At 36.4% G+C, this 288,358-nt stretch overlaps 8 protein-coding genes, 2 long non-coding RNA genes and 1 other non-coding gene across 14 annotated transcripts; 5 read left to right on the top strand and 6 right to left on the bottom strand.

Annotated features, from left to right (window-relative positions):
- Window positions 1-18,169: 18,169 nt before the first annotated feature.
- Window positions 18,170-24,057, top strand: LOC134795970 (syntaxin-12). 3 transcript variants are annotated; one of them, XM_063767865.1, is made up of 6 exons: window positions 18,170-18,279; window positions 19,888-20,111; window positions 21,112-21,277; window positions 21,575-21,703; window positions 22,105-22,243; window positions 23,541-24,052. In XM_063767865.1, the coding sequence occupies exons 2-6, from the start codon at window positions 19,891-19,893 to the stop codon at window positions 23,714-23,716; spliced, it is 831 nt and encodes a 276-aa protein (XP_063623935.1). In that variant the 5' UTR covers window positions 18,170-18,279; window positions 19,888-19,890; the 3' UTR covers window positions 23,717-24,052. The 3 variants fall into 3 exon arrangements, with proteins under 3 accessions (XP_063623935.1, XP_063623951.1, XP_063623943.1); XM_063767881.1 differs by lacking the exon at window positions 18,170-18,279 and adding an exon at window positions 18,323-18,515 and having other exon boundaries at window positions 23,541-24,057; XM_063767873.1 differs by lacking the exon at window positions 18,170-18,279 and adding an exon at window positions 18,323-18,519 and having other exon boundaries at window positions 23,541-24,057.
- A 4,036-nt stretch (window positions 24,058-28,093) lies between these two features.
- LOC134795182 (general transcription factor IIH subunit 1) lies at window positions 28,094-39,572 on the bottom strand. Its single transcript, XM_063767013.1, has 11 exons — window positions 39,108-39,572; window positions 38,742-38,943; window positions 38,402-38,538; window positions 37,670-37,871; window positions 36,611-36,716; window positions 35,984-36,118; window positions 35,271-35,519; window positions 33,700-33,798; window positions 30,904-31,030; window positions 30,000-30,187; window positions 28,094-28,922 (listed from the first exon to the last, which is right to left on the bottom strand). Exons 1-11 carry the CDS (start codon window positions 39,259-39,261, stop codon window positions 28,800-28,802), a joined length of 1,722 nt encoding a protein of 573 aa, XP_063623083.1. The 5' UTR covers window positions 39,262-39,572; the 3' UTR covers window positions 28,094-28,799.
- Window positions 39,573-45,530: 5,958 nt separating this feature from the next.
- Window positions 45,531-50,127, top strand: LOC134790950 (transcription initiation factor TFIID subunit 3-like). Of its 2 annotated transcripts, none has more exons than XM_063761984.1 (2): window positions 45,531-45,605; window positions 45,914-50,127. In XM_063761984.1, exon 2 carries the CDS (start codon window positions 45,934-45,936, stop codon window positions 49,498-49,500), a length of 3,567 nt encoding a protein of 1,188 aa, XP_063618054.1. In that variant the 5' UTR covers window positions 45,531-45,605; window positions 45,914-45,933; the 3' UTR covers window positions 49,501-50,127. The 2 variants fall into 2 exon arrangements, with proteins under 2 accessions (XP_063618054.1, XP_063618047.1); XM_063761977.1 differs by having other exon boundaries at window positions 45,543-45,759.
- Window positions 50,128-54,669: 4,542 nt separating this feature from the next.
- On the bottom strand, window positions 54,670-58,334 carry LOC134790943 (AFG3-like protein 2). Its single transcript, XM_063761964.1, has 2 exons — window positions 56,714-58,334; window positions 54,670-55,635 (listed from the first exon to the last, which is right to left on the bottom strand). Exons 1-2 carry the CDS (start codon window positions 58,167-58,169, stop codon window positions 54,749-54,751), a joined length of 2,343 nt encoding a protein of 780 aa, XP_063618034.1. The 5' UTR covers window positions 58,170-58,334; the 3' UTR covers window positions 54,670-54,748.
- Window positions 58,335-58,426: 92 nt separating this feature from the next.
- On the top strand, window positions 58,427-66,515 carry LOC134790934 (serine/threonine-protein kinase 40-like). Its single transcript, XM_063761952.1, has 8 exons — window positions 58,427-59,171; window positions 60,411-60,671; window positions 61,459-61,591; window positions 61,886-62,066; window positions 63,459-63,552; window positions 63,880-64,056; window positions 64,302-64,486; window positions 65,717-66,515. The coding sequence occupies exons 1-8, from the start codon at window positions 58,695-58,697 to the stop codon at window positions 66,114-66,116; spliced, it is 1,908 nt and encodes a 635-aa protein (XP_063618022.1). The 5' UTR covers window positions 58,427-58,694; the 3' UTR covers window positions 66,117-66,515.
- Window positions 66,516-75,507: 8,992 nt separating this feature from the next.
- On the bottom strand, window positions 75,508-282,785 carry LOC134796630 (uncharacterized). Its single transcript, XR_010144981.1, has 2 exons — window positions 282,715-282,785; window positions 75,508-75,843 (listed from the first exon to the last, which is right to left on the bottom strand). It is a non-coding gene; the product is annotated as an uncharacterized LOC134796630 (long non-coding RNA).
- Trnat-agu (transfer RNA threonine (anticodon AGU)) lies at window positions 81,625-81,697 on the top strand. Its single transcript has one exon. It is a non-coding gene; the product is annotated as a tRNA-Thr (tRNA).
- On the top strand, window positions 97,905-98,541 carry LOC134797253 (uncharacterized). Its single transcript, XR_010145064.1, has 2 exons — window positions 97,905-98,262; window positions 98,377-98,541. It is a non-coding gene; the product is annotated as an uncharacterized LOC134797253 (long non-coding RNA).
- LOC134797143 (uncharacterized) lies at window positions 103,569-106,023 on the bottom strand. The gene is made up of 4 exons (XM_063769428.1): window positions 105,189-106,023; window positions 105,011-105,088; window positions 104,154-104,307; window positions 103,569-103,789 (listed from the first exon to the last, which is right to left on the bottom strand). Exons 1-4 carry the CDS (start codon window positions 105,930-105,932, stop codon window positions 103,608-103,610), a joined length of 1,158 nt encoding a protein of 385 aa, XP_063625498.1. The 5' UTR covers window positions 105,933-106,023; the 3' UTR covers window positions 103,569-103,607.
- LOC134798100 (uncharacterized) lies at window positions 191,738-194,600 on the bottom strand. The gene is made up of 4 exons (XM_063770442.1): window positions 193,896-194,600; window positions 193,578-193,655; window positions 192,901-193,048; window positions 191,738-191,923 (listed from the first exon to the last, which is right to left on the bottom strand). The coding sequence occupies exons 1-4, from the start codon at window positions 194,598-194,600 to the stop codon at window positions 191,751-191,753; spliced, it is 1,104 nt and encodes a 367-aa protein (XP_063626512.1). The 3' UTR covers window positions 191,738-191,750.
- LOC134797054 (uncharacterized) lies at window positions 251,603-253,975 on the bottom strand. The gene is made up of 5 exons (XM_063769311.1): window positions 253,736-253,975; window positions 253,221-253,413; window positions 252,872-252,964; window positions 252,349-252,476; window positions 251,603-251,759 (listed from the first exon to the last, which is right to left on the bottom strand). Exons 1-5 carry the CDS (start codon window positions 253,946-253,948, stop codon window positions 251,658-251,660), a joined length of 729 nt encoding a protein of 242 aa, XP_063625381.1. The 5' UTR covers window positions 253,949-253,975; the 3' UTR covers window positions 251,603-251,657.
- Window positions 282,786-288,358: the final 5,573 nt, after the last annotated feature.

The raw sequence follows: 288,358 nt of genomic DNA, 5'->3' as shown, positions 1-288,358 counted from the left end.
GGTATTAATTAAGTGACGAAGAAGGATTACATTTTTCAAGTTGTCTAATAGGTATGTTCTCACTGCTAAAGTGTGAAAAATTTTGTGTACTACACGAGATCAAAGTTATTTACATCTCGTGCGCTTTTGAGTCCCTTACTACGCTCAAGATTCTAAATTAGATTCACTCGCTACGCTCGTGAATCTATTATAGAATCTTTCGCTTGCACGGGACTCAAAATAAGCACTGGAAGAAATATCAAACTTTGATCTCTTGTTGTACAAATAACTATTATAAGGTTAATAACAAAAAGGTTAAAATAAGTAGGTAGGTACCTAGATACTACATAAATAGTATCTGTAATATTCACCATTGTTTTTTTTTTGTATCGGGAGAACTAATATGTAAGTAAATAAACCGATTAAGTCGTATTCGGGTAATTCCGATTATTTCAGAACGTCGGAAAATCCGAAATGTATCCATAAAACCATCGTATTACACTTAATGTTCAGAATTTTATTGCCCGACGATCTGAAGCAGGTACCTACTGAAAAAAATAACAGAACTACCGGAATACATTTATGTAATATTTAACTTATTATAACTTTATGATATAACAAAACGTGTGTACCTACCAGTGTTACATAAAGATACCTAGTTAATAGCGAGAAACTAGAAAATTTATACACTACCTAAATTTATTTCATACAATTCATAAATTAGCATTATAGTGATAAAGTTAATATTAAACAAACCAAAGAATGCAGCCCCACTGTTTGTTCATTTAGCTTCAATTATAAAGTACCTAACTAAGATGTTGGAAATCAACGCACTCACAGAAAAAAAACATCGGATTGTTAAACAATTCTCAACTAACTGCTAAATATTCCTATAGAGTACGTACAATTAGGAAATGTATACTTCCAAAATAATCAGCTGTGTTTGAAAACTCCAAGCCGCTATAGGCTGACTTGGTGTGCAATTAAGACGCACGTTACAGTCTTTCTTTTTTACTTACTTTTTTTTAAGGAGATACCCGCTCAGACCTCATCCAATGATCTTCACAACAAACGTTCATGTGTAGCCCAATCCAACCGTTCCCTGCAATCTTTACTAGATCATCGGTCCACTTGTTATGTTTAGCTGAGCGGTAAAAGCAAGCAATTTTGGGTAACGCATGGCTTTCATTTTTAAAACTCGCAAATATAAGCGCCGGCGAATTTTAATAATTACAATTTTAGATAAAATGCCAACCGCTTTGAATAAGATGTTTATTTAGCCATTACGTTCCTCGGCCACTTCTAGGCTTGTTATTTGTTGCACGTGCGCAGGTAAGTCGAGTTCTTATGTAAACCTGTGTAATGTGAACTCGTAACCATAACAGCTTTCTTAATTGAAGGGCGCACTTATACTGGTTAGTTCCAACGATCAATTACTCAGCAAGCGGTTGAGATGACGCCCCTGCACGGCACTGAACAGATATTCTTATACAAACAATGTACATGTCGTTGTAATCACGACAATGCTACCGTTTGATGGTGTTTTATGTTTTTTTCTCTTTGATTCGGCCGCGGCGTTTGATGCTATGAGTGATGCCGCGGTATGCGCACGCGCTACTTTAGATCTCGTCCTAATTACAAATGGATTTTATTTGAAAGACTATCTTTGAGATTTTATACGATTTTAGGACTTTTATATTGGTTTCTAGACAGACGCAAGCTTTTTCCTTTAATTGTATTGTATTTCGTTTAAAATTGCTAAATTAAATGAAATATATATTTTGGCACAATAAACTTGCTTTTATTACTCTATAATAATTTAAATAGTAGATTGTACAACAAGGGCAAAAAGTGACCCATTTCTACCCGAGGCAATTTTTTGGTCTGAGCGAAGCGAAGACCAAAATAGTACACGAGGGTAAAAATGGACATTTATGCCCTTGTTGTACACTCTGCTTTTCACTTCGATTGCGAGGAAAATAAAATTATATTTTTCACGGCAATTTACATCAGAAATTGTCGTAAAGCGAAAGAACATAATACATAACCAATTCCCGCCAACTAACTTTTTAATTTTTTTTTAATTTTCAACATGTGATCAGAGTTTCAGACGCTTGGTTTTCTGCCAACTCAAACATTTCGGAGCATTTTTGAACGATAATCGACTCCTATTTTATGTGATTTATTAAATTTAATGACAGAAAATACGGATTTCTAATAAACTGTAGCAAAACTAAAATAATATAACAAGTTTTGTCATCTACACAATTTTATTGCTCAGTAAAATTGTGCAATATGTTTTAACTGTTTGGCTGTTGAGACCGATTACCTTAGTCTTAGAAGAAAATTTGACTTTTATGCTCTAGAGCATAAAATGCGATTTTATGTCGTCTACGCACGACATAAAGGTGCACTTTTTGAGCATGAGAAGTGAAAAAGATATTTTCTGCACACTCGATATAAACTTACTAAATATCAGATGAAGCCCAACACCCTTGGTTCAATAACAATAGTACATTACTACAGAGGCCGGGACGAAAGGGGTTGCCGGCCGAAGACATATAGACGGCCGAGCGAAGCGAGGCCGGATAGGTCTGAGCGCGGGCAACCCCATTTCCCGCCGAGGTATGTATAGTGCTTTTCTCAAACATGCAATTAAATAAAGAAAATAAAAAATCCACGAAACCCATGTTTTATTTATAGAAAAAACTAAAAGTAAACTACACCCAAAATATAACCAACACGTACCTATATCATTATCACGCGTATGTTTTACACGAGTCGTGTATTTTTACTACCCGTATATTTTCATGTATCTTTGATTTTTTCGCCTTGTATCCGTCTGACTGTCGTTTTCGTCACATAAATTTACAGTCTTTCATATTGATATCATGTTTCACATACATCGTTGCTTTATGCATGGAGTAAATAAGTATAATTTCCACAGTGTTGACGAATTTGTAGTTACATTCATTTAAAATATGCCACAAAACTGTTTCTAATAAACTGTAAGCCATATTTCTTAGTTTCTCAAATAATAAAATTGCCATAAGCAACCATATACATACTTCGTCTTTGACTTGGCGGTAGAGGCAGCAAGTTATTAAAATCAATTCTGCTTACGCTGCCAATTCCAACACCTACGATTACAATTAATATTAATTTCATTATTTCGTCGAAACTCATATTAAAGTCAAAAAATCAACAACGCACCATAAATCCAATAAAACAGAATTCATATTTTTCAACTTTACCTCCATAACAATTTAAAAAATATAACTACGCGTGTTTGAGTAGACCTTTTTACCGCTAACGTTTAGATGAAATATTTTAAATGTTTTTATTTGTGTAGTTAAATTTATAATTTAAAATTATAAAATTATAGAATGTATTATTTATTAAGTTCATGTTGATTTTATACAAATAAAACTGCATATTATAGCAAACATTGTTTTTCGTTTTTTTTTTTATAGGCGTAGTGGCAGAGTGTCATTACGAACCATAAAGCAAATACTGCCTCTAGTTTTTTTTAATGGATGAATGCCACGATGCTGTGTCACAAATATCTGTGAAATGAAAATTAAAAAAGAGGACTTTGCCGGCCTAGGCCTGCAAGATGTGTATGAAATTCCATTAACGACCTTTTGTCTTAGCCGCACCTGAAACGTCATACTTCGCAGCCTATTATAAGGAACATAACATCAATAGTTCATTGCATGTTTGAGAAAATGTAATTAATGATACTTTACGATTCGGTACGGTGCAAATTCATCATTAAATTAGACGTTTCTATCGGAGTTCGCCCACGACAAAAGTCAATGAAACTAATATGAACTGGGTGTATCTATCGCAGACGCATAGCGTGGTCTTAATTACTAAAGCTATGGCAGAGCCCATCGGTATAAAACCAATAAGGTAGCTTTTCATTTCGTCACCGGATAGGTTCAAATAAATCAGTTTTTATCCAAAACCATTGTGGCAAAGAGAATAGATAGTAAGTTACATATGTCTTTGATTGTGGTGAGTGGTGACTTATTAGCAAATACGACAATACTCGTATGTATTTTGATTAATGTATATATGTCGGCCATCGGCCCACATCTTCATTTTTTTTAAACTGACTTAACTAAATAATTATTTATGATGAAAATGGGGACATGATATATGTGAAAACTTAAGGTAGATGGCGCTGTAATAGTTTAAAAAACATGTCATTGTTAGAGTCTGTTCGGAAAGAGAAGAGTCGTGGAATGTATTAATGGGCCCCATACATTACACAGACTCTATAGGTAATGACACTAATGACCTAACGTAAAATGAATCCGTCGGGAAGAGCCCGCGTGAATTTAGATAAAGGGTTGGATTTAATTGCAGTGTGCGATTGTAGAGCCGACGCGTTGGGAATAAATTAATCTCACCAGGTACAGTATAGCCAGTATTGTTTGCTGTGTTCGTACGCCCAGCTTAGGGTCGTTGTATTTGTACAATTATAAATTATAAGACAATTGTGCACAATTTTTTATGGATATTAATATGACTCAGTGGGGGCAAATTCAACAGATTGTTGAGAGTTTTTTGTTACGTGTTTACAAATTATATTATTTGTTTAATATTTTGTTTCATCTCAATGTGTGGAATATGTTACAATATTTTATCGATAAATTATGTAAAAAGGTCCCTTAGTATTTAATAACAAAACATATTCAGCCTCAAAACTTTAAATTGTTCAGGCAACATGTAACAGATCAACTTTGAATGTTACAGTACGTATAGCTTAAAAATGTAAAATCGTCCTTTACACCATCACATCACTACACTACTTTATCAAACAAAGTCCCCCGCCGCGTCTGTCTGTTTGTGTGTTTGTATGTTCGCGATAAACTCATAAACTACTGGACGGATTTTCATGCGGTTTTCACCTGTCAATAGAGTGATTCTTGTTTAGGTGTACAATTTGTTAACCCGTACGAAACCGGGGCGGGTCGCTAGTTATAAAATATTTTTGTAGTATATGCGTGTGTGTGTGTGTGTGTGTGTGTGTTACAATATCATATTATAGAGTAGGTACCAAGAAGTGGATGTCCTGTACGTGTACGTATAGCGCATTTGTCAGTGATTAGCGCAGCGGATGTCCAATTGCCCGTCATTCTGTTGACTGGTACATGGGGTTGTCCATTTGACTAATCAATACTAATAAGTAAAAATCAAACTGTGCGTCCGTTGCTTTTATAGAGTCTGGGAACAGAACAATGGTTTTTTTTTTAAGTAAATGATTTTAATCTTGTAACAGCAGCAAAATAGCCGGCACTTTCGATGCTGGTATTTAAAAATATCTCATTATTTTTTTATTCATAATAATTCATAATTCATCATTTTTAATGCATGAAAGTGAGTACAAAAGGTGTTAGCATAGGTATACAAAAAGTCCATCACAATCTGCCGAGGTCCAGCACGCAATATTTCTTAAGTCTAAAACTACAACTAAATTAATTTAGCTATAACTATAAAACAGCAAATTAATAAATAACATAATAGTTAGTCATAAAATTATTAAAAACGTGCTACTACACGTGTTACTACTATTAGGTTTATTTAGTGTCCTGCTGCTGGGCAAAGCCCTCCCCTCCTCCACTCAACCCTGTTATTTGTATTTTCCACCAATTCGGGTATAAGGGCGTCCAAATCGTCCCGCCATATCATTCTAAGTTGATTCTTTATGAAAAACAAGAAAGGGCTGATACTCATCTATATGAAAAATATCTCAGATTGTTATGTTGAAAAATTGTACATTCAGGGGGTAAGATCAAATAATATACTTTGCTGTTCCATCGACCACACTCCGGTAATATGGTGTCAATAAGTTTAAAAGGCCTTCTATAGATATTGTATGTATGTATAAAAATCACCATAGCAATATTTAGCGTCAATAGCAATCCTAGGCTAAGTTGCTAATTTTATTTGCGAGCTAAGTTGCTATATTTATTGGTGATGATTTCGTTTCCATCCCTAAATTGTACTATGTAATGTAAATAGGCATCTGTTGTTCAAATTGTGCTACCATCCTATCCCAGTACCTAATATTAGAGAACAGGTGTACTCCCTCACTCTGACAGTGCAAGGTCAATGTTGCACTTGTGGTTGTGTGTGTAGCTTTCAGGTGGAATGGGGTTAGAAAAACATTCTTCTCGATAAGTGCTTTTTCATAGCTCTACTATTTTAACTGAACGTATGCAATGCAGCAGTATAATTGATATAGGTTAAACGTTTTATTTTAATATTTTTATGGACAGTTGGTGTGAAACCTTAGGAGCTTACGTAAACTAAAAAGCGTAAAAATATAGAAAAAATATTAAATTTAATTACCATTTCTTTTAAATAACCTTCCCTACTGACGGTTGGGCACATGTCTCGGTTTCTCATTGCGTTACTTAATTATATAATGTCGGCTGTACACACTCGTCACGAGCCTCTCGCCGCGAGTATCGGCACCGCCGCTCGGATCCAAACGGAGAAGCGCGAGACGAGACGAAGAAACGCGAGACGAGAAGGGAGCAGCATGTACACACTCGTTCTCGGCCTGTCTTGGCGTCTCTCGACAAGTGTGTACAGCCCGCATAACATTTAAAACTTTTGAACAATGGGTTAAACACCCTTGCTACCCGTTTCGTGGAAATGTCGGAAATAAAGGTACTTAACAAAGTAAATTCATGATAGATCTCTCCCCCTATACGTTCAAAGTTCATGTTCGTAATAACTACCAACAGAGCCTAAGTATACTCGTATAAAGCAAGGCAAAACAGCATAAACATTGGTGCCACGGAATTAACCGTGCCAAAATAGGCATACCTAGTTCTAAATCCGCGCGCTATGTGCACTAACGGCGCAGGCGCAAAACATCCTGCGCACGAGTCGCGGAAGCGCGCCGGTAAACTTCCTGCGACGTGCGCCAACGATTAGATCGCCGAGCTTAGCTAGTTTTAATTCACAAAACATAATAGTATGTACAATTCAGTTAAAAAAGAGAACTTATAGGATTTGGTACATACATCATTATTTGCTAGTTTCCAATACTTATTGGAACGCTTTGCGACGTACGCGTTAATCGCCCTAAGGTCGCTTTTTATACTTAACGACACATATTGCATCGGCTGATAACTCAGTACTAGTATAACTTGAACTCTGTCCGTCATATCGTTAAGGGAGATCACATACTTATACTGGTCCACCTGATACTAACTATTAGTATTGTGAATTAACCTAGCGCATCATTCATTAGCACAGGTAACCACCTGCAACAATTGCAGTAACTATAGATACCAAGCTGTAATTTTTAAAGGTGTTCGAATAGTAATAAAAGTTCTTAAGTACGAGGAACAATAGGACACCTTAAAAACTATACGCAGACGAAGAACTCGCAATGATGTGAACATTTCAAAGTTATCGTTTTAGATTTTCGTCATCGTCTCTGCAATATCAACGTTGTTGTAAAATAAATTATAAGTAGGGGAGACCGAGGTGAGTTGTGACAGAGGAGAGTTGTGACATTGTCGATTTTTTGGAATCTATTAACTAAAAACTAGGTCGTAATAGCGCGCGTTTGTTAGTTCAAGTTGCGAGCTAACAAACGCACACTGTTGCGAGCTCACTAACAGTTATTAGATTCCAAAAAATCGACAATATCACAACTCTCCTCTGACACAACTCACCTCGGTCTCCCCTACTTATCACAACATTATCACAAACAATTTTCTACGCATGCATTTCAGTTTGGTTTTAGACCTGGGCTCTCAACTGAAACAGCAATACTTCGACTAAAGCATACCGTTCAGTATTATGTGACTAGAAACACTCCCATTTACGCCTGTTTTTTGGACCTGTCGAAGGCATTCGACCTCGTGTCGTATGATGTACTGTGGGCAAAGATGAATAGTAGAACCAGCATACTTAAAGAAATTATAAAATTGTTTCGCTTTTGGTACACAAATCAAACGAATATGGTTAGGTGGGCTGGTTCTCTTTCTGAGGAGTATGGGCTGGAATGCGGCGTGAGGCAGGGGGCGCTGTCCTCTCCTCGACTTTTCAACCTATATGTAAACGACCTTCTCGAGGAGCTCAGAAGTGCCGGCGTAGGCTGTTCTATAGATGGAAAGTTCAGTTAAGTTAAGTTAATATCGATAGCGGTTTGCAATGGAGCCAACAGATAGACGCAATCTGTAAAAAATTGAATTCTGCCTTCTACGCTATCGGACGTCTAAAGCATACGTTATCGGAACAAGGCCTGCTGACAGCATATTATGCATATTTCCATGCACACCTAACGAGAGGAATTGACCTTTGGGGCCTGGCGGCTGATAGAGACCGACCATTCATCCTACAAAAAAAGGTAATTAGACTGATATCACGAGTCCCTCAGGACGAACCTGCACGGCAGCTATTTGTTAACCTTAAGGTAATGACTGTACCTTCTCTCTTTATATTTGAGATAGGCAAATATGTGAGAAATAACCCTGATGAGTTTCCTATAAGCAAGACCTACTCTGCGAGAAGAAAACCTGCACTGTCAGTACCCACGCATAGACTCCAGAAGTCAGGGAAGTCCTTAAGGTAGTAGGTGCCAAAATATATAATAAATTACCTGAGGTAATAAAAGAATTGAGTACTGAACGACGCTTCACACGTGAACTCAAAACGTTTTGCACAACAAAAGCATACTACTCGGTGAAAGAATTTTTGGATGAATGACTAAATATGTCGAAAGTCAAACCATGAATGAATATGTATAGGTATAATTATAACTTTCATGACATGTCATCTTTATTCAATGAAATTGTGTTCAAATTATGTTTAGTATAATTCATTAATCATTATATTTAATCTAACTTGCATTGAAGCGTAACTGACTTGTATATAAATGTAACATTCATTTATAATAATATGTTTGTTCCCCTAATTGTAAATTATGAATATGACGATGTACAATTAATACAAATAAAATATATTCTATTCTATTCTATTCTATCAGTTTCGCCGACGATATGGTGCTGCTGTGTCCCTCGGTAAGGGCTCTTCAGATGTTAGTGGATATCTGTGAGGGGTACGCGGCGGCCCATGGACTAAGGTACAATGTTAAGAAAAGTGAACTTCTCGTTTTCAAGGCGGGAAATAGAAAACTGAGAGCAGTGTCACCAGTAAAACTGCTTGAAGTCCCCTTGAAAAAGGTCACCGAGTTCATGTACCTTGGTCACCGAGGGGTTACCGAGAGCCTCTCCGACGACGCGGACATCGAACGTGAACGAAGGGCTATGGCGATGAGAGCTAATATGTTGGTTCGTAGGTTTGCTAGGTGCTCACGTGACGTAAAAATCACATTGTTTAAAGCGTATTGCCAGACCTTTTACACCTGCAGCCTATGGACCAACTACACTCGAAAAACCATCAATAGTCTAAGAGTCCAGTACAATAACGCCCTCAGGATGCTGTTGGGGCTACCTCGCTGGTGCAGTGTGTCGAGCATGTTTCTAGAGGCTAACACGGATGGCTTTAATACGATACTGCGGAAACGTGTTGCCTCCCTGATGCGCAGAGTGCGAGAGAGTACCAATAGCCTCCTGAGTGCTGTTATTGAAAAGTGTGAGTGCCCTGTTATGAGGCATTGGAACTATTTGCATACAGGCGACAGACCTCTCATTTTTAATGTAAAATAATTAGGAATTTAATTGTTTAATTTTGATTTTAATTTTAATTTTGATATATTATTATTACATGTTAATTAGTTTTGTGTCGTGGATATTATAATATTTATTAATTATTTTAATGTATGTTTAGTATGTAGGCACTAACTCTTAAATGTAAGTACTTGTAATACTAACAATTTTATGGACCTATGCAGTCTGAAATAAATATATTGAATTGAATTGATTTGAATTTATTTACAAACAACATTAAAGGTAAATAAATTGATTTCAACAATGATTCAAGTCTGGGTTTAAATTCGTTGCTTATTAGCTTATTAGTTCTAATTAGGTCCTCTATTTTCCGGAATAAACTGAGTATGGTTGAGTTTACGCAGTTATTTGGCGAATAGCGCATAAATTGTCTTGATTTAGATGAGCGCTCGCACATCGTGTCAAGTATTTATAGTAAAGGGTGGTCAAAATAAGGTTATTAAAGTGAATGATGATTAAATAAATTATTTGTTACCGTGCCGATTGACGTAAATAAACCCGGCTTACGAACTTGTTTTTATATTATTAGACTTAAGTACCGACTTAAAACACAAGATTCGTAAATAACTAAGTGTTGGACGTTTTTTTTCCCTATCGCTTCTTTAGATGGTACTCATAGTACCCACAACTTTTTATAAATATATCTCCGAAATGGTCACATCAACGCTCTTCTAAAGATAAACCGTAATAAAAAAATAGCTTTGACGCATAAAACATCCAAAACCCACGCGAAATCCTACGTTTACCTATCCTCTCTATTCTCACCTCATAATAAAGGCACAAAAAATCATACCACAAAATCTGTGGAAAACGACGAAATATTATTTTTGAAATACGAGCGATAGAAATTGGGAATCTAGTAGTGGTATTGACCACTCGTTTTCAATTCTATTAGTAGAATTTAAATGCCTAGTAGTCGAAATTCAAGAATCGGCCCCCTGGGCCCTGTTATTACCTTCCGCTTCTGTGCCAGAATCCCAGTGTTCTTGATCATACTTCCGATGTTTGTTATGATGCCCATCAATAACCCGACTAGATCGATGTCAGGTAAACAAACTCCATTGTTTTATGGCTAAATGTTCTACAAACAACTTTGGATGTTAAGTGGCTTTAGAGCGGTTCGGGAAAGGATGTTTGACATAGTTGTAGAATTAGCAGTTTGTGAGTTAATGGAGAATTAATTAAATAAGAGCGCGCTTACATAAGCTCGCTTCGCCCATCGATAGTCATAATTTTAGCATTTATGAGATACCTAAGTAATCTGGGATAGGTATACTCGTCCTTAATACAATGAGCGAAAGCGACTACTTGTTGGTAGTCTATGGCTAGGTTTATTATGATTAAACGATAAATATCTAGAATATGACCAATAGGTATCGCAAATTGATGTCGTGAGCCAATAATTTTATTACTCTGAGAAAAGTACGAGTATAATTCGGCCCACCTTGCAAGTAGGTAGGTAATAAAATGTAAAACCGCTATAATTTCCTCCTTCCTGTGTCAAAGATGCTAGCGAAAATGAGGACATTTTATGTAAGTAGTTGTAGCAATGTGTAAAATACTAGTCCACTAATGTACTAACAGCGACATCTTTAACTAGCCGTTTGTAGGCCTTATAGTGTTGCAACAAGGGTTACGATTGGTCAGTTAATAGAGCCAAAGAAAATTACCACGAATGTGCCCATAATGGCCATAATTTAGAATCCTGAGCATCATTAATGTGCCTATAGTTTTACAAAAGGAAATAATTACTGGTAATGAAAGAAAATCACTGCAAAGCTACTATTATGTAGTTAGAAGCTAAGATTTAGCTACTTAGCTGCTAGTTGTACATTACGTTTGATTATAACGGAATTCAAGTCTTTCGTTAGGTAAAGCTGGTTTACATCGGAAGATATGCAACGACTACAAAATATTCAGAATCTTACACCAGAAAGTATATAGGGAGTTATATATATATATCTTTGCTTACACCAATCAAGTTTAAAACAGTCACAAAGAGGTATACCTAGTTGCCAATAATTGTATCAGTGTATTGTATATTCTTTCATCATATGAAAATGCCAAAAATGTAGGTACATAATGTTATAATTATCTTTCTCGTAAGTCAACTTGTACAGTCAGCAAAATTAAATGATTTTTTTGTTTATTTGTTACCACACGAGACAAAAGCAGAACCCTTATTCATATTTTAGTTATTTCACTGTCGTCACCGTCGCCAGCTTCATTATGGAATGGGTAATAAATGTACTTCTCCTGAAGGATTACATTATAATTGGCTTATTCACCAATGAGTTTTTGTGGTTATTTTACCATAATGGATGACAAATAAGTACCTAACCTAACCTAAAAGTAGGTACCTAATGTCTTTACAAACTACCTAATAATTGCAACAAAAGAAGTAGGTAACTTAGTAGGTAAGCTAAAATATCCAAGGTAAAAATTATTAAAAAAAACTGCCAATTGCAAATCGACCACACGCTCCGAAGTTTCCGCAACTTTCGCACGCAACATCACACTTTAACACTAATATACCTAATATGAACCAATTTGGTGGTTTCTGAATGCAATTGAGTTATTTACGAGAACATCCTAATTACCTTGAGCAATTTAAAAGGTCCAACATTAGGATGTCATGTTGGAACCACCGTGAAGGTTATAAGGTATTCCTTTTAAATAAAAAAAATGAAAATCAATTAGATAGCCATTAAAGGAGTAAGACGCATAATATGAAATCATACAGTAACGTTGAGTACACCTTCTCTGTTTTTCGTTTTGAAATTCCTTAAAAAGAGAGTAAGTAACATAGGTAGTTGATTAAAATAAAGTTAAATAAAATACAAGTACTTACTTTGTAATTCTCCGCGCATCGGGATTCCTTGCGCTTGGCATTTTTCTCCGTACTTATTTTTAATCGTCGCAGCGCGCTACTTTATGCGTCCGCGCGGTGACAATACGGCTAAGGTGGTGGGAACATTCTTCTATAAAAATGTAAATTATTTTTGCTCTTATTGAGATAGAGACTGAGATTTTTGCCATTTAATGCACACCATGCGCACATATTTCGCATTGACTTTTTTTGGGTTAAGGAAACCTAAGGCAAATTTTTGAGATTCGAGCGTTCGAAATCGAATAATGGCATACGAAAAATCCGCACTATCAGAAGTATGTAAACTAAGTATAGAATGGACTTGCTGGCGCTTGTCGCTGAGCATCAGGAGTAGTCAGGGAGGGGGGCCCAAAGCGAGCATACTGCTCAAAGCGAGCACTGGTGCTCACCTTGAAAATATAACAGCAATAGCGGTGTGACTGCGTGGAGAGATCCGCCCCGCCATGCTCTGTCTGCCACAATTGGCCACCGCCACTGTTAGTGACCGTGCGCGTCATAGTGACCAAAATTACGATTTGATAAGTTCAGATATGAAAAATACAAGGTACTTATGTATCGAGTGTTTTGTGGATTTGTGAGATCGTTGTTGAAAAACGTTAATTGTAGTATGGATTGATAGTTACATATTTAATTACACAAACGGGTCTACCGCGATATAATTTCATTGTTTTTACCTTTAATTCCGACGTTTCAGCTGAGTTGCTGAGTTGTTTGTGTAATTAAATATGTGTACAAAACGCGAAAGTTTAAAGTGTTATGTTGGATTGATAGTTATTTAGCGTTTTGTTTAGGTAAAATATTCATGAATGTGCGCGAAATATTTGAACGTTAGGTTTGAGTACAATGTGGTTTGGTCGAAAAGGCAAAGCGGGCAGGGCAAAGTGAGCATGTGCCCAGGTGCCCACATATTGCAAGTTGTAGGCACTTGAAAACTGCACAACTTACATTGGTATTGAATCATTTTACTGTGACTCATGTCAAGAGTCTATACATATAATAAAGCTCAAGACGGTCGAAAGTCTGTACATGGAAGATATTTGAAAAAAAGTTGGCTGGGGATACTTAGAATCGATAACAGAACACGTTCCAAAAGTTTTTAGAATTTTTGTCTGTTTGTCTGTTTATCCGTTTATCTGTTTGTCTGTTTATTTGAACGCGCATCACGTGAAAACGGCTGAACGGATTTTGATGAAAACTTTACTAATCTGTCGAGAAAATTCCCGGCCAGGCTATAGGCTATAAAAATTCAACCCCTAAACGGGGGGGTAGCCACAACACTCGATTGACTTAAGTTTGCCCCTGAATCTTATGGCGCTACTTAGGAAGGAGGGGCAAACTTTTTTCAAATATGTGCTACCACTATTGAGTACTCTGGTAAACTAACAGATGGCGCTGAATTTAATACGTTGTGACATGAATAAGCCACCGAGGAAAGATTTTGCCAAATTAACTCAAAGTTTAGAAGAGGGGTTACGGATATCAACAAAAATAATTGAATAATTATGTTGATTTAATAAATTAATAATACAACAATTTTAAACGACAGTAAATTAATTGCCCCTCATTGCACAGTGCCATCTTTTGGGGAACTGAGTAAACATTAAGTAATCAAGAAAACTAAAAATGAGTTTACATAGTTACGTAGTGGTAAAATAAACACACATACCAACACGCGTATATTTGCATAATTATTTAAAATTATAAATTTTCTCCATCATGAATTATACCTAATCGTAATTATATCGCACCCATATCAAATCCATATTCATTAGGAGGTATCGCCTCCTTTAAGCACTCAATAATGGCCACGAAGGTGGGTACTCTGAAAAAAAAAACATTGACCTCTGTCATTTGCAGTGCCGGATTAACCCTTTTAAGCAAAATAAGCACTTGCTTAGGGCACCACGTCTAGGGGGCACCAAAACCGTAGGCAAGAAAACGCGCAGTCGTGATTACATGCATAGATTCGATTTCAAGCCACTCTTTTGCAGTTCGGCGTAAGGCCTTATGCGAGGTCTTCTGCCTTATGGCAAAGTTGATCTTCTGCCTTAATTACACTTGGGCGTGGATCCAAATCCAAGCTTTCCTCTTTCGCAGCTGGGCCTTCTGCCTTGCTCACAGTTCACATTCACTTGGTCAATTCCAAGCTCTGCTTTCTTGCATCTTTTCTGTATGAAAACAACCTCGCTGAGACCCTTAAATATCGAGCCCTATGCGAAGCTAGGCTGATAGAAAACTGTCCCATCCCTTCTCTGTATGAAATCCTGGATTCGCGCCTGGTTGGGACTAAAAGTAAAAATGTACAACTGTCTATCAAATTGCGTTTTCACCACACCAGCTCGGAAAGGCTTACTTTGCACTTCAAAAACGGATAGCAAAGTTGCACTTTGCTATCTGTAATTCACATGTGAGGCAAAGTAATCAAATGCAAATTTTGAGTTGTTTTCTTATGTTTGCTGGTAGAATTGACTTTTAAATGATGATTTTGGATGATAAATATTTAATAACATTCATTTGAATTTTACATTTAATATTTGCTTCGGGTTGGTGTGGTGAAAATTTTTGTGTTTCACACGGGGGCAAATTTTGTTTAACCCTCGTGCTTTGAAACCCTCGCAACGCTCAAGATTCCATTTTTCGAACCACTCGCTACGCTCGTGGTTCAATTTTGGAATCTTTCGCTTGCTCGGGTATCAATATTAGCACGAGCGGTTAAACAACAACTTTGCCCCCTTGTAAAACAAATAACTATTTATATATCGAAAAATTTCGCGTTTTCAATAACTTTCTAAGATATGTCGACTGCAGCAGCATTACTCTGTTGCAACGTTACTGCTGCAGCACTGTCAATATTCGTGATCAAATTATGTGACTGATTTCCACACTAAAAGTAGAAATGTACAACTGTCTATCAAATTGCGTTTTTATATCGAAAAATTTTCGCGCTCGCTTAGCTCGCGTTTTCAATAACTTTCTAAGATATGTCGACTGCAGCAGCATTACTCTGTTGCAACGTTACTGCTGCAGCACTGTCAATATTCGTAATCAAATTATGTGACTGATTTCCAAACTAAAAATAAAAATGTACAACTGTCTATGAAATTGCGTTTTTATATCGAAAAATTTTCGCGCTCGCTTCGCTCGCCTTTTCAATAACTTTCTAAGATATGGCGACTGCAGCAGCAATACTCTGTAGCAACGTTACTGCTGCAGCACTGTCAATTTTCGTGATAAAATGATGTGACTGATTTCCACACTAAAAGTAAAAATGTACCTACAACTGCCTATGAAATTGCGTTTTTATATCGAAAAATTTTCGCGCTCGCTTCGCTCGCGTTTTCTATTACTTTCTAAGATGTGGCGACTGCAGCAGCATTACTCTGTTGCAACGTTACTACTGCAGCACTGTCAATTTTCGTGATAAAATTATGTAACTGATTTCCATTCTCAGCTGTAATACGGCAATGGACGTCACTCAACGTAATCTCGATGACCCTAGGGGGCACCATGGTCTAGAAATGCTTAAGGCATCAAATATTTTAATCCGGCACTGGTAGTTTGCGGAGTCAAACGATTTGGGACTCGCATTTTATACGCATAACCATGCCTTCCCGAAAAAAATCGAATCATTCGCGAAAGTCTCGCAACGCATTGAGGTTTCAAAGGGCACGCGATCTTCCTCAGGAGTCTGAAGAAGACCACGGTGAGTAGGGTGATTCACTTTTGTATGGAGAAAAAAAAGTTGTAAAATTTTTCCTGTATTTGCTCACCAATGGAGTCTCCCCACCCTAAAAACTATCTATTTCAATTTTCAAAAGAATCGAATAACGTTTAGAGGTTGCACAAGTTGAAAAGGTAGAGTGAGAACCCCATACATTGCGTGAAAATGAACTATGTTCTAAAATGACAAAATATAATGAACGGATACTAAAATCGAATGACAAAACTAAAATTTGCGTCTAAAATACGATAAAAGCACTTTTCCTTTGGAAACAGGTGGAAAAACTGAAAAATCTTAATTAGAACATTTATCGAGTAACCAAAATCCAAGTATCCTACTAATTTTAAAATATATTTATATGTAGAAGGTTCAGTATCACTCTACTCTCCACTTCGATGGTAGCCGCTTAAACCATTTTCTACCCTCCGATGTAGAGTCGTTGGTTATTTGAAAAATCTTTGTTGATGTTGTGCAACCTCTAAATGTTCACCGATTATAATTTTTTTTAACGTATAATATTTTTTTATCAGTTAGAACAAGAATTCGAGCAAAGTCAGATGAAAATCGAAAATTCGGAAAAATGAAACACCCTAAGTCGGTGAGTGGGTGGCGCTCTAGCCAGGCAGGCCGCTTCGCTTTCGCTCGCGTGCGTATACCTTACTGTATCGTCCGATATACATCTACTACTCTGTCGTTTAAATCACGTGTAAAATTTTAATAAGGGCGAAAAAAACTATTATAGCGGGCGTGGGTATAGTAATAGTCGGCACTGAAATATGTAGTTCTGAAGTACCTATGTTGTATGTTTGGTAAGACGTACAATTTATAGTTAAATTTCTTACGTTTTGACTCTGATTAAAGTCTATATCAAATCATTAGAGTTTTATTGATGTGATCGACGTAGTTTCTGTCCTTATCTCCAAATAAATATTGTACCTATGGTTATTGCATGAATTAAATAAGTGTGCTCATTTTGCCCCCTTTGTGCTCGCTTTGCCCAAAACCTGTGCTCGCTTTAGGCCCCGCCTCGGGCAAAGCGAGCAAAAGTAAAGTTTTCGTAATTCGTTATTTTTATTATTTATCCTAAACTTTGCAGTATATTGAAGTACCTATGTATAATTAAACTACGATAAATTCAGCTTTAAACAGCATTCAAAGTTAAGTGTTACTGATATTTTCTTCATACTTTTTTCGCAGTTCCTCTTAAGGTGCTCGCTTTGGGCCCCCCTCCCCTAATCACTATGGCTGGGTAGTCATAGTGATTACTGACCATGACAAAATAAAATTGCCACCATAATAAAACTTAATAACCCCATAGTTTTCCCGTCAATCCATGAGATGACCACCCCCCTGACCAACACCATGACCAACCCCATAAACAACCCCATAACCACCCCATGACCAACTAATGGCCAATTCCATGACCAACCTCATGAGTCTCATGACCAACCTCAAGGCAACCTATTGTGTTCATGCGAACATAATCGTGAAATGTTCGAGCCATCGAATTTCAAAAATTGCCCCCATGTTCTTGGCCAGTTTTATTTTTTACGATGTCTTCTTTAAAACTCCATGATTTCGCCATCTATGTTTGAATAGGAAACGCATAAATTTACCCAGACCGTCGGTAGATGTCGCTAGGTCAACATCAAAATATTAAATATAACTCGGTTAACAGTAAACAGACAGACAGATACAGAGGTGAACCAACATGATATAACAGTATTAACAGCATTATTTTGTTTATTTAGATCAATAGTGTACAAATTGCCAATTTTTATGCTGTAAACTTACACAATCTGTGTACCAAATGTAGACACACACAGCTGACAGCTGTCAATTCTGACAGTCTATTGACAATTTGAGCGAGCACTGATGTCGCAGTGTCGATCTAGTTGTGAAAATCTTTAAAACACGACCAAAACCAGAATTTTAATAGGCCAAATAGTTTAACTTACGGCCAGGTATGTAATCACTTATTCAATGAGCCGTTTTTCCACTAAAACTACATATAGTGTGAACCATCGGGTCGTAATCAATGTCTTAATTTTTACCGAGTTACTTATATTGGAGTGAACTTCCCGTATCGTTTAGGTATTTTTTGTAATACGCATCAGTGACTCATAAGTGAGTACTGTGAGTAGTGAAAATCATAACAAACAAACGAACAGCGTCATACCTGTAAGCACAGCTTTTTTTAGTTCGTAAGTAACAATAGTGAACCATTTTACCTGCTTTGTATTTTTACGTCAATGCACTTAGGCGAGACAATCAACGCGTTTTCATAAATTAGAAATCACCTCCTGTGTCTATAAATTTAGCAATGAGTATCCAGTTTTAACTAATGGAAATGGTATTTTAAATAGAGCATGATTTAATGATGTTGAACATAATTACATTAATTACTATTCTAGACTTAGTGAACTCGATGAATGCTTAATATTAAGTTAAATACGTAACTTGTTAAGTTAATTACTTACATCAGTGTGTTATTCCCAATTTTAATAAAGTATATTCAACCAAATCAGTGATCCAATAACTTTTAAGGTAAATGTGTTCAATAATTTGTCCTTTAAAAAAAATTAAATAATGTCATTGGTTTAAAACGTCAATATCTAGGATTGATATGATTGTTTGTACAATTTGTTGTGTATTTGCGGTATCGTCTTGGGTTGTCCCATTCGTTTTTCATCAAGTTCTTAAATTACTCCTATTGTGCTTTCGTCACTCATTCTACATTCGTCACAATCGTCCACCGACTCATTCTACATTGAAAGCCACCGCTTTCAATGTAGAATGAGTGACGAAAGCAGAAAAGGACTAATTTAAGAACTTGACGAAAAACGAATGGGACAATCCAAGACGATACCGTATTTGCATGTTTTCTTACCTCCAGTGATTATGCAATTAAGTATTAAAATAAAGTAAAAGATATTATTAAATGTATGGAAAATTGAGTTACTGGTGAGTCAAATATACATAACTTACACAATAATGTCCTTTCTGTAAATTATTTTCATCATATTATACGATTCAGTGTACCTATCCAGTATCCACTCTTGTGGATGCTGTTTTAATAATAATATTTACAAATACTGATTACTATTTATTTATTCTGTAATTCAGGGGTATGTAACCTTTGTAGATAGGTGAACATTATGCTACTTATTCATCATATAAAAGGATCATGTCATGACTTCATGGTTACAATTTTAATATACCCTGGTCTTTTACCAACACAAATTTTGCATTTGTTTTTGCTATTACTTCCTCCTAATATTTAATTTAAAGATAAAAGTTGCTAAACAAATATTAGTCAGGTTGAGGAGTACAGCCTACAGTTTAAATTATTGCTCCTGTTACAGGGCCCAGCCAGATTGTGATTGATGTAGATTAGTTGTAATTGGCATTACCAATTAGTCATTGTGTGATTTTATCTTTTCCTTGTAATAATATTTAATCTGATCCATGCAAGTTTTTCAGAGAATATACCTATATATGTACATGCATACATGTGCACCAAATATATTTTAACAGCAGTTTTTAAAGATTTGTAAAACTCATTTGTTCAGATCATGGCAGAGCGTGAGCCTATAAGTGGCTCGAGCCGAGACTACGGCGCGATCGCCGCGCCTCCCACGGTCGGCTTTGCCGACTTCAGCCCCACAGAGCTGTACAATCTCAGCGAAGGCATTGCTGACAATGTCAACAGCATCAACATAGGACTGCGGTCTCTGGAGAAGATGATGAAACAAATTGGAGGGCCTAATGATAATCTACAACTTAGGGATAAAATGTGAGCATATTAATATGTATATGTTCCTAATAACTGAGAATGCATAAGATAGATGTCATAGATGCTTAGGTTAGGTACAGATAGACAAGCTAGTGAAGAGCCTAGTTAATAGAAGCCTAGAGACTATCTTTTGGCAAGAATAAGCATCAAACAGGGACAGAGATTTCAGGGAAATTGCTTTTAGCCAACAATTGGACATGCACATTGCACATACGCGTTTTTTTAAAGTTAATGCTCCCTTGCCCTGTTCTTACAACTCTGATCAGGTGTGGCTCACTCCGCGATTTCGTCGCATCGCTACAAGTACATGTCGCCACACCAATTTTGATGTCTAGCAGTAGTAGTTGCCACGCACTGCTATGGAACGGACGCCTGCTCGCGCTTGCGGCACCTTGCGATCATATCTGTCGTAATAGACGCGTTTTGTTAGAGAGTGAACCTTCTGTACTATTATTTATTCTGTGCTCTGATGAGAGCTGCCCAAAATATAATTATATATATTTTTTTTTTATATAAAAAATGAGTTTGTGGTGAAATGACAAAACACGTCCCCATTCTTTATTCATGTTCTCCAACATATAACGAAACCAGTAATTAATTATCAATTTTTTTGAACAAATCTCTTCTCAGAAATTAGAAGGTTTAGTCAATTTTCAGTACTTTGAAGGCCATTTTCTCCTAACAGGTTGAGTTTGGGCAGCTAAAAAAAAATACGTGTCCGTTATTTTAGACTACTCTATAAAATATATCAAAATAAATCAAATCGGAGTCGGACAGTTGGGTACCCTTCCTTGTTAGTAATAGGGTCCCGATTTTACCCTTTGGGTACGGAACCCTAAAAAAATATCATATAAAAATCATCACCTAAAAGTAAATTCCAGTAACGATCATCTTGTGGATAAAATGCAACTTCGCAATAGTTTTTGAAGGATAAAGAGAGCTTTAAAGAGTGGTTAAAAATAATTTTTTACACACTGTTACATTGTTTTTTTTTTTGCAGCCACGACACTCAACAGACAGTGAACGGGTCAGTGTCGGCGACGGCGCGCGACATCCAGCGGCTCGGTGTGGTGGCGCGACGCGGGGACAAGCCGCAGAAACTACAGGTGGAGAGGCTCACACAGGCGTTCAAGGATGCGCTTGCCAAGTACTCTTTAGTACAAAAGGTACATGATACCTTTTATCAATTATATGCTCGCAATCATAGGCCGCAAAACCAGCAAATAGAGAGGCTCATGAAGGCTTTCAAAGATGCGCAAGTTAAGAATTCACAACTTAAGAAGTATTGCCAATATATATTTTCTGTGATGACCTGTTTTAGCTTCATGTATTTGTTACGCGCAAGGGACGCTCCAGCCACGAGTTACATCTATAGGTCTTCAATATTGCTTTTAGAGTGTATTTTATGTATAAGACCTAGTTTAGTAATGACTTTTTTGTTTAAATATATCCACTTATTGCAGCAAGTATCAGAGAAGATGGCGGCCCACATGCCGAAACAAGCACGCAACCGTAACGACCCGTCTTTGCTCGAGCGACAAGCCATCGCCGACGACGAGGAGTCTGCCTTGCTGGATAACCAGCAAGCACAGGTACTGTTCTAAGATAAGGTAACTCTCGATCGCAGAGACCAAATGGCACTGACAAGGAAACCTACCCAACAGTCCGGCTCCGATTTGATTTATTTTTATATATGTATTTAAAACTTTCGCGTTTTGAACACATATTAACTCACATTTATAGACGGGTCTAACGCGAAATTTATTCAATTACCTACCTATATTTACCGACGTTTCGACACAGGTTTCACTGGTGGTGGCCAGGTATATGTTATAGTTATAGAGTAACACTAACAAACACACTTCAACCATAGACTAAGATTAGGTACCCGAACCCAAATAGGCACTTATACTAAAATTTTACTACTGAGTTGGTAATAAATACTTGAATTCAAAGCGAAATATCTTAAAACTGAATACTTGTGTTTTTTCAGGCGCGTCTCGTTCAGTTCGAGACGAACATGCTGTTAGAAAGAGAGCAGTATATCCACAAGATAGAAGCCGATGTGCTAGATGTAAATCAGATCATGCAAGACCTTGCTAGCCTAGTCCACCAGCAGGGCCAAACTGTAGGTAAGTGGCTAAATGTAATTTGAGTCTACCGGGCATCATTCTGACACTTTTTCAAAAAAAATTTAGGTAATATAACTGCTTGGTCGTTACGTGGTGGGTACAATTGAACACTTTAGCCATGAAGTGGCCAGTTGCTCTACATTAAGAACAACCGTTTATCGCAAGTTACTGTGAACTGAATGCTTCCAAATAAGTTTAATACATATTTGCAATATAGTATAATATATATAGTTTCCCAAAAAGTTTTAAGACATAATGTATTGTTTGTCCGTATTTTCGTTAGTCATAATAATGACTAACGAAACAAAGGGTATAGCAGGATAGCCTTTGAAAAATTGCCCCCAGCGTTTTTGGGTCAAAACTATAATCAAACGATGCCTTTTGAAGAGGTAATATCATGCACAAATTTTCATCCCTGTTACCCCCTGAGGGTGAAAAACACCCGATTAACCCAAAAACTGTTTTATTTATTTTTTCCTAAACAATGAAAGTGACGAATTTCAAATTTTGTACAAATATTAATGAGACTAAAAGCTATATATTAAACAAATATGACCCTCCTAACCATTTAAATTCTTGTAAAAAAATTAACGAATGGATGAAACTTTGTGCAGGGTATTACCTCTTCAAAAGGCATCGTTTGATTATAGTTACTATTAAATAAATTAATATTATATACTTACACTACAATTTCAATGTTAATTTTAACTATCAATAATATTTCCTAGACATTCATTACTATAAAATTTTAAATTACAATCTCTTAACCATTGTTAAAATACCTAATTTTATGATTATTATATAAATACTGTGGAATACCTAGCATAATTTAGTTCTAAGACTATTGCTGTGCCCTAGGGTCCATGTGAAACTCACTATTACTATGTAACACCAATGTTACAACCATGGATGCAATAAATAAATAATGAATTATGAATAGTTTCGACACTTTCGACCCAAAAACGCTGGGGGCAATTTTTCAAAGGCTATCCTGCTATACCCTTTGTTTGGTTCAGAAACGCGTAACTTTTTAGGATTGCCATAAAACAAACCTAAGCTAACCTATCTATAGGATAACCTTACGAAAATCCTGGAATGTGAATGGTTTCAGATAATATGACAAACTATACATTATGACTTAAAACTTTATGTCAAACAAAGGGACCCTTACAATTACCTACGCCGTCACGACTTTGGCTTGTGATGTCATGGCTTTTAGTTCTCTCTCCACGGACTTTAGACTTATCATAGCCGATATAACTGTTAACCATAACTTAAATATGAACCTTTTCCCCAGACACGCTCGAAGGTCACATAGAAGAGGCCAGCGCCAACGTCGAAGCTGGCGTCGACGAGCTGGCCAAAGCCGAGCAGCACCAGCGCAGCTACAGGAAAAAAATGTTCATCCTCATCATCATCGGCAGCATTGTGGCCATCATATTCATCGTTTGGATCATCAAGGCATTCAGATAAACAGCGTATTGTCTATGATTTTATTCTCTGAAGGTTTGTAATATATGGCGACATTGCGGTAGTTCTCACAGTGAGTTCGACTGATTTGTAGGTACGTGTATTAGAAAAATAGTTATTTTTTTCTATAAGAAACTCGTTGCAATTGTCCCATTAAAACGCATGTATCTGATAGGGTAAGGATGCCTATAACAGAAAAAAACTAATCAGTAATCATATACGAGTAATATATTATAAGATTGATAGAAGATTTCTTTGTTGTGATAATTTTAGTGCCAGGTTCGAACTAATGTTTGAATACTTGCAACTAAGATGTTGCAATGTGCGCTAGAGCTTGTAAAAGAATTTCAAAAATACCAGAATAGGCACAGAAGACTATTAACTAAGACTTAAGACTTAATGTGTAATATCATTCATGTTATCTACTTCAAAATACATACTGTGATTTATAAATACTTGTATTGTTCTATTTATTTCATCATTAATGTAATGCAATGAAATGTGAATGTTTTTTTTTCCATATTTTGTTTGTTACAAAAATGTGCATGTTATGTTTAATTTAGAGTTGGGAACAACTCTACATATATTTGTTATAAACAAATGCACAGAATGTACCACTTTTTAAGTGTGTACTTGTCACCCTGTTACGTCAGTTGGTAACTGACAGTAATACTCTTGGAGGTAATACTACTTAAGTGGTATTCAGAATAAAGAAGTAAACACCAGTCTGATAACTGCTTTTGACTGTACTACCGGGTACTTTCAATAGGGTTGGCAACTGTCTAAGGTTTGCTATAGCTTGCCCCTTTCTCTAGTCGAGTTCTATGAGCTTTAGCTTAAAGGGCTGGGATTCCAGGGCATAAAATTCTATTAAAAAACGAGAATTTGACACAATTCTAGGGATTGACTGGGCAAGCTATGCTGGCGCCATCTGCTAAATACTTCGACTGACCAACCCCATTCCGAACGTTTTGTAGGTAGTTTAATTATATATTATGTTCTAAAAACCTGTGTCATTGGATTAAATGTTAAGTTTTCTACAATTTATGAGTATTATCAGCTTATGTAATGAACTACAATATCGTGTATTTATATAGCTGTGTATAAGGCCTTAATTATTGTAGAATTTTATTATATAGAAAACAGAAAACTATATGAAAATGCGCCTTGGTATTTGACCTCACGAGTTCCTATAGTTTTCCGCTGTCTATGATAGATAATGTTATGTTATATAATCCATTCTAGTTAGGAATTCATAGTCGATGTAATAAATTATATTATTAATATTAAGAGGGCCTGGCCCTCTGTCGCTGCAGCATTTTCCATTCCAGCCTATTCTGGGCTTTCGTTTTTACTTCCTGATATGAGTGGCTACAGCACCATTCTTTTATCTGTGTCATGTATGATATTCTGGGTCTTCCTCTTCCTCTTTTTTCCTCAATTCTGCCCTCCAGTATGATTTTGTTTAACCCTTCGTGTCGGAGTATGTGACCTATACATTTGGCTCTACGTTTTTCAATGACGTGCATTATTTGTCTCTTCACTTTTGCCTTCTCTAGAACTTCAAGGTTGGTGCGCTTTTCTGTCCAGCTGATTTTGAGCATCCTTCGCCAACACCACATTTCGAATGCTTCTAGACGACGGCGGTCTTGTGTTGTGATGTTCCAACTTTCACATCCGTAGAGGGCGGTGCTCCAAATATAGGTTTTGATTAAGTTTTTCCTTATGTTTATGTGGATTTTGCTGTTGTAAATATGTCTATTTGAAGTAAAAGCTTTCTTTGCCATTGCTATCCTAGTTCTTATTTCTTTCTCGCTTCTGCCTCTTTCTTCGATGATGCTTCCCAGATAGGTAAATGTGTTTACTTGTTGTAGTCTTTCCGAGTTGAGAGCGATGTTTACTCTGGGAGAATTGGTTTTGCTTGTCACCAGAACCTTGGTTTTCTTAACGTTTATTTTAAGGTTATACTTTCGGAAAATTTCGTCCATTTTTTGTAAATTATAACTTTATTAAAATTTTCAACTTGATTTTTAAGTGTTTTACTTGAAACCAAAACTTCGGACAATCCGTTAAACTGACCTGTTGTGAATATAATTGTTGGATCGGAATTGAACCGCACAGATGAGTACAGTTGGAATTTTCTCTAGTGATTTACTGATTTCTTGAGCTTAAAAGTTAAACCCCTAATCTGTTAAACAAAAGATATTTTTTTTATGCAGTTGTTACTTACTGCTACTATTGATACCCAAGCAAGGGAAAGATTCCAAAATTGAACCGTTTTCATTCACCAATGACCCCGTCATAAAGCAATTTTACCATCCTATTTATAATAATAAGATTAAATTTCATGAAACAGCTCATTCGGAATCTGAGATAACACGTTTTATTATTTAAAAAAAAAACCTGTCTGATGGGTCTCCGAATGAGCTGTTACATAAATTTGAACCATAATACTATCACAATAGTTGTTTTTTATTTCTCATGCTCTGAAAGTGCATCGTTGTTGTTCTTAAAAGTGATCAGAAAATAATACGTTTCTGCTCTAGAGCACTACCTATACTTTCTAAGTGCGTTTTCTTCTTTTTTTTACGATAAGCAAATAAAATTTTGTTGTTTAATGGATTTGTTGTCCAATTACCATTCTGATAATTAACTCCCCATTCCATAAACAACGATATTTTTTATCAAAATTGTTAATTGGAAGTACCCTCAAAAAATGCTACTGAAGTTTATAGGTACTTAGACGTGTTTATATATGCACATGTATTTTTCTTTCCTCGTCTTAGAAATGAAAAGTAGAGTGTTTAATTCGGGTGAAAGGCACCTGTCGTCGTCGACTACCTACTGCTAAGATCCAGTCAACGCCTCCAAAGGGACAGTGGGGGCTTACTGTTAAAATAGCGAAAATCCGTAACATTTGGCAACCATTTTTTATTGTGTACAAAATGACATAGGTACCATAACACTTCCCTAGTTAACATCATCCTTCAAATTACAAGACCATAGTTATTAAAATATACATAACATTAACTATTGCTTTTGTTGTGTTTTTTAATTATTAAAAAATTCTTTAACATTTGTTTACTTAAAGCAGTTTTGCTTCTATATTTTGGAATATTAGAAAGCAAACTAACCTACATAATGTTCAGATCAAAGTAGTACCTAAACAAATCGTGCATATCTTGACCTTCTTGTAACTCATCATAATTCATAATAAAAGTACATGATGCATAAATTTAACGGCACTAGAAGTATAGTTCGTTTTTTTAGCATTAGAAAGAAGGTAAGCGATCTTGGCATGTATTTTAATAGAAAAACGCTTTTTTTAAATCAGTAACTATTACTTATGAAAGCAGAAGAATATAAATGATCGTATTAGATTCATAATTGTTACATATTTGCTGTGACTTATTTTTAAAACGTGTTTTTCTATTAAAAGACACATCAAGATTGTTTACCTTTTTTCTAATGCTAAAAAAAACGAACTATAGTAGTTAGCTACAACACAGCGTGCCATTATATGGATAAATAAATACAAATATGATTATGTACCTACTACTGATTTTTTGGCAACAAACAAGTGTAATGACCAACAAAATACATAAGTACCTACAACCCAAGCTCTCTCTATAACTGCACGTCAAATAGTATTCAAACACCAAATTTTAATTTACTATTATTATTTATTAGTTATTACATTCTTATACTGGGGGCCGATTTTTGAATTTTCGACCACTCGATTTCGTGTATTTCGTTAAATAATATCTCCACTACTAGGCATTTCAATTCTACTAATAGAATTGAAATAGAGTGGTCAATACAAATAGATTCCAAATTTCGATCGCTCCTATTTCAAAAATTAGCATTTCTCCGTTTTCCACCGATTCTCGAGTGACGAAATCGAGCGATCGAAATTCAAAAATCGGCCCCCTGATGTGCCGACGGAAACTTTCCAAAATTGCTAATATTCCACATAGGAAAGATACTGTAATTTTATTCATTTTTGTATGGGGATTGAATCTTTCCGAAACGTAAAATGGAAGTTTCTTCTGTGAAATTTTAAAGAAATTTCCGAGAACATTTCCGAATTTTTGGAAACTCCGCAATTTGCACATCTTTACATTCTTAGTTTGAGTTTAGGTACTATTATAAGTAACATTTGATATTTGAAAGAAACTAGATGATGTTTTGGGAGAACATATACTATTTTTGGGTTATCAATAATCAATATAGCAAAATGCCGTTATTCCGGCATTTTGCTATTGATAACGAGGAAAATGATGATGATCAATAATCAATTTAGAGTAATTTACTTTAAATAGGATAGTTGTACAATTTTTGGTTATTGATTTATAAAATGTAGATTTATTAATTTTAATGAACACTTACTATGTTCAGTAAAAGAAAGTAATTTTATAGGTAACATTGTATTTTACATTATTTGGTGGTCAGTGAACATAGCACTTTTTTATTGGGAAGATTATATATAATTTAAATTTTTGAAGTATCACAAATCATTTATGCCAATAATTATTCAAATTAGTTACTCTCTTCACTTAACTTAACATACAATTTAAAAAGATACGGACCATAAGGCCCTCTAGAGTATAATTTACAGTTGATATTAATCCTCAAGTCAAGCAAGGAAAACGGGTTACATTGTATGGCAAGTTCCATTCAAAGTGATCAATTTTAATTACTATTGACACTTATTATAATGCAAACATATTGCAGACCTATTCTCGTTGTCACCGTAATCGATCTACGGGTATACTACATAATATAATAGCCAAAACCTTTGACTTACAAGTATGAATATTCAAGAAAAAACATTAAAATGAGGGGTCAACCATTAATTACGTCACACGAGAGAATTTAAAAAATCAAAACAGTTTAGGTCCTAAACATAATCGCAATAAGGACATCATGGTAAGGCCCCAGTGCAGATTATGTCGACATTTTGGCGTATTCCACTTTGTAAGAATCAGATACTGGTTATGGCAGTTATGTGCCAGCTTTGTTGGATAAACACAAAAAGTATGTAGATCTCGATGACACCAAGAATAAGTCCTCTGGTACTGAAATACTACCGAAGTTTGGCTTGCCTTTGCTGCCAAAGCGCGTACTTCGTACAGGCCACGTCTATCATTTGGTTGATGTGTTTCGTAAGTGATGTCGCTAGTGGTGTCAGGTCGTGAAGCATTTTCTCCTGAAATAGAAACAGACATTTAGCTGTCACCTTAGTTTTTGGGCCGAACAGTAAAGCCGGTTATGCTATTGTCGGCATACTCCGCATCAAAATGTATCTACGAGTATCTGTATTGTACATACACACTAAGGGCTGATTTAGACGACGCGCGAACTCATTGAGGACTATTAGTTACATCCAATTCAGCCGACCAATCAAATACCGCAAACGCGCGAACTCGTATGCGATTTTAGTTACATTGAGGACTATTGGTTACATCCAATTCAGCCGACCAATCAAATACCGCAATATAATGAAACTCGCATGCGAGTTCTCGCACCGTCTAAATAAGCCTTTAGGCCTGAATAATGTGTGATACGCATTCTGATACTCGTGCACCTTATTCATTTAGGCATATCTGATGGCGAATGTATACATGCTAAAACACCCCCGTATCACAATATCAAGGAAGAGTAGTATTTTTATATTGACTTGTAACCTATCTTCAAACATATTTTTTAATTCACGTTCGAAATTCAAATCTTACTGTCTATTTGTTTGCATAACGACAGTACCCGCTCCTTAGGGTGGTATTCCACCTGTCATTGCGTCTCCCTCTATCATTAAGCAAAATGTGAGACGCAATACACATTGGACAAAGAAATTGGATAGATGGAATACCACCCTTAGAATTAGCTTATCAGACACGTCGTCACTTGTTTTTGCTCGCAGACAGCTCATTTATCTTTGATCAAAGTTTACTCGTAAATGAATGGTACTCTGACTATTAGGGCTCATTTAGACGGCGCGCGAACTCGTATACGATTTTATTTACATTGCGGACCATTGAGGTTACATCAATTCAGCCGATCAATCAAATAACGCAATGTAATGAAACTCGCATGCGAGTCCTGGCACCGTCTAAGCTAAGGGCTGATTTAGACGGCGCGCGAACTCGTCTGCGATTTTAGTTACATTGAGGACTATTGGTTACGTACGTCCAACTCAGCCGACCAATCAAAAACCGCAATGTAATGAAACTCGCATGCGAGTTCTCGCACCGTCTAAATGAGCCTTAAGTGAGCCCTTAGGTAGTACCTCGAACGGCCTCAGCTTGACGTTCCTGAAGCGCAGCAGCGCCTCGTAGAACTTGTCTGCGCGCGCGCTGTCCGCCTCCTGCGCGGGCGCGGCCGGCGCGGGGAAGCAGCGCCACAGCTCGCGCAGCAGCTCGCCCGCCGACAGGTACATCCGGTTCAGCTCGGACTTCACGTCGGCCGGGATTAGTTCTGCAAGAGTAAGTATGTGTGCATAATAGTAGATTGTACAACAAGGGCATAAAGTGACCCATTTTTAGCCGAGGCAATTTTTTGGTCTCAGCGAAGCGAAGACCAAAATAGTAGACGAGGGTAAAAATGGACATTTATGCCCTTGTTGTACACTCTGCTTTTCACTTCGATTGCGATTGCGAAATTTATGTGTAATTCTAGGCAGAGGATATTAAATACCTCTAAAATATTGTAATAGCTCTAAAGCAAATATAAAATATTGTAATAGCCTCTGAGGATAGAATATATATGTTTGATGTTAAAATGAAGTCCGCCACTTATTGACCGAGCGTTAGCGAAGGCCTCCGTTTCAACTTGGGCAATTGTACGCACGTTTTCATATGTCCGGATGTTCTCTGCAGGTCGCATCTCTCAACAATTCTAGTAACATTTTGTAAGCAGGTTCGGTTGTAATTTTTTTTTGTTTTTCGGAAAAGGTTCAGAATGGTGAAAATAGATGCCCGTAAGGTCTATGGCACTAAAGACCATTGTGAGTTCGCGGTGATAATGACTCAACGAAGTAAGTATTCTTTATTATTTTAACATTCTTTAATCTTATGAAGCTTATCGCGAGGTCTACAGCTCACAGAGCCAGTAATATTTTCATGTTTTGGCATGGTGACAGTGCGATGGTACCCCGCCCTTGTGCTACAGGCGCAGCTGGGCCGGCTACTTACGCGCCATGGCGGCGGCGTGGTGCTGCCGCATGAGCGCGCCGCCGGGGCTGAGCTCGCCGAGCGCGGCCACGCAGCCCGCCGCGCCCACGCGCATCGGCCGCGCGCACTGCTGCCCGCTCGACCACGCCTGCCCACAAACAAGGAACACTCAAGGTAAGGCTGCGTTTCCAATACCAAAGAGAATTTAGACTAGAGGAATTGTCAATGTAAATTATGTAGTCAGTACATTTACTGCCATCCTTCGACACAAATGATTAACACTTTCGAGAGTAGGCCAAAGGTATGGCGCCATTGCTCGAAAAGATGGCACCTTACCTTTGGCCTATTGTCGAGTAGATGGCGATACTTTTTGACATTTAACTAATTTAACACATATCAGTGAAAAAATAAGGATCAAAGTCAAATGGCGTTCTAAAAGTGTTAATCATTTGTGTCGAAAGATGGCAATAAATGTACTGATTACATAATTTACTTTGACAATATTCCTCTAGTTTAAATTCTCTTTGCCAATACTGATGTGCGCGGATCCGTAACGAGAGATGTGTTTGTTAAGTAACAACCTTTCCTCGCTCAGCGTGAAGTGATTCTATTGGTTCTTAACAAACAGATCCCTCGCTACGCATCCTCGCAAATCTTTGGTGGAAACGTAATAGACCGGGAGATAGTGACACATTTTACTGGGTCATTTGTACCAGTATGGCGGTTCGTCAGGGGTCTAAGCATGTAATGAAGGAAAGAAAAATGATGGTCATAGCGCTGGAACCGGCGGCCCAATCGCGTGGGCGTTAGTCGAACGTGTCGGATAAAATACGAGTGTCGAACGATTTTTTCCACAAAAATCCTCGTATTTTCCGATAGTCCATAAAAAAGAAGTAGGCGGTAGCGTAATGCCATACTTCTCCGGTGTGACTTACAGCCCGCCATACTGAGGCGAACACATTAATAAAAAAAAACAATTCAACCATTTGTGCCAAGCTAATTTTTGCACAGGTGATCATCGTCGAGCAGCCATTCATGGACATCACCATGCCATACTCTTCGGACGGTTCCAAATGGCCGCCATACCGCCGCAAGGGAGTTAATTTTTTTTTTTTGTTAAACGATTTGTACCAGTATTGCATTTAAATTTTTGGAAAGTATTTGATAAAATGTCACCGTTATTATAATTGCCATACTTATAGTAGGGGGATAAAGTGCTGCCATACTTGAAAAACTTATTTAATCGACACGTTTCAAAAATACGACTATGTATACGTAAAATAATTTTTTACAGCATGGCATCATCATATTCTGTTTGTTTGGATACAATTGTACCTAAAAAAATATATTTCAGATTATAACTACGGGGCGGACGACTGTGAGACTTAAGCCAAGACTTAAAACAAAAAACAATTTTTTGACGATTTGTACCAGTATGGCATTTGGATTTTTGGAAATTATATGATGCAATGTGACCATTATTATATTTGCCATACTTCTAATAGGGGGAAAAAGGGACACCATACTTGAAATAAAAAAAAATAATTGTACACATTTGCCACCTCCTACAGGTATGGCATTATGAGATTTCCATTTATGATCACACAGAAAGTCTTGAAAAAAAATTACAAGATGGTACAAATCGTTTAGCAATAAAAAAAAATTAACTCCTTTGCGGCGGTATGGCGGCCATTTGGAACCATCCGAAAAGTATGGCATGGTGATGTCCATGAATGGCTGCTCGACGATGATCACCTGTGCAAAAATTAGCTTGGCACAAATGATTGAATTGTTTTTTTTTATTTAATGTGTTCGCCTCAGTATGGCGGGCTGTAAGTCACACCGGAGAAGTATGGCATTACGCTACCGTCTACTTCTTTTTTATGGACTATCGAATAATACGAGGATTTTTGTGGAACAAATCGTTCGACACTCGTATTTTATCCGACACGTTCGACTAACGCCCACGCGATTGGGCCGCCGGTACCAGCGCTATGACCATCATTTTTATTTCGTTCTTTACGTACTTAGACCCCTGACGAACCGCCATACTGGTACAAATGACCCAGTAAAATGTGTCACTATCTCCCGGTCTATAAATAACAACGTCAGCAAATGAGCATGAGGGACGAACTCGGCCATAAAATAAGTCACCCTATTCTGATCGAAAAAAACTTCTAACCGACTAATTTCTGACTAATAGGGAATATTACGCGAAACTCTGCGTAGGGGGCGCCACTACCACAACCCATCACAATCTGGGGCTCTACCGCGAAACAAGAAAATCGAAATTTCGTTATCTAACCTCTCTCTCACTCTTACATATTCGAGCGATAGAGGCATATAACTAAATTTCGATTTTCGCGTTTCCCAGTAGGCCCTTGTTAACAAACCGCCTTGATGCATCAATGTCATATTTTATTGTCTGTGATAACTTGTCAAAAAACAGTTTAAGGCACGGTATGTATAAGTTGCTCTATGGTTTAGTATAGGCGCTAGTGCTGCACTCTGGCGGCAGAACATTGCAGTAGGGGGTATTACTGTTAAAGTTAAAACTATTCTGAAATGAGCCTAGTTACTGCATTATAAAGAGTTGAGATTCATTCCCGTGGAAATTTTCCACCTCATCGGAAACTATAGCGAGCTGCAAAATTACATGGACTCATTAAGAATGACTTCATTAAAAAAGTGGCCATACAGTTTTGTCTGGGTGTAAAAAACGTGGTAAGCCTACGTTTGCGGGCGTGAATTTTCTTTATAGTTCTACTCCTTCACATTTATTGTCTACGTCAAAATTATTTAATTTCCAAAATTTACCTGACATATTGAAGCTAGAGCCGACAAAGGCGGTGGGTGATTCGTACTCGAACTTGATTGATTCACTTGTGACGACGGTCCTAATAAATACCTTTCAATCTGTAAAAGAAACAAAAGGAATTCAAAAACCTGATTGTACCTTTTGCTTAACCTTAACCGAGACAAATTACTCGTTAAAAATTGGCAACCCGTTTGCGTTGTAGCCTAAGATGCGTTCAAGACATAGACAATACTAGTAGTTTATGTGACTGCTACATAATGAAAGGCATTAAAATACGAGTGTGGGTTTATGAAACGAATGAAATGAGTTTCATAATAGTATCACACGAGTGTTTTAATGCCTAATTATGTACAGTTACATACACTGCTTTATCTACACACATATTATAAACTTTCTATGATATATTCACTAACCTCATATTACAGCCGACATTGGGGCACTTTCCTCTCTGGCGGAACTCGCGGATATGAGATGGCGTCTCCGAAATATCTTTATCGCACATTTTACACGAAACTTTTGTTATAGTTACTTTAAAAACAACAAGACAAATTATTTTTTACTAACAAACTAATTAAAAGATAAACTGTACGTCAAATGGCGGCAAATGAAAACTTTTTTCACGCATGTCACGCATCCGTAGTTTTTTTTTTAATTCAAAGACAAACTAGAGTCGGGGTCGATTACCATATCGTCCGATACCAACTTACAAGCGAGATTTGTCAATATTGTATGCAATTGTCATTTGATTTCGAATAAAACGTCATCTCGACTGATATTAGAATAGGGGTCAAATCAAATTGCCTTTTTTTCCAGAGATGTTCGAAATTTGAATGTCATTACCAAATCGATTTTGATATAGTAATGAAGCTATTACCACATTTTCACAGATAAGAAATTTGCTGTAACAAAACAGTTTATCGTAATGTGGGCCATTATTTACGGATTTTGAAGGTATCATAGAGAGTTTATGATATGTGTGTAGATAAAAAATAATGAGACAAAACAAAGGAGTTACAATATGTGACGTTATCATGTAAAGGTCGCCGACGCGACGGCCAACTAAAAGCGAACGGGTACTAGCTTTAATTGCAGACCTTGTAGATATCTACTTTTCCTGTAAGGCGCCAAATTACTTATTAAATCCATTCTCATAATAATGATAATGAGCCACAATAAAATACGCAAAGTACCTATTTTAACATTTTTAACTGACTTAATTGATCGTAGTTTACCTTGGATAAAAAAAAAGCGCTGGTGGCCTAGCGGTAAGAGCGTGCGACTCTTAATCCGGAGTTCGCGGGTTCAAACCCCGGCTCGTACCAATGAGTTTTTCGGAACTAATGTACGAAATAATATTTGATATTTACCAGTTGCTTTTCGGTGAAGGAAAACATCGTGAAGATACGGGACTAATCCCAATAAGGTCTAGTTTACCCTCTGGTTTGGAAGGTCAAATGGTAGTCGCTATCGCTTTCGTAAAAACTAGTGGGATTAGTTGCCAAGCGGACCCCATGCTCCCATGAGCCGTGGAAAAAATGCCGGGATAACGCGAGGAAGGAGAAGAGTTTACCTTGGATAATTTCAGTTCCTGCGCATCTTCATTCCTATTTGAATCTTCTAGATCCTCATAATGTATCTTCTCTAATATCCTCCTTCTCTTGTCGACGGGCTCTGAAGCATTTTTTTCATCAGCTGGCCTCTTCTCAGCGGTGCCATTTGTTTCTTTAACCCCATTTTCTACCACTTTATTGTTATTGTTTGTAGTTTTACTATTGCTATCACTACTACTAGAATTTGTTTTTTGACTAGCTTTGAGCACCTGTTGAGACAAAAAGTATATGTATTATTAAAAAACAATGCATCACTGGTCGCATTAACTTTTCTCCTAGTATAGTTAAACCACTCATAAATTTCGTTTAACGCTTATAGTGCAGAGGATGGGCTCACAATCCAAATCTGACTAGTATGGATCGGGATCTGGGTCTTAATCCGTCGGATCTTCTGTCGAATTTGGATCCGGATTGCAAACCCTAATGGCGCATTCATTTTAAGATTGGTTACAGGTCACGCCAAATATCTAGTCCAATCTACAGTTGATTCGCTACATTCGCGAATACTCGCCTCATGTCTCGAAGGGCCAGTTCTGCAGTGGAATTACCATTTTCTCAATCACATCAACCCATTAGACACAGTAAGCTTGAATCTGTATTGCGGGTACTAACAACACAGACTTAAATATATAGAATAAATCCTAAATAGAATGTTTCCAGAAACCATACTTGCCATAATAGAATGTTGGTTGAATCGTTTGATCATATTCCTATGTATGGACGTGCTGTCTCCTTTATCTTTCTCAACGGGGGCGTCGTCGTCCGTGGGTAAGAGAGGAATAGGCTCCGAGAATTTAGGCAGGTCCACCTGAAAATGTTATGTAACAAGCTTATGATATATTTTGGAGAAAATGAGGTGCATACTAGTGCATAGTAACTATTAAAGTCAATGGAATCTAAAGATTCCAGAGAGAAGAGACGCGAGGAAGAAGAAGAAGAATAAGGAATCTAAAGATTTTCACATTAGCCACTCCAAATTTAAATGTCAGAGTCAATATTCAAATAACTAAATATACGCGGCAACTTTGTGCGTCGTAATTTTCTCGCGAGGTATTTCGTTCTGTGTAGACCTGTGTAGACTGTGTTTATTCGTCAAGATACATCTTGCCGTACAGCCGACCGGGCGTGAGCGTTGCCAAACTAACCCGACCGGTGTCGATGAAATGCGATCTAACTACTAAATTTATAAGCTTAAAATTCCTTTGGCATCCCTTAACGCGCACTTCGGCTCGGTCGGGCTCGCATGGGTCTGTGCTGAGAATGGTACATTACTTTAGATGAAATCAAAAGGGAACCAAACCGTGAGGTCCAGTGTGGTGTGTCTCATAGCTGAGGCAATGGCGTGGTCGTCTAGTTTTGCACATTCTCCAAATAAATCTTTGCTGGAAGATGACGCTATGCGGTCTCTGTAATAAAACGATACTTAATGAAATGAAATGAAATTATTAATAATACCTAGGGATGTAACGATACATGATTTTGCCGATACGATACCGATACGATACCGATACCGATTTTTGAAGTAAATAATCGGCGATACCGATCAGATACCGATATCAATGGCATAGTAGTTAGTTAATAAATCAAATAAGTAAATAAGGAACTATACTGCTATAGGTATATACTTAATATGCATAAAACATATTTTGTGAAGTGTAAAAAACAATCAACTGTAAAAAAAAAGAAAAATGCCATATCAAAATCAAAGAAAACATTTATTTATCAAGCAAAAGTAAATGAAATCAGTGATTATAGTTCACTTTAGGTAGATTTTTGTTAAGGAAACATAGTTTATTCAAATTATTAACAGCGTCGTTCGTTTCGCGCTCTTTTCAAACTGTTATATCGGCTGAATTTAAATCGGCGATGCCGATATATCGGCCTGCCGATTATATCGGCCGATATATCGGTATCGGTATCGTTACATCCCTATTAATAACAGAGTTACAGGTATGTTTATTACATTCATACTATTAAACTTTTATAAGCCAGGAACGTGAACCGCGATGGTAGGTATTAAACTTAAATAAAAAAGAAGTAGAATTCAATATCTACTGCATGGCTACACGTTCTGGTATACTAGAAGGGCTATGACTATGCCATTCGGTAGCGTGTTGCTTATACCAAAGAGTTATTATTGATTGTTACGACCCAAGGTCATACCTATAGTAAGTACCTTTTTAAGTTTGTTGAAATTTAATTTAATTTGAATCTGAATAGAGTTGCATATGTTTTGTTTTGTTCAAATGTCTAACAAAGCAAAATCAACTCTATTTTCTACACAACAGGTTTAAATTTGACTAGCAAAATTTTGTCTTAGGAGGATATAATAACAAAAATTGTATAACACAATATTTACCTGTGAAAATAATGAGATTGAAAGAATTTGGTCCAGAATTCCGCTTCAGTCATCTTATTGGGCACATAGTCTATATGTTTCTTTCTGACGGCAGGGTATGTTTTGAATATAGCGTCTATTATATCCTGTGTGAGATTATATTTGAGGCCATTGCAGCCATCTGTTTGGGGCTGGATGTCCGCTAGAAAAGCTCCGGAGACACCTACAAAAATTTGAAGGTCTAAATTTGATATGTCTGCAATCAAGCAGGCCTCAGAACCGGTTTGGTTTTGAAACCCGAAATAGCCCAATATTTTTAATTATTTTATGCTCCTTATGTAGGACTGAATCATGTATTTAGGTAACAACTTCGTATTATTACATTGTCCCATTAAAAATGAAATAATATACCATAGACGTAAAAGAACGTAATAATACCGGTATTTTTTGTATGAAGTAAAAACTGGTTCCGAGCCTTGCAATCAAGTTGATAGATACTCTAAAAATTCATGTTGGTTACTCTGTATTTGAACATTGGTCTTTTTAATCAATATATTTTACAGTTATTATGCAATGAGCATAACAAGCAAAGCTTAACACAGATGACACTACCATTTTATTTCAAAAAAACATGTATTTAATCAAGCCCACTGCAAACTATAAACCATATACTACAGACTTTTGTATGTTATTTTACTATGTTATGTTTGTAAATGAGTGTGATGAGTTCATGATCAATTTTACATCACTTACCTGCCTCCTGCTTAATATTATTACATTCAGTATAATGTTTCAAAGTGGGTGTGTTCCAATACTCTTCACTATTAATCACTTTTGATATCACTAAGTCTTCATATAAATGCTTCAGAGTTGGATGAAGAGACAAGAGCCTAGAAGAGAGAACATTAATTACTTGGCTATAACATATATCAGTACATTTTATACCAAAATCACTTACTTATTCTCATAATAGATCTTGTGTGCATTTACAAATTAATAATGTATTCATTAAATATTAAAATAATTATAATTATGAATATTTTATGCAGAAAATAATCTTATGATTCTTCCCCATGTGTCGAGTGACCCATACCTGGACTTCATCTCTAGTTCTCCATCAATTTGCCTCTTAAACTTAGGTAACAGATTCACCAGCAACCCTTTCACCTGGTCCCGATCCTTAGCCTGCGCTTCTGGGCCCGCAGGATTGACGAAGTGGAATGTGGAACATGTTCCATCATGGAGCACCACTTGCAGTTGCACTTTAGGCTTACCAGCTGGTGATATCTTTTGTGCTAAAAATTAATCAGTTATTATTTATTTTACTCTATTATTTCTTACTGTAATGCATGAAGTATTATATTGGAAGATCTTGTAACTACTATTAACTTGTACTTCTATGTATTAAGAATACTTGTCCCTACAATAACTTTGGTACAATAATAAGTTATACACTTACTTTTTATATCAGCATATTTGTGCGATACAGCAACAGTGTCTCTATTTTCCAGCATCCATGCCAACCTCTGATTCATCACATACAAGGTACCGTCACCCTTCTTATATCGTACGTAGCTTACGCTCAACAAAACGTCTTCCGAAGACGTTGTCATTATTACAGTATTTAAGCTATGGGTGTATTGTGTATTAACCCAAAAATGCTGTTGGTTTTATTACTCTAATGAAAGAGGTATAAATATTGCCCCATGACAATTAGAGTTCAAGATCACGGACACTGGGTCAACTCAGGTATAGTCGAGTATACATTTAGTGGGTAAATAAATAGTTTGGTCCAAATTCCGTGGTTGAAATGCTAAAATACAAAGCGATGAAATTATGAAATTATTTAACTAAGACCACATCAGTCGACCATTTGCAGTTTTGACAAAACTGACATGACAGAACACACATTACCATAGACAAATTAACCGTTTTTGTACTAATGTGGTTTTTGACTTGCAACATTTTTGTTTAAGTCTATGATAACTAATCTTGAATGAATCCAAATGTTGATGTGTTAATGTCATTAAGACGAAATCGGAGGACCGGCGCGAAATCGCATTTTCTGTTTTTCGCTCCTAATTTTTAAGCCTCCTCCACACTCGTGCGAGAATCGCGGCGCAAAGCCGCGAACGCGAGTGTGGAGTCCTGAACGCAGACCTGCGAAATCGACTCCACACTCGCGTTCGCGGCTTCGCCCTCGATTCACGCGCATAGTCTGTAGGGGGCTTTACAATAATAAAAAAATTAGAAAAAGTCAAGCGTCCCCTACGTTTGAGTTGTTTCATCATAGTTATGGGAAATAAATATACATCAAATAATGTAAAAATATTTTCTTAATGTCAATATCCAGAGAGGAAAAAGAGGATTACGTTTAGTGATGTGCCGTGGGAATTTCCCGGGAACAAGGAATATTCCCATATGGGAAATTCCTGGGAAATTTCCCGGTGTTCCCGGGAATTTTCCCCAAACAGGGGGATATTGAAACAGATTAAGTGTATTACTTTAATTATTTTAATTAAAGCTAGCTATAACAAGTAACTGCGTTTAGTAAAATAAAGTAGCCAAAAACCGTTATATGCAAAGTGGCTTCCCAAAAAAAAAACTTGGAAAGTGGTTTTGCTTACAACATTCACCACTTTGGATGTTTAAAAAAAAATATGGCATCACTTTAAGCCTCCGATATACTTGAATTCGAAATTTTAACGAAAACGACCATTTCGAAATTTTCTCCATACAAATAGATACAATTGTTTTTTAATCTCCAAAAAATTATGGCTACAGTTTTTTTTTATTGGATATTTTGGTAATGTAATGCAAAAACATTCACAAAAACACGTCCTTAACACTCGTATGTAGAAGAGTTTCTTGGTAAAAAGCTTACGGAACTCCACTATTATTATTAGTACCTAACTTATTTTCACCCTAATTAAACTGTGATGATTTGTATAGATTTTGTTGAATAATGGCGTATTATTGTAAAAAAAGAAATATTTTGGCCGGGGAATAATTCCCAGCAACTATGGGGAAATTCCCAGGAAGAATGGGAAACTTCCCGGGAAGAATGGGAAATTTCCCGGGAGTATAGGGAATTTACGTAGGCGGATGAGATACAGTTTATAATGTTTTTGAAAAAAGTTTAAGATGATAAGTGTTGACTGAATTTCTGATAATATCATATGGGAAATTTCCCGGGAACGTTTCCGAGAAAATTCCCACCTAGCGAAATTTCCCGGGAACGGCACATCACTAATTACGTTTGTATGGAGAAACCGCCATCCGAGGGCCCATAATTTCGGATAATCATTTTTTCTTCGAGGCAATTACTCCGTTCTCATATTTTGCGTTGCCTATAATTTCCCGAAATCATTTTTTCTTGTTGGCGATTTTTTCGTTCCCATATTTCTCCAGTGGAATTACTTCGCTTTATATGATTTTCCATTATTTTTATTTTCGAATAGCTTATTTTCCTGTTCGGTTTTCTAACCATTCGTATATTTTCCCACTATGTTACATTTTTATACAATCACGGAATACAGAAAATATATCTATTTTCTGTCCGACGACGAGCGAAGCGAGGAGGAGTGTGTTAGGTGAACCGACTTAATTTATTGTACGATAATGAAATCAATAATAAACGTGACACAAATAACTTTCTTTTGTAAATACAAAAGAAAGTTATGTAATAAACGTGACACAAATAACTTTTTTTTGTAAATACAAGAGAAAGTTATTTGTGTCACGTTTATTATAACAATAAAACATATCGAAATTATGCGAATGGTTACAAAACCTATCAGGAAAATAAGCTATTGGAAAATAAAAAATGTCCTCGAAAAATGAAATAAAGCGAAGAAATTCCACTGGGAAAAAATGGGAACGGAGTAATTGCCTCGAAGAAAAAATGATTTTCGGAAATTATGGGCCACACTCATTCTCTGCGCGAAGTTGTGCCGCGATTCACGCACATAGTCTGGAGGGGGCTTTACACTTCTTCTCAGTTACTCAGAGTGGCTACCGCGAAAACCGAAATTCGCAAATTGCGGGGATCTTTCTCTTTTACTCCAATGGAGGCGTAATGAGACTGACAGAGAAAAATGCTCGCAATTTGCGAACTTCGATTTTCGCGGTTATAGCCCAGCTCAATTTCCAACACGAGCCGAGCCGCGAGCCGAGCCACGAGACGCGAGTGTAAGCGGTGGGCTCGTGGATAGTCTCGCGGCTCGGTTCGCGCTCGCCTGGCTCGCGTGCAGGAGCGGTTTTTTGGGCACGAGCCAAAGGGGCTCGCGCGGGACGCGCGCTTGCGTTTACACTCGCTTGGTTCGGCTTGTCATTGGGTTATAAACTTTATGCCGTGCCGTTAGTGTTTAAAATATATTAGCTCGACGAGTTTACGAGCCACGAGACGAGCCACGAGCCGAGCCACGAGGCGAGAGTGTAATCATTAGCTCAACGGGCTTACGCGCTCGAGGCGAGCCACGAGACGCGCCGCGAGCCGTGCCACGAGCCGCGAATCTAAACTGGCCATAAGGTTTGTAACCAAATGACAGCCGAACGCGAATGTAAGCCCTCCCCGCGCGAGTCTATCGCGAGCCCCTTTGACGGCTTTGACTCGTGCCCAAAAAACCACTCATCCACGCAAGCCGAGCCACGAGCCCACCGCTTAGGCCCCATTCGCACGACAGCTTAAAAAGCGTTGCGTTAAAACCCGACGTTGGCGCTTTTTTACCGTTCCCAATATTTGTGTTCATATGAACGCTTAAAAATCACTTCTGAGTCGTACTGCCACGTACGCATCTCAGCAAAGCCATACTTTATTTGCTATTACGACGTATTATTTGAATATAGCTTGAATATTTCAGGAATTTGTAAGCATAAGTTGACATTTTTAAGGTGAAACTAATAATAATCTTGACGATTGACACCAAAAATTGACACTTGACAGCCAACTGACAGCAGCGCCGGCGCTTTTTTAACGCTTGTGAGAACAGATACACGGAGTTCCGTATGGTCTATTCAATTTGACCTAACGCTCAACGCCGAAAATCGAACAGTGCTCGATAAAAAAGCGCCGCGCTTAAAAACCGCCTTCGTGTGAATACATAGATGGTTATCCATTTGTGTCATTCAAACGCTTTTTTAACGCGCGTTGAAAAAGCTGCCGTGCGAACGGGGCCTTACACTTGCGTTTCGTGGCTCGGCTCGCGGCTCGGCTCCTGGCTTGCACGCGAATGCAAATCGGCTATAACAAAAAAATATTGTAGAGTCTGGTCTGTGAGGAAAGAGTGGTGGAATGTATGGGGCCCAATAAATTCCACGACTCTTCTCTTTCAAGCACAGACTCTAATCGGTTGAAAACCACGTGAAACGAAAAATTTGAATCATGTCGTTTATCAAAAGCCTCCTCCACACTCGTGCGCGAATCGCGGCGCAAAGCCGCGAACGCGAGTGTGGAGTCCTGAACGCAGACCTGCGAAATCGACTCCACACTCGCGTTCGCGGCTTCGCCCGCGATTCACGCGCATAGTCTGGAGGGGGCTAAAGAGAATATAATCACTACGTTTTAAGAGACGGGACTTCCATACTAGCGACTTGATTGGTCTGTGTGTATGTTTAGTTATCCAATCATTACCAACATGTACGACAAAGAACTGTCAAAGAACAATAGTACCAACATAACATACTTAAATAGTGTAGTATGCTACACGCTTGCGAATTTTATCGATATCGATAAATTCGGGAGGGTTGAAACATGGGCCCCTGTCAACAAATTTCGTACTCGAAATCAGGTTAGAATCGAGTCCACATTTAAGTCGTATGTTATATATAGTGTTCTTTGAGTGGACTAATACATGGTTGGACTTAAATGTGAGTGAACACGACTTTTATTTGTAAAAATAAAAATATGTAAAATGATTTTTTTTTATAAGTTAATATAATTAATTTAAAATACATCCCGACGGTTCGACGGTCCACAGGTAACAGAGGAAAATGTGTGTTCACCTGATTAAATGATTTTTTATATATATATTATATTCTTGAATAATAAAATTAAGTCTTCCATTACAACTTATTTGACCCACTGCCTGCATCTGAAAACATTTAATAATTAAAACAGACACACATACATTTTCTTATATTTTAGGTTAAAATCTTAAATAATAGGGAATATTACGCAAAACTCTGCGTAGGTAGCGCCACTACCACTATCTGTCACAATCTGGGGGTCTACCCTGAAACAAGAAAATCGAAATGTCGTTATCTAACCTCTCTATCACTCTTGCATATTCGAGCGATAAAGAGGCAGATAACTAAACCTCGATTTTCGCGTTTACCGGTAGGCCCTTGTTAACAAACCGCCTTGATGCATCAATGTCAATCAATTTATAGTCTGTGAAAATTTGTCAAAAAACAGTTTAAGGCAGAGTATGTATAAGTTAGTCTGTTAATTTTCTAGAGTCGGTAGTGCTGCACTCTGGCGGCAGAACATTGCAGTAATTATTACTAGATTCCAAAAATATATAAAATAATGTCCATTCCATTAATACACAGATGATAGATAATTTTCCACTAAAAATATTCGGAGAAATAATTATAGTCATGTTGTATGCGAGTTACCAGGAAATTCACTCATTTTATTTTATTTACTATTTACATTGATAAAAAATTAGGCTGCAGTCGATATCGATACTTCGTATCGATACTTGTAGTACATCCCTGGTTCACAATTAAAGTGGATTTGAAATATCTAATTTTCGATGTGTTTATAGCCTGCTACACCAAAATAAGGCTAAAAGTATCTAAAGCAATACTTACCGGTCTTCATCTAATGGAAATTTCGCCATAAACTTCCTTTTTTGCGATTTTCGCGAGTGTATCAATTTCCACATATTTCGCACTGAAACAACTTAGTTTTCGGTGGCATTTAAACAAAATCTATGGACTCACTGTATGTTCTTATCACGTTTGGCTTTTAAAAAAGAAATTGCGAGAAATACGTAAGTAAAACCCACGAACCGCCATGACAAGCAACAAAGCAATGTGGCTGACAGTTGACATGACAGACAGACAGACAGTAGCGCCAAGCGCGCACCACGATTTTAGTTTTTGCGACACGATTTTAGAATCGCGCTGTAATATATCGCAGAAAATTCACTGCGCGCACTGCGATGAAAAAGTCGACGATTTGTTCATTCTCAACATGGATTTCGTACCAGTCGTTTGTCATGAAACGTTGTCTTTAATATGCGATCGCTGTATGACTTTGAGTATTTATACCACAAAGGTGATCTTCTATTTCCATAATTAAATGGTCAACATCTAGCGTCTTCAGCAGCAGGTTCCGACATGTTGACGCTTGGAGAGCGAAATGCCGACTGAGGTCCGGGTGCGATTTTATTATCGCAGTGCGCGCGGGGCCATACAACTCCGTATGCTGCAATTCACTTTGCGACAATCGCGTCGCGAGCAGTCGCGGAAAAATGTAACAAATCACAATTTTTAAATCGCTGCGATTTTTTTGTCGCATATGCGCGCACTGCCATATAAACTCATACGTTACATTTCTGCGACTAAATTATCGCGCGACAAAAAGTCGTGGTGCGCGCTTAGCCTAGCACTTACGTTTTATTTTGTTTTTTTGGCTATGGCTAGGTCACTATAGTCCATACAAAACCTTTTTTTGTTCCTAGTTGCGTTAGCCTGTCGTTTATCTGCATCCCAAGCCCACTCCAAACTATGTGCGTGAATCGCGGCTTCGCGCCGCGATTCGCGCACGAGTGTGGAGGGGGCTTCACTCTGTTGATCGCAAAGTAGTGTACTGTTTTTTAATCACTGAACGCATTGTAATGAGACCGCCATTTTTATAATTTGCACTAGCAACACCTAACATTGACAACCCAAAATGCAATCATGGCGCACGGGGTACTGTGTTTTTAGAATGCTGAGAAGTTTTTACGTAAACACTTCATTATTTTGCTTTGTAATCCATTTAAGTGTTTTTATAAATTATCCGTAACTATTGAAGATTGTAGTACTGCATACATGTGTGTCCCAAACTTCAAGTTTACGTCCATTCGCAATCTCATCTCTGTACTACTAGACACTTGCAGGTACTGGAGTCCTGAGAATTGCTGTTTTAGCCCTTCTGCCGTTTGTAACATGATAATATATGTGATATAAAACAAAAAATGCCGCAGTTTATTTATTTGTTGATTACGTACGTGTCATTTGTTTTAATAAATCCGGTATTTTAACTTGTTCCAGATAACTTTGTTGGTGTCATAATGTCAGAGGCGTACGCCCGTGAGATACTGCGAAGGAATGTTGCGCAAATATGCCAAACTATTGGTTGGAATGGTATAAACTCAACACCACTGGATATTCTGATGCATGTGCTTGAAAAGTACATCCATACACTTGGGACACAAGCCAACAGATATGCTGAGCAATTTAATAGGACTGAACCAAATTTACATGACCTAGGATTAGTATTTCGTGATCTAAACGTACATTTGCCCGAATTAGCAGAGTATACGCGCAGTGTTCCACCTGTGCCACCACCAGTTCCTGTTGAGAAGTTCCCGAGACCAAAAGATTCTAATTTGAATTTTTTGAAACCTGGCAGTCATGAAGTCGTCACTAGGCCAATGCATGTTCATGAACATCTTCCTCCCATGTACCCTGAAAAGGAACGAGATACCCCTATTGTTGCAGACACTATTGAAATCCGTCAAAATGGCATTGACACAGTTGAAACTTCTAGTACAACATGCACCAGCCCGGAAATATCTGTCACAGATAGTCCAAAGAAATCTAAAGATATTTTCAAAAGACCAATTGACCCTGTCTCATTACCTAACAGTAAAAGGCCAAGATTACGGTTGGATGAGGAAGAGCGGACAAGAGAGATCAGCAGTGTCATGATGACTATGTCAGGCTTCCTATCTCCAGCTAGAGAAGGTAAACTTCCAGAAGCCAGGCCTCCCACTGTTATTTCAGAGAAACACTATGACAAAAATAAATCAAACTCACATCATTCAAATATTGCAAAACCACCAACACTGGAAAAAGCTGATAAAAAGTCTAAGAAGAATAAACAGTTAAATGGAAAAATTATGAAAAGTAAAAGGAAAGACAAGACTCATAAAGGTGAGAGTAGTAAATCTAGAGATAGTAGTAAATCAGATAAATATCCTCCTGGATACCCAATAAAAAGTAAAGATGTCCATCCAACACATCATAATCATGTGACAATGCCGGCGCCAAGAGTGGCACCGCCTCATAAGCCACCTCCTTTGCTGCACAGTCCAAGTCCTAGCCCAAGCCCTAGCCCAAGACCGTTGCTGCCACCACCAATGCCCGCCCCTGTTGTGGAGCCTGTCCGACCAGTCATAAAAGAGGAACCAATTGATATTCCTCCGCCACCACCACCAGTAGTCAACAAACATTTTGTAGCAGGTGAAGAGGCAATTCCAGTACCAAGGAAAATACCCATTCATAAATCACCCCTCGTTTCAAGTTCTATGCCAACCCACAAACAGCCAATATCAAATACTTTCTTACGTGATGTAGACATTAAAAAAGAAGTCATTGATGAGGAAGAAAAATTGGCCTCGCAACCTGACAGATCAAAAATCAATATTTTTAAAAGAATATCGAACAAATCTAAAGAAGATAAAAACGCTCCAGAGGTTGTTACTGATAAAACACAGTCTGAAAGTATGATCTCAAAGGTGCAGAATGCTGCACATGATAACCCAAGTGAAAGTGTTATCCATGAAAATGTTAGGGTTAAATCTGAAAATGCAATTGTGAACAATAATGATAGTAGTGCGTTAGATTTGTCTAAAGATATGGACCTTAGAGCTAATGAAGTGATTAGCATTGATGATGATTCAATGGAAGCAAGTCCAATGGGTCACAGATTTACACCTCTAGATCTGCGTCCAGGCTTATCAATTAATAAATCCCTTCAAGCACCATATCCCAAAGATGTAGCTAGTGTCAGTCCTAAAATTAATAAAAAGGAAAAGAAACACAAAGAAAAAAAAGATAAGGCTGCTGAAAAAGCAGCAAAACTAGAAGCAAAATTAATAAAGAAACAACAACAGCAGTTAGCATATGAAATGGCTAGAGCAGAGAAGCAGAAAATGAAATTAAGCAATATGAAATTACCAAAATCGAGTAGGCCAAAGAATGATTCAAAATTGCCACAAATGCATTCTGGGTTTCCATTCTTCCCAGCTATGCCTTCAGGTAGGGGCTTGATGCCTGGCCCAGGGTTAATACCTAACTCTAACCTCATACCGGGAGGTGATTTTCTCGCTTTAGCTAATAACCCAGCCTTAAGGGGTTTGCCACATCCAGGATTACTACAAAACGCATTTTTAGGTCGCGGAGGTCCAGGTTTAATTCCTGGACCTGGTTTTCTGCCTGGTGCTCTTGGTCATGGCATGAATCCGCTCATGCCCTTGGGCAATTTCCCCCACTCCTCGCGTTCTTCTTCGAGTAAGATTCCTCCCATGTTGCGGCGTCCTAGTTTAGAAGTAATTCCTGTAGACAACGACGAAGATAGAAGTACGCATAAGTCACCAATGTCTCGCGACAAAGAGAGACACGATAAGCACAAGTCACCAACCATTCCAAATATTCTTCAGAAACATAAAACAAAATCACATAAAGAACACAAGTCTAATATGTATAAAATGCCCCCTATACAACCTGATATTACGATAGAGTTAAATCCTCCTAAAGTAGATCCGGTGAGGCAAGAGCCGCCGAGAGAGCCCCCGCCGCCAGCGCGAGTTGCCTCTCCCGTGCTGGCGCCGGCGCCCCTGCCGGAGCCGGAGCCGCGGCCAAGACCAATTGAAACACCGAGCAGTGTTGTTCCTGAAGTTTCGCAAGAACGAACCTTTGAGAAATCAGAAAAGAAAAAGGACAAGTCACATAAAAAAGAAAAGAAAGATAAAGATGGTATCAAAATTAAGAAAAAGAAAGATAAAAAGGACAAAATGAAGGATAAAAGCGAAAAGAAAAAGGATAAAGAGGAGAGACAGGAAGTTAAAGAAAAAATTAAAAAAGAAAAGAAAGATAAGAAAAAAGAAAAGATTGCCGACGGCTTGGTACCTAAACTGACTCTAAAGCTCAATTCATCTAACTCGAATTCACCCATGCCGCCGAGCTCTCCCGACATTTTCAAACTTAACATCAAACCGGTGGTTAAAAAGGAGGATGAAGAAAGCTCACCTCTCAAAGAGGAGCCCGTTTCGCGGGAACACAGTCGGTCTCCGGAACTTGCGCAAATATCAGCGCTTGTGACAGGACCACCTAAACAGAAGCAATCGAAGCACAACCACCTCAGCGAAGTGGACGGTCCGGGATCGCCGCCGCCATCGAGCAGCTCCCCCGCGCGGAAAAATCGGCCCCCTTCGAGTCACACAAAGTATAAGCGAATACTGTTCAAACCATTGTCAAAGAAGGGTCATGTGGAACTCGACGACGAGGGAGCTTCTGCGTCGGAGGAGGCTACGCCTGCTCCGCCGATGTCGATGGATAAGCCGCCTAGCGGGCCGTTACCGACGCCGTTCTACATGGACGAGCAAGGGAATAAAATCTGGGTCTGTCCGGCTTGCGGACGACCCGACAATGGCTCATCAATGATAGGCTGCGACGGCTGTGATGGCTGGTACCACTGGGTGTGCGTGGGCATCACGGAGGAGCCGGGTGCGACGGAGGACTGGTTCTGCAAGTCGTGCCTTGCGAAACGAAAGGCCGTGGTGCTTGCGGGTGTCGCCTCCGGCAAGAAACGCGGACGTAAACCAAAAGGAGAAAAAATCAGAGACTGTAATTGATACGGACCTTGCATTGTTACTGAGATTAGGTATAATTTTTTTTCAGTTCGGTAGTAAATGAGCAATTGAAATGTGAATTGTTAATGGATTATTGTTGAATGATATCATGAGAAAAATGTTTTCATCATTTATAATTTTAATTGATAGGATAGTATAAGTATAGATGATAATTTAAAATTTTAACATAAAATGTTGAACATAAAAATAGTGTAGTTACTCGTAATAATTACCATAATTTTAATATTTTGTTACGATTTCTCTTAACAGCCGTCTCTCGGATAAAGCGCCGAGCGGACGTGTTATACACTTCTCGCGTGTAATAAACATAGATGATAATATAAGATTCTTTTTATATTGTACAAAAACTGAATTTACTTAAGAAATTGGTGATGTATAAAGTATGTAATGTAGTGAATATTTAAATAAACAGATAAAGGCTGGATGTATTTTCAGTCAATATTTGAATAATATTTTCATATTATAATTTTAATATAACCCTGTTTTTTTTGTTAAAGTTGTTCCTCCGATTTTTATGTACAGCATCATCAGTAATTAGGTACTTGGAGAGGGAAGCAATGTAAATTTTGATTTTAGCCAGTGGCCAATTAAATATATTGGTACTCGAAATTGTGGTGATTTATTTAAACTTCTTCCCTTTTCATTATTATGAATTTTCCTAGTTGTCCCTAAACATGATTCTTGAATTGGTATCTTTGGTGTCGCTTTAACTCCGCACAAGCGGGACGATTATGACAAAAGAGTACCGAAAATTACATTAATTGATAGAGAAAATTAAATAATACAGACTGATACTAAGTAGAGATGTTCTGTAAACAAAACCAACTGTTAGTTTCACTAACTCTGTTAGTAGATGACGCCACTTAAGCGAGTAATTAAATAACTATTCATTGATGACTAGTTAATAGTATATGCAGGCATAGAGAAAAAAAAACATAGAGTGCTCACTCCATACATCAGTTTTAGTACCAAAACGACTATTATTTTCGTAGTCGAGATCTAGCATCGAGTAGCGGAATTATCAGTACTGCTACTTGACAATAGATGTTTTCAGACGACCGAGAAGTCTAATGCTCAACAATTTTCAGCCAATATTATAACCAGATTAACCGGAACTCTATTTTCAACTCCTTCTGCTTTTAATATTAGTTGTAAATTGTTGTTCAATACAATTTTCGTAGGTCACGTCACTAGAGAATTCTAGTATCAAGTAGCGGTATTGATAATTCGGTAATTCCGCTACTCTATGCTAGCTAGATGTTGACTGCAAAAATAATAGTCGTTTTGGTATCAAAACTGATGTACGGAGTGAGCACTCTATTCTTACTATATTTCTCTATGATGCAGGTTATCTTCAATACAACTTGATACAACTCATGAATCTAGTATAAGTACAGTGTGGAAAGATAAGTCGGGCCCTGGAGGGAAACTACCTTAAATCCTTAAGCTGGCTCATTTTACTTAAAGAAGACATTCCTTTATTTTTAAAAATAAACAAAACTGCATTTAAATATTTTTAAAAATTCGCTTGTCTCGAGAGGGAATCGAACCGAGTAAAACTTCCAAAAAATAAACACTCGCTATTTTTTTCTACTAGTCGATACAGTTAATGTTAATGATAACATTTCTCCAAGAAACATTAGGTCTTACACTCGTCTGTCGTACAAAATATCCATAAAATCGAATATTTTTAGACAAGCGAAATTGAAGAAAAAAAGAAAAATCTTTGAATGCAGTTTTGTTTCTTTTTAAAAATAAAGGAATGTCTCCTTTAAGTAAAATGAGCCAACTTAAGGCCAAGCGCGCACCACGATTTTAATTTTTGCGACACGATTTTAGAATCGCGCTGTAATATATCGCAGAAAATTCACTGCGCGCACTGCGATGAAAAAGTCGACGATTCGTTCATTCTCTACATGGATTTCGTACCAGTCGTTTGTCATGAAACGTGTCTTTAATATGCGATCGCTGTATGACTTTGAGCATTTATAACACAAAGGTGATCCCCGTCTATTTCCATAATTAAATGGTCAACAATTAGCGTCTCATTTCTCATTCCGACATGTTGACGCTCGAAGAGCGAAATGCCGACTGAGGTCCGGGTGCGATTTTATTATCGCAGTACGCGCGGGGCCATACAACTCCGTATGCTGCAATTCACTTTGCGACAATCGCGTCGCGAGTAGTCGCGGAAAAATGTGACAAATCACAATTTTAAAATCGCTGCGATTTTTTTGTCGCATATGCGCGCACTGCCATATAAACACATACGTTACATTTCTGCGACTAAATTATCGCGCGACAAAAAGTCGTGGTGCGCGCTTGGCCTAAGGATTTAACGTAGTTTCCCTCCAGGGCCCGACTTATCTTTCCACACTGTACTTATAACGGAGTAAAATTTATTTTCATTGAAAAAGTCAGTAAAAAGACAAATATCAAATAACTTATGAACTAAATACATCTATGAATAATACTATATTAAAACTAAAAACCCTAAATATATCCAAAATAAAACAAGGAATATAAAAACTACTGAAAGAGGCCTCCCGCGCTACCCCCGGCGCAAAGGTGCCCATCACACTCGCTGCGTTACCGCGTTGAATTGCGATGGACAGCCTTTGCACCAGGAAAAATCCGGAGCGCGGGTCAAGGCCCCTTTCTTGCAGGCAGCGACCTACTTCCCTAAGGAAGGTTTTTGCCTCAGCGCACCAACAACCGGACGTCTCTACGGCTACTGGGACGAACAGGTAATTATTGAGTGCTGAGTAGGTACTTTTGATGTTTATGTAGGGCCGCCACCTCAGCGGCTGGGCCCGCCGTCCGGATGGTGCGACAAAGTTGTGAGGGAGCAAAAGTGCTTAATACACACGTAGCGTCCAATAGTAAACACTTGCCTTTTTCCCATGGGCACCAGTGTCAGGCCGTCAGGCCTTTTACCATCCGACCGGCTGAGGCCTGGCGGTTCTAGCGTGGAGGGGATGTTTGCCGACACTAATAATGCCCTGCGGATGATGTCGTTCAGGGCATGGTGTCTTGGGAACCCAATGGCGCAGCGGCAACAGCTCAGTGCGTGATGAACATTAGGTACTCTCACACAACTTTCTACCGCTGTTATATGCACAAAATTTACTTAATAAAATAATTTTTGGGCTTCGTCGTTATATATATTGGCGCCATCTACTTTTAACCTGTAGGCAAGTAGGTATGCACTCTATCTGTAAACTTTCCAGAGAGCTCATTAGATGGCATTATTAAAAAAGGTAATGCCTAAAACGCTTATAGATTTAAGAGAGGCAAGTCCAAGTTTGTTTAGAAGTCAATTGTGAACTGCTGTAAGGAGACAGTTTTCATACCTATCATAGGTACTTTAGGTATATTACTACTATATAGGGACCGTGCGCGTTTGTGGGTCTGCCATCTCGTGACCCGATTTGGAAACATAAACATGTAGGTATATTATAAAAGCAAGCGCTACCATCTACCGTTCTCGTACGTTTTCTTGTGCATAGTAGGTTCTGCCATCTTGTGGACTACATCGAAAGCATAAACTTCCAATTTACGCCTCGCGCCAAGAATCTGACGGCTCCTATGCTGCCCCCTATAGTTCATGCACGCTCCCTATAGGCAGGGGTGCGAAACTCCTGACTTCGGTCAAACTCGGCTCAGCATTGCTCCGAGCAATTATTAGGGTTGGCACCACTTGACTTCCTTTTGCGTGCACGACCACAGATAAGATAATCACTTGATTTTGACAACCCTAAATAGCCGAAAGGGATAGTGCCATATATTAGAAAGGGACAGCATGATTCGACCCTGAACCGCTGTCAAACTTCGTTTTTGTAGGAAGTTTCCTTTCTGTACGGTAGTACTATTAATTATTCTGTGCTATAGGTATATTATGATGCTCCTCTACACCATCGGCAATAATGGACCATTACAGAATGGGCGACGATTCCAATATCGTGTGGGCCGCGCACAATCATGGCCGCCACTTCCTTTGATGTTTGCCGGAAAACCGACAGAATGGCGATTACGCTCCATCAAAGCGATTATGGGCCACTGTAGGCCATTAAGGTCCTCCACACGTTCGGGATCAACTGCAATTGCCCATCATGGCCAATGGTATAGAGGAGCCATTAAACAAATATAGGTAGGTATGCAAGGGTGGTATTCCACCTGTCCAATGACATATGCGAGACGCAATACACACTGGACAAAGAAATTGGATAGGTAGAATACCACACTAAGTCCCAACCCCCCTCTAACTTCGTATAAAGACCGTGCGTGTTGGAGGGTCTGCCATCGCGTGACGAATCGAAAATAATTCAAGCTTCTAAGAAGGCGCTGCCCCCTACGCTTCACGATGGCTCTATTTCGGATAGTAGGGTCTGCCATCTAGTGGCCCTAAATCTAGAAATAGACATAATACTTCGCGCCAATGAATAGGGACCGTGCGGTCCGTGCGCGTTGGAGGGCCTGCCATCTTGTGGCCTGAATCGGAAACATATGTGCACATGTACAATGCCAAAGCGACCTGCTACCATCTACCGTTTTCGTAAGTACGTTTCCTTGTGCATAGTAGGTTCTGCCATCTTGTGGGCTACATCGGAATCATAAACTACACATCTACACCACGCGCCACAAATCTGACGGCTCCTGTGCTGCCCCCTATAGTTCATGCACGTTCCCTATAGGGGCGGTTTTTGGGACGAAAGTGAAACAACAATAGACTGGAATTTATTTACTTTATAAAACGTGCGTACATGTCTCTAAAATTCTTAAAAGCGTAAGTAATAAATAAGAAATGACTGGTTTAGGTTTACTAACTGGACTGGGATCATGGATCGGGACACAACTTGGATCTTCCTTTAATGGCGTACAGTTACATTTGAAGTTATTAGTGTAGGCAAGTGTAGGTATAACTATATATCAGTCAGTACAGTAGTTCTATTAACTGCGAAATAAATGCAATAAATTCAAATTAACCCATGGCGTTCCATGGGCCATGTTGCTCGTGTAGAAGTTTAGAGTAAATTTTAACCTGTCTTGAAAAAATATAAGTTCTGATTTAATTCCAGATTTTAATTCACTCATCTACAACAAATAAAACTAAAACAATCTCAATAACTGTAAACAAAAAAAAGCTTTAAGTCTTAAAGGTAGTTAAAATATTTATTTCACATAAAACTGACTAACAACTCAACAATCTACTATAATCATTAATAACACTCTAGTTTTTACTTGAACTAGTGGCAGCAGTACTAGTACTCGTTTTGGATTCTTTTATACTTTCTGGGGCTGGTACAGCTGGTTTGTCTTTGTTCCAATCTTTAAGTCCCTCTGGCAATGTGGTGTCCTCATCTAAAGATCCTGTACCTTCGACAAACTCCTCGTAGGTGCTCTTTTCTGGGAAAGGTCTAGGTCCCAGTAACTCAATCATATCATCTCTACTCAAAATCTCTTGCTTTAGCAACCTTTCTGCAACTTTTATGATGTTCTCCTTATGCTGAGTCAATAAGGTTGTTGTGTGCTTATGCGCTGAATCAATTAATACTCTGACTTCACCATCAATGAGTTCAGCTGTTTTCTCTGAATAGGGCTTATCTATGACCATTTCACCTGGCTGTGGCATTTCAAATGATACATTACCAACTTTAGGGTTCATGCCATAGTGAACTATTTGGGCATACGCACTCTGAGTTATCTTTTTTAAGTCATCTTGCGCTCCCGTGGTGATTCTACCAAAGAACAGCTCTTCACTAACTCTTCCACCAAGAGTCATGCACATTCTATCAAACAGTTGTTCCTTGCTGTAAAGGTATTGTTCTTTTGGCAAATACTGGGCATACCCAAGACCCTTTCCCCTTGGAATGATAGAGACCTTAAGCAAAGGGTCTGCATGCTGCAGGAACCAGCCGGCAACAGCATGTCCTGCCTCATGGTATGCAACTATCTTTCTTTCTTCCGGCTGTAGTACATTAGATTTCTTTTCCATGCCAGCCACTACCCTCTCAATAGCTTGTTCAAAGTTCTTCAGGGTGATGTTGTGCGCCAGCTCTCTGGCAGCGATCAGGGCAGCCTCATTGCACACATTTGCTATGTCTGCACCAGTGAAACCTGGAAATAACAACAACAATAATCTCAATTATTAATACAATTTGTTAATAGTTCTTGAGCATGCTGCTGCTAGGGGTGATACATAAGTCTAGTTGCACACGAGTTGTCTAATTAGATTATAAGGGCGAAGTGAGTTATGCTTCTTTTGATTCATCTACATTATAAATTAGCTTCAAATAAACAGGTTTCCCATAGGAGGAAAGCGAATATCAAACCTCAGATATGCCGATGACACGGTCCTTTTAGCGACGTCTGTGGAAAATATGCAGGAGCTGTTTCAGAGACTCGAGACGGAGAGCGATGGAATGGGTCTCGCAGTAAACAGGAGCAAGACGAAGCTAATGGTAGTAGACCGTGCCAAAAAACTGCCCAGAATAAATAACATCATCCCAGGGGTTGATATCGTGGACCACTATGTCTATTTGGGCGCACTGATCTACGATGATGGCGACTGCGTACCTGAGATAAAGAGGCGTATTGGTATAGCTAAGGACGCGATGACCAGACTGAATGTCATCTGGAAGAAGAGAGGTATAACCATCACCACCAAGACCCGGCTAGTACGCGCTCTAGTATTCCCCATATTTCTGTATGGCGTGGAAACGTGGACGATACGAGCCCGAGAAAGGCAAAGGATCGATGCATTCGAGATGTGGTGCTGGAGGCGTATGTTGAGGATACCTTGGACCGCCATGCGCACCAATGTATCGATCCTTTCACAGTTTCGTGTCCGGACTCGCCTACCCACAGTCTGCCAGCAGCGCATACTGTCCTACTTCGGCCACATAATGAGGAGGGGAGATGAAAGCCTTGAAAAGCTGATCATTGTTGGAAACACGGAGGGCAAACGAAGCCGAGGACGATCTCCAACAAGATGGAGCGATCAATTAAAAGGGGCTCCATCCTCAACCAACTTTTGCTCGGTTGTCAGAGACGCGATGAACAGGCAGTTCATCACCGTTGGAGGCAGATCATAAAGACCAGGTGTGGAGCATCCACATCCACCGATGACCACGATCCTCAGTCATGAGGGAGCGACCACAGAGAGAGAAACAATGTAAACACTAGCTAGATTTACCTGGAGTTAATGCAGCCATTTTTCGTGCTAGGTTCTCCTTGTTTATGGTAGTCTTTAATGGTTGGAGATGTACTTTGAAAATGGAGGCTCTGCCCTTAATATCTGGTGCTGGTACAAATATTTGTCTGTCAAATCTCCCTGGTCGCAACAAGGCTTTATCAAGGATGTCGACCCTGTTAGTGGCTGCTAGAACAACAACATTAGTGGTAGTGTTAAACCCATCCATTTCTACTAGCAGTTGGTTAAGAGTGTTCTCCTGTTCTGAATGGCCTCCAAAGCTGCGTCCACCCCTCTTTCTACCGACTGCATCAATTTCATCAATGAATAAAATGCAAGGGGCATGTTTACGAGCCATTGAAAACATGTCTCTAACTCTGGAAGGACCAACACCAACAAACATCTCTAGGAACTCAGATCCAGAAACTGTGAGGAATGGGACATTTGCTTCCCCAGCAGTTGCTTTAGCCAGCAGAGTTTTGCCAGTGCCTGGGGGCCCAGTGAGCAGAGCACCTTTGGGTATCTTGGCTCCCAAATCTAGGTACTGCTGAGGGTTCTTGAGAAAATTGACAAACTCCATTATCTCAATCTTGGCTTCCTCACAGCCAGCAACATCTTGGAATTTTACACCAATATCAGTTGGATTTATTAGTTTCGCAGTTGATTCCATCACTCCTCCAAAGAGGCCACCACCTTTGCGGCCTCCACGGCCCATCATGTCGGCCGAGCGGCGCATCATGTAAATTAAGAACCCAATTATGAGCAGAGTAGGTAACATGCCAGTTAAACTAGATGCTTCCACTTCGGTTTTATAAATCACAGAAATAAAATTTGGTGGATCAACATTCATTTCAATTTGTGCGTTTTCTAAGTTTCTCTCAAAGGAATCAACACTGCCAATAGCAAACCAGATAACCTTGTTCTCTAGTGCTGATCCTGGTTGTAACTTCACTCTCACCCATTTCTTATTAATCACTTCAAGCTTTTCCACAAGTCCTTTATTGAGGTACTGATTAACGAAATCTCTCCAACTTATTTCTCTATATCTAAGTTCGAAGTAGGCTATCGAGGCGAGTAAGGTTACGACACCCATTGCACCAAACATCATCCATTTTTCCCTGTCGCCACCTTCGTAGGAGCCGCGACCGCCACCACTACCAGGGCCTGTGTTTGAAAACATGTTCATATTCCATTTGTCATCTTTTGGGGAGCTTGGTCTGGATGGCGGGGGTGAGCTTTTTGACGGCGCTGGGCTGTCATCTTTGTCCGGCTTTTTCTGCTGCTTTTGACTTGTTCCAGGTTGGAAATATTTTTCAAAGCCCTTAGGAGGTTTCTGACAAAATCTGTACCACTGGTTCAGAACGGAATCTAGTGCCGCAACGCTGACTGGTTGAATTTTATGGCCATTGAACTGCAATTTGGATAACTGAGTTTGGGTTAACCTGAGCCCTTTCCACATGCTGATATATAGAAGTGACTATTTACAATGATTAATGATGATTTATATTTCACAATACTATTGAAAATTAACTGAGAATAACGTCATAACAATTATTTGTGTGAGACTGAGATGACTTATGACAAACACGGTTAGAAATTTCTTGTCAGTCTATTTACGGTTCGGTGCAGCACTGACTTATAGCTAGGGCGAGAAAACGAGATATCGTATCGGTAATATTGTAATCGATAAAACCGTACTTTGTGAATGTGTATTGCTGCTTTAAGTTCAGAAATTGTATTGAAATGAAATATTTTTAACATTTCTAAACACAACACAAATCAGACATTTCGTTTTCGCAGAAATATGAAGTAAATAATATGGTTTACTAATTTTACCTTTCTGCTATTGCCAACGGGTAAATTAATGAAGTGATATGTGTTTTAAAAGCGTATATACAGGTTTATGATATTAGTTCATCAATTTCTTTACATAAACTGGGTCAAGTAAGTGAACTCTGTAAAAATAAACGCAGGTATTGTCATTATGGATCAAGATAAATCCGAAGGCAGTTCGAATGCACCAAACCCTGGAAAGAGGCCACGGCCGTTTTTATTACAGCCATGTCCAAAGATCGCTCGATTGTCCATGTACGACAAGCCATCAACCAACTGCCAGAAAAGTCCTAGGACTAGTGTGCCAAAGAAGAATAAACTTTCATATAATATTACTGATGTCCCAGCCTCTGGCACTCCTGTGCCAGAGAAACGGGTTCGTAAGGCTGGACCGTATCTTTTAGGGCCTAAACTGGGTCCGAGTCCTGTGAAAAGTATAGTTCAATGTTTGGCTAGAAAAGAAAAGACTGATGATTTTTATCAAATAAAAATTTTGACGTTACGCCATGAGGATCAAGCTGAGACACAGGATGACAGGCAAGGGAAGATGTTACTGCACACTGAATATTCTTTATTGTCACTATTGAAGGATCAAGATGGAGTGATACATCACCATGGACTATTTAAGGTAAAAATAAAACCACTAAAACCAATACAGTAAAACCCATTCATATTCATTCTATTGTTGCACCATTAATAAGGGTGGTATTCCACCTGTCCAATGTGTATTATGTCTCACGTTTTACTTAATGAGAGAGTGAGACGCAATCACATTGGACCAAGATTTAGATTTAGATTTCTTTATTTCAAGATGAAAATTACACTATAAATTTGCTACATTTGTTAAAATTATGTTTATCTTCTCATCATGATCGTCAAAAATTACATTATAAATTAAAAATAATAAGATTAATTGTGTCTCCCAATAAGGATCGTCATGTACAAAGAAAAACATGTCAAACAATTGAATATAAGTAAACCAAATTAACATTAAAGTTGATGTCAACGTAAATAATTTTTAACTGTCATTAAAATGTCAAATAAAGATAAAAATATCACAAATGAACAAAATGTCATGTTTTAAATACAAATCAACAAATTAATAATAAATAAAATTATGTATGTTGTTACAAATTCAATTCCATGTACTCATTTACAGAGGACAGAGGGTTATCCAACAAAAGGTTTCTCAATTTGCGCTTAAATGTTTCACATGGCTCATTTCTCAGATTGGCAGGTAGATATTGGACAGATGGAATACCACCCTAAGTAAACAATAAAAAAAAAATGATTAGGCAGTAAGTACTCAGCAATCTTGTAGTCTGTATATTTACAACTTTTAGCAGCTTATAACTAGAAATATTCAGTAATTATTTGGTATTCAGCATATTTGGCAAGTTTTTCAATGTTCATATGCAGCCCAATTATTTGGTTATAGTGCAAAATATGTTTTATAATAAATAGGTTAAGTCTTCCCATTGCCATTAAAAGTGTCAAAACACATGTTGAATCTGTTTTGATTATTTGGCAAGGGCTGAAAATTTGTTTGAGACCTTTAAATCTTATTTTTTAGGGAATTTTCTCAAACTTATTTCATATTTGTAACTTTTTTTAATTTGTCTATAGATTGTGTCACGAAGGTTAGATTTGATAAATCCGCGCGTCATCATGGATGACACGAACTATAGCTGCAAATTATTTTTTTCTGTTAGACTATGTTGCTGCTGCTATTTGAGGCTTAGTTTGAAACAAAATTATAATTGTGTTAAACAATACAATTTTGTCTAGGTGTGGTAGGTAACAGATACTGTTTTTGTGCATATAGTATTATTTAAGTTAGCTGCAAACATCATATTTATATTTCCAGGATTATGCTTTAGAGGAAGCTCCCAGTTATTTTGGATCTAACCGAGCATATAAAGGCAGTGGATCTGGCCGTATATACACTGGGCGTGTCCGGGAGCGGCTCTTTCTAGTACTTGACTGTGTAAATGCTCACCAGTTTAGTGAGAAAGGTAGTGAGCTCATCAATCTCCAGCAATATGTTACAAAAGTCAAGAAGGTTCCAGAAAAGGAGGCACTGTTGATCTTCTATGACATTGTGAGGGTTGTTGCTAATATGCATAAGGTAAATTTAAATACTTTTTTTAAATTACTGATGAATACTGGATGCCTAAAAGGTTGTTTAGAAATGTCAATTTGTGACTAATAGTCAGAAGGGGTTATTAGTTTAGGTGTAGTTATCACAGACAGTTTGTGATGAGGCTATTAATTTCAGTATGTAGGTCTGCCCTTTGTCTATTTTAAAACTGAAGGAGTTTGGTGTATTTGGTAGTATTCCATCTGTCCAATATATTGGTCCAATGTGTATTGCGTCTCAGATGTTTGCTTAATGAGAGAATGAGACGCACTAACATTGGACAAAGCAATTGGACAGGTGGAATACCACCCCTAGTTCTAATATCTAATTTTGGAATCACACCTAAATCATCTGGGCATCTCCAATTCCAAATAACCCCACCTTCCACAGTTAGGTAATAAGAAGGATGAATGTATTCTTAACTTCATTGTTTCTTTCTGCCCCATCACCAATACACCATTGTCTTGCCTTACAGAACAAAATAATTTTTTTTTTAGAACAACTTGTTTCCCTTTGATGGGCATCTTATAGATCAATAAAATAATCGTATGACAAAATTATAATAGCCGGGTCTACACAGAGCGAGCATACGCGTGAGGCAATTTCCTCGCGCACAAAATGGCCAGTGTAGACGTGCCTCGAGCGCATTGCCTCGGCCGTATGCTCGCTCTGTGTGGACCCGGCTAATGAAACTTACCAAAAACATTAATCAGTCAGAAAATGCAAAACAAGATATTTGTTAGTGTGGTTTCAAATGTACTTTTTAATATTACAGAGAAATGTTGTGCACCGGGATCTGAAGTTGGGGAACATCGTGTTGAACCAGAGAACTGGCCGCATCACCATCACTAACTTCTGCCTTGGGACTCACCTGGGCAGTGACAGGGACTTGTTAAAAGATCAAAGAGGTATTTTTGTCTTACATTATTATACAATGCACAGTTGGTGCCCTCACTTAGTATTCTTACATAATATATACAACTGTACTGTTACCCAAAGCATAAAAGTTAATTAGTGATAACAGTAAGCATATTAAACAAAAAATATATTTTTTGAGTTTGAATGAAGACTGTGATTATTAAAAAAAAACTGTTCTCCAGAAGCGACTTCTATTAACTCTAGTCTAGTCATGTCACATGAGTTTATGTTACAACATATTATGCAAAATGCGCCAAATATTTATACAAGTTTTCTCATTTCAGGGTCCCCAGCCTACATATCACCAGATGTTCTAATGTGCAAGCCATACCTCGGCAAGCCATCAGACATGTGGGCGTTGGGGGTTGTGTTGTACACCATGTTGTATGGCCAGTTTCCATTCTGCGACACCAGTCTCGCGCAGCTGTTTAGCAGGATACAGGCGGCCAGTTATAATATACCGCCGTAAGTTTTGTTATTATAGTTATTTTTATAGAGTCTGTGCGGAAAGAGAAGAGTCGTGGCAGAAACGGGAACTAACATTTTAAATTTTATATGGCAATCAAACCTTTGACACCTGTCTTGTAAAAAGTAAACTAACTTCTGTCATTGTATATTTTTATTAACAAAAACCGCAAGTTTTATGTACAAAATATTTTCAAAACACGATAAAACCGAACATAAAACCACAAGGAAAATTATATTTAACATTGTTCGGTTTTGTCAGCGGGAAGAAAACGGCTAAAAGCCGACTATCGACTTACAAAAAGTCGCAGAACGTGTTTCCGCTATTCACGGGTATTGATGTCAAGCATAATTTATGTATTGAACTTGGCTCTCCTTTTTTACATTTATGTTTTTGGTGGGATATCAATACTTTTTGTAAAGAAAACTAGGCAGGTATTGAGATTTAATGTTTTTTCTTGTGTTTCCATTGCATGGTTTTACTTCTGTTCTTTGTATAATTATGTGGTGCCGCGCGCCGCCGACGACATACCGTTGGCCGGTTGTTTAGCGCGTATTACAAGTTTTTTGTATGGGGACACCACTTATTTTTTGACTTAACTTTATTTTTATATTTCTTTTATATAGCAAATATAATAATACATATATTGGGATAGTTTCAAATATCTGATTGTAACGGTTCCAACGCTACAATAACATTTTTTTTTTGTATGGGGACCCCCCCCCCCTATTTTTTAACTTTTTTTTATTTTTAGGTTTTTTCCTACGATTACACACAATAACCGAGCTGGATTCCAAATTTCATCCTTCTAGGTCATCTGGAAGAAGTAGGTTAGGTTTAGGTACTTATATGCCAGACACAATAAAAAATGTTCTTTTTGTATGGGGACCCCCCTATTTTTTAACTTTTTTTATTTTTAGATTTTTTCCTACGCTTACACACAATAACCGAGCTGGATTCCAAATTTCATCCTTCTAGGTCATCTGGAAGTAGGTTAGGTTTAGGTACTATAAGTCAGTCAGTCAGTCCCAAAATTTACGACTTTTTGACCTTCATATCTTTATAACCGTTTGAGCTAGCTTCATGAAATTTGGGCTTCTAGATGTCCTTATGGATATAATTAAACACACGTAGTTTTATGTGTTTACGTTAAAGATGTTTTGAGTTATAGAAGGGTCAAAAGTGGCACCAAGTGGTTCGTGTAATATTACACTCGGCGCTGGCTAGCCAGTTCCTTTGCTTGAACTTGGCTTGACACGCTGCCGTGTGTCTAGATTAGAAAAAAAATAAAAATTGCACAATTATGGTAGGGATTGTGTAATATCGAATTTCTAATGTTGTGCAATCAGGTATTAAAGATTTTTACATTAAATAACATTTAATTATTGCAGCGATGGTAACTCTGTTCAAGTTTCGGACAGCACCGTCTTTCTTATCCAGAGGTTGCTGGTGAAAGACCCAAAACACAGACTGCTGGCAGATGAGGTAAGAACAAGAAATATTTCCATTTAACGCAATCTTGCTAAGAACGCGTTTTTATTCACGGACCTTTTGTGCTAACAAAGTAGTTTAGCTATCAAAATCGGGGGCATGATTTTTCCTTGATTTTACACCTCTTGTGTAATCAATATCTCTTAGTTAAGTTGAACTCTTCCCATGTTTTTGTAACGGGGGAAGGAAGGGGGGCAATAGCGTCATCCTGTGACAAAACTGCAAGGTCATTGCCACTACAACACCCACCATGCCTCATATTCTAAAATAAATATGGACATGCAAGAATGAATCCAATATACAAACTATAATATTCTCCAGGTGCTAGACCAGCTATCGAGCATCATAGCCAGCTCGGTGATAGTCCCGAGCGTCCCCGACGACCTGCAAGTCGTGCCCGAGGTGGTGCTTGAGGAAGACAAGGTTAAGGAGACACCTGAGGAGAGTAAGGCGCTAACTCCGGTACCGGACAGTGCGGAGAAAGTGCAGACTGCTAGTGTGAGTATAGTATACTGTAAAGATTGATTCATGAAAGGCGAGTTCTCATAACAAATGTGGCTCAAAATGTACACACGTTTATTTTATTACGGCGGCCGAAGGCTGAATATTCGTCGCTACGACCAAGATTATGGCCGAATATTTGGTATTTGGTATTCGGCCTTAATCACTATTCGTGGCATCTAAATGTATCTATGTACCTTGCCAACGAGTGACACTAAAAAGTTGCTTCCCACAAATTTCAGGAGGACGTCGGCGTATACTGCGTCCCCCTACCGGACTTCCTAGCTCTGAACTTCCCAAGTTCGAGTCAGGCGAGTGCGCAGACGCAGACCGGCGACGTGGCGGCGCCCGCGCACGGCCAGCGCCACATCACCGTGCAGCGGATAGGCCGGGACGCGCGGCCTCTCAACCACTCGGAAATTGCCAGGTACTCACATAAACCATACATTGTTGTATCTCATATAAAATATCCAAAAAAAACCAAAAGACATACTCTTTTCTCAATTCTTTCTTATTCTCGATTCGGTCGTATGATTTTTTTTTTATTAATTTTGTAAGCAGAAACATTTGAAAGCTATTGGTCTATGAAAGAGCCAATGAAGGGAGATTTCCCTATTTCTCTAAAACGAAACCTCATGGACATGTGCATTCTTCCCATCCTGACCTACGGAGCACAGACTTGGTCCTTGACAAAAGTTCAGAAATCCACCCTCAAGGTTTATCAACGCGCCATGGAGCGTGGTATTCTCGGCGTGAAGTTGACCGATCGCATCAGAAACACTATACTACGCTCCAAAACCCAAATAGCTGATGTGTCTGAAACAGCCGCCAAGCTGAAGTGGGACTGGGCGGGACACGTTTGCCGTATGCCGGATGACTTGTGGGCTAAAACAACAACCATAATTGGGTCCCACATCAAACCCCGGGGTCGCGGCAAACCTCGACGGCGTTGGCGAGAGGACCTCGACGCCTTTGACAGGAACTGGTGGGAGACGGGTCAAGACCGGGATACGTGGAAAGGGAGGAGGGAGGCCTTTGCCCAGCAGTGGGACACTCTAGGCTCATATAAATAAAAATAAATAAATAAAGAAACATTTGCGAACGATGCTTTTAAGCTTAGAAACAAATTAAAAGTGGTAAAATTCACTGTCTTGGGTGGGACTTGAACATACGACCACCGGATCGCTAGCCCGGTGCTCTTCCATCTGAGCTACCAAGACCTTACCCAATACCTTATTTTCCCACTTTTAATTAGATTTTTTTTTATGTTTGCTACCTCAGAACTCCGCCATTTCTCAACCGATTTTTTTTCCCTAGAAGTATAACGGATTGGTACCATTTTTGTCAAAATCGAATAGTTCTGATGATAGGATCCATGAGGGATCGAAGGAACTTCTGAAATCTTATAGGCATAGGTACACATATTGATGTTGTATTTTCATCAACAAATCAAGCATTTATATTGAAAAAAGTGACATTTGATGAAATGGATCTGCTGATGAAGACCAGAACGAAACACCTCAACGACACGTACGTATGTGTACGGGAAGCCGTTTAGCGACCACATACCGTACTTCAAACATTTGATGAGAAAGACTGACATTCAACTATTTTTTTAACTGTCAGGCCGGATTATAATTGAAACTAATTTTTACAGGTACCAACACATGTTTACGAACAACCAATCAAGAGAGCGCACTGAACCGCCCCGGCAGAACTTTGTCCCCGAACCTCGGCCAGAGAACTCCAGGCTCCGAGCTTTAGCCCAAAGGATCCCCCGGCTCAACCCCATAGTCGCCAGCACCTCTGGTCAGTCTACTTCGGGCACTTCCACTGACTTTCGGGTCATCCCGTGGTCCGAAAGATCCAGGCTGCAATTTGATAGATCACTCGACCAAGACTATGTTCTTAGGTTACCGCTTCTGGAACTGGCCAGATTGCCACACCACACCACAAGCAGGATCCTGAATCCGCCACCAGTGCATACGGTGAATCTAGAGTCGGTTATAAATAACCCGAGACCGCCTGCTGATAATAACGAGTTTGACTATAACTAGAAAAATATTTCTTTCTATAGGAGTTTGAACTTAATTGATGTTTTTACTTATTTTACTCAAACTGTGCAACTACGTAGCTGTAGTGTTGGTAGTGGGTCTGTTACATATTGGATATAAATGTGTTAGTGTATATATGAACGCTCAGAATTAGTAATCCTGTTCTAGCCAATTTTATCATGTGCATATATTGGGCCTCAAATAAGTAAAAAACGTTCTCAAATTGTTTAACTATGCAACCTTTAAGTAATCCGATTAGCATTTTCAAAATATGTAAAATAAGTAATTACACCGTAAATCTGTCCTGTTTGTTATAGATTGTCTCGTTAAATGTCGTATCATATACTTATTGTGGCATAATGTTTACAGCCCATGTGACGGACCTATGTACACTTCTACAGGGTATACGAAGTCCCTTTTGCAGTTGTCGGGTGATAAAGATGCAGTTATACATTTCGATAAATGAGGATTGTTGATGCAAACCAATTGTATATAGCACTGATTAGACTAGATTCTAATCAGTACTAATACGATAGTAATACGATAAGTTACCTTCCCTTCCACATAGCTTTAGTTCGCAACCTTTTCGTTTTTTAGTTTTTCGCTGTCTTTCTGTCTGCGCATTCCCATTTCGGAGCAATCCGGGATCCGGGACCAACCATTGAGTACTTTTCGCAAACTTGAACTAAAATTACTTCTTGCTATATAAAATTGGCTTGTTTTAGTACTCATCTTTGGAAATGTAATTTCGACAGTTGCCTTCAAATAACAGAGTTTGAGCAAGCTACGGGCAAATATGTGCATTCTAACAATATCGGAATGAAAGGGATTGATCTAATCCGCTATATCTAATCCTACAAATTACGAGATAATTCTATATTCATTGTTATGTTATAGTTAACATATTTTTTATGTTTATCGGGTATTTTAATCTAACCATTTTAGGATCCGACAAGTAATGTTATAGCAATACAATGTTTGTATTACTTAATATGATTCGTCCATGTTTATATTACATACATTAAACACTTAAGTTTGCCAAATTACAATGTATTATAATTATAAAACTTAACATTAAGTTTCTCAGTATAATGTATGATAGTCTACAACGTAGCTGAGGTAACGGTTTTCTCTTTTAAGATACAGACTGCTATCTGTCATTATAACAATGATCAGTTCTGTTACAGAATAGTAACGTGTCTGGCACTGTAAACCACACGTCTCTTTGAGACCGTTTGATACGTAGAAAGGCGCTGGTATATTGCCTTATCAATCTTATCATTGTCACTCGACCAACGCAACTATGTCTTCTGGACGTCGGAAAGTGTGTGTTTTAAGGGAAAAATAGCATTCATATGAAAGTGTCATAAATAATGGCGTTATGCAGGCCTATTGCACAAGCTAACTTTTGCGTGAGAAGGATACTATTATAGTGTAGGATATTATTTAGTGGACATTTTACAGCCTATGGGAAAGTGTCACAATCTTAGGGATTGCTTGTTGAAGAAGGCTGTATGTTGTTTTATGTATATGTATATTTTTTAGATAAAATACGAATTAATTATCTATGACATGTGTACTTGTACAAATAAAATGGTTTATGTTGTAAGTAGTTCAATTTTGTTGTATTCTGTTAACTAAAGTCCTAAAGTGTCTACAGCGAGTGACGGAGTTGTATGATTTAACTCACGTATTTTTAGTCACTCGCGCGACATGTTTAGGAGAGCCCAGGGGGCCGATTTTTGAATTTCGAGCTCTATAATTCGTGATTTTCCCTTTAATATAACTCATCTACAATTTTATTAAGGCATTTAAACTCTACTAATATTAGATTTGATAACGAGTGGTCAATACCACTAGATTCCCACAATATCTATTGCTCGTATTTCAAAACTGATAGTTTAGATTAGCATTAGTTTAGTTTAGATTAGCCGTTTTCCACAGACTTTCGAGTGACGAAATCGAGCGCTCAAAATTAAAAAATCGGCCCCTATTAGATCCCCATTTTCAAGCATTACAATGCCGAGCACATTGACGTATTATCTAAGGACTGGCTTTACGGGCACTAAAAATGGTACTAGTTCAGCGGTGTCACTCAAGAATTCGGGCCTAACGCAACTAGTTGCGAAATCATCAACCAATTACGTGCGTGATACGAACTCATCAACCAATCGCGTTGTAGCGATGTCACACCGCTGTACTGGCCCCATTGTTATTGCCCGTAAGGCCAGTCCTGAGATATATATGTCAATGGCCGCGGTCGCGATAACCGCGCGCCGCTTACCTACTGTCTCGACATCTTAATTCTTTTCACGCCACTGTTCGGAAATGTGGCAATAGATGGTCTAAAACCAAGCTGCAAAGTAGGCAATAGCTGTAGCACCTGAACCACTACTACTACAATATTTCATTGTTATCATCATCTGTCATTGGTGACGGTTCGCTACAGCAATGAGTATCATTTAAAACATAAAAATCAATAAAAGGTCTTTTTTGGCGCAACTTTTTCCTTAAAAATAAAATAAGGTTATTTATAGGACCAATTTCTTGTATGAAAAAAAAAAGAAATGTCAAAACCATTCAGTTCATTTTTTTAACAATTATCCATTCAGTTCACGCTTAAGGCGTTTTTTACTTTTGTAGCTGTTTGTGGTTTTTTTTAGCAAAAACGCTTCTAAGTTTAGAGTCGGTTTGAAGCAAATAAGAGAAAAACGCCTGTTAAAAGTGATAAAAAAAGTAAAAAAGGCGGGATTTGAAAATACTTACTGACTTGGATAGTGTAAATTGTGTTTGACTAAAAAATACAAGAAACGCGTATATCTACGCTCGCTATAAAAATGAGTTCTTCTAGTGAAGAAAATGATATTCTTAAGCCCCCTCCAGACTATGCGCGTGAATCGCGGGCGAAGCCGCGAACGCGAGTGTGCAGTCTATTTTCGCAGACAGCGAAATCGACTCCACACTCGCGTTCGCGGCTTCGCCCGCGATTCACGCGGATAGTCTGGAGGGGGCTTAACACTGACGCCTACCGAAATTCAAGAGACAGCACAGGCAGTGGCTAGTAATTTGCTAACTGAGAAATCGCGGGCAAGTACTTATAGTTATGCAAATGTTTTCTTATTTCCTCGCAGTAAGTAGTCGTGAAAAGCACTATATATGTAATGCCTCGGCCGGAAACGCTAAAGATGGACTCGTATTATTTGAGTTATCTCAAACGACTCGTCCATCTTTTAGCGGTTTTCCATCCTCTCCTACAATGTACTATAGATGGGCACTATACCTATCTCTACCTAATTTTTATCAAGCAGAAACGTCTACGAGCGATACTACAATATTTTACGACCAACACTCGAATTTGCGACCATTGGAGCGCCGGCACAGATTATATAATAGACACCGTCTATTCAGCACACACAAGACACCATTTCAGTCTCGGACCATTGCTTGGCGATTTGGCACTTGAACGGAAGAGAGAGAACTAAGTATGTATCTTAGAAGTGCATGGGTGCCTTTCATATCTCGGTTACTCAAATGTACACTACTGCGTCGTGCGTGGCAGTCATTTTTGTTTATGGTAGTATTTTGTTTTATGCTCATTCTATCCATGCATACAAAAACGATTATATTTCATAAAAGGCATGCACGGACCTAACACTAACAACAAAAACTATCTTTACTCACAAGTTACGAGTAACAAATGGAGCCACCGCATTGCAACAAAACGGTTGCCCATATTGCCTTTGAAAACTCATCGGGCTAGTATTCGGACTCAAGATTCAGTGCCCAAAGCATAACAAAAGCCATTTTGATGGTCTAGAAAACACCTATACGACCAATGAAAAGGAATGGCATACCTTATACGAGCTGTCTCTCATAAAATGCCTGAATAGGAAAAAGTGGCGCTATTTGGTAGATACCCTTAAATAGATACCCACTTGCGGCGAATCTTAGGACTTGGTTGGATATAAATTGGATATATGTACTTAATATAAGTATACTCAATAAAAACAATTATTTTTATTTTAATCCGAAATCCTCGTCTTATTTCAGATTAAACTTTGATTAATGAGATTAATCATGGATCAGCATGGAAAATAAATATAATGGAATGGCAGTAGGTATTTTCGTTATTAGCTTTTTAAGTATATTTTTAATTGCATTTGGAGATCACGAAATAAATTGACGGCAAATGATTCGTTTCGTCATTCGTATTGTGCCTTTCCAACGGTATCGCTCGTATCATTCGTTTCTCGTTTATTACTGATTTCGTATCATTCTGTATTCGTCACTCGTTCTTTACGAACAAGACGAATAAAGAACGAGTTTAATAAGAAATACATACTTAAACGAATAACGAATGAGGCGAGCGATGCTGATACCTTTCCAACTGCGTGCCATCGTATCAAAAGTTTACGACCTTATTCAAATTCGATTTTTATGATTGTTTTAGTGCACATGTTTATGAGGGGCTTTAAATATCGAAACGAAAAGTAATTGTCTGTAAACGATTGAATAATCATTTGGTTGATTGGTACCTATACACGGTGGCCGAAAAATATGTGCATTCCCGTTGCCAGGGAGGTTTTCGGATATCACACAGGTATATTATAGGGATATTAGGTATCACACAGTGCTTTTCGATTGCCACTAGAATAAACAACAATCAAAATTAAATTATATACCTAATTATATGAAAAATTAAGAGTAGCTATAAAAACACGATCTTTTTAATGCTTTGTACGATCTGTCGCCTAGCGGTCTCAGCTCGCAGCAGCTCAGCCCATGTTAAACATTGAAATTTACCATGAATCTAGTATACCTATATACCTGGATCAGGCATGAGGGGTGGGGAAATGACCGAACGGGATAGTCTTATGTATCTTTCAGTAGGAGTAGCAGCGAAATCGCTATTATTGTTTGTCCTTGTCACAGTCTCACATTTTTTTTATTCCCCACCGAAAATGTAGTAGGTATGGATGGATTATGGTGGGCAACAAATAAATTCGACCAATCATAGTGTCGCATTGCGTATGTTTTGTCCCTCACGGAGGGACGCGTATAGCCAGTGTTGGCCGAACGTTAATTGCAATTGACCATTAACCAGTACAAATTGAACCGTAAACGGTAACGGACGTACGGTTACAGTTGACGGTTCAATTTGTACTGGTTATTGGTCAAGAATATTCAATTGCATTAACGTTTCGGCCAACACTGCGTATAGCACATCTATAGGATCTAGGAAATTTTCAGTGTTCGTATGAGGGGTAAACTGAAAGTTTTTAGAAGAGAGAAACTAGTAATTAGGTTGTCACTCTTTATTTTACGTAATGGGTGCTTTAACTCTTTCTGACCACGCGTACTATTATTTTTATTAGGATTGGATCACCATCAAACCAGGGATCGTTACCGGTATAACTAAAAATCAAAATTAGACCTTAAATGCGCAATATTGGTTTGATTTTCTAAAATGGTATTTAGGTACGGACAATGAATTACAAGACTAGCTGAATTTAATGCAAAAAAAATACATAAAAAACCGAGATACATACCGAAATTGAATACCGGTTAGTATATAATTTGTACGAAAATAATACCGGTCTTCGATCCCTGCTCCAAACGCACACGGTTCATTCTCCCAAAGTGAAAGTTAGTGCAATAAAGTTCTTTTTATCACATATTCATTTAAAACAATATATTATAAATACCCTAACTTTATTTATTATCAACGAAGACAAAATAAGCTTTTCTCAAACATGCAATGAAATATTGATGTTATGTTCCTTATAATAGGCTGCGAAGTATGACGTTTCAGGTGCGGCTAGGACAAAAGGTCGTTAATGGAATTTCATACACATCTTGCAGGCCTAGGCCGGCAAAGTCCTATTTTTTAATTTTCATTTCACAGATATTTGTGACACAGCATCGTGGCATTCATCCATTAAAAAAAACTAGAGGCAGTATTTGCTTTATGGTTCGTAATGACACTCTGCCACTACGCCTATAAAAAAAAAACAAAAAACAATGTTTGCTATAATTTGCAGTTTTATTTGTATAAAATCAACATGAACTTAATAAATAATCCATTCTATAATTTTATAATTTTTAATTATAAATTTAACTACACAAATAAAAACATTTAAAACATTTCATCTAAACCAAATCTAAACGTTAGCGGTAAAAAGGTCTACTCAAACACGCGTAGTTATATTTTTTAAATTGTTATGGAGGTAAAGTTGAAAAATATTCATTCTGTTTTATTGGATTTATGGTGCGTTGTTGATTTTTTGACTTTAATATGAGTTCCGACGAAATAATGAAATTAATATTAATTGTAATCGTAGGCGTTGGAATTGGCAGCGTAAGCAGAATTGATTTTAATAACTTGCTGCCTCTGCCGCCAAGTCAAAGACGAAGTATGTATATGGTTGCTTATGGCAATTTTATTATTTGAGAAACTAAGAAAAATGGCTTACAGTTTGTTAGAAACAGTTTTGTGGCATATTTTAAATGAATGTAACTACAAATTCGTCAACACTGTGGAAATTATACTTATTTACTCCGTGCATAAAGCAACGATGTATGTGAAACATGATATCAACATGAAAGACTATGTAAACTTATGTGACGAAAACGACAGTCAGACGGATACAAGGCGAAAAAATCAAAGATACATGAAAATATACGGGTAGTAAAAATACACGACTCGTGTAAAACATACGCGTGATAATGATATAGGTACGTGTTGGTTATATTTTGGGTGTACTTTACTTTTCGTTTTTTCTATAAATAAAACTTGGGTTTCGTGGATTTTTTATTTTATTTATTTCATTGCATGTTTGAGAAAAGCACTATACATACCTCGGCGGGAAATGGGGTTGCCCGCGCTCAGACCTATCCGGCCTCGCTTCGCTCGGCCGTCTATATGTCTTCGGCCGGCAACCCCTTTCGTCCCGGCCTCTGTAGTAATGTACTATTGTTCTAGTTATCGATGCATTTAACACGCAAGCTCTACTTGTTAACAGGAAATTATTGTGAAGTAGGTACCTACAGTGGTACCTAATTTACCTACCTACCTATCTATATATATAAACTTGTATTTGAAATATCTTTACTACTAACAATTATAATGTGCAGACAATATAAATATGTATAGTAACAAATAGTAAGCAATACTAGTTAAACTATACACTTAACTACTATGTACCTATATCTATCTGTACAGTCAGCAGCAAAAGTTGCTAAGCGGGCGAGGTGTTCAAAATTACACACTTGACACGTTATTATTCTGTTAACAATAAAGTCGTGTCTAGATCATTTTGAACAACTCGCCCGCTTAACAACTTCTGCTGCTGACTGTATTAACTTCGCATGGAATAGGATCTTACTAATTATTCAAATTAAAAAAAACTGAAAACTAGGTTTGACTAGGGAAAATGCGCATTCACATGGTATTCACTAGTTTTCACGGCCTACGGCCTTGGCCTAAAATAACATTAAATCGGGAGTTAAGTAGGTATAGCTTTTTTCTTACAATCTATTACTCCCGCGGCAACAATATGGGCCGTTGTCCATCAGTAGGTACACCTGCATGAAATAAGATCTTTTTCGAGCAAACGTGATGAAAAATGTATAAAACAGTTTCCCATTAAGGGGTCATCCATTAATTACATCACACGTTTAGGGGGAGGGAGGGGGTCAAGAAAATGTGACATGTTGTGACAAGGGGGAGGGGGGAGTCATAAACTTTGTGACGTCACTTTAACTTCACCAGTAACCGAAAATGTATTTAAATTATTTTATACGCTAATTATCATTTAAATAACAAGGTTTTGAAACGATAATCGTTTTTTTTCGTTTAATTTTATTTCTTAATCAGTTTTGGGTTATAAAATTACTAATAATTCTTTTGTCAAAAATATTTTGATAAAATATTAAATAAATATTTGCCGATTTCGTTGAAGAAATGTGACGTCACACCAGGGGGGAGGGGTTTGCCAAATGTGACCAAGTGTGACAAGGAGGGGGGGAGGGGTAAAAAAACCTAGAAATTCGTGTGATGTAATTAATGGATGACCCCTAAGATTAGGCTACATTTTAATAACAAAACTTCTGTGAGACACATACATATTAAATAAATTAAGAACGGGTCACTCACGTATTTTAAGTCGAAAACGCCTTAAAATACGCGAGTGACCCGTTCTTAATATATTTATATAATTAAGTTACATTGCTTTCGTCATGCATGTACCTACCTAGGTAAGTACGTAAAAATCGACACACTTGCCATCATTTCCTTACTATTATGGATGCTTGCTGCGGCATTGCTTATGATAATGTACAATTAATCAAATCTTTTACATACCTACACAAACTTTGAAGTGAGCTACGAGTGCTACGACTATAGGTACGCGTGCTTTAATTTAGGAGCTTTAGTAGTAATCGTTATGGAATAAAATGACAGACCTTTACGACATGTAAGTATCCTAGTTTTTTATGCAATCCTAAAACCGGCCAAGTGCGAGTCGGACTCGCAAACGAAGGGTTCCGTACCATTATCTATAAAAACGGTCACCCATCCAAGTACTGACCCCGCCCGACGTTGCTTAACTTCGGTCAAAAATCACGTTTGTTGTATGGGAGCCCCACTTAAATCTTTATTTTATTCTGTTTTTAGTATTTGTTGTTATAGCGGCAACAGAAATACATCATCTGTGAAAATTTCAACTGTCTAGCTATCACGGTTCGTGAGATACAGCCTGGTGACAGACAGACGGACGGACGGACGGACAGCGGAGTCTTAGTAATAGGGTCCCGTTTTACCCTTTGGGTACGGAACCCTAAAAAATGGGTGTGACGCTCAATGGGCTATTAAAGGACATGATGCACTTGTAAAATGATAAAGGTGTACGCGAATACAAGACTGATGAAGGATATTGGCAGCGAACTATCGATTGGTATGATACGCCAGATGTGAAACTGAAACGGACGCAACTTCAAGTAGCGAATCCCTTTTGATATGGCGACCCGTAGATTGTCATCTGAAAATTATTATTACTTACTTAAAATTACTACGATAACCAAGAAGATGCTAACGCAAAAATTGTAGTTATTATATTGAATTTTTACACGTTTTAATCAAGGGCATGCACATAGGTATGTCATGAAAAATTCATACGGAACCTATTACTATATTTATAGGTTCTGTGTGAATATAATTCTGTTTTTCTCGATTAAGTACCTACTTCTTTGATTTCCTTTACTTTTCTGGTTCGAATTCATATCTATTTATTATATTATATATTGAGTATTTATTTATTTTTATTTATGTTACATTTATATATGTAGGTATGCATTCTAGTATTGTTATACACCGTGTTTTTTTGATTTCCGTTAATTTCAAGGGTGCATTCCTGAGCTTAAATCAAGTACCTAACTTTCTCAAAGACACCGATATTCTAATTAACTCCATTTCGGAGATAATCAATAATTTATTTTTTTCCTATAAGGCCTCTACAAGCGTGTACACTTGCCTTAGGGTCGGTTTACATATTGATTAGTGTTTAGAATGAGTTCATACATTTGCTACTAAACTTAAGTAAGTTAAGTACAATCTCGGTCGATCAATGTTCGAAATGGCATTGATATGTCACAGATTTCAATTGTTTGGTTGAGTTAAATGTAATGCCTGTATTACAACAACGCTACATGCTACATTTAATTACTTTTTAAACTTTTTGTTTGCAAAAAAAAATATTTTTGAAAATTAAGTATGCCATTTAGTTCTCTTAAACGTACTTAACCATACCCCGAAGTTAACGGAATTCAATAAAAACACGGTGTATATCTATTTATGTATTTGTTATTCAAAACTTGCATTTCATTAATTTTAATGATTGTACACTTTTGCTTTTGTTTGTCATTCATCGTTACTTATCTGTCCTACTCATTTCCTCAAAGGTTAACTGGAAGAGATCCCATACAGGGATAAGTTCGCCTTTGTTGTATTTAATTCACTATGTAACTGTTTTTCTCGTGTTTCTATTTATATGTACAATAATATACCTACATACATATATAGATACCTACCTATACATATTTGCAACGGCAAACTCCAACCAAAACCTTAATAAAAAGGTTAAAGTTGGCTCGATACAAACTAACACGAAAATATCATATCTACTTTTTTTTGTATATTTCATAAATCGTAATTATAATAGCGTTGTTGTAACACGGATATTATGTTTTAATCCACCAAACAATTGAAAACTATCACATATCAATGACATTTCGAATATCGATTGTCCGAGATAGTATTTGCGTTTAGTAGCAAATGTATGCGCTGAATTCATACTCAACACCCATCAACATGTAAACAGGCCCTAAGGCAAGTGTACAACTGTACGCGCTCGTAGGGGCTTTATTAGAAAAAAATAAATCACCATTTATCTCCAAAATGATGGAGTTAATTAGAATACCGGTTTCTTTGAGAAAGTTACTTAATTTATATAAGCTCAGGAATGCACTCTTGAAATTAAAGGACTAAAAAAACAGCGTGTATGATATGATGATGGGGTTGGTCCTACAGGAAAAGTTGCTCAGTATGACATATACATATATTCACCTCGCAAAATATGGCTAAGGGTTCAAGAAACATACTGTATAAGTAACACCTACCTTTACACTTGGAATGCTGCAATGTCAAAATCAATAAAAGATTATCAACTTCCATGTGTATCAGTTCCATGAAAACTGCTGGAATGAGAACTAGCATCGTTGAGTATATTGACTCAAATACATAAACACTCGAAGGAGCCTGAAACATTAGTTAGTATTGATGTCAAAAGGGGAAAGCTTTGCAGTTACACACAACACACACAGAACACACACGCACAGAACAGACAAAAAAACACACCCCCACAACACACACCAACACACAGAAACACAACACAGAACAGAGAAAACAGAGAAAAAAAGCCATACCCATACAGAGATATCCCAATCAATTAAAAGAGTCGCATTAAGGTCCAAGAGACTGTCTATGAAGCGCATCATCAGGGCTATTAAGTACTAAAATACACAAAAATAAACCATTAGGTAGTTCACGAACGACAGATAGCGAAAAGTAAATGGATAATAAATGGACTTATTGCTTGTGGAAGGCTAAGCTTAAGAAATATAATATATTATACACTCGGTCATATGGAGCAAATTACCGTTGTTTGTATTTTATCCAGAAGTTGAACACTATCGAGAAGCTGTTTATATGCTAATAATCCTGTTTTTACATCAGATGTCATGTTTGTGTAATCATTAATTGGCTGAATAAAGATATTCTTAAAATGATTTCCAAGTTTAATCATTCTTTCATACATAGCGTCAAATATAATAAATCGAATAATGTGACTGAAATCGATGGTCATGTGAATATAGGCGTGAAGAGAATAAATCACAGGGCGAATAAAAAGGTTGTCCAAAAAGAGGAGGCCAATACAAATTCTTACAAGAGCAATAAAAAAAAAGACTACATATAGCCGAAAGCTTGCTAAGTTCAAACAATCGAGGCCTAAGGTTCGATCTATATGTTTGATGGAACTCAGGTATTTCTTAAAACAATCATCTTCTATTATGAGAGTTATCCAAATACTGATAAAATATTCCAAAAACAACCATAGTGTATTATATTCCATCGTATTTGATGAATAATGGAAAAGCAATGGGCATAACAAGGACAAAACAACGCAATATATTCTTTCAATTGTCAAGTATAACTTTCTACATTTGAAGCTGTAATGATGGCCAAAAATGGCACGAATAAATAACATAATATTCAGAGGTAAATATTTCTGCAGAAAATTTAGAACTAGATTGGAGGTATAACCCATACTAAAATCAGGCATATTTTTTTAAAGCTTTGTAAAAATTTAATGCTGATTTTGCATGTAGGTGACTAGGTACTTAATTTTTTTTTTCACTGAGAAAGTATGCCTGCACAGTAGTTAAAGTGCCGCGTACCACTGATAGAATATTGGGTGAATACCTGTGTGCAATTGCCCAGTATTCAGTATACAAATATAATAACGAATTACTTAGAGTGATTAAGTATCATTGAAGTATATTCTAGGTTCTAAATAATAACTGCAGTGTTCACTTGCAGTCTCTATAGCAACGTCAATGAGTAGCGTCCACGTAGCTGATTACAAGATAGGTAATGGGTAGTGGCATTAACACATTTTTGTAATAGATTTTCTATTAATAGGTATCACTAGTTAAGTTAAGTGAAGCGCTGGTGGCCTAGCGGTAAGAGCGTGCGACTTACAATCCGGAGGTCGCGGGTTCAAACCCCGGCTCGTACCAATGAGTTTTTCGGAACTTATGTACGAAATATCATTGATATTTACCAGTTGCTTTTCGGTGAAGGAAAACATCGTGAGGAAACCGGACTAATCCCAATAAGGCTTAGTTTCCCCTCTGGGTTGAAAGGTCAGATGGCAGTCGCTTTCGTAAAAACTAGTGCCTTCGTCAATTCTTGGGATTAGTTGTGAAGCGGACCCCAGGCTCCCATGAGCCGTGGCAAAATGCCGGGATAACGCGAGGAAGAAGGAAGGTATCACTAGTTAAAATATAAATTTACTTGGTATACGCACAAAACAACACATAATAAAAATTGAATAAAAAAATAAAATAATATGTATAATCATGTTAATATATTATTATCAATTATTATAAACTATGTAATACATTGTAGGTATCTACTGCGAGTATCTGTCAAGTTGAGCAAAACCAAACAAAGGCACAGCACCACAGCAGTACCATCTTTTCTTGAAGTAATTCGTCTGGATAAGCGCTGCAGTAGCGTAAAACACAAGCTTCAAATTTCAAAGTAGTGTTTAGCATTTATTAATCTGTGGTTTAGCGTAAATAATAAATATAAAATTAAACATATCGCAACTTCAGTTCCGTTGCAAACCGTACACAGTGCACTTAGGTATTTCGCGCGCACCAATAACCGCGAGCGATCACAGCATAGGGGCTGTCCATAAATTACGTCATCGATTTTTGACGATTTTTGACCCCCCCCCCCTATAATCATCCAAAAATCATGCTTCAAATGACCCCATTTCCTCCTACTTCATGCTACCGTCATCCGATGTCCAGACCCCCCCCCCCCCTAATTTGAAATGACGTAATTTATGAATAGCCCCATATTAAAACAATAACAGATTTCAAAATCTATCGTTAGTCTGTATCTTTAGGTATTAAAATAAAAGTAAACAAAATCTACCCTCCTGGCTCCTTATGCCAGTTGAGGGTAGATGAAAACATTACACGATCAAATAATGTAGGTTAAAGTCAGATCGTCCAGTGATAGATCCAGGCGGTTTTGTATTTGGTTGGTTAACCGATAAATGTTGTAACTACCCGAAAATGTACAAACTATTTGTTTACTTTTATTTAAATACCAAAAGATAAAGAGTATAGGTCTATTCGTATCCACGAAGATGTTTCATGTTCGCGTCTGGCAACATTAGTATAATAATTTTAAAAATTCTCGCCCGACTGCAATTTCTCAGTGTCCAAGCCGCGTCAGACTTGAACCCGGTTAAATGAAAACTAATTTTAATATTAATGTTCGCTTACATATTGCTGGGAACTTGCTGGAATAACAAATAGAGAAAAATGACTGAATGGCTCCTTTAAATCTCTAAGTTTTTAATTTATTTACGTTGCGCTTCATGTTTAGAAATAAATCAAATAAAACGGAAAATGTAAATTGTTACTCATAACTTTGATTTAAAAATCCTTATGACATGTAGTGTGCTAATTATAGGTTTTTTTGTAGTTTTACAATTAAACCTATAATAAGGTTTCTCTGCAGGCCACACACAACATGACTACCTACCTCTTCTTCTTCCTCGCGTTATCCCCGCATTTTGCCACGGCTCATGGGAGATGAAAGTTAAATTTAATATTATGTGTCTTAAAAAATCACATCTCCCCTTTTTAAGAGCTTGCCTTGAGCAAATTGGGTAGCATTTTAAAGTTCTAAGCGTTTTACTTTTCATTTATTTTTCCGGTGTTTTTTTAAGTGTAGTAGGTAATTAATATATTAAATAATTGTTACTAGGATTGCTTGAGCGACGAAAATGTTAATGCATCCGTATAGGTACTTATATATAACATTCACGTGGTATAATGCAGGTATTGTTGAAATAGGTACCTACCTAAGCTAAAGCTAAGTTTAGCTTTTATTATTGATAGTACTCATTCTTTAGTTAACTCATACAATTGTTTACAAACGCTTAAACGCAATGTAATTGTTGATGTTGAGGTAAGTATACCACAAAAATTAGAAATTTTGTAGACCAATTCAATTGTTTAAGTTATAGGTAGTTAGTAGGTACCTATACATATTTTGGAGTGCTTGTTGGTTGAACCCTTTTATTATTTACTTCATGAAATAAGGCGTACCTATAATAGGCGGCGCCTGTGGCGACAGACCCGCAGATACGCGCTTTTGTCAGCAGAACTTTACAGTATTTCTTGTGTGTGAGTGGTTGAATAATATACGAGAGATTTTAACTACGCATTTCTGAGGCCAAAAGAAGGAATAAATGTTAGGTGGGCGATTTTATTTAAAGTTGTCCCCTACACTTTTTTTTCAAATTTGGGATTTTTTATGTTATTTCTACTCAGAATAATGAGCTCTTTTGATCCTAATAGGAGAAAAAAGTGTCCCAAAATTTCCATACAATTTTCGATCTTTCCATTTCGCGACCGCCATACAAAGTCTATGAAAAATGGTAACGGAATGGAAAGAAAAACCTTGGGACACTTTTTTTCTCCTATTAGGATAGAAAGAGCTCGTGATTCTGAGTAGAAATAACTTAAAAAATCCCAAAATTTGAAAAAAAAGTGTAGGGGACAACTTTAAATAAAATCGCCCAGGTATATGAGTTCAGGTGTTTTTTTTTTAGATTTTTTAAATATATTTGTACAAATGTAAATGACACATCGTGTTACTCGTGTACTGCCACTCGTTCCGATTTTCCTCTTTTTTTGCACTTGTATCGTAATGTACTATTAAATCCCACAACTGTAAGGTGAGGCGCTATATAAACCTAGCTAGGAAACGGAGAATACCCATACCCGTATGTGTTAGACTATCGATTTCAGACGTGCTATTATTTCAAAGGAGAAAGCAATAAAATGATACATTAAGTTGACTTATATTGCTACCTCCAGTTGGGGTCGAGGCCTTTAGCCTGTTTTTACCATTATCCTGATTTATTATTACGTGTCTTAGGTGACTCCTTTAAAGAAAACAATGTCGCTTATAAACCGCATTTTTGCAGGTAGGAGAGCTATTTCCACCATATGAGCCTTTTGGGGAGGCATCTACCCTAAGAGTCCGGTAGCTGTTTAAGAAGTGTAACACTTTTAGGGTAGATGCCGCTAGGGTACCTCCATAAAAAAACCCATATGGTGGAAATATTTGCTGTCCATGGATGCGGTCTTGGTAGCTCAGATGGCAGAGCACTGGGCTAGTGATCTAGTGGTCGCGAGTTCAAGTCTCACCCAAGACGGTAAATTGTTCCACATCTAAATTTGTTCTAAGCTTAATAGCATCGCTCGCAGACGTTTCTGCTTGACCCAAAATTCTTCTTCTTCTTCTTCTTTATTAGGGGCTATATAAGGCTCCAAAGCCTATGTATCACTGCGACCATTCCTGATCTATTGTGATCGCCACCTATTACAACTCTCGATCCAACCCTGCAACTTCGAATAGCTGCAGGATCCTTTTGGTCTCGAGAGACTTTACCTCCTCCGGGCGTAATATGTGTCCGCCCAAGATTAGGTCACGAGTACGCATTAGGCAAGGGCACTCTGTGAGGATGTGCAAGGGCGTCTCCTCCGCCTCCACGCAGAGTCTGCACCGCCCTATGTCACGTTTCCCCATGGTGCGCATGTGCTTATTTAGGCCGCAATGCCCGGTAAGCACCCTTACCAAGTTGCGCAGTTGGTTCCTAGACAGCGCTAAGGCGTTCGAGGACGCCTTTTTGCTGAAGGCCTTGATAAGCGCTTTGGAATGGTTCAAACCTGTTGTTTCTCTCCAGAGTTGAATGGTTTTGTAGTGACAGTAGGTCTTTAGGGTGAGCCGCGTTAGGCTTTTGGGGATACCACAAAAGGGCTCAGGACTGTAGTTCTTCCCCTTAGCCCCTGCTCGCGCGAGTTCGTCGGCCTTCTCGTTTCCTACGATACCCGCATGCCCCGGGACCCAACGTAGAACAACCTTGTTCCTGGCTCCAAGGTTGTTCAATAGTTGCCTGCAGTTCTCAACCAGCCTCGATGTGGTGACATCGGAGGTTAGAGCTAAGAGTGCCGCCTGGCTATCCGAATGGATATAGATAGTATGGTTGCCGTAGTTGCTTTGCAGATTGATTGACGCACATTCTAGAATGGCGTATACCTCTGCCTGGAATATAGAGCAAAAACGTCCTAGGTTTAAGCTGATGCTTTTCCTAGGCGCTTCACCGTATACTCCGCAACCTACTTCAGATCCGGATTTGGAGCCATCAGTGTACCACCTCAGGCTTCCTTCTTTCCACTTAATTTGACTGTTTGACCAGTCCTCCCGTTTGGGGATTTCCACTGAGTAAAGTTTGAGTGGACAAAATTTGGGTGACATAGTGTCGGTTGGCATCCCAAGAACAGGAATATCGTACACTGATTCATTAAACAGTCTCAGAGTTTGCGATAACCAATTACCTCTCCTCACGCCCGCTATTCTAAACATACTAGATCTCGCCTCCAATTCTAGATGCAAGTGGAGGGGTGGTAGATTTAGTATGGCTTCTAGGGCTGCCGTCGGGGAGGATGACATGGCCCCAGTGACGATGACACAGGCAGTTCTTTGAAGGCTGCCAAGCTTCATCACTGTTACCTTCTGCGTCGTTTTCCTGTACCATGCTACAGAGGCGTAAGACACTATCGGCCTCACTATGGATGTGTACAGCCATAAGGCAATTTTGGGTTTTAGACCCCATCTGTTGCCTGCCAAACGACAGCATATTGCCAAGGCTGATTTAGCCTTTTGTATGGTTCCGTCCACATGCTTGTTCCAGGTCAGTTTCTGGTCCAGTGTTACCCCCAGATATTTGACCTCTGTTGAGAACGGAATAGTTTTACCATTCATGACAAGTGGTTTAAGTTTGTCCAGTTTCCTCTTGTTCGTGAATGGTACTATAATTGTCTTATCTGCATTGATAGACAATTCATTCTCTCCGCACCATGTATTTATGGTGTTGAGAGCCCTCTGCATAAGGTCTGATAAAGTACTTTGGCAGTTGCCCCTCACCGTCACAACAAGGTCGTCTGCGTACCCCTGAGTGTCGATTCGGAGTTCCGCCATCTTGTGCAGAAGTCCATCCACCGCGAGAGTCCAGAGCAAGGGAGATAGGACACCTCCCTGCGGGCAGCCTCTCACAGTGGCCACTTCGAGAGTAGTGTTAAGCAAGTCTAGCCTAACCACTCTGCTTGAGAGCATGCTTTGCACCCAGCGGATAGTGGTGGAATCCACCTCCTTGGCCCTAAGCCCTTCCACCAGTGTCCGAATGGGTGTATTATCAAAAGCGCCCTCAATATCTAGGAAGGCCGACATGGCTATGTCCTTGTCTTCCAAGGCCCTTTCCACTCTGTCAACTAGCTCCAGCAAGGCAGTCTCTGTAGATCTGCCCCTGCGGTAAGCATGTTGACTGTCGTGTATGGGTTTTCTCAGAAGACAGCTCTCCCTGATATACTTATCGATTACCTTTTCCAAGGTTTTAAGGAGGAACGAGGAGAGACTGATCGGTCTGAAGGACTTGGCTAAAGCATAATCCTTCCTCCCAGCCTTCGGTATAAATAATACCTTGACCTTGTTCCACTGTTCTGGTAAGTGTCCCCAGGCATAACTAGCTCTGAAGATTCTAACCAAATGCGGGATTAGGACTTCAGCTCCTCGCTGCATTAGCACAGGGCTTACTCCGTCCAGGCCGCACGTCTTGTAAGGTTTAAAGGAGTTTATAGCCCACTTCACTATCCCGGGCCTTATGACGAGGGCAGCCTGCCTCCAGTCCTCCGGGCGAGGCCTGTGCAGGCCTCTGACCACCTGGGACTGATGCGACTGTCCTGCCCCTGGGAAGTGAGTTTCAGCTAAGAGCTCCAAAGTCTCCGTCTCACTAGCAGTGAAGGAGCCATCATGCCTCCTGAGAAGGCCTACTTGATTGCTTCTAGCTTTGGAGAGTATCCTGTGGAGTCTCGCTCCTTGAGGCGTATTTTCAATTTCCTCGCAGAACCTCCTCCATGACGCTCTCTTAGCTTTCCTAATCTCTTTACTGTATTCATTTAGGGCTTTCCGATAGACCTCCCACTCCCCTGTCCTCTTAGCCCTATTGAATAACTTGCGTGTTTTGTCCCTGAGCCTCCTAAGGTTGGAGTTCCACCACGGGACCACACGTTTAGTAGATTTGACCTTGGGAGCACAGTTTTCTTCAAAGGCACTTACAATGCCATTTGAGACCACCTCTACCGCAAGTTCTAAACTCTCCCGCGTTTTGATTACCTTCCCTGCGGATTCCAGATTACGTTCTAGGCAGCTCCTGTAGCCTTCCCAGTCAGTCCTCCGGGGATCCCTGAAGATGACCGTTTGAACGCTGAGAGAAAAAGATATATTAAAACAGATGTGCTTATGATCTGACAACGATTCTACATCACTTACCCTCCAGTTCTGAATATGCCTGGCTAGATTTGAAGATGCAAAAGTCAAGTCCAAAACCTCCTTCCTAACCCTAGTGACAAAGGTGGGTGAACATCCTATGTTTAGAATTTGGAAGTTATTGCATAGAAGAAAGTCATGTAGTAACTCACCCCTATCATTGATGTCGGTGCTCCCCCAGTTGGTGTGGTGGGCGTTGGCATCACATCCCACCAGTATTTCTGCGTTGTGTTTGCGGGCATAGTCGGCCACGGTTGTGAGTTCCGCAGAGGGGTCGTTCCTATCTTCAGGGAGGTATGCCGAACAGAGTATAACTCTCTGCCCGCTCCATCCCTTGAAATTTACATACGCTGCTACCAGGTCGTCTGTGCATAACTCTGGAACAGGTAAAAAGTCAATGTTCTTGCCAAAAGCAATGCAAGCCCTAGGCTTAATTCCGTTAGTATTGTATAAAACTTTACCAACCGAGTTCAGTCCTAGTATGGTTGAGTTCCGCACCCAAGGTTCTTGAAGTAGTGCGAGGTCGACGTGTCCTGCAAGCCGGCTTTCAACAATGGCCGTGGCTGCTGCCGCATGGTGGATGTTTGCTTGCAGGACCCTCGCGGGTGCCGTAGGGCCAAGGCCTTTTATTTGGCCCTCTTGGTGACCCGTTGTGGCCCTCCCCTGCCTCTCGCAACAGGAGTCCTTTGAGGCCCTCCTGTCACCGAGGTTATGGGTCTGGCCCTACCGGGTACCATGCCCCTCGTCATGCCCCTTGTACCTCTAGCTGCCGGTTGCCCGCCCCCACGGCCACGAGAGCCCTGGGGTATAGGAGTTCGGCCGCTAGGTACCATGGTACTTGGCCCGGGAGTAGATTCAGCGAGGGGCTGGGGTTGCTGCTCCGTCTGCTGTGCTGGGGGAGCGTTTGGCCCCCCTTTTAGTCGGAACAGTACCTTCTTAAAGCCAATCGCTACCTCCCCACGATTGGCCTTAAGGGTTTCGGCGGAAGGCTCATCCAGAGCGAAGGTGACCACCTTGCCACCCTGCTCAGCCTTCTCCCCGAGAACTTTCCAGAGCTCTGTATTCAGGCCAAAGTTCTGGACCCTGATCAGCGCCAAGGCTTCCTCCACTGAGGCCGCCTCGGACTCTGGAATGAACGTGATGGCCGTGGCTGGTTTGGGCAGTTCACCCTCCGGGATGACGGAGAGTTTCGCCTCCGGCCACGGCTTTAGATTCGGGACCTCCTTCACAAGCCAGTCCCTGCTAACCTGGTTGACACAGGTCACCAGTATCCAGCCTGTCTTGTGAATGAAGCCCAGAAACTGTGGTGCACCGCCCTTCGCATTCGCCCATTGGGTGACCATGGCGAGATTTAGGTGACGGTGGACCAACTTCATCTGGTCCTCACTCATAGGGTCCGAATTACGGATCCCTACTCGTGAGGACCCCGCTACCTTCCTGAAGCTCGGTTGACGAGGCTCCCCTGAGGTTTCAGCGCGGAGTTTCGGGGCCTTTTTCGCTGATCCCTGTGGAGATTCGTCCTCAGAGCGGACCCTTTTTACAGGGCCTTTCTCTTTGGCCGGCTTCTCCACAGCGATGTCCACCCAAGGCTTACGGGCCAATGGCAGGGCTTGCTCTTTGGCTACCCCGTCGCCCATAAGCCTGCGGAACCTCTTGCGAGCAGCACCCGACATGCGTTTGAAAACACGCGGCTCTTTGGTCGAGGAGCTGTCGCCGGGCGCACCAGAGACGATGTCGTCTCTGTCGACCTCAGCTACCCCCTCCCCTCCCTGAGAGCAAACCTCGGGCGTGCCAGAGGCTTCTGCAGCCTCCTTCGCCCCGATACTACCTTCAGCCTGGATCAAGTCCAGAGCTGAGGACATGGCGTCAAAACTTTCTAAATTGTTACTATTTTCCATGAACGTCCCACGAGTAGCAAGGGAAATATTCGTCACAGAACGGCAGAGCCCCGCTTGCCGACTGAAGGACTAGATACTGCTACGATTCGCCCCGGTTTCGTAGAGACGCCGTTAGAGACTGGTCTCGCCACCAGCCACGCATCCATCGGCACGGTACGTATGACACCTTGGATTGGCGGAGAGGAAATGGAGTAGGAAAGGGGAGCAAAGAGGGGGAAATAGGGAAGGGAGGGATTAGAGAGAGGAGGGATAAAGATAGGAGTAGAGACGGGAAATGACTATTTGGATCACAGGATGTTAAGACGGGAGATAAGGTAGGGGAAAAGGATTACCTGGCGGGTGGGACTGTCACACCAGGTATGGCCCTCATACTTAGCTGCTAGTGGCCCGAGGTTGTTGGTAAATAGTGCGACGCTCGTTAAGACCACTAGCATTTCCAGGGTGTACGACCCACCCAGCAGTGAACCCCGGGTGGGTTCAACCCTGGTCCGCGGCGGCAGATCCAGGGTCGACGGGGACGTGTATGAAGGACTTGAGTGAGCAGACCTGTAGCCCAGCGTCGCAAACCTGAGCGTGCCTACCCCCTCCTACACCCCTGACCCAAAATTAATTTAATATATAACATTACCAAAGTGATTATCTACCGAATTTCATGGCAAGTGTTAAATTCGTTTGTTTTTTTAAATAAGTACCTAATTAAACTTTACGCCGCGCCGACTTAAACTTTTCTATATAATAATAATATGGGAACCTAACTATAGTATAATTTCTTATAATGCAGCAGTAGAAATTATAATATTTTATTTCTATGATACCTAACATAGAGTCTGTGCGGAAAGAGAAGAGTCGTGGAATATATGGGGCCCAATACATTCCACGACTCTTCTCTTTCCGCACAGACTCTACCTGACACATTACATTATGCAAAATGCAATAATGTGTTTTTTTTATAAACCAATTTAATATATTCCTTAACTGGTTATTCGTATCCTGCAAAATCGTAATCATACTGATACCAATATCAATCATTACGCACATATAACAAAGAAGAAATAAATAACATCAAATAAAGTAGACAAAATACATCATAACGAAAGGTATATGTCAGTTGAGCTACAGTCGATGAAAACAAATAATTTGAGAGATACATGTCTAAAATATGAGCAGATATTTGTTTGGTATAAATAGGGGGATATAGTAAAGCCGCTGCTTTTTAGATGTGGCATTTGATATAACACGATACGTATACGATAACTCCTGTACGGCTACCACCAGTTTTGACATTGACATAATGCTCACGTTTACGTAACTTACTTTCTATGCATCTCGCTCGTACTCGCATATGCGAGCAATAGTGGAAGCGAGATGTACAGAAAGTAAATTACGTAGACGTGAGCGTTATGTCAATGTTAAAACTGATGGTAGAGGCTCTACACACTTCAAAGATAGCAAAATCTGATTGAGACGATGAAGTTTATTGGCATAAGATGATAATATTATAGTTGTGAGTAATGAAATATATAAACATAGATAATCACACAGAGCAGGCATGGCACCTCTTGCACCAACTGAATCAGATTTGATGACATATTATCGATCAAATAGCTATGGAACCAGCATTTGAATAAAACATGTTACGAGAGCGTAAAACGAAATATGTAGTATCTTATGTTTAGTAACACTCGTACATAAAAAAAAATCCATCTATCGGTACCTATTTGTATAAAACATCTTAAATGACATTTGTGTAGGTACACTATATGTACAGTCGACGTCAAAGATATGTTTACATTTTTCGCCTTATTACAAAGGAGTAAGGTGCAAAAGAGTAAACATATCTTTGACGTCGTCTGTACATCTAATGTATGTAGTGTAAATCTCCTAAGGCCTAAAGTATACCAGTTTTCACTAAATAATTTTAAAGGTGAGATAGTATTTTTTGTTGTTGTTAAAGTAGCCAAAATACTACTTTGCCTTGCGAAAAATACCACCTCCATTCCTTACTTTCCTTTCTTCAACAGTGCCGGTGTGCAAATGTGATGAGCATTAGCCTCTATCGCAGAAGGGGATGGATGCCTGTCATTTGTTTCATCTCCACTGATGGCTTCCTATGAATTGAATTATATTTGCTATGAGGATTTTTATTACTCTTTTGTTTATTATTCGCAACTGAACACATTGTAGAATTATTACCTATCATGCACAGAGCGCGCTCGTTTCTGTCCCCACGGTTATACTGCATTGAAAATGTATGGAACATATACCTAAGTAATAAAATAGTGTTAATAAAACAACCTTTAATGTTTTGAACTACATTAGCTCTGATAGATACAAAGAATTTATTGGTTCTTGGTCTGTACTTGACGTGTTAGTCCATTCCATTCGTATTTACTTCATGTTAAGTCTGACATGTACCACATAAAAATTTGCATCCCCTTTTCAACCCTCTTAGAGGTTGAATTTTTCTAAATCGTTTCTTATTTCTTGTAGATACACGTTATAAATATAACCTGATATGCAAATTGCAACCTTCTAGATTTTGTAGTTTCGTCTCTGCATTGATGAGTCAGTCAGTCAGGACATACGTATTTATAGGTAGGTATAGATTATGTAGTTAAGAATCTAATCACTCACGTCATATTAAAACCTATGTAAATATTGTACAAATTTCCTATTTAAAATGCCTCCAATATAAATCCGGACGGTCTTAAAATTGCCAACAGTAAAAAAATATTATCGATAAGCTACTTTTGAAAATGTTCTATATAATCCTATAACATAAATCGTAAAAGGAAATCCCTTGTTAGCATCGTCAGCAAGGAAAGGATATCAAACGGAGTGTCGCCTTGGGGCACAATTTGTCTAATGTTAACCAAAACTATCTCTAATAGATTGAATTTAACATGTAAACAATATTACGAAATAATATTCCATTTGTCTTAATTGTGGATATTGGCCGTATAAAGTTACACATTGTTAATAATGTATTGCAGATGAGGCGAGATCACTAGGTAAATAGGGTAAATACGAAATACAGAGAACCTGCACAGTGGCAATCATCATGTAACTTTTAGTTGGAATACAATACAATACAATACTTTATTGCACACCTCACATACTAGTATGATTGATAAAAGAAAGATAAAGTCTGATCAAAGTGATAATCATATATAGGATTCTATATTAGTGTGTATTTAATTTTGCTTTAACATTATTGTTATCAAGTGTCAGTAACAATCATTACATACCTTTGAAGTTAGATTAGAGTTAGATCAAGACAAGTCTGCAACGATTTTGATAGCACACGGGCATTTTCGCGAAAAGAGATCCAATCAACTTTTTTCTAAGGTAGGTAAATTTAATATTTTTCCTATTTAGAATAACGAGCTCTTTAGATCTAGGAGAAAAAAATGTCCCACAATTTTCAGTAATTTTACTTACTCTCCATTGTGTAACCGCCGTACAAAGTGTTTGAAAAATGGTTACGGATTGGAAAAACAAAATTTAGGACGCTTTATGAATGTACATATATTATTAAAAAAAAAAAGTTTATTGGATCTCTTCTCGCGAAAATGCCGTACGCAGTGCAAGTGTTATTTTAAAAGTCAAACTTCTATGAAATTATGACGAATAAATGACACGCACTTAGGGTTACCAGATACAAATTTAGAATTTCCTGACAAAATTCCTGATTTCCGAATGGGGTCCAGCCGTTAGCGATGGCCACCCGATTGAGCCCATAGCCGGGTTTAATTAATTTAAGTTTTTTAAATTTATTATTTTTATTAATTTAAGTACATAAAAAGGTACTTTATAAAAATATAAAAAATGTCTATCAATTCAAAAAAATCCTGACATTTTCGTGTTCCGTCCCCATTCCTGACAAAAGGCCTAAATTCCTGACATGTCAGGAAAATTCCTGTCATCTGGTAACCCTATACGCACTGCGTATACTCGTATATGCTATCAAAATCGTTGCAGACTTTTCTTGGTCTAACTCTACGCGCTGCGCCTACGCCCCTGTCCCTAGGCAACTTTATTGATATCAAGATGACTTTTGACACCTTTTGAAGGGATTGAGAGCGACAACAATGTCTTAAACTTAATTACGCTGTCGCGTAGACAAGTACGACCAAATAGGTAGTGCAGTGCATGTCGCTAGTACCTATAAGTTATATTATAATTAATATTTATCGGTGCTGCGCGTTTGTCAAAATCAGTTGACTCTACGCCCTGATGTATTACAGAAACATGATTATATCACGAGAACTTACGTAAACCACAAACCTAAACAAATGTTGAATGTAAGGGATCCATTAGGTAATTTACCTCACAGCCGCAGGCAAGTTCAGTGGATGAAGATTTGGCTAAATTGAGCGTTCATTCGGATCGAATGTTGCGGTATTAGAATATGTAACATGTTACCTAGGTATGTCAAATTGTAAATTAAAATTAGATTGTATTTTTTGGCACTCAAACCTGACAATAAATACGTTTTCAAGCTGGATGGTGTTGATTCTACTGGAGTGTAGGTACCTACATCTTAGCAATATCGGAATCGTGGATGGTATCTACAGTCTTTTACCACGGGATATCAATTTGATAACAATTAAGCAAACTCATATGTCTAAAAGCCTCACGCGTTCCTAACTGAAGTATTACGTACTTAATTATTATTTGAAATGCCGATATAACATGACGTATTGCCATAGGTCTCAGTTTGGTCTCAGGTACTCAATTTGACAAAGGCATCGTCCACCTATTGTAAATCGTTATGGACGAATAACGATAAAATCATACCTTTTGAACAATAAACAAGAATAACTATCGTTTGATGAAGTGCGCTAGAGAGAAGTGAGAATATCTAAAGGAAAGAATTTATAAATAATTTATTTAAAAAAACGGGTACTTGGGAGGAATCATTTATATATTTAGATTATTTAGCCAAAAAATGCCATTAGAAAACTGAGAGATCCATAATAAAGGTCACTAAGATCATGGACCCCGTTATCAGGGTGTATCAGGTGATCAAAATGTCATGTGAAGTTCACTGGACTTGGCTTATTTTCAGAAATAGTACCATATTTCTAAATGTTATATCATCGTGGGTTTCCGCTATGTTGTACTCGTACTATCCTTATCTAGACATCTTTTGTTCCCTTCTAATTTCTTAGCTTTACGCTTCCTCTTGATAAGAAGAGACGTTTCTCATATACGTTACTTTCATGCAAGTACAATAATACATGCACTTATAACGTAAATCGTTGCCAATTCGACCTAACCTTTTTTTTCGTTTTTGGTCTCGGGAATGTGTGGTATAATCCTTTGGATTCCTTTCAAGCACCTTTATTATTTTTTATATTTTTCGATAATAAGATAAGTACTATGTTATGTAGGTACATTATTATAAGGAAAGATGTTTGACCAAAAAAAAAAGAACATGACAAAATCTTTTATATAAAAGTTTTAAAAGGTGTAACTCTCTCAATGGTCTCTGTTTTAAAGATCATAAAACTTGTGAGTGTGAATAGATCGTGAGAGCAATAGCGTTGAAATTCGCTTTACGATTGAGCACTCAATGAGTTTTATGGTTTCTGCTAGTTAATCGTAAATTTAATTCAGTTAAAAAGATTTTTGGATCCCTAACCGAATTTGAAAGCTTTTTGATACCTAATACATATTTACAGAATTTTGAAATAATAAAGGAATTATATATAGGTACCTACCTACTCAATAAGTATCTATAATTCGGACCAATAAAAATGGTAGGTGAGCATACATAACAGGATTAGATTTAGTCTCTGTCTAAAGTAACCTTTCTAACCTAACCTCTTAACTCTCCTCTAACATAACCTAAGCTAACAGGAGCTTAAAATGGTATCGTTAATCTATTAAAAGTCTGATTAAGTATTTCAAGATATTACTAGCCCGGCTCATGTCGAAAAAAAAACAAGACTTTCCCGCCCTGCACCTGTGTCGGCCATTTTGAATTTATCTTCCATTTTGTTCTCGATGACGCCGCTCTGACGGATTACGCCTGGATTTAATTTACATTGTAATAAAATATTTTCCTCTGAACTCCATAATTATAATAAGAGGAATTAGCTAATGGAAGCAATTAGAAAAATGCCCGGGATTAAGGTTTAATTAGGGTTCCGCTTTGTGTTTTCTGTTTTGACCGTCATCCGATCGTTGGTATTATATAAAACAATTACTGTACCTACCTGTGGAAGTTACAGTATGTTCATTTCAAATACTAACTGATTATCTACCCAAGTTATAATGAATATACAGTTATGACGATTCTCGCTTCACATTTTAATCTAGTATCGCATTAAACTTGATACTTTGTTTCAAATTGCATTCTTCGAGGCACCTTGTAAAAAGTTATACATAATGCATGATAGCCTGCAGCTGGCTTTTAGCCCGTACCGTGGGTTCACATTTACAGTTTCACTAGGTACTCTCACTAAGTTTAAGTCACACTTGAATCAGTTGCAGTAAGATGTGTTAGATAGACATCTTCTTTAAGTAGAATACATAGCCTACATTTTATATCTTCTTTAACAAGAAGAAGATAATAAGTACGTCAACGGGAATACATCAGATATACGAATAAGTATGGATCGGGAACAAGTATGTTGCTCGGCATTGCTTCCCTTGCATGTTCATGATATTGTATACCCTTTTGAATAATGCCCTCGAGGCTTAAAACAAAGTACCTACTTATTTTAATACATTTATATTCGCTTACATAAACAGTTGCAGTAGTAGGTGCGCATGAAGTTGAGAATACTCCTTGAAACTTAGACCGGTAGTAGGTCCTTAGTTACAAGTACGGAACAAAGATAGGACTCTGACGGCAGCCAGACTTATCGGATGAAACGTTTCTCGATTTCATGACGCCGGAGGTGCAATGAGATTACTGTTGTGACTTGAGTTACGTTCTATCTTAACCGAGTCAAGAATCTAAAATACTTACGCTTTAAAATGACCTGGATTTAAATACCTACGTTGATATCTGTTTTACGATTTATAAACATCCAGTCATTGTGCATGTAGATATCCCTACAAATATCTTTAAGTTTTCATGCATTTACATAATTCTTTCAATATTACTAAATACAATTACACACTAACATACGGAATTCAAACAAGCTTTTAAAAGCTTTTATCTAATGAGCAAATAATTCACGCACCTACCTAGTTATAAAAAATTCAGAGTACGTAAGGTCCATCGAATTAGCTAAAGCAAATATGTAGATAATAACGTGAATTAATGACTAGCGGGGTTTGTGATTAAATAAAATTTAACTGGGATAACTTCTGGGCCCTTATTTGACTCGAGAATGTGATAGAAAGTGGCGTGGGCGTGCTTACCATTTTGCTTCTTTAGGACAAGCGGTGAAGCCAGGGCCAAACTGTCAATATTTGCAAGATGAAAATGAGGAATGACATGGCATATTGATAGAAACAAGGCCTTCTTATCACAAAATACCGTTGTGGCAGCTATATATGACAGGCAAGTCATCTGACATTTCCTAGTCTTCGGCTACCTATGTGTGTCTTGGATGGATATTTTTTACGTAGTGTTTGTACTGCGAAAATATGAAGCCGTATTCAGAAACAAAGTATGAATAGTACTTAGGCTCGTTTAGACTGTGTTTGGTCCTATTGTAGATGCATATTTATCTCATGAGGTATGTCTAAGAGTAGAAAAAAAAAACCGGACAAGTGCGAGTCGGACTCGCCCACCGATGGTTCCGTACTTTTTAGTATTTTTTGTTCTAGCCGCAACAGAAATACATCATCTGTGAAAATTTCAACTGTCTAGCTATCACGGTTCGTGAGATACAGCCTGGTGACAGACGGACGGACGGACGGACGGACGGACGGACGGACGGACGGACAGCGGAGTCTTAGTAATAGGGTCCCGTTTTACCCTTTGTGTACGGAACCCTAAAAACACAAACATATACACAATGCAAACTATTTAGAGCGTACACAACTAAATAGGTTAAGGACCAAGTTACCCAAATCCCACAATGCATGTCCGAGAAATCAAAACACCGATTTACTAAGGCGTACAAATTATCGCCCGCCCAGTGAATGTTAGTATACGATTAGCATCATTATATTGATAGGTTAGTAGTAATGCATAGCTTTAGTTTGTGCATATAGGTAGCTTTAGTTTGGTATTAATTAAGCAACAACTATGTAACGCGGTGGCCATTTGCGAGTGACCGCGGGGCATAATTACAATGCTAACTGATGTCACTCCGCGATGGTTTCATTTGCAATGCAGTTGATAATTTTATAATTTACTTAATTATTGGTGTAATTTACTTCAAAATTTTACTATTTACTTACAAACGTACTTACTTACCTAATACGTACTGCCTAAGTTATGTGAGAAAGAATAGACGATTATCTAACTAATATCACAAATAGATCAACGTTTAAAATTACACTGTTCATAATAAATATCTACGTGTTGCGAACTCTTTACATTTTTGATAGATATTTAAATTTGTATTTTTTTATGATTCTTGACAATATGTCACTCTAAAATAAATGGCTAAACGTTTCGTGCATATTTTCTTTCGGGCTATATTTTCTCTTATTTCCTTCATCTGGCGACCGTTAAACATTATGGAAAAGTTATTAAAAGAGAGAAGTATAGCCAGGAGGCTATTCACAACCGCAAAAAACGATATTGAGGCTAAATTAGAGTCGACCGACATCGACGAAATCACCGCGGCCTTTAACAAGCTCCAGCTTCGAGCCGATTCCTTGTTCAACGTCGACCAACGTATAAAAGAACAATGGCTAAAAACGGACGAGATGACTGAAGATGAAATTTACGAAGACTGCATGACCAGCGATAAGTATGAAAGCGACTGGGAGCGTATAAAAGTCATGTACGACAACGTTTCCCGGAAGAACGAACGCAAGAAGAGGTCTCGCAAGTCTAGCGGCAGCGATGAGTCGAATAATATTATTATCAATTACCTAAATCTCTTTGTAATGCTGCTAAAATAAACGAACACTTTTTGAAGCTCCCAATCACTAACGGCATTAGCATATCGAATCTGACATTCTTTGAATTTCACAAATTTGGCAATAATATTTTTAAATTAGAGCCCGTTAATGAATTAACAATATTTAATATAATTAAAAAAATTGGCACCAATGCACAGGGCAACGACGGACTCAACATAAATATGATATCAACGACTCTTCCAACAACACTATCTACAATAACTGCCATAGTCAACAAATCTCTAGAGACTGGAATATTCCCTGACGAGTGGAAAGTGGCGGTTGTGAAACCCATTCCAAAAACCCCAAATCCAAATGAATTCAAAGAACTTCGCCCAATCAGCATACTTCCAGTGTTATCAAAAGTACTGGAAAAAATTGTTTGCGTTCAAATGTCGGCGTTTCTTGAGGCAAATAACATCCTGCCAAAAAAACAGTCCGGTTTCAGAAAGCTTCGCAGCACTACCACTGCGCTTTTAGATGTGGTCGATGATGTCCTAGCTGCACAAGACGCTGGTGAGGCAACAATACTGGTGTTACTTGACTTCTCTCGCGCATTTGACACGATTGACACGACTTTACTTTTATCTAAATTAGCCTTCTATGGTTTTGACACACTGGCTCTGAAATGGTTTCATAGTTACCTTACTAATCGTACGCAGTATGTCAAAATTTGTCATGAGGATGGCACTGAGTTACTCTCAAGCACATTACCGGTCACTAGAGGTGTTCCACAGGGTTCGATTCTAGGACCTATCCTATTTAGTCTGTATAGTGCAGATGTAATTAGTAACATACAAAATTGTAAGTATCACATATACGCGGATGACACTCAATTATATATATCTTTCAAAGCAAGTGACACAAGCATAGCTGTAAATAAACTTAACGATGATTTATCCAGCATAGTCAACTGGTGTCACCAGAATAATTTACAGTTAAACTCCTCTAAATCTAAATTTATGCTGTTGGGTACAAAAAAACAGATTGAAATAGTTACAAGACATAACCCACAAATTACAATCAATGGATCTCATTTAGAGAGAGTTGTAGAGGCTCGTAATTTAGGTCTGTTAATGGATGAGTCTCTGAGATTTGAGAAACATATCTCGGAAGCAATGCGCAACTGTTTTTATCGTCTCAAGGTTCTGTACAAAGTCCGTGAGTGTCTCTCCGTTGACATGCGCATTAAGTTATGTGAGGCGCTCATACTGTCAAAACTTAATTACGCAGATGTAGTCATCTGTGAACGCTTACTATATCGCACTAAGAAAATGCTGCAACGAATTCAAAATGCTTGTGCCCGTTTCTGCTTTCCCATCCCTCGACGTGCTCACGTCACTCCTTTTTTAAATCAATACAACCTAATGAATATGGCCTCCCGTAGATCTCTCCATTTTGCGACCTTACTTTTTGGAATTATAAAAAATAGAGAACCATCATACCTTTATGACAAAATAAACTTTTCCCAACGTGCTATGAGACACGCAACACGACTTACACACCGCACAACACACTGCACGGCTGCCTTCCGTGGCAGCTTCCGTTTTGCTGCCACAAAGTGCTGGAACGACTTGCCACCACCAGTACGAAATTGTTTATCAGTCGCCTCTTTTAAAGTAAAACTCCAGAACTTTCTGCTAGATAAACAAAAATTGTAGCACTTAGGCAAACGTGCCAACAAATAAACATCACACATACTCATACACACACACACACATACATACACATACGCGCCCGACAAAAGAAGATACATAGATATGTATAAAATCAATAGCCTTATAATTATTATTTATTCATTGTTGAATTCCTTTGTTTTGGTTCTGCCACCATATACCTAGTTTTAGTTTTAGCTTTAGTCTTTTACCAGGCCTCACTGAAAATCAGCGTCACGTTGTGTGTCCTAGGATACACAACGTGACAAAAAGCTGAGTGGGGACCTTTTGGCACAAATATTTATGTAATTGAATCTTAGTTTTGTGTTATTTCATCTTGTGTTATTAATTATTATTTGTGCTAATAAACATTTCTTATTCTTATTCTTATTCTTATTCTTATTCTTATTCTTATTCTTATTCTTATTCTAATACGGACAAATCTCATCAATGTTGTGAGAAGTCGGCATGCAGTTCTGCATGTCATTCACGACGATTCCGTCTACCGAAATTTGAGTTACGGAAGTTTGACGGCAATACGAAAAACTGGATCGGTTTTTGGTGTCAATTTCAGAAAATCGACGACGACGAATCTATAGACGACGGAGATAAGTTTCAGTATTTATACCAGTGCACTGTTCCAGATACTCCGGCGCGAGAGATCGTCGAGAGCTTTCCACCGTCGGGAGCTAACTATAAGAAGGCTGTTGAGCAATTGAAGTCCAGGTTTGCACGTGACGAAATGTTGATCGACATTTATGTGCGTGAACTGCTTAATCTTGTATTAGCACAAGCAAAAGGTAATACTTCCTATAAATTAGGCCACTTATACGATAAATTAAATACGCAATTACAAGCATTACAAAGCTTAGGTGTCACTATAGATAAATACGCTGCTTTACTTTTCCCTTTAGTTGAGTCCGCCTTGCCCGAATCTGTTTTACGAGCATGGCAGAGGTCCCACGTACTCGAGGAGAAGAGCGACGATCATCTGAACCGGCTTATGCAGTTCCTGAAACGCGAAGTGGAGTCGGAGGAGCGGATCCAGCTTGCGCGTAGCGGGATAGCATCGGGTGACAGTTTGCATAGCGTTTCTACTCAACCTACCGCGGCATGCTTAGTGTCAACGGAAGACGCAGGTAAGAAGATTTGTTGCGTTTGGTGTGAAAAGGCATCGCATACCAGCTTCGAGTGCTACAAAGCTAACAAGATGTCGTATGAAGCTAGGAAAGATGTGCTAAATAAAAAAGGAGCATGCCATATTTGTTTAAAAACGGGACATAATTCGAAAACATGCAGAAATTTCACAAAATGCCTTTTCTGCTCCAAACGTCATTCTGTATTGATGTGCCCTGACATTAAAACGTCAAGTCGAAATGAAAATGACAAAACTTCAGATATTGAAACGTCAGACTTAAATAATAACGTAACTCATTATAAGGCTAGTACTATACTGTTGCAAACGTTTATGGCGAATATTATAAGCGATAATAAATGTATACCGATACGATGCTTTATTGATTCGGGAGCACAGAAGACTTATTTACGTCGCGATATAATAGAAAGTTTAAATTTGAAGCCTATTGGCAAAGAAATCGTGTCGAATTGTCTTTTTGGCGGGATCGAAACTGAAAAGCAACTGTTTCATACCTACGAGTTCACTGTCGCAAATTTGGATAAGAAGTTTCAATGTACAATGACCGCGCGCGACAAGTCTAAGCTCTGCGGGTACGTTCCTCGTTTAAATGTAGATCATGAGATGTTCAAAGAGTTACAGAAACATAATATCACCCTGAGCGACGTCGGCGATGCGAGCGCACCTGACATCGGGCTTTTGATCGGCGCAGACCACGCAGGCGTGTTGCTGACGGAGAGTTTCGTGGAACTGAACAATAACCTCGTGGCAATAAAGAATAAATTTGGATGGACGCTTCAAGGACCTATCATGAACGCATGCAGTGTCCTAATGAACGTAGTATTGGAAAAAGAATCTAAGTTGAAAGTTTATGACAGAGAAGTAAACATAATAACTAAGAAAGTAGTGCTCGCTAACAATACTGCAGATTATTTTACGTTTCTATGTACACTTATTTACTTCTATAAATACATTATAGACCTAACCGGTCCTCTTTTCCTGCGGTTCGGAGGGATGATATGGATAATTTTATTCTCGTGTGTCGTGCATCTGACCGAACTGACCATATCGCTGACGACCAAAGTCTTTCTTATGGACGTACAAAGATTTTTCACAAGACGTGGAAGAGTTGGCGCAAATTACACGGATAACAGCACTAACATCCGTGGAAATGAAAATGGTTCACAAACGAGTACATGGGCATGCTCATCCAGAAGGGCAAGGAGAGGGACTCGTATTTAAGGGTAGGTGATGTAGTTTATTAGACACAGATTATTAAGTGGTCTTTAAGGATGATTGTGTAAGAGTGGCTAAGGTGCACACAGCAGATGGACAATTAACACGAGCCGTTCAACGCCTGTACCCGCTTGAAACACAGGACTCTACCGAGATCTAGAGAAGAGTTTTGGGCCTCTTGCCCAAAAGGTGGGAGGATGTTGCGAACTCTTTACATTTTTGATAGATATTTAAATTTGTATTTTTTTATGATTCTTGACAATATGTCACTCTAAAATAAATGGCTAAACGTTTCGTGCATATTTTCTTTCGGGCTATATTTTCTCTTATTTCCTTCACTACGTATACAATATACTACTCATATTAAATTTAATAGAAACATACACACAGTGTTCACATGGACTAGTCTAATTTCGGCAAAATTTCGGGTAAAGATGAAGTCTTATAAAAATTCACAGATTTCGTGCCTCACACGACTATCGAGCACATTGGAAATGAATCTACGGAATTCGAAAAAATATTGTCGCTGAGCGACGAGAAAGTCCGGATAAGGAAAAAGTTACAAAATAAAACTACAACGTTGAATGATAATTATTTTATTCTTAGATTAACACAAGTATCCTGGACATAACGCATGTGAACAAACAAATTGCAAAATTTCCACACGCGTATCGAAGTTTGAATAATTGTCGCCGTGGTGCATAAGTATAGGTCCATATTTCATTTTTCGATTAATAAGCAGGATATATTAATGTTCAAAGTACAAGAAAATTATTACACGGCAAATCCGTAGTCAACTCGAGAAGTGGTAGCCACATCGCCGTTATCGTCACTCGAGTCTTGATCGGCAGCGGCCCATTTGCTGCAAGATATGAAATTTTCTTGACAGCAGTTTGACGCGACGAGAGATGACCATAACAGCGTTTGTCTATGTTGCACCAAACCTGAGTTCCAATAGGTACTACCAGGGTTCAGCATCAGCTATCTTGGGTAATGCTCTACCATGTGATCATCATGACGAATCGGATGTCCAAAACAGCGCGTGCCTATGTTGCACCAAACCTGAGTTCTGCTAGGTACAACCAGGGTTCAGCATCAGCTCTATCTTGGGTACTACTCTCCTAAGTGCTCATCAAGACGAGTCGGATGACCAAAACAGCGTGTGCCTATGTTGCAACAAACCTGAGTTCCTTTAGGTACAGCCAGGGTTCAGCATCAGCTCTATCTTGGGTACTACTCTCCTAAGTGCTCATCGAGACGAGTCCGATGACCAAAACAGCGTGTGCTTATGTTGTATTAAACCCGAGCTCCACTAGGTACTGCCAGGGTTCAGCATCAGCTATCTGCTAGCAGCCGCCAGCAACATGCTGAGGTGAGACCATTTCGTGGCACTTTTTCGTTTTTATGTTTCTCTGTATAAGTTTTTATTTTGTGTACCTCTACCTCTACCTCTACCTTTCCGAATTTTCGATTTTCATCTGACTTTGCTCGAATTCTTGTTCTAACTGATAAAAAAATATTATACGTTAAAAAAATTTAAAATCGGTCAACATTTAGAGGTTGCACAACATCAATAAAGATTTTTCAAATAACCAACGACTCTACATCGGAGGGTAGAAAATGGTTTAAGCGGCTACCATCAAAGCGGAGAGTAGTGTGATACTGAACCTTCTACATATAAATAAATTTTAAAATTAGTAGTAAACTTGGATTTTGGTTACTCGATAAATGTTCTAGTTAAGATTTTTCAGTTTTTCCACCTGTTTCCAAAGGAAAAGGGCTTTTATCGTGTTTTAGACGCAAAATTCAGTTTTCTCATTCGATTTTAGTATCAGTTCATTATATTTTGTCATTTTAGAACATAGTTCATTTTCACGCAATGTATGGGGTTCTCACTCTACCTTTTCAACTTGTGCAACCTCTAAACGTTATTCGATTCTTTTGAAAATTGAAATAGATAGTTTTTAGTGTGGAGAGACTCCATTGGTGAGCAAAGTCAGGAAAAATATTACAACTTTTTTTTCTCCATACAAAAGTGAATCACCCTACTACAGGGCAAACCCTTAACCCGATCGTCTTTGTTTTAGGCTCAAATTGTAGCTGACTAAATTGCCCAGAGCCGTTTTTCTCAAATTTTTGATATCATTTTTCCTTTCCAAATTATCGAGCACCAAAATCAAAAATTCGGAAAAAAGTGAATTTTATTTTCACTATTTCGACTATAACTTTTTTCGTTTTTGACTTTCTCGAATAATTATTTTTGCACCTTACAGCTCTCGTGAGTATGCGTCTTTTGAGCCTATTTTTTAATGTCATATCTTCACAACATTCCGAGATATAAGGGGATCGCACTTTTTCGTGAAATCGGACCCTATACTGGAGCGAACGAAAAGACATTTCCAATGTCAAAAACAAATAAATATAGATAAGTTTACTAAGCTTATTACCATATACATCTTCATAAACATTCAAAGCTTTGTTACATTTGTATGTAAATAATTAAAATAACCTTAAGTAGTTTTTTTTAATGTACCTAATAAAATTAAAATAAAGGCTACAACAAACACATTGAGATCAAACAAACTATTGTTGACTCAGCATACTTCCCCTTACCTTGAAGCTATAGATCAACCCTTCGATAAAAACTCTTTTATTATTTGCCTACGCACTAAACGTGATATATCAAAGCTATTTTATTGACATAGAAACCTACCGATAAAGTACACTTTGATGTCAAAACATCAATATTGTTTATCAATTGATAGACCACATTGTAACGGAAGTTGCTCCGCGCTAAATTCAATATTTAGACAGTCGTTTTCTCGATTTTGGCCACTGTAGCCTATGGAGACTAAGAAGCAACGCTAAGTGGTTTTCGTTGTCTATGGATGTTGCTATATTTAGGGTTTCACATGCGCGTTTCTGACTTATGAAGCAATTGTTTCTACTATACAACCTAAATAAATAATAAATTTGAGCTATGGTTTTGTTTCGTCCTCTTGATAGCGGCGACTTGTTGACTAAACTGTATCGTTATGAATATTATAGTTGAGTTGGGAGCCCATAAATTAAAAATACCCAATTGCAGTTTGGTATAAGAAATCTTAATTCAAGAATTACAGTCGACGAGTAGAAAAACTATTTATATTAATCTTAAGGCTGTTTTGGTTATAAAGATGATTCCGTGATGTTAATTTTGCAATAAATAAATACAACTTTTTTTGTCGTTTCAGCTTTTTTTTTTCATCATTGCTGAGTCCGGGGGTTCCACGAGGTCTACAGCTCACAGTGCCACTAGTATAAAATATGTTTCCGAAAATCTTTCTCGACAATCTTCATGAGCCTTATTCTAATAGACGTCGAAATGAGGCTTACAAGTCGTAATCGTTCAAAATCGTATACCTTTAAACGAGCAATTCTTGTATATTTATTCATAGATCTCGGAAACGGCTCTAATGATTTCAATATATCTAGGTCAGCGGTCCTCAATCTTTTTTTTGACGGAACCCTTTTGGAAAGCGAAATACTTGATGGAACCCTACAATGGCGATGGCGGTGGCGGCATAGTAAAATTTTTCGAGGCGACTAAAGACTAGTGTTCTAAATTCATGCGGAACCCCTGCAGGGGTGTTGCGGAACCCTAGGGTTCCGCGGAAAACACTTAGAGTATGGCTGATCTAGGTCTTATCTCTGGGAAAACGCGCATTTTTGAGTTTTTATATGTTTTCCGAGCAAAGCTCGGTCTCCCAGATATTAATTATAATCGGTTACACTCTAGGCAGCATCATCGAACAGATGCGAGAACTGTATCATGACAATGAGATATGTGGTGCAGAGATGGAACAAACAGACTGGAAGGGACAGGTCCACTGGAATGAAACGGTACAGTAAGTAGCGACATGGCCGTATCTCCAAGTAGTCCAGGAATTCCTTTATTTCCGTTCGAATAGCGTGATCTAGAAGGTAAATGGGACATTTTGAATTTGCAAACATTTCCAATAAATAACTCAATCGCCTTTTAAAGTCATTCAGATTACTGCAATGATGGGAATAATATTCATTGTACTCAGAAATATACTTAGCATATGGGGTAAAGTCTGTCAATTTGTAGCTGGCCCCGAACTGCTAATCCTTTGTCTATTGTTAAGTAAAAGCGGCTCGGGGCCAGTTACAAATCGACAGACTATACTTCGGTGTAACTTTCTAAATAACTTTGACAATTGCTCTATGTTTGAAATGACATCAACTTACTATCTTTAATACGAATATTATCTAGGTTCTTCAGACGAAAAGGCATTATATGAATAAAAGTATGCTTACTGTTACGCGTACTATTTTTGTTGTGTTTCAGCAGGAATAGTTTCATTTTATCAACATGCGCTCGGGTCATCTCGAACACGATTCCTGGTAGACAGGGAATTAGAGCCCATTGCATCGCCTCCAACCCCAGCGCTACCAAGTGAATTATCGGGACCTGAAAATAGCAATGTGTTTGGAATTTCAGATTGTGTGGATACACGTGTCTGAAGTCACCTCTAAATAATGAGCTAGTAAAGTACAGTCGCCAACAGATATATCGGAGCGGCCAAGGTGCTCCCAAATATCTGAACACGCCTCTATTGTCAAGGCGTTACAGTGTGTGTTCAGATATTTTTGAGCACCACAGCCGCTATATCTGATGGCGACTGTATTAGTAAGTTGTAATAATTATCTTTGATTAGCGCGATGGTTACTTATAATATAAAATTATTTAAATTGACAAACGGAACGGACAGATGGTACCCAATTGTCCCCGAACGCCGTAAAGCGTTCGAGACGTAGGTATTTATTTTAAATTATGTAATTATACGCGATAAAAGTCGTTTGAATATTTACTTAAGTTAATGTTATATTCTGTAATTATCAGTCTTTGACCATTTAACAATAACATCAATGAAATATTTTTAGTGTTCCGTGTAAAACTTTTGTTCCCGGAACACTTATGGGATCACTTCGGTCTTGCAAATCAGTTAAATGCATTTTTCTCAGAGACCGTTTGACGTAGATACCCAAAATTAGAAACAGTTATAGCAATTACCACCACTAATATTGTAAATAAGTCAAAACTGCTTATTTTTTATTTAATAATTAACTTTATTTCTTTTAGGCTTCAAATTACCGAAGTATAGGAGCCTTACCCCTCTTTTTTGTAGAACAATTATGTTGTACAATAGAAGCATTATCTTGGGGAAACTGCAAACCAAACTCAACAGAAACTGTAACAGAAAACAAATAAAAATTTACAGCAACACGTAGGTATATAACGTAATAAATAACGGTAGTGGTACTACCTTTGTAAAATAATAATGTACTCACGAAAGGATCGACTTGGTTGCTGATGATATTGACGGAGTCAAGAATATCTTCATAAATGTCTTGATATAAAAGGAGACTTTTTCTTTTATCTTTTGTGTCAATTACAGATATAGAAGTATTCTGAAACAAATTCTCCACTTTCTTCCTCAGAAGGGATACCCTAAATTTGATCATGAAAAACGTTATTAAACGTGGTATTTGGTTTGCGTCTACGGCAATTAAAATGAATCCTGAGGTGAAGACGATTATAGGAGATTCGTCACAGTTCAGTTTGAATGAAAAACATACAGCCATTGAATAAAAAAATCTCATAAGTATAACGATTATAACGAAGACTTGAGTTATTTTCTGTATTCGGTAATAATACGACCCGTCAACATGGAGTTTATCATCAATCAATTCTAGGCTCCTTAAAAATTGAGCTCGATTATCAGCATTCATAAAGAGCAGCAATATTACAGTAGTAATGTATTCTGCAGCTATGTAAACATATGGCGAACGGTCTATGTATTTCACATAACTCAGTACCAGATATGAAAATCCAATAGACACAGATAAAGCGTAAATTGTAAATATAATTCTAACGAATCTCGACTTGAAAATCGTAAAAGGAAAGAAATTGTAGCCCAAAATAGCAGAGATTAAGTAAGAACTCCTGAAGTACTTATATGCTCGAACTGTTTGGTAATCGTGAGGCCACACAGTAGCCCGTTTAGTGAAGATTTTGCGTACTTGGTCCGTCATAGCGGCTGGTGCAAAGTCGAGCAAATACTGAGGATGGTTATTGGTGTCTCATATTTATAGGCTATTAACGATGAAAATACTTTATCGTTTAATTTACATTTAGTTATTGAACGTCCCGACGTCCGCCATCAAATAGGGTATACATATTGTATAAGGGTTCAGTGCACTAGTTAGGTAAGTGGTTCTATAATTATTTTCGTGTACCGTCGGTCGCCTCAACACTTCAGCAGTAACATGGCAACGATAAAGGTTACATTTGCAGCGATTTCCACTACATCAGCAACGTTACTGCTGCAGCAGAGAGGCGGGCGATGTCATTGTAAATTCATAGACATAGATATAAAAAAAAAATATTTAACACCACATTGAAAAATTCCTTGATAAAGTACCTTGCTGCTGTTGTTGCCGCTTTGCTGTCGCAGCAGTGTCGTTTAATTTGTTACGTATTTTATCAAGCGTCATGGTTGTAGCGGTAACCTTACAAAGCAACGCTGCCTAAAGCAACTCCCTTCAGAATGTCACCTCATTTGAAAGGCCGTTAAAAATCAAAACAAGATGTGGATGTAGCCAAGCCGGAGCCGGATTGAGCCGCTCCGATCCTGGGTCTAGTCTGGTGTGATGCTTACTATAACAGTCGGACAGGTCAAGCCGGTTTCTCTACGTACATTTTCTGTAGGCTATTTGTAATGGTTTTATTTAAATGAATTGAATTGAAATAGCCTTTATTCCAGACGTATACATTTTTACATTTTCTTTTACACTATACAAGTATTTATCTATGTTTTATTTATTTATGTTTCTACTCTTTTCTTTTGTTTATTTTTCTTTGTCAGGCTGTCTTTGACATAGGCCTCCTCCAGGCGACGCCACTCGTCGCGGTTTTTTGAGAGTCTTCTCCAGTCTGCAGGAAAGTCATCTTCGCATCTTTTGTACGGTTTACATTGTGGTCTTTTCTTTCCTCTTGGGTACCATTCTGTGACATCTTTTGTCCATTTGTCCTTTTGTGAGCGCATCATGTGCCCTGTCCACTTCCATTTAAGTGTTCGGATTCTCTGGGAAACGTCTTCTATTTTGGTCGTTTTCCTAATATCTGAGAGTCAGCATCGGTCTCTTAGTTTTATTCCCAGCATACTCCTCTCCATATTTTGTTGAGTGATTTTGACTTTGTGCTTATTTTCCTTGGTTAAGGCCCAGGATTCACGGCCATATGTTAATACTGGGAGTATACATGAGTTGTAGATTTTTCTTTTCCCAGAGATTGGCTTGATTTAATTAGGAAATAATTAATAATTATCACAGAAACACAGATAGCAATTAATTGCGTATCCGTGTTTTGTTTAGTCAGCTTTGAATTGGAAAAATTTTAAGGAAGGAACCCGAATAACGCACGCGATGTCTTCATCACAATTAGTACTAAATTATATTGCTGCCGTCGATTACCCCACCATGGAGGAAAGACTCAATTTTAACAGTGTGTAAATATACTCAACTAACGTGGCGACGTATTTAGGCTTAATAACTTAATTTAGTTATTAAGTGATTTTTGTAAGTTTTTTCTGTATTTAAAAACCTTAACTTATGACGTCGACAAAATGCGGCCTCTCTTTAATTCATACTTACTTTTAGATACATTTTGATTTTAGGATGTCTTTTCTATCATTATGATAGGTTTTTCCCAAAACAAACATAAACTTTAGGTACCACACACGTATTGGTGCCTGACAACATCAATCACTTAGTGATTGGAGCAAATACTATACTAATAAGGCCTACTTGCACCATTGCACTAACCCGGGGCTAACCGGTTAAACCTGGAGTTGCCATGGTTACCCATACAATTTGATACTAGGTTAACGGTTTAACCGCTTAACTCCGGGTTAGTGGGATGGTGCAAGTGGGCCTAAGTATGCAAGATTTATCAAGTGATGATCTTTATCTACAATTGAGCAAATGTCAAGTGTATAAAAGTTACTTTTTTTTAAACTGAGCGTGCATTTTAAAGGCATTCTGAATTCGAATTTAAATACAGCTCAGAAAATAATTCATATAAAATCTGTGACACTGTTCACCCGCAGGCTATCCTTTCCCTAAATCAGGACAATTTTCCGGTCAGTTGGCTACTTTGAAACGAATACTTTCTTTTGTTGATTTTTCCCCACACACGGCAATTAGTGGCACGGACAAGCCAGTCATGCGGCAAATTACATGTCAAGGATGATGCTGCTATTGCCATATAATACATATATACATTTCGATTGTAGCTTATTATTGGAAGTTAGATATAAGTAGGTAAATAGTGAATAGAATCAGGCGTTACTTTGCGGAAATCCATTCTATAAAACCAAAATTATTACTTTGCTAATCCGCGATTAGATAATGTGCTAGTCAAGCAGTGCTAACTCGTCATACTTACTCGCGTATTTTGACATGCAAAAATGTTCCCACCCTCCCACCGCAAATATAAGCGTTATCTTTTCGCGGATTAGCAAAGTAATAATTTTGGTTTTAATTATAAGTAGGTTCAAAAATACAGTGATAATATGTAAGATTTTTAATATAGTATTGTATGTATATGGTTAGTGGTATTCAGACTTCAGTGTTGTATCCTCATAACTACGGCTTTACCCATATGACTTCACAAAGGTTGAAATTGTTTTCCTAGGTCAGGAAAAGTCGGCAAAATCATTTCGGTTTGCAAGAGCAGGATGCACTGACATGGATCTTCTATAGCTGCATCCTGTTTACGTGTACAGTAAAGTAGTGTAAGAGAATACGTAATTTACGACTACCTGACCAGCTTACCTATATCTCGCACTTAAAACAGAGTTAAACCTAGGTTAAATTGGAAATAGTTGAAGTGGCTCGGACTGTTGGACGTGGTTAGAATTATTAAGGGTTAAAACTGTGGGTATATATATATATATATATATAAGGTATATTGACTCTTTTAGGCCCACTTGCACCATTCCACTAACCCGGGGTTAACCGAACCTGGAGTTACCAGTACAATTTGACACTGTGTTGACGGTTAAACCGCTTAACCCCGGGTTAGTGGGATGGTGCAAGTGAGCCATATCTTAAATTAAGGTCCAATTTAAACTCCTTCAACGGCAACGCCGCCAGCATTCTAAAAAGTATGAAAATTTATTTTATGTTCATACTATGAAATGTAATTTTAGTCTACCGAATAAAAAAATAGACTTTAGGTTCCATTCCAGAAGCGGGTAGCTTTGGAGAGATATTTTATATTTAGTTTTAGTTGTTACTTTTAGGTTTTATGTAAGTATTGTTTTAAAATGACCTGTCAAGGCAATTTTATGGTGATTAAAATATGGGAAATTTAAAAAAAGAAATAACTCCTTCAAATTAATATAAAATGTAAAAAATGGAAGTAGCAAATTATTGTGTGAAAAATATTTTGTTCCACTCATTTATTATTCAGTAGGTATAAAGCAATTTTATAGCAATCTTTGGCTGACTCGGCGTTTAAATCTTCTACTGTTATGAATACTTTGAATATACACAATACTTTCAAAGTTAACAATAATGTGGAAAATAGTTACAATGTCGTATATTTCCGAGAACTCTTATATGTAAATTATAGTAGGTAATAGTATAGTTTTGATTAAATAGGCTGAAAGCGTGTCCCAACCCCAACTCGGCCTAAAGCAAATACAATGTAACTAAACGGCGTTGACAAATCCACGGCGATATATCAGCGGATAGATGGAGTAATTACGTGCCAAACAAAGGCACGTATGTAAATATAGAGATATTGCCTCGGACAGACGTATGCGAAAATTATACGGCAGCGGCGGCGGTTCTCGTGACTGCATTAGATACTATCACGGTAACTTTAGAAGGAAAGTTTTATATGGCCTTTATAGATGTGAATTAAGTTTTCATAGTACCCAAAAAGGCACTGATTTGATAATATACCGTTTTAGAGTTAGACCAAGAAAAGTCGGCATCGATTTTGATAGCACACGCAGTGCAAGTGTTATTTTAAACGTCAAACTTTTGTAAAATTATGACGTATAATATAAAACTTGCACTGCGTATACTATCAAAATCTTTGCAGACATTTCTTGGGCTAACTCTATTTTAAAAATTTCTTTTAAAAATTGTTATGATATTCACTTGGCCGATACCTTACACGTTTTATCTAATTTAGGTGCACAGTTTAGTCGTCACGCGTCACAGTTCAGTTTTAGTAAAATTCTAAAATGTTTTGTTTTCTTAATAAACAATAAATAAATAAAAATAAAATAAAAATATACTAAAATACTGTACTATCGTTAAAAAATACGTTAGGCATGATAAAACTACAAAAGCAGTAACCACGTGCATACATAACTAGTTACCTATGTCCAAAAGTCCATCTCTATGTATTTTTTGCCTTGGCATTCATTTCACCGTCATCAACTCGAGTAGAGCTCTAAAGGCTGGTCATTAAACAGGGATTTGAAGGGTCGAGTGGACCGAAATAAAGTTAGTCTCGGCGCAGTCCATACCCTAATAGACTAGTGGGTCTATTCTATACTGAGCGAACAGGTAATTAAAGTGAGGGCGATAATCTTTCGTAATGTGAGGATTTAGAAAGATGGAAGGTTTGCCTGTAGTCTTATACAACGGCTCACTTAATATTACATGATATCGCACATTATGTGGAGTAAAAACTAACTTAGAAACATTATGCACTTAAAGTGTTTCTAGAAAATATAAAAATAAACTTGATATAAATTAAGTATAATATAACAAGCAGATAAAAAATTTAGGTATGTATAACGAAAAATATTTTCTCAAGTTCGGTCTTAGCAATCGTAGAATGTTTCAAATCTATTTGTTAATTCTACTTAATCTACATTTATTAAAATTGACTTTGTAATATTGTATTATTTACAGTTTTTAAACATCAATCTTTATTATACGGAATTTTCTCGAAACCTTGCCGAATGATTAATGGCCACTATCAGCTAGTATCGGACTGCGGAACCCTTTCAGTGGAGACGCCATTGTAAGATTCCTAATTAATGAATCCTTTTGTGCGCGAAACAATGAAGGAAATATATTAATTGAAGTTTCTATTTTTATTCAGCTTTCGGTAACATTAAGTTAACTTATGCGATATATTAGTATTAATATCACTTTCCATAGTGACGGAAATCCATATAATTACTTACCTACTGATTTCTCCCATTGAATTATTACTTGCAAACGAGATACTTTCGTACTTACCTATGTACCTACTAATGATTTTCCTGAATGGGTTAAGTGTAAGTTAGGAATAAATACCTACAATGAGAAGATACTAAATTAAATAAAGAAAAGTAGTTAGTCGCCAACTTCAACTCTGTACGTACAGCTACAGCGATAGCCTCAATATACAACCGAACCTAAAGGCAAGTCTGTAAAAGCGTGTAAAAACAAATACAATATCCGAAGCACAGATAAGGCACTTGGTAATGCGGGGGCGTGGTTGCCGTCACTTGGTATGATTTATTCGCCCTCTCCGCTGTTTTGTGCTAATGTTGCCACTCTCAGGTCTCCGTGGGAATAAAAATAAAGAACGAGGTGTATATATAATTACTAGAACTGTCGTAAGCAGATTTTTAATGAACTGCATTACGGTTATGGACTTAAATTATTTTAGGAGTCAGTTCAAGACTTATAATTTTAATCCTCCATATTGATGCAGGCGCAGTAATGGTAGCATCAAAATGAATATCACTTGTAGCGTAGCACGTATCGCGTCCAATCAGCCGAGTGTTCATACTCGGTGACAGCTGGGCGGTGACGGGTTAATTTCGTATGCTAATATGTAGCCTTGAACAAGTAGGTATGCTACTATTGTCTTGTGTCTCGATTCGTTTTTTTATGGCTTAATTGAATAGTTCGTCGTCACGGATTTCAATTCATTTGTTGTTGTTGTTTAGAATAAAATTGAATACAGGTGGAAATAATATGCCCGCATTTACAGTTGCAGAACGGAAATAAAATTAAGTAGAATTATCATAAATTTAGCTTCCCACATTACGTAAAGAATGAATATTAAAAACTACTTACTTAGGACATTTATCAGCCATTTGTCAATTTATGTTATTTTGAATTTCATTTTGAATGTTATGCATGATTTAGGCTAAGTTTATTTTATTTTATTGTATACAATTTTGCATGATACTTGTATCTTATGAAGCAAATAAAGAACATACATACATACATACATACTAATAACTAAAAATACCTGGGTAATTTTTCGGAATATATTTCCGGAATATCATTGAACACACCACAAACCTGCACATACCTATTTATCTGCGAATAATTACAAAATGATTTTCATATAGAGATTTCTAAATTCTCGTTAGTCGATTGAAACAAGAAGTAACGCATTTAGTGAGGATATATAAAATAGTAAAGTTACAGGGGTCAGATAAAGTTAATCAATTCAATATTTTCTTCGTATTTTCTGATGCTAAAATTATTTTTTAAATCTTGCAAAGAAAATAACTTTTATTAGAACATAATGTGTTTATATTACAACGTTATTTTATCATCTTCCTTGCATTATCCCATCTTTATTGTCACGGTTCATAGGAGCCTGGGGTCCGCTAAGAACTTCAGACCTGAAAAGTTTCAAGGTAAAGATGAATCTTGAATCTGTAGTAAGAATTAAAGTCTTACTTATGAATACAACCAATTCATGTATTGGTATTATAACTAATACGAGTTTAGAATACAAGCATACAAAGTGAATTTAAACTTTCAAATTATAAACAAAATACCTTTCGTAAATAAGGGGTTAATATAACTTACAAATAGTATTAAGCACTGATTATCATCCGGTAATTGAGATGTATCGTGAAATAGCATTGATACTGAACGTAATAAATTTACCGGCGGTCAATAAATCAAATTACCGGTACGGTAATTCACGCGTGAATTTATTACTGATGTTCATATAACTAGCATTAAACCGTGTTGCATTTAGGGAGTCAATGCTACCGACATCAAACATTAGACACATGCGCTAGCATAGGTAGTGTTCAAAAGTATAACGGCTCGATTCGGAAAATGGATTAGATTTCTACTAGACTTCAACAAGTTACGATACGGATAATTTAAAGATATTTGTAAGATAGGTATGTCAAATTTGACGTTTCCGCGATTCTGGAGGTCCTCTTGAACGATTTCGACAAGTTATGACTTAGATATCCAAGTCACATCTAGTCGATATCTAATGAAGATCTGGTTGATCTCTAAATCGTCTCAAGATCTTGTGATTATCTCGAAATCCGAATAGGCCTGTAAATATATTGGAAAGTTATTTCAACTTTCTGCATTTACAGGTGGCGCGTTAGGTTTTACATGTTGTAAGCCTGGAATAAATCTTTCATATAAAAAATATGTATTTCAAACATGGTCTAATAAAACATGGTCTTCTATTCCCAGAGTGACACGGGCCTACGTCACAATAACATTGCCACTTTATTTCAACATAACATGTTACATGGGTACATTATAGCTATGGTTAATAAGTTAAAATATTTCTTTATAATTTTATAATTTTCATTTATAATGTATTTTATCTTAAATTTTACAATAACACGTCATTTTTAATTATTCGTTAGCAATATCTTCCGATTCACGAAAGAAATTTCAGACGTTCGGGTAATTCTGTTTACATTACTGGCAACACAGGATAGCGCTGTCACATTTGACAATTCGGATCTAGATAACTTCATGCCCTGACCGTCATCCTTGTCGAACGCGTGTTAATTGTTATTTCCTTCTCGCTCAGTGTCAGCAGTCGCAGTGTTTTCCAAACTTTTCACGTCGTAAGCTTGGTAATTAATGTGTAAGCTAGAGATGGGTAACTACCCGGGTAAATACCCGAGAGCGGGTATTTACCCGGTAAATACCCGATATTTACCTACCCGCGGGTAAATACGCGGGTATTTTCGTTTTTCTTCTAAATTTGATGTGTTTAATGGTATGTGAGTATAAATAAGATTAATTTAAGTATTTTTTTACAATGTTACATAAAATGTATGTTCAAACTAATTACGAAAAGGTTGCTATGAGGTGAAGTTCGATTTTAACATATCAGTCCAATTATGAAAATCGTGTAAAATCATTCCCTGGCTTCCGGAAATGTTTTAAAATGCTTTTAATATACATTAGAAAGATGAAAATAAAGAATACTTATGAATGATAATAAAAAAAAATTGTGCAGTATCCCAACTTGTGAAGCTTATAAGTCAAACACAGTTAGTTTTAGGACAAAAATGTATATAACCTTTTTTGTAGAAAATTATGTCTACTTTAGTTTGTACATACAACACTTTTCGATATTAATGACAGATTCCAAGAAATATGAAAAAGTTCACTTTTTCCCCCCTCCCCCCAACCGCACCCCCCGCCGACCGAAGTTGGAATGTGTATTATCAACGTATAAGTACGATAATTTACTCAAGTCTAATAAAAATACTCTTATGACGGCCTTTTTTAATATTTATTAAAATTGTACTAAAAATTCCTTAGTTACAACTGCAACTGCAACTAAACCATTTCTTTTTAAATGACACACAATAATTACAGCCATTAACTCGGTTTATATCTCCACTTTAACACAAATCGACATGTGCAACAAGAAATGAATCTACCCGTCCATTTGGGTAGATACGGGTAAATACCGGGTAGATGGGTATTTACCGGGTATTTACCTGGGTGGGTAAATTGGGTAAATACCCGCGACCCATCTCTATGTGTAACTGTGAATTCGTTTTTTAAACGTTTGTCTTGTATAGATAAATAAAGTTTAATTTAATACATTCGATTTGTTTTATTTTACTATGTTTCTACATGAATAACTTAAAATTAATGCCGTTAAAATAATTTTCACCGTTGGTTAAAATTCTCCCACATTTTAAAGTTTGAGAACCTGTAAACAGCATGATGACGTAGGCCCGTGTCAGTTAGGTCATACACGAATCTCGGAATAGAGTACCAGGCGGAGTATATTATTATACCATGTATTTCAAATAGAAAGAGCTAAATTAATCATCTACGTAGAATAAGTATATCTGTACCTGTACTTTCAATAAATTTGTAAATAAGACCGTTAGACTGGGCCGTGTCCGGGCCGGAGCTTCCGGTGTTTACTTTTCTATGGCATGACAGGGCGATCACGTGATGCATTCCATAGAAAACGATGCGCCGGAAGTTCCGGCCCGGACACGGCCCAGTCTAACGTGAGTCATCCTTTAAGGTGTCTCGTTCTTTGCGTGACTATTATTTTTGTAGCGCTACGCCGATTTGTAGCTAAAATTCTTCGTAGCGCGTAGCCCTGATTTCACGTTTAGTGCACAGTTTGCACAGTGAAAATATTATCTCATTATTACACACTTACTAAAATGGTGATCTTATGATTCCAAAGCAAAAATAAAATAAGCTCGCAACGATCTATGCCTAACCACATGTTAATTAAATAATTTGTTAAAAAAATACTAATGAGGTAATTTATTCAAATTTGTAATATGAAAATATTAATTGTTAATATTTTTGCTCGACTGGTGAGTATGAGTATTATACAGTCCAACACAAGGGGACTCAAGGGTTACGATGACGAGTACAAAGGGTTACTAGGTCAGGTATGGCGGATGCTTTTTAGATCACGGTAAAAACCTTTTGTTGGCTTATAATTGCCATTTCCTTGATGTGAACTAATTAATTTGCCCTGTTTTTATAAAGCTACAAGCACGGAATAAATAATAAGTCTCTGACTCTATACATATACATACTGAATAACTTGACGATTATAATACAATTTGTACAAATTTCACGACCAATTTGTTTGGAGAATCGGTACAAATTTTATTTCGTCAACATACATTATTGAAATTGTGAAATTATTGAAAAAGTTTAAAAAGTGTGTTATATTAGGTATACCCAGCTGCAAAAGTACATGGGCACTTTATAGAGTTAATTTTATTAATTATGTGTCCATGCAATGTTACAGCTTGCTGTACCTCTTACCTGCCAGCGTACTATATGTGCACAATAAATTCTATACTTTGCAGCGCATAGTTTGCCATCCAGTATATAACCGAAGACTTCCATCCTGTCTCACCAAACGCTACCCAGTCACGGGAAATTCGTTGACTTTAAATCACCCCCCAGAGGCCTTACCGCATGGCCGAGGCAATTTGATCCTTAAAGCGTTATAGATAAGGCTCGGCGAACATACCTTCGAGAATATCTATAGGAATAAACCACTAGAGCAGAGGCGTTTCGTGCAAAATTAACAACTAGTACGAGCGTCCGTGTGTCGTGATGTACAGTTAGTGCGTACACTGGCGAAATGTTGGCGAGATGTGGTTCTAGTGACTAAGCAGTAGCGGATTGTGACCATTGTCATTGTACACCAGTTAACTATCATCTGCTTGACACAGGCCGTGTTTATGGTGCGCCAACTGCATCTTGGACTTTTCTCATCCAACAACTCTAAGAAAACCTGACATCGTCTACATCGTTGATGACATTTTTTTAAATACGCGTTTAGATTAGCACATTGGTTTGCCAACTGTACCTATATCTGCAAGAAACATAGCATAGTCTGTTTCATTTTGGGCCTTTTCTCTAAAAATTGTTGGGCAAGATGAAAGTAACCCGTTCATAATTACATAGAAATCAAAACACTACTTAGAACTGTCATTAATATGTAGTCATATTTGATACCTTCCAGGGCAAAAACGGACTGTTTCACGGTAACACAAGTATACCGGAGCAATACCGCTTTTCGGTTATTTTTCATACCACAATATTTCGCTAAGCCCGAGTGCAACGTTCCATTGTCCCAGCGGCAGGGTTATTGGAAGTACTGAATAAATATGTCCTTTTTAAAGGCTTTCCTCTTAATTCACTATTCCGATGGAATGTTGACCACCGTAACTCCCCTGTCTCTATTTCAATTAGTTGAACTAAATAAATAAAATTGGCTTGAAACGTTGTGACCCTAGATAAAAGCTCCTTTGGCTTATGCTAGGTAATTGGACCAATCGTTAACTGTTAATAAATCAACACATTTTAATTGACATTAAATTATTTCTATTTTATTGTGGGGCATACTATACTACATTCCAATAAAATTATTGATTGATCTATAAATTGCACCTATTTAGTACAATGTTATGGGCCAATAATAGTTATAATGTAGATACAAAACGTTTCATTTTTCTACAGCTAACACCTTCGCTGCCCCCGACGCACATGTGCGTCCACCGTCATACAAGTTTGTTCCTAGGCCACGCCCCCTGTGATATATATATGTATATATATATATAAGATATGCCCAGTGATTTGTGGTAGTTACCTATTTTCTACTCATTTTATTTTTTTATAGATAATTATAGATTTTAACGATGGTATCAAATATCTTGATCTACGTTTTATTAATATTCTTTTTTACCTACTAAAGTTCCTCCAGATTTTTGGTAGTACATATGTGACGCTCTATATTATTAACTTAAATCTCCTCAAAATACATTCACTTAAAAATAAGCTTTAAAGGGCAGCCTCAACTAAGGAAGCACTCAACAAATAATAATATTTGTATGATAAAAATACACTAACAGAAATCACGTATCCGTCTGCGGATCTTTTGAAAGTATTATTCGAGAAAATAGAAAGCAAATAGGGCACCTTATCTAAATATTGTCGCTCTGAATAGGTAGCTTCCTCGAAAGCACGATACTTTGCTAAATTGGATGCCTTTGTGTATTTTTCCCTTTAAACCGATGTCCAAATACGGCTAATATCAGTGATACATATCTTTTTTTAGGAGGCTGTGTGTTTGCTAAACTGTTTTTAATATTTAAGGAATATTTTTCTTAATAAGTTTAATTAAATAAATGTGGAAATTTTATCTTGTGACGTTTTACTAGTCTTTACTAAAATTAGAGCAATTTTAATATGTATTGGGTTTAGTACTTACCCAAATATAAACTATCAGTGCTACATACTTATGTTATTTTAGGCGGTTGTGTGTTTGCTAAACTGTATTTAATTTAATATTTAAGGAATATTTTTCATAATGAGTATAATTAAATAATTATGTCAATTTTATCTTGTGAGGTTTTACTAGTCTTTACTAAGCATGCTCTAAATATGGGTAAGGTACTTACCAATATTGTTCTGATTTAAAGTTATTATTTTACTGTCAAACTATAATTATGTACAATTAATTGTTAATACATACACGAAATAATAACGTTAATTCTAATTGACACTATCCCACAGTTCCGTCCACTGACAATGTTAAATGGCTTGTCAAAGGATTACCGCATAATTATAGATAACGAAAATGCTATATGCAGGAGGCTAATGAAGCTTCGGTCGTAAATCATAACTGCGGCCATATATTAGCATTGCGTATTGACAGCTACACCACGGCATTTATCAATATCACACTGTTTACTTGGGGATACTTGGCAAGTATATTTCCTTAGTATTGTAAGGTATTCTATTTTATCAAACCATTCATCCCTATAGCCCAAGCCCTCTCGCGCTTGAGAGGAGGCCTGTGCCCAGCAGTGGGACGTATATAGGCTGAATTTGTATGTCTTTCCCATCACGGAACAATGGTGTTCCGGACCTTTGGGAGGCGTGCGCGGAGCCGAAGCCAACACGTAGAGGCCCTTTTGACACTTTAATGAAATGTAAGGGGTACACCGAGCGGAGGCTGCCCTTGCCCGTGTCATGGGACGCACGCAGAGGCAGCACCCGCCAGGGTGTAAGGACTATTGAGAGTTGATGGAATCTAAAATGAACTAGGTTATTGGGTGAAAGCGATGGACTAAGAACTGAGCTATGGGGTAAAAAACCGGACGCCTGCCTAATAAAACGGTATGCAATTTTATTTCCGGCAGACGGTGACTCGCCCTCACAAGATGGGCCCCCACAAAAAGCGACATCTAGGATGGCTCAAGGGCAACACCGGTGTGAGCGGCTCGGGGGTGTCGAGAGGTGTGCGCCGCTTTCTACCCAGTGGCTGTTAACAGCCACTGTGCCAACTCGCGTCTTATGCATATTTCACTTCCACCCCTGGAGCTTATAGCTCTAACGACTCCACTCTGGCCGGCCGGCTAAGGCAAGCCAGAGGCAGAGAATCCTTATTATTATTATTATTTGTATCTCCGTTTTAAAACTCTCGGGTCTTTCGAGCCTGGTCATTTATAAGGCGTGCGTGGGGATATGGATCCAACACGTAGAGGCCGTTTGGAGAGATTTGATGTCATGTAGAACGCCTGCTGGAACCCATTCACGGGTAAATCAATAATACCCGTGAACCGGTTTCAGCAGGCATTGGAAGCTATTGTAAAGAATATGGTCAGAATACTGGTCTATGGTTTAAGTTTGGGTGAAAAAAAGACTGGGCTATTGCAAAGAAGTCCGGGCACCTGCCATAACACTGTTTGCACAAGTTATTATTATTATTCATCCATTTTTTTTATTTGAAATGTAATGCAAGCTGCCTCTATACCAGTGTGCCAAATTCCATCCAAATCAGTTAAACCCTATTTGCACCATTGAACAATATTCTAAAATTGAAACATAATTTTTCATTTATGTTATTAGAAGTGCAATAAAGTATTAAGTCCAAGTCCATGTTAAGTAACTGTGAGAGACACAGTAACAGAGACAGGACAAGACAAACTTAAAAGATTGATAATGGTATAGCTCGGACATCATACTCCTATATAAAAAAGGAAATCCTTTGGACATAGCCAATTACCGCCCCATAAGTCTATTGTCTACTGTGTACAAGCTATTCACCTCTATCATACAAGACAAAATCAAGTCCCAAATAGACAGCATGCAACCAGTAGAACAAGCAGGATTTCGTTCCGGATTTTCGACCATGGACCACATCCACACTATGGAACAAGTCATAGAAAAACATAGTGAGTTTAACAAAACTCTATATATGTGCTTTATCGATTACACAAAAGCTTTCGATAGCATACACCATAACTTCATTTGGAAAGCCCTTAAAACATGTGGAATAAGCCCAGAAATAACTAGAATCCTAATAAACATATACTCAAACAGTGTAAGCAGAGTGAAACTAGAAACCAGAGGCAATGAGTTTAAAGTAGGTAGAGGCGTCAGGCAAGGCGACCCACTGTCTCCTAAGCTTTTTATAGCCGTCCTGCAAAACATATTCGCCGATCTGAATTGGGCAACAGAAGGAATCAAAATAAACAATACACGTCTTCACCACCTCAGATTTGCAGACGACATTGTAGTTTTTGCTGAAAACCATCAAAGCCTGGAAAAAATGATACGAGAGCTTAATATAGAGAGCAAGAAAGCTGGTCTGCACATGAACTTAAATAAAACTAAAATAATGACGAACAGCTCTAAAAGTTCAATTTTACTAGACGATGTAGAAATAGAATACGTGGATAGCTACATCTACTTAGGTAAACAGGTATCATTCTCTAAGACGAATAACGAAGACGAGGTTAATAGGCGAATCACCTGTAGTTGGAATAAATATTGGGCGCATAAAGACATATTGAAAGGTGACTACAAGCTAAGTATGAAAAGAACTGTGATGGATACCTGTATTCTACCCTGCTTGACGTATGGGTCCCAGACTTGGGCTTATACAAAAAACATTAAAAACAAAATAAGGAGTTGTCAACGAGCCATGGAACGAAGCATCCTAAACCTAAGAAAAATAAACAAAGTAAAAAGTATAACAATTAGAAAAAAGACAAAATTGACAGATGCATTACATCATTCATTAAAACTGAAATGGCGATGGGCCGGACACTTAGCAAGGAGCACAGACCAACGCTGGACCCTCGCCGCTACCAAATGGGCCGGTCCGGTTGGAAAAAGGAAAGTCGGACATCCACGACAAAGATGGGCGGATGATCTTGTTAAAGTAATCGGCAAAAGCTGGCTAACAGCAGCCCAGGACAGAACGAGGTGGAAGAATCTGGAGGAGGCCTATACCCTACAAGAGGGGTCCCTATAAATTAAGAAACGTAATAAAATAAACTAATATCGATGTAAATTATGTATTTGGGAAATAAAAAAAGGCTTTATTTATTTATTTATTTAATATAAAAGCTTTTGCTTCATACAGTATTAAAAATGTTCACTGAGTACTTGCATGTAGAACTTAATTGCTTTTTTTGTATTAGGTACTGACGAACATGGACCTTTTACTTGTTTGTGCAGTTAAAACATAGTCAATTAAGTCACAAATTGTTCTGCATACAAATGCATCAGTGAAATTGCAATACAATGCGCTTGTGCTAATGGTTTGTCAGTGTCTACCTCCGCTTAAGCTCTGTATTGGTATCGACTTTGTCATATTTCGTCATAAAATGGAATAGAAGTGATTTTTAAATTATATTTTTGTTGTCCTTTTATCTACACGTCACTATTTTTACTCGTAGGTAGATGAAGTGTATTATACCTTGTACACTATCACACCATGAAATAACCTACCTATCACACTATAAAAAAGGAGTTAAAACTGAACAAAGGGATGTATATTTAAATATACCTAATGATCGGCAATGCGTGGCGTTCATTGCATGGCATAATTACTCACCGTTTAGTTATAGTCATTAAAACAGAGGGCTTAAAACAAAAAGCATAAAAATATTGTATCTTATTTAGCATTTCTATCAGACTGAAACTCTTGTGGCTGCGAGTCTTGTCGGGTGGAATTTCACTCCAATGTTAATTTACGGCCGCTGGCTCAATGGTGACTAATTTCATATTAATGTGTGTTTGTCTCGACGGTTTCCAATATCGTTCGGGTAGTTTATAGAAATGAAATAATTCAATTTTAATACATGCAATTATACAAAGCCTAAAGGTTGACTCATGCTAGACCGGACCGGGGCCGGGCCGGAGCTTCCGGAGCTTCGTTTTCTATGGAAGTACCACGTGATCACCAATCAGTCGTCATAGAAAATGACATATCGGACGCCCCGGCTCGGGCACGGCCCAGTCTAGCTTAAAAAATATCACACGGGATTTAAAACTAAGTGAAAAATATGGGATAAAAAAATATGATTGCACATACCGCAGAGAGCGAAAATAAGGAAAAGCCACAATCACTTTGACTTTCTGTTTTAATTTAGCCACGAAACAATATGAAGTTAAAGTGTGAAAGCAATTTAACTTTTGGTCCACCGCGGTCCCTTGGGGCAGTGACTTTGATCGATGGTGCAGTTTCATTTCTTCTTTATAGCTATAGGTACCTAACCTTTTCACATTTTAACAAATATATTTAATTTTATTTAAAGTATATTTTGATATTTTTGGCGTGTGCTAGTTTATATCCAGAGTTTTGTTGAATGATGTTAGTATTTTTATTTAACCAATATTATTGAAAATTATATTTTTATGTGCAAAATATGGTCAAAATAAATGAGACATCGTAATTCATTTGGCTATAAATAAATTCTAAAAGTGCTTTCATTTTATTGTTTCAAATATGCTATAAAGTTGTCTAAGAATAATAATCCGGATTACATAAGCAAATAAAAGTCTCAAAATCGCCGTTAAAATATTTTATCTGTTATGAATATAATCCAGATTTTACGAGCGATGTTAAATTTGAACCATTTTAAGCACAAAATGCCAGTAGCCCCTATAAGTGTCGAGCTTATATGGAAGAAGAGGACCCCTGGCAATTTAGAGTTTAAGGGTAACAATAAAGAAGGTATAAAATCCTAAGAAACTGCTCCAAAGGATTATCTCGCCCTTCTGTTTTTTATTATTATTTTAAGAGTCTAATTGTAACGAACCCCTTTTCGGGTAATTTTAAATTTCACCATCCAAATATGTAGGTATCATATTTTTTTACCAAAAAAAGTACCTATTTTTAACCTTTTGAACGCCAAACGGCGCATCTATTTGCCGTGCCACTGACGCCACGGGGGTAAAATATAGTTTTGTGAATAAATAAAGCCAACCTAAAAGTGGGGTGTTTTTCAGTAGATATTCATCAAAAAACGATCGACGTCAAATGCCGTCTTTGGCGTCGTTGTCACGATTTTGCTTTGACGTCAATTGCCGTCTGTGGCGTTCAATAGGTTAATAATAAGTTCATAATTTTTGGCGTTCTACATGACATTAAAGCTCTCCAAGGGGCCTCTACGTGTTGGATCTATATCCCCACGGAAGCCTATCAAAAGACCGGGATTTATAGGCCCGTGAAATCCAAAAAGTTCATAATTATAAGATAATAAAAAATGGTAAAAAATAAATTATTTATTTAATAATTAGCTTGTGCTTGCGCCTTTGTCTGCGTGGGATGATGATGATGATTATTGATAAAAACTATTCTGTAATATATCCCTCCATACGAAATCATTACCTGACCTCAAACTAATTCTATACAAAATTTTGTCTAAATCGGTTCAGTGGTTTTAGTGCGAAGAGGTAGGTAAATAGGCAGACTAGAGTTACTTTCGCATTCATAATATTAGTAGGGATATTAGGTACATTTGGCTTCTACCGTTGAAACTAGTAACCGCAGCCTAATCTGATCTCATAATTACATTGCAGTGACTCGCTATTAACGTTTGTACGGAAATGAATCAACTCATCTCCAACGTTTACAACACGTTTCACTGCAGGGCCCAGGAGTGGCATTCGAATTTATTAGATCTGAATTATTTATTATTCCTCTGAAAATCTGTTTTGACATTTTGCAGTGCATTTCGCTCGTATTTTTGAGTTGGTGTGAGCGAAGCGCACTACGAGTAAAACAGATTTCTGAATTTCAAATTCCAATGGTCCTCCAGGCAAATATTGATGCTAAGAACGTCAATTGTCAAATCCACTACTAATTGTTGTGAAATGCAGGTTGGTCTTTTTGGGATACCCATTTACATATAAGTACCTAAAACATGCTAGCACTATTTATATGCACAACTTCCATTTGCGCTGGGTCTCTAACAAAAATGACAAATTATAAGGTAAAACTTCACTGAAAAATAATTATATGTTTACTTCTGTGTATCCCAATCACATGTATTCAAAAGGTGCAATAAAGATAGCTTTTTAGTGTTAGCTAAGAGTATTTCTTCAGATTTATTTAGGATTGCTTGTAAAATTTATACATCGTTCGGTTACAGACACAATTCTGATTGCGAACCGACAACATGCAATCCATTTTAATTTTTGTGTGAATCCCAAAACACAACATTGATTCGAAAACGTCAGGGTCTAATCTTAAAATGATTGATGTGCTCTCTATTGTACCCTAGATGAGCTTTCAACGACCACGTTAACATGATCCCCCAACCTTAATGATGGCGAGGTTTAAAGAGATCTTTTAGATCGGGTCGTATGTATTCAAAGGAGTTTATGCAACCATCATATTACGGTCCCCTGGTTACTTGGGTTTGTACACGAATACCAGCGCATGTGGCTTGGTGGTCTCGCGTTGTGTCGTTTAATGCATAATTCATATAATTTTGTACTGATATTTCGAAGGTTGATTACATGTCACATTATTCACAATTTCGACTGATACCTTTTCGATCTCATGTTTATTGACGGTTTACAATGTTTAAATATTAACAAAGGCAAACACATTTTGGCATGTAGGTATTTCATATGTTAATAATATGGATTACGTTCAACGTACACGTGACACTTACTTGTTTACATGAATGCGATAGTTATGAACCAAGTTTTGAAGACTAAAATTGCGGATCAATTAGTGCATGACTGTTTACTTTTTTCGACCGAGTACTATAGTTTCTGATTTCGGCAACTATTCCATAGCTTCGGCAAATATTCCATTTGCTTAACTCTTATAATTATAGCCTACAAAGTACAGACCTAAATAAATGCAAATACAAACAGTATTTGCACAAGTGTATTTCACAAGCGCGTCAACTTTTAGAAAGCGCTAGTAGGTATCTGCATAATGCCTTAAGCAGAAAATTCAATTTATGGCGCTGCGCTTCAAAGCCAGAGCTAAGGAATCAACAAGTCACCGAAACTATAACATAAAAAACTTGAATCCGGGCAAGTTTTATTGCTACTTCCGTATGCAGTTCCGGGAGTACAGTTACGGCATGGATGTCTTTACGCTGAGTTGGAACCTCGAGGATTTGGAGAGTTAATGCATTTTATGTCAGTTGAATTTAAAACACCACGTACAGTCAGCAGCAGAAGTTGCCGGGCCAGGTGTTCACAATGATCTTGACGCGACTTTATTGTTAAGAGAATATGAGCGTGTCAAGGTAATTTTAAACACCTCGCCCGCTTAGCAACTTCTGCTGCTGAATGTACGCCAATTTTATTTCATCTTTCTTCCATTTTTATTCTGTAATTAAACTACCTATACTACACAAAAAAAAAAGTAGGTACTATTAAATAATATTTTATCTTCTTAACCAAAAAAACCAATACTAATGACATAAAATTACAGTTTATTCTATAGCACTGACAATAATTTTATTTTAAAGAAGGGATGAAAAGTAAAAAACTTGAACATAAAGATAATAATAAAAACCGTCATTATGTTGTGAACAAAAGATAGTAATATTCAATTAGTACAACCGAACCCTGTGTGTGCCGCACTTGACCAACTGTTAATTGCATTAAATCATGTTGGATGCAGTTACAGCGCTATTACGCTAGCAATGAATACAAGGGTGTAAACGACGTGCCGTTAATAAAGCCCTGGGTTCAGTGAGCTTTTAATTAGATTAAAAATATCATGAATAATTTAATTACAATTAATTCGGTTACATCTTAACAAACGCAGCGAGTTTTTCCACAGATGGGCGCTCATTTGTTTCAATGAGGTCAGCAATAGTTTGTCACGTAAACATTGCCTCGTATTTACTTATATTAGCTCGTATTAGCGAAGGTCTCCGTTTTAACTTAGGCATTTTGCTTTCATATACCTATCCAGTTTTTGTATTTTTTTCAAAATGCGGAAATTGGCAAATACTTCTTCATAAAAGCGTCTACGGCACTTAAGACTATTGTGAGTTCACTGTGATAACGACTCAACGAACTTTAAGTATTTTTCACTTTTACATTTTCTAAGCTTAACGCGAGGTCTTCAGCTCACAGAACCACTATGAAATATGTTTCCTTAAAGTAACATAATTTATTCAAGCTTAATTTTATTGTCTACTTCGTTGATGCGCTTTTATAAGTGTGAATAGCCTTTTGTATGCGAATGTGTCGAATCCACTTGATAATAATCTTTGATCACACTAAATTTGCGAAAAGAACCCGGTTCCTACACACGTCTTCGTAAATCCAAGATGGCAGGCTATAAATTATGTATTCGAGTTATAAAACCATCCGCGCGAATGGCTGAGATTCCACTGATCCGGTGTCTTTTAATGGCCACTACGGAGGAGCGAATAAGCTGGCTTTCAGTGTGACATACTGGAATAGCCATGAGAGAGCAAAGTAATTTGAAAACATCTTAATTTACGAATGTAGGATTGATTTAATATCAATGATTGATAATACAGTGTCTGATTCATAAATGTAACTAGGTACATGTATGTAAAGTAAAAGTAAAAAATATGAGTGTTGTTATCAAAAAGTTATTGATAGTCAATAGTAGAAGAGGTGAAGTTTGGGTAACTAGGTGAGAAAATTAGACAGAATCAAAAAATCCAAAATTTTAGGATTTAGATATTTACTTGGTAAATAAAATACTTTTCATAAAGTACAAACATGTATCAATTTAAAAAAGAAGCAAAAAGTTTACACTAACTTGCTTTAATTATTTATAAGTTTTATAACCAAATAAAAATCACTCATGACAAATAAATAAAAATAAACCAACAACTCAAAGTAACTGTGTAGGTATAGGTACCTACCTAGATTGGTAGGAAGGTTTTATAATTCTAAACTTATTTTAATTCAGGCGTTCTATTCTCGATCTATTTCAGTAAATTCTGTTTTTGTAGTAACTCCTAAATTCTTTAGGCAGATTATATTTCCGTCGCTCTCTCCACGGACTTAAACTGATGTTGGTGGCTGAAATGGCATGTATTACCATTTGCAACGAAACACAGATCAAAACCAGTACCAGGGCTATGATTAGTCGGTCTATCACTGCTGCATGCCTCTCGAACCAAGATGCTGCTGCATACAAAATATACATGTTGTTGTCCTTGAATATTTGACAGGGATTCTCGAGCCCTGCAATAGGGATCGTCAGGCAGGTTAACATGCTGATCACCGAGAGAAGTATTGACACATAAATATCCATTTTCTGGTCCACGTGGAGCAGTGTTTTCTGAAGACGTTTCGACTTTTTTCGTTCATCTTCTTCCATGAAAAAATCGCCAAGGTTTAAAAGGTGCAATAGTCTGGAATAAAAAAATAAATAACTAATTATTCTACTAATTATAAGTATAAATTAGTATATTCTAAAATCTAAATTTCAAAATAATCCGATTACGTGTTTAAGACAGTTAATTCTGTAGGATAACTTACTTGTGTAAAGCTAATCGGTGAAACATCATCTTGAGAAACAGTAATTTAATGAAAGCTCAACCGCTAAAATAATTTTTACCAAAACTGCTTTTTTTATTTTATTTTGTTAATAAAGTGTAATCTATCATGAGGACGAGCTATTTCCTTCAATATTCTGATTTTAATGCCTTAGTGATATGACATGTACTCTTATAAATACTATTTTTAAACTATCGTCATTTGTTAATTTGTTAATTAATTACTATACATAAGGGGTAGGTACCTGATTATATTAATTGACATACCTATAATGACGAGTATCAACGTTGGAAGTGATTAACTAAAGCATCAGGCACTGCTAATACGGTACTTACATCAATTATGAATATTCAACGAAAACCCATTACAAATTAAAGAAATATTAAATGTGTAAAACCGCTATACGTATTCATTATATTATGTAATGCTACTCTCTGCAGTGGTTCGACAATAAGCTCACCAGTAATAAAAAAAATGTACGAGGTTTGCACTGAAAGATTCGGGAATCTTGATTATGACGGGAGATTATGATTCAAATTCAACCTTTTTATAATTATAGAACTATAATAATTCGTACTATACAATCTTACTCCAATGTTCGAGACAACGGCGCGGCGGGTAATTTCCTCGACGCACGCTTCCTTGACAAAGCACCTTTTGTGCTAAGTAGCAAAAACTACGGGCGGTCAAGTAATTCAATGTTCATACAACGGATTAAAAAGCCCTTTTATCGACATCGCAACAATCAAGAACAGCCCTTAAAGTTAAGACGGTAAGTTTTGAATTGTAATAACATTGGATAGGGATTAAATTAACCGCTTAAAATGGAGAGTCCGAATGTAATCGCCTTTCGGCAGTAGCAATAAAGTATAAATTAGTATAAAATAGTATATTCTAAAACGCAATGAAGCTGAGAACTAATCAAATAGACACGTGGCAAATCGTTGGGAGGGTCAAACATACCTAACGTAGTATGAAATCAATAAACAATTATAATGTGTAGTATAAATACAATGTAAATATTTTTAGTAAATATAATGGTCACGCTGATTAATTACTAGGATTTCCGATAATACTGCAAGTAATAACGTAAATCATAAATGTACCTACACTCACCCACAATATACATTATTTGCAGGATGGGTAAATAACTATTTAATAATGTTAGATAATTATTAAATTGTACAACGGGACTTAAATAATCGCGTATTTAACATCTCTAGTGCGCAAAACGTTCAAGTTAATAAACAAGACCAAGTGCGGCTAGTTCGAAATACTCAGGCGGCTAGAATATGTTGATGTCAACATAAGCTAAAGGGGCCCACTGATTACCAGTCCGCCTGCAGTCTCTGGCCTTATCGGGCGGCCTGCCGTCTTAGACCAATAACGTCCACAAACATAAGCGATTATTGCCGGCCGGCAATGGTCTGCTGCCACCTCTGCGACTACAGACGAGTCGTCAGTTTCCCACCGTACGGCCGTCCGCCGGCAATAGTCTGATATAATTTTGACAGGTCCCTACAAATTGACAGTTCGCCGGACGATATCAGCCTGTCAGTTGATCGCAAAAGGCCACACATTAACAGTTCTACTTCAGATTTTGGACTGACGGCTATTCGAACTACGGCTCGTCGATTCCGGTCAGCGTCGACAGATATCTGCCGGACAGTCCGTGGCCTGCAGGCCAATTTACACACACATTATCAGATAGCCGGCCGGTGGCCTGTTGGCCGTCATCTGCTGTCAGTCGAGAGCCTTCAGTTTCATGTTTTTCAACTAGTTTAATTTTTTCATCAAAATGGACAGTCGGCGTCAAAGATAATGTTTACACTTTTGGACCTTATTCCTTTGTAATAAGGCAAAAAATGTAAACATATTTTTGACTACTATAGTGAAACCTGGTTAAAAGGGGATATTACTGCAATGTTCTGCCGCCAGAGTGCAGCACTACCGACTCAGTAAATTCATAGACTAACTTATACATACTGTGCCTTAAACTGTTTTTGACAAGTTTTCACAGACAATAAAATATGACATTGATGCATCAAGGCGGTTTGTTAACAAGGGCCTACCGGTAAACGCGAAAATCGAAATTTAGTTATCTGCCTCTTTATCGCTCGAATATGCAAGAGTGATAGAGAGATTAGATAACGAAATTTCGATTTTCTTGTTTCGCGGTAGGCCATGTGATTGACGTGACGTGTGATGTGTCAATGTGGTTTGTTTACTGTATGTGCCACAAAGGTGCCACCTACGCACTAGGTTGTTGTCGAATACAATGGCTCGCTTTTCGTATATACTTGCAAATGATTACATCGAGGATGAATGTGTCACTGAGTTTCATAGGATACTTTCCCAAAACACAAATTACCGTCCCCGCGACGTACTTTTGATGCAGGCTATGCATCTAATCGAGTCCGTTCCCGCCGAAGAAGAATTAATGATATATTAAATATATAGTAAAAACTAGAAGGGTTGTGAAACTATAAGGGTTCCTATAGGGTAGTTGAATACGGAATCCTAAAAACAGGCAAACAACCTCTGTAAAATATAACGATGCGAGCGGAACACTAAATGCCTCGAGCTATCTCGGGCTTGGCCAAATTATTTATTACAAGGTATCAAACAAAAAAATCACTCGGGTAACGGCCAAGTAGACCTAATATTATGTAGAAAAGGTTTAAAAGAGTAGAATGAATATAACAAAAACAGTAAAGTATTTTCATTTTTTTCAATTTGGTATACATAGATAGTACCTAAATAAGAGCCGGTGTAAGTAAAAGTATGTTGAATCCACCGCTTGCAGCTTGTGACTCCATATCCTTTTTTTGTAATAATTGTCACATATTACGAGAATTTCGGGTAGGTAATATCGCCACGCCACGCTCTGTAACTCCGAACACAGTTTGCTCCAGATATTCTCTTAACTTAAAACGGAATGAATTAATGATGTCATAATTCGGATCCCACTTGTAGCTGAAGAATTTCAAGCGTAGGTCTTATCTCTTGTCTAAGCAGGTACCTCCATACTTGCGCTAGTGTTTCTACCACGTGTCTTTATAGAGGAATCAAAACGCACAATAGCTAGTCTTTTCATTGCTAGCTGCCGTGCACGCCATCGAAGGTATACCTCCCGGCGTTGTCTTGAGAACTATTAAAATTTTAACCAGTGTTGGTATATTGGGACGCTAATTTCCCTATTTGAATCTTTCAATGTTTGCTCCTTTTTTACTCGGTTACTTACTCTTCCAGCAATCAATAATCAAGTCTGTATTTTCAAATATATAAGCCATGCAAATACAATAATAACATGTCACATTTAAAATTAATAGAGAAAAAAATAAGGTTTATGTTATAATTCTCTCTATGACATTTATTTTTGACTGACAGTAAACAACAGTTGCGAGGTAACAACATGATAAATAAAGAAAAGTCTTGACAAACTAGATACTATGCAACCTTCGCATTGTTGTATTCATGCCTTAAAATTAAAATGATGCCTATGAACCAACTATGAACTCTAACTATACTAGAATTAAAGTTGAATTTTACTAACGTACATATCTGTTTTTTTTTTTTACTGATTCTATTTCAATTTGACAGAAGCCCTACCGTATTTAAGGTTAATAAGGTCTACTGGCCTTAAAATTGTGTATGAAATTACAAGCAAATATCAGCGTCATAAATTAAGTATTGGATCCGTGATGTTCGAAGACAAAAAGTCGTATGCTTATTTTAGGGACTATGAACTCTTAAGTACTAGGAATAAAGTAGAATTTACTAATGCTGTAACGTGTGTCGATCGCCGGCCGGCTACCTCATGATGTGTGTTTGACTGGACTCGAGGCCACGGACTGTCCGGCGGATATCTGTCGGCGCTGACTGGAATCGTCAGGCGGCCACACACTATCGGTTCGTGTAAGTCGTCAGGCCGAAAACTGACAGAGAACTGTTTAGTGTGTGGCCTTTTGCGGTCAACTGACAGGCTGATATCGTCCGGCGGACTGGTAATCGGTGGGCCCCTTAATAATATAGTCTTCTCCGACTCCGAGACCACGGGGACAACGCCGTCTTCGAAGAGTCGGAGGTAAATCTTAAAACTTAAATACGCGATTAAGTCCCGTTGTACAATTAATAATGTGTAAAAATCGTGAAAGTTTCAATCAACGTACCTACCTAATGTTAGATAATCTTATATAAGACTAGCTTTTGCCCGCAGCTTCGCACGCGCAGGAGAGTTTTTTTAATTTTGTTTTTTTTTTTTTTACGGACTGAACAGTGCCTGACCTTAGTCTCACCTGCTGGAAAGTGATGACAAGGCCGAAGGTGTGGCTCACTATTTCAGTAAAAGCTTATTCACAGTATTCACTCTTGACTTGAAGACACCAGTACGGTTACCATCAGTTTGTCACTGACATAAACGCCGTCGAGAACGTAATTTACTTTCTATACATCTCGCTCGCACTCGCATATTAGTGCAAACGGGATGTATAGAAAGTAAATTACGTTCTCGACGGCGTTTATGTCAGTGACAAACTGATGGTAACCGTACTGAATTGTAATTATATCGATTAATCGAGCTCGACTTATTTAATATAATCTAATGTACGTTTTGTACCTAACACCTTTTAATTTATATTTTTTATTTATGTAGTTGTAGCCTTTTGTACCTATAGCACCTCCTTATACACTACATTAGTGGTTCTCCCTTGGATTGCTAGAGGACGATAAACATTGGGACTCAACTTTAGAGGAAGCTGCGTTGTGCGATTCTCCCTTCAAGCTGCGTGAACTTTTCATAATAATGTTAGTTTTTTGTCAACTTACTGACCCGTTAAGTCTCTGGGAAAAATATACTTAAGGACAGTTTTTCGGACGACATTAAACGGCAACTTGAGAGAGAATTGCAAAATGGTGCGGAGTTTTACATGGATGAAGTGTATCAGTGTGTGTGATTTGCTGATACCTAGCGGAGGTGTCACGGTTTACCTCGGGGTGGGTTTGCTGATACCTAGCGGAGGTGTCACGGTTTACCTCGGGGTGGGCTTGCTGATACCTATAGCTACTGCTTCTCTGTGTACATCAGGGTTCATTTTTTGGTAATTGCTTACGGCAGCTTGGTGATCTGATGATTTGTTTTGCATATATTTATTTGCGGCAGCTTTTAGTTGTTTGTTCCGTGTAGTATTCGTGAACCTGGCACGGCGTTTTTTAGTAACTGTTTTGGTAGCGGTAAGAGATAATGATGAGTCTGATTCTAAATGGGGTGGTGGGGTGGTAATCTCTTCATTCCTTCTCGTGGTAATCTTCTTGGCAACCACAGAGAGGAGTGAAGAAGGGGCTCTGATATTGTGGGTCTTACGAGTAATTCACTGCGAATATATACGTCAAAATGACCGCTAGACAAATCACTTGAAAATCTTAGTCGGCCCACCGGATTACCCACAGTACCAACTCTCATATATAGCTCATTGTTGCGGTAAACTTCAAAAACCCACGGAAACAGTTGTCCTGCCGCTACCAACTCGCAGAGACTATCGAAAGTAAACGGGCGCCACATTTCAAGGCAGTATTCAACGGAGCTGGAGTAATTATCACCGTTACTGTTATGAGACATAATAACAAACTCCTCCCAGTTGGCCACCACGTGACTAACGATTTGCTCGCGCACCTCCCTGGCCATCACCTGCGTATCATACAGAAGATAGGAGATGGCGCGAAACAGCCGGCCTAGCCAAGGTTACAATCGCTATCGCTTCGACAACGAAAAGCATTATGTCTCTCTATCACTCTTCCATATTAGCGCGACAGTGACAGTTGCGTTTCGATCGCTACGGAGAGTAAGCGATTGGCATCTTGGCTACGCGGCCTGACAGGCTCCATCTCCAATTATAGGTACTACGGTGTGAGCCAACATGGTCCCATCAATATCCAACAATTCAACAGCCATTGCAGGTATTAGTGAAATTTTCCCTGAGCTAATAGCTAAAAAAATTTACTTTAAGGCATTGCATTCTCAAAAGTCTGGATCACGTGTGGCTGTAAATCAGCGTGTATGTTACAACCGTATATGCTATCTTCGTAATTAGCATTCCCCACCAGGGGCCATAGTTCACGTCGGCTACGTTATATTTTAATTTTGATCCCATTTTTGTAATTAGCGTCCCACAAAACCATAGAAATGATACCCATATTGATATTTTGAAATTTCAACCCCATTGCACCCCCACCAGGGGGATGATTGTTCACTTCGGCTACGTTAATTTTAATTTTGATGCCATTTTTGTTATTAGCGTCTCAAAATACTATGAAAACGATACCCATATTGATATTTTGAGATATCAACCCTATTGGGGACTTTCCCCCCTCTTAGGGGTTCAATTTTCAAAAAACCTGAAACACGTGTTTACTCATTTATCTTTAGGAATACTCCTGTGAAATTTGGAATAAAATAGTCTAACTAATCTTGTTTCCCCATACAAACTTTGGACCCCCATTTCACTCCTTTAGGAGATGAATTTTGAAAAATCCTTTCTTAGTGGACCCCTAGACCTTATAAGGAATCTAGTTGCCAAATTTGGACTTTCTAGTCCCAGCGGTTTGGGCTGTGCGTTGATTTAAGTCAGTCAGTCAGTCAGGTCTTTCACGTTTATATATTTAGAAGATAAGACAATTACTGTTAAACATGATACTTATGCAACACGTAGATCAGAAAATTTATGTACATGGATTACCCTGAGTCAACAATACGACCCCTCTACCAAATTGCGATTCATTTCCGTAAAATAAACATGTATGAACACACGGAATTGCAAATCGACCTGATAATCTAATAAGAGAGCCGACTCGACACGGATCATTTGTGGAAAAAAATGTCACGAATTCGCGTTTTTTTTTGTCCGCATTATTTCGATGCGGGACCAGTGGGGATGTGACGTTGACAAATACAAACACATATCCTGTCAGGGATGACTACCTATCCTGTTGGTGTGCTATTTAAAGAAATAATATTGTGTTTTAGTTAGTGTTCAAATGCAATTAGGTAAGGTACTAAACTTATAGTCCAATTTTAAACGATGCATTTTTGATGAGCCTCTTTGAATTATACATTTATTTTACTAATGGTTTTTCTATATCACATGCTCAATATAATTTCAGAAATATGTATACATATTTAACACTAACTTGAATTTTGACCACAGTTGTACAGTCCGTGAGCTTTTAAAATGACGTGCTGGTTGTAGAAAGATACTTCGGGACTTTCATAATATTTACAAAACTCACATTTATAGATGGGTCTAACGCGAATTACCCGTCTATAAATGTGAGTTAATATGTGTTCAAAACGCGAAAGTTTAAAATATTATATTTACAAAACTATTTACAGAAATATATATTCTTTCTGAAACTTCATGCCTGCGAAAATCAATTGCAGGAAAATATCAAATAAATAATATTATGGTTGTGGACTGGTCGTATTAACTGCTCTATATAATTCACGTTTAAATAGGCGACTATTATCTTTGCGTATTGGAGTCCAACTAGATCTAAAAGGCGTTGTCATTTTCTATTACCTGTACAATTACGTCCGATTCTACCCGAAAACCGAAGATCATTCCTAGAGCTCACGGACTGTAAATTTGGGACTAAAGTTACCTGTAAGTACTTTACGAGTTTACGGTGCTTCAAAATTAAAGTCGTCTTTTTCTGTCGGTATCTATTTTTTTCTTTGTAATATATTTTGACAAATGTGACGATTGGGTAATTAACTGAAACCAACTCGAACTGATGACATAATATTAAGTGAGTTTGAGTCTCATTAAAACAGTAAGCTAAGTAACGGAGGCGACCGCACATCGTCATCGCCTTTGTTTTCGACGGCTCGCCTAGCTTGACTTCCTAAGTCCCCGTACAGAGTTGCGGATCGAGCTTCATAATGCATACATAATTCAAATAATTTATATGATCGTGGCATATTACGGCTACTTTAATTAAGCTTAAATAACTTACTTAATTCAGGTATCGAATGCAACCAAAAGCACAAATAAAATTACTTAGGTATGCTTTGAATAAAATCCAAATTAAGGCTGTAAGCGCAAGCTCAGCCAAACTCGTGGCATATTTATTTAATAGGTATCAGCCACTGCCTACGACTTTGTTTGCGTGAAATGATTAATGATGATCATTGTCAAAAATTACTAAACAAACTATTTCCATACCAAATTTCATCTAAATCAGACACGCTTACAGACAGGCTTACTTTCGCATTTAAGTATGTGTAATATTAAGTAGTAGGGATAAAAGAATACACACCATCACCACTAATTTGAGCAAAATTAAATTAAACATGGTCAAGTTGTTTTACAATATCCATATTAGGTATTAATGCTTTGCGCTTTACTTTAAGATGGATATCTGCGTCGAACCTTTTCTATTGAATAGACATACTATGTAGTGCAATAAGACGTTGCTCTTGCCACCTTAGTTAAATCAACTTGGACCAAACTCATTATCAAGCGTCAAACACATTCACGGGGCGTTAGCAATTATAAAGTGCGACTTCCAAAATGTTAAGTTACTGTAATATTGCGCAGTAGATATCGAGGCCAATAAATATATAATAAGAAATAGTTATTTTGACAATAATGCATTGTTTGCATGCAGGTATATTTATTGTTCGTGTTCTTTTGCATAGGTATACTCCTGTTTTAAACCTTGTGTCGAGCCAAAAATACGCAAATATACCTACAAAATTAGATCCCAGACGAATGTCAGAAAAAAATATTTTCCGAGATTTGAGCCACAGAAACATACATAAAGAATAGAATAGAATAGAATTGATTTATTCGTAAGCACATACAATCGTCCGATGAGACCATCAACTGAGAAGAATCACGGAAGGTAACAGACAAGAAGAAAAAGACATAACATACAGTAAACAAAAAGTTAAATAAGAAAAAAGTTACACAGCAAGAAGATACAATATAACGACTATTTTACAATTAGGATTATTTAATACATAAAACAAGCATTGTGCTCGCAATCGCTGTATCGATCCGGTCCAACCATACCTTGGCTGAGCATTACTATGTATAATAAACACACACCAAGGAGTAAAAAGGAATACATAGTCTTTTTTATTGAGATAAAATATTTAATATAAGAAATCCCTTTACATGTAAAACTAAATTACATCTAATTATGTGGTTGTAAATTACAACATATTACAACTTGTAATAACGTGGACAGCGATAACCCAAATAATAAAGCAATTTAACGCTTTATATTTAGTAAGTAATTAAGAGATAACCGCTACCGCCTTAATCAAAAATGAAGTCATTACTCATAAGTATCAATTAGGTGTATAGTGCTTTCTATTTTTTATTCGTCACCCTACCACAGGTTTCCCTCCGATGGCGACCAATACATCAAACTTATTTCTGCCACTGATATCAATTTAATTGGTATTTCGAGCCATCTGTCCCGACTAGCGATGTGTAATTTGTGGGCATTAGGTGTATTTATTGATGACATGTGACATCTGTATTTCTCGACATTAAAGCACTTTTATAGTTTGTAGTAATTATATTTTCTCGTGAAAATTATTTGTTCTCAGGTCTAGTTTTAGCTAGTTACAGTCAGATCTAGTAGTATTAGTAGTATCTTGTATCTAGGAGGGCAAGAAATAACACTTGAATGAGATATTTTTCCACCAAATTATTTTTTAAGTTATTCCGTGGGACTTAATTATGAGGTTAATAATTATGGTGTTTTATCATAAAATTATAACTATGTATAAGTTGTTCGCAGCAATCGCGAAGCGTCTGGTTGACGTAACTGGGGACCGAAGAGCTGGCGGTTACCTCGCACAACGTATCAGCATTGCGATACAGCGAGGAAATGCCTATTTTAGATTTAAGCTAGTTTTTAATTTCGTTCAGTAATACCACTGTAGGTATATATCTAGTCAGATTAAGTCTGTAATAAGATGTAATAAATAAATCAATAGTAAAAAAAAACTATGTATATTTAAAAATATATATATATATTTATATACATATATATATTTTATTATATCTATATATATCCGACCGGTCTGGCCTAGTGGATAGTGACCCTGCCTGCGAAGCCGATGGTCCTGGGTTCGAATCCCAGTAAGGGCATTTATTTGTGTGATGAACACTATAATATTTGTTCCTGAGTCATGGGTGTTTTCTATGTATATAAGTATGTATTTATCTATATAAGTATGTATATCGTCGCTTAGCACCCATAGTACAAGCTTTGCTTAGTTTGGGGCTAGGTTGATCTGTGTAAGATGTCCCCTAATATTTATTATTATTTATTATATATTTTTTATTATATGTATATATATGTACTATGTATATTAATATATTTCGAAATGGCGCTACCAGTGTAAAATATGGGGGATTAGCTATTTCACTCATTGTAACCTGTGTGGGTTACAATGAGTGAAATAGCTACGCTAGCACAACGTGCTGTATCTTCAATGATTAACAACTTTACTGCACTAGAGTGAGTAGTAGTTAGACAATGAGAATGTATTCATTGTAATATTTTAACTGACTACAAAACGAAGTTAGGTACCTATCAAATAATTACACCATGAAGGATCTAGAATGTCATGTTGTTGGACTTGTTGGGTCATACCTTATTGATTCGCTTTGCCTGCCAACGTTGGGTAGGTTAGTTCGTTTTTTTAGCATGAGAAAAAAGGTAAACAATCTTGACGTGTCTTTTTATTGAAAAACACTTTTGAAAAATAAGTCACGGCAAGTATGTAACAATTATGAATCATATACGATTATTTACATTATTTTGCTTTCTTAAGTAATAGTTACTGATTTTTAAAAAGCGTTTTTCATTTATAGACACATCAAGATCGCATAGTCTTTTTCTAATGTTAAAAAAATAACCGGGCAAGTGCGAGTCGGACTCGCGCACGAAGGGTTCCGTACCATAATGCAAAAAAAGGCAAAAAAAACGGTCACCCATCCAAGTACTGACCCCGCCCGACGTTGCTTAACTTCGGTCAAAAATCACCTTTGTTGTATGGGAGCCCCACTTAAATCTTTATTTTATTCTGTTTTTAGTATTTGTTGTTATAGCGGCAACAGAAATACACCATCTGTGAAAATTTCAACTGTCTAGCTATCACGGCTCGTGAGATACAGCCTGGTGACAGACGGACGGACGGACGGACGGACGGACAGCGGAGTCTTAGTAATAGGGTCCCGTTTTACCCTTTGGGTACGGAACCCTAAAAAACGAACTAAGTATATCATCTGTAATAGGATTGAAGAAGGTGTTTGGTAGTATGATAACAAAACATTTGATTCTAACTGATTACAAACATTCGTCATAAACACAAGCCAGTCAAGTTTAATTCAACCCTTGCCTTTCTAACTCGATTAAACCAAATTTAACCCATCAATGCCCATCAGACAGAACGCAGCGTGCGTTTTATGCGACGCGCCACAATATCTGTCAAAACCTAATACGATAAAATGCGGATTTGTAACGCCATGACGTCACCTCATCTCGACGTAACTAATATAGGGCTTAGGGTGCTCACTCGGACTGAGAGTCATTATGGGGTTACATTTGCTGGAGTACTCGTAGACCATACGAGTTTTACGGTTTTACGGTTATCCAACAATATTCTTCTACAATTAAGTCTAAGAAAAAAAATTTTCAAACAACATTTTTCAAATTAAAATTATTGAATGAAGTTCAAAAATACACTGTACACAAATACAAAATGCACTTGGTAAAGGAACACGAAAAATTCTATTTTTAGTTTAAAATTGTATAATCTGTTTCATTTGCAATCAAGTACGGTTTCATCTTGCAAATAATTAACGTTGGATAGCAGGTGTCAACCCTAACTGGGTTAAAAAGACCCCAGCTGCATTGAAGGGTTAAACTGTTATGTGGCTATTGCGAATAATGAGAGGTGTTTGAAAGAAATTTACTATCCCCGGGGTGTTCTTGGCACGCAGCGGGGGGTTAAGAATGGTCTGTCTTGCCACAAATGGGAAGCGAAAAATTAAATTCCTTTTTTCCTAATTTTCAAGTCGTTCCGAGGGTAGAAAGGTTAAAATGGTTGGACAAAACGCAGGATAAATTGGACGATTAAGAGAACTCGATACTTGTTTGTATAAAAACAAAAGGGTTTGTATTTTTTGTTTAACACCACATCAAAACGTTTCGTTTGCATATAAGTGTATACATATTAGCGGTACGGTCCATATTAAATAATATCTAAACTATAGGATATTTCTTTATCCAATTAAATAAATTCCTTGATCATTATAACATAAGACCGAATTACTCGGTACTACTAAAGCTAGCAGGTTCACCTTAATAGCTGTAACTATAAAATACCCCACTAACCAGTCCTTAATATACGGAAAGACGTTAACTAATAATGTCTCATTTAGTTGAGCCATAAATGTGGATACGTTTTATATGTAGAATTACGAGGCTTTGGTTTGATGGGTAATTCATGTTTCGGGAGGCCTATGGGGTCTGTTAAATTATGAATTGAATAAACCTGATTATTACATTGTTAGGTATTATTTTGAGAGGTAAGAATTCAAGAACCTGACGAAAGATGCGAGTTTATATCGGCAGAATTGTAAATTTTGAATTCTTAGGGCCAGTTGCACCAACCACATTTAGCGGACTGATCTACTTCGATCAGCAGTGTAGTATGAAACTTCACATACAATAAAATTTAGCAAACGCTTTAACGGTGATAGACCGTTTGATGCAACTGGCACTTAGTGTACTTAATGTTTTTCCAGTGTGTAACCGCCATTCGATAAATAAATACGTAGATAAGTAGTAAAATGTACAAAATTACAAATTATCCGGAGCTAAGTAGTTCAAATGAAACTACTTATTTGTTTTATCAAAATTGTATTGATTCAGATTTAACTATTTAAGCGGCAAACAAACAAATTCTAACTGCAAACAGTATAAAAGCGTTTTATTTCCAACTGCGATCTTAACGGCAAATATTAAAACTGAACGTGAACAGTAACGATTGAAAACGCATTAATAAAGATGCAGATATCCTAACCTGTGAATACGCCGCGCGATCTCGGCGCTATTGCCAGGCGCGATCCTAAGGTTGCCGCTTCATGGTTATATTTAGAACACTAACCCACTTGCACCATCCCACTAACGCGGGGTTAACCGGTGATACCGTTAACCCTGTGTCAAATTGTACTGGTAATCATGGTAACTCCAGGTTTAACCGGTTAACCCGGGTTTGTGGGATGGTGCAAGTGGCCCTAAGTATTGTTAGTTGTAGTCAAAGTACAAACCCCGATGCAGTGGAGTTCGTCTGCTGAAAAACGAAAATATTTTTTTATTAAATATTTATTACACATCTGAATCAAACGACTTAGTAATGGGACTCATAAAAGTAATATTTAATGTAGTATTCTGATCGTATAATAAAAAACGAGACTTATAGTTGAAAAATGACTTAAAAAACGTTTGCCAAATCGTATGTCCTCTCCTACTGCTCTTCTACATTCATGGGCTCAAAGCCATTTTACGATCATATGAGTCATTGTAAATTCCAAAATCATTTAACCAAACAAGAAAACAGAGATAATACCCCGAAGCAATCGAATAAGTATAAATAAAGTTTTTATAAAATCGTCTGTTCTCCCATTTGGCAACCCTTGGTTTCTTACAGAACTATCGCTGAGCGGAGCGGTGATTATGTAGAGATTTCTAGAAATGGGACGATTTGCTGAATTTACTTGAAAACATTTCAGTTATCAGTCGGTAGCTGAGGCTTTACAGTTAGGATAATAGAATTTTATGGCTTATCTTAATTTTATTTACGTACAAATTAAGTTATTCTTTTAATTAACAAACCTATAGCTTTTCTAATATTATAGAAAAGCAAAATATTAAAAGTAATTTTATTGTTCGTATAAAATAGTCATCAATAAACGACGCAAAAATCTGAATATAAGTAAATTTATATATATTTTTTATAAATGCAAAGTAGGTATAGGAGCAAGTATACACATAATTCGTATGTTACTTGGCTGGGCATTAATTGAACACCAACAAGAACGTTAGCACTTAGCCAATTGCAGCCCGCGGCTGCTGACGCTTGTTTGAGGAGCCTGTGTTGTGTACTTGGTTAATGCAGTGTGCATTACGCCTTAATAGTGATGGGATAGTTACCAGGTTTTCTTATCAATGAATATCGGGAACAGAAACAACTAGATTATTAGTAAAACGATTATGTAGCAACTTAAGCTGGCTAGCTGCTGATTGAGTCAAGAAATAACAATAACAAATAAGCCAAAAACTTAAAGAAAAAAGCCAAATAACACTAGATCCTACTCAAAGTGTTGTGTTTTTGCCGGTGAGTAAGGTTGCCAGAGCTTAACGAGTGTGCAGAGTTTTGGATCGGCAACGCGCATGTAAAACCTCTGGAGTTGCAGGCGTACATAGGCTAAGGAGACTGCTTACCATCAGGTTTTATAGTCACGTCAATGTGTCTGTTCTTACCCAATTGGTTTTGTGTGAGCGGTAATGAGAGATCCTTATACGTTCCTCAATCGATCGTTGTAAGTAGTTGTAACAAGGTATACCTACGAGTAGTAGAGCTAATACCATGTAACATTTTTGGGTAGGTGTAGTGGAGCTAAAAAAAGTTCAATTGGAGTTTGTATACCTACTTGTCCTTTATTTTTTAAGCATAATATTTATATCGCCCGACACTAGCTTTTCCCATCACTAGCTAATGCTCCAGGCAGAGTAGACGTGAAAGATCGTTGCTTGCTGACCGGCCCAAAGCATGGGTGTCAATAATATGGAACGTTTGCGTATGCACCTAGACACCGGGATAACCGACTGGCAAACAATATGGTTGTTTCCTTCATCAAACACCGTAGACAAGTAGGTAGGTAAAGGTTTTATTAAGAAGGATGGATTTTCTTACATCCAACGTTCAAAAGTTAAGTTTAAGTTCTGTAATAATCTATTAACCCGGGGAGCGCCCTAAACAGACACGTGTGCTGGTAACTAGTATAGGAGTTCCATACTATGGTAATTCTGGGGCGCTCCAGGGGTTAACTCCCCCCAACCCCTCAAAATAATTGCCTTGTATCGTTTTCTTCCCTAAAGTTTTATTATACGAGTTGCAACCAAAACATAGACCATATTAAAAGAAAATATACTTGAAATTAGACGTTTTTTTCGACGCCATAAGATTTTATCTCGCAGTTCAATCATACTGATTCAATATGATTGATACAAAAAAGGGCGAGTAAACAAATGACGATACATCATAGCAACGCAGTCAAGCGCGTCTGTGAGATCACGTACAGTTAGCATCAATAGTGGGGGATGAAACCACGCTCCAAAAGTACCTGCCCGTCTGAAATACTCTTTCCAATACAGATATATTTCTACAGTTCGCGTTCAAAAGTATCTATCAAATCAAAGCTTAATTGTTCTACATATACAGACATATTTTATGAAATTAGAAGCGCAGTCTGATCCGTTACTTTTGATGCTGACTGTACTTACACTACATCTATTCCAACCTGACCATAGTCACGTCTATTAAATGTCGCTGCATATGTTAAATACGTGATTTTTTAATTTTGGAATTATTTTGTGTCCGTGTCCCGTTTTATTATTACCCAATTACATAATCGCTCCCATCTGCAAAAAACCTTATAAATATATATTTATATTAATTTTTGTGTTTGTGTACGTCTTAACTTCATTTAATTATATCTTATTATGTAATTAGTTTTAAATGTTTCAATCTCATTATGGAAATATTTTTTGGAATAAATTAATTTCATTAATTCATTCATTTCATTCATAAAACTAAATTTGCCATTTTGGTAAATTAATGCTGTTTAAGAAATTTTAGCAATAACACCTAAATTCATATTCGCTAACGCTTCAGCTAGTCCAGTAAGTAGCTATATTTTCATAAATACCCAATATAATTTATTTTAAATTGAATTGACATATTGATACAAACAATCATAACACTGATCTTCATTTCAAAAGCAACTACCTACTTAAAAACCGTTACATCAAAGGGAATCATTCAATAATCCCAACTCTGTACTTTGACCTGCAAACGTCATTTGATGATACTTTAAGACTAATGACATAAGGTTCAAATTGTACTGATACAGACGTTTTAGTTCAATGGTAGATGATACAGAACCGTGTATGGTAAATCCAGAACAAATATGAATATTGAACGTTGGTTTGTAAACACGATTATGGAGTCAAAGAGATGTGCTGATAAATGTACCGTATTTAGATGTCATCTCTATTGAATTAGCTCTTTGCCCTGCGGCTATACAGATGACTGATTCAAGCCATGTGAGTGCCAGAATAGGTACGACTTTATTAATGTATTTTTATTAAAGTTGCTCATAAAGTGATACTTTATGTTGCGGTTTAGCATTGGCAAGTTTGTTTATGGGAACTAGTCCTTTCCACAAAAAATAATATATGTTTTTATTTCGCTGTTCGACATTTATTACGTCCAAAAATCACCATTACAGGATATAAAGTTAAAATATATTTGTTTTTATTATATACATAAATTGATATATAACAATATATGGGGCAATTCCAGTGACGCGACTAGAGCTTTCATAGCACAAAAGAAATGTTTAAGGGCAATGTGTGGGATGCCACAACGGGAATCATGTAGGCCATTATTTGCAAAGCATGAAATTCTGACATTACCATGTATGTATATTTTTGAAGCAGCTGTTTTTGTAAAGAAATACCCACATCTGTTCAAAAAAGCTAAAGATATATATCATAGAAACACAAGGAACCCAAACAGACTTGTAATTGATTTTGTTCCAAATACTTCCCTTTTCATGAAAAGTAGCTATTATATGTGTATACGAATATTTAATGCTCTTCCTGATAATGTTAAGGATCTCCCTCTTAATTCATTTAAAGCACAACTTTATCGTTGGCTAAAAACTAAGATGTTTTACACTACAGATGACCTGTTTTGCATGTTAGACAATATTGAGTAGACTAAGTTAAATAGGTATTTAGTTAAGTTTAGTTTAAGTGTACATTTGCATGCTAAACTAGCAAAATATGTTTAAGCACAGATATATGTTATCCTTACCAACTCATTGTACCATATTTTAAGCAAATAAAGAATATTCTATTCTATTCTATTCTATTCTATTCTATAAAAGTATTTGATTATTTGGCGGAATGGAATTGTTTCTAGTCAAAAGCCGAAAAATTGGAGAGTTAAAAAGTGAAATCGGCGCCCGCTCTTTTCACTCAAAACTTAATTGTACCATCTTTCCACATTGTTAAAGAATTAATATAATTAATTTTGCACATTTTTTGTGCTGATGTTTCTTAAATATCTATCAAAAGTTTACTTAATTTATAAGTATGTAGTTGGTATAAAATTAAACAACTTGATTTTAAAATTACAACTGCGGATAATCAAATTATTTTATACTTTGTTTTACCCTGATATTTGAGTAATGTTTTTATTTTTTATTCTGTCTTTTCCAATTTACAGCCAGTGACGACTTTTATGTTCATCATATGGTTATTACAAGATGCGATCAAATGTCCCCAGTTTTTACAGCAACCACAATACAACTGAAAAATAACCAAATCGCGTGTCATCGTTAAAATTTAACGGTAAACGGTTAGTGGCAATAACTGCGCACCAGTTAGAAACAGTTTTATGCGCAATAACTGTTTAACACGTTCTGCGGGCTTTATATTATGTCGTTACGTGCACGTGAATACGTTAACGTTTACGATATTTAGGTATCGATTTTTAACGAGTTATTTATCGCTAGATTTCGATAAGTTTGTTAAAGAATGATTAGAACCGATGCTGTATGAAAAATATATACATATACAACGATGTGGAAACTGCTGCTGTGCCTATTAATGCCTACCGTTACAAAGCCAAAAAATAGTGGATGCCAATTTTTAAAACGGTCCGTTGTATGTTAGTATTTATGTATGTGTAATATATATACTCGTATTGAACTTATTACTCCTCCTCGCCTGTAAATACGCAACCGAATATATGCATTTCAATTCCTGCATGTAACTCATATACCTAATGTGAATATTTCTATTTTATCGGAAAATGGAAGAGCTTCACATAACATTCCACACATCATATATTATGCATATGACGCGTCAACCTTACCTTAGCCGGCGTTGCACTCAAGGTGCATAAATCATATGATCTGCATACACGAATACGGAGTTCATTGAAGTGATCTTTGATATTCAAAGAGTACGAAATTGGAAATGGCTGGAGTAAGCTTCAAATCAAAACCATAAACGATAGTTTTCAAATATATGTACATAACTATATTTTTGTATAAAAGGCAACTCACAGGGTCTACGGTGAAAAATAAAATGAAGCATAGGTTACCTTTTAATATTTTAATTATGTAAATTCCTTTGAAATCTGACGCTGAATATAGATTCAAGAGCTTAGAATATTTTTTTAATGTTATCGAGCCGTGTCGATTTTTGTTATGAGTGAATTAAATTTTGCCTGTAAAAATGAAATGTTTTCTAAAGACCAATAATATCTCATAAAATAAATGACTATATATCTTCTCGTATAAAGATAGTCTTCTTAATACTAACTCGTTGTTATGGGAATGCAAAAGTCTCGTTCTGTAAGTCGAAGGTAAAGCTAATATGTGTCGGCGAGGAAGCAGGAAACTTTGGGATTTAATATTGTTTATGACACGTTTGCTTTACGCGTCTGTTTATGCACAGCTCGTACTAGCGTAATGGCGATATTTTAGTGTCTAGATTTAAATTTTTCTTAAATGGTAAAATGAGTAAAACAAAAGTCTAATTATGTCCCAAGTTCCTAAGGGCTAACTAGCTTTTATACCTCTCTATTATTAATTTATTATATCTTGGCTGTCATTTTTGTTTTGACAAAAATCGATGTGTCGTTTAGTGATATATTGCAGTGGTTACACATAAGAAAAAAAATGTATGTTCGATTTTCACCCCATATATTTGGGCACAAGTTTTACATCCGCATTTAAAACCAAATTTTGTTAATTACTTAGAGTACCTACTAATTATATATAGTTATATAAAAATGGTATTGGACATTAAAATAATATATGAATCTTATTTATACATTTAATATTTATTCGATTCACAAACATCTTTTTTCGACTAATGTTTTATTCAGTGGACGAACTAAATAAGTTAAGTTTCGGACAAAATGTTCCCAAGTGACACAGATACGATACGCTACAAAAACAAAATTTGCCGCTGGTCAAATTGCACTCGCGTAAAATGATCCTAATTGCCATTGGTATACGGCATATTACAGGAAATCGTCTTTCAAATTAGGCAATATCGTTATATTGGTAGACTCATACATTGCGGGGGAAACTGGCCATCCGTCAAAGTCTTCTTTATTTATCGTTCGAGAATTTTATCGAACTAATAGCTTGCGAGATAAATTTACGATTGGCAACAGGATGTTACCGTGAAAAGGGTTTTTGGATCGTTTGAATAGTTTAGAAGTATAAATGTTGCCAAATCATGTGAATATAATATTATTGTTGTCTGATAAATTGCGGAAAATGAAATGATAAAGAACCTACATAATTTCTAAATCATTTCATAGTTTAAATATACACTTATTGGGCCATTAAATAAGGCAAAAATCATTCGATTCTATGCCCTGTTGTGTCAAAATATACACTTCGTCAACAAAAACGTGTCGGCGATAATCCCCCTGTATTAGATATCATTTTAAAACATCGGCGTAAATCTATGAAAGTCTAGTGAGAGCAGAAGAATCATTTATTTCGTGGGTTCGTAGACATCAAATAAATGTCCGACACCGGCGACATTTCTCAAGTCTCGATATCGAGCGTGTTGCTCTAGCGGCGTGATTTGTGGCACATAGCTGGCTTCGGAAAAATGGGATATTGTTTTTAGAATTATTTATACACGTCAGTAGATAGGTAGTCGACGTGATTAACGTTCTACGCACACCAAGGTAACTTTCAATCTCGATTATCAAAGTGAAGCAGGTAGGTACCTACTTAAGTAGGTAGGTAAATGAAAACAAAAAAACTTCAATCTAGAATAAAAAGTATCTACACTTATGAATGTTGCGTGTTACATTTTATAAATTTTCTTACGTTATTTTTTTGAGGTCTGGGCATAGACAGCATTGAAAAGAAGTGAGATTTTGAGATCGCTGCATTAGCTAAATGGTGGTATATATTCATCGTTTGTAGTTTAAAATAGAACGGCTTTCATTGTTACATGTGAACCAGACTGTTAAATGTGTTGGTATTTGTCAACTAGTCTACACTAAAATGCGGTATGGATTTTATGCAACGTTGGTAATATGTGTATGTATCTTTTTCTAGTAAATAAATTAGGTAAATTAGGAAGTTGAAATTAGGTGCTATTATCATTATCATTTTTGAATCGTTGGATACATCATGTATGTGCATATGATTTACATTATAATAATATATTTTAACGATAAGTAACTCTAACTAACAATAAAATAGGTCTTGATACAAAACTTAAGTGTCCTTTTCAAAGTTTTTTTTCTGATGGCAGACAAGACAAGAATTATTTTTAAATCTTGCTAACTGAATGCAAAAAGGCTTTGCAAATTTCTTATTAAGCATGTTATATTGCGTATTAAGTATGTTATATCACATTTATCTAACCGCCATACTTCCAGATTGGGTAGACTAATGAAAAAATATTTTGTTTTCCTTATGCTTATGCCTTAGCTCCAGGGCCCCGTTTCTCAAAAGCTTGTAACTTGTAATACAAGTGGAAGTCCCTTTCTAACAAAAGCTGTCAAAAAGTGACTTCCGCTTGTATTACAAGTTACAAGCTTTTGAGAAACGGGCCCCTGCCCTCTGGTGTAAAGCAAATGTCTGTCGAAATTGTGCGATGATAATAACTGTAGACTTTTTAAAGATATAACATCAGAATTTGCTTGTGATGTTAGTATGATATATTTAGAAACTGGCGTAAAACAGGCATCTTCAAAAAATGTTTAATTAAAATGTGAACAACTGAACATAGTAATTAAATGATATTTTTTTTTAACTGAATACACTTCTATATCGCTTGACACGGCTACGAAAATCGTAGCAATAAGCCGAGCTACGTCGTAGCACGGGAAACATAAACGTTAATGAAAACTACTGCCGTATTCGAACTTCAAGATATTCACAAGAGACGACACTTACTACATCCATTCTAGATACGTTATAGGTTAGATATCAACTAGTTCTCTTTTGCAGCGCAATTCGGGCAACCAATGTCACTTACAGGTTCTGCACGCGCCAGACTGCTAGCAGCCGGTTCCAGGGAGTCCGGCGCCTGGCTGCACGCCTTCCCATCGGTGCATACCGGCACTTTCCTGGAGCCGCACACTCTGCGCGTTGCGGCCTGCCTGCGACTCGGCGTCCGGGTCTGTGCTCCACATAGGTGCCCCTGCGGCACTGACGTCGACGCCTTCGGACACCACGGGCTCTCCTGCCAAAGGAGCGCCGGCCGCTTCTCTAGACACGCCGCGCTTAACGATATTCTCCGCCGGTCTCTTACCAGCGTCAACGTACCGGCTCTTCTCGAGCCTCCTGGTATTGTAAGAGACGATGGTAAGAGACCAGACGGAATGCCACTAATTCCGTGGAAGATGGGTCGGGTGCTGGTGTGGGACGCCACCTGTGTGGACACCCTAGCCCCGTCTCATCTCCACGGCACTACTTCAAAAGCCGGCGCGGCAGCAGAGGCGGCCGAAAAATTAAAAAAGACCAAATATAGGGGTCTCGGCCCCGAATACGATTTCGTACCTTTTGGTGTCGAGACCCTTGGCCCGTGGGGTCCGAACGCGTCTACCCTTTTTAAGGATCTATCAAAAAGGATAGCTGACGCCACTGGTGACCGTAGATCTGGCAGCTTCCTCGCACAAAGAATAAGTATTGCGATACAGCGAGGAAATGCTGCCAGCATCTACGGCACCATTCTGCAGGGGGATATTTTGTAATTTTTTTATTTTAAGTTTAGTTTTATTTATTTTTAGATTTAGTTTTTAAGTTTTGTAGGTTAGTTATTTAATTATGTTTTTTTTTCTAGTTATGTATATTAAGTTTGTATGCACTAGTAACTACTTTTACGTTAGATAGAGTAAGATGTGAATTAGATGTGAATTGGATCTCTAAGTCATATCCTGTGGAAATCGTTCAACAGTATCTCCAGAATCGCGCAAATGTCAAATTTGACAGGTTAGATCTTAAACATATCGTTATCGTATCTTGGTGATGTCTAATATATGTCTATTTCAAAATCCGAATCGGGCCCTTTGTCAAAAGATTTAAGTTTCTCTTTTACGTCTTACATAAACATTAACATGTGCTTTTGGCTTAAGACATATTAAGGCCCAATTTTCTTTTAATCGTTATCTTATCAAGCAAGAAGCAATAAAATCTTAGGCGTGAAGCAATAAGTAAAACAATATTAATTACGTCAACGCTTGCATTTCTAAGAGAACTCTTCAGTACCGTATTTCAGAAGAATAAAGTCGAGATTTGTATCAGAATTGTTTGGGAAGTTCCTGCCTCCCAAAAGGCCGGAAGAAAGTGTAATATAACGGTGTTTTAGGTAATTAAATGTCACATAGATCAGAGATTAATGATGTGTTACGATGTGTTGTTGATGTGGGGGCCGATTCATTTCCGTGAGGTCGGCACGCTCTTCGAAATCTTGGTTCTATTTTATGTAGTTTCAAAGTTATGCAAATAAATAAGTATAGTGAGTGATAACTTGAAGCCGATGAAGAATGCTTGTAAAAATAGTAGATTGTACAACAAGGGCATAAAGTGACCCATTTGTACCCGAGGCAATTTTTTGGTCTGAGGGAAGCGAATTATTATTATTTTTTTAATTTTCAACATGTGATCAGAGTTTCAGACGCTTGGTTTTCTGCCAAGTCAAACATTTCGGAGCATTTTTGAACGATAATCGACTCCTATTTAATGTGATTTACTAAATTTAGTGACAGAAGATACGGATTTCTAATAAATTGTAGCAGAAATAAAATAATATAACAAGTTTTGTCATCTACACAATTTTATTGCTCAGAAAACTTATATTTTAATTACAGGGTGTAACAAAAATAGTGAGGATCCGTTATCGTGTTCTGATTAGGAAAAAGTTGATTTAATATTTATTGATTTGTATTGGATTTGTCTTTACTGATTGATTGTAGATAAAAACGAATTACTTTTTTCTGATAACTTTATACGATCGAAAATCATTTATGATACCAATTTATACTCGTATGAATATAAAACGATACGTGCCTATACAGCAATTTTAACGATAAAGCACAGCGATTCCAACTAAATATTAAATCAGACTGGAATTATCATTCCGCCCGTCTCGTCAGTTTACTGTCCTCTGGCTATAAACTACTGTGCTGTAAAGTTCGCTAATTAAAACCGGACTTTAACGACATTTTCGTATTATATGGCGGGTGATATGTGGAAATCTGGGAGTTCAGGTTATATTTTTACTATAAATGGTAAGTTACTAGGGGCCCGATTCGGATTTTGAAATAGACATCTATTAGATATCTTTTAGCCATCACCAAGATACGATAACGATATGTTTAAGATCTAACCTGTCAAGTATGACATTTGCGCGATTCTGGAGATACTCTTGAACGATTTCCTCAGGATATGACTTAGAGATCCAATTCACATCTAATAGATATCTTACTCTATCTAACGTAAAAGTGACATTGGTTGCCCGAATTGCGCTGCAAAAGAGAACTAGTTGATATCTAAACTATAACGTATCTAGAATGGATCTAGTACGTGTCGTCTCTTGTGAATATCTTGAAGTTCGAATACGGCAGTAGGTATGCATTAATAAATCAGAACATTAAATTGTAAGAACTTTATCCATCTATTTTATGTCAAACAGTATAGTTACGCAACATGATTACGCAATGAAATCGCTTACTTTATAAAACTTCTTAAGGAAAAAAGATATAATTCATCGCATAAAGAACCTGACACAAGACGGTAATTTGCACTTTCCTCCAACTTTTTCCTTTTAAACAAACAATGCCGACTTCGAACCTATCAAAGCTCCTCAATTGTTAATAATGTTTATTAGCATAGGATATTGTCAGACATTGTTCCCCCACCTTCGCCGGAAGTGCCGCCATCGCCATCGCCGGAACCGGATGTGACCGGAAGAAGTGCAATAATTATTAATTGCGAATCTCTAAGACGTTACGATATGGAGCCGCAAACTTATATTTTGCCGTAAGAGTGATTTCAATGATGTACCATTTTGCACTGGTAAATCAAATGCTTTATATTTCTCGGTAGCACTAATAAGATTGTCCTTGTAGTTAAGAGTTTAGTTAAGACATTTGCACGACAGGGTGTCCAAGAGTTTGATTTTATTTATGAGATGAAAATAATTAATTCGATTTGGATTTTCTACTTGATTGAAAGTAAAATTTAATGACTCGAAAGTGCGTTTACGCATTTTATTTCATGATTTATCATGAAATAATAAGAAAAAGGAAAAATATATTTTTGTTGAACGTTACTTTTATACCGTAGGTTCGAGGTTATAGTTTGTGAAAAACCTAGGCCAGGTTTTCTTTATCAAAATAATGTAGTAAAAGAGGTTTATACGCTCAAGAAAATATGTCTTATATTTGCTCGATAAATTTACACTACAACTAACAATACAAACTGAAAAATCTATAGGCAAGGTCAATGTAGCTAGTTCCGTCATTGGGTCTATGCCGGCCACGAGCAATTTTTTTGATTTATAATCGTAGAAAAAAAGCCATTTGCTTTTGATTGCTGAAACTAAAAGTAATCGCTGCTTTGTCGACGAAATTATCAATGTTGTTCGTTGTTCGAGAAAAACGCTAGTGGATTGTCAGTAGAAACTTTATTGTTCGATTAGTAAGAATCCAAGATAAGGCTCGTAGATACGTTTGTTCCGAATGAGAACCTGTTACCGCTGATCCCTTTATAAGACTTTCAAGTAACGCCCCGCCCTACAAAACCCTTAATTTATTCTCTCATCGCGTCTTATTATTTGCAAATGGTATATTTGTCGCGACTTAACCCTTACACAGCTGGGGCCTGGCTTACTCGGCGTCGAACGACCTCGTTTGCACTAAACGTCCAAAATTTATTGATAAGGACATTGACAGATATTGCTTGAGCAATCGTAAAACGCAGCAGATTAAGGGTTGACGAGCACTCGCAAATGGGACCGAATACTACGCTTGGGGTTACAGGGTATTGTTGTGGGCTGTAAGTGATTTGGCAACCCTGGGGGTGAGTATTTAACTATTATTAGGAAGCTTGACTTAAATTTGTCGGTAACTAGATTGAACTCGTTTGACGAAATATGTATACCTATTGCATACATACATATAATCACGCCTATTTCCCGGAGGGGTAGGCAGAGACCACGGATTTCCGCTTGCTACGATCCTGACATACCTCTTTCGCTTCCTTCACTTTCAAAAAGAAAATGAGTGGGTGATGATGAATGATGAAAGAAGAATGAGTGAAAAAAGGCTAACAAAGAGAGTGGATAAGGGAGAAGTAGAAGTGGGAGTTGGAAGGGGTAGACCTCGGCGGACTTTCTCTGATTAGATCGGGGAAATCCTGAAGAAAGGCCCTGGCCTTCTTGACCTGTCAAGAGCACCCTAAACCGGCGAGCGTGTATGAAGAATGTTATATCTAAGATTGGATGTTAGTTATTTTTGATGGTAGTCCAAACTACGGAAATTAAATCTACAATCTCACTGATTTACTCTATGTTACCGAACTATGCAGTGTAGGTGAAAAATACCAACCAGTAGACGCGAAATGGCGTCTTAATGAGAAGTAAAGTCGTGAAAACTGTCGAGCGAACATATTAATTACCTTCTCTTACTTTAATGCACGTCGGGGCATGATGGATGAGGCGAAATAACCCAAGATTTCTGGAAATATCCTTTTTAGCGTCTATTTCGTTGCTGAGCAATGTTTATCGCTTTTTTTAGTAATTTGAAAAATGGCGCCATTATATCCCCATGAATTATATTCCAGAAAAGAGGAAAGCTAATGTACCTTAAACGGCGATTTATTGATATTATTTGAGAACATAATAAATAATAACAAAAGGGTCAAGCCTTTTTCTGCATTACCATAACAAGCGAGGTATTGAATGCGCGCCGGAAGGGTTGACGTTACCCCTGTTTGGGGTAAATGTTAAATTTACCGTCAGTGACCATTGAGGGTCTGTGGCGGACATTGGGATATTTTGCGCTTTTGCGTTTCCTTTACTGCGATTTTCTTATAAGTGATGTGATGGGGAGTAGTTTAAGTTACAAGCTTACGTCATAATGGTAAATTTTATTAGTGCCTAAAGTGTGTCATTTTGTATTTTATGAGCCGCAGCCGATTATAAAAGGCACGGGTGTAGGTCCATAATGACATTTAAACACTTACAATAATCGTAATTTTTAATACATTTGTGAAAAAATCTATAAAAAAAAACATATATTCAAACAAATATTGATATTGGTTACATAAGTATTACATCTACGGTTATGAATTTTCCCTTGAACTTGAATGATATTGTCAATTCAATTATTCTTTCAATGTGTATTGTTTGAATGCACGTTAAAATATCATTTGCAGTACTTAAATAAAATGCGTTAATAGCAGATCGAATTGTAATACATTGCTCTGTTTGGTTAAGGTCCTAATTATAATTATTACGTTTTAATTATTAGACAAGCCTACGTAAAATATATTTAAATGTGACAACCTATATAAAAATATAAACTTATAGTCAGCAAGAAATTATAAATATAGCAAGCCTTTAAGTAACAATAGCTTATCACTTGACCCCGTGGTAGATTTTTTTCCCCTTTTCCGTGCAATAAAATCTTACAGAATCCGACACGCACTTCTAGGGTTAGGAGGTGAAAAACATGAAGATTTACAACGATTTGGCGATATGGCTTCTATGTGCCAATTTATGTTTTAATTATAATAATTTTAAGGAAGGTTATTATATAATATATATTTTATTACACAAAATTATTTGACTTGTTCAATTTCTTGTTAGGAGTTAATTTTGGTTATAGATTGCAGTTATCAATATTAATTATATTAAAACACTTACTGCATTAAACCAGATTGCGTTTGCAAACCCTTTAATAATCGTTCCTAATCAAATAAACACTACGCTCAATTATCTTAACACTCGCCCCATTAAATTATTCATTCCATTAAATTGTCACCTAAAATGGACATTGGAGTGACCAACAATAGGCTCGGGTACCCTACTGACCGGTGACAAAAAGACACTTAATGGGATATTTTGTATGCAGATTAAGTTTGCTTGAGAGCATTTGTTTCTATAGTGTTAATGGATTTATTTAGAGCGTTAAAAGATTAGAGTTGATTGGATTTTATTTGTGATTACATACGCACAAACGGACTTTATTCTATACATTATTAAATTGCACAACGGGACTTAATCGCCTATTTAAGTTTTAAGATTTACATCCGACGTTTCGAGGACGACGTTGTCCTCGTGGTCTCGGAGAAGACTGGCTAAAGTTGACATCAACATCTTCTAGCCGCGCGAGTTTTCCGAACTACCCGCACTTGTATCAGTTTGAAAGTTTAAGTCCCGTTGTGCAATTTAATAATATTTAAAAATCATGAAAGTTTAAATCAGTATTTATTCTTTTTATTTTAAATTTAAGTTGCCACATTTAGTGCCAATATTAGAGGTGCAAAAAACATACAACGTACTGCATGTTTGGATATACATATCTATACACATTACAGTGACCACTGCATTACAGCTTCGGAACTCAATAACAATAACAAGGTTAATACCAATAATTGGACCAATGAATCAACATTGGAATGCCAGCAACCTAATCATGTAACTCGGATATGGCTTCTGTCAATACGGCCGCTGTCTGATTGGTCGCTTAATTATACTTGGATTATGTTCGCGTAATTAGTGCGGTCTTGTTTAGAGACCGCGCTGACGGAGCTCATGTCGGATGACATGACATCCCGAAATGGGGCATTACTGAATATTTTAGGATAAATGGTTTGGCTTATCTCATTATTATTTTCCCAGTAAGCTTGATGGCACGAATGAATAATAAAAAGTCTCTCTTACGATTCCCCGTATACCCAGAAAATAAAGTTTATGAAAAATAATTTATAAAACCATTTTTGAAATAAGAAAACAATTTATTCAGAGGTACGTAACAGGTAAATTCATCTGTTATTTAAATTATATCTAAAAGTCGCAGATCTCAACGGGTACACGCGTGGTCCGGCTGCAGATTTTACTCCCCAGCCGGACCCCTTTTAAGTAAACACATAATTATATCTGCCAAACTACGGAGGTACGTTCGTTTTCCGACTTGGTACATAAGGTACATTAAGGGTACATTTTACCATTGTAACCTGACCGCAATCAGGCGAGGTGGTCCGGCTGTGTAGGATCACGCTTCGCCCATTACTCGGTTGCGATATCGGGTAATTGACAGCGCAAGTGCCGCGCGAGACATGCCAGCTCATCTAAAGACTGCACATACAGGAAGCGTCAGTAACTTACATGTTCCAAGTGGTCTGTGGCGCAGCAGCAACGTAACACAGTGTGACGTAACATAAGAGCAGCGATGAGCGTTGCCAGCTCAGGAGTGGTCCATCACCCGGTCTCGATATCGGGTAATTGACAGCGCAAGTGCCGCGCGAGACATGCCAGCTCATCTAAAGACTGCACATACAGGATGCGTCAGTAACTAACATGTTGCAAGTGGTCTTTGGCGCAGCAGCAACGTAACACAGTGTGACGTAACATAAGAGCAGCGATGAGCGTTGCCAGCTCAGGAGTCATTCATCACCCGGTCGCGATATCGGGTAATTGACAGCGCAAGTGCCGCGCGAGACATGTCAGCTCATCTAAGATGTACCTTGCACATACAGGACGCGACAGTAACTTACTTTTTCCAAGTGGTCTGTGGCGAAGCAGCAACGTAACACAGTGTGACGTAACATAAGAGCAGCGATGAGCGTTGCCAGCTCAGGAGTCGTCCATCACCCGGTCTCGATATCGGGTAATTGACAGGGCAAGTGGCGCGCGAGACATGCCAACTCATCTAAGATATACCTTGCACATACAGGGTGTGTCAGCAACTTTACTAGAATATTTCCTAGATTTTATTTAACTAGATAGATAGTTATAGTAAAATGAATTTGAGTCAGAACACTGAAACATTATTGTAACAGTGTACACCTACCCTTAGTTAAAAAGTACGGCAATTAAAAAAACCTTTCGGATTTTGTTAATCACCAGTTTCTTAATGACGAACCTACACACATCAATTTAATCATATGTATATGTAATGTCAGATTTTTATTTTTTTAAATATAAATAGATTGATTGTACCTACTTAATAGGAGTTACCTACTACATTTATAGGAGTAAGCTGAGGTAGGAATTTATATTTCGTTGAAATAAGGTCGCTCATTAATCGCAACACGCTGTATATAAATATATCGTTTCACCTCGCCCTGTCATCGCCAGGACGTCGTTAATCACTGCAGTCTGAGCTAGACTCGCTCTAGGTATCCGATATAACACTAACTTGGCCGCCATATCTATAATACCTATCTTCTGATGCATTCGTCTTACGACGTGACGTACAAATCAAACATATTAAGAAAAGTTAAGTATATTGTTCTAGCTGATATTAATAAATAAAGAATATTTGCCAGTGCTTACCTATTTACTTGTACTTAGATTCATTGCATTGAAGATACCTATTTGTTTTAAAATGGCTACATAAAAAATCCTTATTTACCTACCGTGTTTGCTTTTGAAACTTCTCTGGATTACGAGTAGGTATTAGGAAATATATTAATGAGAATCACGATCAAGTATCCCAATTAGTATTTGTACCGATGAAGTAGAATTGTAGAATTTGTGATTGTAGAATTTTAAAACAACCCTTTTAACGAACTACCTATACCTACACCTGTGTTACGTTTACTAGACCATGCTATAAAAGGTAAATTAAACTCCAATAATAGACCTCCGAGACCGCTATTCCTTTAGGTTTATAGTTAAAGTAGCGTTAAAACCCCTAGTCACGCGTGCTGCTCGTATCCAACGCAATTCGGTTACTGCACCCAGCGGGAGGCCACATGTTGGTACATCTGTAACAGATAATAGAAAACGCTCAAATATACCGACAGATAGTTGGTACAGGAAATGTTGATCAAATAGAGAAAATTCAAGCGCATTTTTGAATTGTTGCCAGATGCCCCATGTTCACCATTAGGTTATGAAAAACGAACCAGTTTCTTTGATGTTGGGTTTAGTCGCATAACACTGAGAGACAGGATTAATAAGATGTAACTCGAAAACAATAGGGTAGGAGCTCGAATGATCATCCTCACCGAACGTCGCTGAGGTGAGCCCCAGTTTCACACACCATTTATCCTACACGTCACTTGTTTCTGCACGCCATTTGTCAAAAACTCGGATGTCACTACTCACTCTGATTTATGGGCCGAATGGAATGCAATCCCTATAATGGATAAATATTGTATTACTTTTTTCGAATATTACGGGGTGACTACTGAAATCCTGTTTAAATGATTTATAGCGACTGGATTAATTTGCATAATATATATTTGAAAGCAGGTGAAGTATATAAGTTCAATTAATAACAAACGTATTATTTCCTATATATTGGTCATACAGAAATTTAGATTCAGAATTGTCTTTTTTACACCCGGAACTTGTTAAGTACGCGAGAAAATCAAACTCCCACAAAGGTTGTACTAATCGTCGATAAGTTACATAGGTCTTTTCAAATTAGGCTCCAGTTTTGTTTTTCTGTATATGTAAAAGCTTAAACATATTTTTGAAAAGTTTATAGTCATCTAAGCTAGCTTTGCGCCGCGCTGCACCGACTTAAGGATGACTCACGTTATACCGGGCCGTGTCCGGGCCGGAGCTTCCGTCGCATCGTTTTCTATGGAAAGCATCACGTAATCACCAATCATGTCATAGAAAAGTAAGCGCCGGAAGCTCCGGCCCGGACACGACCCGGTCTAACGTGAGTCATTCTTTAAATAGAACAATGTAAGGTGGTGTCATTAAAACTCAATTTTTTTTATAATGATATTGCCACAGTTGGTCACTGCAAATGCCTGCAGAGTTAGCTTTATGCTTAGTCCGACTCTATTTGTTGTTGAAAATCAAACTTAAACTAAATTGGTAGTCTCGGTTACCATCAAATTGAGCTGCCATGCTATCATTTGTCATCGCGTAATGATGTGATGTAAATCCCTGCCAATATCACAAGCTATCTCATTTCCTTAAGTTGTTTTTGTATTCGGGACAACAAATGTTCAAGTATGTTGAACGGCATTATAATCATCCATCACAGTTTTTAAAGTTTGTAATAAATATAGCTTTAATATCATGACTATATTTTAAGGTTACCTATTAGATTTAAGTTAATACTTTCTAAAGTGTATGAATAATTTTGATTCTAGATTCTTTTAATAATACTAGTGACACGGCCCGGCTTCGCACGGGCAAATCTGAACAAATTATACACCTAAACCTTCCTGAAGAATTATTCTGTTGATAGATGAAACCCGCATGAAATCCGTTCGGGAGTTTTTGAGTTTACCGCGAATATACATACATACAAACAGACAGACGCGGCGGGGGATGTTGTTTTATAAGATGTATAGAGAGATAGATATAGATTTAAGGAAAATTGAGGCATGGTAAAAAATGGCAGATCAATTAGGTACGTAATTGAAAAAGATAAAGTATTCGGAATCATGTAATTCCTATTAAATCTTAATTAATTTTATGGCCTCGTCTATAAATCGCTGTGACAATTAAAAACCACACATACCGATCGGGATCGGAGCTGTAAATAACAATTGAGGAAATATATGGCACCAGGAGCCGATGATTAACAGATCCACGGCCAGTGTACTGGATTAGGGTTGGCTGCTACCAGAAATATTAAGCAAAACAGACAAAAAGATTAGACTATATGCCCAAAAGTATTATATAAAAAGAAATATTTTTATTCATAGTTAGCATTACATATAACAAGTTTAACAACTAATAATATTACAGAAGACAGCTTACATATTTAAAAGCATAATATTATAATGTTTTATAAATGATGGGTTGGACAGTGTTCACAATAAATACGTGTTGTTACAATTCAGAATAATTCAAGTAGTTGGCGTTAATTGGATTTGTTTCTGTTACCCTTATACCATTTTTACAGTGCAGCTATTTAACATGTCTCCCTGATATATGTCTCCCTGTTATTGAGGTTTTGCTTAAGATGCTAGCCTCTTCCAAATCCAAAAATAAAATGTAGGTAATGTTTATTTTGTTTGTGTCACCCCTAGCATGTAATCGGATTGTATTTTGAGCATCGCCGCTTTATGGCCGTTATGGCGTTTAATCATGCAACCGATGTCGGCATTCTAATGAAGTGTACTCGGCATGTTACACTTGCAATTGCTACGATTTTTAGCATTCGAAATAATTTAACAGTAGTAGGTAAGCATGATTTTTTTACAGGCTCTTTATACGATCATAAAATTAATAATATCAGTTGGTACACGTAAGTTATAAATGGGTATGTACCCAAAATAATAGGTACCTAGGTACCTATTATTACCTATATTAGTACCTATGTAGGTACCTATTATTAATTGCAAATTGTGTCACATTACAAGTGATTAATGAAAACTATGCTTGCCTACTGTTTTGGATTTCTTTTAAATGATAATAAACATTGTACCTATATTAATATGGGATCACGAAATAATCCATAGCATAAAACTAATTACGTCTTATCCTCTCTATGTATTATTACAAAATTAATTCAGTTTTTGTGCGTTGTAAGTATTACAGCCATTACAGGTATCATAATTTGCTCACTTTATGGCGTGAATATTGCTTGTCAATATTTGCGTCAGCCACAGACCAACCCCTATAGACCGAGCTTATAGGACGACTCGCGGTCACCGCCCGTATGGTGTATAGGTCAAATATAAGATTGTTCGCGCGCCGCTCCGATCAGTTGCGCCCAAGGTTACGACCTGTTAGCAGTGTGCACGAGTCTAAGAAAATAAATCGTAAACTATTGAATTCATTGGGAAATCATGGGATATTGCAGCGTAATATGGTGTGGCAAGTCATCTAAAACATCTACTTACGAAACAGATGGAATAACATCCCACGGGAAAGTCAAATTCATTATTTCATTGAATAATGTTTCTTGTCCGCGGGGTTCATTTTATACTGGTCAGTAAGCAGAGGCGAAGTATGTCCGTCCCTTTTCGTCAACTTGAAAATGCAATGCGCTATCCCTTTCCCTTTCGACTAGTGATGTGACGATGATGGTTTTTCAGTTGCGGAAACTTCGTGCTTCGTCATACCGTATTGTACCATTTTAGACATAATATATAGGTAATTTATGTTGTGTAAGTTTTTTAGAATCCTCTAGGCTAGCGGAGCAGTTAGGCCGCATATATGTTACGAGATGGACCTGATGATGAACTTCAAAGAAGTGCGATGGAACTCGGTGTTGGTTTGTGATAGACATATGTTGTATGGATTTTTTAGAATCCTCTAGGTGAGCAGTTAGGTCTCATGTCACGAGATGGACCTGATGATGAACTCCAAAGAACTGCGAGGGAACTCGGTGTTGGTTTGTGATAGACATATGTTGTATGGGTTTTTTAGAATCCTCTAGGTGAGCAGTTAGGTCTCATGTCACGAGATGGGCCTGATGATGAACTTCAAAGAAGTGCGAGGGAACTCGGTGTTGGTTTGTGATAGACATATGTTGTATGGGTTTTTAGAATCCTCTAGGTGAGCAGTTAGGTCTCATGTCACGAGATGGACCTGATGATGAACTTCAAAGAAGTGCGAGGGAACTCGATCTTGGTTTGTGATAGAAGGACATATGTTGTATGGGTTTTTAGAATCCTCTAGGTGAGCAGGTAGGTCTCATGTCACGAGATGGACCTGATGATGAACTTCAAAGAAGTGCGAGAGAAGTCGGAGTTGATTTGTAATAGGCATATGTTATTGGTCCATTTGAATATGTTTTCAATACAACCTTCTATGACCTTAATAAAACGGACAAAAGAAAATAATTGTATGAGATTTTGGCGACACTTTTTGCGCGTATCGAAAGAGATTGCGATTCTGAGTGGAAATAATATAAAAATTCTAAACTTTAAAATTCATGTTCTGGGTACTTTAAACAGAAATGCCCTAATATGTTAAGTAAAAATTTCAGGTACATTGTTAAATTACTTAATGAAATATTAAATTAATCAATATAATTATTAAGTAAGTTTACTCTAGGTATACTAAATTGGTAACAATTTTACCACAATAAATTTCGGTATCACCCACTTTACCTGTGATGAACATGTCCCATCCCTACGCTTACACGTGTCAGCGCGCCATGTTTGAAACGACCAATCGCAACGCCGTGAGCACCCCTCCCGCACCTCACAGTTTGGTGATTTGCGTCGGGAACAAAATGGCCAATATTAGGTTTCTAGAGGCGGTGTTCTGTGGCGTCAGCTAATTTGTTGACTTGGTTTATATACGAATTTATATGATGTATATAGTTTATATGCTACTTGTGATGTATATCATTCCTGGCGGCGTAGCACGGTTGCGTTTTTATCCCTTGTCGCCATGCCTGTCACGTTCTAACAAGTATGTAAGTGCGAAAGGGACGCGCATAGTGATAGTCGATAAAAATGGAACCGTGCTGAGCCCGCTGGTGTTGTTTTAATTTTGATACATGGACAACCATTAAAACGAGAGGGTTTAATAGCTCTTTGGAGCGACGAAGTTACAGAGCGCCTGCGTTTTTGTCATAATTGAGACTGTAGAGGACTGTAGATGTTTCAGTTTGAAGTACAAAAGCAAAGTGTTCTTCAATACCTAATCAAATTAGTTTGTTTAAAAAGTTGTCCGTCCTTAACAATTTAACATTACAAAAAGAAACTTCAGCAACTTTTTGCAAATGTTACTGTTAAGTTTATATTAGACGGGCATTTTTTATACAATGATTTATTTTTTAATTTACTAATAGGTATATATTAAATATAGCGGGCCATGATTTACCATGCGAAGGTAGATGGATGTCGGGTTGCTTTAATAAGCTAACTATATAGATGGTCCTTTACTACCTACCTTCTTTTATCTATACTCTATAAAAGGCATGTTAAAGGATTTATTGAACAAGGACCAAGCATTAATGAACAAGAAATAAACAGAAGCATCAAAGAAAAAAATATTTGAATACTCTGTGGAACTCCATTAATTACAGTGAACGCCAATGGCTTAAATCTTTTAACCCTATCTTTGATTGTAAAAATCGCTCTAAGCTATACGCATATGCTTAATATAGAAACGAAGTAAACACCGGAGTTATCGCGTGAGTAACGCCGGTGTTCTTTTGAAAGTGTTCTTTCCGACTTATTGTTTTCGTTTAGAATGGCGACGTTGAAATATTGCAATTATAAGCGTTTGATGTCAGTCGCTTCGCAGTGCTATTAAAGCTTTTTAGAGTTTTTTCAATAGCGGGTTATTGAAGTGTCGTTAATAAAGGGTTTGACAGGAAATTTACTTCGTCCTTTTGCTTTTTGATTAAGCTACGCAGATTTGACCAAGTAGCAATCTTGGGTTTTGCAAAAAGAAACATCAAAGTATATTTGAAGAATAAAGGAAATATATATACGAATTCCAATTGTAATTTTGAATCGGTGCAGTATGTAAATAATAAAGAAGTTTCTAGGTACGGAACGGATGTGTCCAAAATAATATCAATGCAATACGATAAAATATCCATTCCGCCAATACCGTTACCGCCCGCCCGCGTTTCTCTTGCCCATTAACTGTACCATCACCTGTGATGAAAAAATCTAATCTGCTTGGCTTCACATGCACCAATGCAATCCAACTATTATTTTCTTTCTTTTTCAGAGACGCTGGCCATTGCCAACGGTGGTGAATCGCCACATTCCATATGCAACGAGAACCGATTCGTTACAGGTTCGAATTTTACACTTTATCCCCATTGAATAAAAGCTAGTTTTGCATTAAAAGAGTTGATTGAGATGTGAAACCCGGAAAGTAACCAGTGAAAAAGTCGTTGACAGAAAACACTCCTCTGTTCTTGCTTCGTTCTATTTTCAAATTGAATTTAAAATTCGCACGTTCGGATTTTATTTTGTGGATGTGTGTAATGAATTTGTATGGGGTTTCAAATTGTTTCTAGTTAAGGGGAATATTGAACACTGGAGCCGTATTCAAAACCGAAATTATATTTACCAAATATCATAATACCTACATATACATAGCATAAGTGCGTACTATAGAGCAAAATAGTGAACGACTACCTACTTATTCACTATAAAAGTAGTTTTTTTAAGGTTAGAGTTTGTGAGTGTGCATTTGCCCATTCGAAGATTAGGCCCCTAATTCTTAGTTATTCGTAAATAGCTTTTTCTTTCAATCAGTATTATAAAAATCAGTGTTAATATATAAATGTATCATGCCATAAATACATCTCCCCTTGTAAATTCCCCGAATGTCGAGGTTTTTGTAGTGTTATTTTCATCAAGAATGAAAATTCGATTCTAACGAAAATATTTCCATGCATGCATTTCAGAAAAGTTATTGCAATCTACTTGCGACCAGACTATGAAAAATGTAATTTTTCCCTCGCATAACCTAGCGGTAAACAAGTGATAATTTTGCGGCGCGCCGAGCCGACTTTACGATGACAATAATTTGCTTTACCTGATATTTTTATACCCAAAGCTTTTATAATATTATCGTAAAATAGTGGATATGTTACCTAGTTTATATGATATGAGTAAGTAATATAATATTTAGAGTGCTCTGTAAAATGGTTGTTGGTAAGTAAACAAATAATTGAGTGGATAAATACAATAAATTGTCAGTTTTGTTCTCGATTATTCTACTAGGCAAGTTAATACTGCATATTTGACCATGCCACTATGTTTTCAAATTAGATATCAGTAGAAATGAAATATTATGAATAAAAAAAACAACGCGTTGCACTCCGGGAGTGCCGGCAGATGTGAAAACTCTACGACATTGTAACTCAAAATATTAATAACAGCGCCATTTTGTGCAAAATGTCTGCACCGCTATGTATAATTGAGGTTAACGGCATCTAGCGTTATTTTGTCATGAAACCACTAAGCACATCACTGTGAGTACTAGAGTTATATTAATACCAGTTTGAGGGAAACTCACTAGATGGCATTTAAATAAAAAAAGAAAAACACAATGACATTGTAACAGTGTCCGTCACACGTGACGTCACGCAAGCGCTCTGCGCCGCCTAAACGAAACAGCAGGCTCAGGCATACATTTTCGCCGCGCGATAGAAAGAGAGGGTTACGTCTTACGTCTTACGGTCACGTGACACCTGTTACGAGTTTAACATTTTTTCCCCATCACAAAAAGTGCTCAGCGCCGCTAAAGAAGTTTTCACATCAAAAATAACACTTCTAAATATATTATATGTCGATAAAAATTGTAAAGGCGGCAACGAAGTAACGTCTCTGCTGTAGCTACCTATCAGTATTTATATTATGTCTGATTGTGACAACTACCTAGTTTAGTTTTAGTTTTTTTATTTCATAATAATAAATTACAGTATAAATTATTCTTACGCTAATCTATATGAATTTACATTATGATCGTCAATAATTTAGCACGCAAACGTAATTATACAATGTCAACAATGATAATCAATTAATTACAAATTTATAATTTAAAAAGAAATTTGAGAGCTATCGTAAAAAAAAAAAGAAAAACTCAATAAATAACAGAATACATGTCTAATATCTCATAATGATCCTAATTCTTGCATTTAGATAGCACGTTTGCTATGCATTAAATAGCTTAAATATGTTGTATACATTTTATCTAAGTCTATGGTACAGTGTATATCTTGCGAGGGCGATAGAGCGCGCAGTCTTAATGTTCGCTTATATGGCTAATGATCTTTGCTGACAAGTAAAGGAAGTGTTTAATCTATAACACATCTCAAACAAATGGTTTGGCTGTTATAAAGCAATATGGTTCCCCCAACACCATCGAGTTACTGCGTAGACTCGACGTTTTCTTTCTTCATATGAGTACCTAGTGTCTAGTATATTTTAAAATATAGTTTTTTGATCCTTTAGCATTAAAAAATAGCTTACGATATTTCTTACACCATGTGTATAACCACCTACACCAACCTACTGTTTTGATAGTTTATTACACGTGTACTTATAATAAAATAAAAAATCATATAAAATAGATAAACTATACGTAAAGGATGACTCAGCCTAAACCGGGCCGTGCCCGGGCCGGGGTGTCCGACTTGTCATTTTCTATGAAGGCTGACGTGCTTTCCATAGAAAACGAAGCTCCGGAAGCTCCGGCCACGGCCCGGTCTAACGTGAGTCATCCTTAAAAGGATGTCCGTAAACTTACTTACCTAACTGAAATAAATTAATGAAGTAAGCAATAAATATTCATCAAGTGCCGAACATTTAACAATGGACAAAACTTTGCATAAATGAACAGTTTCGATTCAGTCTGTGTTCCTCACAAATGGGACTAATCACTTAATGCAGGCAGAGCCGTCGCTCAAGCGAAGTTTCTTCTCTAAAATATTGAGAACTTTCCGGTAAAGTCGTGCATATTGGGGTTCTACTAATGGAACTCGTACTACATATATATGTAGTTGGGAATGCAATAATAAGATTCTACTATACCTAAGAATTAAAAAAAAAAATATATATATATATATATATATATAACATCGTAAAAAAAAACTATTTCTCAAACAAAAAAATGCTCATTAAACAAGTACAATGCATCCAAAGAAAAATAATAAATATGACATTATTATATAAAAATATATGTAAGCACATATAAATATTTCTAACAAATCCCTCGAGTACGTATTTTGCTTGTGTGCTTGCAAATTGATTCCAGTAGTAACACACTCTATATTAAAATTTGTTCGATAAAATCACAATAGCGTTTACATACGGCAATATTTGAGTTGGCGTGTCTCCTGAGGACAACTGAGTGCATTGCAATATATCTGAGTGCTCTCCTTGCTAAGGAAACAGCAAAAAATAATGCTTACATAAGCACTGCGACATACAAGGATAGCAGTATACTTAATACATATAAAGAACAATCGCTTATAAGGTACTTTTTTCAATCATAATATCGTATCAACCCGTCCGTTTAAGTATAAAGGAGGGTAAATGAAAAACGATCGCAGCTCACTCAGTGAAAGGTGAAATCAAGGCACTAGGGTAAAACAAATTTTGCTACCGTGTGAAACATGAAATTTCACCTCACTAAGGCGAGGAAAATATTAACTGTAAAAAATTACACATTAAATCTAAATGAACGGTTACCTATTTAATTATTAATTACACAAACGGGTATACCGCGATATTTAATTTAAGGTAAAAACAATGAAATTATATCGCGGTAGACCCAATTGTGTAATTAAATATGTGTACAAAACGCGAGTTTAAAGTGTTATAAATGAACGCTTTAGCGAACGCGCAGCAGTACTTTTTTGCCTATATGGCCAATTGCCTATGTACTTAATTTAAAGTTTATAATTATTTACCTAATATAATTTGCGCTAAGGTTTTTACAAAAGACTATCATGGTTAAGAATATGTGATTTACTTACAGAACTTTCTGTGTAGCTATAGGTAAATTAGGAAATACTTAATTTTAATTAGAAACATTACATTAAAGTCATGAATATTAGTGACACAGAGAGAAAGGCAGAAAGGCACCCATTATATTCCGCTTTGAGCGCGTATGTATGTTTTTCAATAAAATATTTCTTATACATTAAGTATATTCTTATTTGACCGCACTATTCGTAACAGAATCCCCGTCGTTACAAACCTGCCTGTAACTCTGCACAAAGCCGTTGCCAAGTCGTGCGCGGGCGCCATTATGAGGCCTCCGTGTGTTGTATGACAATTCAATTTGAGCCCCAATAATATCGGATTACACAATAATGGACAAAGAAATAGTCGCTCGGCAACCTGCCCTAAGAAAATAGTCCACATTGTGTGACTTCTGAAAACTTACATCTACACCTTATAAAATAAATTACCCCGCCGCGTCTATCTGTTTGTGTGTTTTGTATGTTTGTTCGCGATAAACTCAAAAACTACTAAACGGATTTTCATGCGGTTGTCACCTGTCGGTAGAGTAATTCTTGAGGAAGGCTTGTGTATAATTTGTTAACCCGTGCAAAGCTTAGTTAATTATTTAAAAAAAGTATAGGTATACAGTTACGAGTATCTACAAATTTATTATAAAATTTTAGATAGTTGTGTAGAATTTTGTTCTAATTAGGTAAGAATTACCTTGTGTTGTAATTACAAGTATATACAACCAGATAATAATGATAATATTGAATGTTTACTGTAAAGGGCGAATAGGTATTTGGATGCACACACACACAAAACTTCACAAAATTAGCTGCCTCATTTAAAAAATTGGACCACACTTTTAACTTCTGTCTTTTGACGAATTATAACATTTTTCAAACTGGAAGGGTACTGGAAGGTGTCATCTCCAAACAATTTATAACCTAAAAATGCCAAATGTCGCAAAATTGTATTGAATTGTCATGTATTAGCGGAAGTACGCTTCCAGTTTGAAAAATACTATAGTGAAAATATGCACCTATGGGCTACGGCGCGGCGGAGCATACATACATAGTGTTGCTTGTCGTAATTTGTTAATAATCTTGACGCACAGATAATATTTAATTTGCATCTTTTTCTGTGTTCCTATACATACTGGGGGTCGCCTGTAAAAATAATATTACATGCAAATTGATGAGTCTACTCTAGATAAGAATTTTTGATCCCTCAATATGGACAATCTAAGGGCTCCGTAATAACAGCAGACCGCGCGGGTATCAAAGCATAAACCGGGGGCAGTAAATTGCACCGGACCGACTCGTCGAATAATAAAAAATATAGTTCCGGATGACTGTCCGGCACGCAATATCTTCGGTTTTGGGTTTGAGGTTTGCTTTTTATGGAGGTGAAAACGTTTTGTTATTCTATTTCACAATAAAAATATATATTTCACAAATATGTGCCAGTAACAGATAGTCTGGAGTTTTTATTTAACATGTTTTTTTTTTCGGTAACCTAAAATCTATCCAATTTAAGGTTAAGTATATTTTTACAATTATTTCAATCACATCAATATTCTGATACAACAAATACCTATCCATATGTTACTCTCATATCCTCTTTCTAATATACCGGCAATTAAAAGCCCAGTAAAACCATTCCCAATTAAGCAGATTGAAGTGAGTTAACGACCCGCATTAAACCACGTTTAAATAGTGAATCGGACAGTTTATGGGCCTGGCTTAGGAGGTCGTTTGTTTTCGAGTGCCAATGCTGGGCTTAAAGATTTCTATGTGGATGTGGGGATGTTATATGTTTGGATTTTATGGGCTGCTTGCTAGCTGGTGAGTGGTAGAACAATGGATCTCATGCAATGGTTCACGTATTGTTGAATAATTTAAGTTATTGGTTTTATGTTCGGTTTGTAATTTAAATTTATAAACGCTTCGAGTATCGAAGTAACATAAAATAAAGTTTTATTAATACATACATTATATCTTTTTTCCTGTGATAGGTAGGTACTTAGAAATCATTTGTATATTGACTACTAAACATAGGTACCTAAAAAGCAGGTAATAAAGCACAAGTAATCTAATATAAAGATCTGGAATCATTAATTCGCATTATAGTATTTTTAAAACAGCATGGATACGGTGACAGATATCATCTTCATAAAATGTATAACCTTGAAATGCAATGACATCTGTCACCGTACTTATACTGTCATGTTGTAAAAAATGTTGAGTGCATGTAATTCTTAGTGTCCGACCGAAGGTTCGGTTTCGGTTTCGGTTTCGGCCAGTTTCGGCCAAAAAATCATGTTTCGGCTGTAGTTTCGGTTTCGGCCAAAAAACGGCCGAACCTTTCGGCCGGGCCGAAACTTACGAAATTGCACTTCGGACAAAGACCAAAAGTTGGTGAATAAGTAGGACAACAATAGTAATAACCTACATTTACTGAATCATGTATAGGTATATAGGTATATTATAAAACACAATTCCACCAATGAGGGCGCCACTGGACGGTCAACGCAGTCTTATGAGGCTGTCAATACCTATAACGCGCACACTGTCTATCGCACGCATTGTATCGGAGTGAATGAGATAGCACTATCGCACGTAGCCGTTGGCCGAGTATCAGCTCGGCCCCAGTCGAACGATGTCTTTTTCGCTCTTATTCAGTCACTTTCCTTATCTACCTCTAATGGCAAATTTTAAGCGAGGCTAAAGGCTACACTCAAGTAGTGCTGCAAAGTTGATTTTCTGACTATTGATTAAAACAAAGATAAAACCCTTCCATCCCCAGTACAGTTTTTCATACGAATGCTCGACCTTAGCCTCACTTTTTACCTCAATTTACCATTTGGTTTGTCTTCCACATGTCCTCTACTTCAACTTAGCCGTTCGCCTCGCTGCGCCATGCTCGGCCTGCGCGTCTCGCTTTTTAATACAATGGACATTGGTTGGAGTCTGTGCTCAACTACTTATCCTGAAGCCTGAAGCACGGCTTTTACTTCGCATGAAAGTTCGCCTCACTGGGACACTTCGGACTTTTAGGCCAAGGTGAAGATCGGTACCCGGCCTTGCGATTATCATCATTCACTTGCCCTTATGCCATTTATTTGGGGTCGGCGCAGCATGTCTTTTTCTTCCATACCTCTCTCTCGCCCGTCATCTCATCATTCACTTGCGTTCGTTTCATATCATCTCTCACACAGTCCATCCACCTTTTTCTCGGTTTTCCACTCCCGTTACTTCCCTTGCGATATTGTTAACAAAAAATTTCGCGCTCGCTGCGCTCGCGTTTTTGGTTGACCCTGTATCTGATCTACATGTTAGCTTGACTGGTGAATGAATAGAGTTAGACCAAGAAAATTCTGCAATGATTTTGATAGCATACGCAGTGCTACTAGTGCAAATGTTATTTATACGTCATAATTTCATAGAAATTTTGACGTTTAAAATAACACTCGCACTGCGTGTGTTATCAAAATCGTTGCAGAATTATCTTGGTCTAACTCTAGTAATTTTCTTAAAAAAACTGCTTAAGTAACATCAATTTCAAGGACATTGGGTGTTGACAGCCCCATAATATTTGTGTAAAAGCGGTTTTATGACATTTTTTCAACGATTTTATCAAGTCTACAAAAGGTTCGGTTTCGGTTTCGGTTTCGGCCGAAACTAGAGCCAAAGCCGAACATTCGGTTTCGGTTTCGGTTTCGGCAAAAAAACATGTTTCGGTCGGACACTAGTAATTCTAACTTAAAAACTATTTACAATTTGTAAATTTACCTTCAACGCGTAGATCACGATTTATACTCTAGAAAAATCTAGGTAGCTCACAAAGCCGAGACGTGTTCGTGCAATCAGTGCTTCATACGTGCTCGGTATCCTACCACAGAGAACAACACAGTCCTGGCTCTGGGTTTGTATTTTTAAGTATACCTAGCAGTCCCAGCACTCTCCTCAGACAATAATATACTCGTAATATTGTGCGCCGTCTTCCCTTTCGTACCTAATATATTATAACAATGATAAAATTCTTAGTCACTTTTAAATTGGATTTCTTAAGGTGTCTTATCGATAAGCAACCGAGGTATTTGGCCTAGATATGTATTCGTATGAATTGTCAAGTACCTATACCTAATAGTGAACCATACAGTACAACAAAAAAGAGAGCCAAAGTAAAGTAGGTATATTATTTTTAATTACATACATTTTGTATATGGCGCAGGTATTTGTTAGCAAAGAAATAGCTGTTCTAAGATGTTTCTATCCTTGCCATGACAAATAGTGTCTCGTGTGTGAGACTTCCTTTTGTTCTGGTGTCGCCGGAAAAATTATTTATTTCAGTATGGTCCATCAGAATTGTGCTAATATTAAATATTTTGTCAGTCTGAGGTGCTTTAACAAAAATTACCGGGCTTGCGATTCTCATTTGTTTTCTACGTTTATTTTTTTCACCTTATGCTTGATTAGTCTGCTGCGTACAGTAGCTAGAACCACAAAATCAAGAACGCAAAGAAAAATTGTTATACTTGTATTTAATTAGTACTAGGACTTATAAATATATAACACTCTACTACTCGATCACCGGTACATTGAGTCCAGTGAAATACCAACAAACTAAAAAATCTATAACGAAAAAAAAGCTTGTAAAAAACAACAGCGTGATCATCAAATGTATGTAAACCCACATTTGCACTATACAGAAGTTGTGCTGTTACTCATCAAAACAAACGAATTTTCAAGAATGATTAGGTACTAACTCAAAACATTAAAGATGTTATTATCAAAACACACCAACATCCCCGTCATCAAAGTCGGCTACATTAACAATAACTTCAACCCTTAACTGCGCAATCCACGAGATGGAAGTCTGTCTATCACAATTCTCGCAAGTCAGTCGTCAAACTTGCAAAACACTCGTTTAGGATAAAATATTAGGGCGACAGAAGATCAACTGTACTGTGTAGATGCGGCATATCTAAGACTATTTAAAAAAAAAATATATATATATATATGTAGGAACCTGACACCAGAAAGACGTCTTGCAGCGTTATAGTTCATTATTTTAGACGCCTGTATAAAATCGATTAGCAATGTTGAGCTACGTATTATTTGGTTGTAACAAAATAAATAAAGTTGCGTAGAGAGTAACGCCGTCTATTGGCGCATTGTTGAAATAAAGTTGCGTAGAGAGTAACGCCATCTATTGGCGTGTTGTTGAACTAAAATGACAGGTAGAAGGCTTTGGAACGTCGAGAGGTTTCTCTCGAGTGAGCGTAGGCACGAGTTGGCGTTTTTGTCGGTATGTTGGTAGACTGGTCGAGCAGGTTTGCCAACTTGACTGAGGCGGGAGCGGAGAGGCTCCGCCGCTGGTAGTTCTTCTTGATCGGCCCGCGCTAGAGATCGGACGTACTCGTTAGCCAACCTCGTGCCTAACTCGTTACGTTCCTGAAGGTTTATACCTGAAGGATTATTCTGATAGCTTATAGAATCCCGCGTTCTTTAACCATTTAGCTAAGTGTTTTATTTCAAGTGTTATTTTGATTTCTTATGTTTCATTAGAAGCTTACTTTTGTGAAATAAAGAAAGGATGTGTTATGTGTTGTTTTGAAAAGATTTGTCCCTCTGTGTTTGTTGCCGGTCCCATATAGGGCTAAATCTTCTCATGTCAGATATGTAGGGTTGGAGCCGGCCTAGTTTGACTTGAATAAAGATTTAAACGGTTTCTTTTTACTTTCATATCGCTCCCTTGAGTTAAAAATAGCAATTAGTTCTTTTAAACATTTAGTACTGAAGTATAGTAGGCACTAGTATGGTTAACGAGTCCTAATGTTTATTTCGTGCACTGGTAGCAATGGTAGCATACTGGTTTAGCTGTGAAGTAATACATTATCGTACTACCCCACGCGCCCACCGCTTTTAGGACCATCGGTATTCGACATATATATAAAAAAATCTTTATTTCAGATCTAAAAGCTATGTTAGTAACCTACCTTTTGTTTACGGGCCTATTTTCTTTAATGAGATGTTCGAATAAGTAAATATTTATCTTAAGATTTTGTTTGTCATATAAATATGTAAAAACAAAATAATTGTTTCTAATTCGTTTCTAAATAGTTATCTAAAATGTTGCTGCTTACTGTATCGGTAATTTGCTGTTTCTTACAAAATATAGGCTACATATAAACTTTATATGTATGTACAGGTACCTACAGTAAACATTGAAAAGTATATACATTTTTTACTGTATTCTTCCATTAAAAATCAGAACTACCGTTTAGAACCGTTTAAATATTTGTATGACATTTTGATTTCTAGTTTCTCTCCTTAATGATTTTAATAGTAGTATGATATTTTGTAAGCCATAACTAATCCAGATCTAATTCGTGTCTTGTTATTAAAATCTGAATACGCCTGTTAAGTAAAAATTAAAATCTAAGAAAATAATTATCTGATCTGACGTATCTTTTGTTTAAACTTCCCAGTGAATCTACCCAGTTCGACGACAAGTCAAGATAAAACGCACGTCACCATTACATTAACGTACAAACTTACGATGTGGAGTTACGGCGTCGTAAGCGCCCGCTAATGAGAAACATTAACTCGCGATTATACGCGCTCTGTTTACGGTTTAGCGGTGGATTAAGATTATTTAAAAAAAAAAAAAAAAAACAAAATAATTATTATTTGTAGGATGCCCTTTTGTAATAACGTGGTCGTCAAAATAAATGATCAAAGGATCAGTGGGGCAAACAGCAAATTAATTCGTTATGTTTTGCTTTTAAAGTAAAATAGTTAGTAAGAACCTCAGTGTTAAACTTTTTAATGACATCCTGTACGGCTACCACCAGTTTTGACATTGACATAACGCTCACGTTTAAGTAACTTACTTTCTATGCATCTCGCTCGTACTCGCATATGCGAGCAATAGTGGAAGCGAGATGTACAGAAAGTAAATTACGTAGACGTGAGCGTTATGTCAATGTTAAAACTGATGGTAGAGGCTCTGATCCAGAATACGCGAGAGAGACAATACAGGAGATCATGCGGTCGTTCACCAATAAGATGGACCGATCAAGTTAAAGACTCGTCATCCTCTGTTTTCTATACGGTCGTCAGAGACGCGTTGGACAGAAACCGGTGGAGACAGATCATCCGCTCCAGATGCAACCCTGATACTGACCACGATCCTCAGACATGAGGGACCGACCAAAGAGATCCAAAATATCCGTGATAAATCCGTTGTATTTTTTATGAGATATATGCTTTCTTTTATTTAATTCAAACCAACATTATATGTTAGATACCTAAGAAAAATTACACATGGATTGTCTAGCTACAGGGCCCAAGTAGAAGAAAAAATGGGTTAGGTTCACGGAGGAATTTTGCTACCCAGTACTGGACAGTATCACATGAATAACAACGTGCTACGCCGCGCGCCGTAGCAAAAGCGTAGAATTGATGAATGAATGAAGGGATGGAATAAGATAATGTAGGCATTTAGTATACATAGATAATATAGGAATAACTCATGAGGCGTATAGATAGAGATACACTCGCTGATATTTAATATTAGATTAATATTAAATCCGAATTGAAATTGTTAATTGTACACGCTGAACAGGTCTGTATAACATCTGTATAACTTACTTCTACCACAACCAACAAGGTACAAATCTCTTTTAATCAATTAAAACTACTCTTGAAATAAAACTCATTAGCACTTACGCGTGAAGTTAACGTACGCATTAATGTCAGCCCATAATCCTACCAGTAAAACGTACGCTAAACGCAACGCGTAAACGTTATCGGTGCACGCGTTACACTTGGAAGATGTGTCGACTTTGATATCTTTACTATTATAGCGTCGTTAATTAACATTTTGAGAGTTATTCTTATCTGTATTATTACATGTGTGAAGGTATTTACTTTAAGTGTTTCACATACTTTTCTCGTAGCATTTTAGAAGTCGTCATTTCGGTAATGGTGTTGACGTCCTTCTATCGTATTTTACTATAAACAAATATGTACAAGCTAGACAAAAGTTAACAATGCTGCTTTTGGCATTTTCTTAAAGAGGGGGTATATAACTTGCGTGGTGCACTACCTTCTAAGGAGTTTTATTATTACACGGTTAGCAAAACTAATGCAAATAGTTACATGTGTTGATTTTTTCTTTAAATGTTGCGTTTGACTTTAGACGATACGAGTAAAATACATTTTTTACTCGTTTTTCTTTTAGGTAACATCAAATTATTTATCTAATTTGATTTCGCGACACAATACCATAACAATAAATTTACTCAAAAGCACATTGGGAATGAAAAAAAATGTATCGTAATGACGGTCAAAGGCGGATTCTCTTTGACTCGGTCACGCCTCGTCGCGGCGCCATGTTTGACAGCCTGTTAAATTTTAATAATTTCCATCCGATGCGAGATGAATACTTGCAATTTGCAATTACGTTTGATATTTTGTAGTATAATTATTTAGCTTGATTCTGTGAGCAACAAAAAGTGAAAATCACTTTCAAGATTTGTTTCATCTTTTTTTACTGTTGTTAATACGCGTATGTTAATTACAAGGGTTCCGTTATCAGTCAAGGGTTTTAACAACAAATACTTAATAGAAATATTTATTTGTAAAGTGTAAAGTGTTTGACTTGATTTAGTAAGTTTTTGTTAAATTTTATTACATTTTCATTTATCAAATCATATCAAATTAAACAAAAATACATATTAGTTAAGAAATACCGATAGAAGTAAATACCTACTTGACATTTTAGATAAAGTTAATGGCTGCTACGTTAAATCTACTTAAATAAACACAAAACTTTCTAAGCTTATGTATAAGGTAAGAAGAAACACGAGTAAACTATTATATGGTATTAAATCCATACAATAATAAATAAGATATTTTTTTATCAGTAAAACCTTTATTTTAAAAAATAACAAGGGGTAGGATAGAATTACATCAAAGCTTTTTTTACCCAATATGTTTAGGATTTCTTTCAATTGTCCGTCGAAAGAAAATTAAATTGCGCTCCCCTGCGATTGCTTTAAAGGTTTTCACATGTCCGGTTTTTTCTTTTAAAATATCACGTTTCTACGTAATGAAAGTATTTTGCGCAGTATTCTGACTCTGAGTCTGTCTCAATAATAACATGACCTGATTCCTAATAAACACCAACACTAATCATTTTGAAAAATTATTAAATAACTATCTTGTAAGTATTGTAAGTTATATTAGAAAATATATCAATGGCCGGTAGAGTCTTTGTCATGTCAGGACTAATATGTCTGATTGATGATTATATTTGAATTATATTTACTATCTCCAACACTTATTGTTACTAAATGTCATAGCGGCATTAGGTACACATATAGGATACAAAATTGTCATTACAAAATTACAAAAATATGAATTAACTTTATATTAAACTAAGCATAATAATATACCTATTATAAACTAAAATAAACTTATACATACCAAAACCTAGCTCGGCGACCACCCAGGCAAAATTAGCTTTAAGATACCAATTACTAGTGGTAGTACCATTTATTTGTTGTACATGTAAATGTAGACAATTTTTACTATTTATATTTATGAATTGATGAAAATGTTAACTATTTACGCATTCTAGTCTACACAAGTATTTACATTAATACTGCTCCACCACTCGATTATTTATACAATAAGGAAATGCAAAAAAGTTACGATACTGTTCTTATTAACTGTAGCTCCGTATTTGCAGTGAACTAGGTAGGTAGTATTTGTCTTGTTATGGTGTATTTTATCGCTTTGCCAATAATAAGGGAAACCTTATGCGGAGGGAATTTGGAATTTGTGTTGAGATCTTACAAACTGTAATGGACTGCCCATGCGATATTTTTTTTTTCTGCAGATAAACGAAAGCACTTGCTAAATCACTGGTTGTTGTACCTACACCCAACTGCAAAAGTGCATACTCACTTTATGAATTGATACCTTTCATAAAGTAGGTATGCACTTTTGCAGCTTGTATAAACTTCAAATCGAGTTACAGAAACTTAAAAAACAAATAGTGTTCAAAACTTTCCGTTGAAATTAAGTACATTATTAATTATTATGGAAAAAAATAATTTGACCCCTATAGTCAGGTTTGGCAGGTAGGAAATCTAGGTCCTTGTTATGTTAGTAAATTAAATTGTTTTAACCTCAAGCTAATGTTACATCAGTCAGATTTACTCCCCTCCAGGAGCTATGCTTATACTGCCGCTAGCTTCGTAGGTATTGATAGAAACGTGTTAGGCGTAAACGTCGCACCTAAAACCCTTCACTTGAATCCAATTCACTAGAAGGAATGAACAATACTCGTATTTTGCGGCGCAACACTAGCAAATCAAAACCACGATACCTTTTCAGGGTGCTAAAGAGTTGTTAACCTTATTGCTATAGTAATAGATGACAATATTGACTAACTTGTAGTTTACAACAAGAAGTAATCGGCTGTGTTTAGCAATGACCGAAGTGCGTTTCCTAAAACTATGCATAACCTTTATGCTGCAGGCGTCAAAATCGTTATTAGAACGACTTGTAGTTGTTAAATAAATGGCCTGTAATGTTTTGCGACAATGAACCTAGCAAATTTGAGTAGCATCTGCAAATGGATTGGTTGCCTTGAATACTTGGATTGAATGGATTGTTCTTCATTCATTTTAGCGTCATAAGTAGAAAATAATCTGGTAGGTAGGTAAAAGGGCTGATATAAAAAAAACAGTGGCTAGAGGCAATAAATAAGTAGCATTTTCAAATTTAATGGTTGGAAAATTGATGAGATTTTAAGGTACAGTCCGTAGACTCATGTAACATTACAATGATATTTGTTAGATATTGGGTCCATCTTGCAAATGGGAAACGTTATGAAGGTACTGTACCTACCATTCTCTAATAACTTAACAAGAAGAAATGTCTCTAGATACATGTAGAACAATTAGATTGTAACAGATACTGTTCAATGCGAACTGTACAAATATATCTCTACATATTTGGAAAAGCATTCCAGGGTGGCAGCGTACTTTTGGCGTGTTGTTTCACCAGCTACTAATGATGCTGACTGTACAAAATATAATTAATTTAACAAGCGAAAAAGTCAACTCAGGTTATTACAAACAGCATTTAACAAACAAAATGCACCTTTGAATATAAAGATTAGCGCGATCATTTTTAGTTCAAATTCATACTGTATTATTATGTAACAAGAGTCACATTTCATTGATTTTGTAATAGAACTTAATTCATTTTTGTATTAAAGGTGTGAATATAAAGACACGGTTGCAGCAAAAAGTTCTTAAATCGCAGCCATGAAAAGAAAGTAGCGCGATAAGAAAACTATAACACGTATATAATGAAGCTCGCGCAGTCACTCCGGATATTACTCCAATAGAAGGAGTTTCCTTAATAACGTAGTTTAAGATAAAGGGAGGTTTAGCCTTTACTGGGCGCTTCTATTTAGAAATGAAAATGATAGCTCGAAAGCGTAGTAAAGTTATTATTTTGTTACTTTGCAAGACTTTATTGTTTTTATGGAACATTGAAAACTACTGTGAATTGACATTGTACATAGAATACATGGCTCTAAAGAAAGGACGATTAGCACGAAACTTTCGTACATTGACTCGCCTATCTCTATCACATGCGCATAATTGTTGGATTTTGATGCAATTATTTGATGTAAATTAGCAGTGTTCTATTACTTACTGGTCGAATATAATTTTTTTTTATTAGCAAAGAAATGTATGTATGTAAACACTTTATTGTACATAAGACAGGTTAAATTACAATGGGACAAAAAATATATATAATGTACAAAGGCGAACTTATCCCTATAAGGGATCTCTTCCAGTCAACCTTTGAGCAATTGGGAGTAAATTAAAACAAACATGATAGACAAACGAACACTATGTACAAAAAAGTAAACTATGGTTCAATTATTACGCAAGTAAATAATTAAAACCTATAGCCTATAATATAATAATATATACCTACATATTATACACATATATAATACATATTAATAAAGATACATACATAAATATAAATATATACACTATCACAGTTTAATAAAAAATACTTAGTACTCAACCAGAACACAAGTCATTGGAGAGCCATAACTTATGCAAATTTTTCTTGAGTGAAGCTACCGACGGTGACTGTCTAAGGGATACCGGCAACTTGTTCCACAACTGTACAGCGCGCACTGTAAATGACTTAGAGTACGACCGGGTCTTGTTACACGGTACAGCTAGAGTCAGGTTCGCACTTGATCTCAAACGATGACCACTGCCGTCCGTCAGGTATGTAAATCTTTCAGAAAGATATCGAGGAATTGCTATATTTTTTTTATAACAAATTTAATGTACCTAATTATGCTTAAGTAAGTAAGTATTTAATAATGTATGTCATTACCGAACCTAGATTAGCATACCGGCAAGATTCTCGTTTTCTTTTAGACCCTTTTGAATTTTGCTAAAATAGAGTAATTATGCTAAGTGCTAGCTCACAACAAAAAGCAGTGATTAATAGCTCAAGGAGCTATCAGTCTAGACTAGACTGTATTGTGGTGGCTGAATACATTCTCTAATAGTCGATGGTGATATAGCAATTTGAAGGTTATTAATCCCTGCCAATGGGCAGCGTATTTCCTATCTACGCTTTGTGAGTAACGTGATGTTTTTGTTAAATATATAATTTTAAAGTTATTCGTCGCTGAAAATGAATTGACACCATTGTAAGTAGTCATATCGATAGACAAAACAAATTGTGCGTACTTTTGTAGTATGATGTACCGCGGTTAGAGTTGCAACTTGGTAAATCGTTAAGATACCTTCTCTCACAAGCAATCATCATCAGTTAGTTTGTATGGAAATTGCAATAATCGCCCCAATGACATGGAGACGTTTACTTCGAAATACAAAGACTGGCTATCAAAAATAGGCACAAAAAAATTATCGCCTGCTTTAAATGCCGACAAAAAAGTTGCAACGCAGGAAATAAAATGCGTCTGGACGGGACAGCCCGTGGAATGCTCCAGTTGCCGAATGAATACGATTTTTTTCCATCGAAATTTTCGGCCTAAAAAGCTAATCTTACTTGAACATAAATATATATATATATATGTAGCTGTGTTTGCTAATGAAATTCAAAATCAAGACAATTCGTACAATGATTTTAGTTCCAGAAGAGAAGGAAGTTACAGAAACACTATTCTGAATACAGATGAATCGTCAACTACACTCTGCTCTGAAGTGAATGCAACTAAGGATTACCTTTTAAATTTCCGTTTTTCTGATTTGCTATTTGACTAAATGGTTGTGGGAGATAGTTTTCTCTCAAGGTAGATGGTAAATTTGTTACGTAAATTTTACCTCAACCATATCATTTCCAACCATAATATCTTCTCAACAACCGTCTGCGTTAAGCGCTAGACCTACATATCTATATCAAATATATATGCGTGTTATAGTGTTTTAATATATGTTCATTACGATACCTACGAGTTAGTGAAATGCATTGAGTGCGGTCAATACGTTTACAATTTTATACCTTATTTAAATGGCCAAACAACATTTGTTTTATATTCAAGATATAATTTTTACGTGTAGTTAAACTCAATGCATGCCATGTTTAAATAACTGTAAGTCACAACCTAAGTCAATTGCGAAATGCAAACAGAACTGGCACAATCGAGGAGTCGTTTACATGCTGTTTACAAATACAAGCAAAAATGCAAGCAAAATGCAGGATATTCGATTGCTGTGCCACGAACGGAGCGAATTCGTACTCATCTTTTTTCATGCTTCTTGTCTTTGTTAGCTGGTAAATTGAATTGGTGTAACTAGTGTGTATAGGTTTCCACACGCGAAAAAGTTGATTTGAAAATTACGAAGAAAGATTTACTACAGTCACGAGTAATAATAACTAGTCACTTTGTAAGGCGCATCTTATACTCGTTTTCATTATTTACTATGCCAATACATAGTTTGTACCGTAATACGTAACACTCGTAGAAAATTCGAATAGATATTTTACATCTGTCTCAACCTGAGGACGTTTAAGCGCCCTCGTATTTTTATAATTTAATATTAAGTATACAATTATGACTATCATAATATTATCTATAAACCTCGAGCTTGCTTAGAGGCATCTTACAGCTAGCTCTAGTTACATGTTGAATTCAATCAAATTATCAAACTGCTTTCGAATGAATGAGGACTCTAATGCGTTGACTTAGCACTTACTTTTGTAAGCATACTCATTATAAGTAAGTCGATAATCATGACGTTGCAATGATGCGTACATCTATACATTATGTAAATTCAGTAACGAGGTCGCTAATAGATTCCGATCCAGTGATTTGCATCATTAGTCGTCAATTAGTGCTAATATTGTATTCATATCTATATTAGCCATCGTCATATTGACGCAAGCATTATTAGTAATCCAAACACCAAGCACAAGAACAGATATTATAAGGTTCTAAAAACTCCTAATAATAGTAAAAACATTTAAGAAATGGTAAATATGGAATACCACAAAGGAAAGCTATGCTCACTTTATGATATGCTGGAGACAAGGACCGGAAAACCCCTCTTTACGCTTAATCCTATCAATTCGGTAACCCAATCGATTCGGTTACCTTATCATTCGGTAACCCTATCATACTGTTACCTGATTGTAATGGTAACCTTATTGAAACGGTAACCCTAACCTTTAACCGAGTTAATCTCAAAACCCCATCGCGATAGGGTTTTTGTTAAGGGTTTTTAACAGGTTTTCATTCAGTTATGGTAACCTTTATTATCGGTTGCTTACTGGTTTGCTACATTAAAGTAGTTTTAGTGATGTGCCGTCAGAACTAAAAAAAAATACTAAAAAAATTGTTTATTTTATTGACTTTATTTATATTTTGTTGATTTTATTGACTTTATCTATTAAATTTATTTAATTTAATTTATTTATTTAATTTATTGAATTTATTTAATTGTTTAATTTATTTAATTTATTTAATTTATTTAATTTATTTAATTTATTTAATTTATTTAATTTATTTAATTTATTTAATTTATTTAATTTATTTAATTTATTTAATTTATTTAATTTATTTAATTTATTTAATTTATTTAATTTATTTAATTTATTTAATTTATTTAATTTATTTAATTTATTTAATTTATTTAATTTATTTAATTTATTTAATTTATTTAATTTATGTAAGATTCATTAAAATTACTAATTATTAGAAACAGATTTAATGAAATAAAGAGTTGAATAATCATTGGTAATCTATAATTTAATAAATTTAAAAGTAACGTGATTGATAGTTGACCTTTGTAAATAGAAGGTAGTTGGAAGAAAGAATAAAAGACGACTGGCATGGCGGTTAACGGGCATTCGGTTACGGGCAGAGGTGAAGGGAGGACGATTGTGAAGTGCATGAGGTGATTGGATATTGAACTGTAACGGAATATTGTGATCAGGAAATATATTGCTGTTATGGAAGAAGGAATTTTTATTACAGATCAGAAGTGGTAAGTACCTACAAGTCAGTATGGTATTCCTGAATGTATTATATTATGTAGGTATTAATATTAGAACTGATTGAGTTAAATCTTAATTGCCCAATTAAGTTGTTACAATGGTAACAGTGGTGTAAAATTATTATAATTATATACCTATACATATATTAGTAACACTTATATTGGTTGTTGTTTAGTTGAAATTAATTATCATTTCGTATATCCTATGTTAGGAAGTTTATGTTTAACGGGCGCTTAGAAACAAAGACACCGTTAATTTTATCAAGAACAAAATAATTGGGTAAACCCATTTCGGCCTAGTCGTTCACTCGAGAGCATTATACTGCAAGTATTCTCTTCAAGACCAACAGTTAGGTTTCTTTAGTGTTTGCTGTAATGACTATCCATAATATAATTAAAGCATTCATTACATCGCGGGTAGCGTGAAACCTTTGGAACACCGTTTTATTTTGAATAGTTCGGATACCTTTATGATTATTTACAGGTGTAGATCGGATTCTTTTAGTCTATGTATGTACCGCTTATTTGGTTACAACTTTTACCATATTTTCAAAATATTACTTATCAATACGTCAGTATTATATAGCGGGGTTAAGTGTTTTCGAAATTATAAACTACTCAGACTGTAAATAAGTAGGAATGATACGTTTACTGGTAGTTACCGACCCGCCGACCTAGCCGGAGTTACAATCGCTGTCGCTTCGACAACGAAAAGCATTATGTATCTATATCACTCTTCCATATTAGCGCGACAGTGACAGTTGCGTTCCGATCGCTACGGAGCGTAAGCGATTGGCATCTTGGCTACGCGGCCCGTTTTGTATTCCGGATACCGTTTCGAATATCGGATCCATCTCGCGTTCCTGGATTTGGGTCCGTGCCGGATACTGGAACCGTGCCGGATGCATACCTGATTTGTGCTGGATTCGTACCGGATCCGTCCCGGACTGGTGCCGGATCCGTGCCGGATTGGTACCGGATCTGAGCCGGATTAATACCGCATGTATATCATTTGCTGGATTCGTGCTGGATCTGAACCGGATGCGTGCCGGATTGGTATCGGATCAGTGCCGGATCCCGAATTTGTTCTAGATTCCGTTTCTGTACCAGTTTTAGAATTTTCTCGTTTCGAAAAGTCTGTGTTCCGGATCCGTACCGGGATACGGATCTGTTTTGGATTTAAGATCTGTTTTAAACGTCCCGCATTCTACCCCGGAAGCAGTAACGTAAATTAAATAAATAAATAAAACAGTTGAATTTAGCTTAATAAGAACAATTTATATTTGTCTACTATTAACAATCCAAAGATTTAGAATTCTTCCATTGCTGGTGTTGTTTTCGAGTTCCAGACTATGGACCATGAGGAAAAAAAAACATCCAGGCGGCGCTTGAAAACTCCTGAGCGTGACCGAAAATCGAAATCTGATGATGGACAAGAACGTCGAAGCCGAAGTCGCAACCGCCGCCAGTCCCCGGTCGGAACAACAGACGGAGTCGCAACCAGCGAAGCCGCAGCAGCGGCAGACACGGCCGAGGCAATGAGAGGTGGCTTCGAAGATAAACACGGAAGGACAACACGGCCAGGATCGCTTTCACGTGGAAGCCGCACAGGACAGGAACGGATGGCTTGTATATCTTTGTCGTCTTCAGTTGTAGATTTTAATAGATGTCGTTTATTGCTTAAACTGCGAATATTTTGGTACAGTACCTTAAAGTTATTTGTATTGACGAAAGTTGTCTCGAGGTACGGGTTCACAGATTATGGGGGTGGAATCGTTGTCCAAGCAATGCTGTGGTGTCCTGTAGTTCGCTCAAGTTAGTTGTATGGGGCTCGTTAGCCTAATTTATAAGTTTTGATCTTGGTTGTTTCCTCTTTTGGCAAAATGTGACGTTAACGCTGGTAAAGGAAAGACTAAGTTACGTTTCTTCAGTATTTGTTCATAATTTAGTATATTAAAAAAAAAAAAAAACAATAACGATCGATGCGCTATACGCTATACACCGATATTAGTACCTACCTACGTAATAATGGGTTGAGCTAGGGCAATATAGGTTGATTGGCGCTGTGGTATATCCATGATATTTCGAAGATATTTAAATGAGTGTTAGGTTATTTCCTGACACTATTTAACAGTGGTTTGAATGTACGCTGTAAAGTTGAGTTTCTCATCTTCCTCTGTCGGTTGTCAGTCTGCTCATCCAGAATAACACCTAAGTACTTTATAGACGAAGTTTTTCTATTGTTTTACAATTACATGACGTCTGGTAGGGTACCAGTGGTAACTAATATATGAATAAACTTTTGACACATTTAGAGATCACGAGGCGGAAGCAGCTGTTTTATACACGCACACATATCTCGTTTAGTCTGCGTTTAGAGTTACAAATTGTATTGAAGCCTGTTCGTCACCAAAGCTAGACCGCTTTCTGTGAAGGCGCTTACTGCATCCCAGGAAGCACCGTGAAATAGTATTGCCGTGTCATCTGCGTAGCACAACGTCTGCATTGGTCAGATCCAAGAAAGTCAAGTCGTTAATGTAGATTAGAAACAAAGTTAATCCAAGTATATGTAAAGTTGTTTGGTTAAAATTACCGACTTGTTCTTTAACCCTAACACAAGTGTGCGGCCTAACAGGACAGTTCCGCGTACACAGCAGACACAGACAGTGGCTGGTGTTGATTGAATAACCAAGGTTGGGCCTACACTAGTAAAGTATTCATTATAACCGTGTATTGATTCGCTTTCAGTATCCTTGGTTTTAAGAAGTTCGTTGCATTTTAAATATTTTAGCTTGGTTATTGTAGCAAGCAAAGCTCTGCTGATTGCTGTTGATCAATTCGTCAATTGTGGTTGGTGCAACTGAAGCTTTAAGTGGCAAGTAATATAACGATATGATGATAATACCTACATATGATGATAAGTATAATATTATCAAATTATAAAATTGCTGGATTATTTTAATTAATGAGTTACGGATTAATGAGTTACGGATTAATGAGTTACGGATTGATGAGTTACGTATTAATGAGTTACGTATTAATGAGTTACGTATTAATGAGTTACGTATTAATGAGTTACGTATTAATGAGTTACGTATTAATGAGTTACGTATTCATGAGTTACGGATTGATGAGTTACGGATTAAAGAGTTACGGATTAATGAGTTACGGATTAATGAGTTACTGGATTAGTGAGTTACTGGATTAATCAGTTACTGGATTGATCAGTTACTGGATTGTTCAGTTACTGGATTGATCAGTTACTGGATTGATCAGTTACTGGATTGATCAGTTACTGGATTGAATAGTTACTGGATTGATCAGTTACTGGATTGTTCAGTTACTGGATTGTTCAGTTACTGGAATGATCAGTTACTGGATTGATCAGGTATTATAGAGTTATTGAATTATAGAGTTATTGGATTATAGAGTTATTGGATTATAGAGTTATTGGATTATAGAGTTATTGGATTATAGAGTTATTGGATTATAGAGTTATTGGATTATAGAGTTATTGGATTATAGAGTTATTGGATTATAGAGTTATTGGATTATAGAGTTATTGGATTATAGAGTTATTGGATTATAGAGTTATTGGATTATAGAGTTATTGGATTATAGAGTTATTGGATTATAGAGTTATTGGATTATAGAGTTATCGGATTATAGTTATCGGATTATAGTTATCGGATTATAGAGTTATCGGATTATAGAGTTATCGGATTATAGAGTTATCGGGTTATAGAGTTATTGGATTATAGAGTTATTGAATTATAGAGTTATTGGATTATAGAGTTATTGGATTATAGAGTTATTGGATTATAGAGTTATTGGATTATCGAGTTATTGGATTATCGAGTTATTGGATTATCGAGTTATTGGATTATCGAGTTATTGGATTATCGAGTTATTGGATTATCGAGTTATTGGATTATCGAGTTATTGGATTATCGAGTTATTGGATTATCGAGTTATTGGATTATCGAGTTATTGGATTATCGAGTTATTGGATTATCGAGTTATTGGATTATCGAGTTATTGGATTATCGAGTTATTGGATTATCGAGTTATTGGATTATCGAGTTATTGGATTATCGAGTTATTGGATTATCGAGTTATTGGATTATCGAGTTATTGGATTATCGAGTTATTGGATTATCGAGTTATTGGATTATCGAGTTATTGGATTATCGAGTTATTGGATTATCGAGTTATTGGATTATCGAGTTATTGGATTATCGAGTTATTGGATTATCGAGTTATTGGATTATCGAGTTATTGGATTATCGCGTTATTGGATTATCGCGTTATTGGATTATCGAGTTATTGGATTATCGAGTTATTGGATTATCGAGTTATTGGATTATCGAGTTATTGGATTATTGAGTTGAGTTTATTGGATTATTGAGTTGAGTTTATTGGATTATTGAGTTGAGTTTATTGGATTATTGAGTTGAGTTTATTGGATTATTGAGTTGAGTTTATTGGATTATTGAAATGAGTTTATTGGATTATTGAGTTGAGTTTATTGGATTATTGAGTTGAGTTTATTGGATTATTGAGTTGAGTTTATTGGATTATTGAGTTGAGTTTATTGGATTATTGAAATGAGTTTATTGGATTATTGAAATGAGTTTATTGGATTATTGAAATGAGTTTATTGGATTATTGAAATGAGTTTATTGGATTATTGAAATGAGTTTTTTTTTTATTATTGAGATGAGTTTATTGGATTATTGAGTTGAGTTTATTGGATTATTGAAATGAGTTTATTGGATTATTGAAATGAGTTTTTGTTGGATTATTGAGATGAGTTTATTGGATTATTGAGTAGAGTATTGGATTATTGAGTTGAGTTTATTGGATTATTGAGTTGAGTTTATTGGATTATTGAGTTGAGTTATTGGATTATTGAGTTGAGTTATTGGATTATTGAGTTGAGTTATTGGATTATTGAGTTGAGTTATTGGATTTTTGTGTTGGGTTATTGGATTTTTGTGTTGAGTTATTGGATTATTGAGTTATTGGATTATTGAGTTATTGGATTATTGAGTTTAGTTATTGGATTATTGAGTTTAGTTATTGGATTATTGAGTTTAGTTATTGGATTATTGACTTATTGGATTATTGGGTTATTGGATTATTGGGTTATTGGGTTATTGGATTATTGGGTTATGGATTATTGGATTATAGGGTTATTGGATTATTGGATTATTGGATTATTGGATTATTGGATTATTGGATTATTGGATTATTGGATTATTGGATTATTGGATTATTGGATTATTGGATTATTGGATTATTGTATTTTTGTATTATTGGATTATTGGATTATTGGATTATTGGATTATTGGATTTTTGGATTATTGGATTATTGGATTATTAAATTATTGGATTATTAAATTATTGGATTATTAAATTATTGGATTATTAAATTATTGGATTATTAAATTATTGGATTATTAAATTATTGGATTATTAAATTATTGGATTATTAAATTATTGGATTATTAAATTATTGGATTATTAAATTATTGGATTATTAAATTATTGGTTTATTAAATTATTGGTTTATTAAATTATTAAATTATTGGATTATTGGATTATTGGATTATTGGATTATTGGATTATTGGATTATTGGATTATTGGATTATTGGATTATTGGATTATTGGATTATTGGATTATTAAATTATTGGATTATTAAATTATTAAATTATTGGATTATTGGATGAAAAAAAAGACGGAAATAGAGAATGTTATGTTGTGATGAGACACGTTTGTGTCATGAGAGTGATTCAGTAAGTAGCACATTAAAAAAATAAAAATGTCAAAAAAACAAGAGAAATAATGTGCTACACGTAAAATTTGATTAAAAAAATGGTATGTTGTGAGACACGTTTGTGTCATGAGTGATAAAAAAAAAAAAACAAACGGAATAAAAAAAAAAAAGACGAGAAATAATAAGTGAAAAAAAAAACATAGCAATCGAATATGTTAAGTAATGTACTTTATATGTATTTATGCATAAAAATTTTTGTATATTGTTGTATAATTATTGAATAGAAACTTAAATATTTAGATGGATTTATTGGATTTGAAATAATTATGTGAAGATATAGATTAATTCAATAAATAATAAGAAAAATGTATATAGACAGACAAAGAAATTGTATTAAATGGGTAATGAAGGATTAATAATTTTCTTACTGAATGCCCGATGATTTGACATGCCGAGTGTAAGATTAGATGACAGACGCGATTAGTATGACTGTGCATGAGGACATGCACAATGTCAGGATGGGCGAGTGTAAGATTCATTAAAATTACTAATTATTAGAAACAGATTTAATGAAATAAAGAGTTGAATAATCATTGGTAATCTATAATTTAATAAATTTAAAAGTAACGTGATTGATAGTTGACCTTTGTAAATAGAAGGTAGTTGGAAGAAAGAATAAAAGACGACTGGCATGGCGGTTAACGGGCATTCGGTTACGGGCAGAGGTGAAGGGAGGACGATTGTGAAGTGCATGAGGTGATTGGATATTGAACTGTAACGGAATATTGTGATCAGGAAATATATTGCTGTTATGGAAGAAGGAATTTTTATTACATTTATTTAATTTATTTAATTTATTTAATTTATTTAATTTATTTAATTTATTTAATTTATTTAATTTATTTAATTTATTTAATTTATTTAATTTATTTAATTTATTTAATTTATTTAATTTATTTAGTTTATTTAGTTTATTTAATTTATTTAGTTTATTTAGTTTATTTAATTTATTTAATTTATTTAATTTATTTAATTTATTTAATTTATTTAATTTATTTAATTTATTTAATTTATTTAATTTATTTAATTTATTTAATTTATTTAATTTATTTAATTTATTTAATTTATTTAATTTATTTAATTTATTTAATTTATTTAATTTATTTAATTTATTTTATTTATTTTATTTATTTTATTTATTTATTTATTTATTTTTTTTTTTTTTTTTTTTTTTTTTTATTTATTTTATTTTTTTTATTTATTTTATTTATTTTATTTATTTTATTTATTTTATTTATTTTATTTATTTTATTTATTTTATTTAATTTATTTAATTTATTTAATTTATTTAATTTATTTAATTTATTTAATTTATTTAATTTATTTAATTTATTTAATTTATTTAATTTATTTAATTTATTTAATTTATTTAATTTATTTAATTTATTTAATTTATTTAATTTATTTAATTTATTTAATTTATTTAATTTATTTAATTTATTTAATTTATTTCATTTATTTCATTTATTTAATTTATTTCATTTATTTCATTTATTTCATTTATTTCATTTATTTCATTTATTTCATTTATTTCATTTATTTCATTTATTTCATTTATTTCATTTATTTCATTTATTTCATTTAATTTATTTATTTTAATTATTTTAGTTATAATATAATAATATTTATAATAAGGGGCTATTCATAAATTACGTCATTTCAAATTAGGGGGGGGGGGTCTGGACATCGGATGACGGTAGCATGAAGTAGGGTAAATGTAGGGGATAAAGTAGGGGAAATGGGGTCATTTGAAGCATGATTTTTGGATGATTATAGGGGGGGGGGGTCAAAAATGGTCAAAAATCGATGACGTAATTTATGGACAGCCCCTAAGAACACACCACACAGGTAAGGTATAAAGATAAACAAAGGAAAGGCAAAAAAACTTGTTTGTGCTGGAGGCTTCATAGACCGCCCATGCCAACCTCGGTTATTCAATAATAAGTTGAATTTAAGTGTGCGTAAAGATTACAATCGTTTGAACTGGTCAAAAACCTCATAATGAGGTAACTGAATAGACTGGGTTTTTATTTCGGTTACCGGTAACAGAGGTTAACTCGATCTGATAGGGTTACCGAATCAAAGTGTTACCTTATTAAGCGGTTACCGTTATGGTAGGGGTTTTTATAAACACCTCTAAAATAACCCTATGAAAAACCCCGGTTAAGGTAACCGGTTCCTGTCCCTGGCTGGAGAAAAAGCCGCCCCTATCGATAAGTCTCGGTCAATCGTTAGCGAAATGTGCATTCAATCCATCAAACCCGCTTTAAGAAGTTTTAAGGATTTATATTCTGCCTGTCACTTGAATATTTTTGTTTAAATTGTCTACCTTTGTTAAGGTAGAAGGTAAACCTTTTGCAAAAGACAACTGAAGGACAAAAGTCGTAGTCTGTACGGATATGATGATCGTTCTTGTCTATGTGACAGCGTGATAAAACGATGTCCGTCACTTTCTATCCCGCGATGTTAAAAAGTGACAGTTATTTTATCACGTGGATAAAAACATCCCTAATGTAGAGTTAAGTAGTAGCGACGTTACTATTCATCGTGTTTTTTTGAACCGTTATTCAAATGATTTCTGCTAATTTCACGTGAACTAAATGTCCAAATTTAATAATAACAGTTCTTTTGAATAGCTCATCTTGATCGAGTGCCAAAGATTATTCTACAATTTGAATTTATTTGAGTAAACTGGCCTATAAATTACCTACCGAATATTAAATCTGTATTTATACACCACAATTTTTTAAGGCAGTAATTACTACAGTTTGACATAATCTTTATGTATTTTTTTCATATGCAAAAGTTTAAGGATTATGAAGTGATAAAGTTGTTTTTTTTGTAGATCAGGTCTATTAAAGAGTTAATAATTGTAAACGATGTAACAATATTTCAACCATAAAGATGAGTGAAATTGATAAGAACTATGACGTAAGTAGTACACAAGTTGAGCAACTCCAGCGGCAGCATAATGGAGATGGGAAGCACGCGCCACAAATAGAACCGGAACGGACGAACTTCAGTGTAACGCAGGAATAAATTCACGTCTTCTTTCACCGTCTCATCTGAAAAATAATTAGATTAGATTTTTAATTTCACTTTCCAACGGTGCGGCGACTGAGCTGCATACAGATGTGCTGACAGAAACTTTCCAATATTGCGAAGTTTTTCACATAGGAGGATATCACAAATTTCTCACATTTTTGTATGGGGATTGGGGATTATAACTTTCCGAAACGTAAAATTTCTTATATTTCTGTAAACTCTTCAAGATTCCGAGAGAATTTCCGACTTTTTGGAACTTGCACATCTCTGCTGCAAATAATGGTGATGTTCGGATTACGATCGCAGCAGCATTAAGGTGACATTCGGATGTCAACTGCAGCTGAATTACTGTTGCGGCGTCGTTGTTGCCGTCGCTGTATCTGTCAATATCCTTGATAAAATGTGTGATGGATTGAACGTCAAAATCGCGGAAGTAATGCGGCGGCACTCGACACTTATTTTATTGAAATTGACAGATAATGTGGCGACAACAACGAAGCCGCAGCAGTAATGTAGCTGTAGTTGACATTCGTATGTCACTTTTACTGTTGCAGCGTTACTGTTGCAACCCTGAAGCGGGCGATGTGGTTGGTGTTGCGATTTGAACGTTCAATCCGTTACTCATACTCTATTTTCGCAACCCACAAATATATTTTAATTGTACTACAATAACACTATAAAACTATAATACAATATAACATACAATTGTATTCTGTCTGTATCTTTAGGTATTTAAATAAAAGTAAACAAACAATTTGGACATTTTCGGGTAGTTATAATATTTATGGGTTACCAACCAAATACAAAACCGCCTGGATCTGTCACTGAACGACCTGACTTTAACCTACATTATTTGATCATGTAATGTTTTCATCTACCCTCAACGTAAGTAAGTATAAGTAATGTTAAGGAGCCATTTGAGGGTAAATTTTGATTACTTTTATTTAAATATTTCAAGAAACAAAGCATAAACATAATAGAATAGGATTTTATTTACCAGGATCATCGAACAGCTTGTGTAAAAGCAGTAGCCGCATGCGCTCCACCTCCACCGCGTACAGCTCCACCACCACGCACGGCGCGAAGATGAACAGCGTCACCTGCGTCACGTGGAGGGCCGTGAACCCCACGGTCGGGTACGGCTCCTACGTCACGTCACAAGAGTTTCACCTCCAGAAGTAAGATCCTAGCCTCATAGCAATTGTTTTATGTCGTGAGTTTTGCAATCTTAAGGGGCCCACAGATTACCAGTTCGCCGCACGATATCAGCCTGTCAGTTAAACGCAAAATTTGACAACTCCGAACAACTGACAGGCTGATATCGTCCGGCGAACTGGTAATCTGTGGGCCCCTTTAGAACTTATGGTAAAATATGACAGAGATAAGTTAAGCGAATGAACCTTGACCTTTTAGTTTTACTTATTACAATGGTCACTAGGATTGTTTGTTTGTATGTACTTTTATTTTGGAGCTACGATTTAAACACCATGAAGTTTACTTGTATACTTGCAGTCTTCCTACATTTTTAGTGATTAACATATTACTCAGTTAAAAAGTGCGATAAATAGTTAACAAATAAGGTGAGTGCTATAGTGAAAATATTTAGTAAAGTAGGTTGTAACTGTCTAAAAAATTATCAAAAAAAAACGAGCCAAAACAATCATAAATACGTACCAAATGTTCAATTACCAGCAAGATGTGATAAGCATTCATTATTAGTTTTGGCAATGTGCACACTATACTGATGAAGAGCTGAAATAGTAAAATATCCATTTATTACTTTTGAACACACAGATGATGTTTATGAAATTTGTTTATAAAGGAAATATAACAGTACGTAACACTGTAGTAATATGAATTTAGCCTGCCATTATTACATAAGTACCTGCTGATATTAAATTTGCAATTCATCTTTTACTGATAACATTCATAGCGATTAACGACAATTTTTGCAGTCTTTTAAGAGAAATAAAAATACATTTATTTACTTACTGATGCATGTAGTTCTGGCATTATTACATCAACTGCATCGGCTAGGCTTTTGTACAAATGTAAACAAAAGCGTATCCTCGTCTGCTTTAATGTTTTATAATTGCTTACGTAACAAAAGAAATTATGATTTTTCAGCTCTTCCACGCGACGGCGGAGCATTTTCAGTCGGTAACGCGTCATATCAAATAACACAAACCTCCACACTCTATTTAAATCGAGAGCAATCAATGAAAACTGGGAGATCACAAATAAAGTCACATTTTCGTAATAAGGAAACCAGATCCAATACAAGATAGTATAAATAAATCTAATCGACCAGAGTACAAATGTGTAAAAAAATATTTTCGTTTTGTAGTTTATGTAGTATTTATTACCGATTCTCAAGTACGTATCAAGGTCAGTTAATTTTTTAAAGTAATTGGCGATTTGATTCTTAAAAACCAAGGTCAGTATCACCGTAGCTGTGTATTCCACAACAGACCAAGCCACAGGAAACTCTTGTCCAGGGCAACAAGTGAAATTAGTGATTATGTTAACAGTTATTAGAAAAATACAATATAATGTCACACATATTCTCAAAAGTAATTTGAATTTCCAGACATTGAAATCAAATCCACATATAAGAAGCATAATTAATATTGATTTATAAAGTTTCACAAGATTAATTTTTGATTGTGATGTTATGTTCACAATTTTGGGGGGCATTTCGTAATTTTAACAAGTTAATTGGTGCGTTGCTCGCGGTCTGTACTACTCGCAGTGTTGCGGTAGGTTTGACGATAAGTTGGACCTGACATGTTGAAAATACCTATTTGCTTTCTTGTTAAGGTCTTTATGTTTAATGCCCAATTATTAAACAAACATACATACGAGGTACCGTAGAAACCTACTTACTTATAGACATCGAATATTTTCTGATTTTATATAATACTGTACTGTACATTTTAAATATTACTGTACATCCCGTAAGTTTGTCTATCTCGAGTTTTCCTCTCACCTTCTCGAAGGTTAGCTGGAAGAGATCCTTTATAGTGATAAGTTCGTCTTTTTACTTCCATTACTTTAATTTATTTTTGTAAACCTGTGTTGTGTACAGTATTTACGTGTATTTCTTCTAACTAAATAAAAATATTATGCAGAGTGATGTTCTTGGTTTGTATTCAACATTACGACATATTACAAGAGTGTGTTACTTACAGTATAATATTGATATATTATGTTTGAATTTGGTTTAAATACAGTAACGGTAATGTAAATGCCTCGTAAATAGTCAAAGCCTGTCGAAAATCACATACAAATGACGTCAACTGACCACGAGTCACAAAGCCTTTGCACGACGTGTTTATACAAAATGAACCTTATTCGACAATACACAACTATCAGTTTTGAGTGGCATGTATTGCGTTTAACAAAGGTGGCCTTTGAACAATACTGCACTTGACATTTTGATAGAATTTGGAAGACAATTCTTTTATTACATATAAGAAACTTATGAAAGGTCTCAAAGAAAACTTCAAATGTTGATTTTATGATAATAATTATGGTATTTTACAACGAAAATATTGAACCTTATATTTTTTTGTATTTATACCATGACATGACGGTGTCTTCATAAAATGAGTGACGGATTCAACATCATAATTGCGGCATGCGAACGTCACCCATTTTATCAAGGAAATTGACATAGATTGTTTTTTGCAGAGCGTGTTTACCTAAAATGTGTAATATTCCTCAATTTACGTCTATAATTAATACAATCATAACCGGTCACTTTTGGGTCATGTGTATTTTTTTGCGTATACCTAACTATCTACATAATGTATATTATGCATCGGGTACATGAAATAAAAAGAAAAACCAACCATTAAACGAGACAAAATAAATAGTTTAGGGCCTGCCATTAGTCGAACGAGTCGACAATTTCGCTGGCTTTTATATTATTAAGTTGTTGCCTTGTGAATCTTGCATATGTCCGAAATAAATTGGATGAGTTAGCGCTACAATACTTACTCTAGGTATCTCTTACATAGCTAAATATAACACTTTAAACTCTCGCATTTTGTACACATATTTAATTACACAAACGGGTCTACCGCGATATAATTTCATTGTTTACCCCGCAACGCATTGCATATTAACGCATTGTTTATTATATTGTTTGTGTGCAATTTCTTTGTCTACCCCGAACATTTTTATAAACTAATTTCGGGTAGTTTAGTGGTGTTTTATTAATATCTCCGTTGACATTTGTTGGGACGTCAGTCTTTCCGTGACCACAGCTGGTGCAACTCAGCTGAAACGTCGGAATTAAAGGTAAAAACAATGAAATTATATCGCGGTAGACCCGTTTGTGTAATTAAATATAGCTAAATATGCCAAAAGTTACCTACTTCAGCTTTAGTGCACGAGATTATAAACTCGTGCGGTTGTTTTATGCGATAAATGCAGCGTTAAACGCAATGCGTTTGCCGCACACCCATTTTACATCAGATAATCCAATGACAACTTTGCACCAACCACAGTTAACAGACTGATCAACGTCACGCAGCAGAGATCTATGAAACTTCCCACACAATAAAATTTAGCGAACGCTTTAACAGTGACAGACGATTTGGTGCAACCGACCCTTAGTCACATCCTTAAACTAAAACAACGGCAAATTATGCATCTATCATTGAATATCAATAACCAACAAAAGTTAACAAAAAATACCCTAAAGGACATTTTTTATGAACGGTTAAAATTAAACTATACCTGCCAAAATATCCGTTTTATATAACGTCAAGCAAATTTATAAGTTAAGACACTTGTGAATTAAAACCATGTGCTCTTAAGAATTTATGTAATAATGAATAGGTATCTAGATACAAAATGTACGTAAACCTGTACATTCCATACATAGTGAAATGAAGAAATGCCAGGTCCAAAGGTCTCTTCTACGCTCTACTCACACCGACCCTCTACTCTACTGTCGTTAACTTGAATGATTGAGAGCTTACGGTTTCGACTTCATTGCTTTCAATTTGCTCGCACAAGGGATGAAAGGTATTTTACTGTCTTCTTTACAGTCAATAAGAGAATGCATACTTATAACCATACGTCGGACTCCAGCGGGCATTTTCGTGGCATGTCAGAATGATAGGTAAGGTTCGCAAATCAATCAATTCACTCTCGAGTATTTGTACTTAGTATTTGGTACCTAGTATTTATAATGTGAAATTCCAAATATCATAGCAACTAACTGCGTTATTTATAAACGTACTTGGACTACACATAAGTTAAAATGGCGAAAAAGTTCGTTTGGCTTTATCCGTCACTCAGACAATTGCAGCTGTGAGAAAAGAACAGAACAAATGAGTTAACTGGGCATGTCAAGTTCTATGAACACGGCTCTAAAGCTGTACGTTAGTTAGGTGTTTATTTTTTTTATATCCTTTAAATTTTAAATAAAAATAAGATTGAATAGTCTGTGTTATATTTGATTTAATTTACATTCATGAACAACAGTCATAATGACGCATGTCAGCTATTTATTTGTTTTTTAAGTGGCCACTTCAGTGGGCTATCAGTCATCACTTCAAAGAGTATTTACACATTAAAGATGAATAAATGATAACGGGTAATTAATTTAATTAACTATGTTACAAATACTAGGTACATTATAATGTAAGATGTAGTGTAGATGTAGTCTAGTATGTAGTGTAGGTACATTATAATACTCGTAAGTTAAGATTTTTTTGTAAATCTTACCTTGCCCTCAAACTGCCCGCTATAGTCCGACGTTTGCTTATAACATTTATGTAGGTAAATATTCTAAAGTGTAATATCAAAAATTCTAGCTATAGTAGCATAAGTCAAATAATGATCAATAATAAAAATAGGAAAATACAATGCTCGAATGAATTTCATTCGTACCAAACCTAGAAATAAAAGGAGATCAGGATGCGTATTCTGACTGTTATAATATGTTATGGTTTTGATCTGCCTTTCTTCTAGATATGGTCTGTCAGTGTCAAAAGTGACACTTTTTCAACCAAAAACATCACTTTTGACACTAACTAATCATATCCATAACAAATCCAGATCAAATTCATGCCCTGTTATTACAATCAGAATACGTATCAAGTAAAATAATATTACTTACATTTACATAAGTAAGCAACATAAGATAAGTGAGCTATTCACGGGAAATACTCGAGTGCACGTTATAGCTCCTAAGTTTCTTAGTCATTGAGCCAAATAGTAAAAAATCGCCGAGTGGTCAGCGGACAAAGGAAGTTAGTCGGTACAATTTTCTACTTACGGCACAAGTGCCGGATTACGTCTGTGCATACGCAGAGTAAAATTTAGGTTAGATGTGGTATATTTGTACTATTTTTATTTTGCGGGTTTTACAAAACCACAAAACTTGTGTAAATTACATATTATTAATGCGATCCTGACAATTGTGATTAATTTATATTTCACTCATTTGATATTAGTAAAACACTATGGGAAATTATCTAAACCATTATAATTAAGTATTGCGTGTTTGAGAGCTATCTATAAGTAGTATTAGGCATAACTAATTCGGGACACGGCATTTTAGTAAATAATTCTTATAATCTACTACGTATATTTACTTATTTTTTGTTTGAAGAAACAACTGACATATCCGATCCATATCGTATCTAGAGCTAATTTTTGACTTATATTAAATTTTGAATCAGGCGGTTAACTCTCCTCTACCTGAAATTTGCACAACTCACCGCGATGGCTTCCCGGTCATTGCCTGCAAAACACTCCGCCAAACAGCAAAGGACTTTAAAACTTTCAAGCTCAAAGCGCTCAATTATATAAAAAAAGTAAAAGAAAGCGTAATCCGCGCGGTAATCCCTTTGGTGGTAAGTTCACTTTGTCTTTCGTTTTACAGGTAGGGAAGGACAGGATATTTCGTGATACGTTACTTTAAACGCTTTAACGAAATTGCCAGATTATTGTACGTCCAAAAAGCCTACATTACTTTAACCCCTTACCGCATACGAAGCCATATATGGCGGATAAATATTTAACTCTATTGACAGCTATTAAAGTTCAAATTTCAACAAATATTTTTTATTATATGCAGTAAGGGGTTAAAACTTTACTTTACTTTTAATCACAGGTATAATAATTCATACTTTGTCTCAGTACTTTGATTCTCCTTTAGTTCGTTTCAGTACACATATTTTTATTTAATGCTGTAGACACTCTTCATTTAATGAAAATGTACCTTAAGGTTAAGTATGACAAAATGACGTTTCTAGAATAATTTCCGTATTTACTTATTATTTTTTCTACAAGTTTTAAGGATACGAGCAATAGAATTACTAAATAAATTCATAGCTACAGTCCAAAACGCAGACATATTCGCAGACAAGTGGCCGTCCCTACAACGTAGTATCAGGATTTTTTTAAACTCTACCTATGTCACTTAATAATTATCAGTTTTTTTTTATCTCTATGTAACTTAGTAATAATAATATGTAGGTATGTTTAACTCTAGATATAGTTCGAAAAGTGTATTGTGCGTAACACAAGTGTACAAATTTTATGATACTGACTACATATGTATTAACAGTATAAGTGTCTTGGCTATAGCTGTAAACTTATACTCCGTCTTTGCATGAATAAAGAGTAAAGAATAAAGAATAAAGGATGTTCGCCATAATTTCAGAATAATATAACAATAATAATATAATAGCCGGCTACTCTCAATAGCACGTAGAATTGGAGTCAGGAAAGTTATTGTTTCTTACCTACAATTGAATAAAACTTACAACTAGTCAATTCTTAAAACTGAACATGATAGTCATAATCATAATAGAATTTCGCATGAGTCCCAATTAGGTACCACCCGTTGTCATGGCTGCTGGTCAATTAGGGACATACGGACAGACAAAAGATGTCCATGTAATGATCGCTATTATCCACTACAGGCCACTCGATTGCTATTGTTAACGGTAGTAAGTCCTCGCATACTTCAAACGGCGGAGCCTCCCTCGTTTATTAAGGCGACGGTAGCGGTGGGTAAAATATCAGATTCTGTCAATTTACCCCATTTCACACACAAGCGCACTTCACGCACACTACCTCACTTTACTGGGACAGGTCAGTGACCCATCATGTTTTTTTAAGATTGGACTTTTAGTTTAGTATTGACCACTAGCCTCCTTTGAGGGTAAAAGCATTCCATTTAAAGATGAAAGAGAAACAATGCATTAAATCTTGCTTTCCTTGTCTGTTCATGTCACACGTGACGTACCTATTTAATTCATTTGATTGTTGACTGTTCTACTACCTACTATTGCTTTGTCGAGATACGCGTTTTGTACAATTAAAGCGAATAAAACAAGATGTCATTAAGTCAGATGTAAAATGTTATTTACTACTCTATACGGTTTTTCATAAGGTGCAAAATCCAAACAATAGGAATTTAAATAAATAAAGTTTCAGCAGGGTGGCAATTCCATTTTGGCGGATAAAGCGAAACAGAATAGTTCTATCGAACCTGCTTACAAATTTTCACGAGAATCAGTTGAGAAATGTGATCTGCAAAGGAGAACATACAAAAGCATTTTTGCCCAAGCTGAAACGGAGACCTTTGCTAACGCTCGGCCAATGATGGTTTAGGTACACCTATAAAAAATGATTGTCCCTGCTGTAATTTTAATATCTTTATATTTCAACCGGTATAGTTTTACCTTCAAAATTAATCGGTATCGCTAAACAATAGCGGTACCTTACTACTTATACGTTCACGAAATCGGTATCTGCATAACTTGATTGTTAGTAAACTAACCTGGAAAATAATCTCAAAATCACCGAAACATTTATGTACAGTCACCTGCAATAATATGTTACGTCATTAGCGCCAACTTTGCCTCCAGGGAAACTTTGCCCAAAACGACAATTTTAAACAAATTCGTTAATGAAGAAAAATTGATAATAGTTATGGCCACCCTGCTGTTTTTAGTAGAAAATTGGTTATATTTCTGACAAAGTATATGCCAAACTTGTGCATAACTTGACTTGGGAATTTTGAGTTTGAGCGAGTTGTCTAATGTAGGGTATATTTCGGCGGGCAAAAAATTGATAAATCATTATTTATCAATTTTGCAAGTGCAAGTAGAAAAAATTGAGAACCCTTTGACAAATATTTCCGGGTTTCAGTTATAACACATGAAGCATAGATTATGTCTATTGAGATTTAAACTAATAAGGCCTAAATACACAAAAGTTTTAGCGGTGGGCAAAGTAATCCGGTAATTTGGCATCCATACCAACATTGCCCACCACCAAAAACGGATTAGGGTTGTCACTTTCATCTAATTTACCCAACTTCGCAAGTAAAAGAAGGTTATGTTTGTACACTAAAGAGATTACCCAACTAAGCTAAAAACTGCCATTATAAGGCCCATTTACAAACAAGGAAGCCACCTCGATTATACTAACTACCGGCCTATAGCCATTCTGTCAATAATGAATAAAATTGTCGAGAAAGTTCTAGTCGAACAGATCAGTACTTTTTTAGAAACAAACGGCATTATTGCGGATTCGCAGCATGGGTTTAGGCCGGGCCGAAGTACAACAACGGCATTGTCCCGTTTTGCCGATACTGTAAATGGATATCTCAACGATAGAATGCATGTTGGTATGTTATTTATTGACTTCAAAAAAGCATTCGACACTTTGGACCATAATCTCTTATTAAAGTCGATGTCTGAATGCGGAATCCAAGGCCCAGTAAATACCTTCTTTAAAAATTACCTAAGTGACAGAACCCTGCAGACTGTTGTAAACGGAGTGTCCGGTGAGCTCGCGTGCGTGACGTCTGGTGTGCCGACTGGGTCAGTCTATGGCCCGGTTGGATACATCATGCATGTCAACAGCCTTAGTAATGTCATACAGTACTGCCAGACATACATGTATGCTGACGATACATGTCTGATATATGCAGACAAGGACCTACATGAAGTCGAAAGAAAAATACAAATCGATTTTGATAATATTCTAATGTGGTCACATGACAACGGAATTATCTTAAACATAAACAAAACGAAAATAATGCACGTGTGCTCGCCGTACATGCAAAAAAAAGGTTCACAAATATCAATTATTGGTCATACCTACGGCTGCCTCCATAATGATAAAACTGCCTGTACCTGTACTCGACTGGAATCCGTAAATGAGTATAAATATCTTGGGCTAACGGTAGATGTCAATTTTAGCTGGAAAAATCATATTTATTATCTATGTAATAAACTTAGAATATTGATAGGGAAATTTTACCACCTTCAAAACGTAGTCAGCAAAAAAACACTGTTTGTAGTTTACCATGCGCTAGTAGAATCATTAATAACCTACGGTCTAAGTGTGTACGGGAGGACCTTTCCTACCTATATAAGCAAGATTAAATCATTACAAATAAGGTTTTTAAAAATGCTTGTAGGTAAAAAAGAAAAGAATAAGTGTAAAGGTGACTACGATCAGCTATATGGGAAGTGTGGGGTCCTCCCTGTTCAAGAAAAGTTTAGGTATCTTGTGGCCGTAGACCAATATGGGTGCAACGACCATAAAATGCCTAGACGGCTAAACGATAGGTTGTTAAGAGCTGACAGGCGTGCACAATATCTCGAACCACAATGTTGTAATTACTATGGGGAAAGAACATTACACTATATAACTCCTCGGATTTATAATAACATTAGATTTCTGTCTGTAAATGAAAATATTACAAAAGCAGCGTTTAAAAGAAAGTTAAAACTGGAGATGTTGGAAATATACTTACCTAAAAAGTAATAATTTCAAATACATACTTACCTAGAAAATTATAAAATCATTCCACAATCATGTACATATTAAAATATCAATAACAATATAAATAGTTAAAAAATGCATGCTTTCTTTTCTACTAACAATAGTATATAAGTCAAGATTGTAAACATTTACCTTAATATTAAGTAAGAGTTGAGGGCGGCGCGCCAACAAACTGGTTACTACAGTTTGGCGCATTTATTGTATATATGTATCATTGTAATTGTTTATATGAATAAATGAATTAATAATAATAATAAAATAAGTTTATAAATATATACTGTATTTAATTTGTCTTATTATCCTTTATTTAGATGTTTCATCCCGTTAACGAATGAAAACACAACAAAAATCATATTTTTGGTCATTAAACTATTGTAACAGATTTTCTCAAAAGTGACAACCCTAGCCTTTGTAAAATGCTTAGGCGAGCCTTATTTGGAAATGGGCAAAAACGGGTAGGCAACATTGCCCAGCAAATTTATTTAAAAGTTTTTACACTTATCGCTAAGTTATTAACAGGGAATGGTAGGATTGCCCAAAACCTTTAAGTGATCCTTAGACATCATCATCATATATACGAGCTGTATTTGAATACCAAATTGACGTGGGCAATGTTGGCGAAAACCCCGGATATTTTTTTATTTGCCCGCCCTCTAAAACGCAAAAAATAGGTAAAAACACGATAAAAAATGTTTTCTTCACATAAACTGATGCGTTTGATCACAATGGACGTGCTGAGCAAAAAAAGTCATATGATGTGATTTTTTTTGAGAAATTCGTGTTTAAAAAAAAAAGCGGGCAAAGTTGATGATAATGAGTAATGACGGTACCTACTCTTCGAAGGTCGCAAAAATATGTGACATGCTCTTATGGTTCTACAAATAAGATCGTGTCAGATATTTTTGCGGCCTTCGTTGTGTAACATAAATTGCAGGTGACTGTACATTTGGAATAATTATTTTATTTAGTTTCAACGAAAGTTTCAAGTTTAGTACGAAAATACTTCAGATATGCAATATGCACAAAATGTAGACCTAATCGAAATAAAACATTGCTTTTTATAGTAAATTTATAAAACATTCGATACATAGGTATACATAACAATAACCAGGCCACAACGCTATTGGCCTGTAAGCTTCATCTCGGTCTCCAAAGCCGCAAAAACTTGCTAGTACTTAGTGCTGGTCTAGCCTTTATTTTTTCTTGAAGATTTTCAGAGAACAGCACGTACACGCATCCTTATATATAAACGCGAGCGGCTTTGACGGTAGAAACAAATTAAATTATGCTCAAACAAAAGAGCGTAAAAAAATAACACTTTTGAATCGAGAACATATATCCGCAAAATTCGTATTGTCGCGTATTTTGCATTTAAAAGTGAAAAAATTTCGACAAACAATACTAAAGGCTCAATTTGTTGGTTGACATTTGACAGCTATGCGTTGCGTTTAGAAACTGCAAACATGCTTACAAGTTAGGTTGGTCGTTTTTTTTTTAAATAAAAAGCAAGACGAATATTACTGTTTATTTGATGACTTTCCGGTATGTATAATGGTTATTATTTGCATTAAGTTTCGTTTCATATGGATATGTATACCGGTATAATTATTACATAAATTTGTTTTTAAGCCAGAACGTGCGATAGTCTGTTACGGCTTTTAAGACGATAGCAACACTGCCTAGACGTCAACGACGGCTGTTATTCGAAAATACTTTATCCGGTACTCCAGACGTGATAAAAACCTGTTAAATAGTGTATTGTGTGTGTTAACAATAAAAAATAGTCACCGAACATAGTGCAAAGTGCAAACGCCATCGTAACGTAACGAGATTTGAACTTCAAAGCGTTCCATGGGTGTATTGTGTTTAGTATAAACATCGGTCTCTCAGTTGTATTTTAATATTTCAGAATGATTCCAAATATTCTTACATGTCAAGGCACTACTAGCTACCTGGAAATGCAAGTGAAAGCAACCTTGAAGCAGCTGTGATAAACTAATAAGTGAGCGAGATGAAAATGACGTTGTTCAAAGAAACTTTGAGTTAAGTGCCAGCTGACTGTAACACACTCTAATTAAGTACATTGCCAGTGTGAAACAGTGCAAAAAGCTACAGTGTATTGTGGACATATTTAATAACTGTGCTTTAGACTATGAATCAAATTTGAGGTGTATCGGTGAATTGGAAAGTCAACTGCATAAAGCTAATAAGTTATCTCCGGAGTCAATGTAAGTTGAATATAAGATTAAATATAATAAGATATATAGATAGTATATATGTCGCAGTCAAAAGTGTGAACTGGTCAAAAGAACTTTTAACCGACAAAAACAGGCAAAACTGCTTTTGACTGAGCATGTTGGTCAAAAGTAGTTATACCTGAAAATCATTGGTTAATAGTAATTGTGTTGTGACTGTTACTATCAGTCAAAAGTACTCGCAGAGATAGGTAGGTTAGGGTTATTTTTTTGCTACGCCCAAAAAACTAAACTGTTCCCAGAGATAGGTAGGTTAGGGTTATTTTTTTTTTGCTACGCCCTAAAAACGAAACTGCTGCCAGAAATAGGTATGATTTTCAGGTAAAACTACTTTTGACCAACATGCTCAGTCAAAGCAGTTTTGCCTGTTTTTGTCGGTTAAAAGTTCTTTGGCCAGTTCACACTTTTGACTGCAACAGGTTGGGCTGGACATATGGCAAGGGAAGGTAAAGATAAGTGGGATAGAGAGGAAGCGGAATGGTATCCTAGAGATGGAAAAAGGAGAGAAGGGAGACCAATAATGAGGTGGTCGGATGACATAAAGAAGCATGCGGGACCTAATTGGATAGGGACGGCAAGGGATAGAGAGCTGTGGAGAGAGCTGGGGGAGGCCTATGCCAAGAAGGCAGACTGAAATAATTATTAAAAAGCAATGACATAAAAATTATTTAATAAAGTTACTAAGGAAAAAATATTGAAACTAATTGATATAAATGAAATGTGAATTTATTTAAATGTAATATGTGCTGAAATTTAATTTTTTGGTCAATAAAGGCTATTCTACTCTATTCTATTCTAATTTGACAGGTGACAACAAAAAAAATATTAATTCCTGCTAAAATTTCAGAGTCATAGTGATTTTTAGGGTTCTGTAGCCAAAGGGCAAAAACGGGACCCCTATTACGAGGACTCCAATATGTTATTAGATCAAAACAAATTATTTTCAGAAAATATTTAATTTAGGCTTAGGGATGGCGAGGCTCCATAAACCTTCAGTAAGTAGTGCATAAGTATCCTTGGAAAAATTCGACCTATGCCGCCGTGGGTGGCCCGGTGGCAGAATGGCACAGGCACCTGCTGCAATAGCAGAGGACGCTGCTTTGATTCCAGCCTAGGGCACTGGAGGCCTTGGTCACTTTTTAGGGTTGCGTACCCATAGGGTAAAAACGGGACCCTATTAAATATTAAGACTCTGCTGTCCGTCTGTCTGTCACCAGGCTGTATCTCAAGATCTCATGAACCGTGATAACTAGATTAACTAGACAGTTTCAATTTTCACAAATGATGTATTTCTGTTGCCGCTATAACAACAAATACTAAAAACAAATTAAAGAAATATTTAAGCGGGGCCAATGCAATGCTAGGCTGGATATGACTGATGAAATAAGTAAATTTTTATTAATATGTTTTAATATGACATGTTGGTGGCAAACAAGCATACAAGGCTGTTAATGCCGATGGTAAGTGGGAGTTTAGACTAGACCTCTGCTTCTCCAAGGGACTCACATTGCTGACCGAGTAAATTTTTATTAATATGTTTTAATATGACATGTTGGTGGCAAACAAGCATACAAGGCTGTTAATGCCAATGGTAAGTGGGAGTTTAGACTAGACCTCTGCTTCTCCAAGGGACTCACATTGCTGACCGAGTAAATTTTTATTAATATGTTTTAATATGACATGTTGGTGGCAAACAAGCATACAAGGCTGTTAATGCCGATGGTAAGTGGGAGTTTAGGCTAGACCTCTGCTTCTCCAAGGGACTCACATTGCTGACCGAGTAAATTTTTATTAATATGTTTTAACATGGCATGTTGGTGGCAAACAAGCATACAACTCATACAAGGCTGTTAATGCCGATGGTAAGTGGGAGTTTAGACTAGACCTCTGATTCTCCAAGGGACTCACATTGTTGACCGAGTAAATTTTTATTAATATGTTTTAATATGACATGTTGGTGGCAAACAAGAATACAAGGCTGTTAATGCCGATGGTAAGTGGGAGTTTAGATTAGACCTCTGCTTCTCCAAGGGACTCACATTGTTGACCGAGTAAATTTTTATTAATATGTTTTAATATGACATGTTGGTGGCAAACAAGAATACAAGGCTGTTAATGCCGATGGTAAGTGGGGGTTTAGACTAGACCTCTGCTTCTCCAAGGGACTCACATTGCTGACCGGTTACAAATCTATTACACTCATACTAGGGTTCCGTACCTGAAGGGTAACTAAAAACGGGAACCTATTAGCGATTCCGACTCGCACTTGGCCGGTTTTTCTTAGTAGGTATATGACATTTATTTCAGTTTTACTTCATTGTCCGTCTGTCTGTCTGTCTGTCTGTCTGTCACCAGGCTGTATCTCATGAACCGTGATAGGCCTCCCAGGCAGTTGAAATTTTCACAGATGATGTATTTCTGTTACCGCTATAACAACAAATACTAAAAAGTATGGAACCCTTCGTGCGCGAGCACTTGCCCGGTTTGACATTTCAGGCTCCGTCACACAGGCGCGTTTCGCGTGCGGCGCGTGAGCGGGGCGCGCCGCTTTTTCATATAAAACGCTCAGGCCCGGCTCTGAAATCGCGCCGGTGTGACGGAACCTTTATTTCAGTTTACTCCACTGTCCCTCTGTCACCAGGCTGTATCTCATGAACCGTGATAGCTAGACAGTTGAAATTTTCACACATGATGTATTTCTGTTGCCGCTATAACAACAAATATTAAAAAGTGTTCCGTTCTTGATGGGTGAGTCCGACTCGCACTTATTCAGTTTTTTTTTTGTAAACGAATTTAATATTAACGGATAGGCATTAATATTAAAGAATGAAAATTTCCATACTTTCACTTTAGTGCCATGAAGGGTAGGTACAAAAGGGTTCCCTCTTTTGAGATTGGAAAGTGGGCTAGGTTATAAATGCGGCCTTCACAGAACCGATCTGCGACCAGAAAAGTGGGTCAGGTTAGAACTGTGATCCTTATAGAACCAAACTGCAACCAGAAGTAAGTTAGGTTAGAACTGCGACCCTTACAGAACCGAACTGCTACCAGAAAAGCGGATTAGGTTTTTTTAATTACATATTTGTTTTTAGATATATCGGAATAGTAAATTTTTCGAGTTATGATTGTATATTACGGATTTAAAGTTTTCTGAGATGAGATAGGTTTGTAACCGCCTTGATGAAGGTATGAAGTCTAAAAGTAAATAATTACTTAATTCAAAATGAGTATTACCTATTACTATTATTTATTTTACCCGAGCGAAGCCGGGTTTTCATCTAGTTATACATATAGACGGAACGAACGGCATAATCATAATAATTTATTCGTCGCAATCCATGGTATTACAGATCTAGTTACAAGACTTTCAGGTATTACTTATACGAATTACATAACTCTTCCTGTTAATAGGCAATATTTTAATATAAAAGTTCTATAATATAATACAAGATTACAGTTGTCATCAAAATTCATTGACATACAGAAGTCAAATACGTTTTTAAAATGACGCAAAATGATACCAGCATAATAAAAATTGATCCCAATCAGTAAAGATGAGTCTTTAAACTTTTTTCATTTTAAGCGAGTTTTGAAGGAAGATAATACTTAAATTCGACTGTAATCGTATTATTTTAAGATAGTTTACTGCGGTTTTCAACACTAATGACCCGTAAATAACAGCAAATGAAATTTAAATGAGACGCGAGCTGATATTTATGTACCCTATTTTTTGAAATACATTTTATCTACTGGTATGCTTTCTCGTGTGCGTATATGATTTAATGTCAATATAATTGTCAAAAGCAAGAAAATCAAGCTGTCATTTTCATTTGAAGAAGTACACGTGTGCTCCGGTGTAGCCCCAACGGGCATCTGACTTGAAGAAGAATTTTGAGTGATGTCGTCAATGTATGGAAATTGTTCGAAAGTTTACATTTGAGATTGAATTTCTGTGTTGTCTTTGTGAGTAAAAATATAAATCGATAATAAATTGGTAGCTGAATTATCTAGCTTCCAAAATCATACAATAATTCAATTACTGTCAAAGACAAAATTGTTTTGCTTCTGTCTCAAACGGAACTCCATATTTTGATTTTTTGATACTTTTAGTGTCGATTTGTAGAGAATAACAGCAAATTAAAAATATAATGGCATAAAGAGTCGGTACACGGTTTCTTCATGAATAAATTTACGTGTAATTTAATGCAATTATCAAACATTTATTGAACAAATTATGGTTACAAAGTGAGGTCTAAATCGAAAACGTCATATACCGGCCCCTTAACTAGTATTGTGCTCATTTCACTGAATTGATGCCATCTTCGAATTCTTATATATTTCAAGAGTGCTTGAGATAAAGACCGTAGGTACCTATTCAGCAATATTTGTGTTGTATGATACATGAGTGACAAATATATTTTTAGGAGCAAGTGGGAATAGGACAGCAACAAACAGCCGAGTAAGTAGGTACTATTAATAATTTGGTTTTACTGTACTCCTATCGATTTCAATAATTTAGTTGTACCTTTACCTGTACCTATACAGCCAACTGACTGGATGCAGCCGTGACCGATGGATTTTTCCTTATATATTTTTTCAGATAGAATTGAATTGTTTTAGTTGTACATTTTAAGCTATTGCTGATTATGATAATAAATACTTTTACATCACTGCATGATCAGATTCTCAATTTTTTTAGGAACTCTATTCCGTTGGAATCAATGCAACGATGCCAAAGTTAAAGAATTGCGTCGAATTGATTCTTGCCGAGTGAAATTAACCGCCGATTCCACAGAGCGCGGCGAGCTATCCTCTCCCCGTGATTTAAAAAGGGTGTCGACTAACATCCGACGGTGATGGATGCGGCGCGGAAGCGGATATGGACGGACGATCTACCCTCATTGGAATCATTTTTCATTTGCGCGTAGGTAACGCCTGCGATGAGTGTTAAGTGATCTTTAATGTCGTACTTACAACAATATCTGCTTCAGTTTGATATGTGTAAAATGTTGATGATGTATAATGTTGAATAGGGAGACAGAACGAGTCGAACAATGTTACTGATATATTATTAATCATGTCAAGCATCGGTCATAAATTCCCAATTTTAAATGTAAGTAAATATTATCTCGAACCTACTCTCCAATAAAATACTTGGTATATACTGAGGTAGTTTTTCGTAAAAACATTAGAGGCCACGCCGAGAAGATAAAAATAATGGTTACATTTATTATTGTTATATTTATTATACCAGTCGGAGTGGAAAAACCATTTAAATATTAATAATAAGGACTGAAATATAGAATAATACAATACCTACAAGCCTTTGGGTTTTCATGTAATATTTCCAATGCAATGCATGTCTGGAATTTCTTTTTTATAAGTAAGCCGCAAACTGTACAACTTATTGAGCAGCAGCCAACTTTTAGGTTGATTTCGTCACAATCAAAATATTACTCCCAGTGCTTTATTTGTATGCATTCTATCGTAAATATTGTTTTAATTCGTGTTCTATTTTTATTTCCTTCATAAATATATTGTCTAAACAAGAATATTGAATTATAAAAACATGTATATACCTATTTCCGAACGGATGCAGCACGTATACTTTACTGCTTTATTACTCGTGAAATGTATATTTTTTCTCTTTCAGTTGCATTTCGACTAGTCTTTTCAAACGTGCTTCCCCGAGTTACTGTGATCTTGAAGAGTACAAAGTTCTGTCTCAAAATACTGACTGTCTTTTTAGGTATTATAGGAACGGGCACCGTCAAATGAGCTAGCGCGGATCATTACCCTCGTCTGGATTAAGGTATCGGACTTTTCTCTACTATCTCTTTCAAATGTATATGTATTGTGCAGTAAAAACTGCAGCTTACACCTACATACTTGCTTGAAAAAACTTCTTAATTTATTTATTGCCTTTGCGTTTATTGTGTGATTGTTTTACAACTCTATAATAAGTTTGAAAATCTTCCAGAATTTACAGATGAAAACATCTGAATCAGACAAAAGTTATACCTATATTCGTAAAGCGCTTTCCATTCTGATCATAATTATGTAAATGCCTTTGTTACAACAGTAGCATACATATTTGCTTAACATTCATGACCGTTGGGGAATTGGCTCGTAGTCCTGTAAAATGTTATTTTTGTTTCTCGTTATTATGAGTATAGTTTACAGTTAGTAAATGAAATATTTTTTACAAATACCTACAATTGTGCGACTATACGAGTTGGCTATTTTTAAAGACCGTTTTTTTTTAATTTGTATACCTACTTTAGAGTTCGTGTTCCTTTTAGGTAGCAACATTTTAACAAAACTTCCGTGAGACACAGACATATTAAATATATGTAAAATGGGCCACTCGCGTATTTGACGTCAAAGATTGCTCGACATGTTTCGCTCCACAACGCTCTAGAACGCACTTTTGGTTGTTTTAACCGTGATAGTGGTGGTCAGTGCCTTCTAGCTGGATAATGTTTTGCGTAATACGGCGATGGTTAATGTGAACGAACCTTTAGCGAAAGACGTAGTGAGTGTCGTATGCAACCACTCAATCTTTTTACGATTATATTATATTACAGTTCTAAAATTATAACTCTCTTAGCTGCTGTCTAAGGAAGTGCTCAATGGGGGTGAATGTGAACAAAACGTTAAAATATCAATTTCCGATTTTTTTTATATGCGTCTTTACGTAAATTTCAGGTCATGGGAATAGAAAGTAGTTACTTGTCTTATGTAAATATAAGTCCATAAATCGATAATAAGCTTAAATAAAATTATTTCAAAATAATGATTTAATGTTTTGTGTGAACACTGAAAATGGCCGTATATTAATCTACAAAAAATCTGTTAATAAAATTGGAACTTTCGGCTAAAAACAAAGGCATTAATTTAAATGACAAAATTTAGAAATTTCGCTAAACTACGTACATTTTATCATATCGTATTAATAATATGAATACGTATCAAACTTTTTTTTCTGGGAAAGTCAGGTTGAGTAGATAATCCTGCCTGACAAACCCAAAGATAAGAAATCTCTGGAAAATCCGTGATAAATGTATTCGGAGTGAAATAATTATATTAATCCAGATCGTAAATCAAGGCAGCTACTTGTGCTCCTATTTAGCATGAACAAGAGGGTGTAAATCATGATGCCACTTTGGCCCTCCCGCTACACGGCTATACCTGTTTTTATACAATATTTGGAAATGTCACAAACACAAATGATGTAGGCTGGGGTAAGCCTAATGACAGCATAATTGAGTTATACTTATTTATATATATTTAAATAGTTGTAAAATTTAATATTTTACCACAGTTTCGTGACCTTGTCTTGGTCACTATTCTGCAACTTTTAAACATTAATACGAGTAGGTATGCATAATGTATGAAATAAAAATCGGTACCTACATGAGGTACCTACTTATGTTTAAACTCTATGATAACATTTTCTAAAATAATAAGTGAATCCTACTTAACTCGAAATAGAAAATGGTAAGTGAGTCAGTTTATATGACAATTGACTTATGCTTATGACCTTCGTTAAATTTCATAATTGAACAATTGTGACTAAATATTAATTAGATTTTTTTTGTTACCTACTTATTAGTTCACCGACCTACCACTGCTTGGACTAGTCGCTTCAATCAGATGACGAGTTAAGAGACGGGGCGAATTACGGCAGTTTACGCTTCCACGCCGTTACACACTACACGACTGTTTGCGACGGTTTACGACCGAGCAAAAATCTGATACGGACATCGTCCACCTAGCACGTTAAATTGCTGTGAATGACAAGATATTCGATACTGTTCCTCTAGACTTAGTATTCGGATGATTTATTTCAGAAGCGGCGACAAGTTAATTAGCAAAATAATTAGCTTATTTTTATATTAGAATTAGAAGCATTATATAAGATGTGTAACAGAAGATATTTTACCTGGGCGCATTCACGTCAGTAGTAAGAATTTTCTCTTAGGCTGCGGTCTGATTGACTGGACGCCATCCGTGGTCTGAGACTGGCCGCCGCCCGCGACCGACGACGTCCGGATGCTATATTCGGAAATGTATGTGCATGGTCTGGTACTCCCACCGCCGGCGACGCGGATCAGGGCTATAACCGCGAAAATCGAAGTTCGTAAATTGCGGGCATTTTTCTCTGTCACTCTAATTACGCCTTCATTGGAGTAAAAGAGAAAGATCCCCGCAATTTGCGAATTTCGGTTTTCGCGGTAGCCCCTCTGATCCACTTGTAGCGGATCAAGGTCACCTGCCGCGGAAGGTGGCTGGCATTCGATCATAGCAATACAGCCGTGGTATCTATTGTAAGCTGGTTACCAAAGAAAAATGGGCTACTTATGAGTTAAGTGCTATCTAATAAGTGTTTGTGCATGACAGTCGCCCGCGGACGACGTGTGCTCCAGGCACCCACAGCGGGCCGTTAGTCGCTTGTCACGGGTGGCGTTTTAAGCAGACCGTACCCTCATCACTTCTTCATCTGTTTCCCTCTTTCACGTGAAAAAATACGTTCAAGTTGTTAGAATTTACTTTAAAAAATGAATCATTCCACCTTACTGAGAGTCACCATTGGTCTCAGAGCGGCGATTTAAGAAGACAAAGGGCAGTAAAATGGCTGATTGCCCACGACACGGCGTTTGCAGCCGCAATACTTTATGCTGAAACAACAGCCAATATAAACGCCTTCCTAGCAAAACTGAGTTTAGATTAAACATAAATATATTAGTGGTTTTGTTAGCTGTATGACCCCCATGGTTCAACCATTTTGAGAGATTTCTAAGAAAAGTGTTTTTTTTACCTGGGAGTAATATCAGCTAAATATTACTCCCTGCTCGTTCGTGTCGTATGTTTATTTTGTTGTTGTAAAGTGTTTTGTTGCTATGCTGGCAAAAGGATTCTTGAAATGTCACGTCAATAATTAGAGGACTATGTGAAAGCGTAAAACTGGGTATAGTATAATAAGCTACGTATCTTTATGCGTGGAATCGCAAATACAGCCAGTAGCATCGTATCAGCCAGATAATTATTTTGCCCTAAATACAGGCATGTTTGGATGCGACTTCGCGTTATTACTTTCCACCTAAGTGGACGAGGTTAAATAGAATGAAACATATTGTTCGTCATATTCTGAACAGGCATTATGTAAACGCAACGTATTTATATTATAATTTGTACGTACTTTTATAATTTCAATCCAAATAATTTGTTTCATACGTCACCGTAAATCTATGAAATTTATCAGATATCTAATTTTTAAGAGAAAGTTATACTGTCTTTTCCTTATGCTAATATTATAACCCCAAAAAGACGGATTATTATATATTTTTATTATAATGTTACTTTCAAATTTAATTAGTTAAAAAAAGGTTTAAAATTAGTTAAATTTTATTTAGTAGTATTTTATCTTATGCATATGTTTTTCCTCGCTATCCCGTTACTATCAATTGTTTGCACAAGTAAAAACCACTCTCGCATACCGCCATCGCGCGGATCTGGCTAAATGCAAATCACTGATAATCCATTAGTGCACGTATTGTGTAGGCTGCACTGCTGGCTATTGGTAGTCAATAGTATTCTATTTGCGCAGTGTATCGTTGCGACCCGACGTTAATTGAATTTATTTTACATGTCTGAAGGGTGGGGTTTAAGGATGACTCGCGTTAGACCGCGCCGTGTCCGGCCCGGAGCTTCTGGAGCTTCGTTTTCTATGGAAAGCATCACGTGATCACCTATCATCTGTCATAGAAAAATAAGCTCCGGAAGCTCCGGGCCGGACACGGCCCGGTCTAACGTGAATCATCGTTTAATTCTATCTTAAAATGAATCAAATTATCAATAAAAGCATGATATATTTAATGAATTATTTTATAAATAATAAAATAAAATGAACACAGTCTTCGAAAACTTGGTACAGGAAATTCATTTGTTCTCAGCTAGACATTTTTACTTTTGTTACTGAATAAAAAAAACTGTTTTCCCTAACAGTAAATCAAATAACTTAACAAAAGTGTCTTACATATCGACAAAATAATATCAGATAATTTTACAACTTGTCTTTTCTACCAACTACTTAAATTTAATAACGAAATATCGTACCTATTTTAAATACGGTGTATTCACCCATCCTTAGCTACTACTCGTAAGCTAAGTAACAAATCTCACTAGACTTCAATTAGCGCAAAGCCTTATTAAATTTCAAAACTAGCCACGGGTAAAAATGTCGGCCTCAGGATGATGACGTTTCATTCTGTGTTCAAACTATTCGTTTAATTAAAACTATTAAGAGCAGACGCGTGTAAAATGGAACAAATTAGATCGAACCCGGCTTGGGTTGCCGGTGCAAAAAATCGCATTATTTTCTCGATTGGTAGCCGTTTGCAGCGCTTTATTAAAAAGAAACGATATTTTAGGTAAAACCGTATTTTTTATAGGTAAACTGATAATTTATATTTGTACTTACAGATGTAACAAATCTTAAACACAGTTTATAGCAACACCATAGCATCTATTTGAAAATGTACCATTCTGTTTTAATTTTTTAATCTGAAACTGTTATGCAGTTGATCTGTCAGTAGTCAAAAATTATATTTCTGGTCCAGAAACAGAACTAATACAGACAGCAATAACAGTTTCAGGAAATGAAATAATAATCAGAATCTCCAGTTCACTTTTAAACCTGTGCCTATATAAGTACTTATGTAAACAATATAATATAATATAATAATTACAAGTTATTATTTTTTGAATGAATTATTTTAAGCAGTATAAATAAACGTATACAAGTAGAGCCAGACCGTGAAAAGTCTGCAGCGATTTTGATAGCCCACGCAGTGCAAGTGTAATTTTAAACGTCAAACTTCTATGAAATTATGACGTATAAATAACACGTACACTGCGTGGGCTATCAAATCCGCTGCAGACTTTTCTTGGTGCGACTTTAGTTAATGCGAAACTTTATATGGGAAAATCTTTAGTTATTTACAGTGATATTAAAAAAAACTTTTGGTTAATCCAGGATTCTTCATTAATATGCAAAAAGTATAGCACTATGACAATAAACCTAAAGATATACTTAACTGAAAATATATTTATATTCCCTGTCAAGCGCTTCAATCGCTGTGTAGTCAAAAGCACACGTTAGTTACAAGTTTGACTATTTCAATTAAGGGGGGTAAAAATGGAGAGTAGTGATGGAATTGTAATCTGGTTAGCCAGTCATCAGGGGATGATTGCTCGTTGATGACTAGAGCATAGTAGTAATTCCTTTAGATTAGTAAGCCATTGTTTTCAGATGGGCTTACAAATACTATAGCTTATTTTGAAATAATTGCTTTACGTTAACTATTTGAAACAATAAATAAAGGTGTACTTATGAAATACGTAAAATTAAAACATTCGCCTAAAGGAAGTGTTCCAAAACAAGTTTATGCTTTTATTTGAATTGAAAATGTAATCTTGATTGATTGAGCTCTTACTTTTTTACCAAGGGTTAAATTTTTAATAAAGTTTCGAACTTACCAAAAGATGGTAATGATTTTTAAATTACTGTCGTTCTGCTTCAATAACTTTTCAACTCAACTATCTCACCTATAATTTCAGTCAATCGGTATGCTTTAATTTTATTCTACATTGTAAAGCGTTGTGGCGAATCTAAAACCTATAAGCTTTAACATGGGATTCATTTTTCTATAACGTTCCCAGTAAGTAAGTTTGGTAATGAAGTGGTGTCCTGTAATGACTTTATTCCGTGTTTGAAAATGATCCCTAGTAATTTTTATCGTTATGATGTTGTAAATTACTTTACCGTATGATAAGTATAGGTGTATAAAGGGGATGGTTCTCCGTTTCATGTAAAAATCGTTGACATTATTAGTCTTTAAAAAAAAACAGACTATTTTAAGCTACATTTGTAAATCAATCTTATCTAAACACATAGTTATAAAAATGCACGAAAACGGTATTGCAAGTATTGCAACAGTTCCATAATGTCTACATAATGTTTATAGTTACGTTTCGCTCCCTACCGGATTCCACTTGGGTCCAAGGGAATGAGCACGGATAAATTCCTTAAGAACGCGATAAGTGCCGGGTGGTGGCAATATTGAGGCAAATTGTGAACGAGACAAGGCTTAAGACTGTTCTTGAACATGTTCCTTCTCTTTTCCCGGATATATTTTGCAACTAATAATGGCACTTTTGTTAAAGGTAGATACATTCGTAATTAATTGTAGTCATCTCGTATATTGTTTACGTGGTTGTGTAACGGATTCCTAGCCTAGTCGGTAGTGACCCTGTCTACGAAGCAGGAGGCCCGGGTTCGAGTCCTGGTAAGGGCATTTATTTGTGTCTTCATCACAAATATTTGTCCCTGAGTTATGGATGTTTTCTATGTATATAAGTATTTTATTATATGTCTCGTCGGCTAGTACCCTCAACACAAGCCTTATTTAGCTTACTGTGGGACTAGGTCGATCTGTGTAAAAATTGTCCTATAATATTTATTTATTTATTGTTGCCAGCAGGACACGCTTTATATATTACTACCAAACCAGTACCATGTTATTAAAGTTCGAATGTTCCTCTTGAGCCACATCGCACTAATTGGATTTTTCCAAAGGTGTGATAATTTCTGAATGGTTCATCATCATCATTTCGGCGATATTTCGAGCGACCAGCCGGACGTTTTCTATCCTTTCCAGGTGTCTACCCAACAGCTTAGTAAGTAGTGGCTTTATTTTCGCCAATAATAGTCGGCATCGTCACTTTTCAGCTCACTCGGCTATCTATTTTCCCCATTTTTTTAATAAATATAACATCGACTTAGCTTGGCTATGTACGAAGCAAAAAAAAAACAAGATGACAAAGATAAGTGACGAGTGAAGAACATGATTCTTAAGTACAGACGAAGACTTAAATATAGCTTAATCAGAGTACATCAAATATTTTGAGGAAACCAGACGATTATGTCTCTGTATCTTAAAAATGGTAAAGTCCTTCTTTTGAAACCATCGCTCAAGTGTCTATAAGAACAAAATGACCCTCAAATATCCATCTCTATGTCATTCACTTTGATTCTTTCTTGTTCTTCTCGATGAAGTACGAAAGAGACAGAAGCTTAGTCTAGGGACTGGCGCTGCCTTAAGACACGTTTCTTCCGCCTCTTGAATTGTCGAAATTCATTAGGTCGTTGTTCCGCTCTCGCCACTTGTCGTTTGATTGAGGATATAAAAAGCCTAGAGACGCTCGAGTAGGGGACAGATTGGCTTTATTGTTTGCGTAAATGTACTGGGGGCAGTGTGTTGGAAATAAAATGTTTGTCACTGTACTTCTGGCTCTCCTGGACTTTTTGAGTTTAGATAAATAAGAAATACTTATGTTTGTGGCTAATGGCTTCAAAATAATAAGTAGGTACATGTATGTACATATGTAGGTCGTAAAATTGTTTGTTAATGTACATAGACATTCAAATAAAGCATAATTTTGTTTAAGGTTGTGTATTTGGGTCATTCTCAAAAAATATGTATGCGGTCTAATTGCCGTGACCTATACAAAATGTATGAAAAGAGTCATGGCAATTAGATGGGTGTGTAATGCTTAATATAATTATAAAAAAACTATCATACATTTGTTATAACGCCACTTGATATATTATTGTATGTTATAATGTAATTTTTATTATACGTTCCCTTTATTATATTGTGATTTCATCTAAACTGTCATTGATATAATGCCTAATGTAATATAATTTTCAAATAGTATATAGACATATTTTATAATGACATTTGTTATATTATATTTTTGTATAACGTAATACTTCATACAATTTTATCAAGTATAAATACATATATTGTATAACATTTTTTGTCATATTTCATTTACTGATAACGTAAAGTTTTACATACTTTTTATAACTAGTACGCAGCCCTACTGCTTTTGCTAGCTATTTTATTCTAGGGAGGTCGCAGTTCTAACCTAACCTAACCAATTTTTACACGGTTTTCGTTCTGCGGGGCCGCAGTTCAAACCTAACCTAAACCACTTTTTTTCCTAGAGTATTTTATTCTACGGAGGGTCAAAGTTCTAACCTAACCTAACCCTCCTTTTGTTAGGTAGTTATTCGTTTATGCGGAGTCGCAGTTCCAACCTAACCTAACCCATTTATGTCATGCAACTATTATGCCACATAAATAATTATGTGATGTCTCTTGTTATACCAAATAATATGCTTTAGATTATGTAATAATTATGGCAATGTATATTAAACGAAGAGTAAATATACCTTATGACCATTATACCAACACTAACATTATGTATACCGTTAATTAGGTATTACGGTAGTATGCCATTTATTACGTTATTCTAAATAACGATATATCAAACTATAATATATGAAAAGTAATTATAACAAATGTAATGCACCCAATTAGATGTAACCGCAGACATATTCTCAGAGAATGACCTATTTATTTATTTATTCTTCTTAAGGATTTTAATGATTGCTATGGTATCCTAAAGCTTTCAAAAGCTTTCATTAGGTATTAACAAAGAACAATACTATGTCTTGGGCCAAATTGAAGAGGCGGGAGGCTAGAACGAAAGTTCAATTTGTGACTACTCACCAATGGTTACAATCACATGGAGTTAGATTATTATATTTAGGAAATAGGTACTCGTATGTTACAAACGGATTCTTTATGAATATCACGTTCGTTACTATCAGTGCCACCTGACCCAAACTATTATGATTTTCAATTTACGAGGTAGTTTCGCATCCGCCGTCGCCAAGCACCGCGCACTATCAAAAGGAAACACTCGTAAAGGATGTTCGCACGAAATTACCTGCTTTGAATAAACGATCGATCTCCTCGTAAACGGTAAATCTACGAAGTTCAAAAAGAGATGCATTTCGCTTTACTCTAGTGTTAGGATAGGGACAGAAAATATAAACTACTCTCTCTATGCCGAAATAATGTTAAAAAAAAAATGGTTTTTGTGTATTATAAAACAAATAAAATACTTAAAGAAAAATAGTCTACGAAAGATGGGACTACTACTTACAAGCGTATTTACTTTTGTACAGGCCTATTCGGATTTCGAGATAATCACAAGATCTTGCGACGATTTAGAGATCAACTAGATCTACATTAGATATCGACTAGATGTGACTTGGATATCTAAGTCATAACTTGTCGAAATCGTTCAAGAGGACCTCCAAAATCGCGGAAACGTCAAATTTGACATATCTATCTTACAAATATCTTTAAATTATCCGTATCGTAACTTGTTGAAGTCTAGTAGAAATCTAATTCATTTTCCGAATCGAGCCGTTAGTCTACGCGAATACTACGGCGTAGCTTATTATTGTACGCTAGTGCTACGAGAATACTCTTATGACATATCTGCAACCAGAAATGTTCCTGTTGACAGCTGAAAGACATTTTCATAACCGTTTCATAACACGAATATAAAGTTTGAATCGTCCTCCAGGTTTTAACAAAGCTCGTTTGCATTTATGTAATTATTTTTTTAGGTCTATCGTTAGACAAGACAACTCATCCATCTCAGGTTTCATCTCATCTATACTACTATATTACTAAAAATAAGAAAGAAACATTTTTTGCTCTGCTTTTGTGCAATCCCAGGCACAAATTAATATTATGTACTTACCTATACTTAATTGTATAAAGTAGTTATACACGGTGGCCAAAAAATAAGTGCATTTCCGTTGCCAGGGAGGTTTTGGGATTATACTAAGCAACTTTTACTATAAGCCCAACCCCGAAATCGCGAAAAAAACATTTAATCTCCCATAGAAAATGGGCCAGCCAAAATGTATGAAACAGCCAAACTTTTTCGCGATTTCGGGATTGGTCCCATAGCAAAAGTTGCTCAGTATATTCCCAATACCTGGCAACGGGAATGCACTTATTTTTTGGCCATCCTGTATATTGAGAGCGTCCCTTGCGTTTCCTAGGAATACATGAGAGCATGACACGAGAGAAGCGACGTGGGACAATAGCTATAAAGCTTTTATAGCATTTTGGATTGTGACCCGTAAATGTAAATCTAGGATTTGGTAGATAATGAAGTACTGCATACCTATAGCTTTTAGATGCATTTGCAAAACCTATTGGGAGTAAAAGACTTTCTAGCCATAATTAATTGCAGTACAGTTTTACAATTTTCTTGATCTGTTTAGGGTTCCATAGTCAATTAGGAATCCTTATAGTTTCGTCATGTTCGCCTGTCTGGTTGTCTGTCTGTCTCTCTGTCTATCCTGTCTATCTGTCTGTCTGTCTTTCTGTCCGTCTGTCTGTCTGTATTTTCGTCCGCGTTTTAGCTCACTGACCTTTAGTGCTAGAAAACTGCCATTTGGCAAGGGTATATTAAATCAATCACGCCGACAAAATGGCAAAATAAAAATTGCCATTAAGGGTGTTCACAATCCATTTTTTTAAGATATCTCGAACTGCAGCTGTTTTCCCAATGACAGAATGCTGATAGTACAAACGGTTAGGTTGAACGAGTTAATTTTAACGAAGAGGTTGTTTTAACGGCCTCCTAGCCTAGTCATTAGTGACCCTCTCTATGAAACAGGAGGTCCCAGGTTTTAATCCTGGTAAGGGCATTTATTTTTGTGATGAGCACAGGTATTTGTTCCTGAGCCATGGTTGTTTTATATCTACCTATTTATGTATTTGTATATTGTACTTATATCGTGTACTTGAGCTTATTTTAATGCTCTGTTTTAAGAATGTCCTTTAATAATCATTTAATTTTTTATAATAATAAATGACATAGACAATGACATTTATCTACCTACCAAACTGAATAACTCGCATACTGTTCATGCTTATAGTTATGGTTACGAATTGCACTCGACGACATTAAAATGTATCGCGAAACTGACTTCCAATACCTACGCACTGCTGCTTATTTAAATAATGCCAGTAAAAATGTCCGGACCACTTGCATATAAACCCAATGACCAGCCGAGCGGGACCGCAAATGGACCTTGAGGTACCCTTTGCTGCTTGGTCAATATTTATGAGCTTCCCACAGCTGCTACCCCCTATACACATATGTGTTAGGTACTTACATCTTTTTATGTTTATATTATAAAGATAGTTTCAGTACTTTGACATATTAATAAATAGGTACTTATACCGGGTGTGGCCTGTAATATGAGCAAAAAATTAAACTGTAGGCTGTACTCCTCATACTGACCAACATTTGTTCAGCGACTTTTAAAAATAACTTGTGGTTTGATTTTTAATACACTTTAAAGTTTATTTAATTACACAAACGGGTCTACCGCGATATAATTTCATTGTTTTTACCTTTAATTCCGACGTTTCAGCTGAGTTGCACCAGCTGTGGTCACGGAAAGACTGACGTCCCAACAAATGTCAACGGAGATATTAATAAAACACCACTAAACTACCCGAAATTAGTTTATAAAAATGTTTGGGGTAGACAAAGAAATTGCAGCTACCCGTTAAAGTTTAATGTTTATTGTCCACGGCACGACACGCAACACTCACAGTATCCGTACACTGGTCCGAAGATATATCCGCTGGTTTCAACATTTGAATCACTGGTCCCCAAGTAGACGATAATTTGTACCCGTCCTCACGATTGAAATTTTTAGGGTGTTTTTCTCAGCTGAAACGTCGGAATTAAAGGTAAAAACAATGAAATTATATCGCGGTAGACCCGTTTGTGTAATTAAATATGTGTACAAAACGCGAGAGTTTAAAGTGTTATACTTTAAAGTTTATTCTAAGACGCAATGTATTGCGAATTTTGTTATGTTTAAGGCGTGACAAGCAACGTCAATTACAATGATATGGCGTGGCGATGGCGTCCATTGAAGATAATATTTATTTTGTATGAAAAATAGGGAGTCTAAATACTTCATAATTTTTAAAAGTTGTAGGACACAAGTGTCACCGTTTGAGGAGTACAATCTATGTTTTAATTATTTGCTCGTGTTACAGGCCACACCCGGTATAATGTTTTACAACATCTTTATGAATATAAATTTTACTCCATTATTCGAGGTTAGGTACTCCAAGAATCTTTGAATTTTTCATCAAGTGAATTTAGAGTCAGCGTTGATTGTTTCCCAAAATTTTACGCCTATAAGGTAGACATCCGAGTATTCGCTACTGTCCCGTGTATTGGGAACATGTCATTAGTAAACTTAAGTCATTTATATACAGGTGGTGTCATCATTGTCATCAATTAGGCACTTAGAGCATTTAGTAATTGGAGATGTCATCGCTGTCAGTTTCTTTAAGGGGCCCACTGATTAACAGTCCGCCGGACGGTATCGGCCTGTTAGTTAGAACAAAATTTTGACAGTTCCGAACAACTGACAGGCCGATACCGTCCGGCGGACTGTTAATCAGTGGGCCCCTTTACGAAACAGTCTGCCGATTTTTGCGGGGGAGGGGACGTCAAATGTATTGCTATTTCTACATGATTTGTACGTAACGTACAAATAGCCATGTCAGTCCATACAAAAGTTTGCACAATTGTGCAAGTTTTTCGGCAGAGGGGTAAGCTCTTAAAGGCGACTCCAGTTATTAAATGCTCTAAGATTAAGCATTAGCATTAACAGTTTTTTAAAATTCGAATAGGGCATTAACTAGCATGTCAAATGTATTGCTATTTCTACATGATTTGTACGTAACGTACAAATGTGACGTCCCACGTGTAAAGGTACCTTATGGCGGTTGGCGCTTACGCTGTTATTAACGCCGCTCCAATATTATTGCGGCGCAATGCGACGTAAGCGGCAGCCGCCATAAGGTACCTTTTGCCGTGGAACGTCACAAATAGCCATGTCATTCCATACAAAAGTTTGCACAATTGTGCAAGTTTTTCGCCAGAGGGGAGAGGTGTAAGCTCTTAAAGGCGACTCCAGTTATTAAATGCTCTAAGATTAGGCATTAGCATTAACAGTTTTTTTAATTCGAATAGGGCATTAACTAGCATGTCAAGCATTAAGACTTTTATCTTACATCCATTCTTATTTATTCTCGTAACAACGAAATAACAAGACGTTTACAAAACGTCTCAATTTACTAATCAAACATAATGAAGTAACAAAAAAACGGCGTCACATTTGTAGCACCACCTCCATTTGTCTGTCTGTCGGTCCAATAAATAAAGAAGAAAAACTTGGCCAATCCCATCTGTACCTTATCTGGAGTCATCAGGTTGAATCGATGAGGACAGGGGATCGGAATGACATAGAGTTGATAATACCATTGCATGAAAAACATAAGAAAAGAACGAACGCATATGATGAAACAATGATAGGTGTATTTTAGCGATAAATCTTCCAGCTATAAAATTGGTCATACTTTGTAAAGATACTGAACAATTTGATAGTTACCTTTCTTGATTTACCATGCCGTAGTTGTATTTTGGGTAAATATTGGTCGTGATCTTGAATCTAGATATCGATCAACATAAGTGGCTAAATCAAATGGAACAAAATTATTTAGCTACTCATAAGTAGCAGCTCTAGATATTAGCTGGAGATAAAACATGCATTGGAATACGAGTAGTTCAGCCCCATTACTTCTCTACCCTTGTCGTCTTTTGTTTTCCTTTAACTGACTTTCAAAATTGATCAGTGGTAACTCGGCTCAGTTGTTAAATATTTTAATAGAGTCGGAATTTAAAAATAAAAACTTGTTAATGTAAACGCTACATAAAATTTTCTATTTACTTAACTAAATAATTGTATTCGCTATTTTAGTGAATGTTACCTGTTCTCACATTTAAAACCTAAAATAATACAAAATACAAATAAACAGATACACATTACAAAAATCTAACCTAGGGTGCCGCCAACAAGGCCCAAGCCAAGAGGAACCGATGTACGTACGTACGCGTATCTAAGAATAACGCCTTCTGCATCAGATCTGACCCTTGATCCAGTCCCATAGCGAGAGTAACTCTAGTTGGTCGAGACTCTTCGTTACAAGACCGTGCGCTGACACAACTATGTAGTTATATTATTTATTTTTTATCTGATATAAGTACCTAATGGAACGGCACGAATTTTATTCAATTGCTTTAAAGTTTTGGTTATTTTAGATACCTACTAATGTAATTGACGTAGGTGAAAATGGATCATGTTTGTGATCTGTCTCTCTGATCAAATCCAATATACAACTGGCGCCTATGAAGATATAAAAAATGTTACCACAACTGCATGAAGCATAAAAAAATCTAAATAATCTTGCATAACAAAAGAGCACCATATACCTTCGAATGAGGTGCCATAAAATTCATCTAATGAAACTCGAACAATGCAAAACCATCAAAAGTTTCCTTCGGGAATCGCAGAGAGACAAGTTTTTTACGATTTCCATAAAACAGCGAAAACAGTTTTTCATTTACACGACTTTAGTAGTGATAAAATATAATTAAAATATTACTTTTATGTTGGTTGTATCTCTTGGCTTTACGGGCGTGAGCCGCTTTTAAAGGAGTTCGTAGGTTGAGCTTACACTAAGGTGACAAATGTTGAAATATCCTTAGACGCCCAATCAAATGCAAATAAAGTATAATTACTTTAGTTTATTCTAAACACATAAAAAAATCTTATGCATCTATGTATTTTTATAATTTAAAGATTTTTGCAGAAAGTTTTATTCTAGACGAAGGAGATGAAAATCTAAACCCTATTTTTGTTTCAGATGCCTTTAGTCATTTTACAAACAAAATATTTGCCTGTATTTTTGTTTCCACTACTAGTATATCCCAGTTCTTAGGCACTAGATATAATCAAAAATGCACAGTTACGCGAAATTAACAATTCAGCGAGCGAGTTTTATATTTAGCCGTCGCAATAAACCTTGCTGTAGCCGCTATGCTGTAGATAATTAAAAATTTAAATAGTTCTGTGCAAATTATTGTTAGTTTAGTTACGGTAAAAATTTTAGTGCTGTATGTAAAAGTGGGTTGTAGTGGACTGAATGATAATGGTTTTGCACAAATCCTAATATATTTTTCTCGGATACATAGTTTTCTTAAACAACGTGAACGTTTGCTGAATGTATCGCCTAAATTCAATTCAATTCAGTTCTTTATTGATAAAAATATAATTTTACATGTAGGTACATATATGCTTAATGCTAAGTCTTAATAAAATAAGCGCTAGATGAGGTTTTAGAGATTGACTAACTTGTTTAGAATATGATACCAAGATTTAGGTTTTTTTCATCTAAATTATATCATTAATTATTTGTTCAAACTTCTATTTGTTTTGACGACGTGTCTGAGTTAGTGGATAGCGACGCCGATGAAGCCGATATGGACCCAGGTTCAAATCCTGGTAAGGCACTTCCAGAGTCATGTAGGTACGTATATCGTTGTTTAAGTACCCACGACACAATCCTTATTGAGCTGACTGTGGGACTTACTCAATTTGTGTATCTTATAATACAATCGAAAGTCAATACAATGAAACAATATTTAAAATATTTGCCATTATTTTCAAATAATTAATACAAACCCATCTTAAATTATTTTTATCACTTTTGTTGTTTCTATGTTAGAAGAAAAGAAACAGCGACACATGAATAACATTTACTCAGCAGATACCTCGTGATGTGTTTCATAACATTTTCCCAGCAAAGCGAGCTCGTTGCGCATCAGTGACGCTACGTTTCTTCCGTAAGTACTTAAGTAATAGCAGTCGTATCTTAGGGACTGTTATCTAGTGCAAAATCCTGCCTTTAAATAAAAGATATTATTTGTTATGCAGTGCATTTCTTTATTTTTATTAGGTCCGTATCATTTTAAAAATCTTAAATCTCTCATAAAAAATGGTGGTGTAAATGCAAAAGCCATGGAAATATTTTTTGTAAGTGAAATGCAATGGGTCTTTTATAAAAATGGTGCACAAAATTTAAAGTAACGCGCTAAGGTACTTTAGCAATTAACCAGTAGTAAATTAAAACATCACCGCAATCCTGGAATACTTTGAAAAATCTCATTAACAATGCAAAAGCACCGTTCTTAAGTGTTTCATTCCACCCTTTACTTTGAAAGGGTTAAGTCAGGTGTGAAATTAGCTAAGTGTCTGCGTTTGCCAGGTCTTATTATAGAATTAATAGAACGCCCTCCTTTTCCGACGGCACGAATTAGTCAACTTTGAACGTGTTACACTTCGTTACCGATTGTTGAATACTTTATAAGAAAATAATCGACCTCTGAGATTGAGAAGATGGAAAAGTGCTTATTATTTTCAAATGAGCAGATCCATCATTTTATCATTGACTTGCTAGGCAAATAAAAAAACCGGACAAGTGCGAGTCGGACTCGCCCACCGAGGGTTCCGTACTTTTTAGTATTTGGTGTCAGACAGACGGACAGACAGACAGACGGACAGTGGAGTCTTAATAATAGGGTCCCGTTTTTACCCTTTGGGTACGGAACCCTAAAAACGTATACCTAACATAATTACATCAAATAGACTTTAGTGTAGATTAATAATTTCAGAAATAAATTTATATCATCAAGATGGATTCACAATCTAACTAGGCACCTACATGACTGATTCAATAGCGCGGAGACAAAATATTAACTAGCTTTATATATAGACACTTTTAAGAGATCGTATTATTATACCCAATATCAATCATTAAACCGTAGACTGCGGCTAGTGGGAGCCAAGCCCAGGAATGTCAAATTAATGAGGATAAAGTGCAGTTTGCTCACCTAAGGCGGTGCACCGTGGCTGGGCACGGCATGTCATGGTAATAATGCACCTATCAGTCGAATGTGACTATTTAACGCCATTTGCAAATGCTTGCAGTGTCGGGTGTGGCCTTAGCGGTTTCTTTAAAAATTCAGAGCTTCAATGCTTTGAAAAGTTATTAAACACAGGTTACAATAACTTACCTAGTTCTTATCTGGGTACCTAAAGTCATTGTGTATGTTTTTGGCCATTTTGGGATTGTGTGTAACGCCTAGTAGTTATTACGAATGGAAATAACACACACACAGTCAATAAGCTATGGAGTATTTATGTCTTAATTTCAAATTAATAAATTAATCTTTGTCATTGTGTTATGTGCATAATATTTGATAATGTTGGGTAATAGGTATATATAAAAATATGCTCAATTAAACTTGTTTATCTTCATGGACCAGAAGTCTTAAATTTTCCACAAGGTGACCTTAAACTATGTTTTTCTATAATTTAAGTCTTATTGAATTGTACATATGTACATTTCTCCATGTTCTCAGTGTAATTGCAATTGGGAACTCTAAACATTACCAAGACTGCATATCGCATTAGGAGTTCTCAAGACGCTTCCGATAACGTGCGGCAAAGAGTAGGTAATCTATATTACAATGAGGTACATGGAATAACAATATCACTTATGTAGTTGTCACTCCCAAATACGTTTCAGCTTCAAACAGCTAAGAATATTGTCATTAATCTTTTATTTTTTGTTTCAATTTTTCTTAAAAATAGTAAGTTTCATCAAATAATACTAAAATTAGATATATTTATATAAACGAGGATGTCGAGAATATGGAAATTTGTACAAATCGGACCAACTTACATACTTATAATTATGTCTATAAACAAGAAAGAAAAAGGATATAAAAATTCACAGATTTCGTGCCTCACACGACTATCGAGCACATTGGAAATGAATCTACGGAATTCGAAAAAATATTGTCGCTGAGCGACGAGAAAGTCTGGATAAGGAAAAAGTTACAAAATAAAACTACAACGTTGAATGATAATTATTTTATTCTTAGACTAACACAAGTATCCTGGACATAACGCATGTGAACAAACAAATTGCAAAATTTCCACACGCGTATCCAAGTTTGAATAATTGTCGCCGTGGCGCATAAGTATAGGTACATATTTCATTTTTCGATGAATAAGCAGGATATATTAATGTTCAAAGTACAAGAAAATTATTACACGGCAAATCCGTAGTCAACTCGAGAAGTGGTGATCGGCAGCGGCCCATTTGCTGCAAGATATGAAATTTTCTTGACAGCAGTTTGACGCGACGAGAGATGACCATAACAGCGTTTGTCTATGTTGCACCAAACCTGAGTTCCAATAGGTACTACCAGGGTTCAGCATCAGCTATCTTGGGTAATGCTCATCATGACGAATCGGGTGTCCAAAACAGCGTGTGCCTATGTTGCACCAAACCTGAGTTCCGCTAGGTACAACCAGGGTTCAGCATCAGCTCTATCTTGGGTACTATTCTCCTAAGTGCTCATAGAGACGAGTCCGATGACCAAAACAGCGTGTGTTTATGTTGTATTAAACCCGAGCTCCACTAGGTACTGCCAGGGTTCAGCATCAGCTATCTGCTAGCAGCCGCCAGCAACATGCTGAGGTGAGACCATTTCGTGGCATTTTTTCTTTTTTATGTTTCTCTGTATAAGTTTTTATTTTCTCCCTCTCCCTCTCCCTCTCCCTCTCCCTCTCCCTCTCCCTCTCCCTCTCCCTCTCCCTCTCCCTCTCCCTCTCCCTCTCCCTCTCCCTCTCCCTCTCCCTCTCCCTCTCCCTCTCCCTCTCCCTCTCCCTCTCCCTCTCCCTCTCCCTCTCCCTCTCCCTCTCCCTCTCCCTCTCCCTCTCCCTCTCCCTCTCCCTCTCCCTCTCCCTCTCCCTCTCCCTCTCCCTCTCCCTCTCCCTCTCCCTCTCCCTCTCCCTCTCCCTCTCCCTCTCCCTCTCCCTCTCCCTCTCCCTCTCCCTCTCCCTCTCCCTCTCCCTCTCCCTCTCCCTCTCCCTCTCCCTCTCCCTCTCCCTCTCCCTCTCCCTCTCCCTCTCCCTCTCCCTCTCCCTCTCCCTCTCCCTCTCCCTCTCCCTCTCCCTCTCCCTCTCCCTCTCCCTCTCCCTCTCCCTCTCCCTCTCCCTCTCCCTCTCCCTCTCCCTCTCCCTCTCCCTCTCCCTCTCCCTCTCCCTCTCCCTCTCCCTCTCCCTCTCCCTCTCCCTCTCCCTCTCCCTCTCCCTCTCCCTCTCCCTCTCCCTCTCCCTCTCCCTCTCCCTCTCCCTCTCCCTCTCCCTCTCCCTCTCCCTCTCCCTCTCCCTCTCCCTCTCCCTCTCCCTCTCCCTCTCCCTCTCCCTCTCCCTCTCCCTCTCCCTCTCCCTCTCCCTCTCCCTCTCCCTCTCCCTCTCCCTCTCCCTCTCCCTCTCCCTCTCCCTCTCCCTCTCCCTCTCCCTCTCCCTCTCCCTCTCCCTCTCCCTCTCCCTCTCCCTCTCCCTCTCCCTCTCCCTCTCCCTCTCCCTCTCCCTCTCCCTCTCCCTCTCCCTCTCCCTCTCCCTCTCCCTCTCCCTCTCCCTCTCCCTCTCCCTCTCCCTCTCCCTCTCCCTCTCCCTCTCCCTCTCCCTCTCCCTCTCCCTCTCCCTCTCCCTCTCCCTCTCCCTCTCCCTCTCCCTCTCCCTCTCCCTCTCCCTCTCCCTCTCCCTCTCCCTCTCCCTCTCCCTCTCCCTCTCCCTCTCCCTCTCCCTCTCCCTCTTTTTTCACAACAAACACCGATAACGAACTCTGCGAAACATGAAGTCATAAATGTCCTGTGAAAAATGTCGTTCTGACTTTTTGACTATTTTAAGGTTAGGCTACAGGGCAAACCCTTAACCCGATCGTCTTTGTTTTAGGCTCAAATTGTAGCTGACTAAATTGTCCAGAGCCGTTTTTCTCAAATTTTTGATATCATTCTTCGTTTCCAAATTATCGAGCACCAAAATCAAAAATTCGGAAAAAATTGAATTTTATTTTCACTATTTCGACCATAACTTTTTTTGTTTTTGACTTTCTCGAATAATTATTTTTGCACCTTACAGCTCTCGTGATTATGCGTCTTTTGAGCCTATTTTTTAATATCATATCTTCACAACTTTCCGAGATATAAGGGGATCGCACTTTTTCGTGAAATCGGACCGTATACTGGAGCGAACGAAAAGACATTTCCAATGTCAAAAGTCTATGCATGCATACATACATGTATACAGCTTAAATCTTTGGTGTGGTCCTTACAGAATAACCTTTCTGCCCCAATATAAGATCTTTGCGCCAACTCCTTCACAGTCCAATTTGCACAAATTGCCGACGTTCCAAATTGAGTCGCACAAACTGTTAGATATCGTTAGCCTCCAACTTCCCCGCAGTTAGCGTAACCGCATTTTATTGTGTTTTGTGAATGTTGTTAGCTTTGGGAAGTGAACTTTCATGGAAATTATCTTAAGACGTTTCCCAAATGTACGTACCATTTTACTGGCAAACATTGCATTGCGTTGGCACTTATGTGTCAATAATACTATTATTCTAATATTACGCACTTCTTTATACTAAATTGATTGAATGTTCGTTTTAATATTTTTACTTTATGGTTTCGGTATTTATTTTACGGTTGATTTCTTTTTCGCGAAATAGGTACTTAATAAGGTAAATCAGATGAATGCTATCAAACCGAGAGTTTTATCTATAGGTGTGTTCTTTTTCGTATAGGTATATGTAGGTATATAATATAGAGAGAGAGTTGACTTTGTTTGATAGATAGTTTTATCTAGTGTCTGAAAGAGTAGCCCTGTAATCTATTTGCGGCCTACACACACACTGCTTCACAGTTGGGCGAAACATTACATTATGCCTTAATGTAAACGTAAAATTGTAAACCAGCCGTAATTAAATAGTTATAATAATTGTAAGTGATTTTGTATTTTCTTGAATTTCGGCTTCAAAATTAACTTAATATTAAATCATCAGTATAGGACATGCAAATAAGGGTGCAGTCTCATTGGCGCGCACGTCCGCACATAACGCTGCGCTGTCCGCTGCACGCAGACGAATTTGCGTCATTAGTCTTGGACGTGCCAAATGAGACTACACCTTCATTACGTCTGTGTAGATTGAACAAAGTTAACGTCTGCCCAGTAACTGGACTTAGTACATAATATTACAAAATCAAAAGTGAAAAAATGTTAATTTAAGTTTTTTTTTTACCAATATGAATTTATTAAGTAGGTACACACTTACTTAAGGTAATTTTTTTGTAAAACGTAACGCTCACTAAAGATGATTTTATTTTTTTTTTATCTAAGAGAATAAAGAGTACCTACTGTTTAATGTTCGCCTAAAAAATAATCTTATAAGAGTCATGACTAGACTGCTTACATTGATATTATAAGCAGTGTTAAACGTGCAACCTACTATGTATAGAAATTAAATGTCTTTTATGGGTGGAAGTAGGTAATCATACTTAGATGTATGTATACAGGTAGATGATTAGATGGCAGGGGTAGGACTTACAACTTTGATGAAGGCAAGGAAAAAAGTTCTATTTACAGCCGCGTAATATGCAATAGTCATAATAATTCTTACATGGGATTATAAGGCTAGATGTGTCAGTATTTTCGAGAAGTATTGCCATACTAAGTAAAACATACAATTTACAGTTATTTATGTTACCGTAGATATGACTGTAACATAGAAAGTTTCGAAAAATGATAAAAAACGAGTGTGATTAAACAGTTTTGAAAATGTACTTACATTCAGCTACTCGTATTCTACCCTGAGTAAATAACATGAATGTGAATATGAATTACTACATAAATTGACATCACTAATATGCATCCTATCCATAATATTTAATGCATCCTTCAGTTTCAAAACAAATTGAGGCTCATAAATTGTCGATATGTTGATATGTTATTTAAACGAGTATACCATGATTCATAAGGTGACCACATCTTGCAAAAATAAATCCGCAAAAAGGGTTACGTCTCTAAGGGATTTTTCCCGTGAAAGCATGGCGATGAATAATTGGCGCAGCCTTAGTTCAATGCACCTGCCTCTGTTACGGCACATAACCATACAGTTGTAAGTCCTTAAATGTCTGGTCGTAGGATGATTTTACGTTTTTGTGTACAGTACGTGCCTCTCTGAGCCCACAAACCGATAGAGGCGTAAGTACACAAATCTCGTATCGTAATACTGCGTTTTACTAGTCAGTTTTAATCTACGGTCCCCTCTGTTTGCTAGTGCGCTTAGTTGTAGGTAGTATGTTAGTGTGTCAGTGACATCTTACTGGGGAACGAAATGACACGTTTGCAAGAGAAGTTGCGGAAAAGGGGGACAGAAAGTTTAAGCTTAACGGTACATATCTAGATGACGCTGAAGTACTTACATTAGTTGGCTACTAAATAGGTACTGCCTACAAATTCATCTCATTAAATTATTACATATTACTCCTTAAGCTAGTTGAGGGTAGTTGAAAACATTACATGATCAAATAATGTAGGTTAAAGTCAGGTCCTTCAGTCTCTGATCCAGCCGGTTTTGTATTTGGTTAGTTAACCCATAAATGTTATAACTACCCGAAAATGTAGGTACAAATTGTTTGTTTACTTTTATTTATATACCTAAAGATACAGAATATTTAAGTTAATTCTTAGCAACACAGTTATTACTGTCATCAATATTAATATTGAAACGTTGTCAAATGCAATTGCACTGATTTGTAATTTTTTTACCTAATAAAATTTAGTACAAGGCAGCCGAAGCACACTGAATCAGCTTGATCATAGCTTTGTTTTATATTTTTTGCAAAATACCGAATAAAACCTTGCATATGTTCGAATAGCATTGTAATTCAAAAACGATTTACAAAACCACCAAAATACCCGGTTAGATATTCCACAAACGCCCTCAAGGCAGCATAATTAGAATTTGCTATGGCTTTCCGGGGTTGGTTTCATGTTTTTGTGGATTCTAAAATAAAGACAAAATGTTTGTCTATACGGTTCAGAAATTAGCCTGAAGCGGTATCGTATTTTTTTGATTGCATAAATATGCCAATGAAATGAAATTTGAATTTTAAAAGCATTTATGTTTTTAGGTTTAGAATAAATAAGGCCTTAGTAGGTTTATAAGATATAAAACGTACATATTTAATATATATTCTGCAAAAGAAATGCTAGAAAGTCTTCGACTCATTCTTTTTTTTATTTCACTTAATTTTGAGCACTACTAACATTTAATAGTAATGCCATTCCATTACTATGTCAGATCCGCAATATTTTCAGTTTTTTAGGGTTATCTACGTGCCTCAGTCGGCATAGACAGAACCCTTATAGAATCACTTTGTTGTCCGTCTGTCGTTTATGCTCCGTTTATGGCATATTTTGACGCTCGCAAGGGAATAAAAATCTTCCCTACACCTACCATGACCATGACCTATTAGTAAAGAAAAAAGTTCGATAACCGTTAACTTATAATTATAGGTAGGTACATCACAAAATAATTACATTTTTGGAATTATAAACATTTTTAACAGTTCGTAAGCTAGCCGCGAAGTATGTCAATACATAGTTATCCAACAGCAAAGATAATTTTATCCCTCAGTACAGTTTATTTTTAACCGACTTCAATTTCATAGAAGGAGGAGGTTCTGTATTCGGTTGTGGCTATGTTTTTTTTTTATGTATGTTCACCGATTACTCCGAGACCCGTGGGTCGATTTGAGTAATTATTTTTTTGTTCGAAAGAAGGTACTTCCAAGGTGGTCCCACATTAATCTGGTGCTGTTCTGATGATGGGATCCATGAGGAATTGAGGGAACTCCTCAATTTTTCAAAGCACATGTATGGTGATTTGGGTGATTTCTTAAGCAACTCGAGCATTTTCTTTTGAAAAGCACCAATTTGATGAAGTGGACCTGATGATGATGATTGTTTTGATGATAATCATGACGATTTCTTAAAATGTAGGACGTTCAGCGATTACTCCGAGACCCGTAGTCCGATTTGAGCAATTCTTTTTTTGTTCAAAAGAAGATACTTCCGAGGTGGTCCCACATTAATCTGGTGCTGTTCTGATGATGGGATCCATGAAGAATTGAGGGAACTCTTCAATTGTTAAAGGCACATGTATGGTAATTTGGGTATTGTCTTAAGCAAGCATTTCCTCTTGAAAATCACTAATTTGATAGAGTGGACCTGATGATGATGATTGTTGATGATAATGATGATGATTTTATAAATGTAGATTACTCCGAACCCCGTGGTCCGATTTGAGTAATTCTTTTTCCCTAAAAAGAATTACTCAAATCGGACCCAAAGGGTAAAACGGGACCCTATTACTAAGACTCCGCTGTCCGTCCGTCCGTCCGTCCGTCTGTCACCAGGCTGTATCTCACGAACTGTGAGAACAGTTGAAATTTTCACAGATGATGTATTTCTGTTGCCGCTATAACAACAAATACTAAAAACAGAAGAAAATAAAGATTTGAGTGGGCTCCCATACAACAAACGTGATTTTTGACCGAAGTTAAGCAACGTCGGGCGGGGTCAGTACTTGGATGGGTGACCGTTTTTTTTTGCCGTTTTTTTGCATTATGGTACGGGACCCTTCGTGCGCGAGTCCGACTCGCACTTGCCCGGTTTTTTCGTTTGAACGAAGTTACCTCTAAGGTGTTCCCATAACATTGTTGGTTCTAATCTGATGACGGAATTCATGAGGAAATGAGGCAACTCCTCAATTTTTAAAGGCACGAGTATGGCGACATCGTTGTTTTCTATAGTAACTTAAGCATTTCCCTCCGAAAATCACCAATTTGATGAAGTACAACTGTAGCCCTACCACGAGTTTGACACTACTACATATTCGCTAACGTCTTCGTAACTTACTTTCTATACATCTCGTTCGCACTAATAGGATGCCAGCACGACGCATAGAAAGTAAGTTACGCACACGCTAGCGAAGATGTCAGTGTAAGACTTATGGTAAGGCTACTGAGGAGTCGGGAAATGGCGGTTGAAAGGTTGGTGGTTCAGGGTCGAGGGGTTCCGTGATCAGGGGTTGATGTGCTGTGAGGTTGAGTGATCGGGGGGGATGAATTTTGTGTTTGTGTAGTGACAGGAATGATTTCGAATTTAGTGATACGCATTATTATGCTTTTCATTCATGCGTCACACGTCACTCATAAGCTTTTAACAATGCCTTAAAACTAAAAATTGAAAAATAAAAACATTTACAAAAAAAAAGAAAACCGACTTCAAAAAGGATGAAATAAAATATTATCCGTTTTTAAGTATATGCGTTACCAACTGATATGTTTGAAGTCGGTGCCAAGACAAATAGTAACAATACCGGTCAGAAATAATCAGGTTTATGTCTATAAATCACATTACAACTTTACTAATATTATAATGGTGAAAGTAATTCTGTCTGTCTCTTTGTCACCTTTTCGGCTAAACAACTGCCATGTAAACTGGTGAAATTTGCCATGCAGGTAAAAAGTTAAAGCCCCGTAGATGGTCCTTGGATTGTTTTATATTTTGAAATCAAGTTCTCTGGATAAGAGGCGGGAAATAACTCAGTCCCAATCCCACACCAGAGTACTATGGACAGTTCGAAAATTTGTAAAAATTGCTCTGTAAAAAACATATCGGCAATCGCATTGGTTTTATACTAGTACCGACAAACATGGTACGGACTGCGCCAAGGTGGATTGACGGTGTGTTCTTAGGCATCTACAGAAAGTATGATCATTGCTGTCGTGTGGTGTAAGGTAGGTAATCTAACGTACATTCGAATCACCCTAAAATCAAGTTTGGCTTGGCACCGACTTCAAACATATCAGTTGGTAACGCATATACCTAAAAACGGATAATATTTTATTTCATCCTTTTTGAAGTCAGTTTTCTTTTTTTTTGTAAAAGTTTTTATTTCGTTAAAGGATCGGAAATTTAACTATTTTCATAAGTAAGTTTGTACGGAACCCTCGGTACGCTATTCCGATTCGCACTTGACCGGTTCTTTTTTACTTTCACCTGACAAAAGCTGATTGTGGTATAGAATTGTAGGACATGGTTAATTTAAAAGTCAAAATATGGACAGATGTTGATATATACGAGTATGTATATGTTTTTATATTTTTCTTTTAAGGATTTCTGAAATAAAGCTCATTTCCAAGATCATAACTGTTTCAGTTTCGTTATATCTCAAGTAGGCTAATTACGTTCTCATCTCACTCAGCCCTGGAAGTTCAGTTAATTATTCTCTCAAGTTTAACACTAGATCTTGCATTTTATACGATGCTCGTTTTTCCTCGTTTAATGCACTCCATTGTTGTTGAGATAAATGCGCGCTTTTTACCTGTGCTCTTATTAATGCTGCAGTCTATGAAATATGAACCTGCGTACAGATTAAAACGCTCCTCGGGTTCTGCTTTGTTTAGGACAGCTCGTGAAAATGAATACGTTAAAAAATGAAAATAAGTACAAACAATAATTAATTTCTTACATTTTTCTTCATTGTCTTCGTCAGTCATCGAATGAAAATCGAAAATGAATCAAAGAACTTCTAGAACCGTTTCGATATACCAGATTCATAGAACAAAACATAGTGCTTTTACATTGAACATTATTTATTAATTATATATTTCTCATTCAAGTTGTTCGCAGAAATCGCGTAACTGGTGACCGAAGAGCTGGCGGCTTACTCGCACAACGTATCAGCATTGTGATTCAGCGAGGAAATACCATCAGCATCCTTGGTACAATGCCTTATGGGCCTATTTTAGAATTAAGCTAGTTATTAATTTCGTTTAGTAGTACCACTGTATATATCTTGTATGTAAATAAATGATAAAAAACAATGTTCATTTGTTTAATATCATCTGTAATTACGATACTATATCGTCTTATGTTGCGTCGAACCGTAAAGCAAATTTTTGGCAATTGCCAACGAAATCGGTCACCAAATACGCACTATGAGAGTCAATAACTTTCCACTTCGACATATACCTTAAAACTGACGCATCATTCCATAAAACCACTCGCGTCCAGCGTTGTTTGCATTGTTGCGCGTTCGAACACAATGTTGCACTCGAAACCCATTAAAGCTGCTGCGCCGATGGCATCACAAACATCGCTGTTGGAACACGGGATATGCATAACACTATTGTGAAAAGTAGACAAAAAGTCATACAGTGCTATAGTTACGCAAACATGCAGTTTGGCGAACACGGATTTATGACTAAACCTCCTACATTTTTACAGAGGAACTTGTAATGTAGTCACTATGTATAATTTTATCATCACATTAATTTGTAGTATTGAAAGAAGGTGCTTGTAATTTGTATATGGAATGAAATTTTATTTGAACTGTAGATCAAGAGTAAAGTAAGGACGCCAAGAACGACAAATTTCGTATATTGACCCGCTTATTCCTAACTCTATCGCACGCGCGTAATTGTATTGCTGACCATGATGCCGGCGGTCAATGACACTGTGCGAGTGGGACAGTAGGTAATATAATTATCTGCATGCGATAGAGATAGGAACAGGCGGGTCAGTGTACGAAATTCTTCGTGCCTAGCGGCATTTCTTTGTACATAATTATACATAAAATACCTACATTTATGGCTTTTTGAGCAGCATGTATAAGAAAAAAAAGTCATGATATTTCTTTATTGTTTTAATCGGAGAGTTATCATTTTTTCGTAACTATGTTTTATTGTACTGGTAGAGTTAGACCAAGAAAAGTCTACAGAGATTTTGACAGCACACGCAGTGCTAGTGTTTTTTATATTTATACTTCATAATTTCATAGATGTTTGACGTTTAAAATAACACCTGCACTGCGTGTGCTGTCAAAATGTCTGCAGATTTCTCTTGGTTTAACTCCAAATACATTAAAAAAAAGTTTCTTCATGCTATATTTAGTATAAATATATGTAGGAACCCTTGAACAATCTCGATAACGCATTCACACAACCCACATCGAAATTCTATGAACAAACTGAATATGTCAAAAGGCAAACACACATTTTATCTCGACAATCAAACCCCCCGTAACCCTTTGTAAGTTGAAGGGTATAGATATTAGTACCGATAACTCAAACTGGTGCAGGATTTTAAGCATTATAGTGTTAAGGTTAAGGCTGGTGTTCAGAAAGTTCATGTTAATATTCCATATTTTCATGGCTTTTGTTATGGTTGTATATTCAGCAAAAATAAGTTTTAGTTGTAAATGTTACCGCAGAAACGCGTTTTTCCCTAGTTAAAACTAGTTTTCGGTATCGCATCAGTGAGAATGCGTTTTCGGTAGTTAAAACTATTTTACAGTATCGCAAAACTAGTTTTGGCAAAGTGTCTCGGTGAAAACTAGTTTTAACTGCAATTTTATAGCGACTTTGCGAAAACTAATTTTGACTGAGAAATCCCAGTTAAAACTAGTTTTTACACGACTGCCCAAAAAAAGAGTGTATTGTTTTTATACCGAGGCCTTAAGGAAATCTACTTTATATTATTTTCATTTACAGCTATTTAATTTTATTTTCTTTATGATTCGTATAAGTAATATATATTCAATATTAATATTCTCGTATCAGTCCATGTTAACCGCCACAAGCTCGTAATAGCCTTGTTACGAAGTAACAATGTAACCGACACGATTTTGGCGTCACCACAAAGGACTGATTGGATTCCCATGCCATCACTTGCACTAGTTGTCAATTTAACACTTTTGTACGTTTTTTTAATCCACTGCCTACATTTAAAATTAAAGGCTTGTGATATTACGTTATTCATTAACAAATGAGTTTTCCTCTCGAATATGTAAATAAGTATTATCTGTATGATAAAATGAAATTAAGTTAAACTTATTGACTTTTAGGTTTCTAGGTACTCTTAAATATATCATAAATAGGTATATGGAGAAACTGTTAATGAGAATTCCCACTTTTCAATACCTGTATAGCTATTACATAAGCAAGCGTCATAATTTTCACACTCGCTTTATCCGACACTTACAATCTACCTCCATTATAATTGCAACAACCAGGGAGACTCTACGTAACACGTAAATATAAGTATAAATATAGGAGTACGTATAACGGAGGTGACGATGATGATCCATAGAGAACTTAGTGCAGGTACTGTAAGTTTGAACTTAGGTTGAGAACAATTTTAACTATTAGAAAATAGTTATAATACTTAAACTACAGACCTGTGCAAGTACTTATGCAGTATGTTAGGTTAGGTCAGGAGGCCAATTTCAACATGATGTTGATGATAATATTGTCAAAGTTATCTTTCAATCGGGTGAGCATTTCGCTCGTACTTTTTAGGGTTCCGTACCCAAAGGGTAAAACGGGACCCTATTAGTAAGACTCCGCTGTCCGTCCGTCCGTCTGTCACCAAGCTGTATCTCGTGATCTGTGATAGCTAGACGGCTGAAATTTTCACAGATGATGTATTGTATGTTGCCGCTATAACAACAAATACTAAAAACAGAATAAAATAAAGATTTAAGTGGGGCTCCCATACAACAAACGTGATTTTTGACCGAAGTTAAGCAACGTCGGGCGGGGTCAGTACTTGGATGGGTGACCGTTTTTATAGATAATGGTACGGAACCCTTCGTGTGCGAGTCCGACTCGCACTTGCCCGGTTTTTAGTAACCTATATACATGTATTGCGCGAGCGAAAAGCACGGGCGAATGATAACAAAATTACTTAATTTTGGCATCAAAATGTAGGTAGGTACAAATTTGCTTCTAGATATAAAGATACATTTTTCATGGTAAATACGTTCACAAAACTAGTAAATAATATTGTGTTTGGGTTAGAAGACGGTTACATTCAAAGTAGAACCATAACTAACAGAGAGCAAAATTTAAGCATACAAAACTATGTTTGCGCTACTTGCTTTTTGTATTGTAAAATATTTACCTAATTAACCGCATTATTTTTGTTGCACATACGTACGTAACGTACCTAATGATTGCATGGGCATAATACTAAAAGAAAGTAAAGCTCAGGAATTTTCTCAGGTTAGTTATCATCAAATCAGCAAAATGCAAAGTTGTACTTAGAGGAACTGGTGGTAGGTGTAGTTGCAGCGGTGACACTCGCTCCCCCAACCGGGGACGTCGACAAAGAGCGGTGAGTAATTACAGAAAAATGGGGAATAACTGGGTCAGCGTGTTTGTGTGCGTGTTGCATTGGGAGAGTCAAAAGAGTAGGTCTATAATGTAAAGATATAAAATATATCCTTCCCCAAGCCTCAAACTATATCCATACCAAATTTCATCTAAATCATCTTGTAACAAAGTATATTACAATGTTCAAAATAAAAACACGTTTTATAACCTTATGTTTTGACGTGTTATCCGTGCATATACGAAATAAATACATATGAAATATAGCGTAAGTACCTGTACAAAACAGCAACACTCTTAACTGAATATTGGTGGACTTTATGTCTTTTGTAATAAGGTTTAGCGATGGACAGTAGTTAACAGTGTGCGATGGTACTATAACTATTATAAGGTTTATAAGTGTAAACTCTATTACTGTCTTTATCAGCATTTAATCCACAAACTCGTCTAATCCATTTAAAGGAACTAGAAGTAATTAGTACGTAATTTCAATGTCAAAACCTATTTAAGCAACCTAAATAATGTATGAGATTATAAATATTCCAATTAACTTTGTACCTATAGAGGTATGTATCGCCTAATCTAATTTATGCCCTTAATACCTTGGCCAAGTATCGACGAACCCATCGCGTTTGCCCTCTCACCGTCATTGCTATGCCAAATGACATCATTGCGTCCAGAGATGGATTTCGACCATAATTCCTGAACAAAACTCCTTGTACCAAAAATTGTAACGAATCGAGCTAATACAATATTCGATGTCCATTGCACGCTTGCAATGTAAAAACATATACATAACAAGTAAGAGCACGTAATGTATAATGAAAGGGAGCGTTTTGAGAGTTGGTTTGGCATTTTGATTGGCGACTGACGGGCGTCATTTAGGGTCCTGATGGACGGACATTAGGCCGTCTGCGTTGTTGTGGACGGCATTTGCAAAGGGTTCTGTAATTTTGCAAATGCACGCGGCATGAAAAAAACGGGAATGTTTCAAATGACAATGGTGGGATTGTTTAATCTGCATAAGTATTCGATTTTTTGTCTGCCTATGTGACAAATGTGAAACGATTATAAGTCGCCTTTTCAGCAAAATTGTACACACTTTTTACTACCTGCCCGATTTTAACTTTAAGATACGTCAATTAATAGACCTAGAAACGATATGGATTAGATGTGTCAGTGTCAAAAGTGACGTTTTTGTTTAAAGAAACGTCACATATGACACTGACATATCTAATCCATACCGTTTCTAGATCTATTAATTGACCTATCTTAAAGTTCGAATACGTCTCCACATAGAGACAAGTTCGATCAGCTAAACAAAAATGAAACTTGCCCGTAAAGGCTAAGTGTCATGGAGGCGATGATGATGATGATGATAAAAACATTATAAAAGTGCGTATCAATTTGCAGTTAAATGTTTGGGTATTGTTATGATTAGATATAGGGATCGAAATATTCCGAATTTCGCATGGTTGTAACATTCCTACTCTATTTTTGTTGTTCAATATTTTTTCATTATATTATTCATATAACAAAGCTGTGGATTTCTGAGTGAATTTTACTCAGAAATCCAATTCAGAAAAAATAAAAGTAACAATAGGTTAACACGTGTAACTAAGCATAACTTCTGGAATTAGTTATTTCCTTGCAATTCCCAACATTCGCTGCATAAATTCTCTATCCCTTTGTAGCTGAGCAGATAAACCTTGAACTTCTCCAGAGAATGAATATCTAGAGATCGTAGGTGACCTTGGCCTTGCACGCTGGTAAGGATTCTTCCTAACTCGCCTGCAAGTATGAAAATTATTGCGGAATAAAAGTTGGTACGTTTCATAAGTACTATAATGCTCCGCGATTGTTACGCCATTTATGGTCCTAGCTAAATTGGTTGAACCATACTTACGCTATGAAATGTCTAATTTAGCTAGAACCCTAAATGGAGTAACAATCACGGAGCGTGACTGTACCTAGGTATTTAACACGCAGGTAACTCGTAACATAAATCTGTTAAATCACTTTTTGTAAGATGTATCCGTGTATCGTATAAACTGACGATAGACGTGCTTACAATGTTGAAGCCAATACCAAATTAATAAGGAACCGGCCAAGTGCGAGTCGGAATCGCGCGCGAAGGGTTCCGTGCCATTACGCAGAAAACGCAAATAAATCACGTTTGTTGTATTCCCAATTAAATATTTATTTCTTTATTTACATCGCTTTTTAGCGATAAGACCGCCTGTTTTTTACCTCTGCTTGTATATCTGTTTTCTTTTGTATTGTTTTCTTTTATTGAGGTGTGCAATAAAGAGTATTTGTATTGTATTGTATTTTATTGTGTTTTTAATATTTGTTGTTATAGCGGCAACAGAAATACATCATCTGTGAAAATTTCTACTGTCTAGCTATCACGGTTCATGAGAACAGACACACAGCACGGTTGGTGACAGACAGACAGATGGACAAAGGAGGTTTAGTAATAGGGTCTTCGGGTACGGAACCCTAATAAACACAAATATTAACATGATTTAACAAAATTGCGCTTTTAGCCTTAATCAACTAGTTTGATAATAAAAACAATTAGGTACATGGCGTAGAGATGTGACGACCCGCTCACCCGCTGGTTTTTTGAGTGCAATCAGTCAACACAGGGCAGCATGTGGCGAGCTGTTGGGGAGTAGCGACACCATGTACCTACTCGAGTGCTCCTGGGGATTTTGTCACTCGGTAGAAGTTTGTCTTAACCGGCCGTCCAGAGTAGAGCCGACAGAGCTGCGTTCTCGAGGGTACATGCGGAAACATAAGTGGTGAGTAGGCTATATGTTTACAGTCCAGTGACACCTCTCTATCCTCAGATGTCCTTAAACTTTTTGTGTGGGCCCATCTTATGGGGGCGTGTCACCGTCTCGCGGTTTTATATCCCATAGCCCAGTATCTAGTCCATCGCTTTCACCAGATAGCTAAGTACATTTTAGATTCCATCAACTCTCAACAGTCGTTATACCCTGGCGGATGCTGCCTCTGCGTGTGTGCCACTTGCAAGAGCAGCATCCGCTCGGTGTTCCCCTTACATTTTATTGAAGTGTCAAAAGAACCTCTACGTGTTGGCTTAGGCTCCGCGCACGCCTTTCTATGTTGAGTACATACAAATAATTAGGTATTACTTTCTGTTACGGTAGAATTAGATATGCTCCCTATTACGTAATTCGACCTTGACATTCAACCAAGGTTTTCTCCAACAAAGGCTATATCCAAACACGTGCTGCAGTATCCAGAATATCCAGAAATCAAATAATTTCCAGATACACTTTAACTTATATACATTAGTGTCTTTTTCGCTTGGCAAACATTTCAATTTATATTGGAACGCTGGGTTATGATTTTCAATTAATGTTAGTTTGTAAGATGGAGAGCGTTCTTAAAGGAAATTGATGTTATTATACTAACCATAGGGAGCCTTAAGAGAGCTGAGTTAGCTACTTAGATTATAATTATATTTACTTAAAGCAAACTTTTATTACTCATTTTAATTTAAACCGCTTTTAGTTGAATTGCAAAGGAAAGAAATGGCGAGATACGACATTTTCATAAGAGAGCAGCAAATATGCTTGTTTACCACCAATAATCCACCCGTCTTATTGACGAATGTCCATTGTCGTTATATGGAGCATAGTGTATTTTTAAAATTAATCTTCCTCTTTATACTTAACATGTTACAAGGTTTAAAATTTCTAATATTTTTTGCAGCTATGTTCAAGGCAGAGAACAGCTGATACCCCTTTTTGAATATACCTGCAACTTTATCGAGCTAAATAAGGTTCCAAGGGCAATAGAAAGAAGATTTTGCTCTAAGTTTAGACGTCAAGAGTGTTGAATTGGAAGCCAAATTCTCTTTTATTGACTTTCAGGCATTGACTTCGTAAAGACGAGCCTTACGGGCACTACGAAGTGGGTCAGTTTGTTGGTGGCAAATGGCGTTTGTGCACATTTCGTTGGTGCGCATTTTCGCTCGGCATTATATGTATGAAAGGGCCTATCTTTACTTTTGAAATCTTTGCTTTCAGGCCAAATCGAACGCACACTGACGCCACAATGGTATCCAAATGATGTCATTTAGTTATCATGCGTTTCGCTCACGTCAATACATGTACGGACAAGTACGGGCGAAATGCACGATAACTAAATGACATCATATATATATATCATTCTGATGTCAGTGTACCTACATTCGAATTGGCCTCTTTGGCCATAACATTTTGTTAATACTCGTATGAATTTGACTCTAATTCCGAATGTCGTCAGCATTTTTAGGGTCGGTTGCACCAAACCGTCGGTCACCGTTAAAGTGTTCGCTAAATTTTATTGTATGGGATTTTTTATAGTACTCTGGTGAGTGATGTTGATCAGTCTGTTCAGTGTGGTTGGTGCAACACTGGCCCTTAGTGTCTACAAAGAGATGTTTGGCCCGTTTCCTATTTTTATATGTAAGTAAGCATAGGTCCTATTCATAACTTCCGTAAAGTAAAAAAAATCTGCAACCCTTCCCTACCCTCCTGGAGTACTCTGAATAATTGAAAGAACCCTCAAGAAGAGGGTGCATATAGGTCAGTGGCGTAGTATTACTTGTGAGGGGTGTTAAAGATGTGCCATAGTACTTTGACACTTACCTGGTTAAGGACCAGGGAGCTGGGGGTTCAACCACATAACTAAATTTATTTGCATAGATTATATTTGTGCAAATTTGCCACACTTCTTTGAATTAAAAGTAAGTCTAGATAACTTACTTATAAGTAGTTTTAATGCTAGTTTTAGCCTCGTAATGTATTCTAAAAAGCAGTTTGGGTATAATTTTAGCTATTTTGTTAACTAATATTTGATCATCATCATCATCATCATCTCAGCCATAAGACGTCCACTGCTGAACATAGGCCTCCCCCTTGGACCTTCATACGTGCCGGTTGGAAGCGACCCGCATCCAGCGTCTTCCGGCGACCTTAACAAGATCGTCTGTCCATCTTGTGGGTGGACGTCCTACGCTGCGCTTGCTAGTCCGTGGTCTCCACTCGAGCACTTTTCGACCCCATCGGCCATCTTCTCTGCGTGCAATGTGGCCTGCCCATTGCCACTTCAGCTTGCTAATCCGGTGGGCTATGTCGGTGACTTTAGTTCGTCTACGGATCTCCTCATTTCTGATTCGATCACGTAGAGAAACTCCGAGCATAGCCCTCTCCATAGCTCGTTGAGTGACTTTGAGTTTTGAGATGAGGCCGATAGTGAAAGACCACGTTTCGGAGCCGATATATATTTGATACTTATGCAAATTGATGACTAATAATTAATGTAAGTATAAATATATATTTAAATAGATTGGCTGATTAAGGAAAAGCCGCAGTCGATGAGAGGAATGTTTGCTTTAGAGTTGTTATTAACACATTTACCGCTGAACCATGGGCGTAGCGCTACGTCGTAGCCGATGGGTTTCCCGGTACGTAGAGGCATAACGACATGTCGTGATTAGCGCTGAATGGGTTAACTGATTTTACTTCCTGTGTTTTTGCTTGTAAGGACAGTTCTTTTTGTAGTCTTTGGGCGGTCTAAGAACTATGTTTATGATTTCCGAGAAAATCTAAAACAGCTATAAATATAAAACGGTCTCACCCAAATTCATTTTTCTTCATATCTATCACTCAAAATAATATCTTTAAAGTTCATTATTTTAGCTAACGTAAACGAATATCTCATACTTACATTAGATTACTTTGTATTTCTAGAAGATAAAATGTAACTTTACACACGGATTTGGAAATGTGCCTTTTTGTGTGTGCGTTGTGTTATTATTTACACTGATTTCAAAAAATATAGATGCTTTCAAGCTGGCCTGGTTGTGGCAAAAAATGGCCTTAATAACATGAAATTTAGTTCTTGATTGTATTTTTTTTTATTTATAATTTTATTTTAGTGCGGATTTCGGACTTCACGAATACAATGGTATCAGCAAGCTCTAAGATTTTTAAAGCGTGAGTCGCAATCGGAAACGAGATTGTCTTGAACTCTTGAAAATAATAAAACACAATTGACACAATCGATTTCGACTTTATTGGCCATAGAGCCACAGGGCTTATGTGAAGTGCATTGCCGTGTATTCCGAACGGCTGCTGAATAATAAAACATCTACTTTTATGGTTCCGTTATCTTAACTGCCATATGGGTACGTAAGCGTCACTAGCATATATACAAACGAAGCATTCTGAATGTGCGTGCTTTTGGTTGGAATTAATAGTGTGGCACTTATTTCCCTATCAGGCCCTATCGAACGTACACTGATGTCAGAATGATATTTAAATCATGTTAGTTATGTCAGTATAAGCACAGAATAAATAATAGTATACTAGGTACAGAAGACTCATTCTCTAACAAAACGCGTCTGTTACGATCAGGACAGATATGGCCGCTAGGTGGCGACAGCGCCACGCGCGGCTTATGGCTTTCCCCAAACTTGGGGCGGAACGGATGTACTTTTAGCTACCTGTAGCAAAGCGACGAAATCGCGGAGTGAGCCACGCCTAGTATAAGTTTGAATTGGCCTGTAGTTAAATTATATTTCACTACTCCTGATTAGACAGAAAACACTGCATTAAGTCATGCAGTTTTTTTCGAAAGTCGAAAGTAGTTTTTGCAAAAAAACCTCCATGATTTTCTAACATTTAGGGTAAGTACATATAGACTGTTATAGAGAAACCGGTTACATTTTGCGTTAAATTTACTAGTTCAATCAATACAAAGCCAACTTTGAGCAGCCGGTCAGTCATCCCCTACTAAGCTCTTTATTAATATGCATATTATACAGGACGTTTATGCAAATGCATTTTTTGCCGCTCATTGAAGTAAATTTGCATTCATTTGAGGCCTCGTTTTTGATGTTCAATGGTACGCATGAGACATAAATATTTTTTCGCATTGTTTTTCGGATGACACCGTTTTGCATAAAGAGTAGGTACCCGGTTCATCGTTTTATATATCGAAGGGTAACGATGCACATTACTTTTTGGATATTGCCGTCTTTCATCATAATGATGAAGGTAGGTAGTCCATTTAAAATTACCCTTTTTCAGTTTTGCGGGGATTAAGTAGGTATATCGGATTAACAGTGTATACAATGTCGGGTCATTAATAATGAACTACCTATTAGTTTTAACGCAGAGTGTAAACAATAACAACCGTTTCTGCATTCATTGGTACTGCATAGTGTATAAAGAAGACTCTGTAGTAGACATTATATCCTTTCAACATTCATAACTAGCATATGTATGCATACCTGCTTTTTACTACCTATAGCTTTATAGGTTAAACTAAAGGAAAATATTAATAAATGCAGGTGAACTGCACCCAGGTGCTCATCCGGTTCTAAGCAGATTGCTTTCAGCTTGCAACGCGTTGAAATGCAAATTCTTACCAGATGCATACTAGTATTTAATAAAGAAAAAAAGCGAGCGGTCATATCATTATTATTAATACTTGTGATTTGCGAAAGTAGCTGGCTAAACTGTAGTTCCACCTTTTTTATTACGGAACGTAAGTAACCTAGTAATTACATATTATATTCTTTGGCAAAGAAGAGGTAAAGAAGTTTAGAACTCAATACTTACCGCAGGGATCGAAGTTACGAGAGGTTAAGTAAATCATGTGGATATTGAAGCTTGATTTTTTCTAGCAATATTGATTGAGCTTAATTTAATGAATAGCAATGTAACAAGAAAAGAAACAAATCGTTAGAAGGAAACATTTCGAAGCACGGCTTAATGGATAAACCTGAAGTGATGGTAATTAATGATGCAACAGATTAATAACAAGGGACTAAGTCAAAAGGCGAATTATAAGTAAATCTAAGCAAGAAGGCGGGGGACGGAAAATGAGAATGTCACGTTGTAATCGGATGGTTGGCAACCCTAGACGAGACGTTGATAAATAGTCGTCCGTAACGACACGATGCTCTGTAGAAATGTCATGAAAGACTAGCGGGCGGTTTCCAAAAATATTACGTTGTATCAGGATATTAATTAGAAAAATTTAAGTAATTATAGTTCCATATAGATGGGCCTTATAACAGGAACAATAAATTAAACTGTAGACTGTAGTCTTCAAACTGGCCAACATTTGCGAGTTTTGCGACTTATAAAAATAACTTGTGTTTTGATTTTTAGTCTATAGAATTGCTTAACACAGATTTTACTTGTATAACTACTTACATTAAAAAAAATCGCGAATATCACCGATTATTGGTATCGCAAGTCAAGATCGAAGCTAGCAATGCTGGGGAATATTATTTTACGTTTACCTATCTAAACGCACTACGTATTTACTTAAAACATAAAACAAATTGCACAGAGTGTATTGTCATATCTCAGTAATCAATAATATCTTCATATGGCTATACATTATACATGTATAGAATAAGCTCCTCTACCATTCTCGATCAAAATCGTAGGCGGCTATCAAGTGTTCTATATATTGAATTACTATGGGGCGAGAAGATTGCGCCATAGTTCGGGGGCGGTACGGTACTTCGTAAACTTTTACGAGTGCTCGACTGAATCACTGATGTCAGCTTCAATCTCATACGCTCATTCTCATCTGTACCTACCTACGTTATTGGTGGTGCTCCTTTTACTCATTTCATAGAATACTAGCCATTATGTAAAATATCTGCTTATATCTGCTAGCGAAATAATATTTTGGGAAATATCTCGCTGTTATCACTAAATACCTGAATTACTAATAAGCTGTCGTCACAATGTCTGTTCTGAATTTAGGGCCACTTTGTACGCAACATTATAATTATGAGGCTCCTCAAGGGCGGCGAGTTCCAAAATCCGAATATGTTGTTTATACACAAGTAGACTATGTACGATACCATTATGCCTTTACCTATCAAATATTTATAACTGCATTTTGGGATAGAAAACGGGTAGTTGAGAAGACACAACTTTGGCGCTTTGTTTCCACCTCCGCTTCCATTTTTTCGTACTCGCATATGTTGTAAGCTGCATGTAGGTATGTTATGTTTCCTCTTGGCCGCGACCATACTTTTGAACTTTGTTTAGGGATGAGAACTATTACTAGGTAAATTCATAATTGTCCACCAAACCTAATTTAGTTAATAAACCACTAAAATTAGTTTGTATTATATAATACTACATTAGAATTTTGGTTTTACTTCAAAACAGAAAAACAGAGTGATGTAAAAACAATATTGGCGACATTTAGCAACCAAAAGGGTTGAGTGATGAACTCTTTTATAGGATACTTTATGAATATTCGCAGTTAATGAGCCGTCCCAGAAGGATAACGTAATATTCCGGGACCAACAACTCGTGAAAGGGTAAGATTAATTACTGGCATTTTTGTTTTTGACACCAATTTTTCAAGAAATATTGGAACCTTTAGCTTGATTATGCTATAGTTCATTTTAGGTTTTTAACTTTCTACCTACTCGTTATCTATCCAATTGTCATACCGTATTTAATCCTGTCCAATTGTCCAAATTTACCTAATAACTTGATAAAACATTTCCCATCCGTTTGAAAATGTTATACTAAAAGTCAATAATGCTTAGCGTGACCGCAGTGAACAACAATAACTTTTAAAACGTAGCCATAAGGAAAGTAGTTAATAAGATTATATCACGATACCAATCTGTCCTAAGACTAACGGGATAAAACAGTGCATTTCGTTCTAACACCACATTGATAGTACATACTTGCCGAATAGCCGACCATTTAGTTCAGTCAAATACGAGTATAAAGTTCCAATAGTTCCATTATCTCAAGTTTTATAAACATTCCTCGTTTTATATTGAGATTTCTACACAAACAGGCCCATTTTAATTGTTCTTGATTGTATTTAGAGTGATGCTGTTAAGCCATACAATTGAAGTCCAGTACACTTTTTGGTGGCGGGTTCTTGTGACTTTTAATAGTTATAAATAAGCGTATTAAAACTTATTGTTAAAAAATTGTTTTAAATTAAAACGAGTTTTCCCTAAATAAAACTTATTTTTCTAAACGGTCTCTCGTTATGTCTAGATATTGCTTTCCTGAATGCCAGGTTTCAAACTAGATTACTTAATCATTTATTTAGTCATATTATCCATGTATTGCATTGGTGACAATGAGAAGAGCTAACTAATATTCGAAAATTAATTTGAGTTAAAACTAAAAATGATTTTCTCAAAATAGGCCATTATCTATAATATATACAATTATCGTACTCCTTCTATCTATCCTTTCTGGTGATATTTCCTATTCTTTGTAAACCGACCAGCTACTTTTTGCTTTATCGGTTTTCCACATAATAATGTATCGTGGTATGGTATGGTGGCGTGAGAAGACACAATTTGTTACTAACTGGACACAGCTGAGCTCAGGCTACATACAAGCGTCCAAAGAAGATGCATTACTTTTTAAATCTATGCACATTTTACCTTATAAAAATAAAATGCACCAAATAATAATACATTAATTGTGCTACAAAAAACTACTTTTTGTGTCAGGAAAACTACTATTTTATTACAAGACGGATATATTATAAAATGGCATATAAATGTATGTAGTTAAATTCCTATTTAATTTCATGCTTAGCAAAATTGACCAATTATGTTCCAAGATATGTATGAGGTAACACTGATTTTAATTTAGTCTTTCAATCTCTTGTCGCAAAGTTTCGGAGTTCTTTGAGGTCCACGAAGCTTCACCATAACTTCAGATACAGGTTTCAGCTTGTCTTGTGTAATAATCTGGAAAATATTAAAGTCGATGTTTAATTGACTTCAAATTGAATATTTTACTCGGATATCGAATCAATTTCTTTATCAATTAGTAGTGCATAATTATTTTTCATCGTATTTTCACGGAAACATACGAACGTGTCTTGCTATTTCAGTCAGTCTCGGTACAAAAACTACTGAGGTTGACTGAAGTAGCATGACAAATACGAACGTTTCCGAGAATATACGATGGAAAACAATTATGCACAACATCTGTATCAATTACTTATTTAAAAATGTACATCGTATGGTAGGTAAATTAAACTTTCATGCAATTATTCAAACATTTTAAGAGTAAATGACGAATGACAACCGGTCTGGCCTAGTGGGTAGTGACCCTGCCTATGAAGCCGATGGTCCCGGGTTAGAATCCTGGTAAGGGCATTTATTTGTATGATAATACAGATATTTGTTCCTGAGTCATGGTTGTTTTCTATGTATTTAAGTATTTATATATTATATATATCGTTGTCTGAGTACCCACAACACAAGCTTTCTTGAGCTTACCGTGGGACTTAGTCAATTTGCGTAAAAATGTCCTATAAAAAAAGATACATACTGGGCTCTTTTGATATATGACCCCCGTGATGTGGTTTCCCCACAGGATCTGGAGCAGGAAGGGGCCGCTCTCTTTACCGGTCTCGATCAGGTGGAGCTGCATCCTCGCTTCATGTGAGAGGGCGTGCTCTACAAAGTATGTATAATGGTTCACTGTTATTATCTTGGCAAACTTAGTGGTTTAACACATCAGCCAAGTGCGTGTCGGAACACGCCTATTCTAATTTGAAAAGACTAATTCGAATTAATTTATCATTATAGTAAACTAGCCTAACGAAATCCGAAAATAAAATGGTGTAAATAAGTTTCAGCGTGGCCGAAAGGTTCGACGGTTTTTGGCCGAAACCGAACCTTCGCATGAAAAATGAATTTTATGCCGAAACCTACCAAACCTAAACTTGAGTCGGACACTACAAATAGGCAGAATTGCACACTACTAGTCGCTATAGCAAGCCTTTCAAAAGATTTTGATGCGGCATAGGCTGACGATAATGATGATAACAAAATTACAAAAAAATACTTACTGACGCTCACTGAAACGGGAGCGTTCAAGCGTTTCGGAGGCCAATCGCCGGGACGATGGCGAGGCGGAATCGCAAATTCGGATGGTCGGTCGGCTGAAGCAACAAAGCAACTAAAGGAACAAGCCTTAATCTTATAATATAATAAAATAAACTGAACATCGTACTCAAGAAACGCAAGTTTGTTATGGCCCTTAAATATTTGAGATAAATTACGCAGTTGCCGGTTAGACAGAATCCTTATATATAGTGCTATTTCAAGAAAGTTTGAGTAGATTGCAGTTGTTTTTTAAACTAAGTATTACACAGATTTTAGACGACGGTATTAAAATTCTCATAATGAAAGACTTACTTATATCGCTCAGGTCGGTGTTTAAAGACATAACTTGCTGGAAGCATCCATTAGCCCCCTCCAGAGATTTAGACCAGACGTCGAATGAGTGCTCCGAGTGATACCGTTGTCTTATGTAAATTCCTTTCTTGTCGAATAGATCTTTTGGGTGTGGTGCTATGTGAGTCGCGTTCATGAGCCATCGGAGACCGGACTGAAAAAAAAACGTGTCTTGAGTAAATGTCATTCACACTAGAGAAAATCTTTGGACCCAACTTACATAACCTGTAATTTAGGATGGTGGATATAACTTTTATCGTAATTATTCAATATCATTTACAGTTAGTGCAACGCAACTTGAATGTATAATTTTAGTTTATAAGAAGGTAGGTAACTGTTGCATAGACTTGCGCGGTAAATCATCGTCTTATTTCAAAACTCTTCAAAGTATTTTTTTAACATGAACTTAAAGCTTGATTTGGTTTTTTGCGCTGCTGTGACAGCAAGAGTCAGGGTACAAAATAGTTCCCACTCACCTCTTCAATCTCACTGAACTCCACTTCATAGCACGGCACCTTCTGCTTGTCAGGAAACATGGCTTCAGGCACGATTGCTACCACATACCACGTTCCTATTATTTTCTGAAGATCGAAGTTCGCGTTAAAACCGTTACATTTTGTACCGTTCCCTGAAGCTTCCACGTAACTTAAGCCAACTAGGAGAGAAACTGCTAACAAAATACGGCACATTTGTAATGTAGTATCTTGACGCTGAAGTACAGATCACTAAATTTTGAGTCGTAGATTGGCGTAAAGAGTTATGAAAAGATAGAGTGAGTAGTGGAGTTAGTGAGTTCATAGACTGTGTAATTCTTTAAGTGAATCAATATTTTTTACCGCAGCCACATTAATCAAATAGAAAATAAAAAAATATAAAGTTATGGACTACCTAGGGAAGAAAAGTATGTCGCATAGAACTTGTGTCTGATTTCGTAATATTAAAATACGATATCAGACATACGAGTTGAAATCTGATTCTAATTCAAATTTCCTTGGTTAATAATATGCGTAGATATGCTACGCATGTTATGGCTCCTCTTCACGTTGGGCCAACGCCAACGCCAACGAGGGACGCATTTATGTGTTATTGCTATCTCATTCTACCGCATGGCTGCGTCCCTCGTTGGCGTTGGCGTTGGCCCAACGTGAAGAGGAGCCATTACAGGTACTCGTAGCACGTAGGCAACCTATACGAATATACATATATACAACAGCAAGTGCTAAATAATGTTTAATGTAAAATAGACCATCTTATCTCAAACGACACCTTACTGGATACCTTTAAGCCTAACTAAATTAAATAAATATCTGAGTGAGTATAATATTTTCTCATTCTTTTTTATTTACCAATCTCGTTTCAGGGGTCATTTTTAAAAAAATATAAAAGTGTCCTGTCTCTAAGTTCCTAGGGCTAAAACAAGGCGGTAATTCGAGTAACAAGTAATCAGCGTAGGCAGTAATTCGAGTAACACGATAATCCCTGCGATGACGATGTGACACAGTTTACAGGATAACCCAATTTACGTACAAAAGATGAATGACCGACAAACTGACACATTGTCTCAAATTTAGGTACAGTCGGAAATACGCTTAGTCATACGAGTACCACCCACATATGTACTCTATTGTACTCTACATATTACGTACTCGTATGTTCTACAATTCGGATACGTATGGGTATGTCCTGTTAATTAATGCTATTTATATATTTTTCTAAATATCTTTGACAATTTGAATTTCAACATAATAATGACTCATTTTATAAGTATATTGTGTCAAAGATTCAACGTGTTAGTTCCAAAACAAGCGTAACAATCTATCGCAGGTTCCTTAATTATAAGGAGGATATGGATTGGATATATTATAGTTTTTGAAGGCTAAGTTCAAGTAAAATTGAAATACTAATTTATTTATACCATGATATTACATAGTAACTTAGCATCTTTAGTGTCTTTCATACTCGACAGCTAAATAGCTGGATGAATTATATTACTTACTTAGCTATGCAGATCCTAGTCAAGGCACTTCTACTTTAGGACTTTATTTCACTCCTGAAGATATAAAATATTTTATTTGCATTACGTCTTTTGTTAATATTCAAAAGCCGTAAGAAATCTTGAGAATTATCGGATTTTCTTTTAAAATACGGTCATTGTTTAAAAAGTCAAACCTACATACATTTACTCGAACAAAAGCAGTAAAAACGGTTTATGGACTTGTTATTGCCGTCAGACGGACAAAAGGAGCAGTGCAAGTGATATACTGACGAGATATACAATTGTGGTGGGCGTATCAAGTTCTTACTTAATCTGAAATTATGTGATACGATTAATCAAAGGAAATAGAGGTTAAACGTTTGGTCGTGGTAGTTTAATTCGTTCCTGCTATGTAATAATTTATAACTATACTTACGAAATACACGTGAATTAGTTTTCTTGTAACCTGAAGTAAAAAAATATGACCTCTAAATTAAAAGCATTTTTGGGCGGTAAAACTGTCTTAGCTATATATGTACCTATTGTAAATAAAGACTACATATTCTCTTGTGACTTGCACTACACTGCACCCACGAGCAGAGCTGTGGAAACAGATTTTAATGCATCCTATGAAAATTTTCATTCAGAGCTGTCCTCTTTGAATTTAAATATAAATCTCAAATCGGTACTTTTTGCAATGAATGAAACGGAAACGTGAAAGTTATTCCTTCTATATGTTAAACATAGGTGAGTTACCTACCTGATAAAAAACCTTTACACAATTGCAAATTAAATAACAGGATTGACAGGTGTAATAGCAACAGTGGATAGCCACTTGTATAGGATAGTTATTTTAGTTAAAATGGGGTTTAAAATAATATAAATAGCATATAAAATATTGGGTACCCTAAACATACCTCTAAAAAGAGAAATGTGACCATTATTGAAGCTGTTTAGTTAAAGGGATGGGCAGGGAGACAGATGGCATCAGGTGCCGGAAAGAGATGTCAGTGATTGATTTCGAGTCGGACAACATACGATCACTGCAAGAGCGCAAAACGATTTGTACAGCGTGTCCAGGAAACGATGCTCAAGCTATGTATTTTGAAATATATTACATGTTCCCTATCAAGAACCTCGGTTATACAGTGAAATGTAAGTGGATATAAGTAATAACTAATCAGACATGGTAAATTTTGTAGCATTTTCGGTGCAGCGGAGTTAACGGAATTGGTATAAACAATTTCAATCCTAATGATTAATTAGCGTTAATTACGTTAATATTAACCTTAATTTACCATTTCAGTTGCAATTATCTATACCAGTTCCGTTAACACCACTCCAATGCAGCAAAAATGCTATAAAATTGAAGATGTCTGGTAATAATATAATTTTAAAGGTGAAAAATTAGCAAAAAAATTAGGTTTCTTGTTAAGTTTAAAAACTTTTATAAATACCGACCATAAATTATTTCTCACAAATATTTTAAAACATTTTTGAATCTAGAGTACCTACTATCTACATACGTACGAAAAATGACAAACAAAATCATAAAGCAAATATCCCCTTTGCAACTTAGGTAGAAAGTTCAAAAGTCACAGTAATATTTCAGGTGGAACAAAATTTAAAATCGCATTCCAAATGCAAATCCCCTGTATCGATGACAAGCATGACGTGTGCTGAGTCCGCGTGAGGGGCGTTCCACTTCGCTCGCTTTATGTCTGCTGCTTTATATCTACGCTTTATCTATTGTTTATGTGGAAGGGTTGATGGTTATATGTACTTATATGAGTAGACTTTCATACGTTTTTTATTTACATTTTCGTACCTACACTTAAAAATGTGTAACCTTTAATTTTGTGGAAGACGTTGTGGACCCAACTTACTTCGCCGGCTCAGTGACCCGAAGTGGATCTTGGCCTCCGACACTAGATTTCGCCATTCGTTCCAATCCTGTGCGATCAGACGCCATTCAGCCGCTTGGGTGTCGCATAGGTCTTTCTGGACCTCGTCGATCGTCGATGTTTTCCCCACTTCTTCTCGAGGAAGTTCCCTTAAAGATGGACTATTTTAGATTAAAAGGAAAATTACCAAATCAGAATGACTTTTATATCTTAGCCAACTAATTAAGATTTTCCCACACCTGAAAGTTTCAGTGACCGAAATAACTCAATCTACTTCAAACTTTTAATGGCCCTTAACTCCTGGAATCTCATCTTTGCCCTCTCGCCATGACGAAATTACTGAAGTCTTTTAGCAATAAAATCGCTCATAAAGACCATTTTATAATAGGATCGTAAAGCTTGACTTCTCAGGGATAAGGGTACCTCGGGGGAGTTCTCTAATTTTATGTTTTTCTTGTATCGTTATCCAAACACTATGAATACTTAGAACATCTGATTCTACGGAATGCAATTTCAAGACTGAATATCAACAAGAAATGTACCCACCCCACGTGAGCTGATCACACTACAATCAGTCGATTCATTATCACTAAAGATCGCATCAAAACAAGATGAAAATCTTAACAAATTGTTACAACAGAATCGGCTGCCAGTAATCCGCCAACAAGACTATCAGGCCTATTCGAATTTCGAGATAATCACAAGATCTTGAGACGATTTAGAGATCAACTAGATCTACATTAGATATCGACTAGATATGACTTGGATATCTAAGTCATAACTTGTCGAAATCTTTCAAGAGGACCTCCAGAACCGCGGAAACGTCAAATTTGACATATCTATCTTACAAATATCTTTAAATTATCCGTATCGTAACTTGTTGAAGTCTAGTAGAAATCTAATTCATTTTCCTAATTGAGCCGTATGCGTCGAAACGTCGGAAATACCCGTTCTAACTTAAGATTATTGAGTACCTAGTGTTGAAGTGTACAAGTATGTGTTGAAAACGCGAAAGTTTTAAATGTTAGATTGATTTCATTTTTTATGACTCGCTGCGATCTCGCTAGTACCATTGCTAAGTTCGAGTGAGTCCACTGCGAATGATGATTATTCCTATACAAATCCTATTGTTGCTGAATTAATGAAAATACAGACAATATGAAATTTCATAATGATTCAAGTCGATTTTATACCTGTTCAATATATAGCACGAAAAATTACGTGTCCTTAGACAAAACAAATTCCTCTCATTCACCCCCAGTCACCCATAGCACCCAATTACCACGGTCAGCTGATCACCTTTGACTCCGTTCTTCCCAGCTTCCGGCAGATTTTTCATTAACTCAACCGCACGGGCGATTGAAAATCGCTCTTGCGATTAATTAGTCGTCGCGTGCGAGGGCGCTTTTGATTACATTGATAATTGTTTTTGGTATTTGGCATATGTAGGGGTTGTCTCTTATTGACTGTCTGTGGCCGTAGGCGGGTATTCTTTTAGCAGAATCTGTAATTGACTATGCATGTAATTAATACTTTAGCGTTACAATCACAATTGTTTTATTATATGTCTGGTTTTTGATGTGGATAATGATATCAAAGTCCACGTGTATTTAGATTCAAATTCATTTCACAAGCATATACATACATGTATTGGTTGTTTTAAAATATATAATCAAATTTAACGGGTGCACCTTGGTACTTGATTTTAACTCTCGTATTTGAAACACAGTTGTTTGTATTTATAACACTAAAAATGGCAAACATTAAAATGAAACCCAAAATCCACAGTGCAGTTATCTCCATACCTTTGTTTTTCGCTATTTTATATTGTTATTTTTATGGCATCAACCGTTGGCACAAATAAAATAAATAGTTAAAATAGTACTTAAACATCTTTGTCCGTAGCAATTTAGAGCAATGGTCCAATGAAGGCGAATCGTTAAATTTAATGCATACTAACCTGATGCTATAAAACCGAGTTAATCTCAATACACCGATAGCGCTTATTATGCCTAGGGACGCGCGCCGAATGTATCGATATCGATATATTCTGATAATTAATAAACTCAAGTGAAAGATTTTTTTTGAATTAGGAATTACTTTTTAATTTTTATAGGAAACATTTTTTTTCGTTCAGGCTATAATTAGGTATCTAAATAGTTAATTTATGTCCTAACCGATTTGCAATCTAGTCACAATTAAATGTTTCTACAATCTTTTTTATCGTAAATAACTAAAACATAGTTGTTCCATGAAACATTTACAATTTGGTTCTTGGCATGAATTTTAGTTTTTAAAACACAATGTGTCACATTTTTCGATAGAATTGCACTGTTACGACACTACACCCGCAGTGTATATACAGAACAGTAATGAAATCGCGTAAGTTTGACTAGCTAATTTTTTTTCTAGCAGTGCATTGCATTCCTAAATATATGATACATGAACTTAAATGTAGTATGCGTTTTATATAGGTAGTTGTCTTTAGCAATTTTAGTATTTACCAAGGTTACCATTTGTTTTAGCTGCTTTGGAGCCTTAGAGCTTACATCATAATGTATAACATCGATATGTGTAGGTATCAATATTTTTATCACTTCACTAATTTAACATAATTATCTATTTTGTAACAAAACGTGTTTGTATAAAAATGCGCCTCTCTACTGCTAACCATTATAATTCGGAAACCCGGAAATAAAAATCGTAAATGAAGCCATTCGGGAGCGGAGGCGGTGCCGAAATGCGATTAACTGCTCTCCGACTACCCACGTTTACTGTCCTTTTATTTCAGGTGCTAGTTATTTATTAACTAGGGTTTGGGGTCAATGACTTATACGGTACGTAGGTAACTTAAGTCAATTGTTAGTGTTTTCGTAGTTCTTGCTAATGGTTAGAATGGGGTAAACAGTTATGGTCCTCCATTTTTGTGTTTGTTTCCATTCAAATGTTAGTGTTTCTAATAATAATAGTGGATGAAAGAAAACACTTGTGATTCTTATGTATACTGTAAAATAGTATTTAATGAAAACGTATCAAGTTATTCAGTAGTTACAACCAGCATCAATAGTAGAGGATGAAACAACGCGTCAAAAGTATCTGCTATCCTGGAATGCTTTTTCATATAGATAAAAAAAATAAAAATATATCTTTACAGTTTCACCTGCGTAGGTAAAGTTTAATTGTCCTACATAATAGAGACATAATTAATTATCTCTTTTTGTTAAGTTATTGTTTTTAATGGTAAGTTTTAATTTTAATTTTTATTGTCATTATTATTTAGTTAGTATTTATTACTTGCAGATTTTAGTTTAATTTTATTGTACACTTATGGAAAATTATTTCTGGAAATAAAAATACATTTTGGTAAAATAAACAAGTCCATATTTTCTCAACTGACCCTAACGTAGTCTAAATTGAATAAGGAGAGTCGCCGAGAGGAAATGTTAAGGAAATTATTGTCATTATTATTTAGTTAGTATTTATTACTTGCAGATTTTAGTTTAATTTTATTGTACACTTATGGAAAATTATTTCTGGAAATAAAAATACCTTTTGGTAAAATAAATAAGTCCATATTTTCTCAACTGACCCTAACGTAGTCTAAATTGAATAAGGAGAGTCGCCGAGAGGAAATATTAAGGAAATTATTGTCATTATTATTTAGTTAGTATTTATTACTTGCAGATTTTAGTTTAATTTTATTGTACACTTATGGAAAATTATTTCTGGAAATAAAAATACCTTTTGGTAAAATAAATAAGTCCATATTTTCTCAACTGACCCTAACGTAGTCTAAATTGAATAAGGAGAGTCGCCGAGAGGAAATGAGGCAATATGGTTCACACAAGGGTTAATGGACGGAAAATCGGGTTTTCGGCCAAGTAAATCTTAAAAACTTATATTACTGACCTAATAGGGGAGTGGAAATAAGGTAGTTCTAAAAGTTTTCTTTATAAGTACTTACCTTATATTTTTAGGGGAGCACCCCGTACATGTAACTAAAAGTAAAAAAAAACAGTAAATATGCTATATCATGTTTTGATAGATCTATCAAAATAAGTAATATTTATTATGGTTTCCAAAACTATTTTAGATTGCAATTGAACACTTTTGAAAATAATCGCGTTGCACGGCGAAAATAATGTATCCTCCCCTCTAACTTTTGAAACAGGCACAAAAAATATCGATATACCTAAAAAATAACATTTAAATTCTTTTGAAATTAATCGGTTGATCCATGAATTATTTTTTTCCAAACTTCTTTTTGTTAAAAGGACCTGAGTGCCGGGAAGATAGGCCCTTTTATGAGTGTGGCTTTTTATATCATATCAGGGTACGGAACCCTCCGTTATGCGTCTGACCCAACACGCTGGCCGGTTTATTGTATACAGAATTTATATTTCCCACTATTTCTATTATTTTATGGATATAAATTCGTGTTTATGAATTTATATCCATAAAATAATAGAAATAGTGGGAAAGAAATAATAGGTATAACTTGAACGCGTCAGTTGAACACGTTTTAGGCAAACTGGAAAATAAAAAACAGAACCGCTGAAATATTTAAAAAGAGGGGTAGGTACTACTAGGTCTGTTGTAATGAAGATTGTCACGAAAACCTCTTTACTTATTCAATAGAAATCAATCCCCGTAAAAACACAGTTGCTGATTAATTAACCCATACACAATGGAACCAGCCACCAAAAAATCTTTTGATTTTTCAATAAAATGCTCATCAAACCTGGCGTCTCAATAAAAAAACAACCATGGAAACCCATCTCGTTAATTTGTATTTGAAACCACAACTTTATTATACAAGATGGTTCTTAAGTTACAGACATAAGGCATATTATTGTTTGAGTCAACTACTCTTGCTTAATGGTTTTGGTATACTTTTAAAAATGGTTTATTCCTTTGGGAGCGCGACTGATCTTTTTGAGACAGTCCTTGGGGTAGCTTTCTGTTTGCATGCGATTGTTCGTGCGGTGCGTCAAAGGTGTGTGGGGGCAACATGTCGTTGAGAATCTTGGGGACTAGTGGTTTAACATATATCTAACAATAAAACCCATTTAGGGCATTCACGCTTTTTGTTCTGAGATCAGTTTTATTAATGTATATTTAATTTATGAAAAATATTTTTCAGCAGTCATTTATTTGAAGTATGAGCGTTGTAAAGCTAATTTTAGCGTGAGCAACTACCGTAAAATATTAACCATCGATCACACATTATACCATCCATTGTACTTATATCAACCCGATATTTATAAAACGTACCTACGTATAATATTAACATTAAATAATAACCAAATTATCCGTATGAATGTGAGATTTGTGGGCAACCTACAGCCTACTGATCTTGCCGCCAAAGAGATCCGCCGGAGACGGTTTCCGCCTGCACGCACCTTTAATGAACTAAACAATATGGTGTACACCATAGACGAGCAGCGGATAGAAATATCGGGTGATGTAAATTTGAATTGTAAAGTATCGCTGATAATTGAAGCTACCTACTCTATCGCATCTTATTAGTTACTGTTTTGGAGACCAAAAAATGCCAGATTTGGTATCCACGTAGGTTGTTATCGCAAGACGTGTCGTGCTAATTGAAATACATAGATACTATAAGAAGTTTGAGTTAATGATAACTTGTCTTGTTTACATTTATTTGAAACAACAATATTACATAACTTTAACAAATGTGAATATTATAATTGTTTATTTACAATTGCGTACACCATGACAATACTTATGTTTACGGTAACCCACATTCATTATTAAGCGTCGATGCAGGATGATGCAGGTAAACAATAACACTTAACAAGAAACTTTTTATGTCAATTATTTGTGAAGGTGCATTGACGCATACCGTCGCATCGCATATCGCTTTATTCTTATGTCATTACTCCTAAATATGTGCTCAAGTTGAGCAAGAAATCATTTGCCTTCATAACTCGGAAATAGGGGCGAAAATGACGCGGTGAATACCGAATTGTTTTGTTTTCTTTCGAGACAAATGACTGTGAATATGAAATTTTGATGAAATGTTCTGATGTGTTTTTGTTTTCATGGAAGATTAAATGTAGCGTGGTGCTCCTGTATATTGATATTAAATGTTCAGTAGGTAAATATGTTGTAAGTACAGTCGACGTCAAAGCTATGTTTACATTTTTCGCCTTATTACAAATGAGTAAAGTGCAAATGTGTAAACATATTTTTGACGTCGACTGTACAAGGAGTAAGTACATGTCAGTAAATATGTATTGATTACAATTTTTATTTTATGTTTGAATTATTTTGTAGTCACAAAATGGCGTTATTTGGAATTTACCGAAGGATACAAAATATTTAATTCAAAAATTATTTGTTTGTCACGCTTTAGGTAATATTTGTTATCAAAACAGATTAGTGATATGGCGATCTTTTTATTTAGCAATATACTCCTTTTAATGTATAACAGCTACAAACAATCTAATAATTCAAAATTTCCAAACTCTTTGCAAATCAAAACCACGTAACCAACCCTTAATCTGAATTTGCAACGGGGCTATTCCGCGTGAACGCCCCGCTGGCCCTCTGACGACTTCCGGGTAAATTGTGTTAAGGACTTCTGTAAAATGCCTAAACACCTTTTACAAGTATACGATGTAAAAGAATTGTTTTGAACGATACACTTGGAAAACTTAAAGTGGAAACTTAAACTAAGTTTATGAAGAATAGATGTAATAATAAACAAAAAGTTTGTTTTTACATATACCTAGGTACTTATTTTAAAGATGTGATGATGATGATGATGATGATCTCCTGACCGATTTTGGCTACAGTGTCTGTGTGCTCTGGACTAGGCCATTTTTAATTTGCGTTATTAGCGTATATAGATGGCGCACGTTTCAGTTTATAATTAAAGTTAGGGGCGTATCTAAGTAGGTACCTAGTAAAATAAATAAATATTATGGGGACATCTTACAAAAATCGACCTAGCTCACACTAAGCACAATAAGGCTTGTGTTGTGGCTAGTACCCACACGGCAATATATTTAATTGATATATATAAATAAATACTTAAACACATAGAAAACATTCATAACTCAAGAACAAATATTTGTGATGAACGCAATTTTAAATGCCTTAACCAGGATTTGAACCCGGGACCTCCTTTGTAGGCTACCGACTAGGCTAGCAGGCCGTCAAGTTTTATATAGTCTGAGTAAGTAAGTCTACTTGATACACCGTTTTCTGTTATACCTGGCAGAAGCAGTTCTCGTCCATCAGATCGGAGATATACCTAATATAGGCTCCTGAAACCTACACTAAACCTTTAATTTGATTACCTAGTGTAAATAAATGTTTAATTTTATAAAATTACTCCTTATATATTTTATTAAATTCCCAAATTATTACTTGCATCACAGTTCCTTTGATAACCTGTCTCAGGTGTGTTCCGAAACTGCCACCGCTCGGGATTGCCTTCACAAACGTCCTCAGATATAATGAAATGAGACAATTTGGTCTCATCTGGCTTCAAATTTTAAGGCCCCGTTACCTAGGCGATCATTTAATTTTAATTGGTCATCATTTCGTTCTACCTACTTTTGGCGTTGTATGAAAATTGTTGTTGCTTTTAAGTCGACGAAACGGGTATTGCTTACCAAATTTTAGTTTTTTGTTAATTTGATTATTATTATATTAAAATGTAACATGTTGCATTAATAAGTTATTTATAAAATAATCATATAATAAAAACATAGGTAGTCATTTTACCGGAAGTCATTATTCGCCGTACCTCATTCTGTCGACTGGTATTACGGTTGGCTTCATAATATGTTTTCATTCGATCCGGTAAAGATTAACACATCATTAGATCAGCCCGTAGGGTGAAAATCGAACCTTTTTTACCATGTTAATTAAACAGATTAAAGCCCATGTCCGCATGACCTATTTTTACCCCTTTCTACTCGGGTTTTACCCCACACGCATGTTATTTCATCCCATATGAGGGATTAGAGGCATCGTATGAATGATTTAAAAGAATAAATGTTAATTAATTAGGAAAATATAGCGATGGGGACCGTGTATTGGATGCTTGTTATGGCATCAATTATTAGTAATTGGGGCTTTATTGCATGGAACGTTTGAAATTGTAATGGTCATCCAGGCACACAATCATTTTGATATTAAACTGATAATCTTTATGCTTTTTTCGTTTTTAAGTACGTATAGAAACTTCGCTTATCATATACATATGTAATTTTTATTACTGAAATGTACTTACGTAATTTGGGTAAGTACTTACATAATTGTGAAATACAAACAATACTCGTAATTTAGCTTAAGTATTACTAGTAATTGTATATTGCATTTGATTTTTATAATGTTATAAGGAAATATACGCATTTTAAATATGCAATATGCAATATTGTTTATTTTTAAAGGAATATGGTTTCTTGTTCCATTCCTGCATATTACCTCTCACAACCCCTTCTAAGATTATAGCCGTCTCAAAAGATTTGTATTATTTCATAGGTACCTTAACCTATACAATTGCAAACCCACATGAGCGTAACAATAACAAATTTCCAAATCCCCGAAAGGGAATCTGAATCGTCTTCCACCACGCTTGGCCGGTCACATGACAAATTGTCTGCGGCTCAACCCTTGCGATTGTATCCTACACAAAAAGTCAGTAGAAAGTCTGTTTTCTGTCACTGTTACTACCTTTTATAGCTGTACTAGAGTACAAATCCTCATACTTAAACGCGGTTTACGCGAGACTAGAAAGATCTTATGCTATTGAAATAAATACCATTCTTGCTTACGCAGCATGTAGCAATGATAATTTGGTTGGTCGACTCGCCTGGTAATCTGCCAGGTAATATGTGATTTATGACTTGCAAATAGAATTTTGCTTTTTATATCTGAGCAATGCTACAAAACGTTGTAGGTTATTAGGTTTAAAAAACCGTACCTACAAGGAAATTCAATATTTTTTATCTAAAATTAATTACCTTTCAGTACGAAATTAAAGTATTAGTATACCAATTACAACATGGCTATTATCATGTCTAAATATAACCATACCTATAGGTATAAACAAGTAGTGCTAATTAATAAAATAAATAAATTAATTTGAACACCATCATGGATCACCATCATTTATCATGGAGTCTCATAATTCAATCATAAATCTCTACAGTTTCATAAAAAAATGTCTGTCGAATAATAATGAACGTTCATCATTTACCTACCGCTATACCCATCACCGGGGAAAAAACTAAAGTGGATCATAATATTCGATTATCCCTCTATCCCTGCATTCAGTGATTTGATTACAGCTCCCTTTTACTTCAATTTAGCAGAAATAGTTGCTTCCAACCGCATTTTGGGGCAAAACTATGGATTAGTAAATTTTGGGGTGAATATTTTTCCAAATTTCATTATCATAATATCGTTTGGTGTTATTACACATCTCGTTTTGATCGGGGTTTAAGAGGCGAACGATACATCTGTTGAAATGTTAATGCTCACCATGTTACTTAAGTTAAAGGTTTCTTTGACCAGAATTTATTTACATTATCCTTAAGTTTTGCTGATAATTACTAGGTTTTAATTAGGTATTCTAAAAGTCGGAAGATAAAGGATTTATTCTTAAGAGTGTCTTGAAAAAACGTATCTAGCTACCATAAAGGAAAAAAAAGAAACGTTCTTATAAGTATATAAGGCATTTTATCTACACACATATCATAAACTCTCTATGATGCCTTCAAAATCCGTAAATAATGCCCCACATTACGATAAACTGTTTTGTTACAGCAAATTTCTTATCTGTGAAAATGTGGTAATAGTTTCATTACTATATCAAAATCGATTTGGTAATGACATTCAAATTTCGAACACCTCTGAAAAAAAAAGCAATTTGATTTGACCCCTATTCTAATATCAGTCGAGATGACGTTTTATTCGAAATCAAATGGCAATTGCATACAATATTGACAAATCTCGCTTGTAAGTTGGTATCGGACGATATGGTAATCGACCCCGACTCTAGTTTGTCTTTGAATTAAAAAAAAAACTACGGATGCGTGACATGCGTGAAAAAAGTTTTCATTTGCCGCCATTTGACGTACAGTTTATCTTTTAATTAGTTTGTAAGTAAAAAATAATTTGTTTTGTTGTTTTTAAAGTAACTATAACAAAAGTTTCGTGTAAAATGTACGATAAAGATATTTCGGAGACGCCATCTCATATCCGCGAGTTCCGCCAGAGAGGAAAGGGCCCCAATGTCGGCTGTAATATGAGGTTAGTGAATATATCATAGAAAGTTATAATATGTGTGTAGATAAAGCAGTGTATGTAACTGTACATAATTAGGCATTAAAACACTCGTGTGATACTATTATGAAACTCATTTCATTCGTTTCATAAACCCACACTCGTATTTTAGTGCCTTTCATTATGTAGCAGTCACATAAACTACTATTACCTACATTGTCGTACATGAATAAACGGCTTACGCAGAAGTGGGTAAAACGTTTAGCACCTTGGCATGAATGAAACAATGGAACCTTAATTTAGTTACTAGAGTTGACTAGGATGAGGCAGAGCTAAAAGGTCTGGAGATTACAAGGTCAATTTATTATTTAGAATCACTTGTAAGTAGGTAGGTAATAAATAAATCTAAAATAAAATAAAATATCTTTATTTCAGAACATTAAATTCCATACAACATTCAGAACATTATTTAGTTAGTAAACAAGGTTCAGTTCGCTATTGCTACATGTTAGTACATTCAAATATTTTCAAGACAGTAAATAAATAATTGACGATAATATTTGAAACAATGAAATCAAAATTTATAAATAGGCATAATAATATAATAATAGGACTTAATAAATTATCAGGTTCATAATAAAAAATAAAATAGGCTAGATTAGATTACAATGTCACAATTTGAGTATTTTTTTTACTAATACGTTTTTTTTACTAATACGGTAATACGTTTAGGATCAATTTTATGAAATGATTACACGGGCTTAAATGGTTACGTAGTTTGAGCCCCAGGTAATTTTTACGGAGTCAATATTAAGAGTAAGGTAACATTGTATGTTCTTACCCATGAATTTCGATCTATCCGGCCTATATCTATAAATCGGGGTCCCAGAAAACAGAATTATACTTCCTGTTCTGTCCTATAAATTGCCTCAATCTCCATCCTTATAAGTTATAAGACACAATCAAATGCACAGCTCTGGTCACACATGGAGCGCACTTCCTCAACGCGGCGCCAGCTGCCCCGCCATAATTCTTGTTAGGCTCAATAGAAACAAAGATAATTCCTTTGCAGAGGTAGTTATAGGGTATACTTGCGTCCTTAATATACAGGGTGACGTCGTCAAATAAAGAACCTTAATATTTCCTGAATGCTTTTTTCAGAAGAATTTCTTAATGGTTCATTATTATCTTGATAATAAATAAATACTTACTAAATAATTGTTCATAAAGCTTAACGGAAAACTTCCCATTAAGTGGCAATTTTTCTAATTTCTAAGTCAAATCTTGGAATGAATCTGTTTATATTAATTAATTTACTTTATTGGCAACCAGGCTGAATATGAGTTTCTTACGATAAGTATACCTAAGTTTACACATGATCAATGATCATTGATTATTCAATTAAAAACATACATAAAACAATGAAAAATTTATCTATTTGTGGTTTTATTATTAAACGGGTTATCCAAAAATACGTTGACAATTGTTTTCAGTGGCATAAATATTTATTGTTGGTATTTTTAACAAATATTTTCTTTTGTGTATTAAATTTACAGGAAAATATTTTAAAAGAAAATACGTTTCGTTTATTTAACTAAATTAAATGATTAAAGTAAGGTTTTGATTATAATTTTAAAATGACGTGCAAGTAAGAAAAAATATTCGTAAAAAATATTTGTCAACGCATTTTTGGGCCACCCTGTACTAACAGAACAGCCTATAGTGCATCCAATAATTCCCATGAATGTTACATGACGTTTTCGCGCTGATATTATTTACCGCACCCCCCTCATAAACCTGTCCGCAATGAAGACAAACGGCGCTGGACATCTTGCGCTCAGTTTTTTGCTTGACCCTCCAGCCGGGGATAATTTGTTCCGATATCGCTGTGCTTTAATGAAAGATGCATTTGTTACTCACAAAGCAGGCTACTACCTGACTACTTTGTTAAAATAGAAAATACAAGACAAGAGACTTACATGATGTCGGCACAAATTTGAAAAAAAAAAACTCGTATCTTGTTCTGTCAATCAAAAGAAAAATGTGGTATCCTTGATGAGATGCATACAGAGTTACCTACTGCCTTTCACCTTTGAGTAGCAGTGTGAAATACGAGATTTTTTCAAAGTAGTGCCGATGTGCATCATTGATAATTTTATGGCATCGGTGTTGTTGTTGCACGATAAAGGACAATTGTATAGATATTTAATTACACAAACGGGTCTACCGCGATATAATTTCATTGTTTTTACCTTTAATTCCGACGGTTCAGCTGAGTTGCACCAGCTGTGGTCACGGAAAGACACACCGTGTGTCCGTGTGTGGTTTGTTTAATTAAATATGTGTACAAAACGCGAGAGTTTAAAGTGTTATATGACAATTGTATATTAGGTAGTATAAATATGTGTTAGATGACTTCCATAAGAAACATTAAGTAGGTTAAGGAAACAACCACCATCCTCCCACCTAGTTAGCCGTTTTTTGCAGTTACAAACGCAAAATTTATATGGAATAAAAATGGACAAGATTTTTAAATGAAAGAAATAAAAGAACATATAAAGTAGATTAGTTATACCTTTTTGTAAGGTCTTAGCCAAGATTATTCTAAATTTATTGAATTAGGTATCTTTTGTAATTCACTCTCATGATTTATTACCAGAATTTCTAATTTTCGCATATTTTCAATATATGATCAACTATAGAGTCACCCAGCCAAAACAAACATTTCAATTTATAGCCTAAAAAGTCACAAAGCATTATGAATGCAGATTTATCTCGCGACTTAATTTGCATACTGCATGTGAGGACACATTTCGGCACGTGTTCTTTCGAGCGTTACGGGGATTACATTTATTTTCAATCTTCCATGTTGATTAAAGTCAAACTTATTTAGATAGGTATATTTTTGAATACGGTATTGTTTGAAGGGAAAAATAAAAGAAGCATTTTTATTGGTACATATTATACCTTAATTCGGTAACGTAAAAGGTACATGGCATAACTTTGGAGTCATTGTACTTACGCTGTTATAACGAATCTTGAATTCACGAGTTCCTTTTTTGTGGAGCATGACGGAAAAGGATTCCAAACAGAACAGAAATCAGAAATCAGCAATCAGAAATTTATTTGCTAAAAACATGGTCATTACAAAGGTATTTACAACAGAGGTATTGAGTCTCACATGCTTTGTCAGTAAAGACATGCAAATATAAACACTTATTCTAGTCTAAACTATTTTTACAAAACCATAATCAATACATTTAATTACATAAATACTTAATAGCTACGGGCAATTTCATTTCTCTTCAGGAATTCGTTAACAGAATAGAAGCATTCTTCTAGCAACCATTGCGAAAGTTTTCTTTTCAGTTCCCTTAAAGACAAGTTTTTGAGACTGTTCGGTAGAGCATTAAATAATCTGATGGCCATTGGATAGCAGCTGTTCTTAAATAATTTCGTTTTTATTCTCGGCAAGTACAAGTTATCTGGGTAACGGGTATTAAAGCTCCACACATCACTCACCTTTTTAAATAGGTTTGGATTTGTCTTTACAAAAATACACATTTCATAGATATACAGTGATGGTAATGTTAAAAGTTTAAGCTCTTTGAATAAAGGTTTACAAGATACATGCTGTCGTACATCACAAATATTGCGTATGCATTGTTTTTGTGCGATAAAAAGTCTATTTATATGCACCGAGTTACCCCATATCAAAATCCCGTATCTAAGTATTGAGCAAATGTAGCCATGATATGCTTGAATAGCAGTTTGTCTATCTGTTACTTTAGTCAAACGCCAAAGAGCATAGGCAAAGCTGTTTGTTCTTCCACATACTTTGTCGATGTGCGATTTCCAAGAGCACTTATCATCTAAAAGTATTCCAAGAAATGGCACTTGGTTATTCTCTACTAAAGTTTTTCCATCATATTCAACTTTTAGGTCCTGTTTTTTGCCATATATGTTGTGAAATTGCACATAAGTAGTTTTATTAATATTTACATTCAAATTATTACATTTAAGCCATTTAATTATTGTATAAATAGTATTGTTTATGTCATTATTATATTCTTCATTATTATAATTATCATTAAGGGGTACTATCAAAGAAATGTCATCGGCAAATAAGGTACAATCGTGATTTGATACATCAGGTAAGTCGTTAATATAAATTAAGAAGAGTAACGGGCCTAAGATGCTGCCCTGTGGGACGCCTACTCTATTATGTCTGTTTTTGGATCTTACCGAACACAGCTCATTTTTATCGGATAGAGTACTTATATCTACATGTTGTATTCTATCGCAAAGATAACTTTTCAGCCATTCATGGGTTTTACCACGAAGACCATATTGGTAACACTTGAAAAGAAGTAAGTTATGCTCCACGAAATCAAACGCCTTACTCATATCAAAGAAAATACATGTGCATGGCACTTTCTTATCTACATGTTCTAATATCTTATGGACTAAATTGAAAACCGCTAATGTAGTGGATTTTCCCTTTTGAAACCCGTATTGCTCTGGTTTTAGGACATTGAATTTATTTATAAAGCTTACGATACGGGCGTGCATGGCTTTTTCGAAGACTTTTGATATGACGGAAAGTAGGGCGATGGGTCTGTAGTTCTCAATATTTTGCTTATCTCCTTTTTTGTATAAGGGTTTGATTACGGAGATTTTTAATTTCCCCGCGCAAAAGACATGTTAATAAGATGAGTCAGCAAAGGCGTTATGACTAAAGCTGAGTATTTTAATATAGCAGTGGGTATTTGGTCAAAGCCCACAGAATTAGTATTACGTAAGGACATTATATATTTATAAACTTCATCTTGGCTCACCGGGTGTAAAAATAAGCTGGATATTACTGATTCTATACGGTATGGATAAGAGTAAGACCCATTTGTTCCCTTATTTAGATTTGTTGAATCGACAAAATTATCATTAAACAAATCCGCAATGGTATTCTGGTCCGTGATTATTGATTCGTCGTGTTTAATTTTATCAAAGGTCTTATCCAGAATTGATTTAAGATTATGACCGGTGTCTTTTTTTATTAGAGTCCAGGTTGTTCTACATTTATTTTTACTATGGTTGATTACTTTCGTATTCTGAATTTTCTGGGCTGTTAAGATACATCTTTTAAGTAACTTACTGTATTTCAAGTATTTTAGCTTAGAGCGGTCACTAGGCGAGTAATAATAACTGAAACGTAGTTTTCTTTTGACGGCTGTGGATTTTTTAATGCCTTTTGTGATCCAAGCATTCTGTTTTTTTGTGTTTGTTATTCTCACACGTACAACAGGGAAACATAAATTAAAGAGGAGGGTGTACATGTCATGAAAGCTGTCAAATGCAGCATTAACATCCTGTCCATTAAATGTTTCCGACCATGATAAGCTACCCAGATGTTGCAAGAATTTACCGACATTCTCTGGACTGTAGTCACGTTTGCTTATGAAACAGTGCTTTGGAGGTAACATTTTATTAGCTACTGGAATGGACAATAATTGTGCTGTATCATGATCCGATAAACAAAGTGGTAAGTTTTTACCTAGGGCCTTTGGAACATTGCTGATAAGTAAATCTAGGCAGGCCCCTTGTCTCGTGGATTCTCGTTTGTGTACAATGTAGCCATAATTTTGTATTATTCGATTTAGCTCAGCAGCAGCATTAGATTCTTTAAGTAGATCTATATTAAAATCGCCAACTAATATAATTTGCTTGTTTGTTTTTTTGCGAAGTATTGTCAGCGCTTCTTCGAGTAATTTTAAAAACGTAGAAGTATTTGAGCTTGGTGTTCTATAAATGCACGTAATAATACTTTTGAGTGAAGGCACTTCGATGGCACACGCTTCAAAGACAAATTCTTGACATAAGGTCTCAAAAATAGGAAGGTCCTTGAAATCTAAGTATTCTCTACAGAGGATACAGACCCCTCCACGCCTCATCTTTGATCTAGAAAATGAATTAGCTAGTTTAAAGTTTTTGAGTTGTATATTTCGCTCGTCACCTAATTTAATAAAGGTCTCGCTTAAACAAAGTATGTCAATATTTGTGTTACATCTCGACAATTCATTGAGCGTTATTTGTAGAGTATCTTTCTTACTTAGAAAACCTGCTATATTCTGATGCATAATATTTAACAGACTGGTGTTAGTCACGAAAAAAATCAGGATCTGTAACTTTAGCTTCATCATTGTGAGTATTTACAACATTTACTGGTTGATTTGATTTACATGCGACCTTAGCAGGTGCTTTTTGATTGAAATAATCTACTATACTTTTTTGTTTTAGCCTTTGGTCTGTCATTTTTATTTTTGGCTCAGAGTGGTTTACAGCTTTGGAACATGACTTGGATTTAGGATACCGGCAACTCAAACGGTTTTTTAACATCATGGGGCAAAGATATGTGCGTTCATAATCCAGAAAGTCAATTGTGATGTTTATCTTATAACACAGCTTTTTTAAGAAATCATCACTATTTTGTGAAGTAATATTTATAAAATGACAGTTACTATAATTTTTACATAGTAAATTCATATGTTTGTTTAGTAGGTTTCGGTTTACATAATCATTTTTAACAACATTTACTATAATGATAGGAATATGTTTGTTATGTATAACAAAGTAGCTAAGCTCACTCGTAACTTTAAACGGATTTGAGTCATTTTCACCTACACTTAAAACAATCTTATCCCCTACCATGAAATTTTCGTTAGCACTACTGTTTATAATCTCTTCCGTGGGAGCATCCGGCTTTATCATCGCTTGTGCTGCATAATGTTCATATTTCGTATTTCTCCTCGACTTTGTTATTGCCAGTGCTAGACCTGTGCACTGTTGTGTGCCATAAATCCAAATTTTTTTGCTAGGTGTCCTTGGCTTTTCTATAGCATTCGCCGATTTTGATGGCTTACTTTGCATATTGTTTACACGGTCTAAGATTTGACTCTGCTGGTCTGACGTCTCGTTGACAATATGTTTTATTGGTGTTGTCTGGACATGTGTACCTGTAGTAGCAGTTTCGCTGTTTTGCTTGATGTTTTTTTCTTCTAGTACAGCTGGTATGGGTGGACTTGGTATTATTTGAATACTTGTATCAGTGTCATGTTCTAAATTTATGTCCGCCTTTTCATTAACAATAATTTTCCCATTTAATTGAACATCTTCTTTTGGTTCTGGCTGAGTATGTGTTTCTGCCGTAGTTATGCCATTATTCGTGTGTTGACTGGCTTCTGTTTCAGGTGATGAGACGTAAGTTTTGGCCTCTGGGTCTGTCTCTTGTTCTGATGTCGAAATAGTTCTAAAGCTGTCCGTTAATAATCGCCTTTTTTGTTTCCTCAGTGGAGTAAGATGTTTCTTTGGAGTTATATTATTTTTTGTGCATATTTCTTTGAGGCTACAAATTTGCTGCTCTTGGCGCTGTAGAAGTTTCTTTAGTTCTAAGTTTTCAAGACCCAAATTGACGATTTCAGATTTCGTGCTTTCAATTTGAGTTTTTAAATTGGCAATTTCTTCTTTCATGTCAGTGTAATTTGCGCTTAAGTTTATATATGTTGAGAGATCTAAGCTTTTACTAGCGCGATCAGAGTTTGATGAGTCAAGGCTGGAACTATCATACAATTTATCATTCGATTGTGACCTAAACATCTTTCTCCGTATTGTAACATTATTCCGTTCGTCTCGTAGTGTATGATCCATTTTTATAATAAATAATTGTCAGGTAATATCAATGAATAACACAAAATATTAAAATCCTCATTCAATTCAACATATCATATTATTAGTTTATTTCATCAGTAGTTAAAGATAAATGTCAAATGATAACTGTCTCCTTAAACGTATCACTGTCAGTATGTATGCGTGTTTCTGAACGCATCTGTCATCCCTCCGCGCAGGTTGAGTGACATTTCTCCAGTAGACGTTTGTCGTCAAATCAGCTGGTGTAAATACCTTGTTTTTATTTAGTTAATTAGGTAAATTTGTCTGTTGTTTTGAAAATGTTTATATGTGTGCGTAGTTTTTATAATAACGGACTTTATTATCATTTATATTTGCTCAAAAATGTGTTTAAAAGAGCTCACCAGAGTGTTTTGTAGGTATCTACACGGATCTTGAGTGTTTCACCAAAGGTAATTTATATGTTTTGTCGGTCACTGATACGTTTAAACACATATTTATTTTTAATAATTGGGAGACAAAATAACACAGTGTTCACTCAGTAAGTGTCACTTTGACCCGCACGCAATCTTGTCGAAACGCAATCTTGTCGTAATATCGATGAAAAATAACTTTGAGAATTTATTTTTGTATAGGGACAGGGAATCTGTTAAAGTTCGCGCTAGATACCTACATGCGATATGCCGATACTATGTTTAGTTTGTGGGACTCCCATACGACAAACGTGATTTTTTGCCGTTTTTGCGCCATGGTAAGGAACCCTTCGTGCACGAGTCCGACTCGCACTTGGCAGGTTTTTTATAAATAGGTAGAACTTTCAAAACAATTTGCATCAATCTTAATATGCACCAATAAGCACTGACGAATCGCTCAAAGGAAAATATTTCAAAGCCAATGCAGCATCTTTGACGAAATTGTTCGCGAAACAAGAAATTTGTAATTACGGTCCGCTGATTGGATTAATTTTCTAAAGGTAATGTTTTCGAATTTGTAAATAGAACAATAGTCCCTTTGACCGTCACCTGCTTTAGATTTCCATTTAAAATATCTTTGGTGAAAATGTAAGTAAAACCACTGAACTAAAGTCAAAAAGGTCTTAAATAATTGTGATCCAAAATGTCCAAAATCTTCAATATCTTAGTTTAGGCCAATAGCTTAGTAATAATTATACCCTTGGCGTCGAGTGATGGTCCACATGACAGTTTATTCTTATACGGAGTACCTAGCTGTCACGTTGAAAATAATAAGTTGGAATGTAACAGTTTTGAATGATTCACGGTTAGTTTCACTAGACTTATATCGACCGGGATATGAACCGTGATTACCTTTTGTATTGTTTGTAATACAAAAGGTAATCACGGTTCATATCCCCGTAGATATAAGTCAAGTTGGAATGTGATTAGAAAAAAAGTTTGAGATAATTATAGATGCTGGACATCTCGATAAAAAAAATTACGTGTTTCTTGGCTAAGTACTCGTAAGTATACATACCTATGCGTTTCTCTTTGTTAAATTCGTAAACCAGATTGGCTTAGTCGACGTCATTTTTATTATTCATTCGGTATTAATCATCTACATTATACTTACTATTGCAATTGTATTTTTCCTACGATATAACACTAAATTGTACAAAATAGCAATTTTCATTAATTTAACCTGTTATTTTATATTTACCTACTATAAAATAATAAATAAATAAGTCGAAACTAAAACCGAGAAGAAAATATTGTCCCCTACAGTCCAAGAGGCCCTTGATCAACGCCATCTGTCTTAATTCGCAGACAACTTGAAGCACCATGCATGTCACTCGAGCGGACCGATCGCCCTGCTGCATATTTATAACATTGCTCTTGTAGGGTGAGATGTGTAATAATAGGTTTTCTGAAATTGTTGCAAATTTTGGGGATTTTCTGGCAAATCTCTTTTATAGTGTTATGATTGATCGCAGTTCGATTTGTACCACTGTATTCATGAAATTATTTGGTGACTTGTTTGTATCACTAAGACTTAGAAACACTTTGAAGAACTAAATCCATTTTATACTTAATTAAGTACACTATACTCGTATGTATATCCAAGTTGATTGGTATAAGTAATGTAATTTTAAAACTAATCACCAAAAATATTTCTATTTACTTATATCAACTTATATTGTCTCATCGCTGTATGTCATTACATTAAAGTATCAGGTATCACAGTAATATTATCAGACAGCTCCCTCGAGGGAAATGTTCTGCATCGTTACCGCCAGCTCCAAACAAAACATCGTAAAAAGACACAATTAAAATTAAATAATCTGCATACGTTCCCTGTTTATCTGATCTCAGATTTCGCAAAATAAAACGAGAATCTACTCTGAGTTTAAAACAAGGCACTCGGCTGAATTTTTCATAGCATAATTGCTAATTTGCCTCATCTCCCTTCCTTATATCCCGTTTGTGTATAAAATTCTCTTGTTTTCTATTGTTAAAATTTCTGGATTATCTTCCTTTACCTGATGAATTATTACTTTTTTTTGCTTCCTTCCTCTGAATCTGCTCTAATTATTTCCCCTTCAGTAGGTAAACAAAGGGACTACAGAAATGTATTTTGACAATATTATTTGTTATTAATTTAATGCGTTCCATATGATGAAGTTGTTTAATTTATTTATTTATTTTCACGTTTTTGGCTTATTGTTGACTTGTGAAAATATTTTGCTATTTAAATAATAGATAGTATTTCTATTTAAACGTATTTATCATTCTAATTATTTATTACTAGCTTTTGCCCGCGACTTCGTCTGCGTGGAATTAGTGACAGCAGCTAAAGTAGGTATATGTTGGAAGTGTAACGCTGGCCATCACATAATTTGAATTTGAAAATATGTCAAGGCCTGTGGCGTTCGTTTTTCTTCCTGTCACTAGACAATAATTTTTCCTTGTGATATGATATAGTGTAATTTTATAATAATATACCTATTAAATGTTTTTCACTTCTCACTGCGTGTATCTCTAACTACATACAAAAATAGCAGTATAGCGCCTGGATAATGCTAATAGCAATCATTCAATTCGCGCATTGCTTACTTCAATTATTAGGCAATTCATTAACTCTTTCAATTCCACCCTCCTCTGCACTCTCTTCAGGGATGATTTCCGACATAAAAACTATCCTATTAAAACTATCTCTATACCAAATTTCAACTAAATCGGTTCAGCGACATAAGCGTGAAGAGGTAACAGACAGACAGACATACAGACACACTTTCGTCTTTATAATATTAGTATGGATAGTATGGATTGCTTTACCATTAACAATAAAACTAAGTACCACAAATGAAACATTAAAACTAAATATGAAAATAAAATATTTCAACAATATTGTTTTAGTCTAGTACAACAGCCAAACCTCACATCACATCGAAGCCGTGGCCGTAACGACAAACGCCGTACCACATAACCGACACTGATGTATCACTTATCCCTCAAATGTCCCCTCCAGGGCCTCCGTAATCCGAAGCCAACATCTTCACAATTACTTGCCCCTACATTCACACTCAATATTGCTTTGAGCACAATAGAAAGTAAGCAGGCTTGAGTTTACTGGAATAGGAATGTGTTCAAACGCACTGTTTTTTATTTGAACAGACTTTCGCAAGAAATGCTTTGCTATGGTAAAGCTGCTTATTATAGTAATCTTTTTATAAAATATGTGGTATTAGAATCTAGACACACGTCTAGTGGCTAAAAAAGTTCAACAATGCACAAAACCTTAGAACTCGGAAATTTGAAAAGTGTTAAAGAAGATATGTATGTTGTTGGGCGTTAGGTAAAATACCCAATTTTAGATGATAAGTCATTTCCATTTTTATAGTTCCACGTCAAGAATATAATAGGGAACCCTTAGCGAACCCCGATTTATCGCGTGTTGATTCAATCATAGATTCCTTTTTAAAGTTTGATGTTTGGAAACCAATTCCGGATTATGATGACAGGTTCAATTTATTCTTACTTTATTGATAGGATAAGCTTTTGTATTTTAATAATAAATGTTTTCGGAAAAAATGGTACCTATGTATAGGCTTTCTTATGATCACTGTGGGAGCAATAAAATGTAAAGCGTCTTTTAATATGTATTTTTAATAAATAATTACTAAGTACTTACATATATATATAAATATATATATATATATATATATATATATATATATATATATATATATATATATATATCGTTCTTATATATATCGTTGTCTGAGTACCCACAACACAAGCCTTCTTGAGCTTACCGTGGGGCTTAGTCAATTTGTGTAAGAAATGTCGTATAATATTTATTTATTTACACATTTAATTTTAGATACCAACGAAAGAAAATATGGGTTAAAAACGTTCCAGAAAACGGGCGTGTTTCTTTTGGACAAAACGCTTAAGTTACATTGTACTTTTTTATCATGCAGATTTTCAGAAGTATGTATAAGGTTTGAATATGCATATGAGGATTGATAAAAAAATTTGCTTTTAAGACTATTTATTGAATGATGTCTACAGGAAAAATGCATAACGGTCACGCTAAAAAAAGCTTTGACGTATATTATTGTATTTTCCTATGTAAGTATCGGTAAATAGTTTACGGTTCAAATACAACACATTATATCAAACTAGATTCCTTTAATTTGACTGGTCGAGACGAAACAATTGCGGCTAGTCATCCAAGCGTAGCGTAATTTAGTAGCAAGCTATCAAAGGAAGCTGAAACTGGTAAGCGCGGTTTTGCCGGTGACTCCAGCTTAATGTATTCCGGAGTATTGTTTGCGACAGACAGACAGATTACGATTGCGCTGAATATCAAATTGCTAAGGAAATAGAGCTTGGAAGGATTGTCGATGAAGGATGAAGCAAAATTTAAGATGAAATAGGTATTATACCGAGATTACGGAAAAAAACTATTTTTTCAAGTAGGTATTTACTACATATCAAGCGTATTATGTGTTTAACTATTACTAATAGTAATAGTTGAACGACACACTGATTAATGATTTAAAACATTATTGGAAAAATAATGTAATAAATAATGGAAGTGATAAATGATAGACAATTAATTCCATAACTATGAAAACCAATTTAATGCTACATGATATTGATCATAAATAGGTGCTAAAATTATTCATCCAAAATATTAAGCAAACCCTCTTAGATAAACTACCTTTCATCCCAAGTTTAGTAACGGGACGCTATTTCACGATCACAATGTTAGAATTAATAGCGCCATCGACAACTTACCTCTTACTCAAATTGCAAACCCTACAATATGGTCAAAGGACAAATGTCTCAGCCTGAGAGATGGTAAATAATTAATTTGACTAATGGAACAGTTTGTTCGTAACGTTTTGATATTTGTCACAATGCTGGCTGCGAGAGGAATTGATGGGCACTGCGGATAGTGCCCGCTAAAAGGTATTAGATGGAATCGATTAGGTACTACAAGTAACTAGATTTTTACAGGATAAGCGCAAAATACATTATGTGAGGTTACGTATATGCATCGCGGTCATGACGATGTCTACAACCAACTTTTTCGTCGGGTAGTTACATAAATCTCTGTTTTGACATTTTGCTGCAGTATCAGTTAATTCGCAGCCATGACAAAATATGTAACTTGCGTCGAAACGCCGGAAATAAAAATAAACAAAAATAAAATTCGCGATAGACCCGTTAAAATTATGATTTAATAAGTTTGTCATGTCATAAGATATAAATATTTACTTTAACATAATAAAAATAATAAAACATATTTCTTCTAGAAGATTTTCACAGTAGAACAATCTTTTACCTAAGGGACAATTTGCTTCTTATTTACAGATAGAAAACGGCTGTTTGGCCCCTTTTGTTTTATTTGATTGACGCTGTAACGATGTTAACATCTCATTGAATTGTGCAATAAATGTGAAATTCACTCTAAAATCACTTCAATAAATCGGCCCAAGTCGTTGACGTACAAACGACCCGTTTTGAATTTCACAAACATTTGGATCGGGCACCGAAGCTCTTAGATATGGTTCGCTTGATGCAAACACAGGGATTCAGAATTCATGAAACCAATACTTAAACACTTTTACTTAACATTTGTAAAATACTTACTTGTAGTGAAATACATAGGCATTATTCAACAATAATTATTACTCGTATGTAGGTAACCACTATAATAGCTGGACCTGGAGCATAATAATTATTCTTTCAACTAGTTGTGTTTGTTTGGAAGGAGTTATTATTGTGGCATGTATGGACAAAGAGATATCGTGATTTACGCAGAACGCTGTAAAACCTTTATTTATACCAAACTTACAAATCAATGCATTAACACCGATAGGAGGTGGCATAATATTGGATATGAAAAAAATATAGACAATGCGAGGTAGGATATAGGTAACTTTATTCTACAACCCATCAGTCCGTGTGTATCGAAGGTCTTGTTCTATCAAGAAACATCTTAGGGCCCGCTACCATAACAATAAACCGGCAGAAAGGGACTGCTAACATTAACATACGTATTGCCAAGTCCCAACTTGTTCACTCCTTGACAGCCAAGTATTGTTTCAAGTTGATGAATAACGGTAATCTTATGGGGAAGTTTTGGATATCGGTTTGATAGATTTATGGGATACGTGGGTTACTGTTAAGTGTTTAGTCCATTATTGATATGGATATTACGGCATGGGAGTTCATGCGGTAAATTCTATTGTGGTTTGGTGAAGGTATGTTTTGGTAATAAGTTTGTCAGTATTGCTTGGATGTAAGTGAGTACCTAAATTTTTGAAAACTAATTTCCAAATTTCATTACAAAATAAAGTAAACATAATTCTACGCTACCCATGCATATAACAGGAAATGACACGTGTCTATTTTTACGAAAATTCGGTTTTTACTCGAATACATCATCGAATTATCTTGTTCGTACCGTTGCGTCATCGGAAGCGATGCGTTGCGCCGCGTGCTTCAAATCCATCAAATTTACAAATCTTTAATAGAAAAATGTCGCATGTGACTTTGGCGCTGACCGTAACATATGTCATTTTCGTCTTGATAAACGTTATCAAGTTCTCGATTCATCAAAGCACTACGGACTGTTAAATTGAATTAAAAAGTTTGCTAAAAGTGATTTTGCTTGTTTCATATTCAATATTTTGCGGAAAATATAACTATGTATACTAGTGGCTCTGTGAGCTGTAGACCTCGCGAGCAGAGCTTGAAATAACATGGTGCTAAGAGCTTTAAATACACCGTGTTTTTTTTGATTTCCGTTAATTTCAAGGGTGCATTCCTGAGCTTAAATCAAGTAACTTTCTCAAAGACACCGATGTTCTAATTAAGTCCATTTCGGAGATAATCCATAATTTATTTTTTTACTATAAGGCCTCTACAAGCGTGTACACTTGCCTTAGGGCCGGCTTACATATTGATTAGTGTTTAGAATGAGTTCATACATTTGCTACTAAACTTAAGTACAATCTCGGTCGATTGATGTACGAAATGACATTGATATGTCACAGATTTCAATTGTTTGGTTGAGTTAAATGTAATGCCCGTGTTACAACAACGCTATATGCTACATTTAATTACTTTTTAAACAAAAAAAAAACAAAAAAGAAAACAAAAAAAAAATTTTTTTTTGAAAATTAACTATGCCATTTAGTTCTTATAAACGTACTTAACTATACCCCGAAGTTAACGGAATTCAATAAAAACACGGTGTATAGTAAATTAAAGAAAAACAATACGAAATTTATGTGTAAAAAAACACAAAAAGTTATAATATCCCAGCATACAATTACTGGGGATCGAACCCAGACCCTCTGTGCAAACAGAAAAAGCGAACGTTTACAAACTGAGCCAAATAGTTCTTAGATGGGTTGACGAAATTTAGCTACTCCTTCCCAAATTAAAATTAGTTAAAATTAAATATCTAAATACCGCCTAAACCAGCGATAATTTTTTTCTGCATTTTTTGCTATTAACTCTGTAAACATGTTTCAAAAAGAAAAAAGTCTTATGATATCGATACGACTATTTGTTTAGGCGCCAGGTATCACGACTCCGCCATTTTTAAAAATTTCCAAAAACCGGATTGACAAAAAAATTTTATTTAGTCATAAAATTCGGTCACAAAATTTCACGAGAATCGGTTAAGAATTGCGACCTGTAGAGGAGAACATCCGGACATACGAAAGCAAAATGCCCGAGTCAAAACGTAGACCTTCGCTTCGCTTCGGTCAATAAAGATTTCACGAATAAATAAGAAAACTTCTGATTAAGGATGACTCACGTTAGACCGTGCCGTGTCCGGCCCGGAATTTCCAGGCAGCGCATCGTTTTCTATGGAAAGCATCACGTGGTCGCCTGTCATGTCATAGAAAAGTAAGTTCCGGAAGTTCCGACCCGGACACGGTCCGATCTAACGTGAGTCATCCTTTACTCATCTATTACTATTGCTAAACATTAATGCTATAAAACATTATTAAAAGTATAAAAGCGATGAAGAGACTTTATCCAGCAATATACATATTTTCGCTAAATATGATTGATGGTAAAGGAAATTAAATCTACTCTGACCACCTTAACTTTGCAGGACACGAGTTCCAATTAAATGAAATCTAATTTTGATCATTGTACTAAAAGTCCTGGCTTAAATGAATACAAGGAGTTTTATTCGCTAGAATAGACATTATAGACAATAGTAGATTTGGTAAACCGGGTTCGGGTTAGGTATTAACAACAACAAGCTAGTCGGCCTGTTGCTAGTGTTGGATATTCTGAGGAACAAAGACAAATATATTATTAAGTTCAATAATTAGAGGGCCTGAATAAAGTAGACATTCACAGTCGACAATATATTATTGTTAGGGTCAAAAATCTGAACTAGGTACAGTAACGATTTGGATACATTTTTCTAAGAATCATACAAAATACTTCAAAGAAGTAGAAAGTGTCAACGTGCCTACAAGGATAAAATAAGAAAGTTAGGCTTTAAAGTCTTCAGGAAAATCGCATTAACTTCATATTGTGTGTAATTATAATTTGTTTTTTTTTACCTCATTAATTAATTCATTTAAACCTTTATAATTTACTATTGACAACGGAAGAAATTAATTTAATTCATTAACATTTTTATAAATATTTAGTTAGTATGTAACTAACAAAGTTATTGACACAAAATATTTGGTTTTATTTGTTATAGTGAAAAATAAACAAAAGATTATTTCTCTTTTAAGAGAACTTTGTTTTTTTTAATCAGTATAAATTACCTACCTAATTTTGTAATTTTTTGTTCATTTTACAGGTAAATTAGATTTTTAACAACAAGCAATATTACATTTTTTTTAAATACCCACTGTCTTGTCTATTCCATTCTGATCTTAGCTAGAACAATATCATTGTTAAAATCCAAGCGTCACAACAGACACAAGCTTAGCGAGTCGCGAATCTGGATGCGGATCAAGGGCTTTGCCGCGTTTACACTAATTGCGATGCGATGCGTCGATGCTGGATTCCAACTTCTTACTCCCGCAACTACGTATCGTGTAGAAAAAGGTTTTAGTAAACTACACCTTTTAACGTACCAAGAAGGTTCAATTTCAATGATGAAGGAAAATAGGTTATGAGGCTGTAAAAGTCATTAGCCGGATTTGCATCCGCGAGATAAGTCCTTCAAGGGGATGTAATTGAGGAATTGTAACGTCATTAGACGATTTGGCTTGTTTCCGAAACTAATGAGGAGAAATATAGGTATGTATGTATTTAGGTACGGTGAGAGAGGTGAGTATTGTCTTTCCAATCAATAATAATTGAGAAAATAGATATCTACATATTGAATTGGTTGACGTACCTACTTGGATTTAATATTGATTGATCATAGATATTCGTAGTATTTGTGACGTAAGGTAGGTTTATTAAATATTATATTTGCCGTTTATGATTACATTTGAATATAAATGAATCTTTAAATTTCTTAATATAATATACCTCCTCCTTTCGCAGATAATTAAGTGCTCGAAAGTAAATAGTATAAAACGGATTCGATTGACTTTATGTTAAATTAATAAACTTTCTTGCTGACCACTCCGAAGTAATTAAAACCAACCCTACCACGTATCCACTTCCCAACTCCTTTCACTTATCATCCCGTGACACATCCTCTATTTGTCCACTCCTAAATAATCCCGGGGGAAGAAAAACATCCAATTGGGCCAGCATCACGTAGCGGGCGTTTAACTTTCCTATCGTCCTGCCCGGGAATTAGTCGGGACATTGATCGATGGCCGACTGACCCGCGACGACTAATAGACCATGTTTTAGGGTATGGAGTGGTTCTTGTTCCGTTTCCCGTTGTTTTTCTCCGATACAAGTAGCACATTGATAACCTAACACCCTCATATAGGTATATAATATATCGTTTTAAGCAAAGGGTCGAAAGTGTAGGTAACTTTTTTTTTAACTGTACACCAATTGCACGAGTTGCGATGCAATATGTCGGTTTCGATGTAAAGATATTTACATAATATGTAGGTACCTACTTTTACACCTTTAAACATTTTGGAGCTTACTCAAAATAACAAAGGAAGTTGTGATGGCGATAACTAGATCTTGTAACGGTATACAGTATACAGGTTACCTACTTATATACAATCAAGAAAATATGAAAACTGCTTTACTTCTAATAGGTATTTGCATTGTCAGTATCTTTCAATTATATTAATATGAATTTGACAAAATGCAAATTATAGGTGATGAAATGATATTCCCATGGAATAAATAAAAAAACCCTATGTCCTAAATTATATTTTAATGCGCACAATCTTGCTCACTTCACGTTCCCATGTCCCTTTGTAAAATTTATTTCCATATTATAGTTGTGATTCAATCCATGATCAATTGGGTGTTACAGAAACCATTAAACAACGCTAAACAGTAGCGTTGACATCACGCCCTGGAGTTTACATTCCAATTTGATTTAAATCTTCTATCTCAAAAGCAATAATCGCATCTAAATTAACCCTTTTAAAGTCCAAATTGCAATAACTTTTTGACAAAATTGTTTTTTGTCAAAATCTACTAGACACGCGCCTTCATACATGAGTGGATTATAGTCATTTGTCATGTTTAAAAGTGTTTAGATGCTATGCGATGATTTGCTAATGTTTGCAGCGTGAGAAAATATTTTTAATTTTTTTTAGCAGTACATCATCACTTACAAACTCGGGCTTACCTCTCTATGGTAACTTTTTGCTCTTGATGTTTATGTTAGTCAATAGGTAAAGGAATGATTGATTTACGTTACGTATTTTTCGTATAATTTGCACCTAATCTTAATAAAATAAGATATACTAACATACAATTTCGAATACTTGAATATTCAATCATATTGTAATTCAACAATGTGCACATGTAGTTATTAAATATTTGAAAATACAGGTGAAATCTAATATTAAATTACCATGCTTTCCACAGAACCATCTATATCCAAGAAGAGGAAAACAAAAGCATTTTGTTGAAACCAAATACATAGATGTCGCCCAGGATTCGGACAGCTCACATCAAAGGCCTCTATTTAAGCCGCATACCTCCGTTTAATTGGATTACCTACAATATTAGCTCAATATCCCGTGGACTGCGTTCTCGCACATTCGAGGAAGGGCAAGATTGTCCACTAAAAGCGATAAAGATTGTATTGTTGTGAATAGTGAAATAATTAGGTACTATAATACATATTGAATTAAGGAAAACACTTTCGATTAATTGATTCTTAATTTGGATATATTATTAGATTATTAGGGTTCCGTACCTCAAAAGGAAAAATGGAACCCTTATAGGATCACTCGTGCGTCTGTCTGTCTGTCTGTCTGTCACAGCCCATTTTCTCCAAAAGTACTGGACCAATTAAGTTGAAATTTGGTACACATATGTAAATTCGTGACCCAAAGACGGACATCTTACGTAAACAAATGAATTTTAAACATGGAGACCACTTTTAAATTTATTTCAAAATTTATTTAAAAATAATGTTTTTAAACTATATCGTGTTACATATCAAATGAAAGAGGTCATTTTTAGAATCTCAAATATATTTTTTTGTAATTTTAAAATAAATAGTTTAGAAGTTATTTAAGAAAGTAGGAAACCATCCCCCCGACCCCTTTATCTCCGAAACTACTATGTAGGTGTAAAATTTTGAAAAAAGTTCTTTAGCTATAGATGACAGGAGAACCTATTAGCAATATGCAGTCAAGCGTGAGTCGGGCTAATTACTTTGTTTTTGATCCGACCCCTACGGGTTTTTAAAAGACAATTCACTCGCGTTTCATATATAAAAAATACATTGTTAAAAATTGGTAATGTATGGAACCCTTGGAACGCGAGGCCGACTCGCACTTGGCCGGTTTTTTTTATAAAATAGAAGCGCTGGTGGTCTAGCGGTAAGAGCGTGCTACTTTCAATCCAGAGGTCGCGGGTTCAAACCCCGGCTCGTAGAGGAGCTGGGGGCTTAATGTAACAGGGGTAAGTAGTAACGCTCAATTTTGACGGGGAATTAAAAACATTTTAATTTATTTTTTTTCCGATAGACTTTCTTATAACTCCAGGATTTATTTATAGTCAACGATTATAATCGTCATAAGATGGAATCAGAATGTATACAAGACTGTGAACCAATAAAAACTTTTTTTTTTCTTATAGATGTTGCCATTATTTTAGTTGTTAGTACTTGCCCCGAGCCTGTTACAACTAGCCCCAAATATGGGGTAAGTTGTAACAACTCCCATTTTTTCAAAAAGTGTCTGGTGTAAAAGATACGTAAACATTTCAAATTAGTTTTTAATCGGAATTCGTGCTTAGATAAATACTTCATAAACCCTCTTACTCAAAATCATAAAATTATACCTATTTTAGTTCCCTACCAATGAGTTTTTCGGAACTTATGTACGAAATATCATTTAATATTTACCAGTTGCTTTTCGGTTAAGAAAAACATCGTTAGGAAACCGGACTAATCCCAATAAGGCCTAGTTTCCCCTCTGGGTTGGAAGGTCAAATGGCAGTCGCTTTCGTAAAAACTAGTGCCTACGTCAAATCATGGGGTTAGTAAAGTTGTCAAGCGGACTTCAGGCTCCCATGAGCCGTGGCAAAATGCTGGGATAACGCGAGGAAGAAGATTATAAAATACAAACGTGAACGAAAAAATAAACTTCATGTTGCATGAAGCATTTATGAGAATGATTTTTTTATAAAAATGTCTGTTCTTTA

Source organism: Cydia splendana, chromosome 1 (genome assembly GCF_910591565.1).
Source record: "Cydia splendana chromosome 1, ilCydSple1.2, whole genome shotgun sequence".
NCBI classification, from domain to species: domain Eukaryota; kingdom Metazoa; phylum Arthropoda; class Insecta; order Lepidoptera; family Tortricidae; genus Cydia; species Cydia splendana.
Note: the sequence above shows the minus strand (reverse complement) of the source record. Positions and strands in the feature narration are given on the sequence as shown.

Coding starts and splice junctions, on each gene's coding strand:
- LOC134795970 (XM_063767881.1), top strand. CDS start 19,891: ATGGCAGAGCGTGAGCCTATAAGTGGCTCGAGCCGAGACTACGGCGCG. Junction 21,278..21,574: donor AGTACTCTTTAGTACAAAAG/GTACATGATACC, acceptor CACTTATTGCAG/CAAGTATCAGAGAAGATGGC. Junction 22,244..23,540: donor CCAGCAGGGCCAAACTGTAG/GTAAGTGGCTAA, acceptor CCTTTTCCCCAG/ACACGCTCGAAGGTCACATA.
- LOC134795182 (XM_063767013.1), bottom strand. CDS start 39,261: ATGACAACGTCTTCGGAAGACGTTTTGTTGAGCGTAAGCTACGTACGA. Junction 38,539..38,741: donor GAACTAGAGATGAAGTCCAG/GTATGGGTCACT, acceptor TCTCTCTTCTAG/GCTCTTGTCTCTTCATCCAA. Junction 28,923..29,999: donor TCAAGCTGAGGCCGTTCGAG/GTACTACCTAAG, acceptor TTTCTATTTCAG/GAGAAAATGCTTCACGACCT.
- LOC134790950 (XM_063761984.1), top strand. CDS start 45,934: ATGTCAGAGGCGTACGCCCGTGAGATACTGCGAAGGAATGTTGCGCAA.
- LOC134790943 (XM_063761964.1), bottom strand. CDS start 58,169: ATGTGGAAAGGGCTCAGGTTAACCCAAACTCAGTTATCCAAATTGCAG. Junction 55,636..56,713: donor AATGGCTGCATTAACTCCAG/GTAAATCTAGCT, acceptor TGTTATTTCCAG/GTTTCACTGGTGCAGACATA.
- LOC134790934 (XM_063761952.1), top strand. CDS start 58,695: ATGGATCAAGATAAATCCGAAGGCAGTTCGAATGCACCAAACCCTGGA. Junction 61,592..61,885: donor CTTGTTAAAAGATCAAAGAG/GTATTTTTGTCT, acceptor TTCTCATTTCAG/GGTCCCCAGCCTACATATCA. Junction 64,487..65,716: donor AACCACTCGGAAATTGCCAG/GTACTCACATAA, acceptor TAATTTTTACAG/GTACCAACACATGTTTACGA.
- LOC134797143 (XM_063769428.1), bottom strand. CDS start 105,932: ATGACGGACCAAGTACGCAAAATCTTCACTAAACGGGCTACTGTGTGG. Junction 105,089..105,188: donor GCAACCAAGTCGATCCTTTC/GTGAGTACATTA, acceptor TTTCTGTTACAG/TTTCTGTTGAGTTTGGTTTG. Junction 104,308..105,010: donor TTGTTCTACAAAAAAGAGGG/GTAAGGCTCCTA, acceptor TGCTATTTTCAG/GTCCCGATAATTCACTTGGT.
- LOC134798100 (XM_063770442.1), bottom strand. CDS start 194,600: ATGCCCCCCAAAATTGTGAACATAACATCACAATCAAAAATTAATCTT. Junction 193,656..193,895: donor TGCCAGAACTACATGCATCA/GTAAGTAAATAA, acceptor TTACTATTTCAG/CTCTTCATCAGTATAGTGTG. Junction 193,049..193,577: donor TGCTGGTAATTGAACATTTG/GTACGTATTTAT, acceptor GACGTGACGTAG/GAGCCGTACCCGACCGTGGG.
- LOC134797054 (XM_063769311.1), bottom strand. CDS start 253,948: ATGTGCCGTATTTTGTTAGCAGTTTCTCTCCTAGTTGGCTTAAGTTAC. Junction 253,414..253,735: donor AGTTCAGTGAGATTGAAGAG/GTGAGTGGGAAC, acceptor TTTTTTTTTCAG/TCCGGTCTCCGATGGCTCAT. Junction 252,965..253,220: donor CACCGACCTGAGCGATATAA/GTAAGTCTTTCA, acceptor TTGTTGCTTCAG/CCGACCGACCATCCGAATTT.